The 288,358-nt window shown below is 38.1% G+C and overlaps 6 protein-coding genes, 1 long non-coding RNA gene, 1 other non-coding gene and 3 pseudogenes across 33 annotated transcripts; 5 read left to right on the top strand and 6 right to left on the bottom strand.

Moving 5' to 3' along the window:
• Positions 1-13,144: 13,144 nt before the first annotated feature.
• LOC148852564 (growth-regulating factor 5-like) lies at positions 13,145-14,292 on the bottom strand (annotated as a pseudogene).
• A 486-nt stretch (positions 14,293-14,778) lies between these two features.
• LOC148852563 (putative pentatricopeptide repeat-containing protein At5g59200, chloroplastic pseudogene) lies at positions 14,779-17,394 on the top strand (annotated as a pseudogene). Its single transcript, XR_016099614.1, has one exon. The product of XR_016099614.1 is annotated as a putative pentatricopeptide repeat-containing protein At5g59200, chloroplastic pseudogene (transcript).
• Positions 17,395-61,862: 44,468 nt separating this feature from the next.
• On the top strand, positions 61,863-83,191 carry FUT13 (fucosyltransferase 13). Its single transcript, XM_088943303.1, has 3 exons — positions 61,863-62,715; positions 81,944-82,117; positions 82,201-83,191. The coding sequence occupies exons 1-3, from the start codon at positions 62,251-62,253 to the stop codon at positions 82,765-82,767; spliced, it is 1,206 nt and encodes a 401-aa protein (XP_088799429.1). The 5' UTR covers positions 61,863-62,250; the 3' UTR covers positions 82,768-83,191.
• A 1,616-nt stretch (positions 83,192-84,807) lies between these two features.
• On the bottom strand, positions 84,808-104,080 carry LOC148852561 (uncharacterized). Of its 3 annotated transcripts, none has more exons than XM_088943278.1 (4): positions 103,803-104,080; positions 103,143-103,495; positions 100,168-102,646; positions 84,808-85,322 (listed from the first exon to the last, which is right to left on the bottom strand). In XM_088943278.1, the coding sequence occupies exons 2-3, from the start codon at positions 103,487-103,489 to the stop codon at positions 100,204-100,206; spliced, it is 2,790 nt and encodes a 929-aa protein (XP_088799404.1). In that variant the 5' UTR covers positions 103,490-103,495; positions 103,803-104,080; the 3' UTR covers positions 84,808-85,322; positions 100,168-100,203. The 3 variants fall into 3 exon arrangements, with proteins under 3 accessions (XP_088799404.1, XP_088799406.1, XP_088799405.1); XM_088943280.1 differs by lacking the exon at positions 84,808-85,322 and adding an exon at positions 86,796-89,126; XM_088943279.1 differs by lacking the exon at positions 84,808-85,322 and adding an exon at positions 87,127-87,239.
• A 5,470-nt stretch (positions 104,081-109,550) lies between these two features.
• On the bottom strand, positions 109,551-110,214 carry LOC148852560 (uncharacterized). Its single transcript, XR_016098910.1, has 2 exons — positions 110,090-110,214; positions 109,551-109,979 (listed from the first exon to the last, which is right to left on the bottom strand). It is a non-coding gene; the product is annotated as an uncharacterized LOC148852560 (long non-coding RNA).
• A 553-nt stretch (positions 110,215-110,767) lies between these two features.
• LOC148852559 (P-loop containing nucleoside triphosphate hydrolases superfamily protein) lies at positions 110,768-134,136 on the top strand. 21 transcript variants are annotated; one of them, XM_088943293.1, is made up of 7 exons: positions 110,941-111,471; positions 111,739-111,841; positions 111,936-112,074; positions 112,287-112,380; positions 112,476-113,795; positions 133,087-133,254; positions 133,364-134,136. In XM_088943293.1, exons 5-7 carry the CDS (start codon positions 112,581-112,583, stop codon positions 133,745-133,747), a joined length of 1,767 nt encoding a protein of 588 aa, XP_088799419.1. In that variant the 5' UTR covers positions 110,941-111,471; positions 111,739-111,841; positions 111,936-112,074; positions 112,287-112,380; positions 112,476-112,580; the 3' UTR covers positions 133,748-134,136. The 21 variants fall into 21 exon arrangements, with proteins under 21 accessions (XP_088799407.1, XP_088799413.1, XP_088799410.1 ...); XM_088943290.1 differs by having other exon boundaries at positions 111,739-111,884; positions 111,987-112,074; XM_088943291.1 differs by having other exon boundaries at positions 111,333-111,471; positions 111,739-111,846.
• A 1,959-nt stretch (positions 134,137-136,095) lies between these two features.
• Positions 136,096-141,134, top strand: LOC148852558 (uncharacterized). The gene is made up of 3 exons (XM_088947923.1): positions 136,096-136,381; positions 140,631-140,738; positions 140,859-141,134. Exons 1-3 carry the CDS (start codon positions 136,247-136,249, stop codon positions 140,970-140,972), a joined length of 357 nt encoding a protein of 118 aa, XP_088804049.1. The 5' UTR covers positions 136,096-136,246; the 3' UTR covers positions 140,973-141,134.
• Positions 141,135-169,616: 28,482 nt separating this feature from the next.
• LOC148852556 (Polynucleotide adenylyltransferase family protein) lies at positions 169,617-257,711 on the top strand. 3 transcript variants are annotated; one of them, XR_016099605.1, is made up of 17 exons: positions 169,617-169,934; positions 171,207-171,337; positions 188,638-188,755; positions 206,135-206,187; positions 208,356-208,405; positions 208,496-208,594; positions 218,973-219,082; positions 219,236-219,363; positions 229,020-229,086; positions 235,095-235,178; positions 253,753-253,815; positions 253,936-254,077; positions 254,983-255,150; positions 256,968-257,065; positions 257,134-257,288; positions 257,365-257,401; positions 257,472-257,711. XR_016099605.1 is itself a non-coding variant. In XM_088946609.1 (16 exons), exons 1-15 carry the CDS (start codon positions 169,626-169,628, stop codon positions 257,239-257,241), a joined length of 1,728 nt encoding a protein of 575 aa, XP_088802735.1. In that variant the 5' UTR covers positions 169,617-169,625; the 3' UTR covers positions 257,242-257,288; positions 257,365-257,711. The 3 variants fall into 3 exon arrangements, 2 of the variants coding, with proteins under 2 accessions (XP_088802735.1, XP_088802734.1); XM_088946609.1 differs by having other exon boundaries at positions 257,365-257,711; XM_088946608.1 differs by having other exon boundaries at positions 257,134-257,711.
• On the bottom strand, positions 171,523-171,629 carry LOC148852557 (U6 spliceosomal RNA). The gene has a single exon (XR_016100097.1). It is a non-coding gene; the product is annotated as a U6 spliceosomal RNA (small nuclear RNA).
• Positions 257,712-260,331: 2,620 nt separating the features above from the next.
• On the bottom strand, positions 260,332-279,177 carry LOC148852554 (receptor homology region, transmembrane domain- and RING domain-containing protein 2-like). Its single transcript, XM_088945114.1, has 6 exons — positions 278,887-279,177; positions 278,498-278,774; positions 278,013-278,243; positions 266,259-266,276; positions 265,729-266,133; positions 260,332-261,580 (listed from the first exon to the last, which is right to left on the bottom strand). The coding sequence occupies exons 2-6, from the start codon at positions 278,676-278,678 to the stop codon at positions 260,937-260,939; spliced, it is 1,479 nt and encodes a 492-aa protein (XP_088801240.1). The 5' UTR covers positions 278,679-278,774; positions 278,887-279,177; the 3' UTR covers positions 260,332-260,936.
• On the bottom strand, positions 269,360-271,396 carry LOC148852555 (uncharacterized; annotated as a pseudogene).
• Positions 279,178-288,358: the final 9,181 nt, after the last annotated feature.

Below are 288,358 nucleotides of genomic sequence, written 5' to 3'. Positions count from 1 at the left end.
GAGAGGAAAGAGGAAGAACTCCCGGGGGGTTTCCCGGCGGGAACGCTCCGATGATTAAGTCAGTACTATGTGGAAGAAGAGAAGGAAAATAGAAGGCTAAGAGTGAAGGCTGCGCAAAATGATTCGAAGATACCTTGTTCCTTGAGAATGATCCCCTTATAACCAAATTCCATTGCTTTAGGCCCTCTGACTTCTGACAGGGCAGGTATAACCGCCACTGTTAGCCTGCCACAGCCATTACAGGCAAGGCTGAGGTGGCACGCGTGGGGCCGTCGTTGTAGGGTACATGCCTGTCAGGTGCGAGACACCTTTCTGAAGGTGACAGGCGCGACGCTATCTGACGAGGGACATGTCTGCTATCCACATATTTGTCGGGTACGACGGTCGAGCAGGAAGCTTTCCTATGGTATACCGAACTGCCCTTCCGTGGATCACCCTGAGCTGGGTTGTCTCTTGAGTGACGAGCTACCTGTAGCAGGTTATGCTGAGCTGGCTGACCCGAGGTGTCCATTACTCGGGGTGTCTAGAGATGGATCGGTGTGTTCTTGCCTGGGAGTGACCCGAGGTCCATTGGGGGGAGCTCGGGCCTTAAGAGAAGTCAGGACGTCCCGAACTCGGGACATCCCGAAGTGCCTTACCTGCCGAGTTGCCGAGCTGTACTCGGTGGGACTTTCCCTCCGAGTTGTGTTCACGCTCGTTGCGCTGTCATGCTGAGTCACTGTTTGAGCAAGGTCACGCCCACGTGTACCCGTGCTGCGAGGTCGGGCCAAATCACCCTCCGTCACATCTCTAATATTATGCATTTATTATATTGAACAAAAATTAGCATTATACATAAGAAATAATTTTATCAACGATGAAGATGTAATACAAAATTTAATGTCAACCTAGAAATCAAACTATTTTTTTTTGGGTGGCGGGTTAGTACTTTGGGTCAAATAGATTAATCGATCATATAATCGTAAAATAATAAATCTTAAAAAAATAAAAAAAGTACAAGTAATCAAAATAATATATAAAAAAATTATATATTAATTATGTCAAATTAAAATCAAGTGTGATAAGTAATTATTTATATAATATAGATGAAATACATAATTTAAAACTAATCAGAAAGTAAAGATATTTTATTATCTAGATGGTGGGTCAATGATCCAACTTTTCAAAGAAACCCATGATGTTATAATTGACTAATAAATATTTTAAAAAAAGATAGAACACAAAAAATGAAAAACTACAGAATTTTGTCCAAAACATTTGAAAACATTTCTAATGCCGTATATTCTTCTTCTTCTTCGTTATAGCAAAACCGCCATTAGAATCTTGAACTAGCATCTTGACTCCAAGTACAGTGACAGGAACACATTAGAATCAGTTCTTGATTGTAAATGATCGAATTATTGTGGAGAGAAAAAAATTCTGTCAATATTGTTGCTAATCTGGGTTGCAGTTACAAGCAAAAATGAGGAAGCTGGAGAACAAGGAGGTGTTGATAATGAATGGGCGACTGCGCTATTACGGGATAGAGGAAAAGTTGGGAATAAAAAAATCAGTGGGGACCAGTGGAAAACAAGCCAGAGAGGAGAACTAATGGGGTCTGTTTCTAGCGTCGCTATTAATTCGAATTACAGTGACGACGAGATATAGAAGATAGAGTAGGGTGATGAGGGGACTGGTTCGGATGATGCAGGGAGAGACAAAGAGAGAGTGAGAGAGATTGGTGGTGTCCAAGTTCAGATTTTGCAACATTCCACGGCAGTAGTAACAGACTGAAGCCAGTTATAGCGGTGGGCGGAGATAGGGGAAGGCGGAGGAAGGAAGAGAGAGAGAGAGAGAGAGAGTAGGAGATGAGATTAGAAGAAGACTTACCTCTCCAAGTTCTCTATCTGAGTGGCTGGATGAAGAAAACAATGAACAATAACTTTTGCCCTCCCTTCTCAATTTAATTTGTAGATTCATAAAAGGGGCAATTTGGTACAAGAAAATGATTTTCTTGTCCCTCTCATTATTTTCCTTATATATTTCAAAACATCTCAGAATTTGCAAATTCATGAAACTCGCTCTATCTTTTTTTTTTTTTTTTGTGTAAATACCCTATTAATAATAATTGTTTTGTAATTTACAAAACAAAATGATGTTATGTGGATGCCTGAGAATTCGGTAAATGGTATCCCCACGAGCGAACATAAAAGCGTGTGAAATGTATTGAATGATATTATACGTGTGGCACCTTCCGAACGTGCCGCTCGAGTTTGTACCTCCCCTAAGTTTCTCCATTGCGTCCCTTTCCCTCTTCTCATCTCCTCGCCGGAAACCTCATCAGAAAAGCCCTTTCTCTCTATCTCTCTCCTCGTCTCTTCCTAATCTCTTTCCCTCTTTTCATCTCCTTGCCGGAAATTTCATCGGAAAATCCCTTTCCCTCTATCTCTCTCCTCATCTCTATTTTATAGAGTTTTTGGTAACTTAGAACATGATTTATTCATAATATCTCCAAGAGAAGTTACAACTGTAATAGGCATTTACTTATGTTTTAGTTTAAGGAATTTTCATAGTTTCCCCCTTTGGTATGTTTTTGGATTCTCAATACATGTTGCCTAAAACCTGTGAGATAAGGCAATATTTTTGTGCACTTTTATTTGGTTTAAAGGAGCTTTTATTTATTAAACTCACAATCAACATTTGGTTGGTGCTTGCATGGATAATATGATGAAATTGTTGGTTTGGCCTGGTTAAGGCAAGGATGATCGGCTAGCAAGGGTGGGTCAAAGGAGTTAGATAAATTCCAGTGTTCATCTCTCTCTCTTCTTAGACAAATTCTAGTGGATGTTATTTGAAAATTTAATCATCATATTATTTCAGTAATTATCTATTACCTTATGTTTAAAATGTTAGCTACTATTTTACTTGTCAAAAAGAAATGTCAACTACTATGCTATATCCATATCTTATAACATAGAATATATTGTATGGATTTATATATGTGCATGTGTTGAAGGTTTGGTTTTGAAATGTTTTCAGGTTATGAGGTGCTATTGTAGGCTTTTGGGTTGAGTGATGGGTTGGTCCTCTACCTGCCTTAACTGACAAGGAGAGAGATGCTCACTACTTATGAGGTCCTCTACCCCCAACAGTAGTTACTCAAGAGAAGAACTTACTACTAAAAGAGAAGTATGCTTTATCATATTCTGTTATTTAAGTAGAACTGATAAGTATTTGGGTTAATAGGGGAAAGATTGTTGAGGTATTAAAGAACTGGCCTGAGAAGAACATCCAAGTTATTGTCGTCACTAATGGTGAGTGGATTTTGGGGCTTGGTGACCTTGGTTGTCAGGTATATGTCTGGAGTGGTTATCTTCCAGTTCATGGCTATGCATAATTCAACTTCAACATTTATTTATATGCTTTTGTCAATATCTTAGTATTTGCATCTTGAATGGTAATTATTGTTTACTTGATTGAGGATAAATGTGTTGAATGATCTCAGGGAATGGAAATTCTTGTAGAAAAACTTGCTTTTTATACAGTGCTTGGGGGTGTTTGTCATTCTTCAGTAAGCATGCTCATGATTAATGCTTCTTGTTCTTTTCAATTGATTGACTTCTCAAGGGTAGAGTACTACTAAGGAAATAAATTTGTTGGCTCTCAAAAACAAAAACCTTTATTAGTGAATGAAACCTCAGACCTATTCATAATAGTGAGAAATATAACCGTCAATATAAGGTATCAACTAGTGACGGGTTTTTTAATTTGTCACTATTGGGGAAGATGGGGTCACTGTAACTTAGGAGGAGAAGCTCTGAGGTGCGTCTGAAGACACTGTCTTTAGAACATTATTTGCCCCCACTCAGTTTTACTGAGTTTGCTGTTGGGTTACAAGCAAATTTGTTCCCAGGATACAACAGAGCCTTGGGCGAGAATTTGCAACCAACAAAGTTGAAGAGTCTCCAAATAAACCTTCTGTGAAACTGTAGCAGACCGGACAGAGAGAGAGAGAGATAGTAAATTTCGAAATTGTGTTTTTGGAGTTTGATTCATGCTCCTTAAATAACTTGTGAAGAGGTATGAGGAAAAGGTAGGTGCTGGTTTAGAGAAGGCACCTTGAACAATCACAATTTCAACCATTGTGACTGTTTAAAAAGTTGTTAACAGTTGGTGACTGTTAACAGTTTTTATCTGTCACTAAAAATTGATTTTCATGTGCTTTTATTAATGTTATACCATCAAAAATTAAAGCTATTGTTATTATTATAAGTAATTATAAATGTCAAATATATTTGGATCAAACCAAATTAATAATTGGTTCCAATTCTAGTCTATCTTATATAACCAATCTATTGACAGCTCTATTGAGGTGGGATTTCAATATTGGGCTGGTACAATGAATAAACTAACATTAAAAGAGAAAGTCTATACAAACCAGTGGTACAAACACACAATATTGGCATTTAAAGTTTTTGCATTATTTTTATATCTTTTAAAGGGCTACACAACAAGGGTAGCCCATCCACTAAATAATCATCGATCAAATGTTGCCAGAAGTGGAATTTGAACCCAGGCCCTTTCTGAAGAACTAGAACTTGAGTTTGGCGCTTTAAAGCACTCGACCATCTTGACAAAGGCAAAAGTTGGGATGCAACACGAGGATCTCTTCAGAGGTCATCTATCTTAGTATTATTTTCGTTCAATCATGTTTAACTTTGGAGTTCTTATAAAATTTGGTGCATTAATGTTGGTATTATCGCACCCTAAAAGCTTCTGCATATTGTGACAACATATAGCAATGTGATTTAAAAATGTACAATTTGTTTGGTGATACGATTTGTCTGGAAATATTGAGGTTGAAAAAACTAAATTGTATCCCTTACAAAATGCATATTATACCCCACATGCATCGAGAATATTGTCGTAGAATCCAAAGTAAAGGCTGAATTTGGAAGGAGTACAAATGCAAATATGTAGAGTGCAAAATCTTATATTTTGTATGTATTTATGTTGTACATATTTGCATTTGTACTTCCAAACTGAGCCAAAGTGACAAATGGTATCCACATGAAAAAAAAAAAACTCAAAATAACCTAAAATAGCTGATGACCTAGCAGCTTGCAATCTATAGACCCCTCGATAAAATGCAAATACGCCAGTGTTGGTAATAAATTTAAGTTATAACACCTAATGTATTTGTATCACCTCCATTTGATTTTTCATTTCAAAAGATGGTGTGTTCATGTTTAGGTGGGGCAACTATCATATATGGCTTTAGTATTGGATATTTTTGGCTCACATATAAACTTTTCTTTTAATTTCCAAATTTTTATCAAATACAGCTTGATGACTTTCTATAGCTCATGTAATTACGAATGGACAAGAATTGAGCTTTTGATAACTCTTTTTAGAGGTTTGATGTCTGAAATATCTATTTTTCAGACACTAGTCTCATTTGGTGTTGCATATGAAATATGATCTAAAATGATTTTTCAGATCTAAAACCATAAGCATGCAACCTAGTTCTTAATGCGCTCAGGTGCATCTCAGAGCTAGCATAAAGTCAAAAATACCCCCAACCTATTTTGAAATGGCACGATTTGCCCTTATTTAACCCCAAACCTAAAGATCTATCTCATTTCTGCATTCTCTCTCGAACGAGGAAGACCATCACCACCTGCATTTTGAAGACAGCTCCAAGTATATTCGTGGCCACAAATCCTTTTCTTTCGATTTGGCTTCTTTGTTGTATTGCTTCTTATTGTATCCTCACGCAAGACGCTATTCTTCATTTTGTTGTCATGGCCACAACCCTTATTCTTCATTTTTTTAGGGGTTAAATAGCATCATCACGCAAGACGCTAACCTGAATCACCTCCGTTGTGAGTCGTGACTTGTGAGACCAGTTAGGTCATCATCTATGTTGCTCACCATTGTTGGAGCTCCATCGTGCCAGCGGGAAATCTTCCGAAATCTGCAAGGCTGCATTTGGAAATGATGCAAATAAGTGTAAATGAAAATATGTAGAGTGTAAAACGGTTCATATAAAATGTAAAATTGGGTTAGTTTTTCACTAACAAATTTATCTTCTTACGAAACAGACTTTTACCTACACTGGATGCAAATCATTGTTTTCAAAACCAGACTGGACCTGAAAAATCGGGAACCGTTTTCCTCCAAAACTGCTTTTTCCCCCAAAACCGTTGATTTTGGTCAGCAAACCACTGAACCAGCCGGTTAACCGTTCAAACGGTTTTGACCATTTTCTAAAATTTTAATTTTTTTTATTTTTTTGTCTAAACGGGCCGGCCATTCAGGTCGAATGGTATCCTGGGAATGGATTTGCCTGTAACCCAACAGCAAACTCAATGAAACTGAGTGGGGGCAAATAACGTTCTAAAGACAGTGTCTTCAAACACGGCTCAGAGCTTTTCCTCCAAAGTTTCAGTGACCCCATTTCCTAACAGCTACTTCACCACATAAGCTCATACGGTGGTGCTACGACAATGGGTAAAAAAGAACAGAGAAGGAAAGTGGTTGTCCTCAAGCATCAATAGTTTATAGAGGAGACTGAAGCAAAAAAGAACAGGGAAGGAAAAAAATCCCAATCTTCTTCAACCTTTATTTCTCTACAAAAACACCTCCCTCATCTTCCCTTCCAACTAGGTAGGTGTTTTCTTCTTCAGATTCCAGTGATCCTACGGGATTGGAGACGAATCTGAAGATGAACAATTTGGAGCATTGCAAAATTGACATTTTCTTCTTCAGTTAGGTGCTTTCTTGACAAAATCGGGAGAGGAACATTACAACAATTCTTCTGCTTGACCACAGTGAGAGATGGGGAGTGGAACAATTGCTTCGTCGGGGAGTGGTTCGTTGTAACTGCCACCAGGGAGAGGGACGGTCAAGAAGAAGAAAAAGAAGAAGAAGAAGAAAGGAGAGGGAGAGGGATGAAGGATAATATTGGTTTTTAAAAAAAATTATACGTTACGTGGTGTCACGTGTGTATAAATTTTGATGGAACATAACGGATGCTAACGATAGGGTAGAGCTAGCCAATTGTCAAAAACAGTAGGGGTGGTGCAAACAATTGTTAAACAGTAAGGGTACAGTTATTCAATTAGATAAACAGTAGGGATAGTTTAAGAAATTTGCCTAAAAAAATGAGAAAATTTCTAGATTGTTGTATTTAGTATGTATGTATGTATCTCTCTCTCTCTCTCTCATATATAAAAGGATAATTAAAATTTCAATTGAGCAACATTTCGATACCAAAGATAGAAATTGGGTCACTGTATTACAAAGAGGTCCCAACAATAATGTTTAAAGATAAATTTTGATGCCTCTGCTAGTAGTAATGGAAACTGAATTGTTGGCGGGTTGCCCAGTAATGCTTTTGGTAATATTTTAAACATTTTTTCTGTAGTACATCGGTCTAACTTCTATTAATGTAGCAAACGCTTAGACAATTCTTGAAGTCAGTGTTTTTGAACCATCGTCATTGACTCAGACAGTCGGACCATTTAGCCCAAGAACTATCTAAGCAACCTGTTCCATTTCACCCTTAATTCGTTCCTTAGACAAAAATCATGACTTGATCAATGACCCATTGACCTAGGTAGTCAAACCATTAACCCGTTCAACCCAAACAACAAATTTTGACCTTTTTTTTATTTTAATTTTTATTAATGAAGTGCCTTAGAGCTATGATTGCGCTGCACCAGCTTCGTAATGCCAGACACCCACTCCTACAAGAAGGTACTAGGAGCTCGACCTTCGGGGGCAGCACTACTAACTTTAGGTCGCCAGCTCACACGAGAGCCTTGGAAGGCTCAACTAGTAAGGGTGCCTATGTAGTCTGTTGACCGCCAACTCCCGCGGAAGCCACGAAGAGCTCATCTTTGTAGGGGGGACCTTGCGAAGAGGACTGATCAAGCTTTAACTAAATTGAAAGTAAACTTAGTATGTTAGCTCCATGCGTAGTCTTTGAGTTCATAAAAAATGTAAAATATAAAGCGAGAGCTTCAATTTCTAAAAAGTGAGGACTTAGCTTTTGTAAGATGAGAACTTAGCTTTTTGTAGTGTGTTCCACAGACGGTGCCAATTGATGTAACCGTTTCTGGTCACATATCAATTTTTTGTAATGTATCAATTTTTTTGGCTAAGTACCTCGTCATTTGGCCTAGTGGTGAAGTGCTTGTTGGTGAACTACCTGGTGGTGAGCTACTTAGTGACGAACTCCCTGGTGGTGAGCTACCTAGTGATGAGCTCCCTGGTGGTGAGCTGCCTGGTGACGAGCTACTTGGTGACAAGCTCCCTGGTAACGAGCTACTTGGTGACGAGCTCCCTGGTGGTGAGCTACCTGGTGATGAGTTACTTGGTGACGGGCTCCCTAGTGGTGAGCTGCCTGGTGGTGAGCTACTTGGTGATGAGCTCCCTGGTGGTGAGCTGCCTAGTAAGTTTGCAAACAGAACGATCATCATTGTGGGAGATTTGAAGTTGGTAGTAGCATGATTTTGAAAATCAGACCAAACTAGATAGTCAAACCAATTGATCCAAAACCGACCATGGGTCAAGGTCCGGTTTTGAACCCCAAAACTGCTTAACTAGGGTTCAGACTAGACAAGTCTAGCCATTTGACCCCGAGAACCGGTGGCCAAAATAGTTATATTTCAGGATTGGTGTTTAAAATTAGAGTTGTAAATTGGGCCATGTTGGGCACAAGACAATGGTATGGGCTATGTCAGGCTTGCATTTCCAGGCCCATGGGCTAGCATGGAACAACACGTTAGTGCAGGCTATACTACCTATGGCCCATGACCCGACATGGCCCAACACATGACATGGCCTAGCCTCGGGCCCATAGTGGGCCAAGCGTTGCCTGCCTGCAAAAAACTAGCCGTTGGAACCTCCAAACAACTAGTTTTTGCTTTTAGGGGGTATTTTTACATAAATACACCCCCAATAGCTATAAACAACTAGTTAGGGGGTATTTATGTATTTTGGCTTTAAGGAGAGAAAAATGACAATAATGCCCCCAACAACTATATAACAACTAGTTTGGGGGGGGACATGTAGGTAAAGTGATAATTAACTTTATAATGACCAAAATACCCCAATCAACAACTTAAAAACGACTAATTTTTTAGTGTATTTTGGGCAATTCAATTATTTCCAATTCCTATAAATACCCATATCCTCTACCATTCTCATCACACTAACACATACTTTCTCATACTCTCTTATACACACTCACATACTCTCTCTACTCTCCAATTCTCAACTTTATTCAAGTTTCAACAAGAAGAAGGCTTGCTCAAGTATCTCAAGTTAGCAATTTGGGAGGCTTGGAGGCTTCAATTGTTGAAATCAAGTTGAGATCTGAACTAGTAGTCCGTGTAAGTTATACTTAAATTAATTTTTATTTTTTTATAATTTAAAAAAATTGTAGATTCCCCCCGAAACCAATTTCCCAACATGTTCAATGTCGACGATGTTCAATCGCAGTATGATAGTGTCAACACCAATATGGATGCTACTAATATTGTCAAAGTTCCCACCCCTAGTATTGCTAATAGTGGAAAGAAAAAGAAGGGCACTAAGTGTGGTATGAGGGGTAAGGCTAGATGGGGCGGTCTCTTTGAAGGACAAAGAGAGGCCTTGGGTCTGAGAATGATGCAGGTTAAGGTCCTAGAGAATGGGAGAGTCAGGGATACTCGAGGGTACTAATAGCACAGAAATGCTCCGAATTGGGTGATTCCTTTGATATGAGGAGGATCCCTATTTATGGAGGGGATCCCAAGACCCTAAAAGGTAGGAGATGGGGATATTCGTATCGGGAAAGGGGATATTTGATTTGCTGTCAATTATTAGATGTGCTAGTGGGGTATCGCCACGTGTTTCATGAGGATCTTCTCAAGGATTGGCTTTCCTTATCCTTGAGATCCCTTATTACTCACGTGTGCTACTACCCTTTTGTGTGCCATGACTAATCCTATGTGGCGTCAGTGACATCACTTTTCGGCAGTTGGCATCTCACCGCTTCCACATAGCCAACGCCCGAACCTAAAGAAACCATATCTGGACCCATCCAAAGGTCACAAACCCACATGTGCGTGTCATAAAGCTATGCCCGATAAGGCATGCGGTGAATTGCAAGTTTATTACGGTTTTACAGTATCTGCCACCAATTCGTCGCGGAGGTGATGGTGAACCGTGGGTTCATCACAATGTGGGGGGTTGATCACAGATTGCTTGCATGTGTTTATAGGGTGTTAATCATGGTGTTTGGACATCCCTTGAGGATCTGAGTGAGTAGTATGCACCTACACTAAGTTGACTAGCTCAGTCTAGGAAGTATTTATCATAGAAGAGGTTGAGAGCAAGGGAAAAAGAGTCATTTGCCATAAATGTAATAATGAGTTTAGTTTTATAGTAGCAAGGGTGGTACTGGCCAATTGGGCAGACATATTCTTATTCATCAGAAAAGTGAAGAAGGGAAACAATCATTACAAACACAAATTAGGCATAGGTTTTTTGGTACTTTTAAATATTCTCAAGAAAAAAATGAGGCAAGAATTAGCAAAATATATTATACATGTCGAACAACCATTTTTATTAGTTGAAGACACTAAGCTTGAAAGGTTTTTACAACATTTTGCAAATCCCCAATTTCAAAAAGTTTCTAGAAATACTATTAGATCAGATGCTTTAAACTTTTTATTCATAAAAAGAAATTAATTTCTTTTTTGTCAACTCTTATTCTAAAGTTGCAGTTACTTCTGATATTTGGACTTTTAAATATAATATAATTTATATTTGTGTTACTAAACACTCTATTAGTTTTAATAACCATTCAGCAATAAATATTTTAAAATACCAATCAAAACAATGTTGAAATAGTAAATTATCTCATATTATATGTGCATATCACATCTTAAACTTAATGTGTTCACGATGCATTAAATATTATTTCTTATCATATTTCTAAAGATAAAAATTGTATTATATATATTAGAAGTTCTAGAACAATAAAATAGGATTTTAAATATTTATGTCAAAAATATGGTTTAAAATATAAATATTTTGTTTTATATGTTCAACATAAATGGAGCTATACCTATTCCATGTTAGAAAGTTGTATTTCATACAAAGATATTCTTGCTAATTTTTATAATAACAAATACCACATGATTTTATAACTAAAGAAGACTAGGAAATTGTAGCTTTTATAAAAGAATTTTTACAATTTTTTTATGATACAACTATTGAATTTTGGATGTTTATTACCCAATTAGTTGTGTTTTAGTTAATCATTTATTTATGATTAGTGAATACTTTACAAAATATAGAAACAATTTAAATTTTAAAAATACTATTGAAATAATGGAACTTAAATTTAAAAAATATTGGGAAAATATTTCTCCTCTATATTGCTTAGCTATAATATTAGATCTTATGATTAGGAAAGATGGTTTAGATGGTTTACTTGAATCATATTGTGGAAATATGAATACTAGAATTGGAAATAAAAAGTAGAAATTAATAATCTATTATTTCAAATTTATAGTTTATATGAATCTCAATTATTAGGGCATAAGAATACTTCAACTTATATTCCAACTTCCACTTCTAAAACATCTACTTCTAGTAGTGGAAAGAAAATTTTTGGTCTCTAATAAGTAAAAGGATTGAAATATACTACTACTTTATCAACAAGTTCATTTACTAAACTTAATTTTTATTTACAAACATTTTTTTTTCTAATTTAAATAATTCCTTCAACTCGAAGGAATTAAATAATTTTGATATTTTAGCATGATAGAATGAACATGGAAAAAATTATACAATTTTTGTTGCCATGGCACATGATCTACTAACCCCTTTAGTATCTACAGTTCCATCGAAGCATTGTTTTAGTGCATGTACTAGGGTGTTGGACGACAAGAGAAGTAGCATAAATGATGAATGTTTGGAGATGTGCATATGCTTGAAAGGTTGGTTGGATGTTGAGGATAGGCTACAAGATAAAGGAGGGCATGACACTTCACCTGATGCTTTACGAGAAGTAGATAATGATCAGAGTCAAGGAGTTGCAGGTGGAACTTAAAAAAAAATGATGAAGTCAACAATTTTTTTATATGCTCACTAATTGTATAACATCTTAAAAATTATTGTAAATTTTGTTTTTCAAGCTTATTTAAGTTATTTGTTATTTTTTCAACAATACCATTGGAGTTTTTATTTTTAATTTATAATTTTATTATATTGTTTTTATATTTTATTCCATTTCCAATATTTAATTCATCCATTTATTTGTTCAAATTCAAATGAAATAAAATATCTATTTTTTTTTTCTAATTTGTTGTCTATTTTGTATTTTTTTAACTATATTTTGTTAAATTTTTATTTTTCCCAATGTTTGTATCACTTTGACAATTTACTTAGCAAAAAATAAAAAATATTAGATAGTTCTTTTCGAGCTTTTGTTAAGTGATTGTTGGGGAAGGGCTACCCCAAGCTTGAGTGAGTCTCTATTTTTCATAAAAAAGGGTAAATTATAAAGACCCCCCTGTACTATAGGGTCTGTGACAAAGACCCCCCTATACTTTGGTTCGCCACAAAGACCCCCCTTGTACTATGATCATGAGACAAAGACCCCTTTCCGTTACCTTTTCATTAAAATCTGCCATTGTAATATTTTTTAATCTCCATATTACCCTTATGATAAACAATTGGGAGAAAAACATTGTTCATCGAACAGAATAGAACAGAATAGTAGTGGCGGTAATCCCATCTACCTCCGATTTCTCTTCTTCCCCTTCCGCTATCTCTCCTCCCTTTTCTTCTTCCCGCTTTCCTCTATTTTTCGTTCTTCTCCGCCATAGCCACAACTAGTTGCAGCGGCTAATGGTAACAAAGTTGACCTACAGACAAGAAAATGCACTTTATTCTGTAAGAGCCATCTTAACCTTATTATTTCGACCATAATAAATCCAAGACCTCACCACTATGCCATGGAATTCATGCATAGGTTTCTCAGATAACCGAAAGATTCTTCGAGGTAAAACTACACAAACTGATTCTAACATTCTACCTATACTCCTAAGCTTAGCCAATCTTTCTTTATCATGAAAAAGAGGAGCTAATTCAAATGAACCTTTCACCATATAGTATACATACGAAGGAACAATATATGCAATATCATCCCCATTTGTTCTCTCGACGGAATCAAATTACCATTCTGGGTTCGGGAATCGGAGATTGCGAAGTCGAGAGATGGCATAGGAGTGGAAATCGAGAGCTGGGTTGGGGAGAATGAGGCCCGGTTCGATCAGTCATCCTCCAAATCGAGCCACGAGTCTCTGCTCTTTGGTGGCCACTCGTCGAAGAAGTGGCGAAGAGGTTGTTGGGGTTCCTCTTCTCTCTCCATTTTCTGCGGCCTTTCGGATTTGAAGTCGGTACCCAAAACAAAGCAATGCTGCTCTTGCTGCTATTTTTGCTGTTTCGAAATGTCAGTAAGGCTTTGGCAACTGTGGCTAAGAGTAGTCACCTTGTAATTGTAAAACAGAGCAGCTCCTCTGTTTGGGTTGAGCTAGCGGTGTAAATCGCCACGAATTATCAAGCGATGAATCCGGTGCACTCCTAGCAGTCCCAGAAGTTTCTGAAAAGAAAGCACGCTCATCCACCTCTCCTTCAATCCATGAAAATACCTGTTCTTTTTGTTCAGATAACCAGAGAGAAAATTAGTATACCATTGTTGGGATTTCAAGAGGACTGAGCCATTAGTTTTCTAATTTTGTTCTATACAAACCTGCAATCTTTGTCGGCTTGAGATTAAGATCCAGAGTCCAAGAACAAATGGGTACTGGAGTTGTTTTGAAGCGAAAACCCGTTGCCATGAGGTCTGGAAGAGGATGAATGGGGATAAAGGAAGAGATGATGTGGGATGTTGTAATAAGAATGGTGTTGGTGATTGGTTTCAGCAGCAACTGATGAAGAGAGTGAAGGGAGTAAGAAGAGGAATTTGCAGAGGAGTTGTAGGCAATGGCGGAGGGGTTTTGGGGTATTAATGAGATTGTTGTAGAGGTAATTTGCCGTAATAACTTCCACAGGCTTTCTTGAACGGTTTCTACCCCTGTGCATGTCTCTCATGGTTCTTTGAATCTGGGCATGCTTCTTTCGAGCATCTCCATTTCTTTCTATCCGTTCTCCTACATCTCCCTGGTTCAAAAAAATATCTTAAATAAGAACATTTTAGAAATGGAAGTGAAGAAATCTGACCATCCTTAATTTCTCATTCCAACCCATATCAAAGTTTGGAGATTTAATAACTTGGGTTGGGTCAAGGTTAGGGATGAACAAGAAAAACTAAAAAACCAAACCGAATGAAAAATTCTGGTTAAACAAACCGATTGATTCGGTTTTGATTCGATATTTTCAGAAAATCATGTGTGTTTACATATATTACATATATTTATGTATATTATATACACTATATATTTTTTATTATTTATAATATATAATATATTATTTATTATTTATAATATAATATTTTATTTGTATATTTAGTTTTTATTATATATATATATTTATAATATATTTTATAAAAATAAAAAAACCTATAAACCAAACTGACAGTTAATCGAACTATCAATCAGTTAACTGATTGGCTTCAATTCGGTTTTGGTTAGCGGTTCGGTTTGGAATTTAGGCCCGAACCGTGAGCACCCCTGGTCAGGGTTTATTTCAATCCGGACTAAAACGAAAACGTTATGTGGAAACTGAAATGACGTAACTGCCTCTGTTCTCTCTTGCAAGATCAACGAGAATAACTATCTTCTTGAGCTACGAGACATACATGGAGCAGAAAATACTACAAGTCTTACAAAACTGTAGAAATTTTATAGAAATGAAGCAAACCCATCTCCAGATTTTCGTACATGGTCTTCAAGAGAACAGTTTTATTTTACCGAAGCTTATCAGTCTTTCTTCAGCTTTTCATTCTGTTGATTATGCAGTTCAGATCTTTGAGAACTCTGATTCATCGAACGTTTTCGTTTACAACACAATGATTGAGTGCTTCATCGATAGGGGTCGCCGGAGAGATGGGTTCTTGACTTACAACCGGATGAAGACCTTATCCATCTCCCCCAATAGTTTTACCTTCACTTTCCTTCTCAAATCTTGCAAATCACTTGAAGATCTTGAAGATGGTACAGAAATACATAGCGACGTATTGAAATTAGGATATGGTTCTAGTGTATTTGTTCAAAATACTATGTTGGATTTCTACTCTAATTGTAGTAGGAATTTAGTTTCAGCTTGTAGGGTATTTGAGGAAATGTGTGAAAGAGATGTTGTTTCGTGGAATTCTATGATTAGTGCATACATGACACATGGAGAGACAGAATCTGCAGTTAAGTTGTTTCATTCCATGCCAGAGAGGAATACCGTGTCCTGGAATTCCATTATAACAGGGCTTTCCAAGGTTGGAGATATGGAGTCAATACGCTCAATCTTTGAACAGATGCCAGTGAGGAATGAAGTTTCCTGGAATGCCATGATTTCCGGATATGTCAGGCAAGGTGATTTGAGGAGTGCAAGATCTCTGCTTGATCATATGCCAGATATAACAGTGGTTTCGTGGACAGCCATGATTTCAGGGTATGCCAAGAGTGGGGATCTTGCTTCTGCAAATGACCTTTTTGAAATGATGCCAGTCAAGAATGTAGTTTCATGGAATGCAATGATTGCTGGGTACATTGATAACCATTTATTTGATCAAGCTCTGCATATATTTCACCATATGTTGATCAATGGTAAGTGTATCCCCAATGAAGCTACTCTAATCAGTGTCCTCTCTGCCAGTGCTCACTTGGGGGCTCTTGAGCAGGGTAAGTGGATCGATTCCTATATTAAGAAAAACAAATTTAGTTTATCAGTGCCACTAGGAAATGCCCTCATAGACATGTTTGCAAAATGTGGGGACATAGAAAAGGCGAAAGAAGTTTTTGGTCAGATGAGAAGAAGATGTATAATCACATGGACAACAATGGTTTCAGGCCTAGCAGTTAATGGCCAGTGCAGAGAAGCATTGGATCTCTTTAATTCAATGTGTAGAGATGGAATAGATCCCGATGATGTTATCTTCATTTCTGTCCTCTCTGCTTGCACCCATGGAGGGCTGGTGGAAGAGGGTAAACAGGTTTTTAACCAGATGGTACAACAGTTCCAAATTAAACCCCGAATAGAGCATTATGGATGCATGGTTGATCTTCTTGGACGGGCAGGGAAGTTAGAGGAAGCAGTCAATTTTATAATGAGCATGACTTTGGAGCCCAATGCTGTTATCTGGGCCTCTTTGCTTAGTTCTTGTAAGATCCATGGAAATAAAGAATTAGCAGATTTTGTTTGCAGAAGGATCCTTGCTCTGGAACCTTCAAATCCTGGTTATCTAATGCTGATTTCAAATATCAATGCATCAATCAGACGATGGGAAGATGTTGCAAGCATTCGAGCATTAATGAGACAGGAGGGCATAGAGAAAGTGCCTGGTTGTAGTTTAATCCAAGTAGGGAACTGGGTCCATGAGTTTATGGCTAGGGATTCAAGGCATGAGAACAGGAAGGAGATCTATGAAACTTTATATTGCTTGAATGAACACTTGAAAGCAGTAAATGATGTTCCCTGAAAAATGGCACAACGATTTGTTGTAACTCTCACATATAAAGAGGATGATTTAATTTGGGGATGAAAGGAAGGAATGTTTCTATTGATAGAGAGTGTGCAGACTTGCATGGTTGTTACTTGGATATCCGATCATAAGAAGTCAATTTTATGATGAGCACATTATTAGGAAAACATCATGGTTAACTTGAAGCAGTGAAGCAGCAAATGGAGCATCTGCTCACTGTAAATCTGTATGATATACTAAGCATATAAAGGCCATATGCATGTCTGATCCCAAATATCAGATTGGTCATGTTAACATAAATCAGCATTTGGCTTCACACAATAGAGAATAGGAGGATGTGGAGGATGTGGAGGATGTGGAAGATGATATAGTGTTGGAATTCCCTAACAAGGTATGATTTCAGGCATCCATCAAGTAAGTGACTTTTGTTGCATTCTTCATCATCTAATACATTCTAGGAAGTTGGCTAAAGCAATCAGCACTCATCAACCTCTACTAAGATTGAAGAGACCACTTTAAGTTGATTAACCTATCTGCTCCTTGGAAGAAAATTTGAGATGCGGATCTTAGAGTACAGAGAGAAGTTAAGATGCTATTTCATCCTTTATTATAATTTTTGGATTAATGAACAAAGGTTCACACTGTTCAGCCTACAACCTTTTTATATTAATACAAATTCTTACCTAATTTATCCAAAAAGATGGAATATATGTAAAGTTTTCTGTTTTTAGAACCTTTAGGTCTATATTATCTTGTCTTAGGAAGCTAAACCGATTATTTTGAAATTTTATTTGTGTTTCTCTTTCTAGTCCTATAGTCTCAAAAACTTCATTGAAAGTTTAAGACAGACATAATACAGAGGAACCTTGTTGCAAATTCATGGCCTGTATTCTACCAGCTGTATGAGTTGCAAGGTCTTGCTATTTGTTGAATCATTAATAGGGACCATCCCATCAGTCCTCTGTGTTTATCAGGCCTGTGGTTTGCACATAGCCTGGTTCTTCCCTGACCTTAATTGATTGCCCCCACCCACTCTCTTTTTTCTAATGTTCCGTTCCTTAACATAGGCAAAGCTTAACTGTTTTAAATAGAGCAAAAGAAATCTAGGACACAATGAACATTTTATTAGTTTCACCATGATTGTATATTTATTTCTATTAACAAGACAAACTCTTAAGATCTGATGGTTTTAAAATATTTCATATTTTTTCTTTTTTTGTCAAGAAAAACACTATTCTTTGTCCACAGGAGAAAGCTAAGTAAATATTCCTATTGTATGAACATAATTTAGAGTTTCTTATTTTCTTGATCAGATATTTTACCTGAGCTGGGTAGGCCTCCCCCTAGTGACAAACTGAATGGCAGAGTATATGTAGAGAAAACCAGATGCTCTCTATCTACATTCAAATTCCGGTAATCTCCTTTTCCTTTAAGAAAACCCAGTTACCTATTGGGAGATCCAAACCATCAAAATCCAATCATGGATCATATAATCCAAAAAAGATGTGCTTTCCCTTGTAAAGTTCATACCTCTGACATATAAGCATCCCAATCTATCCTTATATCTAAAATTCACTAAAACAAAACAAATTAAGAAAGCCCAATAAACAGAAGGACAAAATAAGATATAGAAGAAGGACATCTACAAAAAGAAAAAAAGAATGCTTATGTGTTGTCCAGACATGTATTATCTATCTATTTTCTTGTTGTAAGAAAGGAACGGATATTGCATGGAGTGATCCCGGGTTGTCCACAATGGGGGTATGAGGATTTTAAAAGTGGTGGAAAAAAAAAACAAAAGCTAGAACTTACAAAGAAGGGGATAATTTTCAAAGAGAGCTCAGCATCCTTTAAATATGTTGTGGCAAAAAAAGCATGACGAGGTGGCCCTTTTTTGTGCATTTCATGGTTCAAAACTGCATACTAGAAATTTCTTTAAATAAAATGGCTATTTGGAACAATAAACTCATTTGAGACTAAGATGCATGTTAGCCTTATTTTTCTTCTCAGTGGTAATTAGATGCACAAGATTACTGTGCTGTCGTTATCATCAATTGTCAATTCATTGAACTTTTCCATGTACTCTTCTATGGGTACATTCCATTGTTGAAGTCTGATTAGTTTCTTAAAGAGAGCTTCTTCATGGTCTAAGAGCAAGTACTTCTCCTTCAACTTTAGCATCATCTCTTCCCAATGGGTGATAGGTGATTGCCCAAGCTTATGTAGAAGATCCTCTCCACCATACATGATAATCGTCACTTGTATCAAACCATTCAAAAGAAGTCATCAATAGCTATTATCCAATCAAGGAGTGCATGTGCTTCCATTTTCCATGAAATCTAGTACATCAATCCCTAATTTCTTGGTGAACCTATCAAGTAATCCACTTTTTAGCCTTCTTGAATGATGTTTCCTTCATGAAAGTAATTTACAACTAGTGAAAGCTACCCATTCCCTTTAAAAGAAGAGTGTAGTCTTGTCAACTAGAGAGTTTGAACAAAAGGAAGACAAACAATTTCGGGGTGTCAATAGAACAGTCGACCCCCACCCCAAAGAGCCTCTATTATATTAAGAAAATATGTACAATTACATAAATGCCCATAAAGGGATAAAAGAGGAAGAGAACAAATACAAAGGCTATAAAATACAAAAATAGTGTATGAAAGGGTCTATGATAAAATTATACATCATTCTTAGATTCTCCACACTCCCCCCTCAAACTAATACAAAAACATATGCATCAATTTGTCCACAAGATAGAGATGTTGAGCCTTAGTCATGGCCTTGGTGAAGATATTAGTAATTTGCATGTTTGAGGCAACAGGAGGAAGAGAAATGGAGCCAATAGTGAAAAGGTCTTGGATGAAATGACAATCCACCACAATATGTTTGGTCCTCTCATGAAAGATAAATTTAAGGCAATCTTGATGGCACTTGTATTGTCATCATAAAGAGGAATAGGAGTGGGAAATTGATTACCAAGGTCCATAAAGAGAGACTATAACCAAACAATCTCACTACAAACGGAAAACATTGGCCTATACTGAGCTTCAATTGAAGATTTAGATGTTGTCAATTACTTCTTGCACTTCTAGGAGATAAGAGATAGAAAAACATACCATCCAGAAGTAGATTTATGGGTGTCAGGGAAATCAACCTAATCAACATTAGCATATGCTCTCAATTGAACAAGAGAGGAGAAAAATAGTTCCTAAGAAAGTGTGCATCTAACATAATAAATAATGTGATGGACAACAATCATATAAGGCTTCTATGGAATAGAAATAAACTAACTCACAACTTGAATGGCATATGAGATATCAAATCGAGTCATAGTGAAATAGATAAAGGATCCCACAATCTAGTAATACAATATAGCATCTAGAAGTAATGGACCATCAAATTTAGATAGCTTAACATTCAACTCCAAGGGAGTATAACCATATTTCTCTTTAGCGATGCGAACAAGAGAAACAGGATCAAAAGCAAATTTTTGTTGACAAATAAAATATCCTCGATCATTGCGATGAACTTCTAACCCCAAGAAATAGGCAAGAGGATCTAGCTAGTAAATGGTTCAAAATTGGATAAAGGATAGTACTAAGAAAACATGAACTGCGATCTTAGTGATTGGAGCAAAAGTTTCTCCATAATCAATTTCATACTCCTAATCATAACCTTGGGCAACTAATTGAGCCTTATATCAATCAAGGGATCCATTAGATTTTAATTTGATGATACAAATCTAACAACTCCCAATAATAGAAGCATTTGAAGGAAAAAGCACAAGATCCCAACTATCATTTTCATGAAGAGCTTTAATCTCAACATTCATGGCTTCTGTCCAGTGAAGACTCCTAATGGCTTGCTAGTAAGATCAAGGGATATCTGTGGAGGATAAAACACTAGAAAATAAACTATGACTTGAACAGAACCCATAGCAATTAGGAGGTTGAGAAATACATTTAGAATGATGAAGAGGAATAGAAAAATTATTGGTTGGAATAGAGGTATTTGAGGAAGATATATCACTTATAGGGAGATCAGGGAACAAATGTATTAAACTGGCAAGAAGGAAGGCACAAGCGTAGGGTCTAGAATACATAACCATTTGTGAGTGAAGACAAGAAGATCTTTCATAACAGGTGAGGGAGGAAAATCCTTTGAATCAAAATTCTACAAAACAGAGATAGAATGAACAAACAATTAAGCAATTTGAACAATGATATAAATATGCTCAAGAAATACGACATTTTGTGAAATTCGAGTACGATGAATAGTATGATCATAACATAAGAAACCCTTGTGATTAGGATTGTACCCAACAAAGGCATCATAATAGATTGAATAATTAGTTTATACATTCATGAAAATGAAGATGTACAAAGCACATATAACCAAAAACATGCAAATTAGACAAGTTAGGAAGACAACCAAAGAGCTTCTGAAACAGAGATGCATTAGCAAAGACAGAGGAAGGTAGATGGTTGATTAAATACACAATTGTACAGGCTACCTCCACCTAAAAGGAAGGTGGAGCATGGGGTTCTTGTAGAAGTGTCTTAACAACAGTAAAGACATGGCCATTCTTGCATTCTTCTACACCATCTGTTAAGGAGTACCTGGACAACTATGTTAAGATTGAATGCCATAAGTCCTCAAATAAGCCTAAAAGTCTCCATTAGTATATTCTCCTATTGATACTCCTTTTGATCTGAACCACAAGATTAATAGTTTGGATGGTGAGTTGGTTAAGGATGTGGGGAGATAGAATACATAACCATTTGTGAGTGAAGACAAGAAGATCTTTCATAACAGGTGAGGGAGGAAAATCCTTTGAATCAAAATTCTACAAAACAGAGATAGAATGAACAAACAATTAAGCAATTTGAACAATGATATAAATATGCTCAAGAAATACGACATTTTGTGAAATTCGAGTACGATGAATAGTATGATCATAACATAAGAAACCCTTGTGATTAGGATTGTACCCAACAAAGGCATCATAATAGATTGAATAATTAGTTTATACATTCATGAAAATGAAGATGTACAAAGCACATATAACCAAAAACATGCAAATTAGACAAGTTAGGAAGACAACCAAAGAGCTTCTGAAACAGAGATGCATTAGCAAAGACAGAGGAAGGTAGATGGTTGATTAAATACACAATTGTACAGGCTACCTCCACCTAAAAGGAAGGTGGAGCATGGGGTTCTTGTAGAAGTGTCTTAACAACAGTAAAGACATGGCCATTCTTGCATTCTTCTACACCATCTGTTAAGGAGTACCTGGACAACTATGTTAAGATTGAATGCCATAAGTCCTCAAATAAGCCTAAAAGTCTCCATTAGTATATTCTCCTATTGATACTCCTTTTGATCTGAACCACAAGATTAATAGTTTGGATGGTGAGTTGGTTAAGGATGTGGGGAGATGTTAGAGGATGGTGGGTTGACTACTACACCTATGCATGACACACCCAAACATTTCTCGTGTTGTGAGTCAATATATGCATGTTCCTTGGGTTTAGCACTAGGAAGCCATTAATAGGATACTTGCATACCTAAAGAAATATCCAAGAAGAGATATTTTATTCTCAAATCATGGGAATTTGAAGCTAGAATCCTATGAAGATGCAAATTAGACAATATGTCTAGATGACAAGAGATATACATCAAAGGTATGCACCCATATAGGAGGAAATTTAGTCTCATGGAAAAGCAAAAAACAATTAGTGGTTGCAAGGTAAGTGCAAAAGCCAAGTATAGATCTATGGTCCATGGTATCTTAGAATTGCATTGGGTTAGATTCTTGTTAAGTGAGATTGGGATAGATGTAAAGGAGCCCATGATGTTGTATTGTAATAATCAAGTTACAAACAATAATGCCCATAATCCACTTTTGCATGATAGGACAAAGCACATTAAAGTTAACACACACTTCATAAGTGAAAGGTTGACAGTCAGTGAAGTTTGCCTACCATATATATCCTCTGAGTTATAGTTAGTTAATGTTTGTACCAAGGGGTTGCAAGGAATAAGCTTGAACATGACCTATGCAAGTTGGGAATGTGTGACATTTACTCCCAACTTCAGGGGGAGTGTCAAAGATTTTGTGTAGATTTATAAGTTAATTTTATTGATTATTTGTTTAGATAGATAGTGGGACCATAACACACTTGTGGGGATCCTTTAGCTGCCATATAAGGACATACTTATCATTTTACCTTTTTTTTTTACCTTATGTATAAATAATAATGAGAGGGGACTGCCAAAACTGATTGCTTTCGCATTATTTTTTTCTCTTCTTCTTCTTCTTCTCTCAAGAACACTTCCTTTCTTCATATTTTTTATAGCATTTTTATTTCTGTAGATTTCTACTGACCACTCCCGTCCCCGACTACTCTTAAAATCTAAGATCTACATCATGACACTTCTCTCAAGACACTCAAACCTTAGCAAAACCTTCATTAACCTTTTGATCAATAACCTATCCAATTTCAAACCTAGAAATTCTCATTTTACCATTCATATAAAAAGATTTCAAATCAACCACTCTTGTTTCTTGTGACTCTCAAAATCTTAGATCTACATGGTGGCACATCATCCAAGACCTCCAAATCCTACAAAACCTCCATCAACCTCCTAATTGACCATCCACCAAATTTCAAACATCAAAATACCCAATTTGCACCTCTCACATGAAGATTCCAAAGAAATCATCATTATTGGTCGCTACTCTCCTATTTCAAGATCTTCATCGTAACACACCATCCAAGACTTATAAACTCAACCAAAACCTTTTTCAACCTCCTGATTGATAATCCAATAAATTTTAGACCTTGAAATGACCATTTTACCCCTCATTTATATTCTAAATAGACCATTCTTATTAGCCACCACCCTCCAAATTAAATATTTTCATCATAACACATCTTCCAACACCTTCAAACTTTTAGACCTTAACATGACCATTTTACCCTTCATTTAAAAGATACCAAATTGATCATTCTTATTGGTTGTCACTCTTCAAATTCAAGATTTTTGTCACAACATTTCATCCAAGTCTCCCAAACCTTACCAAGACCTCCATAAACCCAAAGATTGATCATCCACTAAATTTTAAACCCAAAATACCCATTCTACCACTGCCAAAACTGATTGCTTTCGCATTATTTTTTTCTCTTCTTCTTCTTCTCTCAAGAACACTTCCTTTCTTCGTATTTTTTATAGCATTTTTATTTCTGTAGATTTCTACTGACCACTCCCGTCGCCTACTACTCTTAAAATCTAAGATCTACATCATGACACTTCTCTCAAGACACTCAAACCTTAGCAAAACCTTCATTAACCTTTTGATCAATAACCTATCCAATTTCAAACCTAGAAATTCTCATTTTACCATTCATATAAAAAGATTTCAAATCAACTACTCTTGTTTCTTGTGACTCTCAAAATCTTAGATCTACATGGTGGCACATCATCCAAGACCTCCAAATCCTACAAAACCTCCATCAACCTCCTAATTGACCATCCACCAAATTTCAAACATCAAAATACCCAATTTGCACCTCTCACATGAAGATTCCAAAGAAATCATCATTATTGGTCGCTACTCTCCTATTTCAAGATCTTCATCGTAACACACCATCCAAGACTTATAAACTCAACCAAAACCTTTTTCAACCTCCTGATTGATAATCCAATAAATTTTAGACCTTGAAATGACCATTTTACCCCTCATTTATATTCTAAATAGACCATTCTTATTAGCCACCACCCTCCAAATTAAATATTTTCATCATAACACATCTTCCAACACCTTCAAACTTTTAGACCTTAACATGACCATTTTACCCTTCATTTAAAAGATACCAAATTGATCATTCTTATTGGTTGTCACTCTTCAAATTCAAGATTTTTGTCACAACATTTCATCCAAGTCTCCCAAACCTTACCAAGACCTCCATAAACCCAAAGATTGATCATCCACTAAATTTTAAACCCAAAATACCCATTCTACCACTCCATAAAAAAATCTAATTTGATAGCTCACATTAGTCGATATCCTTTCAATTAAAAATTTTCACACCAATACACTCTTTGAAATTATCAAAGCTCATTTACACCTTATGCAGACCCCATACAACCCTCACATTAAATTTTACCACAAGAATTTCCTATCTTGCCCTTTCATCAAGAGAGATTCCAATTCTTGTGATCTTAGTGGCCAGATTACTTAATGTTTACATTCTCCATGGTCCTAACACCTTTGACACCTCCAACCCATTCCAAATTACCCACCCCCATCTAAACTTCCTTTTATAATCACACAAAAATACCCTTCCTAACCATGCCAAAGGTCAAGATTCAATTTTCTTAAATCTTATTTTTCTCCACCCTTAGGTTTCCTTGGAGAGGGCTCACTAAATATGGAATGTCCATCCTTTTTCGTCCCTTTTATATTCCCAGAAATTGATTTTTAGTTCCTCACTACTAAATCCCTTCCAACTTTAGTTTTCACAAAGAGGCCCTTAATAGTTAACACTTGGTATTTTCCCAACCATTGAATTTCCTTGAGAGGTATTATTTATAATCTGTCATAAGATCCTTAATCACTATATTTTAGCTTTTTTTTACTGTTTTCCATGTTCTTTTATGTTAAAATAACCTAGGTTGAATTGCTATAAGTTGTGTTTGCTCTATGTATTGGTATGTTTAGCATATTTTTTTTTCTTGAGATTCATGAGGATGGCATGTAAGAATTCAGTTTTAGTGGATACATTAGCCTTTTTTTTTCTTCTATCTAGTTTGCTCTAATCACTCAGAATAGTGTATATTTTTTTTTAACATGTATGATTCAGATTTAGCTTGGCATTCACCATAACCAAATTCTTTTGGTTTAGAACACTTTACAACCCACTTGTTTTCATTATGTTTTCACCTTTTGTCTTCATTGAATTTCCTTGTGCATGTAATTGGAAATGATCTTTTATTTTTTTTTTTTCTCTTCTTGTTCATTATATTCCAATTGTTGTATGTTGGGGAATTCTCTAAAAGAAGCATGAAGGTTGGAAATTAGTCCCCAAGAAACACCAATCAATAGGAGGCCTATAAGGGAATAAAAAAGGGTTGAGAGGAGATCTCCCAATTTCTTTACTTCCCTCTAGGAATTCCAAAAGTGAAGGGGGACCCCTACCTCACTTTGCTCCAATAGAGGATTCTGAAATGACCAAAAGGAGTAATTTCCAATTGATTGCCAATCATAATTAGAAAACCACCAATTGCACATGTTGAAATTATGAGAGTAAACTTGGGTTTCTCCATTCATATTTGAGGGATTGGTATCGAACATGAATCAAGGGAGAGGGGTGCCCCACATCTTCCCTCTCTCTCCCATTGAATACTTAGAAATATCTTTTGGACATAAGAGTCTTTGTTTCTTGATGTTTTTAAGCATGGGAGGCCCATCACTCCCATGTTTTTCAATAGATGGATGGAAGCTCTATACAATTTTCAGCCATGGAGTGAACCTCAGACCAATTGGGTGCTTACATTGAGAAAGGGTCACTTCATCCTTAGCTAACATATTCTATCTAACTATATCATATTCAAGATTGAGCCCAATTAGGAACTCAAAAACCCGATTCCTCTCCACTAGTTTTTTATGAGTTTTAACATCTTTGGTGCATCTCTATTGAACTTTCTCTATCAAATCAATTTCCTGCCATAGAGACTTCAATATTGAGAAATACACAGCTAAGGGCTTTTCCCCCTATCTCAAATTATTCATATCACTCTAACAATATCCCATACCTCCTTAGGAGTCTATACCCACAAGTAGTGTTAACTGATATGAGGTTTCATAGAATTAACCAACCAACCTACAATAGTGTAATTTTCTTGCATCCACTTGTCATAGGTAGGACCAACCTTCTTGGGTTTTGCCTTACTCCCAGTAATATACCCCCATTTTCCTCTACTAAAAACATGAATTTTTATTGATTGAGGCCTTGTTAAGTAGTTTTTCCCATCTAGTTTTACAGAAGTCACTGTCCCATAAAGTTTCTTTATGGACCCCTGGCCGCATTCAGAGTTTATAGGGTATTATGCTTCACCTCCAATATGTTCCATTGATTAAATGGAGGCAAATAAAAATAAAAATAAGATACTACTAATCATAAAACACCAACCTGAGCTTCTTTACAGCAAAAGGCTAGGGTTTCAACACCCGACAAAATGGAAAAAAATGGAAGAGAGAACTTATGGCCACTCCTATCAGGGACTCCAGAAACTTCTCTAACTAGAGTCAATCTCCAAATAGGTTAGTAAACATTCTTTTAAACCCCAAGTTCTAGCTTCAAACTATCTCCAAACCCCTAGTCTGATTTCTCCAATCAACTAGGGTTTTTAGGAAAAATCTTCAAGAACCTACCTTGGGCCTCAATTTAAGTGATAAATCTTCTCCAGAAATCTCCCTCGGCTAGCCATCATCAATTTCCAATTGATCAGAAGCTTACTTCTCCATACACACTGTGTATGGGCCTAATAAAAGAAAAGTAAGAAGTGGGAACCTACTCTAATAATAAGAAGAAAACCAATCCAATAACATCTTGATTGTATAACAAGAAAAACACATTGGAATAAGAAGGAAGAAATTGTTTAGGAGAAAGAAGAACAAAGTGGAAGAAAATAGGAATAAAAGAAAGTTGAATCATCCCTTAATCACTTAAAGGCTATTTCTCATTTTGCTACTACTAGTAAGTTTATTTCTTAATCTATAGATTTAGGAGCCTTAAACCACGACTTATATATCCTCTTTGTTTTATTCCTATGACTTATCCTTGAGTAGGGATAAAGTAACCATTGACAATGGGTCTGTTAGTACTATTGTTGGGAAGGGAAATACCTGACTTTCAAGTTATCTTAACCTTTTCTCTATTTTACATGTTCCTAAACTTAAAACTAAAATGTTATCAATTAGTAACATTATCAAAAGTCTTGCATTGCTTAACGAATTCTTCCCCTTAATTGTTGTGTTTTCTAGGACATTGCATCAAGGAAGAAGAGGAGTGGTTATGAAATAAATAGTGTTTTTATTCTAGATGTTGGATCCTCACATACTATTATCGGAGTTTTTCATTATCACATTGGTCATAATGCTTCTTCAGAGTTTATCAACAAAATAATACTTTGGTAGGTCTATTTAGGTCATTTTTCTTTTTTTTTTTTGTTGAAGTGTTTGTTTCCTACTTTATTTGAGTATATCCGTGTGTATAGTCTTTAGTGTGAGAATTGTCAACTTTTAAAGAATTTTAGACAATGTCATATTTCAAGAAATAAAAGATTGTTTTTATCCTTTTGATTTTATCTATAATAATTTGTGGGGACCATATAACGTGACATGTATGGGAGGCTAATGCTATTTCTTACTCTTTGTGGATGATTTTTCTCATCTTTCTTGGGTCTATTTAATGCACTTCAAGGATGAAGTTCCTAACCTTATTAGAACTTTTTTCATCAAATGATATCGACTCAATTTGGTGCCCAAATTAAAATTTTTAGATCCAACAATGATAGAGTACTTCGAGGAAAATCTTGAATCTTATTTAACCTCATATGGTGTTATTCATCAAAGCTCTTATGTCTACATTCCACAATAGAATGGAGCAACTGGATGCAAGAACAATCATATTGTTGAAGTTGCAAGAGGGAATATGTTCAATAGTTATGTTTCTATTCGCTTTTGGGGTATTGCCATTCATATAGTTGGTTTTAAAACACCCTACAATCTTCTTTGCTCTAATGATGACATGTTTTCTATTCCTCTTTGAGTATTTGGTTGCTTATTCTTTGTCCACATTCTAGGTTCTCATAGAACCAAGTTTAATTTGAAGTCAGTTAAATGTGCCCTTTTGAGGTATGCTTCTACTTAAAAGGGATACTATTAATCTGATCCTATAAGTGGTACATAGCTTATTTCTATGGACGTGACCTCTTTTGGATCCACTCCTTATTTTTTCGAGGGGAATCTATTCTTCATCCTTTTGCATCTCCTACATTCTCTTTTGTATCCCCTCCATTCCTTTCAATTCCCAATTATGGTGATAATATGTTGCAAGTCTATATATGAAATAAGAAGACACCTACTATAGATTTGCCAATCTTAGTCTTTTTTTTAATGATGAAGGCCTTGTCAACCCATCAATTCTTATTTGTGTTTTTCTTCCACATACTTTACGTGCACCTTTATTTGACTTTGTTTTGCCTATTACACATTATAAGGGTAAGAGATCTTCTACTACTCATAATATCTATCATTATATTTTATATGTTCATTTATCCCCTACATATAAGCCATTTCTTACCTTTATTTCATTTGTATCTTTTCCAAAAATTGTGAATTAATGTTAGAGCAATAGGACAATTAGAGTGGAAGACCACCATATAGGAAGAGATGGATGATTTGCTTAAGAATAGCATTTGAAATATTGTTCACTTACTAGAAAGCAAAATACAAATTGGTTGTAAGTGGATGTTCACTATTAAGCACAAACCAGATGAGGGTATTGAAAGGTATAAGGCTAGGTTAGTAACTAAAGCCTATATAGTAAACTTATGGGATTGATCATGAGGAGACCTCCTTCATAGAAAAAATAACATTTATTTGTGTATTGTTGTCTCTTATAGCTCATTATTCTTGGCTTTTATATCAACTAGATGTCAATAATGCTTTTTTAAATGAGGATCTTCATGAGGAGGTGTATATGAATGTCTCACTTAACTTTTGTAGTAATTTTCTTGAGGGAAAGGTGTGTAAGCTCAAAAAGTCATTGTATGAGTTGAAAAAATCTTTTCATGTGTGGTTTAATTGTTTTTAATGTACTTTAGTAGAGGTTGGATACTCCTAAACACAATTAAATCACATTCTATTTGTTAAGTAGTAGGGGTAGTTTATTACCATCTCAATAGAATATGTAGACGATATTAATTCTCACAGGAAACAAAGAGAAAGAGATGGCTTCTATCAATCAATTCTTGGGAAAGGAATTTGAGATCAAGAATTTCAAAGAGTAAAGATATTTCCTTGGGATTGAAGTAACAAGGTCTTAACATGGCATTTATATCTCTTAGAGTAAGTACATATTAGACCTCCTCACAGAGACTACCAAACTAGGGCTGAAATTTGTTATAACTCCTATTAATCTTAATCATAGAACCAATGCCACTAAAGGAGAGCTTATTGATCATGGGATGTATCAAAGGCATGTTAATAGACTCTTGTATCTATGTATAACTTAACTAAATGTAGCTTATGTAGTTAGTGTGGTAAGTCAACATATGCATGCTCCTTATACCACTTATCTTACAATAGCGTTTGTGATTTTTGGGCTATTTGAAGTGTTTTCTAGGGAAAGGTATTTTACTCTTTAAGCATGGTTAACTAAGGATAGAAGTGTATACTAGTGCAAATTGGGTAAATTCCCTTGATGACAGGTAGTATACCTTGTTGTGCCTTTATAGAAGTGAACTTAGTTTCTTGGAAGAGCAAAAAGTAATCAAAATTTACTTATTCCAGTGTTGAAGTTGAAAATAGATTCATGGTTCGTGAACTATCAGAAGCTCTTTGGCTACAACTTCTTTTAGAGGAATTGGAGGTTTAGTAGGGGAAGCCCTTAGTTCTTTATTGTGACAACAAGGTAATAATTAATACTGCCCATAATCTAGTTCAACATGACTACATTAAGCATATTGAAGTTAATTGGCATTTTAAGTGAAAAGGTGTTATTTTGAGTAGGGTGACAATTCTTGTTAGACAATGTATGCCCTTAGCTCCAATCAAATTAATGTACATAAAACATTATTACTAGATTAAAGTACATTATTGTTTCATAATCTAATCAATATGTTTTATGTGAATTACTCCTTAAAATAGATAATTATATAATTTGTGCTAGTTTAAAATGTTCTCAGCCATTGGATAAACATAGGAAGTTTATATCCTGATAGGGTTAACATTGGTGTGCTATCAAACTGGTGGAGCAGCTTGCCTCAACTGCTAAGGTTAGACCCCTAAGCACATCTAGTGGGTATTTAGAATAAACACTGAACCCAAACTAATTTTCAGTTATGCCCTGGACCTTAGAGATAGATGGGTAAAATTGTAAAGTTATACTTAACCCTAAACTCGATTGTGATACTACACTAGGTATTGGATTGAGTTGCCTTTGACGTGCTAACTGGTGAGATTCATCAAGGGTCAAATACCTAGTAGACCTGCTCATGGATCGGGCTCGGGCTTGGCTTTTGCCAAATTTTGAATGGACACAACCCAAAGCCCGACCCATGAATAGGTTTAATACCTAGGCATGTTGGGGTAGTTTGGGAAAATTACTTGAGTGGGTAATCATACTGATAGGATCAACTCCTTTGTTAAATAAAGCGAATATCAAGATTTACACTCTCTATGATGGAAACCTAAACCGCCGATAGTGGATTTCAATTGTATTTAAAATATGATTTGCAAAATGTATCTATATATTATATTACTATTTTATGAAAAAGGTTTTCAAAAGGTTTTAATCCTGGGATCCATCTGAGTACAAAGTGTGACACTATATTTTGTAGTCAAGAAAGAGGTCATTCCCTATGTGCAATATTCTGATAATTATGAGCAGATACGTTAGGTGTAAGAAACCATTATAGGGCTGATTTACCTGATAGGATTTATCTTACATAAGTCCATTATCCTTGGGTCTTCATAGGTTGAATGAATCCAATCATCATTTATGTGTAAATGTTGGACCCAAATTGAGCCCAAACTGATTGGGTCAGTGGTTCACTGCCATGAGTAGTAAATTCGGCCTAACCTCTTCTAAAGGTGGAGTTGAACCCTTTGGGCTTTTTTGAGACCTTTGTGGGTCCCATGCCATACAATATTCAGGCCCAAAGTGGCCACACAACACCTTAGGACATGAACCATTAGAAAAAATGGGCCTAAGGCCCATTACTAATATAAATAGTTAAGTGATCGCATGACAATGACTTGGGTTGAAAGTGGGCATGGAACTGGGTATAGAGCACTTATCCTTTTAATAGGGTAATGATTATCAATTAATGATAAAGTTCTGATCCAAATTTGATTTGGATCATCTCTTAATAGATTAGGAGAGTGCTCTATATAAAGGAGAAAGAGGGGAGAGTCCAATGTAGCAAATTCTCTCCACTCTCTTGTTCTCTCCTTTTATCCCTTGCCTCTCAAAAACCCTAATTCGACCTAACATTTGTTAGGGACTGATTCCTATTAGTCCTCCATTGTGTTTTTGCAAGAAAAAACATCATGGTACATCAGGTTCACACACATACTTTGATCCAAGCAAGTTGGAGATCAGCTTTTGCTGAAACAGTATTATTGAATCGACTTCACATACACACTATGCCATTTTTAGTTGGATGCCAAATTTGGGACTGATATTGAGTGTGAATTATCACTGTAGAGCTGCATTTTGTGGTCTCCATATCAAGTATGATCAGTTTTAATTTGGGTTTCAAATCTTGTCCGATTCAATACAAGATTGATATAGAAATTTTAGCTTTCAAAATTACTAAGAAGTTGGTTCCCAGGTTGGGTTAGAAAATTTTGTAAATTTGTCTAGCCACCAAACTTGATTTGGCCATGCCAAACCTAATTACTATCCCTTCCAAAAATTTCAACCTAACCTTCTCAACCCACCCATTTATTAGTGGGTTGGATCATTTTTTTAATCATGGGCCCTTAACGAGTGGGCCTACCCACTAAGAAGAATTTAATAGGTTGGGTGGGTTAGGTCATGGGAATCTAACGGGCATCCATAAATTAGGGTTTTTTTATTATCTTTTCATAATTTGTTTATTTTTTAGTTTGGAGAGAAGACTCTTGCTCAATTATTTCTTCCCCTTCTTCTCTGAAACTCTCCTTTTTTTCTCTTTGTACCAAACCCTAATAGATTTTGAGTTTAGGATGATGACAAGTAAAGTTTTCTAAACATACAAAACTCCTCTTTTTAACATCTACTCCCATCTTCATATCACCATCTCTTACTCTCCCTTTTTCTCTTTGTACCAAAACCCTAATATGTGATTTTTGTAGTTTAAGATGACGGAAAGTAAAGCTTTCTAGCTCTACAATACTCCTCTTTTTTACATCTACTCCCCTCTTCATATCATCGTCTCTTAATTTCTCTACAGTTAAACCCTAATTTCAAGTCTATATAATCCAAAAACTAGAGGTGTTATTCACAAATGAGAGGTTTTTCCTCGTTCTATTTCTTCCTTAGGCTATTTTGTTTCATCTAGTTCTATGTGATGTGTCATGTTATTTATATAATCTATTTATATGATTGCAGAATGTTAAAGGAAGATCAAATTTTGTTGGAGGAAGAGAAACCATTGTCTAAATTACTTGTGTGGGTTCACATCTTGATGGAGGAAGAGAAACCATTGTCTAAATTACTTGTATTTTCCCATTACACAACTATGGCACCCCTAGTTTGTTTTAGAATTTGTTAGGGAGTAGGTAGTATTGAGATGAATAACAATTTATCCTTCTACATTTCCTTTTCTTACCATGGTATACAATAGAAGGTTTTCCTATTTTTATTCTAGCAAGCTCAAGTATTCTAAGGGGAGAGGTTCACTAAAATCAATAGCTTATGTTATTTTCTCCCATTAATCAACTTTTTTTTTACCTCTATTATTCTAGAAGGAAAAGTGTGGTATTATTTCAAGTGATTTTCGAGAAAAATTGGTGCCTACAAGTTTTGTTATTTTTCTATTACTAGTAAAAGTGTACGCGAGTTGCACGTAGCAATATCAAATGATGATGATGAGGATGACGATAATAGTCAGCAACCAAATTACTTTACTAGTTGAACCATTAACCAATTTAACCAGGAAAATGGACTATGATTAAGACATTAATTCATTTTTTTCTTCGTATTTTAGCCATTTCTATCTTTACTAACAATAATTCCAATTTTTCAAACCTATTTTTATTTAATGTGAAGAATATATAATATTAATGTATGTTCAAAAATTTTCTATAAAATTTATAAAAATTCTATATTTTTATTTTTTATTATTTAATTTAAGAGATAATACCAATATATTGTTTGAACATTGGTTTTTAATATTATGGTCAAATAAATTATTTATATATATAGTATATATATTGTTTATATAATTATATATATATATATATGTTAGTTTATTATTTTTATATAAATATGTTATTTATATTGCATATTTTTGTTTCATATGAAGAATATATAATATTAATGTAGGCTCAAATTTTTTATAAAATTTATAAAAAATTCTAATTAATTAATTTACAAAATAATAAAAATTACTTATTTACCAAGAGGAAATGCAATTCCAATATATTGTTTGAACATTGATTTTTAGTATTGTGGTCAAATCAATTAGTTATATATACAGTATATATATTATTTATATATAATATATGTTATTTATTATTTATTTATAAATATGTTATTTATATTGCATTTTTTTGTATAGTGTGTGTTATTTATAATATATATTATTATAGATTGTACCAAAATTAATGAAAATAATTCTCATTAATCACACTTTTTTATATGATGAATATATAATATTATAGAATGTACCCAAAATTATCTACAAATTAATCCATTTGACATAGATAGATGAACCACTAACCCACCACTTGAATGGAAAACCTTTTTTTTTTGTTGATTTTAAATCATGTATTACATTTTCATCATCAATACAAGTAATTCTTATTTCTACATTTATTTTTGCACGTGGTAGTACCAAATGATGATGATGATAATAATCAATAATCAAACGACCTTACTGGTTGAACCATTAACCTATTTAACCAGAAAAATGGACTATGATTAAGACATTATTCATATTGCATATTTATAAAATATGTTATTTATTTTATAAACTTTTATTATTTATTTATAAATATGTTATTTATATTGCATTTTTGTAAAATTTTTATATGATGGAAATAGTTGAAAACATACTTATGTTTTTTTTGTTTTTATTTAAACTATTATATTTTTCTTTTTATTTTAATAATTTATTACTTTTTTAAAAAATTAAATCGGATCGTATCATATTCGAATATTTGACATCTTGATCGGATCCAGATTTGAATCAATGTTCATTGGATCATATCATATTTAAATATACCCTAATTCAAATATGATCTGATCTTTTTGCATCCCTACCAAACCACTTGCCTACGATGGCCTACATAATTAAATTATTGAACCACTTGACATGGTTAGTCGGGTCATGTGCTAGATCTTAATGCTCTTTATTTTTATCCTAATTTTTATCCTATTTCTATCATTAATGAAAATAATTCTCATTAATCATACTTTTTTATATGACGAACATATAATGTTATAGAATGTACCCAAAATTATCGATAAATTTCTACATTTTACAGAATTTTACGTATTTTATTATTTAACCACTAACCCATCACTTAGATGGAAAACCATTTTGCTTTTTCAATTAATTTTAAATCAGTATTCCATTTTCATCATCGATAAAAGTAATTCTTATTTTTACATTTATTTTTTCTTAATATGGTGAATATATAATAATAGAAATGTATCAAAATGCTTTATACAAAGCTTATATTTTTCTTTGAGTTTATGTAATATTCATTACTTAGTTATGACATCATAGATTGACCCATTTGACTCGGAATAGATCATTGACCAACCTACCATCTAGATATGGAAATGGTTTCATTTTCAAACTGGTTTTAAATCTTGCATTTCATTTATATCATTGATAAAATAATTATTATTCATCATACTTATTTTTGTTTATATTATTATATATAATATTATAGATGTGCCCAAAATTGTTTCATATTTTTTTGTACTATTCTATTTTAAAAATTTTATTTTTTAATTGTACATCATGGGTTAACCAATTTGACCTGAAAAGTTGAACCACTAACCCACCCCTAGATAGGAAGATGGTTTAATTTCCCATCGATTTTAAGTTGTATATTTGATGCCCATCATTAATAAAATTATGTCTATATTATCATAGTTATTTTTTAATATGACAAATATATAATAATAGAAATGTGTCTAGTTTTTTTTCAAATTTTTTCTATATTTTTTGTATTTCTTGTATTTCTAAATTTGTATTATTTATTTATGACATCATGAAATGGATTGAAGTACTTACCCATGACGTGCGTAGATGGAAAATATGATTTCATTTCTAGGTTTATTTTAAAAATATAAAATTTCATTCTATTAATAATTATTGTGTATGGATTTATTAGTGGAATTTAATGATGATAAACAAAAATATTTCTTATATTTCTAAATTTGTATTTGATGTTGCTCGGTCCGAGGTGGTGTACAAATCAATGAAGGCAATCAGATGATCCTTGCCAGCAGGGCAGAGCCGAGGTGGAAGGACGAGCCGCGCTTCAAGACCTATAATCAAGAAAGGATGTTAGAGGCCCGAGGAGTTATTCCTGGGTAGATACTCTGACGCTCAAGTAACAGTGTGGGTGCTAGAAGTTCGAATCCCTTACCTTGAGCGGGAGATACCTTTTTATAGCCAGAGATTCGTGTCTTGATCGGATTGGGCTTATGGGGTTGTCAGGATGAGGTTAATTGTTGAGGTCTTTGGGATAGAATCCTATTCCCCAACGGAGTTGTCCTCATCCCTCCTTCTATCCTTGGTCATGCTTATCTGCATGACATGTAGCTGACGTGGCTGAGTGGGTAAGATGGAAGGCTATGGTAATAGTGTAGTGCGGTCCCGATCGTGGAGCTGTGTGCCAAGGAGCTGGCCAAGCTATACTGACATGGCCGGGGTGACCAGGCGATGACTAGGTAGCCATGTGTCATCTAAGGCCAGCTCAACTATGACTCGAACACCACTCCCCCAGTTCTGAGGTTGAGGAATGAAGAGCTCGGTCGAGGTATAGCACGACAAGGTGCTTGGTATCTCAGGTGAGGAACACCAAGTGGAAGTTCTAGTTGAGTGTTTTTTCCATTTCGTATTCCTCGGCGCTTGGTGGAGCTTGTCACCCACACAATGTGGGTTGTGGCTGAGGAGTTCTTTGACCATCAGCTAGGGAACTTTGAGAATTCTAACTTTGGAATCCGAACACCACTCCCCTAGTTCTAGAGTTAAGGATAGGGAGTTCTTGGCCAAGGTATTGCGCGATCGTTTACTTCGGTCATGCGTCGAGGAATTAAGCTAGGCTTCGAAGTTTGGGCATCTCTGATGCTCAACTATGTTGTGTCATAGAAGGGCTCTTCATTCTTTGGCTGAGGAACTTGTACTAAAAATTTTGGAATTCGAACACAACTACCCCAGTTCCGAAGTCAAAGAGTGGAGTGCCCGATTGGAATGTAGTGCGGGCTCTTCTAGTTGGGGTCCGTTGTTGTGCGTCTTGAGGAGACTCAATGGGTTGGTTGGGCCGGTGGTCTTGGGCGGACCGCAGAGGGCCACAGATTTGGTTGGACCGATGCTCCAAGGTGACCGGTGTAGTTAATGCATTTACCGTTACTTGTTAAGAATGTCATTTCAGTTGAAGGGATGGGAGATCCATCATATGGATGGCCGAACCATGCAGGGTGGTTGGGAAAATTTTCAAAAAAAAAATCTTTCTCCCATCCGGAATGATATTCCCTAATTCAAAAAATTGCATTTTTCAAGGTTCGTTCTTAAAACAAACTGGACCAGATCTAAAACCAAAAGAGGGAGAGGGATATACCTGATATGGAATCAACATAAGTAACTCCCGACGTAGATGTTCACGCCCAAAGAGGTCACCAAAACCCGCCTCCACTGAACTTGACACAGCTTATGTTGAGGCAGGATCAGCAAGGAGGTTCTTTAGCAAGAACCCTAATTCTTCAGCAAGAATTATGTAGGGAGTGAGCACGACTTCATATTGTTTCTTCTAGCAAGAAACAATATCTAGATCTAATCTTGGTCAATTCCAAGAATTGAAATCAAACTGTGTAGGGGCAGCAAGAGCTGAGGGAGAAAACTGCAAAAGAAGAATTCACCTATTGAGGAATTCACTCCCTTATTTATAACCCTTTTAGGATCAACTTCCTAATCCAATTAGGAAGGAGTTTCTTGATCCAAATCTGATATTTGGATCTGGACTCTTAAGTAGATAAGACTTATCTTATCCTACTAATGATCCTAATAAGATTACAAACTAGATTTGCCCCATTTAATTAAATCACTTAAACCCAGTTCGAAATGGGCTTTAGGCCCATTAAGTCATATGGTTTACTTTCCCTTTTAAATGTTAGCTTGTTTTGGCTCTTTTTGTATGGTGTGGGACCCTAGCATTGATCTCCACAAAATCCATATGGGTTTAGCCCAGCCTCTGTTATAAGGCATGGTTGAATACACTTCTGAAGACAGTGAACCCCTGAGCCCATTAGTATGGGCTCTTAGTAGGCCCAACATTTACACTAAATGAACCCTAGGTCCAGCCACCTTATGAAGGCCCAAGGGCTATGGACTTATGTGAGATTAGCCCATCATGTAAAAACCCTAAATGCTCTTACACTTAACCACTCAGCCCATAATAATCAAACATTGCCCGACAAGAGAGGATCTCTCCCTCGACTGCAAGGTACAGTGTTGCACTCTCTACTCACATGGATCCCAGGAATTAAAACATTTTGTGAAACCATAATATATATGTATATCTATATATAAATATATTTTGCAAAAACAAATCTCAACAAGTTTGAAATCAACTGTCGGTAGTTCAGGTTTCCATCAGAGAGAGTGCATTCCCCGACCATTCACTTTGTCCGACAAAGGGGTCGATTCTGTCACTATGATCACCCACTCAGGTGAATTCTCAAACTGCCCCAACATACCCAGGTTTTGACCCCCGCTAAAGATCTCACTGATTGGCATATCAAAAGACAACCCAATCCAACACCTAGTGCAGTACCATAATCGAGTATAGGGGTTAGGAGTAACTTTCCAGTTTTGCCCATCTATCTCCAAGGTCCAGGGCATAATTGGAAAATGGTCCAGTTCAGAGTTTCAATCAAACCCACACTACATGTGCTTCAGGTCTTACCCTGGCAACTGAGACAAGCCACCCCAACCATCTTGGCAGCACATTAGCGTCAGCCTTGGCAGGATAAACCTCCCAAGTCTATCCAACGGCTGTGAAGTTCTAAACTAACACGAGTCTCATAAGTGTCCAATTTAAGGGTATTACATAGAAACACACCATAATAACATGAATCAATTATGTACTTCATTCATTTACAACAAATGTCAAAAAGTACATCAATCTGATTGGAGCTAAGGGCATAACTGTCTAACATTGATTCCCGAGGCCTTGCGCGTGCGATGACAGCTGTGTCAATCGGTCTTCCCGAGCTTCGTTAGAGTGGCGCTTGATCTCCACCGTTGATATGGTTTCGATTTGCGCTTTTGGGGGTTATAAGAAGGGGAGGAAGGGCTTTTCTCCTTCACCATTGCAAGAGGAATTGCTTAGATAGCTCGCCAAGGGGTTGTTGGCGTTTCTCATCTTTTGCTCTGATTCTGTGGCTTCAAGCTCGGTAAGATGTCTTCCCCATCTTCCCGTTCCTCTTCTTCTTTTGGTTCTTCTTCCAGTTCTAGTGGCTCCAACTATGAGCTTGAGGTCAGGGAATTTGAGGCTACCGAGGCTGAGGTTGGTCTTTCTAGAGTGGAGGTAAAGCTTCCCACACGGGCTAATTGTCGATTTGGGATCACCCCTGCATGTTGACTCTCAGGGACCCGGTCCAGGCCATGTATGACTTTCCCGAGGAGTTCGGGATGAGGTGTCTACAGGTTGGTGAGAGCCCAACAGATGCTTGGTCAGGCGAGGTGTGCATGTACAAAAGCAGCTTGGAGGTCGAGCTAAGGTTTCCTTTGATCGAAGGGGTAGCCGGGGTTTTTGAATGGTACCGAGTATTGCCGGTGCAGCTATTGCCAAACTCTTTTAGATTTTTGTTCGGCCCCATGTTGTATTAAGTCGTCCGTGACATCGAATTGGCCTTGGGTGTGGTGAGCTATCTCCTCCAGTTGAAGCTTAACCAACAGGGCTACTATTATTTCTCATCCAAGAAGAACATCAGAGTGTTGGTCGGGGCCCCATCCTCTGTGAAGCATTGGAAGGAGGAGTTCTTCTTTATGCACTACCCTGGGGGCATACCTTTCACAGCCGCACTATAGACAGCGAGGACGAAGGTGCTGCAGCCCAATTGGCACATGCTTATCTGGGAGGAGAGGTCGGCCCTGAACATGATCGATCGATGAGATAGATGTGGTGGTGTACACATGCTCCGATATGTTGATGCTCACCGAACTTATACGCAGGGTGGCTGGTTTGTTTTGTTGCTTCGATTTACTTGTCGAATCCTTCTTTTTTCGATCTTATGCTTACTCTATTGCAATTCCGCGATGCATGTGTGGAGATGGCGAGCGAGGAAGAGATTGTCCACCAAATGAAGGAAAATCAGCAAAGGTGAAGGGGGGGTGCACGGTCTCAGTCGCATCCGAAGGTGGTCCTATCGCCGAGGTCTACCGAGAGGGCATCCCATCAGTAGAAAAGGGCTTGGCAATGGGGTGATGGTGAAGGCGTGGTGGTTGTGGAATCAGAAACTTACCGGGCTACCGTTCCTCCCTCTCCGCAAATGGAATCGGGGGGCAGCAGCTCGGTCTACCATATGCCACAGTGGACGGTCCGTCCCGAAGATGGGCTTGAGATGACTAGGGTTCCTTAGCAGCTTCTCCGCAGAATCATGACGGCATCCATCACTCGGGAGGCCAGGGAAATTGGAAGCGGTGCCTTAGAATGCTCACTCATCCGGGTCGTGGCTGAGGTAATTTCATACTTATTTCTATTGTTTTATCTAGCCTTCTCCTGGTGCTAAAATCGTTTCTTGTCCATAGAACGCGTGTTCAACAATTGCTCTGTTGGACTACCTTCGGGATCTGTGGGGCATGTATGTGAGAGAGCACTCTGAATACTTAAACCTGAAGGCTCAATTGGCCGAGCTTCATGTGGCCGAGGAGCAGGCAACCATGTTGGAAGCGGAGGTGGCCAAGCTGAAGGGCCAAATAGCTGAGCAAAAGAACGTCGTTCATAGCCTAAAGCAACAGATCATCGAGTTGAAGGCGGAGAGGGAGCGACTGAAGCAGAAGGCCGCCGAAGCGGCAATGACTCAATTCAAGGGCTCGGTTGAATACCGGCAAGAGATGGACGAGTACGCCTCGAACTCCTATGAGGCAGGCTTTAACGCCTTCTGAAGGAGGGCGCTGCGTTACTATCCGGAACTGGCTGATATTGCGCAAACTTGGGGTGCGTATGACGATGAGACCCCACCCACCATGGACAACCTTGTTGCTAATGAGGGTGATGGGGACGAGGATGGTGAGGAAGGAGAAGAGGCTATTGATCCCCCGTCGATGAATAAGTTGTCATAGGATTTCCTCCATTTTTCTCTTTGTTGTCACGGGTTTTTAGGAAGTGGTTGAACTTGTTATGGAGGAAAACCTGGTGGCTGATTTCTAGAACTAACAACCGGTTGACTTTGTAATTACCCTACTCCTCTCCTCTTCTTGGCTTCAGCTAGTTGTCCTATTCAGATTTCTAATCTATCGATGGACTGCTGCTAATTTAGGAACATCTACTAAAGCTTCATGAATTCGTCATGACGGTGGGTTTGAGGAAGTTGTGGGTAAGCCTGATACGGTTGAACCGATTGGTTCCTAGGTACACCTACTGGAATGAACTTTCTACTTGTGTCCTCTGAAAATTTTGGGCCATTGAGTTAGATGGGTGGTATTGTTGTTGGGACTATGTATAGGTTTGACATGGTTGAGCCAGTTGAGTCCTAGGGTAATCATTGTACTCCCAATGAGTATGGGCTTTAGACCATTGAGAGTGCATATCTGGCAGGGGGTTTTCTTGGACTTGGGCCCTATAATTGAAGTTGGGCTAAATTTCCCACCCAGGGTTATATGCACTAGAGAATGGGTTAGCATTGGGTAGGAAAAACCTATTGGTCGCTTGTATTTGGTTTGGAATAACTGGTTGACATGGGCTCACCGCAAGGCACTGGCTGACATGATCAGTCGGGCTTGCACATATGGAACATGATGGATATGATGACAAGGTAGGGTATGGGCCACTTTGTTGATGACGTGAAAGGACTTCGTCAACTCTTTCGGCCATACCATTAATCTTGTCCAGCTATCAAGACACATGGTTCCAATCAATTTGTGGCTCGGGTTGGAAGTAGTTTTTCATTCCATAAACTATGGCCATTGAATTCATTTTATTTTAACCCCCTTTTTCTTCTCTTTTTTTCTTTTTGAAATTTGAAATTTAAATTTTGAATTTAATTTCAAATTTAGATCTTGAAATTTAAATTCTGAAATTTAAACTCAATTTTGATTTAAAAAAAATTAAATTCGAAATTTAAATTTTTGAAATTTAAATTCAAATTCAGATTTTGAAATTTAAAATCCTAAAATTCAAATTTGAATTTTTAAAATTATTTTCTCTATTTTTGAAATTTGAAATTTAAATTCCAATTCAGATTTTGAAATTTAAATTCCTGAAATTAAAATTTAAATTCAAATTTGATTTTTTAAGGGCAAGCACATGACCTAGGGGCTGACCTAGGGTTTCCTAAACTAGTGGTTCAACCGATATGAATCCTTTTATGAGCACTTGGAATTACACCACTTCCTTTGGTTAGGTAGGTAACCACAAAGCCTACTTAGGCTTAGCCGTTTAATCGCTTTCCTTAGACACCAACCGCCAATTATGGAAAATAATTTCAAGTTCTCCTAAAATTCAACACACCTTTGAACCACATGTGAGGCTTTCCTAAAGGATCTTTCTATCCAAATTTTAAATTAGGGTTAGGGTGAACCGCACGTGAATGGTGGTGATTTTTGGGCCAAGGAATGGTGGTGGAACCCCCACCTTATCTTATTTAGGTTGGATGCCCTTAAATGAATTAGCGGAAACACAAAATAAACACAACAAAATGCAACTAATTACAATGCGTGAACAATTATTTCTAAGATGCAATTCAGCAATTAAACATAAAAGAATAAAGCAAACAACTAAGCAAAAGGAATAATTAAGATTATAAAGGGAACACCTAACTCATTCACCACTAACAATAATAATTTCAGCAAATAAATAACCCTATATGATGCATGCTCTAGAATATCAAACCCTAAATAATGGAATGAAAATGCAAGAGAAATATTCAATTTTTTTCATGATATTTTATATTCTTTTTATTTCAAAATTTAAATTCTTGGGAGTTTAAATTCAAATTCAGATTTTGAAAGTTAAATTCCTAAAATTTAAATTTGAATAATTTTTTAACTTTTTTTATTTTTCTTATTTCTTTTATAAATTCGAAATTTTAAATTTTAAATTTCAAAATTTGAAATTCAAATTCAAATTCAGATTTGAATTAAAATTTAGATTTAAATTCATATTTGAAATTTAAGCTCAATTTCAAAAAATTCAACAATTTCCTATTTAGCAATTACTTATTCAATTAAACAACTAAAAGAAAGGAAATTAAGTAAAGCAACAAATAAAAATTGCAAATAGAAAATAAAACAACAATTAATTGTGAAAAACAGAATTAACAAGTACCAAAAATAAATTCTAACAAATTAATTGCTAATCTAAAAATTAAACTGAAAATAAAATGATTGAAAATAAAATTATGCAAGAAATAGATAAAAAAAATGAAAAAAAAATACAAATCCAAAAAAAAATTAAACAAAATTAAAAAAACAAAAGAAAAAATATATCCTGAATTTTTTATTTATATTTTTTTCATTTTTTTAATAAAAGAAAAACGCAAATCTAAAAATTAATATGAAAAGAAAAATATGCTGCAAAAATAAAATAAAATAAAATAAACAATTTTTTTATTTCTTTTTTTGTTTCTTTTTTGTTTTGTTTTTTATCTGAAACAAAAGAAAAAAAATGAATCTAAAAGTTAAACTGAAAATAAAATAAAATAAAATAAACAAAAGAAAATTATGCTGCAAGAAATAAAATAAAATAAACTAAACGAAAAAAATGTTTTTTAATATGAAATAAAAGAAAAACACAAACCTAATAAAGAAAAAAAAATCGAACAAGAAGTTAAAATAAAGAAAGAATAATAGATCTAGAAACGAAAATGGAAGCAAAATAATACTAAAAAAATAAATTGGATCGAGAAAAAAATAAAAAATTTGAAAATCACTATTCAACTAAAAAAAAGTTCGAAAATAAAAAATCAAAAAATCAAAAGTAAAATGGAACGAATACACCTAAAATGCAATCCAAATTCTCTTCTCTTCCCTTCCGTCCCTCAGTCCCACAATCCCACCTTTTGCTATTCCGTCTTGCAGAATCAAAGAGAAACAAGAACTAAACTGAGATAACGGATCAAGTAATAAAACGAAAAAGAAAAAATAATGAAATAGATCCGGAAAAAATAAATAAAAATTTTTCTTCGTGCTCCCCCGGCAACGGCGCCAAAAACATGGTGTGTCCGGAAGCGCGTCGTTAAGCACTTCGGAACACTAGTTTAAACACTTATAGAACCTTTCTGATTCTTAAACAAATACAAACATAGTAAATGGGTGAGAACGGGTTGTATCCACAGAGAAGCAAGGGAAAAACCATTATGTACTTAGATATGGGAAAGAGAATACAATCGAGAATTGCAAAAAATAAGAAAATAGAATCTATTAATGTTGAAATTAAAAATGATTGCAGATCGGCCAAACAACTTGCAGAAACCCCTCCTAACAAGAACCGGGCGTCTGTCCTTTCTACAACCCTCGAACCCCTCGAGACACTTTAGCCTTGAACCGAATGAATTCAAATCTGCAAAACAAAGAAACAAAAAAAACAATTAAATCTAAAAGATTGCAGAAATAAAAATAACAGAAAAGAAAACAAAGAAAAGAAAATAATGGTTGATCAGATCCAGTGGCGGTAGTTACAGAATGATTGAACAGCTTGCAGGAACCTCTCTTGACAAGAATTGGGCATCCTCCCCTTCTACAACCCTTGAACTCCTCAAGAAACCTTAGCCTTGTGAACTGGGTGAATTGACCAACCCCCTCTACAGGGCCCCTAGGACCCTTTTTATAGAGAAGGGTGGGCACAACTAAAAATAAGGAGAAAGATGGGGGGCGGCAGCTGGGATTTAACAAAGTTAGGGATGCCCTAGGGTTTCTAATGGATGGCTAAGATGGTTTTGGGCCAATCCTATGGCTGAAAATGGAAGGAGAGGGCACCCAATATTATGTAGGGTTGAGATTTGGGCGCCCAGAAATGGAGGGTGTAGATTAGAACATCTAGGGTTGAAGGGTTAAGATTAAAAGAATATGTGGTGCCCTAGATTGAATGGTTGGGATATACAATTGAAGGAGTGGCTGAGATTTAATGGTGAGGATTAGCAGAATAGGTGGCACCCTAGGGTTTAGAAGCTACAAAGGGGAACCCTAAAATGGATGGTGGAGATTAGAAAGATTGGATGATGGAGATTTCACATCTGGAGTGGCTAGGGTTAGCTAAGGAGGAAAATATTAGGTTAAAAAGGCTCCTTAGGGTTTGCAGATAGGAGGCGCCCTCCTGTTCTTAGTTCATTACAAAAACACCCCCTCTCTCAGCTAGACTTCACACCAATTTCCCAAAAACTGCATTTCAGCCATGAAAACTTCCCAGTTTTCTATATAATTTTCACAGAGACCCTCAAGGTCAAATAATTGATTTTAACTATGAAAAGGGTTCACTTTGACTACTCTAAGGCTGAAAATACCCCTGAATTCATGCCCTGAAGGCATCAAAATGCAGGGTTATCAAGCTCTCATCTTCAGGATGCTTAGTTATTAGTCTCGGGAGCCTTTCGACTCTTTGAGGGCTGGCCATTGCTTGGCTAGCTCTGGTCTGACTATTAGTCAGTGGGTGTATGGAGTTACATGATCGCCCTCAGGCCCTGATGGGTGGGGGCATTCTTCTTCGATTTAGGCTTAGGCCGTGGATAACCGAGCCAGTTCGCTTGGTTGGCGATACGCTGCCGAGCTACGCGTCGTGGGCTCAGGTCGTTCGAAGATCAGCTAAGTCAGTGTTGTGTGTCGAGCTATGTGTGTGTTGTGTGGCCTGTGTTGCGCGGTGGGTGTTGCACGGCGTGCGTGATGTATGTGTGTCGTGTGTTGTGTGTAGTGTGTGTGCGGTGTGCTGAAAAATCAACATGTAGCTTGAACAAATTCTTTATTGATAACAAACTTATTGGTAGTACATTCGGAGATTTCAAGTGTTCCAACTTCTTTATATTGGTCGATTGTCGAGGTCTTCAAGTCTGTAGGTGATGGGTCCAAGGATTCTAGTGACTCTATATGTCCCTTCCCAATTTGGTTTGAGATTGCCCTCTCCTTGCGCAGGCACAATGACTTTGCAGAGGATGAGGTCACCTATTTTGAACTCCCATCTTTGGACTTTAGAGTTGTAATATTTGGCCATCCTCTATTGTTGTCCCTTCCCAATTTGGTCCGAGCTTGCCCTCTCCTGGCACAGGCACAATGACTTTGCGAAGGATGATGTCACCTATTTTGAACTCCCGTCTTTGGACTATAGAGTTGTAATATTTGGCCATCCTATATTGTTGTGCTACCATCCTGACGTGTGCTCGGTCTCATGCTTCTTCTACCAGGTCTAACTCTGCGCGGAAGTCATCGTCGTAAAGCTCGGTCCAGAGAGTCGGTGAGCCTATTTCCATGGGTACCATGGCTTCGGCCCCATAGGTCAGGCTGAAGGGTGTCTCTCCGGTAGCCATCCATGGAGTAGTCATGTATGCCCAAAGTATGCTCAGCAGCTCCTCGACCCACCTTCCCTTGTCCTGGTCAAGTCGGGATTTTAGGCCATGCAATAAGGTCCAGTTGGTTACCTCGGTTTGCCCATTGCTCTGAGGTCGATGTACGGCAGTAGTTCAATGGTCAATCTTCATGTCAGTGCAAAGAGCTTCGAATTTTCAGTCGGTGAATTGTGTCCCATTGTCTGTGATGAGGACCCACATAATACTGAATCGGCAAACAATACCTTGCCACAAAAAGTTTTGAGAATTATGCATGGTAATGCGAGCCAGTGCTTCAGCTTCCACCCATTTGGTGAAGTAGTCCACTGCCACCAAGAGAAACTTTTTCTGTGCAACTGCAATGGGGGAGGGACCGAGGATGTCCATGCCCCACTACACGAATGGCCACGGGCTGGTGATCGGCTTCAAGGGAACCGCTAGCTGATGGTGAAAGTTGGAGTGTCACGGGCAACTGTTGCACTTCCATACGAACTGCACTGCATCTTGCTTCATGGTCAGCCAAAAGTATCCCTACTGGAGTGCCTTGTGAGCCATGGTCCAGGCATCGGGGTGATCTCCACATATGCCTTCGTGTATTTCCCGGAGGACGTATTCGGCCTCGGTAGGGGAAAGACATTTCAAGTATGGGAGAGTATGTGAGCGGCAGTAGAGTAGTTCTTGGATGAGGCAGTACCGGGCTGATCTGGGCTGGAGCTTCTTAGCTTCTATCTTATCTTCTAGGAGTGTTCCATCCCAGAGGTATTGAATGATGGGGTCCATCCAGGATGGGCCATGTTGTACCGGGAGGACGAATGGGGTCATTGGTGCGATGCTCGACTAGACCAAGGTGTCTATCTACACTGTCAAACTCGTGTCTACTTTTGGTAAACTAGACAACCTCGATAATGCGTTTGCTCAGATGTTCTCAGCTCAGGGAATCTGTAGGATATTGAACTGCTCGAGCCTTTGGACGAGCTACTGCACCTTCTGTAAGTAACTTGCCATCATAGGTGTCCGTGAACTGACCAGTTGAGAGTCATTGAATGCTTCTACCCTTCGCGCATCGAGGTCCAGGACAAGTCAGAGTCCGATGATCAGGGCCTCGTACTCATCTTCGTTGTTGGATGCTTTGAAATTGAACCTGAGGGCATGCTCCAATACTGTGTTGTATGAGCCGAGGAGGAGGATGCCAGCCCCGTTGCCCTGCTGGTTTGATGAGCCGTCCACTTGTAGAGTCTACACATGTGGTGCCGAGAGCCAGGTCTTCGGTTGTGAAGGTGCATTCGGCGATGAATTCGGCCAAGGACTGGGCCTTGATCGCGGGCCAGAGTGCATAATCAATGTCAAACTCACTTAGATCCACGCTCCATTTGATTAGGCAGCCAGATGCTTCCAACCTCTAGAGTACCTATTTCAGTGGCTGGTCGGTGAGTACCCAAATGTTGTGAGCCTGGAAGTATGGTCTGTGCTTTCTTACCGAGGTGACCAATGCCAGGGTCAACTTTTCCAGGTTTGAGTACCAAGTTTTTGCGCCGCCGAGGACTTTGCTGATGTAGTAGATTGGCCTCTGTATTTGGTCTTCCTCTTTGACCAACACTGAGCTGACAACCTCGCCCCCTGGTCGAGAGGTAGAGCAATAGCTCATCCCCTAGGCTCAGTTTGGTGAGGAGAGGCAGTGAGCTTAGATATTGCTTCAATTCTTGAAAGGACCATTCACATTCCTTGGTCCATTGGAAGTCCTTTGGACGCTTGAGGGCTTTAAAGAAGGGTAGGCACCAATTCGCGGATTTTGACATGAATCTACTAAGGGTGGCTATTCTACCTTTGAGACGTTGCACTTCCCTGTGAGTCCGAGGTGATTGCATATCGAGGATTGGGTTGGCTTCAATTCCCCTCTATGTCACCATAAACCCCAGGAATTTACCGGAGCTGACCCCGAAGGCACATTTGGTCGGGTTCAGCTTCATCTTGTACTTCCTGAGGGTGCCGAAGACTTCCTTTAGGTCGGCAAGATGATAATCGGCCTTCTTGCTTTTCATGAGCATGTTGTCGACGTAAGACTCTATATTTCGGCCAAGCTAATCCTTGAAGACCTCATTCACCAGCCGTTGATAGGTAGCGATGCCGTTCTTGAGGCTGAAAAGCATCAGCTTGTAGTAGTAAAGCCCGTGGTCTTTATTAGGCATCTTGATCACCTTCTTGGTTGCATGGTAAGGGAGAAAGATTTCAGGAAAAGATTTTTGTGTGTTTCTTACAGATGGCACCAATCTGATGCTGGTCGATCCGAGGTGGTGCGCAAACTGAGGAAGGCAATCAGATGATCCTTGCCAACAGGGCGGAGCCAAGGTGGAAGGACGGGTCATGCTTCAGGACCTGTGATCAAGAAAGGATGTCAAGAGGCCTGAGGAGTTACCCCTAGGTAGATATTCCAACGCTCAAGTCAATAGGAGGTAGTGGATGGTCAGGCCAAGCTGGTCCGAGCAAAGTAACAGTATGGATACTAAAAGTTTGAATGCCTTACCTTGAATTGGAAATACCTTTTTATAGCCAGAGATTCGTGTCCTAATCCAATTGGGCTTCCAGGGTTGTCGGGATGAGCTTAACCACCGAGGTTGATGTAGCACGATCTAGCTGCTCCCTGCTGGAGGTGATTTGGCTTCCAATCGGACGGCGGACTAGGTTGATCTACGATATAATGAATCAGATAACCTGGGGTGGCTAACCCGGCGAGGTCGCTCCGATGCTTAAGTTAGCAAACTTGTTGCGAGCTAAAAAATGCTAAGAATATTGAGAGCTAGAGAGCAGAGAAATCACGCATACCTTGGGCCCTCGAGGTTGGAGCCTTAATATAGTTGAGTCCTCATGGGTTTCGCGAAGCAGTTCCAGGATCCTCGTCACGACGAGATCCATTTCCACGTTAATTGAGGGATAACGTTGCCAACTGATCAGGCTTATCAGTTCTGCCCGAACCGGGTGGGGGGAAGATAAGGCTTACCGTTATGAGGCATGATCTCATAAGGCCCAGAATCTGATGGAGAGATCCCCGGGGTCGTCACGTAGGAGTCTAAGTCAATATCCCCAAACTGATGCTCTTTAGTTCTGAATGGGAGTGAACGTCGAAGTGCCTTGGAACAGAGGTGGTCCTGATGCGACCTTTTACCGAGGTGACCTCGTCCCGAGGTGACCTGTGCCGAGGTGGTTTGATTATCCAAACTCGATCTGTTGCAGACTTGGTATGTCGGGTTGAGCTGTCATCTATTAGTCGGGTCGTGTCCACATGTCCCCCTATCACTAGGTCGGGCCAAATCACCCTTCATCAATTGGTTGGACTTGTTCGAACTTTCAATTTAACCAGCAATAGCCCAGTTCGCGTCAGGTGTACGCATGGACGTCATGCTATTTATGGACTCCATGGACATCAAAAATGCGCTCAACCGATTTCGTCCTTGGGTGTCATGCAATCAGTTTTCATGAGAGACGTTGTATCAAGCAGATCTCAGACATTGATCGCCTCGCGGTTGAACTATAAATAGGGGGCCGAGGGTCCCCTCTTCTTTGCCAAAAATTCTGTGACTAAGTTCTCCCAAGGTCACGTCGGAGTCTTTCAGCTCGCTACTTCCTTCTTTGTATTCCGAGGTCGTTCTTCTTTTGGTGAGTTCATCTTTTCTAAGTTTGTTCTCCTTTGTTGTTCTTGTTTTAATCATGTCTAGTGCTAGCACAGATAGGCTATTAGGTGATTCTAGTGAGCTTGAGGGTGCCGAGGTGCAGTCCTTGGCTCCCGTTGGCGAGGTCAGCTCCTCGCTAGGTAACTCCCCTCTTCGCCCTTTAGAGGAGACTTTCTTACCTGAAGTTGGGCCATCTCGACCTGGGTAGCCCGAATCTCAGGAGAAGGGACTGGCCTCCAGAGGGGAGGTCCCATCTTCTTCTCAGGGTCGGGATCCAGATGACTTCGGTCCTTCTACCCTGACCTCGGATAGGTTATTGTCTTTGGTAGCTCACTACCGTCTCCCTGATAGCTTAGTTTTTAGTGTTACTTTAGGTCAATATCCTTAGGCTCACGATCACCATGAGCTCGTGGTTTTCGAAGAGCAGTCGGACTGTGCTTCCCGCTCCATCCATTTATTATAGAAATAGTTAAGTTTTTTAACATCACCATCGACCAACTACACCCAAACTCTATCCGGAACATAGTAGGTACTATCTCCCTATTCCACAAATACAACTGACCTCTGTCCTTAGACGTCTTTAGTTCGATCTGCTCAATCAAAAAGAATTCCACTTGTCTGCGCAGGGACATCCAACAAAGTTACTACATCTCTCCTCAGCCTGGGTTTAAAATCCTATTCGGTAACCCGAACAAAGTACCGGCCTAGAAGAGAAGATACTTTTTTGTTCGGAATCCTAAGGGGTGGCCTTTCCTGACTCACTGGAGGGTGGCTATCAAAGACTCTGGGGTGAACTTAGATGCGGAGACTACGGCAGTTGTTAACACTTTGAGGTACCTCGGCCTAGAGATGAAAGATTTCTTGGCTGAGGATAAGCTTGTGCGAGCTGGACTGAGCCCTCCTGGTAGGTCTTTACCTCGATACTTACTTACTTTAAGTTTTCCTTAGTTCGTGACTAACCTTTTCTTTTCCTCTTGCAATAGCCATGCCGGAGGTCGATGTTGAGAACCTTCTCAAGAGCTTTTAGAAAGGGAAGAAGAGGAAGGCTTCAAAGAAGTCTTGCCAGGAGGTCGGTCCTTCTGCCCCCGTTCCATCTAAGGTCATTGCGTTGGAGTCGATCTCTGCCGAGCTCCTAGAGGGGGAAGTCCGCCCTCGGCCTCCCATTGTGGACCTGGATGAAGACCAGGAGGAAGGCATTCTGCCTCACGAACTAGAGAGCACTTTCGCGCCCGAGCCCCAGTTCCCAAAGGAAAGTATAATGATCCCTCAGCTCGGGCTGCTCAAGAGAAAGGATGTCTTTTTTCCTATCGAGGTCACGGAGTGGGCTGACATGCCTACGAGTCAGCTCGGAGGCTAGGCTGCCAGCTACTGCATGGTGGAAAGTACCTTAATTTACTAGGTGAACTTCGCCATTCATTCCCTGGTCTACCAGTCCGAGGTCCGCCTAAAGCAAGCTCGGGATGCCGAGGAGAAGGCGTGGAAACTTTACCGTGAGTTGGACATAGCTCGGGGCAAGGTTCTTCGGGCTAATAAGGGAGCTCAGAGCCAACAGGAGCTGATCTCGGTGCTGACCGAGGAGAAGGGGAAGCTTCAATGTAAGAACGAGAATCTTGAAGCAATGATCCGAGAGCGTATTGAAATCTTCGAGACCGCCATTCAAGAGACATGAGCTGAAGAAAAAAACACGCTATCGATCGCTTCAAGGAATCTCTAGACTTCCACAATCTCCAGGTCGAGTATGGATCAAGCTCTTATCATTCCGGCTTCAAGTTGTGCAAATACCTGATGCAACAGAAGTTTCCCGAGCTAGACCTCGGGGTAGTTTCTATGTCTGACCTTACTCCAGAGGTAGCGAAGGTGGAGAACGAAGAGCCTGGCTCATCTGAAGAGGAAAGCGACGACGAAGTCCCAGAGGTGGGCCCATTAGGTTGGGAGTATGCAGAGGAGGAGCATATGGAGACCGATCGGCCTGGCAGTCCGAGTGCATGATCCTTGCTTTTTTTTCTTTAGATCGCTTTGATGTACACCCCAAGCCTCTGAGCTCGGGTTATAATGAAAGTTTCTTGCTTTTTCTCCCTCTTGTACTCAACAATTTTACATTAATGATATGAGAACATTTTGACTTCTTTGTGCAAAATTTTCTAAGTGTAAGCAATTTCTGAATTGGCGAACTAAACCAGACAGAAGTAGGAATATCTAAGAAAATTTTTCTAAGTGTTGGTTACCCCCAAACTGTCGAGCTACCGAGCTGGACTACTAGTAGGAGTAACTTTGCATAACGTACACCGAGGTGAGCGGATGTTGTAGGGTATACACCCAATCTGTCTGCACACGGGCTACTTGCTTAGATGTCAGTTGTCCCTGAAAGCTAGTGGTCCAACCTATTATTATATGCCAAATTGGGCTAGACATCGTAGGGTTTATATCCAAACTGCTTATGCCTTAGGCATAGGGGATGATTTGCCTATGCCAAAGAGGCGACTAGGACTTGTCTGCCCATGCTGAGGAGGCAATTGGGGCTTGTCTGCCCATGCCGAAGAGGCGATTGGGATTTGCCTACCCATGTCGAAGAAGCGAGTAGGCCTTGCCTACCCATGCCGAAGAGGCGACTGGGACTTATCGTAGTGTCGAGGTCTTGTCTCAGCTCGGCATCATGGCCCTTAGGCATCTGGGAGTGACTCACAGTCCTCTCTCCAGTTCGGCAGTCACAGGTAGTATTGTCTCAAGTAGCTGATGTTCCATGCTCGAGGTACTTGTTTCCCTTCCAAGGTCTCGAGCTCATACGTACCTTCCCCGAGTACCTGTCTTAATCGGTATGAACCTTCCTAGTTCGGTCTGAGCTTACTGACACCGGGCTCAGGTACCATAACCTTCCGAAGAACCAAGTCGCTGACACGAAAGTGTCGTTTCTTAACCCGGGTGTTATAGTACCGAGCCACTCTCTGCTAGTAGGCTACAGTCCGAATGTATGTTAGGTCTCATACTTCTTCCACCAAGTCGAGGTTGGTCCAGAGCTTGTCATCATTTGTCTCCTAGTTGTAGGCCTCCAAGCGCAGTGTTGGCACCTCAATCTCTGCTGGGATCATCGATTCCATGCCGTAAGTGAGGTTGAAGGGGGTCTCACCAGTGGCAGTCTTGATGGTAGTCCGGTAGGCCCATAACACACTGGGCAGCTCGTCTGCCCATAGTCGTTTGGCTCGGGCTAAGCGAGCCTTCAATCCATGGAGTATGGCTCTATTGGTGACTTTTGTTTGCCCGTTTGCCTGGGGGTGTGCCACCGAGGTGAAGTATTGTTGTATTTCCATCTCAGTACACCAATTCTGGAACTTAACGTTCTCGAACTGCTTTCCGTTGTCAGAGATGAGTACCCGAGGTAGCTCAAAGCGACATACTATATTCCTCCATAAGAAATTTTGTATGTTGCGGGCTGTGATCGTCGTTAGGGGTTCCGCTTCCACCCACTTCGTGAAATAATCCACTGCCACCACCACGAATCTCCTCTATCCTATCGCTGGTGGGAATGGGCCAAGAATGTTGATTCCCCACTATGCGAAGGGCCACCGGATGGTTAGGTATTTGAGGTCGGCGGCAGGTCGGTGGTGGATGTTGGTGTGCCTCTAACACTTGTCGCACTTCTTGACGAGCTCAAGTGCGTATGCCTTCATTGTGGGCCAGTAGTACCCTTGTCGTAGTGCCTTCTGAGTGAGAGCCCTGCCCCCCCCCCCCCCAAGTGTCCACCACACAAGCCCTCATGGGTATCACGGAGAATGAGCTCAGCCTCTGAGGGTCGCAAGCAGCGCAAGTAGGGAAGCGTGAAAGATCTCCGGTACAACTATCCGTCTATAATGACGTACTTAGCCGATTAGTGCTCTACCCTTCAGGCCGCATTGCGATCTAGAGGGAGGGTCCCTTGAAGCAGATAGCTCGCGAGTGGGTCAATCCAGCTCGACTTTGCTTGTACTACAGAAATGACCTCTCCTACCCCCCCCCCCCCGAGAATGTTAGGCTGAGGTTGGTCCTCTATGTACACGGTCTACATGGCGTTACTGCTTGTGTTGGCTAACCGGGACAAGGCATCGGCCTCAGCATTCTCGGACCTCGGGATCTTCCTGATGAAATAAGATTGGAAGCTGCATAGAACCTCTCTGACCTTGGACAAATAAGCAGTCGTGGTGGGGTCGCGGGTTTCATACTCGTCACTGACCTGGATGACCACAAGCTGGGAATCGCTATAGATGATGAGGTGTTTAGCCTTTACTTCCTTCGCTAAGGTGAGCCTGGCTACTAATTCCTCGTATTCTTCTTCATTGTTGGATGTTGTGAATCCGAACCGGAGCACGTATTACAATTTCACCCCGCTTGGACCGGACTGAATTATGCCCGCTCCACTTCTTTGCTGATTGGATGAGCCGTCGACGTGGAGGATCCCGGGCTCCTCGTCCCAGGTCGGACCTGCTCAAACCGGGATTGGTGCCGCATTGGTTGACGCTTCCTCCATGTGCTCGAGCTCGGCCAGCTCAGGGGTTGCGGTGCTGAACGTACATTTTTCCACAAAGTCAGCTAAGACTTGGGCCTTAATTGTCGTCCAAGGTTCGTACCGGATGTCGTACTCACTAAGTTTGATAGCCCATTTTGTTAGTCTACCAAACACCTCAGGCTTGAGCAGGATCTGCCTCAGAGGCTTATAGGTGAGGACGACGACGGTGTGGGCTAAGGCAGGCAGCAATCTACCGACTTAGACAAGAAGCAACTCAGAGCGGCTATCATGTCGTTCAGTCTCTAAACCTACTTTAGTTTGCGAGGTGGTATCATATCTAAGATGGCCTATATTTTCTCAGGGTTGGCTTCGATGCCACGTCGGTTGACTATGTAGCCCAGGAATTTACCCAAGGTGACACCAAAGACGCACTTGTTGGGATTTAATTTCACGTTATATTTACACAAAATTTCAAAGACACTTTGCAAATCATTCAATAAAAAATTTGAAAATTGGGTCTTAACGATCATATCATCTACATAGCATTCAACTTAGTTACCGATTAACGGCTCAAAAATCCTATTTACAAGTCTTTGAAAGGTCACCTCGGCATTTTTTAGTCTGAAGGGCATAACCTTATAACAATACAGTCTGAAATCGATTATGAAGGTTGTTTTTTCTTCATCGGCAGGGTCCATCCTAATCTGATTGTATCCCGAGTACGCATCCAGAAAGCTCAGCAACTCATGCCCTGAGGTCGCATCCACTAGGCAGTCGATCTTGGGCAGTAGAAAATAATCCTTTGGGTAGGCTCGATTCAGGTCGGTATAGCCGACACGCATGCGGCATTAAACGTTGGCCTTTTTTTCTAGAACTAGGTTAGCTACCCAGCTCGGGTAATGGACCTCCCTGATGAAATCGGCCGCTAAGAGTTTCCTGACCTCCTCATCGACTATCCTCCAGCGCTCCGGGGCAAGGTTGCATTTTTTCTATCTAACGGGCCTGACTAAGGGATCAGTATTTAGCTTGTGAGTTAGGACTTTAGAATCTATGCCGGGCATTTCTACTGCGGATCATGCAAATACATCTAAATTTTTAAGTAAAATACTTACCAACTGAGAGCGGAGCGGTTCCTCGACCGAAGCGCCGATCTGGAGAGTCTTAACTGGATCTTTTATTGAGACCAGGATGTGAACTGTCTCTTCTATTGGTGTAGCTCGCTCCTCAGCATACTTCGTAGGTCGCTCGAGCTCGATGTCAGCCGCTAGCTTGCCTTTCCCCTTGAGGGCAGCAACGTAGCATTTGCGAGACTTAAGCCGGTCGCCTCGCACAACCCCTACTCCATAGTCCATAGGGAACTTCATTGCCAAGTAGTAGGTGGATACTACCGCACGTAGGGCGTGCGTAATGGGCCGACCTACTATGGTATTGTATGGGGATGGAGTCGCGACCACTAAGAAAGTGTGCTCGAACCTTACAATATTGGGCCACATGCCAACCTCTACAGGTACTGAGACTCGCCCTAAGGGTTTGACCTCTTCGTCGCTGAAGCCTACCAAGGGGGTATCTGTCAGCTTATGATCGCTTTCTTGGAGCTGGAGCTTGTCGAAGATGTCCTTGAATAGAATGTCGGTCGAGCTACTCGAATCCATCAAGACGTGCTTAACTTTGAAATCATTTATCCTCAGCTTTATCACCAAAGCTTCATTGTAAGGATATTGGATCCCGTACACATCATCTTCCGTGAAGTAGATGGGGTCTTTGAGTCTGGATCGCTTCGGCGGGTTCTACTCCTCGTTCTCTAGTTTGCGAACTGAAGCTTGACCTGCTACCGAGGTGCAGCCCGCGATGATGGACCCGCTAGTAATCATGTTGATTACTCTGCGAATCGGCCTTTCTTCTGGCAACTGCCTTGACGGCTGCTCACTATGTCTACTGCTGGACTCGGGAGCATTTCTTCTTTGCTCCCCTTGTCAGTCTATTTGGCGATCTGCTTGGTTCATGTCTTCTTTTTGTATAAAGTTTTTTAGATATCCACGACAGTAATCTCTTCGATCTCGTTGCGGAGATTTCTACAACTTTCAGTACTATGACTGTGATCTTTGTGAAAATGACAATACACATTCCGGTTTCTGGTGGCCGGGTCCCCCATCAACCGAGGTGGCCACTTTGCATAAGAGGAGTCCTTGATCGCCATAAGGATTTCTCCTCGCTTCGCGTTGAGGGGTGTGTAGCTCGTCCTTTCAACCAGTAGAGTTTTGGAACGCAGATCTGACTTATGAGATCGCGAAGGAGATCGGCTCCTGGACTTGTTTCCTCCCTTGGTAGGGAACTTGCTTTTTCTTCATTTATTACCACTGTTACTTGTGTTGTCACCTTCTCTTTTTCTCTTTTCTATCGGATTTTCAGTCTTCTGATTCATCTCCTCCTTGGTCCCGATGAACTGATCAGCGAGCTTTGAGGAATTCGGTGATGTCTTTAGGCTTGTTAGCCACTACATGCCACTTGAACTCCCTGTGGGTTATACCTTTCTTCGCTGTCATGAGCCTCACTGTTGGATCTAGGTCGGGGACCTGTAGGCAGGTGTCATTGAAGCGTTTGATATAGCTTCTGATAGACTCCCCTTCACTTTGAACTACGTTGAGGAGGCTTTCTTGGGACTTCGAGCACTTCTTGCTGGTGATGAAGTGCGAGGTGAACAACTCTATGAATTGCGCCCAACTTCTGATTGTTCCTAGATGAGGTTCTGATACCATGTACGAGCTACTCCTTTGAATGTGGTGGAGAAAGCCATGCACATGCAGGACTCGTCAGCCCCAGCTAGGTGCATCTGGAACTTAAAGGAGTCTACATGGTCATTCGGATCAAAGGATCTGTCATACTTATCGAGAGGAGGCCTTTTGAAGTCCTTCGGCATCGCAGAAGCTCGGAGGACAAAGGGGATGACTCAGAGAGGAGAGGAGCGGTCTTTGTGGCTGCTGAGCTCGCCTCCTCTTTACCCTTTACTTGCTCTGGCTGGCTGGGCCTGGCAAGCTGGCTATTCTGAGTTGTGGTTCGCCGTGCCTTGCGACACCTTTGCTGCTGCTTCTTCGTCGGCTCCGCATTAGTGCTATTGACCTAGAGGTTGTCGGGTACTGTTCTGGCATGGGGTGGCTCTGGATGCTGAGGCTGACTGCCATGGACGGAAGGGCCTAACCTTGAATTCACGGCCAGAACCCCAAACTGGTTACCTGCAAGCGAACCTTCTTGATGCCAAGGCCGAGGTAAAATAGCCCCGGCAGGCTAAGTATCTCCTGATCTGCTTCCAACGTTGCCCTGTGAAGCAGGCAGAGTGACATGCCCATCCCTCCTACCGCGAGGTGAGATATGGCTCCCAAGAGGAAGTGGAGCTTGGGAAGTCTTGTCTCGGTGGGGAGAGCGAGTGTTCTACAGATGAGGTTGATTCTATTGTACTGCTGGGTGCTGGGGTGGAACTGGCTGCTGATTTTGCGGCAGTGGAGGGAATTGTTGTTGATACTGTTGTTGGTAGAACTGGTGGAGGACTTGCTATTGATAGTGTTGGAACTGTTGGACCTATTGCATTTGGACCTGAATGGCCCGCATGTAGTGTATCAGGTCGTCGAAATGGGATTGCCCAACTCCAAGGGAACCACAGACGGTTCAGCAAAGGTCACACCAACTACAGGAGGGAGTGGCGCGTTTACCTGTGTAGTCGCTTAGGGCATGTTCAGCGTTGGGACCCCAACCACAGTAAGTAGTATGGTGAACTGGCTGATGCAGACAGACGAGAACTGAGGCTGCCCTCCGGAGACGTTCATTTCAGTGTTTTGTCCGACATTACTGGAAGATGTTATGGATTTTTGAGTTGTTGTTGATAGTGGAAAAGGCTTTTTGTAGCGATTCCCATAGACGGTGCCAAATGATGTAGTGCGATCTAGTTGCTCCTTGCTAGAGGTGATCTGGCTTCCAGTCGGACGGCAGACTAGGTTGATCTGCAAGATAGTGAATCAGAGAACCCGAGGTGGCTAACCCGGCAAGGTTGCTCCGATGCTTAAGTTAGCAAACTTGTTGCGAGCTGAAAAATGCTGAGCATATTGAGAGCTAGAGAGCAAAGAAATCATGCGTACCTTGTGCCCTCGAGGTTGGAGCCTTTATATAGTTGAGTCCTCGCAGGTTTCGCGGAGTGGTTTCGGGATCCTTGTCATGATGAGATCCGTTTTCGCGCTAATTGAGGGATAACGTTGCTAACTGATAAGGCTTATCAATTCCGCCCGAACCGGGCATGGGGAAGATAAGGCTTACAGTTACGAGGCATGATTCAGTGAGGCCCGGAATTTGATGGAGAGATCCCTGGGGTCGTCACATAAGAGACTGAGTCAATATCCCTAAACTGATGCTCTTTAGTTCCGAACTGGAGTGAATGTCGAAGTGCCTTGGGACCGAGGTGGTCCTAATGCGACCTTGTACCGAGGTGGTTTGATTATCTAAGCTCGATTTGTTGCGGACTTGGTATGTCGGGCTAAGCTGTCATCTATTAGTCATGTCGTGTCCACGTGTCCCCCTATCACTAGGTTGGGCCAAATCACCCTTCATCAGAGGTATTTGGGATAGAATCATATTCCCCAGCAAAATTGTCCTCATCCCTCCTATCCTTGGTCGTGCTTATCCACGTGACATGTAGCTGACATAGTTGAGTGGGTAAGATGGAGGGCTACGGTAATAGCGTACAGTCCCGGTCGCGGAGTCAGTGTGTGTTGCGGAGCTGGCCTGGCCCTGCTGACGTGGCTGGGGTGACCGGGCGATGACTAGGCAACCACATGTCATCTAAGGCCAGCTCAACCATGACCCGAATAGTATTATTTATGACATCATGAAATTATCCATTTTACCCAAATGGTTGAAATACTTACCCACCACCTAGATGAAAAATATGATTTCATTTCTATGTTTATTTTAAAAATATAAAATTTCTTTCATTTTATTAATAATTATTGTGTATGGATTTATTAGTAATTCAATGATGATAAACAAAAGTATTTTTTATATTTCTACATTTGTATTATTTATTTATGACATCATGAAATTATCCATTTGACCCAAATGATTGAAATACTTACCCACCCCCTAGATGAAAAATATGATTCAATTTCTATGTTTATTTTAAAAATATAAAATTGCATTTTATTAATAATTATTGTGTATGGATTTATTAGTGGAATTTAATGATGATAAACAAAAGTATAAATGTTGGGTTCAATGAGAGAGAATGAGATTTATTTAGTGACATAAATGTGAGACTTAATGAGAGGTAATTGAATGTACTTAATGGTATTCTTTTAATTACATTTTCTGCCCTTTAAATGGAGATGAACTAAATTCAAGAGGAGGGGTATTTAAGTAAAGAAAATTTTCAGAAGCCAATATCTCCTCATTCACACTTTTATAAGTAGTATAGATATAGATTTTCTAAGGTTTCTTATATTTTGTATAACCAAGGTTATATTTCTTCATCTTCTATATTTTTATATTTATAATTCTTTGTTTTTATAATTAATGGGTTGGGTTATGGTGGGTTTGGGTTGAACTCAATCCATTTAATTTTCATAAATGGATCATCAAAGAATTAGGCACATCTCTAATATGATCTATTTATTATATCAAACAATAATAAACATGTTAAATAAAAGTATTTTATTCAATGGAAATGAAATACAAGATTTAAAATAGACCCAAAAGCGAAACCATTTTCCTATTCAATCAGTGGGTCAATGGTTCAGCTTTTTAGGCCAAATGGATCAACCCATGATATCATAAAAAAAAATTATGTAAAAAAAAAAACATTTGGGTGCATCTCTTATATTATTTATTCATTATATTAAACAAAAAATAAGTGTGGTAGATAAGAGTTATTTTTATTAATGATAGAAATAAAATTAAAAAGTAAATTAGCATAAAAAGAAATTTGTTTTTGCATCTAATTAATGATCAAAGGCCCATAGAGAGGCAAATTAAGTGGGCTTAACTCGAGCTCAAATTGACCCTAATTTTAGACATGTTAGTTTCAATTTTCAGTCTTCGACTTGGGCCTATGACTAGGTTCAAAAATTTGGGATTTTTTATTTTTTCGGGTTGGGCCTAAGCTTAGCCCTTAGGCCTATGTATATGCAATTATATACATGTATTTTATGTCAAATTTTGTCATGGAGCTAGTTTGTAGAACCAAGTCGAAGGCTAACCCAAGTGCATGAAATTTCAATGTAGGTTGGGCCCAAGTTGGATAGACTAAGCTTGACCTTGGTTTCAAGCCTTAGGTCTGATGCATAGAATTGAGCAAGGTTAAGCTTAAATTTAGTCCAACTTACATGATTTGTACCATAAAAGTCCAATTGTTTGGGTAAATGGGTTAACCAATAATGTCATAATTAAATAATAAAAAATATAAAAAAATTGATTGAAACACAAAAAATTAAAAAAATAGATAAAATTTATAGAAAACTTTGTCATATCTTAGATATTATAAACTTATATATCAAACAAAAATAAGTGTGATAAACAAAAATTATTTTTAGAATTAATTATGTAAATAGAATCTTAAAGTTACCCAAAAGTGAAATTGCTTTCTTTCAAGTTGAATAGGCCAGCACAATGTCATAATGTCATAATTATATAATAAAAACTCAGAAAATAGATATAAATAAAAAAATATACTCAGAAAATAGATATAAATAAAAAATATAGAAAACATAAATATTTGTCTATAAAATTTATGCACATCTCTAATATTATATATTTATCATAATAAAAAAATAAATATAATAAATAAAATTAGAAGTAGTTTTATTAACAATAAAAATGAAATATAAAATTTAAATCCACTAGCACACTATGCTTTAATTATTTATCCTTTTGAATAATTCTAATAAGTATATTAAAATTATTAATATTATCTGAAATTGGCATTATGGTCGATTTTTTTTTTTGGTTAATCAGCAATACTTTTTCCCCTTTTCCCCTATTATTTTTCGGTTGCGGGATTTGATTCAGCCCTCAATTGGTTAATTCGTGTTTGGTTTGAGTTAGTTAATATGGCGCAAGAGCGGAATCCTATTCTAATTCCACTTCCCATCATAGTTAGAACCAACGATTCAATTCAAGCTTCAAAGACAAACCAGACTACCAGAGTGTCGGAAAGTTTACCCAGTCATTTCATGACTCGCCCACATAACCGAGTTAACTCGTCCGATTGGGGAACAAAGTCTCCGACGAAGACAACGGCACGCTCCACCAGACAAATTAGTCTTCCATTTGACCTGATCAAACCGTAAACACATTCGCTTAAGTCTGATTTGTTGACTACCCAGACAAAACCAAAGACAAATTAAATCTCGGTAATGTTAAGTTAACGCTTCTCATGGATATCTACTGATCTCTCTCTCTCTCTCTCTCTGTGGAGGAAGAGAGGTCCAATTTAGCAGTGGGTTTTTCCTTCCCATCATGCTAGTTAAATCCATCAACTGTGTCGTCGTGGCAATTATGTTGGGTTTTGCTATTTTGATCCTCTTCGGATCTGGATTCCTCGAATTTCCATCTGTCTCCTCTCCCATTTCATCCTTTTCTGAATCCCAAATTTCGGATAAAGGGGTTCCAGATCCGTTCACAAGCTTGGTGGGCGCATTTAGAAAGTGGGATTATGAGGTGGGCTGTGCTCGATTTAAGGAAAAGTACAAAGGGTCGTCCACAAATGGCTCTTCTTTGCAGGATGTTGATGGTGCTATCGATTGTGGAGAGTTGAAGATGAATCATGTTATTGTTCTGGTTAAAGGGTGGACCTGGATTCCAGATAATTTGGATAATCTTTATTCATGCCGATGTGGGTTGAGCTGCCTCTGGACCAAGTCCCCTGTGCTGGCCGATAAGCCCGATGCGTTGTTGTTTGAGACCACTACGCCTCCATCTCTGGTAATTTCTTCCCTTATTTGTGCACAGTTAGTTATCTGTTTATTCGTCAAAGGAAAGAAATATGTGTACTTTTGCTGGTATTTCTACTTATATAGTTTAAATGAATTTCTAAGCATTAATAGTAAGGACGAATCCATTGATGGAGGTGAATTATTGGCTTAATGAGCACAAATCTACTATTTTATACATGGAAATTAGGTAGTGATAATCTTCTCACTATTTATTCTATGAGCTTTTAATTTCTTTTTATTATTTTCAAATTCTTTTTTTATATTGGTAGAATCTGCTGTGGTTTTTAAAACTTGACGACTAGGAGATACCCAAAATACCATTTTCATCATATAGGCTTAACCATAAGAAAGGAGTTGTGTTGACCATATCACTAGAATTGAATGATAAATTGGAGATTTTCTTCTCTGATGCTGTGTAATTGATGTAATAATCAAACCAAAAGAAAAAAAGAAAATTATAAAATGAAAGTTAGACCAGATGTGTTCAACGTTATAAATGCTGAATTATTGAGAAACAACATGATCATAAAACGATGGGAGCTAAAAGAAAGGGAAAAAAAAAGATGGAGTGAAAATCTGTGGATGCGGAAAAAAAAGTTTGACAAGGCTAACTTGGCACAGTAGCCCCAAGGAAATTAGAAATAATGGTTTGTTTTATTTGGATATGTTAAATGAAGAGCAATGATGCAGTAGTGAAAAAGAGCAATTGTCTGGTACAATGTGATTGGGTTTTTGAGAAAGGATTTGACACTGAAAACAGGATTTAATGGAAGGATTTGAGTAATATGTTGGAATGATGGGGCACAGCATGTTGCAATGATTGAGTGCTTGGAAGGATATACAAGAGCTTTCTAGAAACAGACTAAAAGAGCATGGCACATCATCTTTATTGATTAAATAGAACGGATTGGCGATACAGGATTCATGTGGCCAACCCCATATAGTTGGGACATGAACATGATGATTTAGAACATATTTTGGTTGGGGACATGAACATATAGGTGTTTCATCTTGTGACTGAGTCATACAAGGACATGAACTTGCCCCAGGCCCCAGCAAGGTACTAGGAGGAAATTCAACTTTCTCTGGGACCTTGAACTTGACATGTCCATCTCATTTCATCTTATCATTAACCAGTCATTAGCTTCCGTGCATATCCTGTTTCTAGGGAACATTCTGAATTACCAAGAAAGAGTGGAAAATTTGGTAATAGCCTCCTGTTTTAAGATTTTGCCTTGCCATCCTTACGAACATAACTTGGTAACTAGGTTGAACAAGTATTAGATGTTTGGCTGAGATTACTATTGATAATGCATGTCTGAACAAATGAATATGCTAGAAGAATAATACTTGTATGAAAATCCCTTGAGGTTGATTCTGAATTTCCAAGGAAGGGGATGATCAGTTGGATGAGATGATTTTAGATGAAATACACACAGCTAATAAGTTGATTTATATCAAGGGAGTTATTAATACTGAGGTGGAGGCAAGCAAAACATTGGGTCTTTTTTCCTGGGGTGAAGAATTTGCTAGGAAGGTATTTAAAGAGTTGGAGGATAAGGCTAAGCATAATTTTCAAGGCGCCAAGGCGAGGCTAGGCGACAGGGGGGCACCTTGTCGCCTAGTCGCCTAGGTGCCCGCCTCGGTGATGGACTTTTTAAGTAAAAATCACATATCCAGTTCCCTAGGTTCCATAACCTTCTTTAATAACTATCCATAATTTTCATAAGCCTAACAGTTTTTCAGATCCCTGCAAGAATCAGATCACATATCGAGAAAATCCAAAGAGATTTCCTTTGGGAAGGTGGAGGTGTCAAGAAAGGGCATCTAGTTAATTGGAATCAGGTCTGAAAACCAAAAGAGGCTGGAGGATTAGGAATCGGGCATTTAAAAGAGAAAAACAATGCCCTTCTTGGAAAATGGCTGTGGAGATTCCCCATGGAACCAAATTCTCTCTGGGCAACTATCATCACCAGCAAGTATGGGTTAAATGCAAATGGTTGGTTGGGACTGCAACCTCCAATCAAACTGATCAGCTCTCTCTAATCCCTGGAAAGGTATTTCTGCTATTCACAACCTCTTTTTTTCTTTCATTAGATACAAGGTAGGTAATGGTAATAGAATAAAATTCTGGACGGATTTGTGGTGGAGCAACTCAACATTAGCAGATCTGTGTCCCAGGCTCTACAACCTTACCATAAATAAGGGTGCAACCATCTCCCAGTGCCTTCCCATATCCAGCAATGAAAGAAACCTAAACCTGAACTTCAGAAGACCCTTAAGGGATCCAGAGATCAGCGAGCTAACTGAACTCCTTCTTTCTCTTAGTGAAGCCTACATCTCCCCAAATTCCCAAGATTCCCGAGTCTGGAAACCCCACCGTGGAGGTGAGTTCTCATCCAAGTCTTTCTTCGAAGCTCTGGTTGCAGATACTTGAGACAGTGATTTCCCTCACAAGAAGATCTGGTGCAAGGTTATACCCTCAAGAGTGAGTTTCTTTGTTTGGGAGGCTTGTCTGCAGCGAGTGAACACTTGTGAATTACTGCAGAAGAAAAATCTTGGAAGACTTGATATCTTCCCTCACGCCTGTACACTATGCTTATGTGAAGGAGAGACAACAGACCACCTCTTCATACACTGCCAGGTAGCTAGCAGTATCTGGAACTTCTTTCTCCAGTTAGTCGGCTTCAGTTGGGTGGCTCCTAAGCATCTGCAGGATCTAATTTCTCAATGGCAAGGAATAGGTCTGAGCAAGAGAGGTAAGACCTATTGGTTGATAATACTGCATGCTGTTCTTTGGGGAATTTGGGAGGAAAGAAACAACTGGCTGTTTGAAAATAGATCCAAATCTAAAGGTGAACTGATCAGCCACATCAACCACTACTGCAACTTGTGGGCCTCTAGTTCAGAGGAGTTTACAGGAGCTAGTCTCAATGATCTCAGCAGAAACACATATAACTTCCTGGTTTCTTCCCCTCCTACCCCACTGTCTACCAGAACTCCTTTAGTTAGAAGGGAAGGAATCTGGACTCTCAACTTTGATGGAAGTGCTTATGGTAACCCCGGAGCTGCCGGCATTGGAGGAATTCTAAGAGATGAGAATGGCCACACATGCTGGGTTTATAGTGGTCCGATTGGGATAGCTGACTCAACAAAGGCAGAAGTGTTAGCAGCTCTAACAGGGATTCGCCTAGTCAGCAAACTGGGTATCCAAAGCTTCTCAATTGAAGGTGACTCAGCCAATACTATAAGATGGTTGGAACAACAGGAAACTGGACCTTGGAGACTTGGTCACTTCCTATCAGAGGCAAGGGACCTCCTGGCTCCTTTGAATGTTTCTCTAACCTGGATCCCAAGGGAACTAAATGTAATGGCAGATGGTCTAGCAAAATTAGGAGTTATTCTAGAGTCTCTGTACTATGATTCCTGCCCTCCTGTGTAATTCTCAGGGGACTCGCCCCTCTCTTGTATTTGTACACACTCTTGTGTGCCTCTCCTTTCTTCAATAAAATTTTTAACTTTTCTCAAAAAATAATTTTCATAAGAAAATTATAAACTTCATGTTTAAGTCTAGAAAATCAACAAATTTATGAGAAGAAAAAGAAGAAAGGAAAGAAAATTCAAAAAGTATAGGGCCTGCCCCTATTTTTGTTATAGAAAAAGAAGAAAAGGTGGAAGAGGAAGAAGAAGAAATGTGTTGATTAGACAAAATTTTAAGTTCTTCCCTTACTTATTGGTTTAGATTTTGAAGTCATTGAGGGTTCAATACAGCAGTTAGCAATATTTGTGTTGATTAAACCCTAACAAATAAGAAAATAATAAAAAGAAATTAGTTTATTAACACAAAAAAATGAATATTTTCCTTTAATAATGTCTATTTTATTACACAGTATGCAAAACTGCTTGGCGACTGGGCGAGGCGAGTCTCCAAGGGCTCCTTGTCGCCTAGGCACCCGCCTAGGCGTCACCTTGACAACTATGAGGCTAAGGAAAAAGAAAAAAGAATCATGAGGCAGAGGATTTTAAGTTAGAGAGTAAATGAGGCTCATGGTTTCTTGAGATCAGTCGAATCAAAAGGGGAGGATAACGGAGAGGGTGATGAGGTGGATTTTGAGAAGAATGTGGTATTGGAGTTGGGAGAGGATCAATTATAGATTTAATGATCTGAAGGACTGTAAGAAGCTTCCTAACACTGTAAGACAATTTAGAAGCCGTAAAGAACATAGAGTGACTCAGTTTTCTACAATTTTTGCAATGTTGAAAGGAGGGCTGTTTGAGGTTGGACCTAATAAAAAGGTGAAGAAACCAAAGAATTTTAAGAGACATTGGGGTTTTCTGTTCTTGCCTCTGAAGAAGATGAATAAATTGGTTAAATTTTTGAGTGGTGCTAAGTTGGTGTCCTGTGTTCATCAGTGTGAGTTTTGCTTGTTAGCTTGAAGGTCCAGTGAGGATGAATTCATGTGTTTGGGTGGAGTGGTGTTTGAGTCTAGTTTGAAGTTGTGATTGTGGATGTTTAATCTGTGGTTGGTTGGTTCTGTTTTCATTCTGGTCTTGGTGTTTTTGTCTTTTGGGGGATCTGGTTTGGATTATTCGAATTGAGGAGGTTTGGAGATTGGTTTATAGGGGGTGAAGGTTGTTTCTTTTCTTCTCTTGGGTGACTGCTGGTCATCTTCCTTTCTTCTTGTTAGAATGCTCGAGTCAGGGGTATTTTGGTCATTCTGGATTATCTGCTTGAGAGTGAAAGGTCTATTGTATCTGAGTTTAAGTTATGTGTCCCATCTTCTATGAGGGACAAAATGGTCTTTCCTGTAACTCTATGTTTTTGAATAAATACAAGTGGGTCAGCTAGGGGAAGGTGATTTTGACTCTCTTCTAGTCTGGCCAAACCTTTCTTTCTTCTTCTTCTTCTTCTTCTTCTTCTTTCTCTTTTCTTTCTTCTTCTCTACTTTCAACCTAGAATCTGCTAGGGTTTACTAACATGGTATCAGAGCTGTAAGGTCGTATCCTCAATTCTTTCTTGCTGCTGTTCTCTTTCTGGGTTCGCCGCCAACTTTCACAGTCATCTTCTTCCTTTTCGACTGACCTGATTGGAGGTTCGATAAGGGGCTGAAAAGGAGCTGTCTTTTTGTGGGCCTAGAGGTGAGGATGCCTCCGGTCGTTGCTGTGGTGGTCGTTGGAGTGGTATACTAAACCCTCTATTCAGTATCGAAGAGGGCTGAATGTGGACAGGTATGAACACTACTGTTGTTTGTCCAAGTAAGGGACTGTGAATGTTTCCTTTTGTTTCAAAAGTTGGTTGTGGTGGTGCTCAGTGTGATTGATATGCATCTCAGTCGTGTTCCTCTGCATTTCTCTTCGTATGTATGTTGAAAGAAGAGTTGTCGACTGCTGAAGTTCACAACAGCAGTAGATTGGTGGTGGTTGTGTTGTGGTGATTGGTGTATCTATGTTTCAAAATATTTAAAAGTGATCTCCTATACCTTGTGTAATCAGTTCTGCAGTGTGCAGCCCAAGTGTTTGATGTGAGGACTGAGTGATTTCAGTCTTAGTGTGTTGATGGTGAATGGTTCTGCAGTGTGCAGCCCAGGTGTTTGATGTGAAGACTGAGCGATTGCAGCCTTAGTGTGTGGTGTGTAATGTGTATTTAAAGAAGCTAGAATTGGTGGTGTTATAAGTGAGATAAGTCTTGTGAAAGAGTGTGAGGTTGTGTTGTATATTTGAAGGTGAAATAATTAAGATGGCTTCATTTGAAAATGGGAATGATAACAAAACAGGTGTCATGCTTTCTCCAGACTATCTAAGTGTTCAAATGACATCCATCAAGTTGAATGGTGAGAATTATGTACCATGGGCAAAATCTGTGGAGGTGTTCTTGAAGGCCAAGAGGAAGGTAAAACATGTAAGAGAGGAGAAACCTCCCTCTGATTCCCCTGGGTTCAGTGACTGGGAACAAGTAGATGCACAGATAATGACATGGCTCTGGAACAGCATGGAACCAAAGATTAGTGTGAACTTCATGTTCCTAGATACAGCTAAGGAAATCTGGGATCATGCTAAGAAGTTGTACTCTGGACAAGATAATACAACTAGGGTGTATCAGTTGTACCAAGAGTATTTCAATTTGAAGCAAGGGAGTCAAAGCTTAGAAGAGTACTATGCAAGTTTGAGGAACATTTGTAATGAGCTTAATGTGTATCATCCTCTAACATCAGATGTTCAGATCCAACAATAGCAACGTGAGCAGCTTGATGTGACAAGGTTTCTTGTGGGGTTGAAGGCTGAGTATGAGCCTGTCAGAGCACAAATATTGGGAGGATCTGCTCTTCCCTCACTTGAAGAAGTTTTTGCTCGTCTTAAGAGGACATCTATTTAGTCGGTAGAACATTCTTTTCTCTCTGACAGATCTGGTTTGGTAGTGACTAAAGGGGGTGGTCGTGGAAATAGAAGTGGTGGTGTTAGGAGTGGACTCCCAAGCAACCGTGGTGGTCACATGTTTAGCAAGGCTAGTGGCCGGACTGGAGGCCGAGACTCAGGGGGAGGTTGGGGAAGAGGAAGAGTAATACTCAGAGAAAGTGTACACATTGTGGTTTAGAGGGGCACACAGTTAATTTCTGCTATGATTTGCGTGGTGCACCCAACACTTGGGCTAACCATGCTAGGACTAAGGGTAGTGGCACAATTACTGAAAGTCAGCAAACTAACCTAATCCTCTCCACATCTACTTGTGCTTCTGAGAAGGAAATGGTGAGTGTACCACGTGCAGTATATGAGCAGTTCATTCAAACATCTCAGCAGAACACCGCTACACTTGTCCATTCAGGTATGACTTGCTTAGCTTTCAAAGACTCACACTGGATCATTGACTCCGGGGCCTCGGACCATATGTCTGGGACTCATGATGTATTTTCTTCCCTTTCCCACTCCTCCACACCTCAAACAGTTACACTTGCTAATGGTTCTACATCTCCTATCTGTGGTGTTGGTGATGTTAATCTCTCCTCCTTGCCTTTATCATCTGTTTTATATGTTCCTAAGTTTCCTTTTAACCTTATGTCTGTCAACAGATTAACCAAGTCTTTTAATTGTTTTGTAACCTTCTACCCTTCTTCTTGTGTGTTTTAGGATCTCAAGACGGGGAGGAAGATTGGTGGAGGGCATGAAGCAGGTGGATTATATTACCTTGATGGTGGTGGTCCTCCAGTAGCTTTTCAGTCATCTCTTACTCCTCTTCAATGGCACTGCAGACTTGGTCATCCTTCTCTCAAGGCCTTGAAGTTACTGGTTCCTTCCTTGAGTCATCTTTCATCATTAGATTGTGAGTCATGTCAATTGGGTAAACATCATAGAGTCTCATTTAGTTCAAGAGTTGATAGTCGTGTCTCAAGTCCTTTCTCTTTAGTTCATTCCGATGTATGGGGTCCAATTAAAGTGGTGTCATACAATGGGTATAAGTATTTTGTAATCTTTGTTGATGACTTTTCAAGGATGACATGGATTTATCTTATGAAAGATCGTAGTGAGTTGTTCCCTATTTTTCAAAAATTTTATGCTGAAATACGCACTCAATTTGGTGTTCATATTAAAATTCTTCACTCCAATAATGCCAAAGAATACAACTCCTCACCATTTCAGCAATACCTAGAACATCATGAGATCATTCATCAAACTTCTTGTGCCTACACCCCACAACAGAACAGTGTAGCTGAACGAAAAAATCGACATCTTCTTGAAACTGCTCGATCCTTGATGATTAATATGAATGTCCCAAAACATTTTTGGAGTGATGTTGTTCTCACATCCTGTTTTCTGATCAATCGGATGCCCATGTCAATCCTTGGAAGTCAATCCCCTTTCTCCATGTTGTTTCCCACTTTATCTCCACTTCCTCTTACCCCAAGAATCTTTGGCTGTGTTTGTTTTGTTCAACACTTGGGGCCTGGGTTAGACAAGTTAGATGCTCGAGCTACTAAGTGTATTTTTCTAAAGGACTCAGAAAGGGTATAAGTGTTATAACCCAAAATCCTATAAATCGTTTGTGTGCTCTGATGTCACCTTCTTTGAGTTAGTTCCGTTCTTCTCAAATGTTGGGGTCTCTTCCTCTCCCTCTATGGTTCCCCTTCTTGTACCTGTTGTGGACATCCTTCCAGTAGCTCCTGTTTCTATTGCAGATGCACATTCTATGCCTGTTACTACTGAGAAGCCGCCAATCACTCAAGTGTATACCCGCTGAAGTGCATCGGGCCTTCCTCCACTTCAGCCCCTGTCGACAGATCCTGCTACTACTCCTCCTTCAGATCCTGATCTTCCTATTGCTCTGCGAAAAGGTAAATGTACTTGTACTTCTCACCCCATTTCACACTATGTTTCTACTGTTCACCCTTCTGCTTCTTATTGCAAATTTATATCATTACTCTCATCTGTTCCCATTCCCAAGCCTGTCCAGGAAGCTCTTGCTTCCCCAGGGTGGCGGCAAGCCATGGAAGAAGAACTCTCTGCTCTACAACATAATCACACATGGGAACTCACCGCTCTTCCTTCCGGTAAGCACACAGTTGGGTGTAAATGGGTCTACACAGTGAAGTATCTTCCTGATGGCAGTGTGGAGCGATTGAAAGCGAGGTTGGTGGCCAAGGGTTATTCTCAGATGTATGGTGTGGACTATATGGAGACATTTTCTCCCGTGGCTAAGATTGGTTCAGTTCGGGTGCTGATTTCATTAGCTGCTATGTATGATTGGCCTCTTGTACAACTTGACATAAAAAATGCCTTCCTGCATGGTGATCTAGTTGAGGAGATGTATATGGAGCAACCACCAGGGTTTGTTGCTCAGGAGGAGTCTGGCAACGTGTGTAGGCTCAAAAAGGCAATTTATGGACTGAAACAATCTCCACGTGCTTGGTTTGGCAGGTTCAGTGAAGTGATGAAAGCCTTTGGGATGAAACAATGTCAGGTTGATCATTCAGTGTTCAGCTATAACTCAAAGGATGGGAAAATCTTGCTAGTCGTGTACGTGGATGATATTGTCATAACTGGGAGTGATAGCAATGGAATCAACAGGTTGAAGAAATTCTTACAGGATCACTTCAATACGAAAGATCTGGGAAAGCTGAAATATTTCCTGGGAATAGAGGTTGCGAGGTCAAAACATGGGATCAACCTATGTTAGAGAAAATATGTTCTTGATCTACTTGAAGAAACAGGGTTGTTAGGTGCTAAACCAGCAGAGACTCCTATGGAACTCAATGCCAAGCTGAGTGTTGATGCGGGTGAAGAGTTTGATGATCCTGGAAGATTCAGAAGTTTGGTGGGCAAATTGATCTACCTGACCATTACTCGACCAGATATATCATTTGCTGTGAGTGTGGTGAGCCAGTTTATGCAACATCCTCGGGTTCCTCACTGTGAAGCTGTTCTGAGAACTGTTAGGTACCTAAAAGGTGCTCAAGTCGTGGTTTGTTATACCAAAGTGGAGGAACTCTTGAGATAGTAGAGTACACAGATGTTGACTGGGCTGGTTCTATATCAGATAGGAGATCAACTACAGGGTATTGTACCTTCCTCGGTGGCAATCTTATAACTTGGAAAAGCAAGAAACAAACAGTGGTGGCAAGAAGTAGTGCAGAAGCAGAGTACAGGGCTATGGCCCATACCACATGTGAGCTAGTATGGCTAAAGAACTTGCTTCAAGAGATGGGATTCTCAATTGACAAACCCATGAAACTATACTGTGATAACCAAGCTGCTGTTCACATCTCTTCCAATCCCGTCTTTCATGAGAGAACTAAGCATATTGAGGTTGATTGTCACTTTGTAAGAGATAAAGTGATAAATGGGGTGACAACCACATCTCATGTGAGCTCAGGGAATCAGTGGGCAGATCTTCTCACAAAGGGATTGTCTCGGGGAAGAATAGATTACATTTGTAACAAGCTAGGACTATATGATATATACTCTCCAGCTTGAGGGGGAGTGTTAGAATGCTCGAGTCAGGGGTATTTTGGTCATTCTAGATTATCTGCTTGAGAGTGAAAGGTCTATTGTATCTGAGTTTAAGTTATGTGTCCCATCTTCTATGAGGGACAAAATGGTCTTTCCTGTAACTCTATGTTTTTGAATAAATACAAGTGGGTCAGCTAGGGGAAGGTGATTTTGACTCTCTTCTAGTCTGGCCGAACCTTTCTTTCTTCTTCTTCTTCTTCTTCTTCTTCTTCTTTCTCTTTTCTTTCTTCTTCTCTACTTTCAACCTAGAATCTGCTAGGGTTTACTAACACTTGTAATCTTCTTTTTATAATAATAATTTTTATTTTGCATTCAAATAACTCTCTAAAGGAAGTATGCAGCACAACCACCATTGTTTTGAAAGGCTTATAGCTTGGAGCAAGTCAGAAATCTGCCTTGAGCCAATAGGTGATGAAATGAGAGAAAGTAGACTATGGTTCAGTTGCATGCATAGAAGGCCACCTGTGGCACCCGTAAGAAAAAAAAATGATCAGTTACAAGTTGAAGGGACTAGAAGCCTAGAAGGGCTAGGGGCAGACTAAAAAGGACATGGATTGAAGTAGTAAGAAATGATTAAAGTGCTCATAATTTAACAATGGATATTAGCATTAAACAGAACAGAACAGTGAAACAGGATTCATGTAGCCGACCCCATATGGTTGAGGTAAGGCTATAATGATGATGATTATATATCTTTTTTATAACCACATGGAAACTTATATAATTGTCATTTTTAGTTAGTAAATATTATTGAAAAAGCATGGAAGAAAGGGTAAATAAAGTTGATCTTAGGCATTTCTACATAAAGGAGAGAATCTGAAGCCCCAACCTTGTTTGTGCTAGTACTCTATCGTCTACCTTTCAACAAAATCAAGGTTTTTTTTTCTTGCGATTAAGTTGCTGACAGGCGGCAGTTGGTTTTAAGGCTTTTCCCCTTTCTGGACAATGTTGTGAAGTATATGTAGTAATGGTATAACTTCCTGACAACCTATCCACTTGGAATTCCTTTCTCTGTATTTCCGAAACTGGATTTCCCACATCCACCCTCATGGATGATTCTTGTCCCACTCCACCAACATCCTGTGATTCATTAGACTCAGGGTCAGCTCCCTCGGCGGAGTCGACAGGAGCTTTCACAGCTTTAGGGCCATTTTCTTCCCGCAACCTACAGCTTCGGACTCTTCCTCTAAAAACAACAGCTCTGTATGCAGACTTTCTATTTCAAGTAACTCGTTGCTTTTCGGAGTCAGATTTCCCAGACTTACGGTTTCATCTCTATCAGAATTGTCACTGCTAATTTGTTCACTCGACCAATCTTCGAACTCTGTACTGGTCAAGTCATTATGTTTCAGACATCTTGGGTTGCACCTCTCAGGTGACAGACAGTTCGCCAAGTTGGAAGGGACCCACTGTAAAGAGTCGCAACCGAGAAGCTTGAGATTTTGCGCCTGAGACGTTCGATTGAAGGGAGGGATTCAAGGTAGAAGAAGATAGACGCTTAACCTCGTCTATCAGCTCATCCCTCCTCCCAATCACGTGATGACATAAGATGTCCCTTGGCCCATCCTTCCTGTATTGGGCCTTGGGCTCGAATCTTTTCGCAACAGCACCCGACTTTAAGGACTTAACTTGGGCTGCCTTCTCCAGCCCACCAGGAATGGGATCCACTTGACTGGGCCTACTTCCTAATTGCTTTCCTCCCACGTGACCTCTTAAAATGTCACGCCCCCCTGGTTTAACAGTCGAACCAGCAGCCCTCCCTTTTGACTCAGTCTGAGGTTGCTGGTTCAACCCTCTCCCTTTAACCACTGGTAAATTTTTGTCTTTTTCCCCTGAAACCTTCTGCGCATAAGATCGGCCAGTTGTCATAGTGTTTTCTTGCTTTCTACGGGTTTGACCTTCTATCTGTCCCAAAACCTTTTGGTTTCCCATACTTTGTTGGCCCTTTTTAGTGAAACATTCCTTCCCATTTGAATTAGACAATCTCATAGGTCCATGTAGACCTTCTTCTTCCTCCTTTTCATCTCCTTCCATACGTGCCTCCTTCCACAGCCCTGCCATGTCTGTAATGATATGTTTATTATTAAGGGACTGGAGTTTAAGATAGTAACCAGAAAGTGCCTCTGCCATGTGCTTAGAGGCACCAAAATCAATTGTCCAAACATGATTGGGTGAAGAACAATAAAGAGAAGACTCACCGAACAGTCCAATGGCTGAGAACACAGAATAAATAGGGGTAGAAACTAATTGTCATACCTTCTTCTCATTAAGGATACCAGAAGTCTCACTTTTGGTTGTAAGCCCAACTGGAGAAGAGGAAATTGTACCACCACCAACTGAATTCTCAATACTAGTTTGAAAAGCCTTATGTTGTCCCTTTGAGTAACCAGACGTACTTCCCTTAGGGGTGGACGTGTAGTACACTTATTATGTGTCCCTTTTGCTTGTAGTAGGTAAATGAATTTTTCTTTCTACAATGACAAACCACATGACCATGCTCCTTACATTCATAGCACTGCACCTTGGATAGATCCCTTTTAGGCTTGGACCTATTTGCCAGAAAACCTGGTTCTGCTCCCCAAATTTTGCTTCCTGCTAATAGCTAACTGAGTTACAAGTCTTGTCTCCCCCCTTAGAAGTTCTTCCAAAATAACATCTAGGCATGGAGTAGTATCTCTACTCAAAATATTTGATTTGATCACCTCATATTCCGGTCGCAAGTGCATCAAGAAATGCATATCTTTCTTTAGTCAAAATGTTCTTCCATAGCCTTGACACAAATGCTGTCAAAGATTCACCCATATGTATCAGTTCACACTCTGTCCACAAATTCACAAAACCTGCATAATACACCTGAATTTTCTTCTCCCCTCGGCTATAGGAGAATATTTCGGTCTCTATCTCATACTGTCTGGAAAGATTAGATTATTGATAAACCTTCTCCATGTACTCAAACATCTCCTTTGTTATCTTCAGGACCCTCATTGGAATAGCAATATCAGTCTTAATTGATCCAAGAATCAGGAAACAATTTTGGCATCACTAGTCTTCCATTGTTTAACCCCCTTGCTATCAAATTCATTGGATTTGGGTGACGAATCATCAATATGACCCCAAACACGCTGCCCTTCAGCATAAAAAGTGAAAGTGGACTTCCATAGTGAATAATTACTTCCATTAAATCTTATAATAAGAATATCTCTTCTGTCCGAGGCCATTCCAGCAATGAAAACACCAAGAAGACACACTCCGAGGCAAGAAAACCGGTATTAAAGCAAGTAATAAAAGGAAAGCTTGCCGAAATCCAACCAAATTCAGATTTTATGATGTAAATAACAGACGGATGAAGAGGTACAGCACCAAATAAATCAGCCTTCACCAGGAAACAACTCCCAAAATACTAAGAATTGAGTAGCAGTACAAAGATGGAAAGTACAGGTTCAAAAAGGACAGAAAGATGGATCAAAACCCTTGAAAACAACCGGTCCAGCTACCAATCCAATAATATGGGGGATAAAAAGACGGGGGCAAAAGAGAAGGATCAAAACCTTAAAGAAAAAAAACTTCAGAATAATAGTTGCAAGATGTAACAGTCTAGAATAGGTAAGTTTCAATCCTATCAACGACAGGAAAGGGATCAAAACCCTTAAAAACAAGTCCAAACTTCAACCCAAGTGAATGGGTAAGTGCAAGAGCCTATGGTGGCTCAAAATCTAGAAAAACAGTGCTGAGTTCGTACTGATTAGAACAGCCTTTAAACAGTCCTCAAATTATTCTTCAATAACAGGGATAGAAAGCTTCAATGTTAATCTTTTGAACTTGAATCAAAAGCTGATGTAAGATACCTTCTCTGATACCATGATAACTAGGGTTCATACCAGAGAAAAGAAGACAGATTTGAAGAGTGTGTCTTATGTCTCACACACCCAAGCAAGATGTATTATATGCTAATGAGATACAAAAGATGAGAAAGGACAAATATGCCCTTCTCAAATTACAAGAAATAACAAAATAACAAATAGAACAATGTACAATGATATAGTACATAGGATACATGATAAAAAGATACTCCCAAACAAGAGATCAGCTCATGTATTCTCTAGATGAACATCTTGTGAGGAGTGAGAGTCAGGAAGTTTGATGAGAAACTCTGGCTACTCATCCTCCCATCTCTCTTGGAGGCCAAGAGGATGCTAAACATGGGTGTTAGAAGCTTCTAGGGAGCTCTACTTCATCTATAACCCTAGTCTGAGGAGCTGGTAACCTGATCCAAGGTGGAGGACAACCCAGGTTTTATTGGGATCTGCATATAAGGCCTTCCATTACATTAGTGGAGCAAGGAGGTTATTTTGTGAATTAGAGATATGTGCATGGGCTATTCTGGAGATTGATAAATCCTTGGCTTATGTTTGGTCCGTAGAATGTATTTGGATTAAAGTGTGATGGGCTGGTTTGTCACCTTATCTAGTTAACATCATCACATTTGATGCGATGTTTGTGGTGACAGTCTGACAGAGTGGCCGGAGCTTAAAGTGGAGAAAACGAAGATTCCTGAGGACTTCAGTGTAGCAGTGAAAGCTGATAGTGAAGTGGCACTGAGGTGCCTAATGCCTTATTTTGGTCCCGTTTGGTGTGTCTTTCCGCACGGTCTTTCGGCTGTTTAGATGCCAGGAAGACTGATTTCCAGTCTATTTCCGTTTGGCGCGCAGAAGATGTAGCCACCAAAAGACGGAACACCGAAAAGACGCAAGAAGCCCATTTTGAGCTGATTTCGTGAAGCTCTAAATGAAGCTTCTCATGTCTTTCGCGTTTTAATCTCACGCGGAAAGACACGGAAAGATGCGTGTCTGCCAAACATGCTTCGGGCTGCTCAGATCTTCATGCAAAAGCTCAATGCGTCTTTTGCATGTCTAGGCATGTGCCTTGCACTTTGGAACTAGAAGACCCTTGTACTTTTCTTGCACCTCTCGCTTTTAAAACACTGTTCACCTTAATGTGCTTGGTCTGATCATATTGTACTAGGTTATGTGTATTATGTATTGTGAGGGTAATGTAGTAATTTTGTAGTCAGGGTTATATTTGTAATTTAGTCATTATTATAAAACCTAATAAAATAACTGCATGGTTTAAATGTCTATATATTTCTTAATATTTCCATTTCCATGGGTATTGACAAGAAATATTACCAGAATCGATATATTCCCCAATGAAAACTATTGGTGCTATGTGGTGTGCAGGAGATAGTATTATAATATAAAGTTGCATCCGATTAATAATTGGATCAGATGCAGATTTAACCTCCATCCGATTTGATTAAAATGTGTGGTGAAAATTATTATTTTATATATATTTAGTATAATTATGTCTACATACAAAGATATCATATACAATTTTGTAGAGTTTATGAGTGATAAATTTAATATTTTGATATTTATATGCATTGTTATACATGTACAAGTTCAAAATAATTAGTTTTTAAGTTGCCACTTTGTATAAATTCGGTCAATCTATTAGATCCATTTGCACATTCCGTGAGTTTAACTTTGCTTGAACTCACTCTTTCTAGTAGTTTTTGACTCTTAATATTTACAGTACAACATGGTAGCATATTATTTTACTTATTAACCTTAGTTTCTTAGCTTTGTTTGATGATTTGGGACAAAATAATAATTTAAAAGGGTCTATCTATGCTTCTTTTATCATTACATAAAATAGCATTCTATGTGTTTGCATGTTCGTGTCTATAACTTTTACAATATTCCCATTACAACATTTCCATCATGTTTCCATATTTGGATGACTGATATTTCCATTGACACGACATTTTAAAGCATGAAAAATTAAAAGAGCAGCCCAGTACAAGAGGCTCCTGCCAGTCTGGGGAGGAACAGATGTAAGCCAGCCTTACCCCTGCAGATACACAGAGAGGCTGTTTCCAAGATTTGAACCCTGGTCACCCAGGTTGCAATAGACCATTGTGCCAAGGCCCACCCTCCCATGTAAAATTGTGAGCTTTTTTGGCCTCTAATTCTTCTTTTCACCTTTTTTCTCCTCTTTTCTCTTCTCTATTTTTCTTGCTCCAAATTACTTGATTCTTTGAACCTAATTGACAAAGGAGTGACTAGGGCACTTTGTTGATCATTATGCATACAATCGATTGCTAACATCATCATTGCTGTCGGATGGTGTCAGAAGGTCGGGCCTTGATATTAATTAGGGTGGTTTATAATAATTTTGATGTGGATATGAAATATTATGGGGATTGTTGGAACATCTTTTGAGTATTTTTTCTAAGAAAATCATTAAAATTATTGCTAAGTCATGCCACCAGGGTTGGGGGATTATGGGTATGGAGGACAGGCTCCCTCCCATGAAGCAAATATTATATATATATATATATATATATATATATATATATATATATATATATAGAGAGAGAGAGAGAGAGAGAGAGAGATTTCTATGGAGATTTTGAGGAGGTTGGCTGCTATGGTTCAAATATGAAGAATTTTGGAGTGGATAGATGATGCAGGATCTTTGTGGTTCAGCACTATTCTTCTTGCAATTTAACTTGCTAGATGTGTAGCACAGAAAAAAAGAGCTAACAAAAGAAAGAGAAGAGGAGATGGGAATAAGATGAAAACCTAGGCAGTCACACCTAAGGGTGAGGGCAATCATACCCCCAACTTGGCAATCACACCAAATTCTGTAGAGAAACTTTCTTTGTTCATTAGCAAAAACTGTCCTCCGAATGAGCCTTACAAGCTTAATAAGAAAGAAGCTTCCGAAGAAAGAAATTTACTTTCCCAAGTTAGCTTGCCCAACAAGCCACTTACAAAAAGGTTGATTAGACTAAACCTGCCCCCACACAATTAAAAATATAAAGCCAAGCAAAGGGAAATTACTAGACTAAAACCTGTCCCCAAACATAACCCTTGAATATGCAAAATTACAAAAATACCCTTACTGTCCAGAAATTTAAGAAAGTCAAATAAGTCTTGTCCACAGCAACCTCAACCACACAAAGAGCATCTTAAGGTAGATTGAAGACTCTAGGATCTTCCCAAGTTGATTCACTGCTAACCCAGCTCCCATGTGGGTGCCACATCATCGCTATGATGCCAAATAAGCATAGGAACAGCTTTGGTTCTCTTTTGATAAGCATTAAGTTGATTCCCATCAATAGCTTCCATAGTTCTAGTCACCTGATATTTCTGAAACAACTATGAGTGGTCTCATGTGATTCCATAATGTTCTTACTGCCCAATGAAGATTTCTCTCCTATTAATTAAGTGCCCAGCCCTTATTGAGGGCTCCAATATTCTAGATGTTAGGAAAGCCAATATCTGTTTGGGATATTTTCATGTTTTTCAAATGTTTGGAGTGTTTTGAAGGATCACATATTCCTTTTTGTAGTATGGTGGCTGTGTTTGTGTTATGGACACACCACCGGGCAGCGCACTGCGGTGCAGTCATAGGCAGCAGCACGCACCGCTCGACAGCGCACCGCATGCACCGCACGGCAGCAGCACGGACCGCACGACAGCAGCACTGCGAAACGTGCGCACCGGCCACCAGCAGCAGTAGGGCGGGGCCCACATGACAGCTCATCAAGGTGGGCCCACACTTATCTTACCACATCAGCTCTGCCGCCAACTCGCCGCCAGCTACACCATTCCTTATCCCTTATCCCTTATCCCTTATCTTATCTTATCCTTATCCTTATCTTATCTTAAGTAAGAGTTGTGTACCATTAGGAGTAGGTAATTAGGAGTTTGAGTTCAAGTTGGAATTTGAGTTTAATTAGGAATTTCCTTCTGTAATCTCCTATTTATGGAGCCACGAATTGAAATAAAGCATTCAGTTTTCGCAGTCAAGAAAGAGAGTGAGGAGAGTTCGGGTGATCTCTTGGACAAATCACCCACGCGATTGCCACCATAAGGTTTGTACGCAAGGGCAAGGGCAAGGGAAGACAGGAGTCTCTCTGATACCAAAATGTTATGAGCCCGCGCATAGGATCTCGTCACGGGTCGGTCCACCGGGAGAGACTCATGTCTTCCCTTGCCCTTGCCCTTGCGTACAGACCCTATGGTGGCAATCGCGTGGGTGATTTGTCCAAGAGATCACCCGAACTCTCCTCACTCTCTTTTTTGATTGCGAAAACTGAATGCTTTATTTCAATTCGTGGCTCCTTAAATAGGAGATTACAAAAGGAAATTCCTAATTAAACTCAAACTCCAACTTGAACTCAAACTCCTAATGGTACACAACTCTTACTTAAGATAAGATAAGGGATAAGGGATAAGGAATGGTGTAGCTGGCGGCGAGTTGGCAGAAGAGCTGATGTGGTAAGATAAGTGTGGGCCCACCCTGATGAGCTGTCGTGTGGGCCCCGCCCTACTGCTGCTGCCGGCCGGTGTGCGCATCTCGCAGTGCTGCTGCCGTGAGATGCGTGCTGCTGCCGGCGGTGCCGGGTTGCTGTGCGGCGGTGCGTGCTGCTGCCTATGACTGCACCGCAGTGCGCTGCCCGGTGGTGTGTCCGTAACAGTTTGTACTAGTTTCTCTCTCATGTGGATTTTCAAAATGGTTAGGTTTCCTAAAGTCACTTATATGTATGAGATGGTTTCTAGTCTGGAGGTGAAAATAGCATCTGGTATTACTTGGGATCTGGGGATAGTATGAATTTCCATATTACAACTGTTAAATGCTAGCAACTTCCTTAATTGGTCTTGGCCGTTAAAGCTGCATGTAGGAGGACATGGCAAAATTAGGTTATCTCACATGGAGAAGAGACCTAAATCAGATGGTCCTACATGGACTGGGAGATTGAATTCATGACCATGGAGAGGGTTCAAATCAACTAAGTTCTCCCTCCATGTGGCACAGATAAGGTTTATTGACATAAAATGTTGGAATGGAACTGAGATCTACTTTTAATCTTTTATTTCTTCTCTTTGATCTCATAGCCTACAAAACTTGAGCAGTTAAATGTAGTTATTTGGTGGTTATTGCTCTTGTCGTCTTTCACATTTATTCCAGTACTTGTATTCTCTTTTTTCACATCAACTCGGTACTTTGTCATCTCAAGTGGAGAGTTTTGTAGTCTTATAATGGTGATTTAAATATGCTTATCTCTTCCTGACAACAACATAATACATCTAATTTCTATAATTTTCTTGCTTGCTCATGTCATTGGAATTTGTGCATATATTTTCCAGAGGCGCAAAGGTGACCCGCTTCGTGTTTACATGGATCTTGAGGCAGGCAGGAGACGATCAGGCCTGGAGGATATTTTCATTGGTTATCATGCTAAAGATGATGTTCAATCAACTTATGCTGGCGCCCTCTTCCATAACAGTCGAAATTATCACCTATCCTCATCTAAGCGGAATGTAAGTACTTAATACATTTACATCCTTATTAATTAGAGGACTAGGGATAAAATATTTGTAATTTAATCACGCTATGTCTTCAGGACACGCTTGTTTACTGGTCTTCCTCAAGGTGCCTTTCTCATAGAAACCAACTGGCCATGAGTCTCCTTAAATTCCTACCTTACCACTCCTTTGGCAAGTGCTTGAACAATGTTGGGGGCCTAGATAAGGCGCTTGATTTCTATCCAGAATGTGCCAATGCTAACTCACCTCCCAAGTGGTGGGATCATCTTCACTGTGCAATGTCACACTACAAGTTCGTGCTTGCAATTGAGAACACTGTTACAGAAAGCTATGTGACCGAGAAACTATTTTATGCCCTAGATGCAGGTGCTGTTCCAATCTATTTTGGTGCATCAAATGTGTTGGACTTTGTCCCCCCTCATTCAATAATAGATGGGACTAAATTTAGCTCCATGGAGAAACTAGCTTCCTACGTGAAAGCCCTTGCAAATGACCCGGTTGCTTATGCAGAGTACCATGCATGGAGAAGGTGTGGTGTATTGGGAAGCTATGGGAAGACCCGTGCAGCAAGCCTCGACACATTGCCATGCCGGCTATGTGAGGCTGTAAGTAGAAGAGGGGGGAGGAATGAAAGAACGCTGTGAAAACTTGATACGAGTTTTCTTACTTGAAGGGGATACAATTTCTTTATAATGATTGTTGTAACGCCCATGAGGGCAAGACATCTTTGCTGATTACAATCATGAATATTTTTATCAGGAAGTTGTGCAGGAGGCCTCAAGGAAGAGGATGCTAAGCTCTTTCAATTCTATCTAGCAACGGCTTGCTTACTCATCAATCTGGACCATTCTCATTCAATCAGTTAGTCACCATCTCTTGGACATGTCTGGCCCAGAAACAAACGGCAACTTCTGGTTGTGATGAAAAGATTTTTGTTCCTTTGAGCGATGCTTGTATATTCCACACCGTTATGTATTAATTTTAGTCAGAGCTTTAGTATTGTTGATAGGTTGGTCCGGCATAATGTGTTATATGCGCTATTTATGGACTCATTTGATTTTTCCTCAATCCCCATGTTAGCTTTCCTCATGCATTGGCCATTCTTCTCCAAAATTCACTGTTTTTAGACCTTGTATGGAAGGCAAGTAACTACCATTTTACAGTGGAGCCTATGAATTATTATGGCACGGAACATTATCATTGATTCCACAGCCCATTGAACAACCATTGCGTTCAGCTAATCTAAATTACCCCTTGTTTGGCATTGTCTGCTAAAACACAAAATGGTTTCTAAGAGATTTCCATAATACCCCTTTGTTCTTCTCTACCCTTGAAACCAAAATACCCATAATCATTTGCTCGATCTAGAGGCAAGTCTGTAGCTTTGCAAAGGTCTACCTCTTGTGAAGTTTGATAATCAGCTAGCTGATTCCTTGACAAAGAATCTACCTCCGGTGTAGTTGGGACTAATGTTTTAAAGCGTGGAGGCGTGATGCGAGGTGTTCCATTACCTAGAAGTGTGGCATAGTTCAGAATGCAAGAGCCTCCTTGAGAGAAGGGGGTTAGGAGGAGGATGAAAAGGAAGGGGGAATCCCATTTTTTTTTAATAAAAATCCTTTACATTAAAAAGGATAAAGATGTATAACATTAATTAAAAAGGGGGTCTTGTCGAAGGGGCAGGAGGTGAGGGGGTTTGGGGGCCTTTGCCCCCCAAGCCAAAGGGGCGGGGGCAAACCACTTTCTTTCCCCCTTATCTTTTCTTCCCTTCCCTTTCCTTTCTTTTTCTCTTTTTTTCTTCTCTTTCTTTTTCTTTCCCTTCCCTTTCTTTTTCCTTTCCTTTCCTTTTCTTTTCTTTTTTCTTTTTTCTTTTTTTCTGTAACGTACAGTCATACATCTCCAGCACACTTCATGAAAAAAGCACAAGAGGCATACTCCTCATGAAAAAAGTGCAAGAGGCGTACGCTTCAAAGGTATCAATGCCTCTAGCATACAACTCAGGGCGTTTTTAGAGCACCTCATCTAGAGGCACGCCTTCAAGCATACACCTCCAATGCCTTTTAAAACACTGGTTTTGACTTGGGAGGATAACTCTCAAAACTAGGCATACGTAACGCTTATGGATAGTAGAAAACTAGAACTACAAACATGTAAAATACAAACAGGTTTAAAAATATAAAATAGAAGGTTTTGCAATTTACATGTTTGTACCACTCCTCCCAAAATTATCCAAGGGTCTAACCTTTCTATGAGATGATAAATCGTGGAAGCCATTAGATTGGTATCTCATATTTCAAATTTCAATAGTTGATAAGAGTGAACCAATGCTTCACAGCGAGCAACAAGAGCAAGTACAGATGTACAATCGAACCTCCAGAACAGTGATACCGAGCCATTTATCTGGCTGTGCCACGCTGTGCTAGAGGCCAAGGTTCAAAGTATCGGTACTTTTTTTTAGGTTTTACTTATTCTTTTTCAAAACCGGTTCAGATGGATATATTTAAGGCCCGACCACCCTCTGAACCAGTAAATAACCCAATAGAACCCCTGAAGGAGCATATCGAGAAGCCATCAGCATGATATGTATCGATACTTTGAACCGTGCTAGAGGCGTGTAAAGCTTACATGATGGGCGTAGTTGCATTGCCTTCCAAAGGAAAAATCGGGAGACAAGCTCCATATTTGAATAACCAGGAAAATTAAAAGCACGTTGTATATATTATATATTATATAAACAATGCAGAATCTGGCTGGTAAACGATGACACTTCAAATACAAGTCTTGCTTTTTTCACACAAATACTTGCTTTCTCATACTGAACTGTTGAATGGCATCAACTGCTCGAAGCATCATTAGCCCTTTATGGAATAAATACCCACAGCTTTGGTGTCTTAAATCTTGAAATTTATGAAATTTCGAAACTAGACATGAAAGTAGAGTTACACAAGCTAAGTTGCACCTGAGAGCCAAACAAGGTTGTAAATATACGAGCATGTACAAGTGTGCCCCCTGTGAGCGTAGAAATGAAATGGGCATACCGTCTCAAATGGGTCAAAACTCAAAATAACAGAAAGTATCTGCCTGATGATGTGTGTAGTTTGCAGTCGAGATTTAGAAGGTCGAAATCTTTTGCACGAGCCATCTGGCTAGTTACACTCCCACCATGAAGCTTTTCCTAGCCATTCCAGCTATCATTTCTTCCCTGTTGAGCATATGGAAAATTGAAAAAAAAACATCACTTTTAGAATCTAATGAATGAATATAAGGTTAGCAGCAGCATGGGAATTCCTATAAATGGAAAATAAAAAAAATAAAAAAAGTCCAGTACTACTGTCTACTAGTGCTTTTTCCTCCTATCCAATGAGAAACTGGCATGGATATGGCACATGACAATCTCTTCTTGTAACCCACCTAAAACTCGGTAATCCAGCATCTGACTTGCAAAGATGCATTGGAAAACAAGAATAATCCAATAGAAGGATGAATGACATAAAACCAAGCATACTGAGCACAGAGATGTAATTGGCATCATGACGACCCTAAAAATTGAATTAACAGTTACTGTGCCTGCACTTCAGAATCATGGGATTTTATGTTCACTTTGGAGATGACAAAGTAGATACTTGCTCAAGCATGTAGAATAGAAGAAAGAAATACATAGAAATGTAAAACAAAATAAATAACAGTTGACAAACGGACAAAGAATATATAGAAAACAACTATTCACACAAATGTATGTAGAAAATGGCGCCTCATGATTCATGATGCACCCAATCAAGTTTTATGGGCTACGTGAGACTCTTTCACTAATGAAAATGACTGTTTATAACATATTTTGGTCAATTATTTACACTTTATAGAGAAACCCACACAATCAAAATCACTCAAGACTAAGGTTCAATCAACTGACAAGTCACACCTTTAATGAAATGGCATTCTCAAGCTTAGTCATCCGCATCCACAAAAAAAGATACTGTGTTTGTTTCAACACAACATGAAATAATTTTGTGTTTGTTTTCCTTTTCTTATCAGCAACAGAAATCTGGAATTTTATTAATAAAGTATGACGAGAACCCCCAAAATTTTCAAATGGAATGAACCAGTATAAACCAAGGCTGTAATTCAAACTATAAAAGGTGACAACACAACAACCAATTCAGAAAAAATATATATATATAAAAGGAAACCAACAGGGGAGAGCGATAACGGCTCATTTCTATAACTGTTGGTTGTACTAATTATATGGATATTCTTTTTTGGAGCACTAATACTATCACTTTCCGAGTGCACCAAAAAATTTTGACCCATTTCTTACAATATCCATTTCTGTGAACCTCTATGTGGCATCTAGAAAAAAAGAAGCCATACCCAGTTAAAAATGGAGTCTGGAGATCAGGAATGTCAAGAACAGGGCAGAATTGCTAATATGATGGCCCAGCAGACTAAGCCCCTTCTGAATAAGTTCCTGGAACTGACCTCTCTAAGGTCACAAACTGCACTAAGAGATGGAAAGTGCAGGGTTAAACCAGGGTTTAAAGTACCGATGTGTATCACATTGTATCATGTGTATTGTATCAGTTTCCAAGGTCACCAAAACCCAAAATATTAACAGTTAGGGGATATTAACAGTTTCAACTGAATAAACCCTTTTTTTATCGATAACAGTGATTTTTTTTATCAATAACTGTGAAATGTATTAATTAATATTAAGAAGAATTACAAAGAGAGGGGGCTAAACAATCTTAGCTCCCTATAACAGTCTATGAGCAGCAAATACAATTACAATAAAGCCCAAAACCCGAACCTGGTGGAGTCCAAACAGGTCTAAGAGAAGTGGACATGGAAGATGACCGAGCCACTTCTTCCCACTTTCTAATGTCTCCTATTAAATAATCTTCAAAGAGCTTCGAAGGCTTGACCCAATGAGCCACCCTAACATATATAAGTTCTATGATGGTTTCCTTTTTTTCTTTTTCATGAAATACTCTGACTTCTTTCTTCACAGACCGTCCAACAAACAACAGCTCTAGCACAACTCCACAATATTTTCCCTCTCTTTTTTAAACCCCTTACTGGTGTGGAGCTAAACAAGCTTTGCACACTAAAACGGGAGGTCCACCTGCAACCAAATAGAGAAAAAAACCAACACCAAATATCTGAAACAAAAGGGCAAGAAACAAACAAGTAATAACAACTTTCACCATTCTTCTTACATAAGATGCACCAGTGCGGGGATAAACACCAATTAGGCCTTTTCTTTTGAAGTAGGTCACAAGTGTTACACTTTTCCAGGAATGCTTCGCAGCAAAAAGCACCTACCCTAGGAGGGATTGGATTACCCCAAATTTCGCAGACTGGAAAAGAAGACCTCGGAACCGGACTAAGTTGTGTCAGTGCTTTGAAAAATGAGGTGCAAGAAAAGATACCCAAAGGGACAAGAGACCATACCCTAGTCTCCCCAATGGAAGGCTCAAGGGCTACCTCATCCAAGATCTTAAGCAAATTCGAAATGGGTTCCAATTCAGGATCTCTAAGCGCCCTTCTAAAACCCAAGTTCCAACCAATAGCAAAATTAGACAAGGTAGCAAAGGTGGCTACAAGTTCATTTTTAAACCTAGATAGAGCAAACAAAGAGGGAAACTACTTTTTCAAGGGAGAATCCCCCATCCAAATGTGTTCCCAAAAATTTACTGACTGGGTGCTTTTTGCTAAACAATTGAAGGAGACTCGGAGGTGGTGGTTGGGTGGTTGAACAAAGAAGAGAGTGGTTTATGAAGCTATAGTAATCTGAAGAGGAAATTCAGATGGCTGGTTCGAGAAATGGAAGTTAAAATCAGTTAGGTGAAAAGATCAGCTAATTCTTTTGCTGATGGGTTAGCTAAACAAGGGGTGAACAAGGATGTCATGTTTTGGGCACAGATGTGATTTAATTTTATTCTTCTTCTATTCTCTATTTCTCTCTTGTTTCTTCTCTTGGGGCTCATAATGTAGTTGGAAGATAAGAAAGTTTGTCTTCCTCTCTATAATTATTGTGATAATTAATGAATTGTGTTATTGATAAAAAAAAAATGAACAATAGTAGAGCTTCATGCAGTACGAGAGCATTATTGGGGAGACAAAGGAGCTCAAAAATCATGAATGTCCAATGGGTGCATCAGTCAGAACAAATTGGATGATGCCTTATCTAAACAAGGTGTAAACAGAAACCGGCCTTATTGGGGACAATTGAGGGATTCCGTGATGTAAGCAGAAGTTGTAATTTTTGGGGTGGGGTAGGTGGCTTTTTTTGGTTATTCATTAACAAAATGATAAATATTTTTTTGGTAAAATTGAAGTTATTCATTGAAAAGAAGAAGAACCTAGGAATATTTCATGAGGCTTTTTTTGGTAAATGAATGTTTCATGTGGCATGTACATGTATTTGGGAGAAGCTAGAAGATTAATCAGGTCATCAAGAAGGCAAAAGAAGTCTAAATGACCTAGAATCTTCCATCTGGCATGATGGTTTAGGGCCCAAAAAGTTCCACATTTTCTTCTCACTGACCTCAGTGCTCCTAGACAAATTTCAGCTTCAAGTCCCTTGGCACATGACCCAAACAAGTCCTTCATTGCAGGAGTTTTATATATTAAACTACTGAAACTTTTGACATCTTATACAACCTGAGGAAAACCAAATACAAGGTAGTATATATCATCATGAAGGTTCCAACCAAATCATAGTGGATTTCTTTGTCCTCTGATGCTTGTGGATGTAGGCTACAAGCGAAACCATGTAAATCTGTGTACTTTGAGCTCTCTGTTTCTTCTTGTTTTCTTCCAGTTTTTCTCCATTTGCCAATCATTTCTTGTAATTCTAGGCTAAACTTTGTGAATCTGTAAGCCTGGGATTCACTGCTTGAATACTTGCATCCCTATGAATCTGTCTTTGCGACAGGACTGTGATCCGGAGTTACAAGATACCTGTGATTCCACTATTACACCTCAGAATTGCAGTTGGAACTTGCACCTGAAGTAAGAACCACAGCAGGGAATCATGCCCATAGTGGGATCCGCACCACAGTTCCCATTTTTTTATATGCAACACAAAAAGATTCACTAAATTAACAGAATGTGTACAACAAGAAGTTGTGGGTAGACAAAAAGTCTACATAAACAATTATCAGAAAAAAAAAAAAGTCTACATAAACCACAGTAATTACAATACAGGTCCAAGCTTAACCCAACAAAGAAATTCATTAGTTACAGACAAGCCCCAAAGGATATCCCACTAGCTATAATATAGCCCAGAACATAGATTGCCTTTGAACTCCTTGCTTAACTAGACCATCAGTTATGCTATTAGCTGATCCCTAATCCATCTTATGTGAATTTTCATATCTTTTTTTTTTTTATCAATAACACTTTCATTAATTCATCAGTAGAAAATTTACAAGTGGAAGACAAACACACTTATCTTCCAAGAGTCACAAAGAGCTTCAAGAAAGAAAAAAAAAGAAAATACAAAGACACTAACGTTACAGCTTAGCCCAAAACAATGAATCCCTTTCTGCCCCTTGTTTAGCTAAACCGCCAGCTAGGGAATTAGCAGATCTTTTAATCCAACATGTCTTAACTTCCATCTCCCGCACCAGCCATTTGAATTTCCTCTTCTCATTATTATACTTCCATAAATCATTTTTATCTTTAGTCAGCCACCCTATCACCACTTCTGAATCCCCTTCAATTATAAGTTTCTTGATGTTCAAATCCTTAGCTTTCCGGACTCCTTCCATAACTGCACAGATCTCAGCTCTAAGGAAGTCACTCACTCCAATTGGGCCTGAGAACATAGCAGAGATGACCCCATTTTCATCCCTACAAACACCCCCGATCCCCGATTGTCCCGGGTTTCCCCTACTACATCCATCAAAGTTTAATTTCAAGAATCCACTAGGTGGGGGGTCCAAGCCACACTCATTACTGACTTGGTCTGCATGCAATTTGCAATTTCACCACACTTCCTCAGCATGTCATCCACAGTGCAATCTGTGAATATTTCCAAAGATTTCAGCCACTGTACCACCCTAAAATGTATGATAGCCCTCAGATCTGTTGTTCCTCTTTGAGTTTCTGAGAATATCCTGGAGTTTCTTTCTTCCCATAGTGTCCAAACATACTGCAGCCCTTACTCCTCTCCACATTGTCCTTCCCCTTTTTAACCACCACCTGAAAAAGGAAGGGGAGAAAAGGCCCTGCATGTCTGAAGGGGGATTCCAGCTGCATCCAAATAAGGAGAAAGCCCAATCCCACAATGACCTCGCGAAGTGGCAAGACACCATTAGGTGAAAACCAGTCTCCCCATCTGCTTTACACAGAACACACCACTGAGGTGACAAGCAAGTATTGGGTCTCTTCTTTTGGAGTAGATCACTAGTGTTGATTCTTTCCAGATAGGCTTCCCAACAAAAACTACCAACCCTATGAGGTATATCTCTGCACCAAACCTCACCAACAGAGAAAGGGGAAAAGGTAGGACTGGTGGACTGACTTAAGACTTTGAAGAACGAAGCACAAGAGAAAATGACATTGGGGGTTGGTGTCCAAATTCTAGAATCTGCCCTAGTGGAGTCTAAGACAACGTGATCAAGAAGTGCAAGAAGGCTCGAAATACAGTCGAAGTCTGAGTCCCTCAAATCCCTTCTTAGACCCAAGTTCCACCCAATCCCAAAAGTGGAAGAGGACGGGGTGGTGAAAGACGAGATCGGCTCATTTTTCAAATCAGAAAGAGCATACAAAGGCGGAAACTGATCCTTTAGAGGGGCACTCCCCACCCAGGATTGTTCCCAAAATTTTATGGAGTTACCGGAATTCAAGTCATACCTAATATTAGGGAAGAAAACTGGTAACAGGTCATGAATGGCTTTCCAAGGAGAATTGCTTGTGATCCTAAATCTGATTCCGACGTCCCATCCATTGTGCTCCAACCCATGTATACTATTCACTTTTCTAGCCCATAGCTTCTCCTTCTCCATAGGAAACCTCCACAACCACTTCTCCAACAGAGTCATATTCCTTCTCCTAATACTCCCAAGCCCCAAACCACCACACGACTTACTCCTACACACTATTTCTCAGCTAACTCTAAGATCCCTCTTCTCCTCTCCCGACTCCCACAGGAAATCTCTTATTATCTTCTCTAATCGGTTAGCAATCTTCACTGGGATTTTAAACACCGACATGAAAACGATGGGTAAGTTAGCAAACGTGGCCTTGATTAGTGTAATTTTCCCACCAAGAGAGAGGTAGTTCTTTTTCCAAGATACCAATCTTTTTTCAAACCTTTCCATCACCGGATTCCAAAAACTCTCTCTCTTGGAATTATCACCTAATGGTAATCCTAAGTAGTTCAAAGGCCACCCCGAAACTTCACACCCCAGCACTTCAGCACTCTCCCTGATCTCTCCCTCCTCCAAATTCACCCCCACTACACAGCTTTTCCCAAGGTTAACCTTCAAATTGGACATTTGCTCAAACAGTTGTATCACCGACTTTAAGTTCCTAATAAACCTCACATCACCACCTTCAGTAAATTGTAAGTGAGTGAGGGGGGTTTCCACCCTCCATCCTCTAATGAGCCCCCTAGAATTTGCTCTGTGAATCAGTTTCCCCAAAACCTCCGCAATTAAAATGAACAAGAAAGGAGAAAGGGAGTCTCCTTGTCTTATACCCCTACTGGCTGGAAAGAAATCTACCATTGTCCCATTCACTAACACTGAATAATGACAATTCCGGACACAGCCCATGATCCACTTACACTATCTAGCCCCAAACCCGAATTTAGTTAAGACTTTCCTCAAAAACTCCCAGTCCACCAAGTCATAAGCATTTTCCAAATCCAGCTTACAAACCACTCCCTTCTTCTTATCCCTCTTAAAGTTCTCCACACTCTCATTAGCAATTAAAATCTGATATGTAATTTGTCTTCCACTCACAAAAGCTCTTTGATAGTGTGCAATGATATCTAGTAGTACCTTCTTCAACCTCAAAGACAACACTTTTGCAATGATCTTATACAAGCTATTAACCAAGCTTATTGGCCTATAATCCTTCGGGTGGGATGCATCTTTCTTTTTTGGAATTAAGGCTATAAATGTAGAGTTCACACCCGGATTGACAATTCCTCTCCTGAAAAACTCCTCAAACACCCGCAAGAGATCATCTTTCAAGATATCTCAACAATCCTGATAAAAAGCCATTGTAAACCCATCCGGCCCTGGAGCTTTTGTTCTATCCATAGAAAACACAGACTCCTTGATCTCTTCTAGATTAAAGCTTCTTTCCATCCTTCTCCTGTTCTCCACCTCTACATCTGGCCAATCCAAACCTTCTACCCACACCCTTCTACTCACAAGCCTTCTTAGAATAGATTTGAAGTGCTCCACACAGGCCCTGGCAATCTCCTCTTGCTGTACTAACTCAACTCCATCCACTTCCAATTTGGAGATAAAGTTCTTCCTTCTCCTGCCATCTACTAGAGAGTGGAAATACCTAGTGTTTCTATCTCCCTCTTGCAAACATTTACACCAAGATTTTTGCCTCCAGCTAATTTCCTCCTTGTGCAGACAGTCCTCTAAATGTCTTCTCAATTCTCTCCTGAGGTCATTGTCTTCCTCTCCAAATTCTCCCCTTTCCTCTTTAAAGCCAAGGCTTTCAATCTTCTTCATCAAGTCTCCCTTTCTTTCTTCTAACCTCCCGAACTCCAAATTCCACTCCTTGATTCTTGCTTTCAAGAATTGTAGTTTCTTATGGAATCTCATCCCCTCCCACTCCACCAGCGGGTTACACTCATGCCACCACTCCCACACTTTGTTAGGAAACCCTGGATGAAGTAACCACATATTTTCAAATCTAAAGGGGGTAGGACCTCCACACCTTCTTTCCTCCTTACATAACACTATGGGCCAATGATCCGAAGTCACCCTTGGAAGAGCTCTAGAACCCAATCCAACTTAGAGCAAATGGGTCTAGATTGGAGATTTGACCATGTAAATGCCTTATGTGCTAGGGGGATCTCTTTAAGCTCAAAGGCATCCACAAAACTGTTAAACTTCCTCATGCTTTTTGTCACCCTCTGGTTAACCTTATTGGATTCCTCTGAGAATCTAATCACATTGAAATCCCCACCCATGCACCAAGGTCCATCCCACAACCCTCTAACATCAGCCAATTCCTCCCACAGCTCCTTCCTCTCTCTGTAGACATTCGGTCCGTAAACATTTGTGAGCACCCACATATAATCATCCTCTTGCTACTTAAACTTCATGGAAACCGAGTACTTTCCGATCAACTCCTCCAGACCTTCAACCACATTCCTCTTCCACATTGTTACAACCCCCCCGGAAGCACCCCACGATGGAGCCACTACCCAGCTAATCCCCCTGACTTTCCATACACTCCTTGCCCATTTGTCATTAAACTCCATTCTCTTAGACTCTTGCAACAGCACAATGTCTGGGTCATACCGTCTTATTACCTCTTTTATTGTTGCTCTCTTCTTCGCACTCCCAATTCCCCTCACATTCCAACTAAGAATCTTAATTCCACTTCTTTTTAAAAACCCCTTGCCACCTACCCACTACTTTCCCCCTTTCCTTCTATCTCCTTTTACCTCGAGCTTCTTGTCTCCTTCTACATCTCTCTTTAATCCCTCTACTTCACTCTTCTTTGTTATGATCTGCATCTTCCTCTTCTGTAAACTTTCTTTCAACTCGTTCAAATCTTCCAACCCACAGCCCAACTTCCCTACAAATTCTGCTATCGTGTCTTCTCTCACTGATTCCACCACCCCTACCCTTCCTACAGAATCCCCTTCATCTTTGTCCACTTGCCTTTCCTTTCTTTCCTCTAGTCCCACCTCAGTTCTTTCCTCTCCAACCTACCTTCCTCCCTTTAATGTTACCTCCCTCCTTCCCTGCTTTCTCCCCGTAATCCTCTCCATCTCTACCCTCATTCCTTTCCCTCCTCTCCACTAACCCCTCCTCTCTTCCTTCCTCCCCTTCCCTCCTCCAGATCAGCTTCCCTTCCACTTCCTTAAACACTCTTTCAATGATTTCCCACACTTTTCCACTCCTATACCTTTCTTCACACACCTTCCCACATTCCTTCCTTCCCCTCTCCCCCTCCTCAGAGAGTCCGCCTACTGGCTCGGCTACATATTCATGGGCTACAAAACATGGTACAGGAACGGAATCTGGAACCAAAGACACAGGAGACACATTAGTAGCACAAACCGAAATCACAATGTTACCTGGGACTGATGGTCAACCTGGTGATCTTTCCACTCTACCCCTGGGTCACCCCTAGATGGCGTATTCCTGCTCTACTTCCGGTTCTCCCAGTTTTCCCCTTCTGATAAACCTTGCACACTCTGTGGTCTTGGGAATGAGATAAGCCGATTGCAGTCTTCACCCTGAAATAATCTTACAGTATTCCACCCTTCCATGTCATCTCCAGCACAACTGCCTTCATTGTTTACACTGCCCATGCTAGAGCCATCAACAGAAAGGTCCTCCAATTCATCATCGCCTTCACTGCACTGCACCCATCCTTCAATCTTCTTTTTCTTCTCTTCAGTTCTTCCCCTAGTGAAACTTGGCTTCAGCCTCTCTAAGAAGCCTCGCAAGGGGCTAAGCTCCTTCAGACTTCGTCGAGAGACCCACTGTAAAGCCCACTTCTTTTCTGGTTTCCGGCGCTGCGCGCATCCCCCCTTTTGCCTCGCGACTGGGGACGACGATAGACCGTAACGATTGTCTATCTTAGTCAAAACCCCGGTCACGTGTTTCACTAAAGGCTCACACGCCTTTTTAACAAGCTGGCTCGAGCCCGCTGACCTGTTTGGGCCTTTAAAAATACCACTAGCAGTTCACATGGGCTTTTGCTTTGGCCCATTCTTAACCACCCGCGAGCTCACGTGACTTTTAAGAAGGTCACGCACGTCCAACCCTGGGCTCGGTTTGGTTTTAATAGGTCTCGGTTCGGTTCTTCCTTGGACCAACCCCTTTTCCTTGTTCAAACAAGTCAGATTGGCGCCGGTTACAGCCTGTGCAAAGGACCTGCCACCCTCCAGACTCTTCATTGCTTCCACACGCGAAAATCCCACCCCCTGAATGCTACCCTTTTGTTTCTCCAACATTTGTTTTTCCATTTTAGTGAAAGTGTTTTTCTTGTTTGAATCCTCTAACCCTTTCTTGCCACGCAGCTCTTCTTCTTCAACCTTCTCATCTCCCTCCCTACGAGCCTCTTTCCAGAGCACCGATTTAGTGGATGAAGCCAGCCACACTAAGTAGCAATGCCCTTCAACTAGCACCTCTATCTTCCGCGGAATCTCCTCAGGTTTTACTCCATTCAATAAAATGGAAGCTGAACACAGGTCTCCCAAAGAGGCACCTCCTAGTGATCCTCCACACATCAAAGCAATGGCTTCAGCAGTTTCTTGCTTCCACAAGTGAAAGGGAAGACCTAAGAGATGCACCATCACTCCATCTTCAACAAAGAAATCTTTGGAGTTTGATCCCGGGCACCATCTTGATACTGTGAAGTTTCCAAGTTTAGCTTGGATATTTAAAGCCTCAACTTCTACTCTGTTCTCAAGCAAATCCAGCAAAGCCTTGTCCTTCTCAAAAGGTGTTAAAATAAATGTGCTCTTCAACTTTAACCTTGCTGTTAACAGATCTGCAACTTTCCTCCAGTCAAGAATGGGAGCTGAAGCTTTAACTATCAGTTTACTTTCCCAATCACCTCTCTGTATGTTTATTCCCATTCCGTATTTACCTGCCCCAGCTATCACTAAAAAAGTCTCTTGCTTGATATTATTCACCATACTATTAGAACTGCTTATCTTCCTTTTTACTATTGCTTCTGTTTTAGCACTCAACATTGCAATAGTTCACATAAGACACCATGAACTGCCTTCTAGCCCTGACTCTTCCTTCCTTCTAGGAAGTAGATCATCTGCTTTCTACCTTGCCAAAAAATTATGTCAAGGAAATAAAGTAACCTTTAAGGTTTCTCTTACATTCTACAACAAACCTTCTTCCAGTTTCTGAGAGAAGCTCTTTCCAACTATTTTGCTTGCCTTTGTTACTTGCACCTTCCACAAACTCCTTGAGCCCTTCAATTACCCCCAAACCTTCTAACAGCACCATCCCTCTCTTTGCTTCCCTGATTTTCAAGCTCAGCTGACCATTTAATCTCAGTTCCTCAAATAGAAGCTCCTTAGATTCAACCTTCAAAGCTTTTTTCCAACGGCCTACCTCCACAAATTCTCCCCTCTCACCCTCTCACCCTCTCAGAAGCAATAACATATTACTTCCCAGTTTATCCACAAGTCAACGAATTGATCAAGAAAAGACTGTGACATATAAGAACAAGGCCACCACGAGCTCCTTTGTTCTGGGAAGAAGTTCTAGTCCTTCAATAAAATTATAGTCACCAAATTGTAAAGCAGAACCATAGTTTGAAAAGCCAGAACACTGTATCAGATACTAATTCACCAGATATTTACCACCGACTCTGGATGGAATCTATTGGAACTCCTTTGAGCTCATCCTTACTCCTTAGTAAATGCCCAATGAGACACTTAACTTTATGATGTCTGTTAGAGAATATCAACCTACTCAATGACCTTACCTAACAGCTTAAGCTTTTAGGTTGAATGGTTCTTTGAGATGGTACCAAATCCATTTTGACCAAGTGTCTGGTGAATTTTCATATCTTTAGAAGCCTGCTTAAAACGCCTGAATTCATTTCTTAATCTCCAGATTGCTCCTTCCTCTTTCTTCGGTCAGTTTACAACAACTTTTGAGTCCCCTTCAATAATCAACCCGTTAATCCCCAACTCTTTAGGTTTCTCAAAACCAAATACTACTGCCTTCAGTTCTGAATTCACCACATCACCATGCTGAATAGGTCATGAGAACATGGCAATGATATTTCCATTCTCCTCCCTTATTACCCCACCAATGCCCAATGGACCAGGGTTTCCCAAACAGCTACCATCAAAATTTAGTTTCTTCCACCCAACATCTGGAAGGGACCAAAATTCAGTTACAATAGGTCTTCTAGAAGCAATATTTGCAATTGTTCCCCATGATCTGAAGAAATCTTCTGTCTTAAAATCTAAAAACATTTTCAAAGTTTTCACCCAATGTGCCACCCTTATAGCTATCACTTCAATCACATCATCTCTACCTCTTTCCTTCTCATCAAATATCCTCAGATTTCTTTCCTCCCAGATCGTCCAAGCCACTGCTGCTCTAGTGCATTTTCCCATCACTTTGCCTCTCCTTTAGAGGACCTGAATATGTTGGAGCTAAGAAGATCTTCCAGATTAGCAAGAGGATTCCAGTTGCAACCAAACAGAGAGGAAAACCACTCCCAAATAAAGTTAGCAAAAGAACAGGAGATAAATAGGTGAAAAGCAGTCTCACCATTCAGCTTACATAAGGAGCACCACTTTGGTCTTTTTCTCTAAAGCAAGTCACAAGTGTTGATGGAACCATGGAAAACTTCCCAACAGAAAGCACTGACTTTAGGAGGGATGGGCCGAGACCAAATCTCCTTAATAGGGAAAGGAGAGGAGGAGGTGCACAAGAGAGTTCAAGAAAGATTTGCAAGAAAAAGAACCTGACTGGTTGAGGGCCCAGATTCTAGAATCTGAAACACTATCCCCCAAAACTACTGAGTTCAACAAGTTAACCATGGTAGAGGCACTAGAGATTTCCAATTCTCTTACATTTCTAGTAAAACCCAAATTCCAACTCAAGTTTGAAGAGGAAGAAGAGCTGATAAAATCACTAATAGGGGAATCCCCAATCCAAATGTCCTCCCAGAATCTGATTTTCTGACCCAAATCGCACCACAGTTCCCATCTCCAAAAGGTCCATATAAAGACAAATTGATTTGTCTATTTATGGTCTCTAATCAAACTCCAATCATGTTTTCCACCAAGCAATTATAACTGCCTTGAATACATTTAGTAAAGATAGGGATCTCTCCCCAAATTAATAGCACAGCCTCCAACAACCTACAAAAGGGTCAAACATCCAACTCATCACAGCCGGGAATCTCCCCTATTGTTATGTTTGATTTCTTGGAGAATAAGTGTGAAAGTGAAAGTTGCATGAAAATCCTAATATACCTAAAGGATTTCACACAATTTCCCTTCCTAATTCTCTGAGGAGCCAAAGTCAGTCAACAAAGACCCAAACAATTAAAGTAGACTAAGGCCCTAAAAGAGGAATAAAAATATAAAATCTAAGCTCTAACCAAGTTTCCCCTTCCTCAATGATCTCCCGGACAGACAGTTATGACTTAACCAAAGCATTAGGGTGGGAAGTTGAGATTCTGGTCTCACATTTGCACTTAGCATACGACGTTATCATTCTTTGTAAGGATGTTGAAGTTGAACTGTTGAATAGAGGGAAGTTAAGAATCTTAAACTTTAATACATATGAGAAATCCTCAAATTTGAGAATAAACTTTTTTTTAATCGGCAACACAAAAAAGGCTTCATTAATTAGGAAAAAACAGGATTACAAAAAGAAGTTGTGAAGGAAACCAGCTATAGAAGCTGTCCCAAAGCAATAATACATTTGAGCCCAAAACATGTGTTCTATGTACCCCTTGCTTGGCTAAGCTATCTGCCAAGCTGTTGGCAGTTCTCCTCACCCATCTCACTTGGTTTGACATGTCCTGTGACAGGCTGACAGCCATTTGAACCTTCTGAAATCATTCCTCAAATTCCATACCACCCCCTCCCCCTTGAAGAGCCATTTAACCACAGTTTTTGAGTCTCCCTCAATAACCAGCCTACTAATACCCAGTTCTTTTGCCTTCTCGACCCCATAAACTGCAGCCAAAAACTCTGATCTTGCCACATCACCATGCTCCACAGGGCCAGAGAGAGAAATGCCTAGGTATTTGAACTCCTATATCATCTTGGCCTATGAACTATCTAGGATTACCTTTAGCCTTTAGGAGGCAACCCTAGATCCATTACACTTTGAACTCTAGTTCTGGACATCAGATTCTCCAAAAAACTTGCCTCGTGAATCCATAACAGTCCATAAGTATTTTGTTTAACATAACATTAAGTTGTGGTTATCTTAGGACTGAGATGAATGCATTGAGTCAACAATTCCTGTTTTTATGATAGAATAGCTACTAATCAATGGGTGTGCTCCCATCTTCATTTAAAGGACATTTAAGTTTAGGTAATCCAATTTATGAACAGGCATAGCTCTCTCTATATATGGTTGATGTAAGAGGCTGGTCCTTGTAAGAAGTTTAAAAGGGTATAAGTAAAAAAAAAAAAACAAAAAAAAAAAAACAACAACAACAGTGAAGGTATCTATCAAAAAATAAATAAAAAACAGTGAAGGAAACAGAGTCAATAAAATATGCTAGGGCCAGAATTGTTCCTCTTTGTCTCCCTTCAAATGGCAGTGCAAAAGGGGATATAATGAGTATATAAAATATGCTAGGGCCAGAGATGATTTGTTGTAATGGAAAAGATTTTTCTGTTGGGATATTGTGTGTTTGGCACACAGATCTTCTTTGTTGCCCCTTGGAAAGCCATATCTTCTTTATCTGGGCTTGCATTCAGATGTAAACCCTATTCCTTTTTTAAGACTTTCATTAAATGAGGACCTCACATGAGAAACACTTTTTTGAGGTCTGATAAGAAGCTACCTGATAGGCTGATACCAATGTTGCCACCTATTATTGGCAATTTGGCATTCAAGGTGTCCTTTTATCATGAGACTTTGGAGTGAAAGATGAAATTTGTGGCTTGAATTCTAATAATATGGTTCACATGAGTATAATAGAGTATACTACAAAAACGCTCCTGAATTGAGCAGAAACTTAAAGGCCGTTTATTAAGTGTTCTCCTAATGAATCATAGTGCCAAGGCAAGAAAACAAAGTCAATAAAGAAGCAAGTTTTAGGAAAAAAAAAAACTTAGAAAGTTAAAGTTCTATATTATTATGAAAATATTAAACACTCACCATATTTGCAGTCCATTCCATGAACGGAAATTCATTTCATCCTTGACGTCTATACCGATCATCATCAAGACTGCTACTCTCATACTTACTTTTCCCCCTTGACCAATACTCATCCTCATACCTGGTCCTCTTGGCATCTATCTGTTTATAGATCTCATGCCTTCCACTTCCATGTTCATAATCTCTTCCATGTCTTTTGCCACTACATTCTTGTTCATCATCTCTTTTATGCTTTCTGCTTTCACGCTTGTTGTCTTCATCCTCTCCATGCTTTCTGCTCCCATGCTCTTCCCCATATCTATCATGCTTTCTGCTCCCATGCTCCTCATCATCTCTCCCATGCCTTCTTCCCCCATGCTCTTCTTTCTCCCCCCTCTCATGCCTTCTGCCCCCATGCTTTTCTTCTTCATCTCTCCCACACTTTATGTGATTGCGCTCTTTCTCTTCACCCTTTCCAAGTCTTCGACTTCCACGTTCTTCTTCATCCCTTCTGTAATTCCTATCTCCATGTTCATCATTGTACCATCTTCTATTTGACCATTTCTCCCCTGATCTATTGCGACTGGAGTAATCTTCTCTCTTCTGATCATCCTTGCTCTTGTATTCTCTGTCCATATCAAATTCAACTTTGTCATCTCTAAGCTGCTCCTGAGATTCTACCTTTTTTCCCAAATTCCGGTTTCTTGACTTGAATTCTGGTTGGTCATCATGGTTCTCATCTTCCAATTTCCTTTTACCTCTCATGTCATGACTCCCAAAAATGCCATCTCTGGTTGACTCATACTGCTTCTTTCTTTCCAATTTCCCCATTATGTCCCTTCCACTCTCCTGATGATCATCATCATCACTATAACGACCACCCTTTTCTTTCCTTTCATCATTGCTCTGAATGACTCTAGACCCGAATCCCCTTTCTTCTGCAGCACCTCTTGGAGCACTTCTGTAACCTTTCCCAATCAGGTCATCCTCATAAACCCTCCTGGTCTTGTCTTCAATGGACTTCTTTCCAGCTCCCTCAGGGATGTGATCACTACCACTACCTGAATCACTGTTGCTGCTGCTGTAGTCAGAACTATCACTGCTGCTGCTCCCACTGTCATCAGTTGGGGAATCTGCCCCTCTTTTGGTTACCTTGTGTCTTCCCAGATGCTTCTTAGCATTCCTCCCACCGGTATCAGAATCTTCTTCATCAGTGTCATGCCTTTTACTTCCATGACGTTTCTCAATCTTTGCCTTCGAAAATTTTCTCGACTTGTCAGGATCAGAATCATCATCCACTCTGTGCCCATGTCTGCTGTTTCCATATTTCTTATCACCAATTTTGGTATTCCTCCTCTTATCTTTTGTGTTTAAGTCATCTCTGTCACTGTCTTCATCCGCTCTGTGTCCATGCCTGCTGTTTCCATATTTCTTATCATCAATTTTGGTGTTCCTCCTCTTATTTTTTGTGTTTAAGTCATCTCTGTCACTGTCTTCATCCGCTCTGTGCCCATGTCTGTTGTTTCCATATTTCTTATCATCAATTTTGGTGTTCCTCCTCTTATCTTTTGTGTTTAAGTCATCTCTGTCACTGTCTTCATTTCTATGACTGTGATTCCTCTGTTTCTCTCTTTGATTTTTTCTTCTTCCTCCTCTATCAGTATCAGATTCATCCTCAGAATCACGCCTTCCTCTTGTTTTCAATTGTCGGTTCCTTGTTTGACTTTTGTGGTTCTGTAAATTGCTATCTGAAGATTCTGAACTGGATTCATCATCAGAATCATGCCTCCTACGAGTATTAACAAGCTTTTCCATTTCCTTTTTGGCATTTCTTTGTCCAACATCACCACTGTCAGAATCAGAACCACTATCATGTCTTCTTCCCTTGCATTTCGTTGGACTCCTCTCACCACTAATGCTATCAGAATGACTATCATGTCTTTTCCCTTTGTGAAACTTTGGACTCTTCTCCCCACTACTGCTATCAGAATCACTATCCTGTCTTCTTCCTTTGTAGCGCTTCTTTGGACTCTTCTCCCTACTACTGCCATCAGACTCACCTCCACTGCTATCTGTATCAGAATAATCATTATTGCAATTTTTCTTTCTGTCGTATTTCTTTTGGCGTCTTGAGTCATAATATTTATCCCTCCCACTTTCACTCTTCTTATTTTCCAGCTTCTTCATGCCCTCATTTGCAACATCCTTTACAGATTTTGTATCTTCTGCTGTCTGTGTCTCCCTTCTATCTCTATCCTGTTCTGAACTCTTATATTTATCCCTCTGTTGTCCCTGGTCCTCCTTTACATAAACATTTTTTCTTTCCTTCACTTTTTCATCGTCACTCTTTTCAGACTCTGTTTCTACTATTTCACCCGGCTCTTTTTGTTCTTGAACTTTAGATGTGTCATTACCTCTAGTTATTCCAAGTGCAGTTCTTAATGTCTCCATCTGTCTCTCTTTCCACGCAGCAATTTGGTGAGTTTGTGTGTCTGAGACCCTAGAAAAACAACCCAACAAACATAAATATGGGAATTTAAAGTGCCCGTTCCAAAATCTAACAAAAAAAGCAAGACACAATGACCCACTGGTCTCAAGTGCAAGGAGAGTTTTCCAAGATTCAAAGGGTTACCTTTTTAACAAAAGTAAAAGAAAATAAAAATTTGCCAGAGATACAGAAATTGGAGAAAAAGGAAAGTTGGTCAAGTTCAATAATTCTCTCAACTCCGAGTTAAATATAAGCCTCCAGGACACAGCCATAAAGAAATAGATCCGTAAGATACACCACCATAAAGCCAAAAGAAGAAACAAATTAGCATACCCAATTCTGGCCTCTACCGTCAATATTTCCAATAATATCATTTCAGAAAATAAAACCCTAAAATCTAATTGCATAAGAACATTAAAGTTCCGTAACCAAGCCATAGAAAAGAGTGCCACGCTTTCAATTTTATCCATCTGTATTAGATAAACAAGGGAAGGGTAAGGATAATTACTTCTTCTCCATCTTCATGCCGCCTCCGGCGTTATCGTTGTCCTCCGAAGCTGTAGACGCCTCCAAGTTTTTCCTTGCCTCCTCGAGCTTCTCAGCGATCTCGTCATCGGTGTATCCCTGGTCGATCAGTTTCTCTTCTAGAATCACGAGCTTCAGCTGTATCTGCCTTTTCCTGTCATGCTCGAGGATCTCCTTGTTCGGCTTCTTAACACCAGCAGTACCCTGACCAGCCTCGAAACCCTTAGTTTCGACCTTCCCGGTCTTGGGCTTTACGAAGAACTTGTTGCTTTGGATATACCCATTCGTTCCCGACCCTCTTGGGGTCTGCAAGCCGATGCCGTTGTACATTGCTCACTGAAACAAGATAAACAATCTCTGATTCAACAGATTTCTTCGCAAATTTTGAAATCATGTGCAGATCGTTAAAAGTGAGGAAAAAGAAAGAAAGAACAGATTCAGTGAAAGAGAATAACAATAGATTCCAAAGGATAACAAATTAGGATGGGGAAAAACGAGTACGATGAAGAAACAACGAAGCCCTAAAAGAAAAGACCGCAAAGAAACCCTAGAATTAGAGTCAAATCCAATTAAATTAAATTTGAGGAACAAGAAACATGGAGGTAGAAAGATGAGATAATCGATCAGGATTTCTTAAATTTACCAACTGCAAAACTTGTCGGATGACGCAGGGGTCGCGCACTGTCGAGCGAAAACTGTCGCAGAACGAGAAGATATGCTTGTTTATGCTAATGCGGGAGGTGGTGTCGTCGGTATAATAATGTTGGCAATGCTATGAAAAATAGACCGTACGGAGATGTAGCTCATACGGTGCGTTCGCATATGTTAGCATATATTTTTTTTATCAAAAATCCTAATTGAATGCAAATTTATTTCATATCAATATATTTTTATATCTTATTGTCAGTGTAAATATTTATTAGAAAATGTGTTTTCTGTCATTTGTGAATTTATAAATGTAATGTTGTAAAACATACAAAAAAGTGAATCAAGTATAAATTTACCCTGAATCCGGATTTACACTCTATTTGCATCGTTACCAAACGCAGCCTAAAGGTGTAAATCGAGTCATGTTGGACCAGCACGGCCAATGTGTGGCCTGTGCGGGCCATGCCATGTCAGCCCATGGGCCAAGCCGAACCATGCTTCCCTTTCTTGAGATACTTGGGAGGGTTGGGCTGTAGGTCGGGCCAAGCCATGTTTTTAAAAAAATGAAAAGTACCATTCTAGGTAAAGACCCCTTGTATGGCATACTTTTGTCCATTATCTACTTTTCTCCTATAGTTTGTTGGCGATTTCTCCTTGAAGAGATTTGCAATGGGTTGGCTAAGCCCTTGTGTGTTCTTCAAGTAAAGTTATCAAAAGTTTTGTAATTAGTTGGATGCTTAAGCTTGATGGTTTCTATGATAAATTGGGCCATGAGCCATTCAAGTTCATCAATAAAAAGATACAATGGCAAGGTTATTTTCACTAGAGAAAGAAACAAGAAACAATTTCTTTGAACAGCTTTAATAGGATTTGGACTACATAGTTTCCACCACCATTGGGTTTATTTTTGCAAAACATATTTTGGAACTAGGCTTTTACCCATGCCAATGCTTTCTTCAGTAAGTTATTTACAGAACCTGAATGTCTATATGGCAAGTAGGGATTTTTTACTTCAAGTGAAAAACATCTAAAGGTTGATTTACCAAACAATAAACATGCCCAATATGACTAACTTTAAGATCAAATCCATCACTTGATATGGAAGAGTGGCACAACCCAGAAATTTAAGAATCTCATGGGAATGACACTAAAGCATTAGGTACTAGCTCAAGTTGTCAAATACATTGTTCAAACAATTAGAAAAAAGGAACAACTTCTGAATTTTTTTTATGGATACAATTCTTGAATCCCATTTCCCTAATTGTCTAGATAGTTCAGATAGGTTTTATATGGATGGGTAAAATTTTGATTGCAGAGTTGGGTGGAATTCATTTGAATTATGATAGGTAGTCTTTTCGTTTTGCTCTTATAAGTGCCTCAAGAATAAACAATTTCATGATAGTTTCAACTTTTTTGTTCATTGTTTAGTTTATGAAAAATACTTTTCTCATATTTTTCTACTGCTTTTAGGTGCAAAGCCATGGGTTGGCAAATATTCCAATTTAGGGTGGGAATAATTTACATCCCATTCTTGAAGTAACACCACCAAACCCAGCAAGTTATTATAAGTTGGGTTTTATTTCTCATTTACTTATATCTTTTACAATGAAAATAATAATGCATTTTCATAACTTTGTTTTTTATGTGTGGAGATGTGAGTCAACAACCCCTCCAATTCATAGTGGAGATAATGCTAATCCCACTCTAAAAGTACCATCACCAAATCTGGTAATCTATCATAAGTTTAATTTATTTTTCACTTGCTCACATCTTTTACTGTGAAAATAATATTGTATTTCTTTGTGTTTTATAATAGATGCAAGAGCTTAGAACAATGTTATCTTAAGTGCCTACAAGAGTAGGGGAAAAGGGGAAGGAGAAAGGAAAGGGAAAGGGAAGGACACTCTTTTGATGAATGTTTTATTTTTTTTTTCTGTAATATTTTAATTTCATTTGAATTAAAATGTCAGCAATTGTAAATATATATTGCCTTTTATTTAATATCAGATTTCATTTTTTAATGATATTATTTTTTATCTTGAATGGTTTCATGTGACTTAATAAATGGGTATAAGATTTTTATTATATATAATTGATTTTAAAACTAGGTTAATATAAGCTTTATATTGAGCTATGACAAAACCACTATGGTTTATTATGATGTTTAATAAACATCACAAAAAAGAAAATAAATTTCATTTTTTACACTATTTGTGATGTTTAAACAAGTGTCACTAAAAAGTGGCTTTTTCATGACATTATAGAAAACGTCACCAAAATAAAATAAATGTCACTAAATCTGTGTTTGAGCAACTCTTGAAAACTTTTAGTGACATTTGTGAAATGTCACCATTGTTTGCACTATTTGTGACGTTTAAATAAATGTCACCAAAAGTATTTTTTGTGACATTTTTTGAAACGTCACAAAATAAGCAAATAAATGTCATCAAAATTGGGCATAGATGACTCTTTAAAACTTTTAGTGATGTTTACTAAACGTTACCATAATTAAACCAAACGTCATGAAAACTTTTGCCAATATTACATTTGGTGACAGGGGAGCAAACGTCATGAAAGCTTTTCCGTGACGTTTGTGACATATTTGGTGATGTTTTTCCAATGTCACCAATATGCAGTTTTTTTGTAATGAGTGTAGGTTTTTGTATACTTAACCTCCTTACAATAGCTAATATTTCTTAGTTGTTAGGTGAGTGGATTCATTTTTTATTATGTAGGGGAGCTTGTGGAATTTGTTTATGTACGAGTGTTGTCTTTGATGGTTTTTTTTTTTTTTGTTCACTTAAGATGATTTCTTATCACTTATAGTTGTATTTCTTTCTTTTTCCCTAATAAATTTTCTTTTTTATTTTATCTTAAAACAAACTCAAAAAGAATCATAACCAATAAGCATCACATTTATCTCTCTAAATTAGAACCTATTACACAATTGTGCAGTTTGAACTCATCAAGTGAAGTAATCTATAATTCTAATAGAGGCTTGTTATCTCACAAGTCACAACTTAAAATTGAATGCTCGTAGTTCATCCTTCTAAAAGTACTAGTGATGATATTTTATTGTTGGTAGTTCACTCTTAAAATTAACTCCTTATTACTATCTTAATAAATTATTATCAAGATGATAGTCAAGGCTTATACAACCAATATGAAAATGGTGAATGCACAATTATCAACACCATTACGTTATTCATGGGACCATTATCATGCAATATAAATGCCAACTTATGGTATAATTTCTTTATAATTAATTTAACAACTTGTATTTTGGTAAAATTTTACTAGATTAACAGTTATGATAAGTAATGCTAATATGGGAGGGCTAAGCATATAATAACCAATACTATCATCTCATTGTTGATGAAGCCATCATTATGCAAAATCAATGCAATTGAGGATGTCGTGTCCTTGCCAATCAATTTACCTAACAATTTTAGATTCATCTTGGTAAATGTTTATTAAAATGGTAGTTAAAGCATCTAAGTCTAATACAAAAAGGGTGAGCACACAATAACTGCAACTATTATGCCATGTCCATCATGATGGGTGAACACACAATAACTGCAACTGTTCATGGGACCATCATCATGCAATAGAAAGGCAAGCTTAGGGTGTCATTTCTTTTTCTAGTCAATTTAACAAAAAACCCAAACCTATCTTGGTAAGTTTTACTATATTGACAATATGATAAGTAATGACAATATGGTAAAGTTTTACTATATTATCTCATTGTTAATGAGATCATCACTATGCAACATCACAACAATTGGTAGTGTCATGTCCTTGCCAATCAATTTACTTAAAAATTCAAACCCAACTTGGTAAATGTTTATTAATATGGCAGTTAAAGCATATAATGCTAATATGGTAGTTAGGGCAAATATGGCCAAAACGAGACGGGTAGAAGTGGTTAAAGTGAAAACAACGTTGTTATGTGATATCCATATATGATAAAACATCCATGATGGTTGCCATAAATTCTTACTATTGAAGTTAGCACCTTAATCTATCTTGGTAAATTTTTGTTGAGGTGGTAATTAGGGCATGTATGGTAAAGAAAAAAAGGGTAAACATGCTATAACTAATGATATAATGTCCTTACCAATCAATTTAACCAACTACCCCTTTTGAGAAGATTTGTACCAAATTGGGATTTTCTACAATCAATTCTATTGTAGGAGAATGATTACAACCTATCTTAAACACAAATACCTCATATCTATCTTTGTGGTGTTTTACTAACTTAGTAGTTTTGGCATATATGATCAATATGGTACACTAAATCTATTATAAAGGGTTATCTAATGCACATTCAATAAGCATGAATTAACATAAAACCTAACTTAACCAATATTTTTTGTATGTAAAAACACTTGCCATTTACTATGATAGGCATACAAAGAAAACCAAACCATGAAATTATTTGAAGGGAGTTCTTCATTAACTAAAACAAATTGAACTTTCATGCAAAATAAAAGGCAAATACCTATTAATCCCACAAGCATTCAACTACAAAGTTCTAACACCTTAGTTAGGGTTGGCTTCAATGTATTGGAGAAACCCAACTTCGATGAATGAGTTGAACAAAATGGTAGTACAAGTTGAAGAATGAGAATGCTATAGTGAGGGAACATAGAGTGACCTCACGATAGAAGAATGTAGAGAGAGAGAGATAGAGTAAGGAGGAGATAGTGAGAGGGGATAGAGAGTTTGAGCTGGGAAAGACAACGAAATAATAGAGGAAGTGGAAAGAGAGCGGGAGAGATTCAAAATAAGCTTATGGTTATTCATTTAGAGGTTATTTAGGTCTCTTTCAATTGTAAGGTATTTTGGAAATATTGCAAAAAAATAAGAAAAAAAATGACATGGAAAACCATGTTTCCTTCCAAGTCATCAACATAGATAAGTTGCTTTACATGGTAGGGGAATCTATCTATTAAATATTTATATTAAAGTTATTTGGGCTTTTGAAATCTACTAAGAGAGTTGGATTGGGATTCAAAAATTTGAATATGCCTCATGAATACATGGTAATTGTTATGATTTATGTGGTGTTTAGTAGCATTGAATCAACCTTCGAATACCAAAATTTTTGCTTTTTAGTGCTTCGGGGTCGTTTGGCAATACCTCTGAACTCAACATTTGGAATCTGAAAACTCATTTGAATCATTCGGTGGGTTTGCTACCTCCAAATGTGCTTAGAGGTAGTGCATGATATTTTGTTCCCCAAAATACCCATTTATATTTTCTTTCTCCTCTTCTTCTTCTACCCCTCTTCCCTCTTTGTTCCTCCCTCCACTGTCTTCTTTTGTAGCAGGGATCATTGATTGCCCTCTATAACAACCTAATAGGGATCATTGGCTGCTTTTCCATCTCTTATTTTTCTTCTTCTTCACTTGTTGTGAACAAAGGAGCGGTGTAATAGGATTGCCATTTGTCCTCTGTAACAACCTAATAGGGACCCCACCGTTCACCCATATCTTCTTCTTCTTCTTCTTCACTGTGGTGAACAATTGATTGACGAAAATAAGGGAGGGAGAACGAGAAAGAGGGAAAGCAAATGGAGAGAAGGGAAGATGGGGAGGAGCAGCGGCACTGTTCTTACCGTTGTTGCTCGTGAAGCATGGTAGGTGTGCCCCCTATGAAAACAAAAACAAAACAGTTTTTTAGAGAATTTCTCTCATATCTTTAACAGTCTCTTTGGTTGCTGCGACGTGGAAGAGAAATATGGAATATTCGGGTTAGATTCTTTGAAACCCGTGTTTGTTTGATGGAATGGTGCGAGAAATGATGGGATATCACTTCTCAAAAACTGGGATGCAGGAGAAAAGAAAAACTTGAGACTCAACACCCTGTGACAACCACCGCAACACCAAACTAAACATGCCTCTAAACATCAAATGGTTACCTAACCATCGGGAACAACACCAAACTGAACTCCCAGCGGCCACTGTGACTCACCCACCATTTCAATTGATGGCTAGGTTTTCGACCCCCAAATGCTTCTTGTCGAATACCATTCTGATGCCAAAACCAACGGTCATGAATGCCATTAACCAATTTCCGACCCCCAAACTGATCATCCTCGCATTAGCTCCATATCAAAAGCAAAGAAAACTAACGAAGTAATAGGCAGAAACCCATAGGAGATCAGAACCTGTAGCACATAGAGAGAATGGGTGGGGAGATCAATAACTTCATCAAGGTATGGATCTCAGTTTTTCTAGGCATTCTTCATTTACTAATGAGGGGGAGATTGGAACTCACCTCGTCCACGCCACTGGTTTGAGTTCGAAGGAAGACGATGAACAATAATTTTCCCTTATCAACGATCAAACACCAGAATGCCAAAATGAGAAAATAAAATTTCCTTTCTCATCCTATCCTTTTCCCATCCCATCCCTTCTCATTCCATCCCTTCTCAACAACCAAACGAACTTTAAGTGTACCCTTTCAAAAATTAATAAAAAAAAATGATAGATCTCCTAACCCCTGTTTTCCTTCATCGTTGATTGTCTAAATCCCATTTAATATTTTATTATGATGTTTAATTATTTTAATAAAATAGTTGTAATATTTAAATTATCCTTAATAGTATTAGTATATTTAATATTTTTTTATTTATTGGTTAAGAATTTGTTTGATATTTTATGATTTTAAAATAATAAAGGCAAATTTTCTATCTTACATTATTTTTATTAGTATTATTGTATTATTAAAATTATTATATTTTATATTATTTGTAATAATATTATTTATTAAATTTTATTATTTTTATAATATTAATTTTTATTACTCTTTTATTGTGCATTTTAATCATTTTTATTTAAATAACAACTTGAAGGGTAAATTTGTAAAGTATATAGTTTTCAGACACTGACATTACCATTTGTTTGGTTGGTGCAACTAAGAAGAGAAAATGGTAATATTCTCTTTAGATTCCCATTTTCATTCGTTTGTTTTGTGAGACGGACTGAGAAATAGTGAGACGTTTTTCCAAAACTTGGAACGTGAGGTCACACTAAAACGGTGCGATCTTAGTGAGAAAGGAAACACATGCGAAATTTGTCAGTTCATTGTAAAAGAACTAAAATAGTAGTGGCGTTTGCTGGTTCGTTGTCAACACGGTTTCTCATTGTTCCTTCCCTAACTTGGAACCATATTACATGTTCCTTCCCTAACTTAGAACGCGTCATCGGATCGTTGTTAGTTCATCGTTAGCACTGAAATAGTAGCGGTGTCGTCAGATCGTCATCGACGTCAAAGGTCCAGTGGAGGTGCACTGAAGCGATCGCATTGAAATAGTAGCGTCGTCGTCAGATTGTCGTTAGCTTGTCGACGATGTTAGAGGTCCGATGGAGGTGCACTCAAAATGGTCGCTTGCCTCTAGTTCAAGTAGCAGACTAGAGGCAAGCAAAGAAAAAGATGAAGAAGAGGGAAAAAAAAAAAGAAAGAGGGAGAGGAGGGAAAAGAGGAGAGATATCTTGATCGATTGAAAAATCTCCTTGAGAAATCAACTTCTTTCATGACCTTCATTGCTATTCTTGTCGAAAACACCACCACTGCTGTTTTGGAACTGAGTTGCAGAGATATAAGCAGACCATATCTCAAAACGCTGGCGCAGCCTACGATAAAGAAATGAAATAGTTGTAAATTTCCCTTCTCATCAATCAATCACCAGAATGCCAAAATGAGAAAATAAAATTTTTCTTTTCATCCCATCCTTTCCCATCCCATCCCATCGCTTCTCACCAACCAAACGGAATGTTAGATTACAAATTACCGACTACTCTCAAAGTAGAAAAGTAAATTTTATTTTTGCTTTTCACACTGGATTTATCGAACGCCATCTTACTTATTTTGTAAGGATTTTGATTAAAGTCGGGGCTTATTACTATTTGCAAATTACAATGCAGGCCTCCCTTTTTGCCGCGAGGAGGGCTTGTTTCCAAACCATCGCCACTCGCCAGTGACACTGCCACCCCCTGCCGCCACAGCTGGTTGAGAATAACGTGAGAAGTAAGGCAAGAAGGCTATCGAAGAGGTATCCTTTGGCTTTTTGGTTCGTAATAAAACCCTAACTCCCTAATCTTTGCGTCTTTGTTGGCGTTAGATTGATCTTTAAGGTCGCAGGAGAGAAACATTCACGTCTCTGGTTCTTCAGGCCGCCATTGTGAGAACTTGGAATAGTCACCACCCATCAAACGGCACGTCGTCCAATATTAGCCGCCTGTAATATGTACTGTAGTGAGGTATGAAATATCAAAAATTTCTTCTTCTTCTTCGTTATGATTTCCTTTATGTTCTGTTTGAGGGGAAGAAAATATACAGTCCACTGTTTGAAAATTTTCATGACTCATTGAGTTCATTGATTTATTCTGCAAAACACAAACAATTTGTGTTCTTGGTCTCCTACGTTGAATCATCTTTAGCCTATCTACTAAGCGTAATGTTTGGAAAACAGGCCAAAGCATTGAACCCTAAAGTGCATCAGTCACCCTTCAGCTTTAAGGCTATGTTTGGTTTGATAGAAACTAAGAGATAAACAGAAAGTTTAGGTAAAGTTCTTTGTTTCTCTTATTTTCTATCAAACCAAAGACAGCCTAAAGGTTTCGGTGTTCATTTATTTATTTATTAATTTTTTTTGATACAGAATTTGACAACGTGTTAAAAAAAATCAGCGCAAATTGCAGCTCTGCTACAACCATCGTATAGTCTGAAGGAGAACAACAACGAATCATTATATAAGAATCAAAGAATGCTAGTAGCTCGAAAGCTGTTTCCTTCGAAACTTGTAACCCGTTTTCTTCCACTCGCTTTTGCTGCTTCATGCTACCCACCCTCGTGCCACCACTCCCTTTTTGGTTTTGAAACAACAACAACAACAAGCTCCTCTTATTCTCCAGGTAACCTTCTCTTTACGATACATAGATCTTTCTCTTCAGAAAGCAAACCGTTTCCGAAGTCCTTAAGAGATGGAAATTACGATGAAATCACCTCTCCCCATCTCCTTGTTTGCCCTGGTTGTGGTGTTTACATGCAAGGCGATGATCCCAAGCTCCCAGGCTACTTCATTAAACCCTCCAGGAAAGACACTGATTATCATTCCCCCATTGATCGTCAACCTGTTGCTGAAGAATCAGAAATCTCGGATTCCCTCAAGAGGGGATTTCTCAGTGAACTCATCAACCCTGAATACCCTGCCACTGATCTTAATTTAGTTGGGAAACCAGTGGTTTGTGCTCGATGCCATTCCTTACGCCATTATGGGAGAGTAAAAGATGCTAGTGTTGAGAATTTGCTCCCAGATTTTGATTTTGACTACACTATTGGTAGAAAACTGGTTACGACCATGGGGACTCGTTCAGTTGTTATGATGGTGGTTGATGCTGCAGATTTTGATGGTTCATTCCCTCGGAAAGTTGCAAAGCTGGTTTCAGCAACCATTGAGGAAAACTCTGCTGCTTGGAAGCAGGGGAAGTCGGGAAATGTTCCTCGAGTTGTACTTGTGATTACAAAGATTGATCTCCTTCCACCGTCTTTATCTCCAACCAGATTAGAGCACTGGATTCGACAGCGAGCTCGGGAGGGGGGAGCAAATAAGCTGACCAGTGTTCACCTTGTTAGCTCATTGAAGAACTGGGGGCTGAAGAATCTGGCTGATGATGTGTGCAGATTGGCTGGGCCAAGAGGGAATATTTGGGCAATTGGGGCTCAGAATGCAGGGAAATCAACCTTGATCAATTCTTTAGGGAAACACATTGGGGGTAACATTACTCACTTAACTGAAGCTCCAGTGCCTGGAACTACTTTGGGGATCATTAGGGTTGAGGGTGTCCTTCCTGGGATGGCGAAATTGTTTGATACACCTGGGCTTCTGCATCCACACCAGATCTTGACAAGGTTGACCAGAGAAGAGCAAAAACTGGTGCATATAAGCAAGGAATTGAAGCCAAGGACATACAGGATCAAGGTTAGTATACTCAACTATTTACTGAGGATAAGAAATTATGCATATAATTTGCCCTTTTGTTAGTGGGGTATTGCCCATTGCATAGCACATTGATAAAATCTTATTCAGAGACACATGATGCTTCTGTAATTTCTAAATTTAGTATAGTTTAAGGATGATAGATGTCTTACTCTGCTTTGTCATTTGGCTTAATCACTTTATCTACTCAAGTCTAAGGTGGTAGTGGAGTGGAGCTATTAGTGCTTTGTTGATTTTCTTTTCCCATTTTCTGTCTTGTCTTTTGTTTTTTCTTTCTTTTCCTATTATTGCTTCAAACCTTATTATATTCTTGGCTTCTTAATTTTGGTGCTTTCTTCTTTGGGTTAGCTTAAGAAATACCTTTCATTATCTTCCTCTAGGAAATGGCTCATTATAGGGTGATTTTTAGATTGCCAGTTGGAGGAATAAAGCAAAGAACATCATTTAATTGGGGGAAAACAATAACTTTATTTGCAATTTTATGGCTTAGAGGGAAGCTTTCTCGGAGTAATAAATCTGGTGCAATAATGTTTATAGGAGAGTGGGAGAGGATTTCTGCATAAGATTTTGTCATTATTTATCAAATGCACGGTTTTAAAAGGCTTTGAGGTGTGTGCCTTTGATCTTGAGGCTTAATTTCTAGACTCATGCCTCAATTAGTTGGCCTTAGAAAAATAGATAAACCATTAGATTAGAATCATTAATAATTCACAACACTTTTGGAGGTTTAGTGGCTTGATGCTTGCTTGAGATAAACAGAAAAGTAAGATCAAGAGTGGAGGAGAAGAGAGTTGATAGCTTTCAAAAGTTCATAGCAGAAAGTCAACCGGACAACTAAAAATATAAGCAGACTTCACTTGGTCAAAATACTCTCGGTTTGACCAACTACATACCCATGCTTTTTGTGAAACTCTTGCGCATATTGAACAAGGAGCCCGCAAACCATTACATCAACATCATCATTGTTATCTAAACCTTATTCCCAAACAATAGCGGAACTAGGCATTCCCGAGGAAGGGGCTGCGATGGTGAGAGTGCAGGGAGGTCTGCTTAAGGTTTTCGTGGAGGAAAATGGGGTTTGAGAATGTGAGAGTTTTCTTCGAAGATGTTTGGTTCTTCGTTTTTCTGGTGGCATCCCTTCAAGCGAAGAGGTTGAAACCTGGTCTGCCTTGTGATGGTGGAATCTGCAAAAGCCGATGGTGAGAAGGATGGAAGGGAATAAGTGGCTCATCATGTTTGCGCCGGAGGAAGAAGCTAACGGGTCCCTCATGTCTGGCTTGTCCTCGTTAAATGGCCTGCAACTTTTGGAGGTTTAGTGGCTTGATGCTTGCTTGAGATAAATAGAAAAGTAAGATCAAGAGTGGAGGAGAAGAGAGTTGATAACGTTCAAAAGTTCATAGCAGAAAGTTAACCGGGCAACTAAAAATATAAGCAAACTTCACTTGGTCAAAATACTCTTGGTTTGACCAACTATATACCCCTAGATTTTGAGTACTTTTTGTGAAACTCTTGCGCATATTGAACAAGGAGCTTGCAAACCATTACATCAGCATCATCATTGTTATCTAAACCTTATTCCCAAATAATGGCGGAACTAGGCATTCCCGAGGAAGGGGCTGCGATGGTGAGAGTGTAGGGAGGTCTACTTAAGGTCTTCGTGGAGGAAAACAGGGTCTGAGAATGTGAGAGTTTTCTTTGAAGATGTCTGGTTCCTTGTTTTTTTGGTGGCATCCCTTCAAGCGAAGAGGTCGAAACCTGGTTTGCCTTGTGATGGAGGAATCTACAAAAGCCGATGGTGAGAAGGATGGAAGGGAATAAGTGGCTCATCATCTTTGCGCCGGAGGAAGAAGCTAACGGGTCCCTCATGTTTGGCTTGTCCTCGTTAAATGGCCTGCAAGTCTCACTATCACATTGGTCCCCTCTAGGTTGCTCAGAGGGGCTTGCAAAAGGCTTCGGGAAATGGTGGATTAGAATCTTTGGCGTGCCCCTATCATCCTAGAGCCCTGCGGTGTTCAAGGAGATTGGAAATGCGATCGGAGGCTTTGTCGTAGTAGATCCAAGAAACATGGCGTGGAGAAACCTTGAAGCCCTACATCTTCTGGCCTATAGTGGGTTAGTGAAAGATATCCCTAAATCCTTAGAGCTGGTGGTGGGAGGCGTGAGATACCTCCTACTGATCGCGGTAGAGGACTTTGAATCTCAGCTCGATCGAAGAAATGTAGGTGTTGCTGCTCAATACCCATATTACAAGGCTGGATCTTATTCGTCTAAGCCTTGTGGTGCTCTGCTTTCTGGTGGTGGGCTTAGTGGCTTTCCCGTTTCTTTTACTTCGGTAAAACGTCGTAGAAGAAAAAGAAAGAAGACGAGGAAGGTGTCGCAGGTGAAGGAAAGGGGAGAGGATTTGTAGAGGGTCTTGGTGAAAGAGGTGGGGCGGAAAGATTGGCGTTCTCAGTCCCAGGAACCGGTGGGATGGGAGCACTTGGGTCTCTCTATGTTTTCGTCAGATTTTGGTCGGGAAGTCGTATAGGTGGGTGCTAATCTGCCGGAGCCGGTGTTTGCAGTGGCCTCCCCTATTCTCAATAAGCTATCAAGGGTGGGAGATTTTTTTTCTTTCAAAAATTAAATTATTTCACTACTTGGGGCTTTTTCAATTTTGATTTCAGTTCCTCCCCTTGTGGAGGTCCGACCCGACCTATTTGGGTGCACCCGATTTCGTGGTGTGCCCCACTTAGTAACCTTGAGCTAGGGTTGGATTTGAGCTGAATACTTGGCTATTCGAGCTCGGCTCTTAGGAATAGTTATCACGCTCGAGCTCGATTCGAGCTAGAGACTTGAGCTTGAGCTTGATTTGAGCTAGAGACTTGAGCTCGAGCTCAACTCGGTTCATAGCTCGCAAGTTCGAGCTCGACTGGGCTCAAGCTCGACTATAAGCCAAGATTTTTTTTGAAAACTAAAAATTATATGTATAAAATTATTATTTTTTATTTTTCAAGCAAAAAATTAAGAATTATAAAAATTATTTAATATTATATATACAAAAAATAATTATAAAAAATATTTACTATTATACATAAAAATAAAATTATTATATTAATAAAAATATTATTATATATAATAATAAAAATGATTTATTATATATAATAGTAAAAATTATTTATTTAATACTAGGCTCACGAGCCTTACAAGCCAAGCTTCACTGGGCTCGAGCTCGGCTCGATTAGCAAATGACCCTATATATTGGGCTCGAATTTGGCTCAAAGCTCGGTTTAAATTGAGCCAAGTTGAGCTTTTCATGAGTTGAGCTCAAATAGCTCGTGAAAGGCTCGGCTCGTGGCCACCCCTATCTTGAACTGGGCTTGGGCCCGCAAAACCCTATTAAGAACCAAGTCTTGGTGAATATACCAACAATATGGTTCCTTTGAACTTCCATTTGACAACGTTTTGCTCCCCTGAAAGGTACTTCTTCTGGTGTCTCTCCAAATTTCGTTGGAACCTCTAGTGAGCTTAGGGGTGAATCTCTTGGTTTTCAGCCTGGGGGTGAATATATTGGTGTGGGTGAGCTAAGCCCGGTTGGTGAGGAGGTGAGGGGTTCACCCTACGAGTTGTATGAGGAGGGTGTTCACTGTTCAGGGTAGCTATGCAAATCAAGTAGAAAAGGCTCTTAGCATCGGAAAGCTCCTTGGAGTCTCTTGGCTGGCGGAGCAAGAATTGTTTGTGCAATATTGGTTGCATGCTAAGTTTTCCAATGAAGCCAAATTAGTTAGTTCGCTGGATGTTCCTGGTACTGTGTTGGACTTTGATTTCAAGACTGGCCCCTCTTAGTCTGACTGCTCTTCTATTATGATGGGTTTCCCCTATGGAAGCAGGAAATCCAAACGCCTAGCTGATTGTTATGATGTAAAAGTGGTGGACCCCCCATCCTGTGGAGTTCGGGACTCTAGAGGGAGGGGTAGAAGAGGCAAAGGCAGGAATGTTGTGGCTAAGTAGCGCAATCTTCTATTCTTAGCTGCTGTGAGTTGTTGTCAGGGAGGCTGTGTCTCAGTTTTTGGAAGGAGGTTTGGTGGTCAATGTTTTCGATTTCTCTTGGCTTTAGTTGTCCGGTGACCAGATGACTTTTGCTTTTATTTTGCCTTCTGTGTACTTCTTGTACACCTTTTATTATTAATAAATTTCCTACCTTAGATTTGTTCTAAATTGAACATGTTTTTGTTTTGGTGGATTAGGAGCAAATGTGGGAGAACCTAACCTCTTGAGCCTTACTTAGAGTTACTTTTGATCATTGTCCTATTTGCCTAGTACAGGGAACTACCTACGGAGGTCCCTTGCCTTTTAGCTTTGAAAACATGTGGTTGGAGGACTCTACCTTTGTGGAGAAGGTTAAATCTTGGTGGCAAGAAGTACTGAAGTAGGTTGTAGGGGTTTGAAGGCAGGTGTCAACTTCTCGAGGAATTTAAAGAGATTAAAGGAGAAAATAAAAGCCTGGTGTAATGATCTTTTTGGAAAGGTGGAGTCAAAGGAGAGAATTTCTTCAAGGGTTGTAGAATTGGATAAAAAAGAGGCACTTAGAGAACTTGGTGGGGAGGAAAAAAAGGAAAGGTGGACGCTCAAGTGTGAGTTGGAAGAAGTGCTAAGAAAGGAGGAGGTTTCGTGGAAAAAAAATCTAGGTGCACTTGGCTTCTAGAGGGAGATGGTTACATGATTTTTTTTCATTCTTTAGCAAGTGGTAGAAGAAGGAAGAACCCAACTACTGGGTTAGAAGTGGATGGCTAAGAGGTAACCAGGGAGGAGGATATCATTAAGGCTTTGGTGACCATTTTAAAGGGACTTTTATGAATTCAGGAGAGAGGAGCTTGATCTTTCTAGATCTTGAGTGGGATGGAGTGCCCGAAGCCTCATCAACAGCTTCGGAGAATGTCTTTATCCTTGAGGAAATTAGAGAGGTAACGTTTTCAATGAGTTCTATCAAAATGGGGAATTTTCTCAAAGAGTAAAATCAACTTTCATTGCTTTAATCCCTAAGAAAAAGGGGGCAAAATTACCAAAGGAGTTTAGACCAATAAGCCTAGTGGGAAACTTCTACAAAATCATGGCAAAAGTTTTATGTTGGAAATTGAAGATGGTTTTACCAATGGTAATTTCACAATGTCAAGGACCCTTTGTTGAAGGGAAGCAGATTGATCAAATTTTGGTGGTAAATGAGTGTGTAGCAGAAAAGAGGAAAAGGGCTGGTGTTTAAATTGGACTTAGAAAAGGCTTATGATTTTGTTGATTGGTCATTTCTTTTGGAGATATTAGAGAGAATTAGTTTGGGTGAGCGAGCGTTGGAGGTTGTGAATTAAGGGATGTTTAAGCTCAGTGCACTACTCAATCTTGACAAATGGTGTGGCTAGAGATTTCTTTCCAGCAAAAAGAGGTTTGAGACAAGGAGATCCCTTATCTCCCTGTTCACCTTAATTGCAAAGGTTCTGAGTAGAACAATTATTTTTTTTTGGAAAAAGGTAAAGTATTTTTTTCAGTCAAACAAGAATACAACAAAGCCCAGACCACTAGATCTGCCTGGGCCCAAAACAGATTACAAGCTCATCCGTGATTTTGTGCAAAACGACTGAGATACATTCTGATTTTTAAATTCCTCATTCACCGACACCCAGGAACAAATCTTGCCCACCGCTTTCTGCACTACTTCTGAGCTTCTGAGGTGACCACAGAAAATTCTGTTGTTTCTTTCAGTCCAAACGGACCAAAGAACAGCTTGCAGAATGGTATCCCAAACAATCTTTCCTTTCTTACTGAGACCCTCCATTCTCCAACACATTAATAGCTCCTTCACAGGTCTTGGCATAGACCAGCTAATCTCCAACTTCTTTAAAAATGTCCCCAGATTGAGGAGGAGACTGGACAATGGATGCACAAGTGCTCTATAGATTCTACAGAGTTACCACATAGAACATAAGAGGGGTCCAAAATCTGAATACCCTTTCGCACCAAGTTGGCCCTAGTCAAACATTTGTCAAGAGCCATTGTCCATACGAGGAAGTTAATCTTGGGGGGGCTGAATGGGTTCCAAATCTGCCCAGCAGGGAAGTTCTCCTGACCTGAAATGCACACCTTAAGAAAAAGGGATTTTACAGAGAAGCTACCATCTGCATTCCACTTCCAAGACCATTCATCTTCCAAACTCAAGTCAATCCTCTGATTTTGAAGCAGCCCCAACAGATCCACATATTCTTTCACTTCCTAATCCAACAAATTCTTCCTACATAGAGGAGTCCAGATGATTGAATCACCAGAAATGCAAATGTTATCATCAACAGAAGAGTCTTGATTCACAGCAATTTGGAACAGACGAGGAAAAGCTTCAGCCATGGGACCCTCCACACACCAGGGGTCCTTCCAAAACTTGATTCTGTCCCCCTTACTTGATCCCATTCAGAAAAAGATTGATGTACTTTGAGATGTCTGCCCAAAGAGATTTACCCCCAATTTGATGGGGATCCAGAGTTCTCCAATCACCCCATACCACTTCATACTTTGCCGCAATAAGACTTCTCCACCATGCATTCCTCTCTGAAGCAGATCTCCATAACCATTTACTAAGAAGAGCAGAATTAAATTCTTTCAACTTCCTAATTCCCAAACCACCCACTTCCTTAGGACGATACACTTGCTCCCAATTTACAATGTGAATCTTCTTCTCATCTTTCCGTCCTCCATAAGAAGTTCCTTTGGAGCTGTTCCAACCTGTTTGCTATTTTGTTTGGGATGGGAAAGAGAGAAAGGAAATAAGTGGGGAGGTTGGAGAGGGTGCTCTTAATCAAAGTAACCCTACCACCAAAAGATAGATATTTTTCCTTTCAAGAGGCCAACTTCTTCTCCATCATCTCAATGATTGGGTACCAGATTGAGGAGGAAGAATATTTGGCCCCAAGAGGCAGACCCAAATACTTTACCGGGAGGACATCTGTTTGGGAAGCCATCACTTTCGCACAATCTTCTAAATTTGAAACATGGCCCACTGGGATGATCTTACTTTTACTCAAGTTGACTTTGAGACCCGACACCACTTCAAACCAGCTCAAGATTCCAAGCACTGAGTCCAACCGAGACAGAGAAGCATCCACAAAGCATAGGGTGTCATCTGCAAATTGAAGGATATTGACTTTCTCCTTTCCAGGGGAGATAGCAAACCCATTCCATAAGCCTGAATCAGCAGCCTTCATACTAAAGAGAGTGAGAATTTCCATAACACAAATGAATAACAGAGGGGACAGAGGATCACCCTGCCTCAGACCCCTAGAGCTACCAAAGAACCCCGTGGATTGGCCATTAATTATGATTGAAAATTTAGGGGTCTTAGTACAAACACTGATCCAGTTTCTCCATTTTTGTCCAAAATTCATGCATTCCAGCACATGATCCAGACAATTACAGTTGATGTAGTCATATGCTTTCTCAATATCAAGTTTACAAATCACACTAGGATTCCCTCTCTTCTTCTAGAATCAATTAACTCATTGGCAATTAAAATTGAGTCAACCATCTGTCTTCCAGGCACAAAAGTACTCTGATTAACAATTATCAAGGCTGATCAGAATAATTTGTTTAGAGAGTGGAGGATAGGAATGCTTGAGGTGATAGTTATGCACTTGCTGTTTGCAGGACATCATTCTTTTCTATTAGGAAGGTAAGAAAACCCAAGAAATCTAAGAGAGCTCAGTAATTCCTTTGAATCTATTTCCAAGTTGAGGGTGAATTGGAAAAAAAGGTTGTTTAGTGGGGGTTAATGTGGAAGAAGAATATTCGAGTGTGCTGGTAGGGATTCTAGGGTGTGAGGTTAGATGATGACCAATTGAGTATTTAGGGATACCTCTAGGTAGGAACCCAAGATCAGAAGTTTTTTGGAAACTGGTGGTAGAGAGATTCACTAAAAAGATGCCTCTTTGGAAGAGAAACCACATTTCTTTGGGTGGGAAAATAACTATGATTAGAGCAACTTTAGCCAATTTATGACCACCTTTATGATTCCAACTAGAATAGCAAGACAACTAGAGATGCTTATGAGGGTTTTTCTTTGGAGCCTAGGGATGAAAAAAGGGATCATGTAATGAAGTGGGAACAAGTCAGTAAAGCAAAGGAGAAGGGATGGCTAGGAATAGGAAACCTAATTCATGGGAATACTTATTTGCTAGGAAACTGGCTTTGGTGGTTTCCTCTAGAAAGAGATAGGTTGTGGCATATGGTCATTGAAAGCATTCATGGGATGATGAACAATGGCTGGGATGCAAATGTTGCTCCCTTTTAACCTCAAGCTCTACTTGGAAAGCAATTCAAGAGGTGTACCCAACTTTTATTAATTTCATCAGGTTTGATGTGGGATGTGGGTCTAGGGTTCTTTTTTAGGAAGATCTTTGGATTGATGAAGAGAGCAGCTCTGGAAATCTGTGATAAAAAATAAATATGGGGAAGCTTCTTTCAGGTGGGAATCGGGTAATGCTACTGATCCCTATTGGACAAGCGTGTGGAAAGGTATTTTGCAGAATAGGGAAGCTTTCTTCAGTCACATCTCCTTCCATCCTGGTTCAGGTGAAAGAATTCAGTTCTGGAAAGATAGGTGGTGTGGTATTAAATCTCTTAGTTTGGACTTCCCCTCTATCTTTGAGCTGGCCGTAAACAAGGAAGCATGGGTATGTGACTATCTTGATTCCTCTACTGTCCAGAGAGTCTGATTGCTGAGGCTTAGAAGGGAGGTGAATGATTGGGAGATGGACTCTCTAGTTGGCCTGCTGCAAGTTTTGGACAAAGTAAAGGCGAATCCCATGGATGTGGACAAAATCAGATGGACCAAAGAAAATTCTGGTATTTTTACAGTGAAGTCGATGCTGAATTCCTTAATTTCCATTGATGATCCTAAACCTCCTTGGATCTGGTTTTGGAGGACTTGAACTCCGCTAAAAGGTTCAGTTCTCCATTTGGGTTGCTATTAAAAGAAAAAATCCCCACCATAGATGTCTTGAGGAGAAAGGGCATAATCCTCGTGAATCGCTGCTGTTTGTGTGAGGAGGACGAGGAAACTGTCAATCACCTTCTGATCTTATGCAGTTTCTTTCACAAAATCTAGGCTCATGTGTTAAAGTTGTTTGATATGAGCTGGGTCACCCCTCCGGATTTGGCCTCCCTTATGGCTCATTGGAGGAGTCAGGTTTTTTTCAAAAATGAGGATGAGGCCCTTATTCAACTATTGGACAAACTTACGTCAGTTTTCTTGGTTCAATCTATGGAGGACACTAGAGTTTGGTCTACCTCCTTTGATGGAATCTTTACTTGTGCATCTCTCTTCAACACTCTTTTGCAACCTATTTTAGTGGAGGAGAACTTCCTAGTTAAAGAGATTTCGAGTAAACCCATACCACCCAAAGTTCAAGCATTATGTTGGAAGTTTTCCTTGGAAAGGTGAACACCTATGACATGCTTCAAAAGAGGAGGCCAAATAAGTGCCTTTCCCTTCATGTGCGCATACTTTGTTTTGCAAATAGAGAATCTTTACCCCATTTGTTAATCTATTTTCTTGTTGTGCTTTATATTTGGGAATCTTTTTGCTCTCTTTTTGGTTGCAGGTGGATTGCTCCTCAGGATGTAGCGAGTCTCTTCAACCCAAACTTCCTAAGGCAGCCAACAAAGAGGGAGAATAATGTGGAAAACTGTCGGGGCAATAGTGATGTGGACTATTTGGGAGGAGAGAAATGCAATAATCTTCAATGAGAAGAGCATGTCAAAGGAGGAAATTGTGGAAACTATAAAAGTCAAAGTTGCAAACTGGATAAAAACTCTTGATCTCTTTCAAAGATTTATAGTGACTAATATAATAAGGGCATGGAATGAAGTGACACACTCCTCTAAAGAAAAGGAAAGAAAGATGATTGAATGGAAGCACCTAGCAAGGGATAAAATAAAGGGTAAATTATAAAGACCACTTTGTACTATGTGTGGTCAGTGACAAAGACCCCCTTGTATTTTAATTTGCGACAAAGACCCTCTTGAACTTTAGCCGTTAGACAAAGACCCCCTCCCTTAGTGTTCCGTCAGTTAACTTTGAAAAAGATTCTCATCCAACTGTTTAAAAGTTTTCTAAATACCCAAACTGCCCTTTACTAATTTATTTTACCCTTTTCTTTTATTGATAAAATCATCTTACTTTTTTTTACACTTTGTATTGCTCATTGTCTTCTCCATTGAAGTTAACTGAAATGGCTATGGTAAAAACTAAAAACAATGATTTTGGGACATTAAGTAGAAACACACTTGAGGTACAAAACATGGAAGAGGAGGGTGGTTTGCTTTGCATTTTGCTTGCCTTTGTTTGGAGAAACGACACAATTATGTTAGAAAAACTGTTGACCTTGCCACATTCATCAATCTAACCACTAACCTGGATTCAGTTAGGTAATTTTGTCTATTGAATCTCCCATATAGATCTACCATTTCAAGAATTCTATTTCAAAAAATTTCATTTTGTTCTCTTAAAACCCTCAGCCCCTTCGTAAAATCTGAAGAAGGGAGCACATGGATGTTGAGAGTGTAACAAATGGTCTTGAGATTTTCGGTCTTGAGATTTTCGTAATAACTTTGACAAAGATCGCATTTGGTTTTGACTATGCAAATGACATATTTGAAATTAGTATAACCTAATTTTGGTTTTGTTTGGGGTTCTCAGTTTTCAAGTTGAACCAAGAAGGTATATTTGGCTGATTTTACTATATATGGCATTATCTTAAGAATGATTCCCATGTTGCTGGGTCAAATGGATTGTCTTGAAACGAAGTAAGATTCTCTGTTTCTGTCCTTTGGGTTTGTTGCAGATTTAAAAATATAACTTGCAACCTTGAAGAATAAGTTTGGGGCAACAGGTGAGTGTATCAGATCTGAGGGGTTTATGTAATCAAGGTATCAAGCCTCTCTAGAGTTCTCAAAATCCATGCCCAATAGGTGAATTTCCCATTTTAATTAACTCACCAGAGATTTTTTCCTTTTCGAACGGTGAGTGCCCCTTTTTAATCAACTTAACGGAGATTTTTTCCTTTTTCGATGGCAATCATTGCTGGGATGACAAAAGTATTTCTCGACAAGAAGTAATGAAGGTATTTTTGGGTCAGTTATACGAGAAAATGGGCAAGAAGAAGAAAATAGAGAAAGTTTAGTGGGGTATTTTGGTAACTTAACACCTTCTGTCATTTGACTTAACGACTAAGAGGGTTTTTGTCACAAATTAAAGTATAGGGGGGTCTTTGTCACTTAACCCATAGGATAGAGAGGGTCTTTATAATTTACTCTAAAATGAAACTAAACTTTGAATGGAGCTCTATTGGAAACCCATGCATGACAGGTATTGGTGGTGTGTTTAGAGATTTTTCAGGTGTTGGCTATGTACTTGGACCTATAGGGGTAGGGGATTCAGTAAAAGCTGAACTGATGGCTTTGCTACAAGGTTTAAGATTTGCTAAGCAGTCAAACTTAAAAAAATTTGGGGTTCGAAATTTGCTACACCAAGTATCTGACTACTTACCCCAACTTGCGGTTGAACCCAATTTGCTCTAAGCTCAATAGAGTTTTATTTACAATGGATTGGGAAGCTCACTAGGGAGGGTTGGTTTCAAGGGCCCTACCTAGGATAACCTCTAATCATTGGCCTATCTCCCTCCCTAAGGATGAGATAAGAGGAAACGGCCTAGCCCCTTTTTGTTTTGAGAACATGTGGCTTTGTCACCCAAGGTTTAGAGAGCTGGTAAAAGAATGGTGGACAGAGGGTAATCCTAGTGATCTTTTGGATGGTATGAAATTCCACCATAAGTTGAACGAGTTGAAAGCAAAAATCAAGTTATGGAATGTACAAAATTTTGGGAGACTAGAACAAAAGAAGCAAGAGGTAATTGATAATATTGAGCTGCTGGACAGTAAGAGAATGGTGTAATCTTTGGAGAAATAGAGAAGTAGGACAGAGGGAGACTAAGAAAGGAATTGGAGGATATTTTAATCAGAGAAGAGATAACTTGGATAAAGGAGGGGGATAGAAATATATTTTTTTTTTCCATGCTTTAGCTAATGATAGGAGGAGGAAAAATCTCATCTCTAAATTAGAGGTTGAAGGTGAAACTATTGATCAACAGAGTGAAATTGCTAAAGCCCTTGTGAATCATTTCAAGTCTATCTTTAGAAAACCTCTAGTTGGAAGCCTTTGTTGGAAGGGTTGGAGTGGCCAAGAGTGTTGGGAGAGCAAAAGAATTATCTAGAAAGAAGGTTTGATTTGGAGGAAATAAAGGAAGTGGTTTTTTTGATGGATAAATCCAAAGCATCAGATCTAGTTGGATTTACTATGGCCTTTTACTAGGACTTCTGGGACATTTTGAAGGAGGACATCCAAAAGGTGTTTGACGATTTTTTTAGTAGAGGGGTAATAAATTTAGGTTTAAATTCTACCTTCATTGCTTTGATTCCGGAAAACGTTGGGGCAATCCAACCAAAGGAGTTTAGGCCCATTTGTCTGTTCCATAGTTTATTCAAAATTATTACTAAGGTGCTGCCAAGAAGAATTAAATCAGTGCTTCCTTCTATTATATCCTTAAATCAAGGTGCGTTTGTTATGGATAGGTAGATCACCAACCAAATCATTTTTGCTAGCGAGAGTGTGGAGGAGTTAAAAAGATTTGGAAAGGGTTGATTTTTAAGCTTGATCTAGAGAAAGCATATGGCTTGGTGGACTGGGAATTTTTGTTGGAAGTGATGATGAACTTTGGATTTGGAGATAGATGGTATAAGTGGGTTAAAGGCTGCATAAGTACTTTTGACTACTCAATTCTGGTGAATGGTACAATAGTGGATCATTTTTTAGCCATTAGAGGTATTAGACAGGGGACACCCCCCCCCTTTCCTATTCACCCTAGTAGTGGAAGTGCTAGGAATCCTTATCCAGCGAGCAGATTTGAGAGGTTTGGTGAGAGGTTGGAGGGTGGGCAGAGAAAGAGTGCCTACCACTCACCTGTAGTTTGCTGATGATACCATTTTATTTTGTGAGGGAGGTGATCTAAATTGGGTGAGGAATTTGAAGGAGGTAGTTCAAGTTTTTGAAGGAGTTGTGTGGCAGTCATAACATGGATGAAAGAGAGGTAGTTAATTGTGCAACAATTTTGGGTTGCAAGGTTTGTGAATGGCCACTGAATTACTTGGGGCTACCTTTGGGGGGGGGGATTCTAGAAGTTTGAACTTTTGGAACCCGGTAGTGGATAGGTTCTCGAAAAGGCTAGCCTCCCGGAAAAGGAACTATCTCTCTTGGTGGAAGAATCACTCTGATCAAATCTACCTTGGCCAATCAACTAGTTTATTTCTTGTTGGTTTTTAGCTTGCTTGTGAGGATTTGTAGATGGATAGAGAAGTCAATGAGGGATTTTTTGTGGGAGCCTGGAGAGGAAAAGAGGGATCATAGGATTGGATGGGAAATGGTGAGTAGAAGTAAGGATTCAGGGGGCCTAGGAATCAAGAACATTTAGAAGAGGGGTACGACTTTGTTAGGAAAATGGTTGTGGAGATTTCTAGTGGATCAAGATAAATTGTGGACAAAGGTGGTTAAGAGCATACATAGGCTGGCAGCTGATGGTTGGGTCACAAGAGTTTCAACTTGAGTAACCATCGCAGCACCTTGGAAAGCTATTTATGCCATCCTCCCTCTTTTTCTATCCTTTGTTAGCTTTAACTTGTGCTCTGGAAATTTGGTGAGGTTCTAGGAACATGTGTGGGTGGGGGAGGTACCACTTAAAGATCAATTCCCTTCCTTATTCTCCCTTTCTAGGTACAAAAATAAGATTGCATCCACCTTTGTTGCCTCCGTTGGTCCAGGGCTTGAACTCAATTGGGATTTGGGGTTTAGAAGAGGTCTCGGAGAATCAAAGTTGGCTTTGGTGTTGTCCTTAGTTCAAGTACTACAAAAGGTCTTCTTGGACCCTTATAGGGCAGATTCTCATATTTGGACCCTTTCCTCCTCTGGTGCTTCACTTGTGCCTCTTTTTTCAATGCCCTAACTCAACCTACTCCTTCAGCCCTTCCCTGCCCTTCTAAAGAAGTGTGGGGGAGACCGGTCCCACATAGGGTTGGAGCCCTTTGTTGGGAAATAGCCTTGGAAAGAATTAATACTTGCAAAGTTGCAATCTGTTAGAGTTGCTAGAGTTAGCTAACGTGGGCAATCTTTCTCTCTTATGTCTACTATAACTTACCTAAGGGTATTGTAGTCTTTTCCAAGTGGGCTTGAACTCCTTACTATCAACCTAGGTTGTGTTAGGTTTTAATGCCTCAAGTTGCAGTGTCGTGTGAGTTGGTGGTGTCTAAAAGTCCTCTATTCAGCAATTCGAAGAGGGCAGCCCTGTGATGTCTCAAGTTGTGAGGTAGATGCTCCTCAATGTGTGGTGATTTTGTAATGGTTTGTGGTGTGGTGACACCTTGTGGTAAGTGTGTAATCTTTCCCAAGTGTTTCTAAAGTAGAGGGCTGATGATTCTTGGTGTTTTTCCTAAAGGAAAAGGTGTGTTACAGTAGTTGCATACCAGCTGTTTGACAGTTTGCCTAGGCGACAAATCAGTTAGTAGCACTAAACCTACAGTTGTTGTGCAATCGGATTTCATGACTTCTCGATTAACTATGGTGAAACTCAATGGTACTAATTATATCCCATGGGCCAAGTCGGTTAAGGTATCTCTCATTGCAAGAGGCAAGTTGAATTACATCAAGGAGGATCCATTGAAAAGTGAATTAGAAGGGTACAATGAATGGGTACAAGAGAAGAGAATGCCCAAATTATGACATCCCTTTGGAATAGTATGGAGAATCACATTAATGTGAACCTTATGTTTCTAGACATGATCAAGGAGATTTGGGATCATGATCAATGTCACAAGAATTTACCAGTTATACCAAGACTATTTTTCTCTTCAACAAGGGGATAAAAGTGTTGAAGAATATTATGCTTCTCTAAAAAGTTTAAGGAATGAGCTCAATGTTTATCAACCCCTATCCATTGATTTGAAGACTCAACAAGAACAAAGAGAACGTCTAGATGTTGTAAGATTTTTATCTAGGTTGAGGTCTGAATTTGAATCACTGCGGGCCCAAATCTTAGGGATTAGTGATCTTCCATCATTGTCTGAGGTTTTATCTCGCATAAGGAGAGCCTCAAATCCACATAGTGATCATCCCCCACCTTTAGAGAGATCAGCCATGGTGGTTCCCAGAGGAGGTTTTCTTGGTAGAAATATGTGTGGTAGAGGTGGAGGTAGGGTGAGGGGTTTTGGCTATGGGCCCAGAGGTGTACGAGGAGGTGGTAGAGAGTTTGGTGGTGGTCGTGGTTCAGCTCGTGAGTGCTTACATTGTGAACGAGAAGGTCACACAGTCAACTTTTGTTATGATCTTTATGGCCCTCCGTCTTCAGTCTTAGTGTGACTGAAGATGCTCCTGCTTCTAATGTTTGTAAGGATAAAGACACAATATCTATCTCACGTGAGGAGTATGAAAAGCTTAACTAGTTTGCCTCTTCTAGTTCTACCACTACTACACTTGTAAAGTCAGGTACTACTTGCCTTGTTTCTAGTTCTTCACCTTTACTCTAGGTAATTGATTCTGGAGCCTCAGACCACATGATTGGCTCCTTAAATATGTTTGTATCCTTGTCACCACCTTCTAACTCTCAAACCATTACTTTAGTTGATGGTTATTCTTTTACTATTACTGGTACCGGTAATGTGTCTCTTGGTTCTGACTATAGTTTATACTTTGTTTTTTATGTTCCCAAGTTTCCTTTTAGTCTCTTGTCCGTAAGTAAGTTTACTCAAACCCTCCATTGTTCAGTAACATTTTATCCTTCATATTGTCTTTTAGGATCTCAAGACGATGAAGACGATTGGTGGCGGTCGTGAAGTTGGAGGACTGTACTACTTGGATGACCATTGTCCTCAGAAGGCTCTTCATTCCTCTCTTACACTACATCAGTGGAATTATCATCTTGGTCATCATTCTCTGTGTGTTTTGAAAAAGTAAGTCTCAACCTTGGAGTCTGTAACTCAGCTAGATTGTGAGTCATGTCAGTTAAGTAAACATCATAGAGTGTCTTTTGTTCCTAGGGATGATAAGAGAGTCTTGAGTCCTTTTGGTTTAGTCCACTCAGATATTTGGGGTCCTAGTCATGTGTTATCTTATAATGGATTTAGATATTTTGTACATTTATTGATGACTATTCAAGAATGACATGGATTTACTTAATGAAGGATCGTTTAGAATTGTTCTCTATTTTTCTATCTTTTCATGTTGAGATAAGGAATCAATTTGGTGAATGCATTAAAGTGTTTCATTTTGATAATGCAAAGGAATACTTTCATAATAATTTTCAGTATTACTTTGACTGTCATGTATTATACATCAGTCCTCATGTCCACACACTCCTTAGCAAAATAGTGTGGCTGAGAAGAAAAACTGTCATGTGATTGAAACTGCTCGAGCCTTGTTGATTCAAATGTTAATCCCTAAAATCTATTGGAGTGATGCAATTCTCACCTCTTGTTTTCTCATAAACTATACGCCCTCTTCAATCCTAAATGGTGAGTCACCTTTCTCTATCTTGTTTCCTTCCACCTCGCCTTTTTCTCTTCCTTGTGTGTTTGGTTGTATGTGTTTAGTTCACAAATTGGGTCTAGGTCATGATAAACTTAATTCCAAAACTATTAGATGTGTTTTTTCTAGTTACTCTTGTACTAAAAAAGGTGCAAATGCTATGGTCCTGTTTTACAAAAAAGATTTTGTTGCTCTGAATGTTACCTCTTTGAGAGTTACCCTATTCTCTAGACTTGAACCTTCTCCTTCTATTCCTCTTCCCTTTGAATATGGTGATGTCTTTATTCTCATGCCTACTTTGGAGGAGCCTATTCGACCATCTATTCATAGAGTGTACTCTAGACGTGATAGACAACTAGAATTGTCACAAGTAGTTGATCCAGCTCCAGCTTTTGACATGCCACCAGAGTCTTTGCCATTGATAGATCCACCATCCTCAGATCTTGATCTTCCTATTGCTCTTGGTAAGGGTTAGCGTACTTGCACAGATCACCCCCTTTCTCGTTATGTTTCCTTTGCTCACTTGTCTCCTTCACATCAATGTTTCATTTCCCTTCTATCATCTGTTTCTCTACCGTGTTCTCTACAGGAAGCCCTCCCATCTCCTAATTAGAAGAAGGCGATGGATGAAGAATTTCATGCTCTTCAATCTAGTAATACTTGGGATCTCACTTCCTTACCACTTGGGAAGTAGGCCATTGGTTGTTGATGGGTATATACAGTTAAATACCATCAAGATGGTAGTATTGAGCGGTTCAAAGCTCGACTTGTTGCTAAGGGGTATATTTAGACCTATGGTGTGGACTATTCAGAAATCTTCTCTCTTGTGGCTAAAATAGGTTTTGTACGAGTTCTCATTTCTTTAGCTGCCTACTTTGATTGGCCCCTATTTCAGCTTGATGTTAAAAATGCTTTTCTGCATGGTGATTATTAAGATGAGGTATATATGGAGCAACCCCCTAGGTATGTTGCTCAGGGGGAGTCGGGAATGGTGTGTTGATTGAACACCATTAATTTGTAATACCTCCCCCCAGAACAACCATAAGTAAACCTTGTATTGATTATATTTATGAACTTGCCTTCTTAAACTTCAAAAGTAGATCAATCAGCCCAGAACTACCCATACTAAATCAACTCTCATTCCCTCAAAGAACAAACTCACCTCCCACCATGATTTGAAAACTGTGTTCCCCTTCATACTTATGATATCTAGATTACAAACATCATAAAATTAAATTATTCAGAAGATGTGGTTTCAGCCTTACTAACCCTCTCCTTTTCATCAATTCCAAAAACCGTATCTTATTTACTTCCTAAACAAAACTAACATACTTTTCTGAGGGAGTATCATTATTGCTTTTTTGATAGGGTTCTTTGGGTCTCCATGGCATTTTGTTTGTTTCTATTAATTACTCCACATTTTGAATAACAACTTTACTTTGGCAAGGGGCATGAGAGGTTGATGAGTCTTCATCTCTGGTGACCATGTTATTCCATGTAAAAGTGTTGAATTGTTAGTCATCATAGTTTCCTTATCACTGTAATGCAAAATATATGGCCTCATTGTATTACCTTTGTATGTTGAAAACTTAAACTCCAACATATAATCCAAATTGACAAAGCTATTTGTCTGGGTAGGAATGGTCAGTGATTTAAAAGGCGTGCCTCTAGGCGCACAGGCGAGGTGCATTTTAGGGTGGGCGCCTCACCTAGGTCCTAGGCACAGGCTTGATGTGCCTAGGCATGCACCTGATGCACCTTGCACCTTGGCCCAGGCGTGACCACCCCCTATTTGCTAATGTTGTCCATTCATTCATCTTAATAAAACATCTTAAAAGGCAATTAAAATTTTAAAATCATTATTTTTTGTGTGAGAATTAAGAATTTAAGACCCGAACATGGACTTGTTTGGGCTTGCCTTGAGGGGCATGGCACAAAGGTGACTTGTAAAATCAGCTACTTGAAGTAATGCAACTTTAAAATCATTATTTGATGTAATATGTTTTACATCAAATTAGCTACTTGAAGTAATGCAACTAAGGGAAAAAAGAGATTGTGGGCTTTACATGCTTGAAAATGTTTTAAATGTTTGATTTTATTTTTAAATTTTCATTTGAATATGCTTTACATGTTATGTTTATGTATTTTAATTTTAGATTTTAGGTTTTTTAAACCATTAATTTTAAAATTTAAGTTTATATTTCTTATTAATATTATGTTTAATATTTTTTTTTTTGCATTTTGTTTTTAAATTTTTTGATTTTTTTTTATTTTTTTTGGCATTTTTTGAATTTTCTAACAATTTTTTTTTCTCTTTACTTATTTATTTATTTATTTTTGCACCATGCTTCAAAAAGGCGTGTGCCTTGCCTTGCGCCTCTCACCTCAGGCACAAATTGGCCCTTGTGCCTTTTTTGCGCCTCGCACTTTTAAAACACTAGGAATGGTAGATTGAGTTGACTGGGTAATGGGGATTTCATACTGGTTTTGGAAAATGCTCATGTTCTATGAATGCACTTACAATTGCTGGATAATACTCAACTCTAACATTCCAACCCAAGATAAATTTCTATGTTTTCATCCTGTTCCTCTGTCATTTCCATTCTGATTTTGTTATAATGTTGTCATTGACAGACTGGTTATTCGGTACATATTGCTGGACTTATGAGAGTAGATGTAGAAGAAGCATCAGTAGATTCTATTTATCTCACAGTATGGGCATCTCCTTATCTTCCACTACATATGGGAAGAACAGAAAATGCAAGTACAATGCTAGAATATCATTTTGGTCATCAGTTACAGGTATTTCTCTTCATAGTTTGCTGATGCTTCCAGAATACCTCGTCTCTATTTCATCTTTTAGTTTCATGAAAGTACACATCAAAGTGTGATTATCCAATTATCCTTGCAGCCACCTATTGGTGAGAAAAGAGTTGAGGAGCTTGGGAAATGGATGAAAAGGGAATTTCATGTCTGTGGAAGCAGTTGGGATGTGAGCTCTGTAGATATTGCTGCTGCTGGGCTTGGTTGGGTTGCCCTGGGACTTAAGGGGGAGGCAACGTTAGGTGTTTGGACATATGATGGGGTAGATGTTACACTGCGTAATTCAATGATCCCACAGAGAGCACAGATATTTGAAGTTGCAGGATTTACAGTCTCAAAGATTGTTTCCAAAGCCGACCAAGCTTCAAATAAACTTAAGCAGAGCAGAAAGGACAAGAAACAGGGTGACCATAAGGAAGCTGTCTCTATCACAATGCCATTACCAGTTGATGCAGATACGAACACTTGCTAATAGTGGCAACTGGTACAAGAGGAAAGGTATCTGTACTTGTAGATTGCGAATCTGAAATCAAAGTGAAAACATATTTAAAATGATGGACATTGGTTGTTCGAGAATGAACGGCAAGACCACTATGGTGTAACTTGCAGCCATCTAAGTGATGGTTGTCATTTATAGTCTTCTCTAGTGCACAGGACCAAGAGATTCTAGTGCGAAGCTTGATTTTCTGTAGCCGCCCGAAGTGCTGGGTTTCCAGTCTTCGAATTAATAATGCAATGAACCTTGTGGAATCTTGAACTATCATTGAGAATCTCAGCTTGCAAACGAAATATGTAGAAATCATGTTGTGGAGCTGCTTCCATACAATTAGAGAAGATGCTGCAGTTGCAGTTGTTTACCAATCTCGTTGCTGTTATTGACTTATTGGAGATCATACAAAAGCTGCATGCCTGTAATTTCTATTCTGATAGGGAATTTCGTGAAAGCTGTTCCTCTTGCCATGCTTTGTTTCTTCCTTGGCCAAAGTTTTTGGTATGACGTATAAGCTAGAGACTTCATGATTTATCGATACAAAAGTCGGTTACCAGTAGAAACAAAACAAAAAGTTTACTCCATCCAAGACCAGCCAAAGTCAATCTACAGATTTTTTTTTTCATTATTATTAGGTTTACTTATTTATTTTTTATTTTTTATCTACAGGTTTGTTTTGATTCTATTCTTAGCTGAAGGCTCAACCCTGATTTAAAAGAATATGCACTTTTGGCTGTTTTCAAATCATTAGCAAATGAATATGAGCTTTGCACGCGGTAATTTTAATGATAACGATACCAATAATGTGTCCAATTTTTTACATTATTCATATCTGTGTTGACAAATAATTTTTATTTTCACATTTATTCTCATTTAATATAATAAAAATATAGCATTAGAGATTTTTTGTGTTCTACCTTTTTTTAATGTTTATTATTTAATTATGACATCAAAAATTGACACATGACGGACCACCAAATAATAAAACAAATTTATTTTTGTGTTGGTTATAAACTTTGTATTCCATTTTTGTCATCAATAAAAATGATTCTTGTTTATGATACTTTTTATATGATTATATATAATATAAAATATTAGGGATGTGTTTTTTTTTTTACTTTTTTGTATTCATTTATATTTTATTTTTTTGTAAAATTTATTATTCAACTATGACATCATGTGCGGAGCATTTGACCTTAATGGTTAAATTGTTTAGTCTCCACTTCAATGGAAGATAATTTCTTATTTTTAATTGATTTTAAACAATATGGCTTTCATATTGTTAAATGTGTTGGACATTTATCTACCTAATAAAATTTATTAGTGGAAAAGAACCTTAAATACAGGATTTAATGTGAGAGAACAAGAGTTAATACCTTAAATATAAGATTCAAAGAGGATAAAAATTATATTTTTTTGCCCTTACAATTAGAGAGGGTTTAAATTAAAAAATGAAGGCATTTTAATAAAAAAAGATACCACATGCTCATTCTCACCCTATACTTTGTGTAGTTAAACTTAGTCCATTGAATTTCATTTGCAACCAAGGTTCAAAGTATCGATATGTATCATTTCGGGAGCTCCCCAATACACCCCTACAGGGGGTGTTATCGGGGTTCTGACTGGTTCAGGAGGTGGAGCCTTAAACCGATTCCCTTAAACCGGTTTTGAAAAAAATAATAAAAAAAGGAAACAAAAGACTATTGATATTGCCCGATATGCCCTTACCGGCCCTATCAGCGTATCGGATGTATCGATATTTTGAACCAAGTTTGCAACAAATACTTTCTCTCCGGACTTTCAAATTCCACAACATTGCTTCCATCGGTAGCATTCCGTCAGTGAACAACTTTAGAAAAGAGTCTCATGATATTATGTTTTTAAACCTCAAACTGCCCTTATGTAAGGCCATTAAAGAATTGATAAATTGCAGCTTTCTAATTTTGAAGGCGAATCATAGTTACTTGTACCCAAAGGTAATGATAATGGATCACATTTCTGACAAAAAATCTTAGTCGGTTTTGAACATAGAGCCGACCTTTTAACTTTTATGGTATGGTTCATGCATCTTAGGACGACTTTAGAATTTATTTAGAAAGATGTAGCATTAAATTACTTTCTTATTTGGTCAAAGTAACTTTATTGCTTTCTTTGTAATTGTTAATTTTCATTGTCTTGCTCGTCACATGTTCTAGACGTTGGATACCCCTCCCCCGTAAATAAGTAACGGCAACTTCTGTTGTTTCATGCTTGTTTCTTTTTTTAGTGTCTTTTGAGGAACTGTTACATTAATTTTTCTCTTTAAATACCCCAAGTTTTAAACATTCTTTGTTTCCTTCATTACTTTACTACTTTCTTCCTGTACTCTCTCCTAATAAACTTGACTATATATAATAAGCTCATCAACATTGGCTATTGCTGTTATCACTACCACCACCACCACCACCCATCACTGACCTAGGTTTCTATGTCATTTTTATAATGTTTGGTGAGACAAGTGCAAAGAAAAAAAAGGTAGGAGCTTATGCTGCAGTGCTAACATGGCAACAAAAGAAAGCCCTTGTAGACAAGGAAGAGGAAGTTCTTAAGAAAGATGTGGAAGAATTGGCAAAATGGGTATTACTTTTCATCTCTGTCTTCAGTTTTATTCTGTTTTCAATTTGTTTATATGAATTCTTAGTTTAGTTTCATTTTCTTAGTGGGACCATTTAATTCATACTTCTATTGCTCTAGATAATATTCAAAGTACCAAGACTCTCCATAGTCCATACCAAAAATGAAAATTGTGAGTGTTTCTATCAATGGAGGGAAATTCTTTTTAAATTATCATTTTGGTTTGATAATTTGTCAGTCTATGTCATATGATGTCTTTTACAAATGAAAAACACATAACTAATTATAAGTAAACAATGTGAGGTTAAAAATCGATATGCACTGATACGTTTCAATATTTTAAACCTTGTTTCTAAAATAAAATATAATGGCATAGATATTATTGTAATTTATTACATGTAAAGCTTGTAATTTAATATTATTTCCCTATATGTATAGATATATGGAGTTTGTTTAGATTTAGTTGTTTAATTATGGTTTGTTTTTTTTTCATTGTCTCTGCCATTTCTTTACTTGCACTTAATCCAAGCCTTCCATAAGTTTGGTATAGCAATTGTATAGTTGTTATCACTTGGCTTTAGTACTCCTTTAATGAGCATCGCTGATCTTTGATAGAAACTAATCTCAAGGATAATAGAAAAAGCGTGTTTGGACTTGCATTGAGAAACCACAACCTTTCAACCTTGACGTTCATGAATGCAATGCTTTCAAAACCGGACGGGATCGGATGGTTGGATTGGAAAAACCAGGAAACGGTCACTTGATTGGTTCCGTTTCACCTCAAAGTTGTTTTTTGGCCAGAAACCGTTGATTTGGTCAGTGAACTGCTGACTCAAGTGGTCGAAATGTCAATCCAGACAACGGTTTGGGCTGTTTATTTTATTTTATTTTTGTTAGAGAGGGTCATCCATTCAGACTGGACCGTTGGACCATTTGATCTGGGAACCGGACCCAGAAGCATCCTACAAAAACAATGAGAAATGTTGAAGTGCATTTGATGTTAAAAGCATCCTACAAAAACAATCAAGGACCCAAAACCCTTCAATTGAAATATATTGAAGTGCTTTGGCTTCCCCTCCCGCCTCCTCTGAAATCTCTCATTTTCTTTTTTTGTATAGCCATGGTTACGTTGTGGGGTTTGTCATGGTGAGTCTTCTCTTCAAGCTCTTAAGTTCAGTTCCGAGGAGAGTCACGCTTGCTGAAGTTGATCTCCATTGGAGGCAAATGGTCCTTTTTGGCGCTTAATGAATTTTGTGCCGTTTGCAAAGGTTTCCTGAGTTGTTCTCATGATTACATTTGTGTGTTCAACAAGTTCAGTTTGATCTCTAACACTGTATTTTTGTTTCTCTTTGTTGTTATTTGTGTTTCCTGGTTAATTTGTAATCTGAGCGTTTATGAACAACTACGCCTTTTAAGCTTAAAAAACCAACAAATGATCTCATAGTAAGATACAGATGATCATCTAACACCTACCTTGTCCTTCTGTTATTAACACTAAATTCTTCTTAGCCATGATAGCAGAAATTTTCATGCCTTAATTTCCTTGTATAATTTAATTAGTGTAATTGGAAAAGTTCTAGTGGTTCCTCATTAAGGAAAAACCATCCTTATTAACACTATGAGACAATGAATTCTGAGAAATCTAAAAAACCAAGATTCAATTTTATTAATAACTAAATGGATAGTAACCCCAAAATCTTATTCATAATTGGGAAGATTTTCCTAGATCGGATTTTAAAATGGAAATTTAGAAGTAACCATTCTTCTGCACCTTATAGCATGCAACCTATAATGTAAAAGGAAATTCTCTCTCTTTCTTTATCTCTTTATTCAAAACTTAAGAAATTTACAAATTTTAATATAAGAACACAACTTTGATACTAGTAGTGCAAAAATGCACCACCCCGGTTGTATTGTTGTATTGCTTAAGGTGAACATTTGTAGATTAAGGTACACTTCATGGTATTGATATCAAAAGTATAGCTTATACCATAAATCTGTTTCTATTTAACTATTTAATTTTCTTTCTTTACTTTTGAAATTGTAAAATCCTTGTCGAATAATGTTTTTTTTTTGTTCAACCATTTTCCCCTGGCACATATCTATTCAATGCAATGCACTTTTGACATACAATATCCAAATCAAACTATTTCTTTAATAATTTGCTATTTTGAACATTAAATGTTTTATCAATTTAACAATTACATTAGGGAAATGAAGTGAGAAAAAAAGGAAGTTTTCAAGTCTAAAGAATTACTTAATTTATAAATATTTAAAATAATTATAAATAATAAAATCTTATATTCATATGCTCTTTCTCTTTCTTTATTATATACTTTTAAACATAAAAGCCAATTAATAAAGGAAATATAAAATTTCTAATTAATGTACTATACAGTATATAAAATAAATTTATTAAAAATTAAATATTTGTAAGTTACCTTATAATAAAGTATAAATTATCTAAATGGGAGTAGTTTTGCACTGTACATATTTGTATTTACACTTTTCCTAAACTAAGACTAAACAATTAACAATCCTTCAAATGGCAACTTTGTTCAGGGCAAAATAATCCACTAAATTAATTTGTTTTCTGCATTGCGATGCATCAATAGTGATCCGTTACTGTGGTAAGTTCTATACTAAATTCTATTTTTGAACGGTTAACATCTATTGGTGAAACAATCAGCACAAAGGCAAGGTTCCAACCAGCTGGTTGGTAAGGTCTCCTACTGGTCATAGCGGAGACTTGGAATCGAATCCCACCTGCACCTGGGTTGGGGGATGGGTACCCCCACCCCTGTTGTGTAGCCCACGTGCAGCACAAAGTGGTTTAGGGCTGATGCGTAGTTGCGGACTAAACACTAGGTAAATTTAGGTTACCCTCTATGGTGGATAGTTCTAATCTAGTGTATCATTCCTATACGTGACAGAAATGGAGTATGCCATTTTGGGAAGCTCCCTATTTAACCTAATTAGGATTTTTTCCCATTTAAATTTGATTGGCATTGTATTAGAAATGTAGGGTTGTATAGACAACTTAATCATATAAAGTAAAATATCATATTTTTTTTATACAAACAAAACCATTAAACTTGTAAATAATTAAAACTTATGTGATTAATATTATCGTTGAGTTTTTTTTTTCTACATTTTCCATCTGAATAAAGTTTTTGTGGCATTAACCAATTGATTTCAATTAGTATTTGCTAATATGTTTTAATTGCAAAGTATTTTGATCTCATTTATGACACACAAAATGTAAATTTTCTAAAACATAAATGAATAAAATAATTTATATTCTTGTGTTTGTGGATTTTTTTCTCGATAGTACTCAATTTTTGTCATAGCATTTTTTAAATCAATTGAACTTTTCAAGCATGGCTTTTCTTTTTCGATTTTCTGGCTTTGACAATAGAAAGACTCTAATCCATGGGCTTTCTTATGTTAAAAGACATGCATCCATCGGGTTACCACTTGGTGATGATATTCAACAAACGATGGTTTGTTCGGCCCGGGAATCATCTAGGCAATCAGTTCCGTTTTACCCTAAACTTGATCTTTAGGCAAAAATTGTTGAATCGGTCAACGATCCGTTGATCCATGTGGTCAAAACGTCAACCTGTTGACATGTTCAATGGTTTTTGATCGTTTTTTATTTTTTATTTTTGTTGTCAGAATGGACTACCTGTTCGAACCAGATGGTCGAACTGTCAACCTGAAAACTGGTGGTCAGAACGGTTCTGTTTCCGGGTCATTTTTTAAAACCATGCAATAAACATGGTTCTACAACTTGAGGAATGAGATAATTAATTTATTAATTTATGCCTAGTAACAAATAAAGTCATGGTTCAAAGTACTTTAACTGATGCATCTTTTATTTTTTTAGTTTTTCTTTAATTTTCAAATTTCAGTTTTAAATATATTTTATATATTATTTAATAAAAAAGGAGTTTCTGAAAACACCTGTAAGAAAATGTATAGACACCCAAAGATACAATACCTCCCATGTCAGACATATTTTGTTGATACTTTGAACCTTGAAGAAAATAATGGTTGAATGTTAAACTTTAATCGGAGATTCATGGATGATAAAGACATTTATCGCTATATTGTTATAAACCCATTTTTCTTTGTGAAAATATTTGAAAGGAAGCATTTGTCACCTAATTTTAATTTATTTCCATATATCTTATCAAACAATCCAAGTTTCACATACATCACATTAACATTGATTCTTTTTGAATGATAGGCTAATATGATAGAAACCATGGATGATCAACAATTGAAGGAATACGTGATGAACAGACCAGAAAGCTTGAAGAGTGTTAAAACTATAAAGGGAGTTTCACGTAAAAGAGTAAGTATGAAGATAGAGCTAGCTTATTTGTTTAACATTTTGGTCAACTACTAAAATATTACTTTCTTTCATTTTCCATTTGTTATTGTCTTCTTAATAAGAAGCACGTTGATACCACAGGTGCAAAGGAGTACTGGAAAGTCCAAATCATCTGCTTCCAATGGAATAATGGCCTCGGTTTGGAAGTTCCATAAAGAAGATGATGAAGAAGCTCCAACAAGATCTCAAGTTTAAATATTATTCTAATTAAGCACGATAAAATAGTCAAATTATTTTATGAACTTTTTTTAACATTTTTTTTTATGAATTTGAATCATGTATCACGAACATGCAATAGAACATTGTAATAGATTAGAGTAAATAAGGCTGGTTGAGAAGGTTGTCATTATTTTTCTACCAATGTTCCTCCTTATTTTTGTCCTTTCCCTTTCTTTCCCTGTATCTTCCTTCAAGCCAAACAAAGCCTAAGCGGTATTTGGTTTGTGGGGTGAGAAGAGAAAAAATGGAATATTCTCAAATATTCTTCCCTTTCTCCCATTTGGTGTGTGATATGTTATGAGATGGGATTAAAAAAAAATGAGGGATTGTTGTTCTCAACTTTTGGGAAAAGAGTCATACTATTTTGACATGGAAAAGCGGGAAAATAAGGGGATATTTGCTTGGTTCTTCTCTAACATCTATGTTTATATCTACATCTATACTAGTATTAAAAGTGTGAATAAGAGTGTGGAACTTTTGTTTGATTAAAATACCCTAATTTTTGAATTTGGTCCCTCTCTAATTGTAAGGATAGAAATATAGTTTGAACAACCATTTTTTTCTTCATTCAAGTCCCTCTCATTAAGTCTTATATTTAAGATATTAACTCCTATTTTGTTTGACTAAAATACTTCTATTTTTGAGTTTGGTCTCTCTTTAATTGTGAGGGCACATAATGTAATTTGAACTACTACACTTCTCCTCATTCAATTTTCTTTCATTAGGTCTTATATTTAGGGTAATAACCTCCATTATTCTTTCATTGAATTCTATATTAATCAACCATATTAAAGAAAAATAAGTATGGCAAAGAATAATTATTTTTTATTGATGATAAAAATAAGATACAAATTTAAAACCAATTGCAACCTAAAAATGGAGATGTTTTTCTGTTTGGCAACAAGACAACAATTCAAACTTTTGAGTCAAAATGTGTCAACCCTTGTTGCAATAATTAAATAATAATAAAAATTAAAAAAGGAAGAAAACATACAAAAATATAAAATATATAAAAAATTTTGTAAAAAACATTTGGGTGCATCTCTAATATTATATATTCATCATATTAAACAAAAATAATTTTTATAGATATAGAAATATAAAACAATGTAGAAAAATTTAGAAACATATTATACCATCGTGATCATAAAAAAATTGTCATGTGCAAAAATATGTGCACACTTACAAGTAAAAATAAAAGCACATTCATTGCAACATTTTCAAAATTGATTAAAAATGTAACCACCTGTTTGTCTAGATCATAGGTAAGAAATTTGGCTATTCGGGTTAAATGGGTGAATCAATGATGTCATAATTAAGTAATAAAAACATAATAAATAGATAAAAATACAAAAAAATACATGGAAAATTGAAAATTTGTAGCAAAATTGGGAATATCTAATATTTTATACTCATAATATGAACCAAAAGTAAATATGATAACTAAGAATTGAACTTTATTAATGAAAAAAATATTAAAATAGAAAGTTGAATGGGTTAGCCTGTGATGTCTAGGGCTGTAAATAGATTGGGTTTAGAAAAATATGAATTTGATCCAATTATTGGAAACTTGTATCCAAATCTGATTAGATTTGAAGACTTCATATTCGAATTCAAATCCTAACGGACTTGGATTGGATTCAAATTTAAATCGGCTTGGCTTTAATTTTTTAAAATACACAAAAGAAAGAATTAAATGTTGATTACTTTTCTTTTTTTTTATATATAATAACTTAATATAAATATAACATATTGAATTTATTATATATAAATTCATATAATAAAATATATAGAAATATGTTGTATTATTTTAAATATAATTATATAAATTTTATATATTAAAATTGCTGCAGACTTTTAGGTTTCATTGATAGACCTAGTAATGTCATAATCAAGTAATAAAAGTAAAGTCAATAGATAAAAATATAATAATTATAGAAAATATAGAATAGTTGAGTATATCCTATATTTTATATCATAATAAACAAAAAATGAGTATGATAAATAAGTATTATTTTTTACAAAAGATTGAAAATGGCTAGAAACACAAAAAGAGAGAATTAACGTCCAGCTTAACATTTCTTTTAGTGATATAACTGGAAGATGAAAATCAAAGAGTACTTATTGACTAACATGCATAACAATGCATAATAATGCATAATAATGTGACCTCTAGGTCATAGATTACATAGACAATGCATGACAAAAATGAAATTAATCAAGGCTCCTTGAGTTGTAATCCTTCTCAATCTGGATCTTATTTTTTATTCTCTAGTAAAAAAATATCTATATCTAATTTCTTGAGGTTATATATAATAGATATACAATAATGTCTTTCATATACTTTTTTAACATAATTCCTCGACCCTTATACATCCCTTTAAGGCCCCATCATGTTTTCTTGGTACTCATCTCATAAGTGGGTAAATAACTTTTTCACCTAAGGAAAAGTTGTCAAACGAAATAAAATTGTCCCTTCTAATAATTGCATTTTATAAATAAAAATGATCAAAGGAACACTTATAACACTTTTGGTCAAAAAAACATGGGCCAGATAAATAACTTAGTAGAAAATAAATGGGGCCTAAATACATAGATTTGAAAGGTTAAATGTGTTTCAATAGAGATAAACTGGAATCAAATTCCCTTGATACCAACATAATGTTGATTGCCAATGACCCGGTATTTGAGATGGTTGCATGCACCCAGCACCCCCTCCATTTGGAAGGTGTAAAATAAAAAATGCCACGGATACCCCAACGTAATGTTGATAAGTATAATGATGATTAGATTTTATCTAGGCTACGTTTGGTTTAAAAGAAAAGGCAGGAAAAGAAAGGGAAAGATTTGTATAGGTTTTCCTACCTTTTCCTTCCTTTCCCTACCTTTTCTTTCAAACCAAATACAGTCTTAAAGGTTCAACCAAGTTTCAAAGTATCGCTACGTATCGGCCTGTATTGGCCAATATGTATCGTTCTGGGACCTTTCCAATATGCCCCTACAGTGGGTATATCAAGGGCCTGACCGGTTCAGGGGATGGAAGGGTCTTAGACAGGCTCCCATGAACTAGTTTTGAAAAAAAAAATAAAAAAAAGTAAAAAAACAAGTATCGAAACGCCTCATACGCCCCAACCGGTGTATCAGGTGTATCGATATTTTGAATCTTGGGTTCAACTATACATAATAATAGAAAAACTTATCAACCAACCAGATCATAAAAATGGTAACTAATCATGTGGTCTTTATCAAAATTCACAGGAATTGATTGGTCAAAGTTCTTCCCATATATATCATGTTTTCCTGGAATCATAAATTTTCCCTGTGGGTTAAATAAAGTAAACAATAATTGGACAATATTGTATATCTAAGCAGGAAAAATCCAAAATATTAAGTGGTTAAAAGAAACCACATTGATGGAAACTGACACAAGGAGACAGAACTTTATTAAGCAGAAACGTTGATAGCTAGGCCAAAGAAAGTAAGCAATAATGGGACGATATTATACATACAAGCAGGAAAAATCAAAATATTAAGTGGTTAAAGGAAGCCACATTGATGGAAACTGGCAGAAGGAGACATAGGACTTTATTAATCAAGAAGCAGAAACGTTGATAGGAAGAAATCAGGTCTTAAGGCCAGAAAAATGAGATCGGCTTCAGTCAGGGCAAGTCCGTGTTCAACCCCTTCCGTTTTTGGCAGGCCTAGCTCTTTATAGACACATGTTACTTATTATTGCTGTCGTGTGAGTTGGGATCACCTACCAAGTAACAATTAAAGACTCTCGAACACTCTCCCAACATGATCTAACACCACACATCTCACTATGAGTCTGAGACCCATCATAAAAGTGGAACCCGTCATATAAGAGATGTATTGTAGATGGTCTTTTTTTGACCAATCATCCAGTGTCATAAACATGGTAGTCAATCGTGGGTTATTTATCAAAATTTATAGATGGGTTTTGATTAGTCAAAACTCTTCCCATACCATGTATTTATCTATTGGGGTTACTTTTAGGTTACTAAGATTAATTTCTACCCCAATCCTTTGTAGTTTTATCACCATCTATTTCATTATTTATATTCCTAATGTATTTAGTTTTTGAATATAGAGTAAAATATAAAAACCGTTCTTTAGGATTCTAATAATCATAAAAACATCTCCTGAAGTTTCATTTTAACAAAAATCTCCCATGTAGTTATGAAAAATCCTACACTTTGTCCCAGGAATTTTCAAAACTACAAAGGAGGCTTTTGTTAAAATGAAACTTCAGGGGAGGTTTTTATGATTGTTAGAAACATCAGGGGAGATTTTTATATTTTACCTTGAATATATATGTTATTTATTGAATATCGAATATTCTTTTTTATACAAAGATTTTTTAGCTTTATAATTTTTTTAGAGAATTTCCCTTTTATCTAAAATGCTCTTTTCTTATCTCTTATCATACAAGACTCTAGAATTCTAGATGCCCCACTTTATTTCACACATCCTGCTTTAATTCTACAAGCAACAACCTCGGACCTCCTCAATCTCTCCGTAGTTATGTGAAACCAAGGTAAAGAAATAGGTCATTAATAAATAATAGTAACAAAATTACAGTAAAACTTTCTATTATATGCCACCATCTATAAAATTGAGAATGATTAATTTTTTTTTGTGAAACACCTTGGTTTTATTACCAATTTTACCATAATTACTGCATCTTTGAATAGGTTACCGGCCAAACTCTCAGCCTTCTATTTTTCCCTATATACAATAGAGACATATGTCCCAAAAATACAAATATGTGGATAGCAAAAGTCTACACGTGATGATTTTTGCCGATTTGCTTCAACAGTGAGCAGAAGCCAGATGTAAAGAGGTGAAAACCCACTTCTACTTCTCTCTAATGTTAAGAGTGAGAAATAAGAACTTCTAGCACTAATGGTTGTTTGTGCTTCCTTAAAAAACAAGGTTCTATGCTTGATCTATTGCTTTGTATTGGAGATAGTGCATGGAAAAAAATATATAAAGGTGTATAAGCAAATGTTTAGAACCTTTACACTAATAGTCCTTGTTAGCACCCAATTTTTGCTCGGTCCCTTCACTCTACTTCTTTGCACCTTCCTTTTAGACCCCAAAATTTAAAAAACACAACCAGATTAACTTGATACTTTCCAAAACCTTAAATTTCTTCTTTTGACACATTCCATGGGACAAATAAGAACCAAGAAATGAACATTAACATCTGATTATACATGGCCCCTAAACTTGGAAAACAATAACTTAGTTAATTTTTAGGACTAAACTCCAAAGATCCACCATTTATCATACAAACTTTCTTTTTAACGGTCCCGATTTATGTGATACTCGAACTCCGACCCCCTAAAATCAAACCCAAAACATCCATTGCCTCAAGATCATTAGGACACAATCAACAAGCAAATTCCACCTTAAGTTTATGACAATCAACCTTGAAAATACCAAGATTCCATTTTGACGACCTTAAATGACTAGAGCTTGAAGACCAAAATTAACCATTTCTTTCTTAGATCAGAATCATCCACTAGACTTCTCACCTTAATTTTTGCTCGCATGTCAAATCTCAACTCAAAGTTCCCTTGCTTAACCGTCCAATCAATAAAGATTCTAATTTGACATTTACGGTTAAACCACACAAAAATTCATATCCCAAGACCAAAATCTTCAAAATAGATCACCCATCAGACTTGGAGTTAAATTACTCATTTTTCCCCAAAATAAGCAAGATTTAGAACTTCTCATTGGTTGGTAAGCCAATAGTTAAGACCTAATCTGAACCAAACCTGTCAATCCACACCTCTGACCAAAGATCCATTACTTCCGTCAAATTCAAGACATTAAAAAGTTCTTGATCACCAAATTTCATCCCAAAATTCAATGTTTGACCCTCCATCAAGCTAAGATTTTATTTCGACAAATCTCATTAATTTGAACTTGACAGCCATAAATCTTCACCATCCAACCTTCATTTAACCGATTAGACCATGCCTCCTTCTTCAAAGACCCAAAAACACTTTTACGTCAAATTCTTCTACCTTATTCACTTGTTTGACTATTAAACTAGAAAGACTCCATTTTGATGCGCTAGATTAAATCGCCACATCAATTGTCCCAACCTAAGACTTTAAGAGGGTGGCGGTTGATGCCAACCCCTTACTTTACCTATTAAAACACCTAAACCAAAGAAATTAAGCCAAACAAAAAAGCCCAAAAACCCAAAGGTACCCCACTTAACAAAGACAAAATAACATTTAGAAGTGAGCCAAATTTATATTTTATGCCATTGATAGCCCCAAATACGAGATTGCAATGAGAGGTACGCCCTAAGCTCCCATTGGATGTACATGTTTGGTAGTGTATGCCCTTAGCTTCAATCAAATTGATGTACATAAACATTTATCTATAAATGAATAAAGTGCAACATTGTTTCATGTAAATGATGGTATGTTTTTTATGAATTACCCCTTGAACTGGACACTTATGAGACTTGTATTATTATAGAACGTTTTCAACCATTGGATATACTTGCAGAGCTTATCCTGACAAGGCCAATACTGTTGTGCTACTAAATAGTTGGGGCAGCTTATCTCAGCTGCTAGGGTTAAACCCCAAGCACAAGTTATGGGTGATTAGAAGAAACACTGAACCCAGACCAATTTTCAATTATGCCTTGGACCTTGGAGATAGACGGGCAAAATTGAAAAGTTACACATAACCTCAGACTTGATTATGATACTAAACTAAGTAGTGGGCCAGACTCCCTTTAATGTGCCAACCAGTGAGATCCATTGTAGGTCAAAATATCTGAGCATGTTGGGGTAATTTGTAAAATTACTTGAGTGGGTGATCATAGTGATAGGATTAATCCATTTGTCAAACAAAGTGAATATCAAGCTTTGCACTCTCTCTAATGGAAACCGAAACTGTCGGCAGTGGATTTCATCTATGTTTGAAATCTAGTTTTGCAAAATATATTTATATATTATTATATTACTATTTTATGAAAAAGGTTTGCTAAAGGTTTTAATCCCGGGATCCATCCAAGTAGAGAGTGTAATACTGTATCTTGCTATCAGGGGAGAGATATTTCCCTATGGGTAGTGTTCTGATGATTATGTACTGAGAGGTTAAGTGTAAGAAACCATTACAAGGCTGATTACCTAATGGGCTTTATCTCACATAGGTCCATTATCCTTGGGTTTTCATAGGGTGGTTGAATCCAATGATCCTTTTGGTGTAAATGTTGATTGGCTCAGGGGTTCACTACCCTGAGTAGTGAATTCGGCCTAACCTCTTTCAAGGGTGGACCTGAACCCTCATGGACTTGTGTGAGACCTTTGTAAGGTCCCACGCCATACAAAATTAAACCCAAAGTGGCCATGCAACACCTAGGGACATGAGCTTTTAAATAAAATGGGCTAAAGGCCCATTACTAATGAGACTAGTTAAGCTGTCACATGACAACTTAATTTGGGTCAAAATTGGGCATGGTTCTAGTTATGGAGCACCTATCCTCTTAAGAGGATAATGCTTATCTCCTAAAAAGAGTCCAAATCCAAATCAGATTCAGATAATCTCCTAATTAGATTCGAAGAATGCTTTATAAAAGGAAGTTAGTAGGAAGAGGGCAAACAAAACTTGTTCTCTTCATTCTCTTGCTCTCGCCCCTTCTCCCTTCTCTCCCAAAAACCCTATCACGACCTAGCCATTGAAAGAACTGATTTTTATCAATTTTTCCATTGTGATTTTGCAAGAAAAATGTTGGGGAAATCAGGCTCACAAATCCCAATCGATCCAAGGCAATTGGATAGTAGTTTTGAAGAAAACAATGTTGGTAAATCGGCTTCTCATTCACTGTGCCATTTTCAGTTGGAGGGAATTTTTTGGGAATGATTTTGGGCATGAAGTACCACTTTAGAATCTGTGATTTATGGACTCCGCATCAGGTATAATTAGTTTTAATTTTGGTTTCAAATCTGGTCCAATTTAATACAAGATCGATTCAGAAATTTCATATTTCAAAACCTCTGGGAAACCGGTTCCCGAGTGGGGTTAGAAAAGTTTTGAAATTTGGCCAGCCATTGAACTTGGTTCATCCATCCATAATTTGGACTCTAACCCTTCCAACAATGGTATCAAGGCACGAGATTCAATTATTGAATTGGACCGAATCAGATTTGAAAGAAATATAAAATCAACATGAACAAGTCTAGCCGATTTGACCTAGTCAGCATAATCTCTGAGAGTTTGATACTTAGAATGAGGCCAATGATATGAAAATTAATATTTATATTATCTGATATTATTTAGAATTGTTCTATGCTAAATTCTTGAATTCTTAGGCTGAAAGTGTGATGGAGATCGAATTCTTTAATTGTAGCAAGATTTATGTGCACCATTTTGATGTAAGCCTTAGAAATTAGGTTTTTTCTAGTTTATTTACATTGGAGAACTCGTTAGAGATCGCAAACAAAGATGAAGAGAGAAGATTGATCTGGAAAGGTTCACTGACTTCTGCTTTTGTCTGGAATGAATTCAGAACCATCACTTGACAATCCTAATAGTTTAATCTATTAAATTGTTGTTTATTTGCTGATATGATTATAAATCATGAATTCAAATTTCATATCAGTGTCTTTAGGAATTGATGCATGACCTAGTTTTGGTCTAACTTACATGGGCCGAACCTATGGTTATTTGAAGATTGCTAACAATCCCTTGGGTCATTGTTTAGGAGATCAAATTTGGATATAGGCTAGGGGCTTGATGGGCCATTAATTGGGTCCATTAATGGGATGATCATGTGCTAATCTAATTGGATCTAATTTTTACAAGATTTAATTTGATTTTGATCAAATTATGTGTGATGTGCTATGTGAATGTGATTCGTACATGGGCGATAACTGCTTGGCCCATGCAAAGACTTATGTGACTTTCCATTAGGGGTGAACAAAAAAAAAAAAAACCCAGAAAACCGAACTGACCAAAACCGAACCAAAAAATTGGTTAACCTATCCGATCGATTTAGTTTTGGTTTGGTGTTTTTAAAAAACCAAAGGTACCAGTTCGGTTTCAATTAACCAATATAGAAAACCGGCGGTTAACCGAACCAACTGGTATACATATATTTCTATATTTATATATATATATATTTATGTCTATTATATATTTATAATAGATGATATAATATTTATTATTTCAAATATAATATTATATATATTTTTATAATATATATTATAAAAATAAAAAAATCAAAAAACCGGTGAATCGAACCGATGGTTAACCGACTAGCTTTGGTCCAGTTTCAGTTACTGGTTTTCAAAAGACTGGTAATACCAGTTCAGTTAAAAAAAATCAAACTATGAGCACCCCTACTCTCCATGTCCATCATGGCTTAATGCACATCATTTCCAATAATCTCTCTTTATTGGACCCTTCTCTTCTTTCCTCTCCAAATAGGAACCCTACGGGAACCTTAGCCCATTTATGGCCCACTTGAATCAGACTTTATGAAAGTTAGTGGAGCCACTATGGTAAGACCTAAAGTCGACCTAGGAACTGATATAATTGTTCCCTCATGAATAATATAAGTTCTAGGAGATAAAGAATATTATAAGATGACATCTCTAAAGGCCTTCCATCATTCGCATGAAAACGAGCTGAATTGGTGGGCAGAGATGCACCATAAAATTGGGTTATCCGTTTCATTGAGATAGTCAGTTGAATTGGTTTATCAAATGATAGGGGCATCATAAACTAGTGAGAGGGGCCTATCCTAAAATTGAAGATTCTCTCACACTACCTTGGGGATCCCGATATGAGGGTTAGTATTTATTGATTAGAAAGGTTTAATCTAAAATGGCAATGAACTTTGTTTAATGGAGCCCAAGGGGAAAGCTCATGAGATATGGGTGGATTCATGATCCTTCACAGGAAGTGATAGAGTTATGCAACTTGAACAATTGTTCCCATGCGCCTATGTGATTCCCTATATTTATAGAGACATGAATAAAGTCTCCATCCTTGAGATAGAGGGAAATATCAAAGATATACAAATGGAAATGGAACGTAGCTAAAAGTCCTTTCATGGCACATAACATGAAACAATAATGAGGTATCCAATTATGACACAGACCATGCAATTTGTCAGAAATGGCACACATATCATTCGCTAAACTATTAGACAACAATAAACTGAAGGGACCCAATTATGCGGACTGGATACACAACCTTAACATAGTGCTCACGTCCTAGAAATTGAAAAAAATTGCCAATAACCCTACACTGGAGCACTCCCTAATAAAGCCTTTGAGGCAAGAAGAAGAGAGTATCAAGAATGAGAAGAAAATAACTCTCTTGCCCAATGTTACATCGTAGCCTCAATGGACAACTCTATCAAAAAATAATTCGATAAAATAAATGTCTACAAAAAAATTCTAAATAGTTTAAAGACCATGTATGAGGAGTAGAATCGTCCTACACGGTAAAAGGTCTTCAAATTGTTGATGACCACCAGGATGACCGAGAACCAACCAATTTGTGACCATATCATGAAGATGATAGATTTTATAAACAAATCGAAGGCTCTTGGCTCCCAACTCAATGATGACACTAAGACTGAGTATCAAAAAACAAGGATCAAGATTCACAACCATTGACTATCACTAATGGACCCTTAGTAGGGTATTAGGAATCACACATTCAAATGACTGATTGGGTGTCAGAATGGATAAAATGATCCTTGCAAAATATAGGTCTGCGGGTCCTACGGAAGGTGAAGTGAGCTTCGCAAAAGATGGGCTTATAGATGGGAGGATAGAGAATAAGAAACAATAGCTCACAGGAAAAAAGAACATTGAGACTAGACGGAGGCTAGGAAGTTTAAGATAGAACGGTGAAGTTGATGTGAACCTGATGGTTATGCGAACCTAATGCCAGCTACCAAATCCAAAACTCTATGTTTGATCCATTGTCAAAGACAAGAATTAAGATTCACAACCATTGATCCCTAAAGATTGATTGATGAGTTCAAATGGTGAAGGGATGTGATGTTTGTTTGCTAGTTCATGAGGCAACACATGAGGTTCAAGGAAGCCTGCAGGTGGCATTGAGATCTAAGTCTACCAAGCATGCAAGAATAAAATACCTCCATCGATCAAAGAAAAGTAGAAGAAACAAATCTTCGACCGTATTCACATTTCAAAAACAAAGACATGCTTAACCAAACTTTTTCTTATTGACCATGTGGTATCAATGAAGAAATGGACTAAAATCAAATAGAAAGGAAGAGGTGGTGATTGATAGGTTTGGTTTTGCATTTAGGAACTTTTACTATTGTGTTGTTGTATTCATAACTCCCCTCTCTAATAGCTTTTAGGCACGAACAATAAGTTCGTAGTAAATGGTTAATTTCATTCATATACAACCCACCAACAACTACAATCCGTAGGCATAAATAGCTTTTTGCCATGGACAAAATAATATATAACCACAGACAAAATGGTCGTAGTTAAAGATCAACTTTTAGCTACAAACATTTTATGTTCGTGGCAATATCCTTTGTTTTAGCTATGACTCTTTATGTCAGTAGATACATTACAGTAGCTATAGACCCATTTTCTTGAAGCAGGTTTAAGAAGAGCATTCGGTATAAACCAAAAACATCAACAACATACTCTATCAATCAATTCACTGTTTTTGACAATGCTTAGTGCCCAAATCAGGGGCTACAAACCATGTATATTGGTTCCTATCTCCACTTTTGACATGGAAAATCTACAAGTTCATGATGACTACACTTAGGGATGGAAATTTCACCCGTAAAATTGGGGCCCCGCCCCAAACGTGGTGGGTTTTCCCCAACCCTAAACAAGGATGGGGCGGGGACTGGGAAAATAATTTTTCCCCAAACCAGGTACAGGGCGGGGATAGGTTTTGTATATAATTCCCCGAACCCGAAGGTAAATTCGTAAAATATCTCTAGGTTTATTATTGATATTTAAAATATCTCCAAGTTTTCCTTAAATTGTTAAAATCCTAGGATCCCATAATTTTATTTTTGAATTACCCCTAAAGTATTATAATTCAATTCAAAAAATACCCCCAAATTCCTATATCATATGTATAAATTGTCCATAAAATAGATAATTTTTATGTAATTGCCTTGGAGTGGGGAAAATTCCCCGAACCTACACCAAACCCGAAGGTAAATTAGTAAAATATCTATAAGTTTTCCCTAAAATTTTAAAATCCTAGGATCCCATAATTTTGTTTTTGAATTACCCCTAAAGTATTATAATTCAATTCTAAAATACCCCAAAATTCCTACATCCTATGTATAAATTGTCCATAAAATAAATAACTTTTATGTAATTGCCTTGGAGCGGGGAAATTCATGGATTCCCCATCCTCGATGGGGAATGGATGCCCCACCCCGAACCCTCCCCACCACCGGGGATAGGGTGTGTACAGGGCAAGTTATCGTGACTTTGGGGCGGGGACGGGGAGGGGGTGCCCCGCCCCATTGCCATTCCCAACTACACTAGTTCTGACTATAATGTTATCTTTGAATTCCATCCTACTTATTTTACAATTAAGGATTAGAATTTCAAGGTGGTATTACTTTAGGGAATGAATGACAAAGGTCTCTATTGGCTTCCCATCGCCGCTTCTTCTCATATGGTGTTTGTAGGAGAGAATGCTACCATTGACACATGGCATCAGATGTTAGGTCACCCTGCATCTTCCATAGTTTCTTGTATCGTTCATGATTTTTAGATTCTATTTTCAAAGAATAAAACCATGTCCTTTTGTTAAGATTATCATATTGGAAAAGGGCATCGCCTCCCATTCTCACACTATTCCTATTTTGTTGATGGTCCTCTTGATTTAGTTGTTTCAGACATTTAGGGTCCCTCCCCTATACCATATCCACATGGCTACAAATATTTTATTCATTAGTCTCTCCCCTATACCATCTCCACATGGCTACAAATATTTTATTCATTTTACTGATTTGTACTCTCATCTCATTTGGATATTTCTATTTATAAATAAACCTGATGCTATGGATGTTTTTTCTGAAGTTTAATAAGCATGTTTAAAATTTAGTGAGCATATGTGTAAAGTTTTTTCCAATCTGATGGTGGTAGGGAGTTTCAAAAATTCACATCCTACCTTAATTAAAATGGCATCTTACAATGTTGACTTGCCACCCTCCTCACTTGAATCATTACTTACTCCTTCTACTGCTCCTACTTCCTCTTCTTCACCTTCACCCTCTCCTTCCATTGTTGAACCAGCCAACCTACCAATGACTCCTCCTCCATACCACCCCTTACTTTTACCCATCCTATGGTCACTCACTCTAATAATGACATTCAAAAACCCAAGCTATATGCCATTTCCAAGTATCCAATACCCTCTGATGTTGAACCAACTTGCTTCACTAATGCTAATAAAGATGCACCTTGGAATTCCACAATGGTTGATGAATTCAATGCTCTCATGGCTAATTGAACATGGGAATTAGTTACCCTTCATTCTGATGTTAATCTCATTGGTTGTCATTAGGCTTATAAATCAAAAGGAATTTGGATGGGAGTATTGAATACTTCAAAGCACAATTCATTATGAAGGGCTACACCCAACATGAAGGGCTTGACTACAATATTGAAATAATTAGCCCTATGTGTATAATTGGTCGGTGCCCTTCAATACGCTACTATCACAAGGCCTGAACTTACATTTGTAGTGAACAAAGTGTGTCAATTTATGCACACACCCACTACAACTCATCTTCTTGTAGTGAAGCACATCTTGCTTTCAAAAAGGTTCTATTCATCATCGCCTCAACTTTTATTCTTCCTCTAGCTCATCTCTTAAGGCATTCTTTGGTGCTAATTGGGTCAGATGCCTAGATGATTATTGCTCTCAAGGGGGTATTGTGTCTTCCTTATACTTGACTTAATCTTTTAGTCCTCCTGTAAGCAAGCCACAATCTCTTGCTCAAGTACCGAAGTCAAATATCGCAACTTGGCTACTATTTGTTTTGAAGTTATGTGGATTCAATCATTGTTAAAAGAACTTTAGTTCTAATTATCTTCTCCAACTACTGCCGGGTGTGATAATGCAGGTGCTACACACCTTAATGCCAACCTATTTTGCTTTAACGCAAGAAGCATGTTGCTATTGACCTCTACTTTGTACGGGTGCTTTTTCAAAGTGGTGTGGTTGTTTATGTTATTTGTTGGACAGTTTGGGAACAAAGAAATCAAGGATTATTTCATAACAAACAAAAAATCAAGGAAGCCCTCATAGAAATTGTTTACGTTAGGGTGGCACACTAGGTCAAGTCTTTGAAGATTTTTGAAGCCTATTCAGTAGGAGACATCATTAGAAACTTGGAAGAAGTGGCTCAGTCAACTTTTATATCTAGTGCTATTAGACTTGTTTGGACTCCACCAGATTTGGGTTTCATCAAATTGAACTTCGACGGTAGCAATGAAGGTAATCCATGCCATTCAGGCATAGGTGGCATTTTCAGGGATGAAGAAGGTCAAATTATTGCTATGTTCTTAGGATCTATAGGTTGGGGGGATTCTCTGAGAGCTGAAATCCTGGTAATTCTAGATGGAATAAAAAGAACTAAGCAGTTGAATATTAGTAAGCTGCTGATGGAAGGAGACTCTCAACTGACTGTTAATTGGTTGCAGAAGGAAGAGTCTAGGTTGTGGAAGTTCTCAAATGAAAGAAAGAAAATCAAGCAACAAACTCAGAATATGATTGTAAGGGTTCAATGGGCTAAGAGGAGTACTAATTCCATGGTTGACACATTGATTAAACAGGGGCGGGAAGATCTAATTTCTTTTGGGCTATATTGTAATAGGTGTTTTCAGTTCTGTAAGTGAGGGTTAAGATATCTTACCCCTCCAATCTGGTTGTAATTTCCATATGTTTTTTAATAAAGTTATTGTTATTGATAAAAAAAAAAGTGGTGTGGTGGTTGTAAAATATATTTCTAGGTTTGACCAATTAGCTCGCATTCTCACCAAGAGCTTAGTACACTTTCGGTTTACATCTCTTTGTAGAAAACTGAATGTTGGACTCCCAAGTTTAGTTTGAGGGGGGATGTTAGACATCTCATACACGTGGAAGTATTGGACTTATCTTCTCTAAAATCCACTCTATCTTGGAATCTTAATCCTCTCTTATCTTAAATTATTGTTGTAACCACAAATAGTTGTACACATCTCAATGTAAATAGTATAAAAGCTATTCTTTCATTCACTATTATTGTCGTAGTGAGCTTTAAATCTTGTGCTCTTCATTTTCATAGTTGATCACTTGGTTATTGGATTAAATAAATGAAAATTATAAAACAAAGCGTGTAATATATTTGTGTGTGAGAGAGAGATTATTTAATACTTCTAGGAGAACAATGTTTTAATTGATGTATAGGGGTGTAGTTTTTCCATTTGAAGTTTGATTTGAAGGGATTTAGTTGGCTCCTACCACGGTTGGCTGAAAGCACCCGACCACCTTTTGATTGTTATATTTAAATCCCAAATCTTAAACCTTAAACTCTTAAGGCTAAGTTTAGGAAGAGCACAAATACAAGAATGTATTAGTGTAAATACAAGGTTTAGAAATATAGTATATAAGGTTTTGCACTTAGTATATTTGCATTTGCACTTTTCCTAAATGGTTCCTAAGGCTGTATTTGTAAGGAGTGCAAATGCAAATATGTATGTTACACTTATGATTTATTCTTGGTTCATTAATGCAAGGAGGGTTCACATTTTGACACCCACTTTGCACTGTTTATGTTTGGTTCTGAATGATACAAACAAGAGTACATTATTATTGGCGTTTGGAAGTTTTCACTCTTCACACATTTGTTCCCAATAATTGACATCACCATTATATTTGCGAAGAGGAGCCATTGGGTCAACCCAAGTGTTAGTAATATATACCTCTCTCTTTATATCACTCCCTCTCTCTCCCTCTCTCTCTTATTTGTTTTTCTCTATTTTTTTTTTCAGGAAACTATTCATACATGAATGCATATACGATCTAGCCTCATTGTTAATGCATTGTACAATGAGATACAATGATGGGTTAACTTAGCTCTTGGTGGGAAGATTTAAATGGTTAGGTTTCATCCTTTTTAATATTGGCATATCTCTTGTGATAAGAGGCTTGTGCCTTATAAATTAATTGATTGAGATCAGACCCCTTTAAGATAGGAGGGGACTCAAAAATTGAATATGTTATAAATGTGGTGATTGAAGTAGTACAAATACAAACATATATATTCAAGATGGTTAAGTTTAAAAACATACATTCAAATATTGAAACAATTCAACTCCACTCGCAGGTATAGAAAAGCAAAAATGCAAATTCAGATCCTTGTGCTTTTTAGATATCAACACCTCTAGGTCTAAGTCAATGGAAATTTTAAGATATAGGAATAGAAGCTTAAGTTAAAGGTGATAATCTATGAATAGGAGGAAAATTCTAGATTTACATAATTGAGCTCACCGGCCTTAGTTAAGATTAAAGCATATCAATGTTCTCCAAAGAACTAGCCCCTGTTAAGTGTAATGCAATTAAACCATTGCAACAAAAGTGTATAAGTCTATCTAACTATCCATACCGTTGCAACAAAATGAGCATTTTCTTGTCTCCATATCTATTAGAAAGGAAATTCTCTTGGATATTTACATTATTTTTTCCATATTATTTATACTCAAATCAATGACATTATAAATACCGTTTTGATCAAATTAACCATTCATCCAACTAAGAGATGCATTTTCTTTCAGCCAACAAGTTGTTAATCAATTTCCTTATCCTTACTTCCCAAATAAACCATCTTATACTTGTCCCGATTAATAACCTAGTGTATGAGGAAATTAGATTCAACTTTCAATGGGTTTGTAGATGTGCTAATAGCATTGCTGATGAGTTAGACATGGGGTAAATGAAGCAAAATTGTTTGGGCATGAGGTATTTAGGAGAGTCTGATGTAAATACTTAGTCTACAAGCCTCAACTTGTATCTTGCTAGTCTACAAGTTTTAATAAAATTTTGAATTTACCAACCTAAGTAAAAAATTATGAGAAAGGTCGGCAACCCATAGCTCTTAGGTTCCTTTCACAACCTGCTTATCGCATAAAACCAACCTAACATGTTCATCCCATAAAACTTTTAATACATTGTCCTAAGTTTCTTTTTTCATGCAAACCTAACTCAACCAAAGCTAACCCTAGGCTTCAATATGAGATAAGGGCCAAGTCTTCATAGTTAAAGCACAATTTGCAGAACTTTTTAAGCAAGAATCACAACTAAAGTGCCAACTATTTGTAGATTCTCAAGTGCGAGGCATAAGGCAAGATGCATGTTTGAGTGAAGTGGACTGCCACTTTTGAGAAAAAGGAAAAACTTCACATAAAATCCCCATCCTTAAAATAACTTTAAAGAAAGAAATTTACAAGATACCACCACATAAAATGAAGTACCAAAAAACACATCTAAAATTTGGATAATCAAAATAGCACCCTAAGATAACCCAACAATAGTTAACAAGCTATCCTTGCCTTCCATAGCTTAGAATCATGCTAATAAAAACAACTCAAAATCCATCTTATTTAAACAACACAGCTTATTAAGTGAACTGTACCAAAAAAACTCAAATTGAAAGTAACTAAATAATCAAATCCCAAATGCCCTAATAGAGTTTCCCATGTTTAAATTCATGAAATCTTCACCCAACATTCATGTAATCAAAACAACACTCACCTAACAAATCAACATTCATGTCATGAAAACGAGAAAGCACATATCTATGATATGCGTGCCATGTAATATTCAATTTCAATCTCTCTTTCATGTTGTACCAACTCATAATAAAAAAACTAATAGAAATTACTATACGTGGGATCATTTAAACTAAACTAGCCAAAGAACATATTAGCTATGACTATTAATTAATTGAAAAAAAAAAAGGATATTAAAGCAAACTTTATATAAGTGTATTAAAGTCGCTCTATTTTAGTGCAACCCAAATTTTCTCTTTACCACTATCCCAAGCAAGAACCCTATTATGCCTCCAATTAGATAATGTTGAATTTTGTATATGATGGTACTGCCATCCCCACTCTTCATGAGGTGTCGTCAACCATGTCTATGCAAAAGTTATGATACACATGTTTTGCCTCCTCTTAGGTAGAATATGAGCAATAAGAATTGCTCGTGAACCTTGATACTTGTTTTTGGTATTCAGGCTATGAATCATACACACTTGACTTCCTCCCCTTAAACACAACATAGAATTTATTTTCATCCTATAACTCATGACAGATGATACACAAGTTAAGATGTATGTAATGTGATCAAACTTGTATAGTACTTCAAAGCAATGTTTTAATAACCAACCTGGAGGCCAAACTGTTTTTTGTGTTTAGGCCATGGGTCAACAATTCGATTGGCTAGGTTGAATGGTTCGGACTGTGCCACACCGACGCATATATTATCAATAAACAATGTATAAATATGTTTTAGATATGTTATATGTTTTATTTTATATTTAATTTATGTTGTTAAATTTAATTTTTAGTTGTTTTTTATTTATAAAAAATATTAAAACTTGTAATTTGAGGCCAAAAAGTGGTTTTTACGAAAATAGCAGGGCCAAGGCGAGCGCATAGATCTCAAAAAGTTGCCTAAAATAAAAAAAAATCACCCCAATCGGACATTGGAGTGCAAAGTTATGGCCTTCGAAAGTTTTGCATGCATTGAGTGTGTAACCCGCGACCTGGTCACTGGGTCAAATGGGTCAATGATCGAACCAGCCACGTCGAACAGTTCTTGACCAAGTTAACATTTTTTTACCTTCTGACGGGTCTTGATTGAACTAGACCCAAAATCCTAGCGAGTGATGGTTCAAACGGTTCGACCAACCGGGTCAATGGCAGGTTGAAAACATTACTTCAAAGAGCACACAACAAAATAAGAAAAAAATAAAAGAAAAATACTACAATCCTATCTAAAATGACACTATCTTTAATATTCAAGTCATAAAGTTTAGTAGTTCTCATAAATGTTAACAAAGAAGCACGGTCTAAAAGGATTATATGTTGTTAGAGTTTCCACCAACTAATAAGTAATAGTTTCACTCTCAATTAGTTTCAACAAAAAAGGATGAGGATAAGCAACTCCAAATAAACGGGGGCCAATTAATAATTGTTTCACCCTCAATTGGTTTTAACAGAAAAGGAAGATGATGAGCAAAAGCAAACAAGAGTATTAAATTCCATTGTTTAAGCTTTCACCAAGGTCAGATTTCCTACTACATTCCACCAAAGCCATTCATCTTAGAGATGATGATTATAACGATTTAAGCCCTAAATGGCTTCTCTTCAACAAGGAAAATTTTTGCTTCCTTCTCATGTTCACTTAGGTACCCAAATAAGGTATTTAGTACTTAGATGTCAAAGCCTTCTAGGTCCATAACTTCATGCCATAAACATTTAAGGAAGTCCATCTCAGTCTCAACTATGAGGGTAGATGCACTCCTTGACGTTGTATCATTCATTCTACCAATTGAATCAATAAAACCATAGTTTAGATTTACTTTTTCTCCATGCACCCTTTTCTTAGAGATTAAGGAAGTTGCCCTATGATTATGTTAGACAATGTATGCCTTTAGCTCCAATCAGAATGATGTATATAAATATTTATTTGTAAATGAATAAAGTACATTGTTGTCTCATGTTGATATTGGTATATTTCTGTGTAAAACTCCTTAAATTGGACACTCAAAGAGACTCGTATTAGTTTAGAATGTTCTTAGCGATTGGACAGATTTGGAGAGTTTATCCTCATAAGCTAGCACTGGTGTATTGCCAAGGAGTTGGAGTAGCTTGCCCTAACTGCTTAGGTTAGACCTCAAGTACAACCAATGGGTGTTTATTAGAAGCACTAATCCCAGACCAAATTCTAATTATGCCTTGGACCTTGGAGATAGATGGGAAAAATTGGAAAGTTACACATGACCCCAACTTGATTATGGTACTACACTAGGTGTTAAATTGAGTTGTCTTTGATATGCCAACTAGTGAGATCCATCAAGAGTCAAATACTTAGGTATGTTAGGGCAGTCCAAGTGTTCACCTGAGTGGGTGGTCATAGTGATAGGATCAGCCCCTTTACCGGATAAAGTGAATATTAGGGTTATACTATCTAATGAAAACCTAAATTTCTAGCAGTGGATTTCACTTGCAGTTAGGGGAGAGTTCCTTCCTAGTCGGGTAGTGTTTTGATCATTATGGGCAAAGAGGTTAAGTGTAAGAAATCATTACATGGTTGATTACCTTATTGAATTTGTTTTACATAAGTCCATTACCCTTGGGTCTTCAAAGGGTGGTTGAATTCAATGATCATTTAAGTATAAATGTTGGGTCCAAACTGAACCAATGCTGATTGGGTCAAGGGTTCACTGCCATGAATAGTGAATTTGGCCTACCCTCTTTCAAGGGTAGGGCCAAACTCATTTGTGCTTGTATGTGATCATTGTGGGGTCCCACACCATACAATATCATGCCCGAAGTGACCATGCAACACCTAGGGACATGAACTTTTGAAGAAAATGGGCCAAAGGCCCATAATTAATAAGATTAATTAAGCAGTCACCTTTGGATCGGATTTGGGTTTGGTTTTGGGTATAGAGCACCTATCCTCCTAAGAGGATAAATCTTATCTATTAAAAGAGTCTAGATCCAATAGATTTGGATAATCTCCTAATTAGTTTAGGAGTGTGCTACTTTAAGAGACAGAAGTTGAAGAGGGCGAACAAGACTATAGCACCTCTCCCTCTCTCTCTCTCTCTTGTTTTCTCTTGTTCTTTTTTGTCTCCTAATAAACCTTAATTTGACCTAGGCTTTCAAAAACTTATTTTTTATCATTTTTTTCTAGTTTTCGCAAGAAAATTGTTGAAAAACATCTTACTCACTCACCCCATTTGATCCAAGCAAGTTGGATAGCGATTTTGCTAAAAAATGTGTTATTGAATCAACTTCACCCATACACTATACCATCTTCAATGGAGGGTGGTTTTTGGACTGATTTAGGCATGAACTTCTACCTTTGGATATGCACTTGTGGTATCGATATCAGGTACAATCTCCCTTTTTGATTTGGTTTTCAATCTAGTTTGGTTCAATGCAAGATCGATAAAAAAAAAAAAGCAAATTTTCAAAGCACCAGAAAATCGATTCCCATAAGGGTTTAGAAATTTTAAAAATTTTCCCAACCATCTAGCATGGTTCAACCATCCATAAGATGGACTCTTACTATTCCAACAGATTATTATTATTGCATCATAATTGAATGCCATCCTTAATGATGAATTTATTAACTGGCATGGGTTTTGCTATGTCATCATTAATCTCCATGTCAAACTCATCAATACCACCAACATCATTCTCACAATCATTTATGAACTCTAGCCTTGTCACCTATAGTCTGATCATTTTCCAAAACTATTTGTGTCTCCTCAAACATCTCCATGACTTTGCCTTTTACACATAAGTGGATAGGTTTGCATTATAGACATTATCATAACCACCTACTTTTATAATTATTATTTAAATATAATTTTTAACCAATTTTATTATATTTTACCTTGATGTATTCATACCAAATAGTTGGGCCTAGGTTTGTATTCTACTTTTAATGATAGGGTGTTCTCATCTTCATATTGAGTTTGGCAGTCATTTATTTGCATACTAATGTGTATATAGATATATTTGAATCCTCTTATCAATTTTATTGCCCAATGCAACTTTATCAGCAAGCAAATCAATCAACACTTTGTCCATAATGTTGTTTCACCTTACTTGTTAACATTAGTCACTCTTGTTTGACATAAAATGAAAGATATATAACAAATCTTTACCCTTATGGGCATCTTTCTATTGCTAGCGGATGATCTTTTTATATCTCTACTAGAAACGATCCCTATCAATCATTTTAGTTCATACCATAAATAAACATGTAGGCATCTAACATTTGTGAGGAAGATTTTTTTTTAGAAGAAGAGGTTTTTGAGCTAAATCAATTCTATAGTGAGAAAACTAAGTAGCCTCTTAGCTTATTTTTTTATCATTTATATTGTTGAATCTCTTCAAGTGTTTCAGTAGCTATTGTGCATACTTTTGCATTGATATAGTTTGCTCTATATTTGTTATTTATCAACTTAGTAAGAGGCATTTATTATGTTTGTGCTTACATTATTGCTATATCTTGTTATAATTTTTGTGTTCAAGGGAGAACACCATTGTAGGTTTGGTTGGTACCCACAAACCAACTATTCATCATCTTAGAAGGCTTTAGTTGGGGAAAAACCATTTCAATACCCAATTCACCCCCTCTTAATTGGATTAAGCTATTTGGGCAACGTTAGATTCATACTTTTAAACCCTAACCTAAACTTCAATTCAAGCCAATTGAACTAAATTTGTTTTGGGTTTAGTTTGGGATGGGTTTGGTCTAACTCATCCCAAGTTATAGGCATACATTACATAGTACTTCATTAATATCAAATTTAAGATGCACACAACCACCTTTTATAATAAATTACATTTTTACTTATATAATCATGCAAAATAAAATATGAAAGATGAATTTGCTTGCCCTTATTGTTAATAGAATCCAAACTCCTTGTGGTTGAATAGTAGCAAGAACTAATAAGTATTGCTATATGGGACATTATTAACTCTTGAGTAATGATCACATATTAGGCATGGTAGAAGAGGATTTAGTAGTGATAAAAAATAAATACACCAAAGCAACTATATGGAGAACTGGGGATCAATTGCTAGTTGGGGTTAACATGAAGAAGGGGAATTAGGGCACAAAGGGAAAGCACATGAAAAGAGAGCATGCAATAATTGAAAAAATAAGATTATGTTCTTTAATTTACCACATTATGCAAATAATATTAGTGCATTACAACATTAATGTTATGCGCGTTGAAAATAATGTGTTAAATAAAATCCTTGGGACATTATTTAACATAGATGCTGAAAAACAAAATACAACTTGAAATCGCACCTAAATCTTTGTAAAATGAAGGTTAAAGATTCACTTCATCCACGTACTGTGCCATTTAGGAAAAACAAACATGCCCCTTACAAACTTCACAATAACACTAAAAAGGAATGATGCATTTTATAAAGTCATAAATGGCATAAAAGTTATTTATAAATATGTAAGTTATATTTGAATTTAGAGTTTAAATATTGCAAAGAACTAGAATTCATATATGAAACTTTTTAAATTTTTTTTCTTGAGATTAATTACAAAACTATCAAAGAAACTATTTCCCCTACAAAGCCAAATTAGAAAATAAACCAATTTGTTTTTAACTCATTATAAAATTGAAATAAAAGTTACATAATGCATAAATCCAACCACAAGTATAGAAAACCACTACGGTGTTCACATTTCAAACTTACACCTTTTTCTTGATCTCCACAAGCGACTATAAGTGGCACAACTAGTGTTCTTATCCCAATGGTTTTTTTTTTTTTTTTTTTTTGCGCTTTGCAACTAATTGCCCAAAATATTGAGCGAAAAATCAATAACTGTAGAGATCAAACTTTGAACTTTCACCTTTTGCAACTAACATAGATTACACCATTAGTAATCTCTCTCAAAGAAATCAAGCATCAAGGCTATTCATAAGGCTTTGGAACTGCTAAAGATTGATATGCTACAACAACTCATCAAGGAGTCCACATATATACATCAAGTAGTAATTTAAATTGTTTTTATCTTTTCTAGAATCTTTATGTAAATCAGTTATATGATACACTTCATAGATGCTCAACAAGACTAAACTTAGCCATCCTTAAAAAACTGCAATCCTTTGGGTTTGATTCCTTGGATTTCTTAAGCTTGATCATGCTATAAAATTTAAGAAAATGTCTTTAAAAGCCAAAGAAAAAGTTTCTCAATCTTTGGGCAAAATTTGCCAAGGTTTCTAAGTGATTAGGGTTGTATATTATGCAAATTGGCCTTGATTATGAAAATGTATCGATTACCTATGAAGATGTGCCAAGCAACTATGACATCTGAGGCTTGCCAAGACTATAAGAATGTGTCCACTAACTATGAAATCTATGACCTGCATTGCCAGAACTATGAGGATGTATCAACTACCTAGAATGATGTGTCAACTAATTGTGCAACCAAAGTGTGCAAGTGCCTATCCTAAGAAGATGTGTCAATTACTCAAACTAACTGAATTCACAAGCTTACTAATTAATTAATAAGGAGGAACCAAGCAATTAAAAGGATAAAAAGAATTCTCAATTTGTGTTGTAGTTGACTACCAAAACATTGTAGTGGTCTACCACAAAGAAATTTAACCATTTGAAGGCTCCAATGGCTACTATTAAATTCGGAAAGCCTTCCAATAAGTTGGTGGAAATTTGAATAATTTCTTAATAAAACCCCTCTAATGGTTAGAAAATGGATACTTGTTCTCAATCCTCTATAAATAGAGGTTTCAACATTGATTTAAAAATAAGCAAGAGCCATGTTTTAAATTAAGCTTGTAAAAAGCAACTTATGTTTTAACTTGTATATATTGTATATAGTTGTCTCCTACAAAGAGAAAGCTAAGTGCTAGAAATTTTTAGAGGAGATCCTTGGGCTTTATCTAGCTTAAAGGTGAGATTTTTTGAAGCTTTTGAGCTCGTTCTCGCTCATCTTCCAATCCTCTTCCATGAGCTAAGCATTTGTGAATACTCTAGCAACTGATTAATTTGAGATATAATTGTGTATATCTGTCTATTAAGAGGTTGTTCTTGCTTTGTAAACTTGCTCCTCTGCTATTAGTGCAAGATCCTTAAGCAAGTAGGTGTTCACTTTGTTGAGCACCACTAAGGTCTTGTTGGCATTCAATGTAAATCCAATTGGAAAGGTATTACAAGCACCAGTGAAGTCTTACTAATTGTAAAGGCTTGGTTGGCACCTAGGAAGTCTTGTCACCTAGTGAAAATCCTTAGTGGCAGTCTAAGGTAGAAATTTTAGTTTCAAAATTAAATTTATAATTTGATATCCATTTAAATTTCATTAAAAAATAAAATGATACTACAAATTTGTTGATAAAATTTTAAAATTAACAAAACTATTAGTTTTAAACTTAATTATTATTACTTTAAAATCCCCTAATCCATTTAAAAATCACAAAATATAATAGTAAATAAAAAATTTAGTAAAAGTTAAAACAATTCTCCTTCTTGGGGTGCAACTTGGGTGGATTGGGTTGGGTTTAGGGTCCAACCCTAGGTTTTAAGCCCCAAGCTCAAGCTTGGCCCAACTCAAGGTTAAGCCCAAGTTTACCAACCCATGCTTAATCCAACATCTTGTGTTGGGTTTGGGTTTGGACATGTTAATCTTTGTAGCCCAATTTTTAGAATAAATTGATAATGTGTAGATATGTATATCATATAATGTTGGGCGATTTCAAATTGGGTCAAGTCAGGCTTGAACTAACTGAGGCCTTAACCCAAGCCCAACTTAAGTTTGGGTTAGGCTTGAGTTTTCTGGCCCAAGCCCTACTTAAAGTTTGAAAACTTAATCTTCACCTGTGCAAAAGCTTGGGTTGAGCCAAGTTTGGCTTGAGTTGGGCCCAACCAAGTTGGACCCTAGCTTCTTTTGTCTCAAACTCTTTTAACAAAGTTCTTGCATCACATGGGTCCCCACTATATATATCTATATAGAATGGATACTTACTTTCATCTTGGTGCAAGTCATAAAATTTAAATTTGATTCTACGTGTGAACATATCATTAACCTTTAGGGTTGTAATCGGATTAGACTTAGATTAGATTCAACAAAAGCCACATCCAATCCAACTATTGAAAGCCTACATATGAATTTGATCCAAAATCTGATCAGATTTGAAGACCTTGGATTTGAATTCAAATCCTAATGGACTTTTGGATTGGATTCGGATTTAATCTGACTCCGCTTTAATTTTTTTTAAATAATAGAGAAAAAATTAATTACTTTTTTAACTTTTATATATAATTGATATGGCCGAAATTGATCACTAGTCAGAAACTGCCAAGTGGAAACATACTAGGGGCAAAGTTGTCAACTTATGAGCTGACTTGTCTTGACGAACTGGTCCTGATGAGCTGAATTGGTTCAGACGAGCTGGCCTGGTCTTGATAAGAAGACGCGGTCCTAACGAGCTGATCTGGTCTATACGAGCTTATTTGACACCAGTTCATAAAATGCATTAGCAACACGTGGTCAAGCTTATTAGAGCATCAATGCCAACGCATACCACATGCATACAATGTTCACATAACGTGTCAGCCGAGGGTGCGACAAGTGGACTGAGCTTTGATCATGTGTGAGAAATGTATCAGTTCTTGGATAAAGCCCCTCTCCTATAAATAGGTGAGCCCCTCATTCATTTGGACACAACTCTTGGCACATGAAGCTCTCTAGCTCTCCTTACGAGCTCTCCAACTCAACACACAGAGCTCTCTAGCTCATCAAATGGAGCTCTCTAGTTCTCCCACCGAACTTACTAGCTCTCCTCATGAGCTCTCTAGCTCTCCACATGAGCTCTCACCTCATCTCACTAAGCTCCGTAGCTTACTATCTTTTCTTTTGGCCTTACTGACTTAAACCATAGGAATCCATACCTCTAGGATATCTATCACCCGGGCCTCTAACGTCTCTTCTAATTGTAGATCTCCCTTAGTAGCCGAGGTGATGAGGTGCCAAGTTGAGGTGACACTCCGAGACAAGGTAACACTCTACTCCAACAACTTCCCATCTTCACCCTTGTGACCAATTTTAACCATCAACAATAATAACTTAATGTAAATACAATATATTGAATTTATTATACCTATAAATTTATATATATTATAATATATAGAATATATTTTCTATAATTTTAAATATAATTATATAAATTTATATTAAAATCAATAAATATTAAAATATAACATGATTTGGATTTTAATTAATCGGATATAATTTATAACATCCAAATCCAATCCAAATACATAAATACATCATCCAAATTTGAGATAATCGCACTGAGCCTTGGATTTTCATATATCATTAATAGGCCCATTGCCCTTTACCCCAACTTCTATTTGAGTTGGTATCTCCTACCAATAAAACAGTTCCAAATTCCAACACCCTTCCAACTTGAATGCATAACTCGAAGTTTCATGTTCGGTCATGCCAATGGGTTGGGTTAGGATTGGATCAATCTTGATTGGGTTTTTGATTGGGTTCATGTTAAGGTGAACCCCTACTAAGCTTGACCTGACGACATTGTAGCATTGAGCCGAGCTGAATTTTGGGTATTCGAGCTCAGCTCAGTATAACATTACAAGGCTCGAGCTCGATTCGAACTAAAAGTACAAGCTCGAGTTCGGCTAAAATGAAAAAGCCATATATTCAAGTTCGATAATGAACTGAGCCTATTTGAACTCGAGCTTTTTTGTGTGTAAGCACTGAAGCCGATATTTCATTTGAAGGGCTCTCACAAGTGGACCGTCGGGAAGAAGAATCTGAGAGACTGAGACTGTGAGAGGTGAGAGGTAATAATACCATCGGGCGTTACCGCATCAGTCGTCGGGCATCAGCTATAAGAAGACTAAGTGGCTAAGAGCTGAGACTTGACTGAGAGTTTTGAGTATGGCCGGTCCGCCGGCATCAGACATCGATTCGATTGAGTTTGAGAGTGAGAGAGCTTGAGGGTGACTGGGTGAGGCAGGGTTGCAGCTTCGCAGTTGCCAATCACAGTCACGGAGTTGCAGTCGTAGGGAGAGGGAGGGTTGAAGCTTGAAATTGAAAGGGTTTTTGGCTGGTTTCATTGATTTTTCCTCTTTTTTCTGTTTGGTATTTGCTTTCTAGAAGCACGTAAGAAAAATAATAAGCATATATATATTTCAGAAACACGCAATTACCAAAGAGAGGAATATAGAACTCGACTAGGCTCGTGAGTAATTACCAAACAAAGATATATATTCCAGAAGCACACAATATGTATAATAAGTATTATATGCACACACACACACATATATAAGCTTGACTAGGCTCGTGAGCTTAACGAGTTGAATCGTATCTTATTCGAGTTCGGCTCGAATAAGATACAAGCCATATATAGAGCTTGAATTTGGCTCGAAACTTGACTTGGTCTGAGCCAATTGAGCTTGAATAGCTCGTGAAAAACTTGGTTCATTTCGACCCCTATCCGAGTTGAATCGAGTACATGACCAACCCGACTAAGCTCGCGAGCCTATATACATATATATAGGCTCAACTAGGCTCACGAGCTTAACGAGCTGAGCTGTATCTTTTTCTAGTTTGAGCCATATATAGAGCTCGAATTCAGCTCGAAACTTGACTTGGTCCGAGCCAAGCCGAGCTCGAATAGCTCGGTTCGTTTCCACCCTATCCGGGTTGAATCGAGTACATGCCTGACCCGACCCGTTGATATTCCTATTGCCTGTTAAAAGAGGCGAGGCAACAAGCACAATTCCCTGCGTTTTAAATATGAGAGAACTTGCTTCGGACGCTCATCGTTTCTTCGCATGCAAAGACTACTTTCGACTTCCACTCCTCTCACTTCCCTCTCTCTGCGAACTCAGACGCTTCAGCCTCCGTCCCCCTAGTAGGCGCCTTCCCGTTCTCAGACTCTTCTGCTACAGAGCCATGGCATCTTCTTCGCCTCCCATTCATGTGAAGGACAAGATTGAACTCGCCGAGAAGGAGAAGCAGATTTTCCACAGATTACTCGAAGTTCTTCAACATTTTAATCTCCAGACTCAGCTCCGAGTCGCTGGCGGTTGGGTTCGGGATAAGGTGGACGATTTTAGTTTATATGTTTCCTTTCTCTGAGAATACAGAATTGAATTTCTTGGGCTTTGGCTTGAATGGGCAATGAACTCACCTCAATTATTTACTTACCCGACTAATTGTTCATTCTTAAGGAACGTGTATTGACATAATACGATGCAAGTTATTGGAGATTTGCAGGAAAGCCTACTTTTTTTGTATTTCTAGTATAAAGTTTTGATGGAGATGCATTATTAATGGTAGAATGGATGAGATCTTACAGTAGAAAATTTTGAAGATATTATAATTTTCACTGAATTTGTTAAGGTTTGAATTGTATAGTAGAATATAATAGCATAATTGTAGCCATTATAGGTATTCTGAAATTTGGGAATGAAGATTTCTGTTCTCCTTTTACTGTATTAGTTTTTATTTTGATATGCATGTCTTGGTATCTTAACTTTAGATGGACTGGTTATATTTAACTCAACCTTAACCCCACTATTTGGGGTTGACTACATGAATCCTATACTGCCATTATGCTCTATCAAGTGCCATGTTTGATGTCAAATGATGAAAAGGCCATTACCCCAAAAACAAAAATGTTGGTCTCAGCTATTTGGGGTCTTGGGAGGGGTGGATTGGATGAGGTCCTGAACTTTGGCGTTTTTTGGCACAAAGTGGTTGCTCTCAGACTGGAACCCTCTCACGCTTGACAGCCCAAGATTTTACCATTATTTTATTCTTTGTTCTTTCAACCGGGGAATTCTTTGAGTTTCATGATTTGTTGATGATTGGTCATTTACTTTGTACATAATCATGAGAAAAGCAATGCTTATGAGAATCTCTATATTTCAAACATAAACTTTTTAGTTACCTAGAATTATTTTTAAAACAAAAATAACTATTTTTGAAAAATTCTAGGGGCTCTACATTTATCAAAAATACTTCTATGAGGTCTAGGATGATCTTTTCTTGGGTTGGTCTGGCATCATTTTCTGTAAAATTTTATCTTTACTTACAACTAGTGCCATCTAAACAAAATATTTGTATAAATATCTCAATTGACCATTCAGATTTTTGTTTTTCAAGCCTTTCAATACGCTGTTTGTTAACAATAATGTGTTAAAGAAGCTTGAATGTTCTTGTGGATGCATGATGGGAAGCAAAAGCTGATTATTGCATCAAGCGAGTGCAATAATAGCATAAACCTCTGTCTTTCTTGCTTATGTATCTGCTAATTCCATTTAGTGGTGTGAAATTATTTCTTTGTTTTACCATTTAGTTTTTCTCATCCAGCTTTTGGGCAAGGGTTGCTACGACATTGACATTGCACTGGATAACATGTTAGGTCGGGAGTTCTGTGAAAAAGTCAATGAATACTTATCATACTGTGGGGAAGAAACACAAGGAATAGGTGTTATCCAATGGTAAGTAATATTGTTGCTACTCAGTCACACAAGTTTTTTGATGGGTAATGATAATTTTTTATCGCAGTTTCTTGAAAGAATAATGTATGTAAGTGAATCAATGGCCCCATTATATAGGCTAGAACAACTGCCTATTCTGTGTATATTATTTATAGTACATCTAAACCCAATCTTTTGACAGATAAAAAAGATTGGACCATTTCTTGATTTGTGCGTGTCATCCTTGCACAGGGGCCATGCTAATCTTCTCTGAACCCAAAAATGCTGTTAATTGTCTACCCCTCGTGTAGCCAAAGCATCAACAATTCCATCTGCGAATCTTTGCACCCACGGAGGAAATGGGATTCAGATATACTAGTCCCATTGACCTTAGCTCATATGTGTGTGGTGGCAGTTACATGATGGTTTACAATTTTAAAGAATGAAAAGACTGCCATACCCTTAAGAAACGACCTTTTCTAGACTGATAGAATACCCTCATAATCTCATTTACATGCCTTAAATGTGAAACATAAATAGAATATTAACTCCTTAGCCATCACGTAGTGGTGAACTAGAATCTTCTTTGACCCATCCATTAATCCAAGTCCATCTCCTCATTACCTTCCTCCTTTGAGTCTTCTTTTGACGAAGGATGCATCTGACAGGACTGTTTGGAGTGAAATCAGGTGACAACAAACCTACTGAGCTCACCCACCCCTTGGTGATCCCTTGCTTTCTCCAAATGAGGATTTGTCCCTTCTCTCTTCATCCTCTTAACTATTGACCTCAACCTTGTTGATCGGCCCCCACCACCTTGAGATGACTCTGCCAACATCCCTAGAATTCCCTTGGAATGCTTTGCAACCAAATTTGATCCTGCCACTGTTCTCATACCATACTACCACAGGACTTGGTGATTGAAGCTACCTACTTCCTTGTTGAAGGGTTCTAGTAGGGAGGAGAGTTTTTCTTCCTCTTGTATCTTCTCTTTTATACATCAGTAGGGTTTCCTAATTGGTTACTGATAACTAAAGATTATGACTATATCTATGCCTCCCTTATGCATCTTCATGTTATCTCTTGTATTCTCAATCGAAAATAAATATTTGATTGGCAGGTGCAATAGTTATGGTCACCCATACGTGGTAAAGGATGATGCATTATATGGCTTCCTGATCTGGTCAATGGGATTACTACTTCTAAAGTGTTGACCTAGCCTATGATCTTCTCTAATTTGACTGTTCACCAACCTCCTGAAATTGCACTACAAACTCAAGTAACTAGCTAGAGGTTAACTAGACATTTTGCAAACATTTTTTTTGAGAAAAAGGTTAACCAGATTTCATTGAAAAAAACAGAGAGTACATGAGCAGATGTAGCACAGTGAAAAGAAAACCCAAACAGCTAAAAAAAAAGATTACAATGGGGGAAGCCTATTGCTGTACAGATTCTCTAGTCTTGCTCCATTTTTAGCTAATCCATCTGCAATCATAGTTTTTGAGGCACCAAGGCGAGTCTAGGTGATGGATTTTTTTTAAGCAAAACCATATATCCTAGGGCAGTTCCCTAGGTTCCATAATCATCTTTCCTTAATAATTATCCATACTTTTCATAAGAGAAGTATAGATTTCATGTTTTAAGTTTGGAAAATCAACTTTTTATGAGAAGAAAAGGAACAAAGGAAAGAAGAAAAGAAAAGGTGGAAGAAGAAGATCTGTAAGAAGAAAATGTGTTTATTAGACAAAATTTTAAGTTCTTCCCTTTCTTATTGATTCAGGTTCTGAAATCATTGAGGATTCAATCTACGATCAAAACTTCAATACGAATACACATGTTTACAGGTGTTTTTGGGTGTATTGTATCGTATCTTTGGCACCTCAATACACATGTTTACAAGCATTTTCAAGAACCCATTTTTTAAAATTATAAATATATATTTAAAAATGAAATTGAAAACTGAAGAAATAAAAAAATAGGGGGAGTATCGTTATAAGTACTGATACACCCCTTTCGATACATAGAGGTGTATCGATACTTTGAACCATGGGTTCAATACAGCAGTTATCAATGTTTGTGTTGATTAAACCCTAACAAATAAGAAAATAATAAAAAGAAATTAGTACATAAACACATAAAATGAGTATTCTAGTTTAATAATGCCTATTTTATAATTATAATGTCAAAAAATTAAAAATATAAAAGTATTTTATAACATAGTGCACAAAATTACTTGGCGACTGGGCGAGGCGAGCCTCCAAGGGAGCGTTGTTGCCTAGGCGTCTCCTTGACAACTATGAATATGATTCAGCTCCCTCGGTATCCACAACAAGTTTGCGTTTAGGCCTTCCAAGGAGTCTCTAGCCTCAGCCAGATAATGACTCAACCTCCAAGGACCCCCTCCTTATCCTGAGCCGCTTAATGGTATTAGCTGAATCTCCTACAATAGATGAACCCTGAATGCCCAAGCTTTTTGTTATTCTAATTCCAGTGAGAGCAGCCATCACTGCAGCCTTAGTTGAGCCAGCATAACTGATTGGGCCACTGAAAACCCTACAGATGTTACCCAGTTCATCCCTCAAAATACCCCTAATCCCAGCTACACCAGGATTGCGTGTGGCACTTCCGTTGAGTTTTAAAGTCATCCCTCCTTCGTTAAAAGGTACATGCAGTCTCTGGATTGATCGAAGGTAGGTTGGAGGAAACAAAATTGTTTGGATATTTTTGTTGAGATCATTGAGAGAGAGTCCTTGGAACAGCTCAGAATTAGCAGTCCAGAGATTACAATGAAAGGAGATATCTGAGATTAACTCTTCAAGATATCTGATTTTGTTGTTTAATAAACACCTGTTTTTTTTTTCCTCCCAAACTCCCCACAGAACTGTATGTAGCACCGTTTGCCAGTAAACTTTACCTCTTTTGCTCAGGCCTAAACCTTTCCATTGATGAAGAAATTCCTGAATATGCTTTGGAAAAACCCAATTGTAACCAGCCAGGTTTAAGAAATGACACCAAATCTTTTGAGTGAAATTGCAATGGATGAGTAGATGATCAGCTGATTCACCTTCTTTAAGGCATAAAAGACAAGCATGAGGAGAAATATAGGATCTTACCAAACTTTTTTTCTGAAGAAGGTCATAGGTATTTATTCTATGTAGGCACGCTTCCCAAACAAAGAAAGAGACTCTTGATGGATGTGACTGCACCAAATCTTGTTGAAAGGGATAAAGGAACTTTGTTCACCTATAGTTAGAGCCTTGAACATAGATTTGGAAGTAAAATCACCATTTGGGTGGAGGGTCCACACTCGGGTGTCAATGGAGAGAGGAGAGGTGTAGACTTCTTTAATGGTGTGAAAGAGGTCCATGAGGTCTGATATCTCTATGTCCCTTGGGGGTCTTCTAAGGTTTAGGTTCAAATTATATCAGCAGGAAGGTTAGGAAGACAAGAGGAGACAGGTGAGTTTGGATCTAAAGAAAGATTGAAGAGTCTAGGGAAAGATTCTCCTAAGGTGGAGTTCCCCCATCAGAGGTCTTTCCAGAATTTTATTTTATTACCATTTCCCACTTTATATCTAATGAAAGGAAGGAAAAAAGAGTGTGAAGAGGCTATACCTTTCCAAGGATTTGAAGTCTTTACCCGGTTCAAATGAAGATTGCTAACCCACCCGTTTGCACTTGTTCCATATTTGCTTGAGATGGAAGCTGCCCAAAGAGCATCGGACTTTAAAGAGAATCTCCAAAGCCATTTGCTCAAAAGAGAGGTATTTTTCTCTTTTAGATGTCCAACTACCAATCCTCCCTCTTCATAGTATTGGGGTTGTTTAGAATGTCCTAAGTACATTCCAGAAATTCCACAAAAAGGATGTGGAAATATCTATAAGGAGGTTTTTGGGGTAATTGGTGAAAAGAAGAATAGAACATTAGAACCCTAGTGCAAATTGAAGATCTTAACCAAAAATAGGGTGAATGAGATTTGATTAATGGGGAGAGATAGTGGATGATCCTCAAGTGGAAGTTGAATGACCTTTTGAGGAGAGAGGAGATCTCGTGAAGGCAACAAGATGTAGATGGATAAAAGAAGGGGATGACAATACCAGGTACTTCCATAGGCTAATTGAAGCTAAAAACAAGAATGACCTCATTATTAAAATAGTGGTTGAGGATGAGGTGGTTATAAAGTAGGATGAAATTGCAAACATACTTGTTGATCACTTCAAAGGAACCTATGGAGTTTCCCCTCCTCCAAGAGCTATGTTTCTTGGTTTTGAGTAGCTAAACCTTGATGGGGCATTGGTAAGTGCCTTGGAGATGGATTTTGAGTAGGAAGTCAAAAGAGCCATATTCGAGATGGACAATTCAAAACTTTGGGCAAAAGGGGAGTTGGAGGTATGGGAGAGGAGAGGAAGTTCAAGTTGGGAAATGGAGACTGGAGTTGTTCATTGAAGCCAAATCCTTCCTGTTTGAGCAGGGAAGGACAAAGGGGAAGGCTCTCTTGAAAATCAGAGAAGGGAGCAGGGCGTCTATTCTCCTACCAGAGGAGGCCTGTGTGTGGTTGAAAGGTTTTGTAGATGGAACTATAAATTCCTTTCGGGAAGAAGGTTGGAGAAACTCGTTGACCTGTGAGAACAAGAGGTTTGAATCTGTGCTAAAAAGGAATGGAAAAGGGTGGTTCATAATGGTCACTGAACTCTTTGGTAATAACAAAAAGCAAGTGATGTGTATTCCAAAAGGCCTGAAGCGGAGAGGGTGGGCTTCTTTCGCTTCAAATCTTTAGGCTTTTCTCTTGGAGGTTGAAGGTAGAGTAGAAGAAGCCCCTGGCTTGAAGGTTTGTTCTGTGCCCAACTCAAAGCTTTACCCCGAAGTCTTGGTGTCCAGCTCGACTGTCCTCCGACGAGTAGCATTGGAAGAAGGGAGTGGGAGCTGGGAGAAGAGGGTGGTCTTAGTGGTAGAAAGGGTGATAGAAGATTGGACGAAAGTCTTAGAAGTTTTAGCAGAGAAGTTGGGTTTAGATGAAGATGTTTTGTTGCTGCCTTTTGCTAAAAAGAAAGCCTTACTAGATATTGGAGATAAGAATCTGTTCTTCAGCTCTTTCCTTGTAGAAGGAAGTTTGATTCAGGTTCAGAATTGTGCTCCAGATTGCAATGAAGTTGAACCCAGAGCCTGCAGTTTTTTGATTAAACTTCTCGGTCTTCCCTTCAACCTTTGGAATGATCTCATTATGGGGAAAATTACTAGAGCGTTGGGTGGAGTTTTGTTGGAGGCTAACTTAAGAAACTTGAGAGCGGTGGAACTTAAGATTGCTGGGATAAAACCGGAGAACGTGTTGCGGATCTTCGAAGTTCTTTCAGAAGGTGCTTGGTACAAGGTCCGGTTAGTTTCAGAAGTTGAAGCCATGCTTTGGGGAAGATGACCAGAGGTTGAAGGTTCTGACGAGCTCGTAGGGGGGTGTACACGTGGCCTACAGGGGTTGGCGGGAAAGCCTGTTGTGTGTGGGCGATTTATAGAGGAAGGGGAACAGTCGCAGGGGCGCCCCAAGTCTCGAAACCTTCCTATTAAGGCCTCTTTTTCAAATTTTTTTTTGAAGAGGGGTTGTTTAAAGAGGGTGGCCCGTCCTATGCTGACGTGGCTAAGTTGGGAAAGAGCCGTTTGTGCTCTAAGTCTCTTTCCGAACTGGCTTTAAGGAAGGTCGAGCCTGTCGGGTCAATGGTTGAGCCTACTTTCGGTTTTAAAAGCCCACATGACAACTTAAGTCATCACGTGGGGCGGGGCAGGCATGGGGTGATGATAGATGACAACTTTCATCTATCATCGTCTAAGTCTCGCCCTCTCGATTGTGGAGGGGCGAAGTTAGCGAACAGGGTTGAAGGACACCGGCCTTTGTGCTGGGTCCGACGGGCAGCCGGCGACGTGCAAAATCTTAGCACTTCTGATCGCCCGAACCCGCGCTATTCGAGAGGCAGACCAGAAGAGAAAGAAGAGGCTGATCAAGGTTGGTTGAGCTGCTGTTTAGATTCTGATCATGATGAAACTTCAGAAGCCTATGGGAGTTTAGGCAGTGCAGCAGTTGAAGCTCTATCTAAAGGTTAGAACATGGATTCTTTTAGCCTGGACTGTTTGTTCTTAGGGGATTCGGTGGGGGAAGGAAAGGAGGAGTGGGAGGAGAGGGTGTTTGATTTTAACCCAATACTGGCTTAGCCCCCCTCCCCTAGTTCTAGTGCTTTGCAAGAGGCCGAAAAGGAGGTAGCTCGGGTCTTCTCAGAGTGGAACAAGGGTACTTCACAGAGAGGTACATATTTGGGTACAAAAAGGGGTCTTTGTGTTGATACAACGACATGGATTTTCCTCCCCCATCTCTGGGAGACAGAGTGCTCTAATTTCTCAAAAAAGAAAGTGACTACCTCTCCTTTGCCTTTGCTCTCTCCTCACTTCTCTACCTCAGGTAAATCCCTCAACACTATCAATTTAGTTTTGGATACTGATGAGCGCTCTGTATTTGTTGTTCCAGATTCTCTTCCCAACCAAGAGTCGGAAGCCACTGGTCTGAAAGTCACAGGGAGTCTGCAAGGGGGGGAAGTGGGTGAGGAAACTTGCAGAGAGACAATAATTTGGGAAATCTTAGAAAGCCTCTTGGGTGAAGTGGAAAGAAAGGATTTGCAGAGAGGGAGCCTGGAGGGGATAGACAGGGCTGTGGTTGGAGGTAATGTGAGAAGGAACAAGAAGCTTCTTAGGAGTGAGGAGAGTTCTTCTTTAGAAAAAGAGGAAACTAATGGGGAAGAGTCAGTTGTAGAGTTTGTGAAAAAGTTGGGGTGCAAGCTGAAGAACCTGAATGATCTAAAAGCCTACATGCAAAATAAAGAGGACAACAAGATGAAGTTTAGAAGGCTGAGTGAAGTGGAGAGATTAAAAAAAGATATTGAGGGGGACAAGAAGTTTGAAGTGAAAGGGATTAGAAGAAAAGGGTCTAAATAGTTCTTGGAGGACTTAGGGTTAAGGCTTATAGTTTACGATGAGAATCCTAAGTTGGAACGTGAGGGGGTTGGGCAGCATTAGGAAGAGAGCAACAATCAAAGAGGTAATTAAGAAGTTTAATGCGGATATGGTTATGCTTCAGGAGTCCAAAAGAATGGATTTTGATTGCAGATGGGCAAGGAGTGTGTGGAGTTCTAGAGGTATTAAGTGGGTGGCTGCTCCTTCGTGGGGTTCCTCGGGAGGGATTGTGACCCTGTGGAAAGAAGAGATACTCTTAGGTATGGAGGAGCTAATTGGTGATCACTCTGTCTCCCTGAAGTTTAAACAGGTGGCCGATGGATATGAATGGGTACTAACAAATGTGTATGGCCCCAATGACTATAGGCAAAGGGAGGAATTATGGGAAGAATTGAGTGACATTAGAGGCCTCTAGGATGAACCCTGGTGTGTGGGAGGGGACTTTAATGTAGTGAGATTTATGGAGGAAACCAACAACCCTAGATAGAGAGTGACAATAAGTATGAGGAAGTTCAACCAATTTGTGGACTCTTTTAATCTCAAAAAACTTCATCTCCTAAATAATTTCACTTGGTCCAACCTTCAATCGCGACCAATTTGCTCTATGTTGGATATATTTTTGTTCTCAACAGATTGGGAGGAACATTGGGGCAATATTACTTCTAGGGCTCTCCCTAGACTTACTTCAGACCACTGGCCAATAGTTTTGGTCAAGGAGGAATTAAGAGGAGTAGGGCCTACCCCTTTCAAGTTTGAAAATATGTGGTTGACTCATCCGGGTTTCACTGAGAAAATCAGAGAGTGGTGGGAGCAAGCTAATCCGATAGTTGATTGGGAGGGAATGAGGTTCCTCAAGAAACTCCAATACCTAAAATCTCAATTAAAGGAGTGGAATAGGCTGGAGTTTGGAAGATTAGAAGAAAGAAAGCAAGTTCTGGTGGAGCAAATCGAGGATTTGGACCTGAAAGAAGAGAGAGGCCCCTTTGGAGAAGAAGAAAGGAAGTTGAGATGGGTTTTAAGGAGGCAGATGGAGGACATCTTGATTAAGGAGGAAATCAATTTCAATTGAAGGCAAAAATCTAGGTGTAAGTGGCTAAAGGAGGGAGACAGAAACACAAGGTTTTTTCATTCAGTGGCAAATGGAAGGAGAAAGAAGAATTACATCTCTAACTTGGAAGTTGATGGAGCAGTTTTGTCTCACCCGGCTGAAATTGCAGAGCCCCTAGTAAACCACTTCAAATCTATTTTTAGAAAGCCTTTAAATGAGAGAGTGTGGTTGGAGGGTTTGGATTGGCCGACTCTAAGTGCAGAGAAGAGAGAGTGGCTAGAAAAAAGGTTCGATATGGAGGAGGTAAAGGAAGCAGTATTCTCTATGGATAGGACGAAAGCTCCGGGTCCAAATGGGTTCACAATGGCCTTTTACCAGGATTGCTGGGATATTTTGGAGAATGATCTTACATCGGTTTTTGAGGAGTTCCACAGGAGGGGTGTAATAAACCCGGGCTTGAACTCAACTTTCATTGCCTTAGTCCCAAAGAAGAAAGATGCTTCTCAACCAAAAGATTTTAGACCTATTAGTCTGGTGACTAGCTTGTACAAAATCATTGCAAATGTGCTGTCTCTCAGGATAAAGAAGGTGCTCCCTTTTATTATTGCACCCAACCAAAGTGCTTTTGTGGAAGGAAGACAGATCACCGATCAGATCCTCATTGCAAATGAGAGCTTGGAGAGCTTTAGAAAGTCAAAGAAGGGAGTGGTTTGCAAATTGGATTTGGAGAAGGCTTTCGACTTGGTTGATTGGTATTTCGTGATGGAGGTGTTGAGGAGTTTTGGTTTTGGTGATAGGTGGTGCAAGTGGTTCTGGGGCTATGTTAGGACTTGCCATTATTCTATCCTGGTGAACGGGACTGTGGTTGACTTCTTTCCAGCGTTGAGAGGTCTAAGACAAGGAGATCCTCTTTCCCCTTTTCTTTTTACCCTTATTGTTGATGTGTTTGGGCGATTGATCCATAGAGCAAACTCGAGGAATCTAATAAGAGGGTGGAGAGTAGGAAGGGAGGAGGTTCCCTTAACTCTTCTACAGTTTGCAGATGATACCATCATTTTTTGTGAAGGAGGGAACCTCAGTTGGATCCGGAATCTAAAGTTGACAATACAACTTTTTGAGCAGATATCTAACCTCAAGGTAAACTTTGACAAGAGTTGTGTGGCGGGAGTGAATGTGAACGAAAGAGACCTAAGGGAATCTGCAGATGAGCTAGGTTGTGCTATTATGGATTGGCCCTTGACTTATTTGGGCCTCCCTTTAGGAGGTAATCCTAAGAGTGTTAGCTTTTGGGTTCCGGTAGTGGAGAGGTTTGAGAAGAGGCTAGCGGCCTGGAAGAGGAGTTATCTTTCTTTAGGTGGAAGAGTTTCTCTCATTAGACCTACCCTAGCTAACCTCCCTGTTTACTTTCTGTCAGTGTTTAAGATCCCCTCAAAGGTTTCAAATCGATTGGAAAAATTATTAAGGAACTTTCTCTAGGAGCCTGGAGAGGAGAAGAGAGATCATAGGGTGAGTTGGGAGGTGGTCTCTAGGTGTAAAACACTAGGAGGTCTTGGGATTGGTAATTTCAAGAAAAAGGAACATGGCTCTTTTGGGGAAGTGGTTGTGGAGGTTCTCTTTGGAAAGGGATAAATTGTGGACTAAGATTGTGGCTAGCATTCATGGGCTGGAAGACAATGGCTGGGATCCTGGAATCTTGGCAAGGGCTTCAACTGCTTCTCCTTGGAAATCCATCCACAATCTGCTTCTAGTTTTCTCTCCTTGGATCAGGTATGGTCTAAACTCTGGTAACCGAATAAATTTTTGGGAACATCTTTGGGTCGGGGATTCTCCTCTGAAAGACAAGTTTCCTTCCTTGTATGCTCTTTCAAACTTGAAAAATGAACCCATTTCTTCTTTCTTAGTCCCTTCTGCTTCCACTTCGGGCTTTGGTTGGAACCTTGGCCTGCGTAGGGCAATTAGGGATACAGACCTGGATAGCCTGGTAGCTCTGCTAGCCTCCCTTGAGGGTGTCTTCCTAAACCCTGCTAAGGAAGACACCAGATTTTGGACCCTTTCTAGCTCGGGTACCTTTTCTTGTGCTTCTTTCTTTGAAACCTTAACTCAGCCTCCTACCCCCCTGGGGTTGTCATTTCCAGTTAAGGAAATTTGGAGCAGACCTATTCCTCCTCGGGTGGGGTTTTTTTGTTGGGAAATTTTCCTGGAAAGAATCAACACTTTAGACTTACTCCAAAGAAAGTGACCCAACTATTGTCTACTTCCTAATAGATGTGCTCTTTGTAAAGCTGATGGGGAATCTGGCTACCACCTCATGGTCTCTTGTAAGGTTGCTAAATCTGTTTGGGAGTGGGTTTTCTCCCGTTTTGGGCATTCTTGGTTTCCTCCGGAGACTGTCCAAGGTTTGTTTTCTCCTTCTTTTTTTAGTTGGCCTAAGAAGCGAGGGAAGACTATGTGGATGTGTATTAGGGCAGCGGTTTGCTGGTCTTTGTGGGAAGAAAGAAACTCACGCATATTTTTTGACAAAGAAAAAACTCTGGAAGATTTGTTAGATCGAATCCTCATAAGAGCGGTCCACTGGCTAAAATCTTTGGAGTTGTTTTCAGATTGTCCTATGGATGACTTGCTAAGAAACTAGAAAGAGATTGCTTTCACTGCTAGATGCAAGAGGACTCTTTGTCCGTTCTGGTCCCCCCCCTCGGGCTTTATAAAGCTGAATTTTGATGGCAGCAGTGTAAGGAATCTAGGGCCCTCTGGGATTGGAGGAGTCTTCAGGAATGAGGAAGGGATTGTTACTGCTTTATTCTCTGACCCCATTGGAGAAGGTGACTCTCTTAGGGCTGAGATCCTTGCAGCGCTTGAAGGAATTCGAAGAGCAAAAGTTCTAAATATTAGCCGTTTGATTCTGGAAGGTGACTCGAAGGTGGTGGTTAATTGGTTGAAGACAGAGGACAGTGGTTTGTGGAACTTTAACAATGAGAAAAAACAGTTCTTATGGCTGGGTAGGGACATTGAGATTCAGTACAGCTGGGTGAAGAGGAGTGCCAGCTCATTTGCGGATGGGTTGGCCAAGCAAGGAGTGAATAGGGAAGCTGTTTTTTGGGCTAGTTTTTAATTTTCTTTGCATTCTTTGTGTTTTCTGTTTTTGGGGAGCTAAGTTATTTTATCTCCCCTTGTATTCTTTTCCCTCTCTTCTCTTAATTTAATGAAGTTGATGTTATTGATCAAAAAAAAAAAAAAACTCAGAACTTTGGGCCCAGATTGGCTTCTCCGTAGGTTTCTTCCAGAAGTATTGGGATATTATTAAAAGAGGATTTGATGGGAGTGTATAGGGAATTCCATGGAAGGAGCATCATTTACGAGGAAATGCGACTCTTGTCTCGCTAATTCCTAAATCAGTAGCAGTAAGTCCTAAAGATTTCAATCCCATTAGCTTGGTTGATAGGCTCTACAAAATAATAGTTGAAGTCCTATCTTTAAGGCTAAAAGGAGGTCATGCTCTTCCTTCCACATTGTTTCACAAAATCAGGGTTAAAGAAATGTAGATCATAGATCAAATCTTGACCGCAATTGAGTGTGTGGAGGATTTGAGAAGGAAAGGGGGGAAGAGGGTGGATTTGTAAAATCAACTTAGGAAAAGCATATGACTTTGTGGATTGGTCCTTCCTGGATGAAGTCCTAGGGAAATGATGGTTTGGGAATATATGGAGAAAGTAGATAAGAGGTTGCTTGAGCTCATGCCATTGCTCAATCTTGGTCAGTGGTTCCATAAAGAATTTCTTTCCTGATAAAAGAGGTCTTAGGCAAGGGCGCCCTTTATCACCTTTTCTTTTTACTGTGGTAGTGGAAGTGTTAAGCAGATTGGTCATTAGGGATGATAGGATGGGCCTAATAAAGAGTTGGGAGTGGGGAGATAATTTATTGGTTTCCTATATACAATTTGTAGATTATCTAATAATTTTTTTTTTGGTCAAAAGGATGGGGGTAGGAGCTTAAGGAATTTGAAATTGTTGTTGAATTGCTTGAAAAGAACATAGAATCTAAAGATGAACCTAAGGAAGAGCTGCCTGTCCAGAAATAACATGGAAGGGGATGTGGTGAGAAGGCAAGTGGAAAGCTTTGGATGCTTCATAATTGAGTGGCCAATCAAGTGCCTAGGATTACCACTAGGAGGGAATCCCTAATCCACCATCTTTTGGAATCTTGTTAAAAAAGAGCATTTGTTTAACTATGACTTGGTTTGTACAAGGGTAAAGGAGTGGGGTTTAGGGTCAGGAAAATTAAGGGCTAGATGGAAACTCTTCCCTCTTGGGCAAATGGCTTTTGAGATTACCCTTTGATTTGAACAAACTCTGGTACATGGCTATTAAAAGCATTCATGGAGTTAACTCAAATGGCTGGGACACCAATCTAAACTCAAGAGCAGCCTTGACCTCTCCTTGGAAAGCTATTGTATCATTATTGCCTACATAGTTTTCAAGGTGCTAAGGCGAGGCTAGGCGATAAGGGGGTGCCTTGTCGCCTAGTTGCCTAGGCGTCGCTTAGGCGATGGATTTTTTAAGTAAAAACCACATATCCTAGGGTAGTTCCCTAGGTTCCATAACCATCTTTCCTTAATAACTATCCATAATTTGCATAAGAAAATTATAAACTTCATTTTTAAGTCTAGAAAATCAACATATTTATGAGAAGAAAAAGAAGAAAGAAAAGAAATCTTAAAAAATATAGGGGCTGAACCCCCTATTTTTGTTATAGGAAAAGAAAAGGTGGAAGAAGAAATGTGTTGATTAGACAAAATTTTAAGTTCTTCCCTTACTTATTGGTTCAGATTTTTAAGTCTTTGAGGGTTCAATACAGCAGTTAGCAATGTTTGTGTATTAAACCCTAACAAATAAGAAAATAATAAAAAGAAATCAGTTTATTAACACAAAAGATGAATATTTTTGTTTAATAATGCCTATTTTATAATTATAACATCAAAAAATAACAATATAAAGGTATTTTATAGGACAGTATACAAAAACTGCCTGGCAACTGGGCGAGGCAAGCCTTCGAGGGCACCTTGTTGCCTAGGCATCGCCTTGACTACTATGATTGTCTATGTTCCTCAGATTCTTATGGGTTGATGTCCTCTCAAGAAATAAAACTAAATTTTGGAAAGATCTGTAGTGCGGGGGATTCTATCCTCAGATAATTTCCTTCTACTTATTCACTTTCAAGATAAAAAGATTGCTTTATTTCTGAATGTGTCACCCTCTGAACATGGAATTTCTTGGAACTTGGGTTTGAGGAGGGGACTAAGGGGCTGAATCAGCTTAGGTTATGGATCTAATTGAGTCTTTTGAAGGGATTTTCTTAGATGTGGACCCTCAACCCTTCTGGTTTATTCTCTTATGCTTCCTTCTTTGAGGGCCTTACTTTGGACTCTAATCCTCCCCTTCTTTTTCTATTAATGCCATATGGTGAAGGCCGCTACCACCAAAGATTAGGGCCTTCATTTGGGAGGTGTATCATAATAAAATCAACACATGTTTGTCCAAAGAAGACCTTAAACTCAACTTTGACAGATGCATGCAGCATAGGCAATCCAGGAGATTCAGGTGTGGGAGGAGTCATCAGGAACAGCGAGGACAATATTTTGGCTTTATTTTTAGGTTCCATAGGAGTTGGGGATTTAACAAGGGCAGAGTTGGGTGCAGTGTGGCAAGGAAGTATAGACATATACTACAGGAGATTTGAGCTCTCATGGAGGAAATGGGCTCAAGAGTGGGATGGTTTTACAGATCTGCAAACAGCCTAGCAGATGGTTTGAACTTATGTATCAGTAGACCTGTTACCTTCTTCCAATCTGTAACTGGTTTCTCTGCAACCAACACCCATTTGCTGGCCCAATTTTTGTTTTTGGCATTTACCATCAGTGTTGGATTGCTGATATTCTGTGCCATAGACACCATCTCCTGCTCCACAGTGGCATTACTAAGCTCTATCTCGAAAGACTCCTCACCCTTCTCGGTCCTTCCAAGACTTTCTGTTTTTTTTTTTATTTTTTTTATTTTTTATCAATAACTGAATGGATTTCATTAAAAAATAAATAAGTGAATACAAGGAGTCGGGGGAAGATAAACTCTCTTAGATCCCACTCCCAAAAAAGAAAACATTACAGCTGAATGGATTTCATTAAAAAATAAATAAGCGGATACAAGGAGAGGGGAGATAAACTCTCTTAGTTCCCACTCCCAATAAAGAAAACATTACAGCATAGCTTAGCCAAAGTATCAGCCAAGCTCTTGGTATCTCTCTTAATCCAGTTAAATTGAATTTCCATTCCTTGAGCGAAATCTTCCGAACTTCCTTTTTTCATTTATATACTCCCACCAGTCCATCTTCTACTCCTTTTGGAGCCAATCAATAACGAGCTTCGAGCCCCCTTCAATTATCAGTTTGGAAACATTCAACTCCTTGGCTTTCTGAATTCCTTCCATCACAGCAAGGATTTCAGCTCTCAATGAGTCACCTAGACCAATAGGACAAGAAAGTATAGTCCTAATAGTGCCTTCCTCATCTCTGAAATCCCCTACTATGCCAGAAGGTCCAGGGTTACCCTCACTACCATCAAAATTCAATTTGATAAATCCATTTGATGGAGGAGTTCAGGATGATTTAATTACAGTTTTCAATGGAGCAGAGTCAGCCACTTCCCCCTACTTTCTCATCAGATCAGCAGCAGAAACTCCTTAAATAATTTCAGAGTCTTCACCCAATAAATCACTCTAGTTTTGTAATTTCTTCAATGAGGGATTCCCTATTTCTGCAAATAATCTTTTTTGATTTCTTTCTTCCCAAACCATCCAGCACACAGCTCTCATACATCTCCATAATATCTTGCCTCTTCTTCCAGCTAACAAAGGTGGGGTGGGGTAGAATAAGCTGTACATTTGACAGGGGATTCCACTTGCACCCGAATAAGGAGAGAAACCAATACCAAATTGGAAGAACAAAAGGACAAGATGTTAATAAATGATGGTAATACTCACCATTAGCCTTATAGAGAAGACACCAATGTGGAGACAAGCACCACTTAGGTCTTTTCCTTTGGAGCAAGTCATAAGTATTGAGCCTACCAAGAATCACTTACCAACAAAAGTCACCAATCCTAGGTGGAGTAGTCTTACTCCAAACCTCATTAACTGACAAAAGTTGGCTCTGACTATCATCAGTCTGGGTTAGGGATAGACAAAGAGAAGCGCAAGAAAAAGTACTCGATGGCCTCACAATCCCTAAGACCCCTCCTAAGGCCCAAGTCCCAAACAAATCCAGACGTTGAGTTGGAATGGCTAATAAATGAGGCGATAGGTTCATTCTTCCAGTTAGAAATTTCATCAATTGAGGGAAATTGCTCTTAGGCAGTTGCATTACCCAACGACAAGTGCTCCCAAAATTTAACAGTATTACCAAAGCAAGGGTTATACCTGGCAAACGATAAGAATGAAGAAAGGGTGCCATGAATAGACTTCCAAGGGGAAGCTCTTGTAGCCCTGGACAACACACTAGCATCCCAACCATCAGCTGCAATACCATGAATACTGATAATCACTTCTACCCACGGGTTATCCCTCAATTGGCAACCTCCAAAGCCATTTTGCAAGCAGAGCCACATTCCTCTCCTGAATATTCCCTTACTCTAGCCCTCCAAATTTCTTACTTCTTTTAACCACCTCCCAACTGATTCTATGGTCTTTTCCTCCTCCCTTGTCTGCCGTAATAAATCTCTTCTCATTTTTTCTAGTTGCTTGCTTATCCCTCTTGGAACCCTGAAAACAGACAAAAAATAAATCGGCAAATTTGCAAGGGTGGACCTAATTAGTGTTATGTCCATCCAAGACTTTCCTTAGCATTCGCTTCTTTGCAATCCAAAAAAACCTGAAAGGCTGCAGTCACATCTTTCCACCCTTCGCTGTCTCTACCTTCTGGAAAGCACACTAGTTGTTTTCTGTTCTTTGCAAAAAATTCTGAGAGGGCTATGAAGGAACCTTTGGCATTCTTCCTACATTCTATCGAGTACTTTCTACCAGTCTCTGTAAGTTTCTCTGTCCAGTTAAGCTGCTTCATATATAAAATTTTTGACCATTTTACTGTGTCCAACCTTCCAGAGAAACTGTCACCAGTTTCATCTCCCTTACCTTCAGAACTGGTTTACCTTTGATCTTCAGCTCTTCGAACAAGAAATCCTTTGCCTCCACCTTCAAGCTTTTTCTCCAACGAGAAGAACCCACAAACTGTCCTTCCATCTTAACTTCTCTTAACAGAGGTTCCATCTCAACTTCTTCTGAACAGTTTCCAATAAAAAAGAAATAACATTCTAGAACGTTCATAGCTGTTGATTGATGACAAGGTTTCTAATTATTGCCATCCATTGAGGAGGTGGAGTCTTTATACATATAGGGGTTGCCTCCTCCCCATTTTTTATGGTTGGAAACTTGGGGATTGCCTCCCTCCCTGTTGGTAATCATGCAACAAACAAAGGATCGATACAAGTCTCCTTTCAGAGTTGTCTTGTGTTCTCTTCTAGCACTTAGGTTCTCTTAGCTACCACATTTGGGGGTTTACAACTTATTTTATGTGAGATGGGTGCACTGCCACATTAAGGCTAACGGAAAGTTAGGTTGTGACAAATGGTATCTAAAATATGGAAAAGGTTGTCTGGATGCTCATTGTAAGATGACTTGGAAAGAAAAAAGAAGGCCGCTGATGCTATAACTATAAAGAGGTATTCTTCAACATGAATGTTTTTATTTTTCTTGTTTCTAAGAAATGCCATGTCAGCAGAAAAACAGGAAAGAATTTTTGGATGTATGTTTTTTCAAAACAAACTGAAAACATTTTTATTTTTGAGGAAAATTGATATGATGACAGTAAGAAACAACAACCTCAGTGGGGTACTTTTTGTTTATATTTTGTATCCAAGTGATGTATCTTCTTATTGCTTGCACGATGAGTAGATGAACTGTTGTTTTCTATACATGTAGTCAATATTGGACTATGGATACCATTCACATGAATTATTTTAGCTAAACATAGCACTGGGCCTTTTTAAACAACATAGTTTCTTTCTATTGTATTTTGGTGTCATAAGTTGTTTATTCTGTCACTGATAGAAAATTTTGAACTCAGATCACCTTAAGCACTGCAACGTCGATTCTTTATAGTGATTAGATGATGATTTCAAATGGAAGTGGGGCTTATCACCGGTATATTTGGTGTCATTATGTTCATTATTTCTAACTTTGCAGCAATCCTGATCAATCAAAACACTTGGAAACAGCAAGGATGCGCTTATTTGATATATGGATTGATTTTGTAAACCTGAGGTCTGAACATTATAGTGAGAACAGCCGCATTCCTAAAATGGTATACACTGGTTCAGTCATATAACATTGTCATACTTGATTAATCTTTGGTAATTGTTGGAATATTCTATGCTAGGGAGCTTTATGACATCAATGAAGTTATTTTCTACCTTCCTTGAGTTGTTTCAACCATTGATTGATATTTAAGAACTAAAGAAAATGTCACACATTTTAAATTTTCTGTTATTTTATTTGTGAAGGAAATTTGCTTGCATATATTTCAAGTTTTGTTGTTTTATATCCCCAAGTTCTTTCTGGAACACGAAAAGGAAAATCATGTTGCTCTTTTGTTTAAAATTATTGGCCAACCTGCTGATAAAAAAAAAAGCCAACCTGGAGATCTTCCAACTTAACTAATAGAGATATTGGTTGTCTCTAACAGGTTACTGAGTGTCATGTGGGGTGATGCTGTAGAGGATTCTAATGAGAAAAGAGAAGAAAGAAGAACAATAGAATAGACAAAGAAGAATTAGGGTTACTAACCATAGCAAACTTTACAAAAGAAAATAGTTAAATTGGTTGGACCGATTGAGACCAGTCAATCCAGTTTAGATGGTGCAATCAAGTCAAACCAGTTGGTTTGAACAAATTTTCTAAGTCTGCTGCTCTTCTCAATTTAAGTTTCAAACCCATTGTGGCAATTTTTGTTTTTGCCCATAGGAGCCCATTTTCGGTTTAACCTATTAAGGCACTTTTGTTGATCCATCGTGGTCTTTATTAGTCATTGTTGCCCCATTTTCGTATTGGCCCAATGTGGCCCATTACCAAATGATCTCAAGCCTGCCCATGGAGGCAATTTGGTTGACCCAACACGGTCTGTTTGTGGCCTGTTTTGGCGCATTTTCAGTTTGTCTCATGCTGGCCTATTTTCTATTTTGATTATCAGCCCATAGAGGCTCTCTCTTGAAGACACAATAGGACTACCACATTAACATGTCATCTATTTGCCACATTCTCATTACAACAGGCAGGGAGATTTGGATGCATCATCATCATCATCATCACAGCAGGTTGGAAGATTAAAGTCATCATCATTTGGTCAAACACATGTAGATCTTTGATCCTCATGTGTTTGAGGGGGGCGTGTTAGGAAATTGAGATAAGTTTGGGTTATTGTTAATTAAGATATGAATAAGAGAGAGTAGACATTAGGTAGAGGTAGAGTTTCAATTGAAATAGAACTCTCGGTCTATAAATTTCATGTAATCTTCATAGTTAATCAAAGGCATTTCTCAATCTTCTTTGAAACCTAATAAGAGATATACTTTATATTAACACCATAAATATCCAAATTACTGAATTACAAAATAAACTCTAATGAGGCAGATATTACATTAAGGCTCCTGATTATAACTTTTCTGTCAAAAATACCCCCTTTCCTCATGCCTAGGGATGGTAATTTTCTCCATTTCCCCGATCCCCGTGGGGATCTGCTCCGAATGAGGCGGGGATGGGGATGATTTTCCCCCGTGGGGACGGGGATGGGGAAATTTTCATCCCCATTAGCAAGGACAGGACGGGGATGGGGAAAGCACTCCCCGCCCCGCGGGGAACCCGATCCCCGCCCCATGGGATCCCCACTAATATATATGTATATATGTATGCATACGTCATATATGTATATATGTACACATACGTCTATATATTAATATTTTTAAAAATATGGTTGAATATTTTCTAATAGGATTGTAAATTTTAATTATTTCATTTTTATTTTTTTAAATAAAATAAAAAACAAAAACAAAATGATTAACATTATAAAAAATTATGGGGAATGGGGATCCCCGTGGGGACAGGGATGGGGATAACCTTGTCCCCGTTAACGGAGATGGGGACGGGCCTCGCCCCGCCCCGTTGCCATTCCTACTCATGCCCGATACAGTTTGAATACTCCAACACTCCTCCTCAAGCTAGCCCCAACTAGTTTGTCTCAAGGTTCAAACTTCAAAATATTGATACACACTGGTTCAGGTGAGCCAAAATTCTATATATTTTTTATTTTTTTGTTTGACAAACTGATAGGGGGACCTGCCACACCATCTATTATAACTTGAAAACTAACTCTATAAAAGTCTTGTGTTTAACATTGTAGAGAACACTGATGTGGGACCCACTCAGTGGTCCCCACTGTGTTCGTAGGACAACAGTATTTGTTTCAGTTATAGTAGTGTCAGTTTGAGTCAGTTTGCTACTTCAGCTCTTGTTTATTTCAGTTTTATTTACTTTCTTTATTATGTAAGTACCAAGGGCAGATGTGTCCTTTCATCATGTACTAAACATAAACCTATAAATATTAAGAGAGTGGCGGGATCTGCTAGAATCTGTCCCTCCTTTCAGCAGCTTGTGTTCTCTTGCTTCTCTTCTATTCTCTCCTTTTCTCTCATCTTCTCTTCTGTTTTACAAACCTAAAACCTTTTAGGATTCAAGACTGATTACAGTCTTGATCTTCTACATGGTATCAAAGCCTATCTAGGGCTTCTCATGTGTATCTAGTCAGCCGACCACATGAGAACTAGCTAGGGCTGGAAGTCTTGAAGAAGTTTTTCGGCGGCTGAATCTTGGAGATTACCAGGAGAGGTTCGTAGCAGTTGAAGACTTGCCGCAGCCTGCAGAGAGTTGGTAATCAGGAAGAGGCAGCGAAGGTCATGTAACCCTAGAAGACAGTACACTGAAGGCAGGTAATCAGTAAGTAAGTTTGTTTCTTTACTGATTTTTAGAGATTGCAATCAGCCGAGATAGGTTGGACCTATCTAGAAAGAGGGGCCAAACTGTGTTCAAGTTTGCTCTAGGGTTTGGCTTGCCGAACTGTGATTAAGTTTGTGTCTAGGGTTTGATTGTTGGGCCGAACCCTCCTCTTCAAAGGGGATTAGTTTTTAGGGTTTCATAGTACCCTACGACAGGTCCCACTGGTGTGGACTGCTTGGAGAGTGCAGCTGAGCACTTTAGTGATTTCAGAGAACAACATCTCAGATTGATAGGCGATTGATTTCAGATCAGTTTTGTGTTGGTATTCCTGATCGGATCAGACCAGTTTCAGATCACATCGGTTTTGTGTTGGTATTTCTGATCGGATCAGATCAGTTTCGGATCAGCTTTCAGACTTACTTCCTTGACTCTGTTTGAAAAGTAACTGTCTTTTCAGATCAGATCAGTTTCGGATCAGCTTTCAGCTTTCAGATCAATTCTTTTCCTACAAGTCATTTACTTTTCTAAGAAAAGATAGGTTAAAGTGATCTTGCGGCAAGCCCTAGTGCTGGACTGAACCTTGTGATCTACCTAGAGCTGTCCTCAGGTTTATTGTTGGCATTGATCAGATTCTAGGGTTTCATATTAACCCTACTGCAAGTCTATCTATACAGTACTGATTAGATTATGCAACTGAATTGATCACTTTAAGGACTGATTAAAACCCTAATTCTGCAAAGGCAAATCAGACCTCCTTCTAAGCTGTTTTTCAGAGTTTTTTTTTGGGGTTTTCAAACTCTCTTAAAGGGGTTAGAGCTCTACGGACAGCCACTGTTGTGTTTGTTTGTTGGTTTCATATTAGAGTTATCCCAGTTGTGCACATACACTATGAATACAAATCAGGCCTATACTGTTTTTGGTTGTGATTGGTAGTCCAAGTGCTGTTTTAAGACTTGACCGAGATGGAATTTAAAAATCAGGCAGAAGGCAGCTTTGGGAGCATCAGTTATGGTAGTGTTTCTGAGATGGGTTGTCAGCTTACAACCGTAAATTTAGGTACTCTAGCTTCAGCCTACCATGCCTCCGCTCCAGGTACTACTGAACCTTGTTGGGTAATAGATTCAGGTGCATCCGACCACATGACTAGCTTGCCTTCATTGTTTCCCTCTTACCATTTGTCATCTGGTAGGGATAGAGTATCTATTGCTGATGGCTCCCTGGTTCCTATTTATGGGAAGGGGGACATTAAGTTATCAGATACGATCTCCTTGTCTTCTGTCTTACATGTTCCTAAGCTTGATACTAACCTCCTTTCAATCAGTAGTATTACCAAACACATGAACTGCTCAATAACCTTCTTCCCTGACTGGTGTGTTTTTCAGGACCTGGAGACGAAATAGGTGATTGGGACTGGCCGTGAGACGAATGGGATCTATCTGCTCGGGGAGAGTTCTCGTCGGGAAGAGTCAGTGGGTAAGAGGTCACTTGTTTCCCAGAGTGTGAGTTCGGTTATGCTTTGGCATAACCGATTGGGTCATTTGTCTTTTCGATCCTTAAAGAGTTTGTTTCCTACTTTGTTTGAGTCTGTTGAGTTGTCCCAGTTGCAATGTGAAAGCTGTGAGTTTACTAAACATTGTAGAAACTCTTATTCATTGAGTAATAAAAGGAGTAATCGTCCTTTTGATCTCGTGCATACGGATGTTTGGGGGCCATACCACATTCCTTCTATGGGTGGGTACAAATATTTTTTGTTATTTGTTGATGACCATACCCGGTTTTCTTGAGTTTATCTTATGCGTTCACGAGATGAGGTTCCCGCCCTGACCCAAAACTTTCACCAAATGATCCTAACCCAGTTTGATGCCAAGATTAAAGTTCTTAGATCTGATAATGCAAAGGAGTACTTTGCTAAGTCATTGGCATCTTACCTTCTTACTCATGGGGTTATCCATCAGAGCTCTTGTCCTCATACACCTCAGCAGAATGGGGTTGTAGAAAGGAAGAATAGGCACATTTTGGAGGTGGCTAGAAGTCTTATGTTTACCTCCAATGTCCCTATTCGCTTCTGGGGTGATGCTATCCTCACGGTGGTCTATCTTATTAATCGGATTCCTTTCCGGGTTCTTGATTTGTGATCTCCTTTTTCCCTTCTATACCCACATGAGGAGTTGTTTTCTATTCCCCTTAAGACATTCGGTTGTACCTGCTTTGTTCAGCTTCTCGGACCCCATCACTCCAAGTTTGAACCCAACGCCTCCAAATGCATTTTCCTTGGTTATGCACGAACTCAAAAGGGGTATTGCTGCTATGATCCTGTCTCAGGGAGGAAGTTCGTCTCCATGGATGTCACTTTCTTTGAGGAGACACCCTATTATCCTCGGGTTTCTCCTCAAGGGGAGAGCAGTGAGAGTAGGGGTTTAAGTCATTGTCTTCAGGGGGAGAGCAGTGAGAGTAGGGGTTTAGGTCCATGTCTTCAGGGGGAGAGCAGTGAGAGTGGGGTAGTTCCTTTACCTATTCCATTGGGTGATGGGAGCTGCAATGGTGAGGGTGGCTAGAGGGATCAGGAGTTGAGGGGAAGCTGCAATGGTGAGGGTGGTCACAGGGATCAGAAGTTGAGGGTCTATCACAGGCGGTGCAGGCAGGTTGATCTCGATCATCAGCAGTCCAAGCCAGCTCCAATCTCATCTGTGGCTCCAGGTCCAAGCATTACAGTCCTAGGACCCATAGAGACTTCTTCTATTGTTGCCATTTCACCTCCTACAGATGACATTGATCTTCCGATTGCAGTCCGTAAAGGGAAACGACATTGTACCACATCTACAACCCACTGTATTTCCCATTTTTTATCCTATGAGCGCCTATCGCCTACCTACAGGTCCTACCTTAGTTCCATTTCCAATGTCCCTATTCCAAGAACAGTGCAAGAGGCTCTATCAGTCCCGGAGTGGAGAGGTGCAATGCAAGTTGAAATGGATGCCCTGTTGAAAAATAATACTTGGGAGCTAGTTGACTTACCCAAAGGAAAGAAACCAGTTGGATGCAGATGGGTATTTACTGTAAAGCACAATGCAGATGGTTCCATTGAGAGGTACAAAGCTCGGCTAGTTGCAAAAGGGTTCACTCAGACTTATGGTATAGATTACTTGGAGACGTTTGCCCTGGTAGCCAAGATGACCACCATTCGGGTTTTATTATCTCTTGCAGCAAGCCACACTTGGCCTTTGTACCAAATGGATGTTAAAAATGCCTTCCTGAATGGGGACTTGCAGGAAGAGGTATACATGCAGTTGCCTCCTGGATACTATGATACAGAGACAGGTAAGAAGGTCTGCCGACTCAATAAGGCATTGTATGGTTTGAAGCAGTCACCTAGAGCTTGGTTCGACAGATTCAGACTAGCTCTTGAGAAGTTCGGTTATGTACAGGCCCAGTCAGATCATACACTGTTCATCAAGAGGGTGGAGTCTTCACTGACACTACTTGCAGTATATGTTGATGACATTGTGGTGATAGGAAATGACAACCATGAGATTGAGTCCCTCAAACGGCTCCATCAAGAGTTTGAGGTGAAAGATCTGGGTCCACTACGGTATTTTTTGGGCATTGAGGTTGCTAGATCTAAATAGGGGATTTTTGTCTCACAGAGGAAATATGTTTTAGATCTGTTGGCTGAAACTGGAAAGCTGGGTGTCAAACCTGCAGATACACCCATTGAACAGAACCACAGGATTAGTGCAGAGAGTGGAGAGCTGCTTGAAGACAAAGTTATGTTCCAGCGGTTAGTGGGAAAGCTCCTATATCTGTGCCTCACTCGGCCAGATATCAGTTATGCAGTTAGTGTTGTCAGTCAGTACATGCATTATCCTAGAACCATGCACCTTCTAGCAGCAGAAAGAATACTAGCATACTTGAAGAGATGCCCGGGTAGAGGTATACTGTTCAAGAACAATAACCACATGAAGGTGGAGGTCTATACGGATGCCGATTGGGTTGGGAGTTTTGATGACAGACGGTCTACCTCAGGATATTGTGCCCTTGTGGGAGGAAGCCTTGTCTCCTGGAGAAGTAAGAAGCAGAGTGTTGTCTCCCGGTCGAGTGCTGAAGCAGAATACGGGTCCATGGCCAACAGAGTGGCTGAAATCCTATGGCTAAGATCTCTACTTGAGGAGTTGGGTATTGAGTATGAGAAGCCTCTTATGCTATATTGTGATAATCAAGCAACCATTAATATAGCACATAATCCAGTGCAGCATGACAGAACCAAACATATCGAAGTTGATCGACATTTTGTGCGAGAAAGAGTTATATCACAAGAAGTGTGTCTTCGTACATCACATCCAATATGCAGCTCGCGGATATCCTCACCAAGGCTGTACCAAGGAAGAAGTTAGAGACATACCTATCCAAGTTGGGCATGATAGATATCTACTCCCAACTTGAGGGGGAGTGTAGAGAACACTGATGTGGGCTCCACTGCAGTGGTCCCCATTGTGTTCGTAGGACAGTAGTATTTGTTTCAGTTATAGTAGTGTCAGTTTGAGTCAGTTTGCTAATTCAGCTCTTGTTTATTTCAGTTTTATTTACTTTCTTTATTATGTAAGTACCAAGGGCAGATGTGTCCTTTCATCATGTACTAAACATAAACCTATAAATATTAAGAGAGTGGCGGCGGCAGATCTGTTAGAATCTGTCCCTCCTTTCAGCAACTTGTGTTCTCTTGCTTCTCTTTTATTCTCTCATTTTCTCTCATCTTCTCTTCTGTTTTACAAACCTAAAACCTTTTAGGATTCAAGACTGATTACAGTCTTGATCTTCTACAAACATATTGATGACAAAAAATATATGACCGATATGGGGTGTATCATGTCAAAACTTTGAACCTTGGTTTGCCTAGAACGAAAAGACATAAACTAGTCTTTTGAGGCAACTCTCGAACAAGGCAACTTGAAGACTCCAGGTATGGTGACAACCAGCTTTTATGCTGCACCAAGGATCCAATCAGCTTGAAAGCACTCATGGGCACACACAGCTCTGGTCCATGGAAGGATATGTCATCAATTGATTAGATGGTGCTCATGGTGGCTCACAGTTCTTGCACCAAGATAGGTCCAACATGATACTCATAGTTGGCCACAGCTCTTATCCAATACACAACCGACCTCTGAGTTCAACTTTAGGCACATCTCCTAGCAATAACAGTACACTATCAATACCACAAAGTTCAAACCCCAACCACTACTATTCAAGGAAGAGGGCACCACGTAATCAGAGATTTAACATTCCAAATGCCCTGATGACAGCACAAAGATAACTCGAAAACCAACAACTAAACTCCCCCATAACCAAAATCTGTAGTCCCTTCAGGCAATTTATCAGACATGTACATGGTGCAAGGGACTTTGCTGTTGAAGACACTTGAGTATTTCACCAAATACCTCCACTACAATATGGGCTGCTAACAATACAGTGACAAAGAAGAAAACCAAAGGATTATGCGGATGGCAGTAAAAGCAGATTTAGTTTGCACTATTTGGGAAGAAAGAAGTAAGAACCTAAAGGATCTTCCACAAAAAAAAGTAGAACCAAAGAAGAGCTGATTGAGGCTATAACAGTTATAACTGTGCATTGGGTAAGAACTCTAGAATTCTTCTGGGAGTGTTCAACTAATGATATTCTAAGAGCTTGGGCTGAAGTGGCACAAATGGGTACATTCAAGGAGAGATTGAGAATAGACTGGAAACCTCCGTCTGTAAATAGGCTTAAAGCTTAACTTTGGTGGCAGTTCAATGGGAAATCTGGGAAGGGCAGTTATAAGAGTCTTTAGAAACCACCAAGGTGTGGTGGTGGCTTTTTATTCAGGTCCAATTAGTATTGGGAATTCAGTGAAGGCTGAGATTTGGGTCCTACTACAAGGCTTGAGGAGCAGATGGGTGTCAGAGACTTGGAAGTTGAGGGGGACTTATAATTAGTCATCTCATGGACCAGGCAGGTCAACTCCGCACCTTGGCTCTACAGACATGTTTTCAGGGAAATAGACTTTTTTGCAAGGAGTCTTACTTCTATTATATGGGTGAGTAGAATGGAAAATGGTATGGCGGATGTATTAGCAAAGCAGGGAGTTGAAAGACCCACTCTATCAGTTGTACACTTTTACCATTCTCTGACAACCTTTCAAGCTTACAAGCTTTTTCTCAAACAATTGCCGTATACCTAATAAATACATGTTGGAATCAACAATTCTTGGACAAACACTTAATGCTCATAGCAAAAAAAATTGCCTCCTCTGTCCATGGTCCTTCAAATCTGAAATTTCACCCTCTTGGTTTAGCTAAAATTCTCAAAGTAAAAAAAAAAAAAAAGAACAAATAAACACCCCAAAGGAAACACATCCTCCAAACAACCATTTAAAACACCAACTGGAAGAACTAGAACCACTCTCAGCCACTCAACTTTTTAAAGACAAGAGAGGATGATCAAAGAAAAGGGAAGGGGAACCCTAGTCCTTGTGGTTTTTTCTCTTGTGCATTTTTCTTTAGAGCTTTGTCTTGCTAGTCTGTCCCTTCTCAGCCTTTTCCAGTTAAAGAGGTTTGGTGGAAGCCCATCTCACCAAGAATTCAAGCTTTTTGCTAGGAAGTGGTTCATGAGAATGTTAGTATAATGGATGTTATACAAAGAAGAAAGCTCTACTGGTGCTTATCTTCTAATAGGTGTGTTCTTTGTAATGCTTGTGATGAGTCTAGTTATCATTTACTAATCTCCTGTACATTTGTTTCTGGTATTTGGGAATTGGGAGTTGTTTCATTCTTCTCTTGGTTTTGGGTGCAAGTTGATTCATCAGGCTTGTGAGACATACTTATTCTCTTTGGTCACTTTGAGACATAGAAGAAGGGGAATATTAATGTGGAGGTGCATAAGGGCTATTGTTGTGGGAAGAAAGAAGTGCAAGAATTTTTAAAGAGCAAAAAAGATCCAAGGAAGCAGTGATTGAATGTATCAAGATCTGAACAGTTTCTTGGATACTTTGGAGATCTTCAATCCCTTCACATTTGATTACATCCTAATGAAGTGGAGGGAGGTGACTGATTCTTATTCAAAAAGGGACAGCCGGACAGGGTGATTAGGAGGTGGGAACCTCCAGAGAAGGGATATCTCAAGCTTAACTTTGATGGAAGTAGCATGGGAAACCTGGGTCCATCTGGGGTGGGAAAGGTAATAAGATATGAAGGGGTTGTAAAAGTAATTTAGTTGGGGCCAATTGGAGAAGGAGATTCTGTAAGGGTTGAACTATTGGCAGTGTTGGAAGGGGTGCAACTAGCAAGTGAGATAAACATCCAGAAACTTGTCATAGAAGGTAATTCTAAGGTGATAATTAGCTGGATTAAGAAAGAGGAAAAGCATAATGAACATTTGAGAATGAGGAATTAGATGAAGTTTAAATGGCTAACAAGGAATATACATGTGGAAACTGAATGGGTTCCAAGGTTGGCTAACAACCGGACTGATAGTTTAGCTGAGCAAGGGGTGAATAGAAATCATTTATTTGGGCTGAAGTTGTAGACCTTTTGTGGGGTGGGATAGCCTTTCTATACCCTCAACCTTGTAGAAAAAATTGTATAATATTGTTTACTATATGAGACAAATCAGTTTATCTCAACACAAACCAATGACAAGTAGGAGGAACCAAGATAATGAAAACAAGCAGATCTGAACTATAGCAGAACAATCTAGAAAACAATATTAAAACAAATAGAACATGAACAATAACAGAAAATAAAAAAAAAGATGGTTAAAACACAGAAAATGACTTAACAAACATATCTGAACATAACTGACAAATCTGGAGTCATCTTCGTTGTCATCTTTATCATCCTCATCAGAATCTACCTTCTCTTATGCCATCTCGTCATGAGTGGTTTGATTTTTTTGGTAATAGATATAAATGAAAATTTCGTTCAAATAAAGTAAAAAAACTAGAGTCAGGAAGGGCGACGAGTAATTACCCATAAAAGACAGTATAAAAGGCTGAAAACTACAAATGTTTCCAGCCCTGCCATTATCTAGCTCTAAAACAGACCAAAAACCTGCCCCAAGAGAACCTTTAGGCACTTCTTTAAAATCTGGTAAAATCAAGAGCATTCCAGCAGTTTGAAACATGTCCTCAAATAGATCTTCTCTTTACATGCTTCTTTACCTTAAAAGATCCTTCTATTTCTTTCCTTCTGCAGCTGCCAACAAACTGCAAAAGGTATACAACTCCAATATTGTTTTTTGCTTTCTTTCTCCCATGGAAGATAGGCCAGCTAGCAAAAATATCACTAGGGGAATGTGGGTCTCAACTCAAGACACCAAGTCAAAGAGCCAGAAGAAATAGCCCTGTGTACTTATATAGAAACAAAATTCGTAGCATAAATGAAGCACATCTTCCTCTGTTTATTCACAAAACACGCACTTACTAGCCATTTCAAAACCTATTCTTCTTAAATAGTCTTATGTAAGAATAGTACTCATAGCTGTTAACCAATTACTAGCCATTTCAAAACCTATTCTTCTTAAATAGTCTTATGTAAGAATACTACTCATAGCTGTTAACCAAGCAAAAACTTCCACCCTTGGAGGAATAGGATTTCTGCAAACACCCTTCACAATAGTTCATTCAAAATGATTCCTAGCCAAAGTTTTATTGAGTGACCTCACTGAAAATCTCTCATTCATACACTCCGTCCACCATCTTAAATTTGGCCTTTCCATACTAATCTCCACCTCTTGAAGCTGACAGCAAAATCCAGCATTCCTTGATCTCCCAATTCAATAAGGGTCTTTTAAATTTGGGACAGTATATGACCACTCCCTGTCTAACATCAAAAGCATGGAGAAATTGCTATTTTCTTCTCACTCATATTATACAACCATGGGCACACCTCACAAAGCCTCTCCATCCATGTCCAATTTTCCTTCCAAAATTTTATACTAGTTCCCTCCCCAACCCTCCAGGAAGTGCAACTCTCCCATCAAGGAATGGAATTTTATTATCTCCTTTCACATCTCCACCCCCAGATGTTGAAACCTCCTTGAATCACACCCAAAGTTGACCAACCCATATTTGCAAGCAACCACCCTTTTCCATAAAGTCTCTCTCCACCCCAAACCACCAACCCCATTTTCCCATGGTATGATAAAAGAGAAGAAAGAAGGAGATCAATAGAAGAGAGAAAGAAGAATTAGGGATGCTAACCACGACAAAACTACCTCTCTCAAATAAGAGAGGTGCGTTATGTTAGCACTATAATTATCTACATTACAAAATAGACTCTAATGGTACACATTTTCATTAAGATTTCTGATTATCACTTTTCTACCTAAAATTCCCTCTTTCATGAGTTTCGTCCATGTTGAACACACTAACAAAATTGAAATTAGATGCATGGATTGTTTAAATTGAAATTATATTCTTATGGTTTTGGTGTTGCCAGCATCCAGGATAATCTATATTTTTTACCCTTGTTCTTGAGCCAAACTACTTTAGATTTTTATTGTCAATTAGTTTCCTAACTTATGTAGTTTATGGACTTGAATTCAGCAATATATATTATTGTTTTTGTTTTCCAGATTCTGATGAAGATCACCCTCACAAATCATAATAGCAGGCTGTCCTTTATGAACTCAAGATATCTACTTTTTTAACTTCCAGCTTTGGGAGTTTTCAACTTTGTACATGTTATTGTTTGATTGGTCAACTTCTTTGAGGTTCTGTAAGTTGCTTTACCCCCAAAATTTAAAGGACACCTAGATTTTACCTACATGACAAAAACAGGAGAACCCAGTGCTACATGGGGGTGGTGGGGCATAATACTTAGCCTTATGTGCCTCTATCATGATTATGAAAAACATTTACAGCAGGAAACATGTTTTCCCAGAAAGTGGGTTGGGATTAGAGTTTTCTTCATAACATGCTTTTGAACTTAAGGTTGTTTTCCAATTGAAAAACACTGCTCTTATTAATGTTATTTGTCTTAATCTTTTTGGTCTTAAATGAAAATCATATCAGAAAAGAAAGAATCTACAAGATGTAAACAGGTCATAAAGCCAAGAAAAAAAATCAAAGATTAAGTGGCAGCATAAAGAAACCCCTCTACTAACCCTGGGCCTCATACATGAGGCCTTATAAAAGTCAACCATATACATTTGGATTCAAATTTGAAGGTGTCATCCACAGTAAAACAACAAACAGCATTGCTAACTGCTCCCAAACTTGAAAAGAGACCAAATAACAATCTCACGAATTGAGCAATCACTAAAGGGATGGGCCCATCCAGTCCAAGGATGAAAATTTCGCAATGTATCAGCCCGTATTGGCTGATATGTGTCGTATCTATGGGTCACCAATACGCGAAATCCTTGCTGTTTCAGGGTTTACCCTATTTTGGGGGTGGGGGGGGGGGGTAGATGGTCCTTATACCAACCCCCTGAATAGGTTTAAAAAAACTATAAAAAATGTGGTGTTACAAAGTCTGATATGCCGCATTTGGCATATTGGACTGTATCGATACTTTGAACCTTGATCCAGCCTATACCTTGGGATGCATAGCGTACTATAATAGCATTGTTTTATAATCCTTAATAATGTTTCACAATTACCAATAAGAAAAGAATTAAGCAACAACCCACCAAATCAGAATCATCAACGGGAAAATAGACTATCCACTAACTGACATCCAGGGGCCTCACTAAATCAACATATACCATAGTATTATCATGAATTAAGCAACCTTTGGTTGTACATGAAATACTTAAGTTTGTCTTGCTACTTCCACACAAGGATCAAGGTTTTGGTATCGGGTATCGTATTGGACAACTCATATATGGATATGGATACAGATACACTTTGGAAACACATGGGTATGAACGAAAAAGATGGAAACACTTTTCTTTTTTTTTGATAAATGAATGAAGTTTATTAATCAGCAGAGGAGAATAGTACAATGTCCCAAGGAGAGGCACGAGGTGCAACCTCTCCAGGTTAGTTAAGTACAGCTTCCATAATATTATAACAACTTAGAAAACAGCACAAAAAAGGACCTCCCTGGATACCCCCTGTTTAGCCAGAGAATCAGCCATAGTATTAGCTGACCTACTTACCCAATTTTCCTCAAATCTCATATTCCTAGTTAACCACTTTACTTTTTTGATGAGGTCTTTGTAGCCCCAAATGGTAGCATATGGGTTTAGAAGCCACCTTGTTACCACTTGAGAGTCCCCTTCAACTAGGAGATGATCCACCCCAAGCTGGTTAGCGATCTGAATTCCTTGTACTGCAGCTAGTATTTCTGCCCTGGTAGAGTCCCACACTCCCACCGGTCCTAAGAATAAGGAGATGATATTGTTGTCCTTATTCCTCAGGACACCCCCTATACCTGACGGCCCAGGGTTACCTTGGTTGTTTCCATCAAAATTTAACTTGATGACACCTTCTGACGGTGGATCCCATTCTGATAAGCGTTTATTCTTCTTTGTAGAAGTATCAGCTATTACTAACCAATTCCTCCACAAGTCATCAAAAGAAAAATCATCCAATATCTCCACGGTTTTCAGCCAATGTATTGCTCTTGTTAGGATGCAGTCCTTCACTTCATCTAATCTTCTTTCCTTCTCTAAGCAAACTCTTGCATTCCTTTCCTCCCATAGGGTCCATAAGGTTGCTGCCTTGACACATTTCCACATGAACTTGCCTCTTCTAGTGTGCCAAACAGAAAAAGATGATAACATACTCAAATCAGTTGGTGGAGACTACTTACCTCCAAATAAACTAAGGCTCCAACTCCATAAGTCTATAGCAAAAGAGCAGGAAATCAGCAAATGGAAACAATCCTCATTATGGGCCTTGCACAAGAAACACCAATTCGGGGAGAGACAAAGAGAGGGCCGCTTTTTCTGCAAGTTTTCCAAAGTATTGATTTTCCCATAGTAGACTTCCCAACAGAATACAACAATTTTTGGAGGAATAGGTTGGGCCCAAGCTTCTTTGAAAGGGAACCCTTGGGAATTGGGGTTGGAACTGAGGGATTTTTGAAAAGAAGAGCAAGTGAAAGTACTTTTAGGAAGAGGAGTCCAAACTCTATGATTAGACGAAGTGGGGTCCAAACAAATAAACTTTAGTAAATGTAGAAGCTCAGTGATACAAATCGACTCACCATCCCTCAATCCCCTACAAAAACCGAAATCCTAGTTTAAAGACGAGGGACTTAACGGGTTCAGAAGAAAATTTGCAATCGGGTTCGGAAGAAAATTTGCAATCGGCTCATTTTTGTGAAGGGATAGGGAATAAAGCGAGGGGAATAGATCTTTGAGGGGTTGAGTACCCACCCAAACATCCTCCCAGAACCTGATAACATCATGAAATAGGCATCATACCTGATAAAACTGAGGAAGCGAGGGAGAATACCATGTATAGCTTTCCAAGGTTTTGTAAGGGTAGCTTGATGAGATATCCTGGCATCCCATCCATTTCCTAAGCAGCTATGAATGCTAAACACCACCTCATGCCATAATCTCTCTCTCTCTCGGGGCCATCTCCATAACTACTTCCCAAGGAGGGCTACATTCTTCAGCACTATATTCCCTATCCCTAGACCCCTTCTTCCTTAGGTTTTTTAACTATCTCCCGTCTAACCAGGTGATCCTTTTTCACCTCCCCTCCATAGAAAGTTCCTCGTTACCTTCTCCAGTTTCTTGGCCTCCCTTGGGGGAATCCTGAACACTGATAGGTAGTAGGTTGGAAGGTTGGCAAGTGTAGCCCTAATAAGGTCACCCTACCCCCTATTGAGATGTAATTCTTTTCCCAAGATGCCTATCTTTTATCAAAATTTTCCACAATAGGGGCCCATAAACTACTTTCTTTAGGGTTAGCTCCTAAGGGTAGCCCTAAATAGGTCAAAGACCATGGAGAGGTAATGCAACCTAAAGATATGGAAACACTTGGATATGCTAGGAAAATGTATACAAATCACATAAATACATTAATAACACTTCTTTTAATGCCAAAATAGCCACAAATAATGTATTTATCAAAAAAAAAAGCCACAAATAATGTTAAAATACATAAGTAATACATATTTTAATGGTATATATGATTAAATACGTTACAATTAATATAGCGGGATTCATATATATCATAAAATTTATGGATGCATCATTTTTTCTAGAAGAGTCCAATAACAAAAAAGTTAACTAAAAAAAATTCTCAAATGTTTTGGTAAACAATATTTTTATTTTTGTAAACAATAAATATGTTATTATAAAATGTAAATAAAAATATCAATTAATAATTTATAAAAATACAATCTTAACTTAAAATATATCATATCTATTAAAATTTCTAAGATATATATCATATGAAAATTCATAATTTTGAATTACTTAACTAATTATTCCATTATTAATATTTTTATTTGTGTAAAGTTTCTAAAATACAAAACCAGTTTTTTTTTGTTATAAATGTAGATTAGTAGATGTAATAGATTCAATTTACATTATATCCTTGAATATTTTATAAAGAATATTATTATTTTTGTAAATAATAAATATATTGTTATTTAATGCCAAAAGTATTAATTAATAATTTATAAAAATTTCAAGATACATATCATGTGCAAATTTATAAATTTTAAGTATTAAAATAATAATTCTATTATTAATATTTTTATTGTATAAATTTCGTGGTATTAAAAATCAGTTTTGGATATAAATATGGATTTGATAGATTATTTATTCAATTATTTTATACATTTTAAGTACTAAATAATTATTCTATTATTAATATTTTTATTTGTATAAATTTCGTGAGATTAAAAATCATTTTTGGATATAAATATGGATTTGATAGATTATTTATTCAATTAATTTATAAGTTTTGAGTACTAATCAATTTTTCTATTATTAATATTATTCTTTTTAATCTATAGTTGGAGTTGTTGAAACATATTTTATTTGTTTGGACCACCTTTGAACATTAAAGATAGTGAAAGTTTTCTTTTATTTATAGTTATAAGATGAAAGGTGGCTTACTGGTTTAAGGATGCATTTAAGTCTGGGGAGTTGTGTGACCTGGGTTATGATCATGCCAATTGTGTTTTTTTTTTTAGTAGAGATACAATTCATTATTTCTGTGTATCGGTGTGTATTGGCCAATACAATGCGATACAAGCCGATACACACTTGTATCGGTCTGATATGAACAACTTAATGAAACACTAAGTTGTAGCGTATTCTTATCCTTGCAACTTGATACCAATATGATATGGGGTGTATTGTGTCAATATTTAAAACTTGCTTCTACACCCCTGATTTTGAGGCTCCTGATTGTACCTTCTTACTTCTATTCTGCTTCTGGTTCAAAGTTCTTGCAATGAATTTAGGATCTCTTCCTTGCTTTCATGAAAATCACTTGGTAGGGAATGACTCTCAGCTATTCTAACCAGTGGATGCTCAAAACTTGAACATTTTTTCATTTTACCTATTTGAACACCATTTTTGTTTTTTTTTAATTTATTATAATTCTGACAGGCACTTTTGTTTTTTTATCTTTTCTTATTTCCATATAACTTTTAGTTAATTTATACTAATTCTGTTGGGTGTAATAGTTATTTATCTTTTATTAACAGTGTCAAGTTGTGCTTATGTTTTAATGCAATTTCTGTAGAAATTTGGCAGTGCGGAAGAGGATGCATTTAGAAGGGATTTAACCATCAATAGGTAGTTGAATCTGCATTAAATGTGCTGCTTTTATCTTCTTCTTCTGTTACCTATACTATTAATTGTCAAATATGAATACTAGAGAAGCTACTGAAAGCTGCTTGTCTACTTTCTAGAGAAGCTCCTGAAAGCTGCTTCACATAAAAGCCACCCTCCGAAGCTTGTTTGGAAAGCAGCTTCCATTCACAAAATGGGGGCCATTGCTTGGCGTAATGATAAAATCTCAGACTGACAAGCATGAGAATGTGGGTTCAAGTCTGAGTGCAGCCACTTTGTGCTAAAAGAAAAAAATGGCCAAAAGTTAGGGGCACTACTTGTCTCCCACCACAGTCAGATTCAAGTGTCTGACCATCTCTTGATTTTCAGGCCTAAAGCCTAAAACCTAAATCCTAAATTCCTGAACCATAACCCTAAAGCCTAAGCGTTAAGCCCTAAACCCCTAAACCTTTACTATAAACCCTAAGTTCTAACCCTAAAGCTTAAATCTTAAACCCTAAAATCTAAACTCTAAACTCTAAACTCTAAACCCTTAAGCCCTAACCCCTAAACCCTAAAGTTAGTGTATAAAATGGCTTTGGTTGGACACATGTTCTCTAACCGGGTTGGAGTTTAATATTTTCCAAAGGTTAGGTCCATATCCAGCTTACCCATCTCTAGACCCCAGATAGCTGGGTTCAATGTTTGGTAATGGCCTTTTAGTGTCCATTCACAAAATGAATCCCAAATCCCATAAGAGCCCTCCTTTTGTTACCTTCCATCTTCATTGTTCCTCCTCACCCTCATATTCTAATCCTTGTCCCAACTATATGGGTTGGTTACATGAATCCTATTTCACCAGTTCCTTTTATTTAATGCCATATCCATTGTTAAATTATTGGTTCTTAAATCATTTCTTACTACTTAACCATGTCCTTTATGGTCTACCCTTTGCCCTTCTAGCCCCTTTAACTTGTAACAAATTACTTTGTCTTATGGGTGCTGTTGATGAACTTCTATGCAAACCATCTTAGTCTACTTTCTCTCATTTTACCACCTACAGGAGATACTCCTAAGTCCCTACATATGAGTTCCTTTCTGATTTTATTCTTTTTAGTTTTCCACTCATCCATCTTAGCATACACAATTATGCCACTCATTTTCTGGACATATTGTTTCTTGACTTCCCAACACCCTTCTCCATACAACATAGCTCGTATTACAACTATTTTATAGGATTTTCCTTTTAATCTAAGTGGTAGTCGCCTATCGCATAAAACTCCCATCCTGCCCTAATTCTATGGACAATATCCTCCTCAATCTGTCTTTTGTTATGAATTATCAAACCAAGGTACCAGAAAAGGCCACATTGAGTTATCTCTTTGTCTCCAATCCATCTTCATTGTTCCTAAAGTGGTTTAATGATAGAACTCCAATCTTCTACCCACAAGTCACTACAACTGCACATTGGGAACATATTCCCATCAATGATAACTCAGATGTTCCTGATGTGCAGCTGTAGTGTCTTGTGGCCTTGTGGATAACAATACAGACTCTTAATGATGAGGCTCCTGAGTTGATCAAAAGCAACCCCAAAGGCCCAAACGCAATCTCAGCTTCAGAATGAAATTAGTTCTCCCACCCCCATTCACATTGTGTGTAGTTAGTTTGTCCATTATCTGTAAATTTGTTTATTTCTTAGCTCCAATAATTTGATTCCTCTCCAGGAAAGCTAGCTGGTGCTGGCTTGAGGAGTGTTCCGGGTGTATTGTGAATGAGGAATGGGGCGGGCTACTTTAGGGAGAAGATCTAACTTAGACCAATTGGTGTCTGCTTTTTAATATGTGCAATTTAAGTGTTAAACTGTTAACATTAAGCATCCTTCTCACTAGAGAGAGAGGTAGAGATGTGTTGTAGACTTGTAGCATTTGTCCTAACTTTTTCTTTTTCTTCTTCTTCTTCTTCTTCTCTTGGTCATGCCTTGCCTTGGAGGTCAAGAATTTTATTCGTAACAAGAATTTTATTTATTGCCTATTTCTTCACCTTATTCGTAACAAGAATTTTATTTATTGCCTAAGCATCACTAGGTCATGCCTTGCCTTGGAGGTCAAAATTCCAAAGTATTAGGCAGTGAGCGACATTGACTACATCTATAGATTAATTTGTTATTGATCTTTTGCTTTGTTTGACAGCTTATTCTATAATATCAATACTAGTTCGGTGGAGGATTTCACTAAGAGAGGTTAGATTTGTTGAACATTCATGACATTTGTGTATATTGTGGGATAAATAGTCACTTAACATTTTTTTTTATTATTGTTCTTTCATTCAGGTGTTGCAGATCTTAAATCTGGAAAGATAGTTACTCCTTTACCTCCAAAGGAGACATTTTTGGATGATCCTCTACGAGTTCTTCGAGCTATTCGTTTTGGTATGTCAGATTATCTTTTCCTTTATTCATCTAGTCACATTTTGAATTGTAAAATTTCTTTGTTGAGAATTACATAAAAACTTGGTAGTACCAGAATTGTCATCATGAATTAGAAATTGTAGTAATATCAACATATAACTTGGGGTGGAATCTATAATTTCCCTCTAATTTTATTAAATTGTCTTTTCTTCTCCTCTCTTCTTGTAGGGCTGTCAATGGGTTGGGCAAACCTAATAAACTTGAACCAAACCAACCAAATTATATAGGGTCTGGGTCTACATTATTTGTCTTAATTATAATTGTTTTGAAATTGGTTTGGTTGTTCTCAAACCGATTAAGACCCTAACCCATCATCATCATAATCCATGCCTTATCCCAACTATATGGGGTTGGCTACACAAACCCTGTTTCACCAATCTGTTCTATTTAAACCCATATCACTGTTAAATTATTAGTTCTTAAATCATTTCTTACTACTCCATGTCTCTACACATGTCCTTTTTGGTCTACCCTTAGCTCTTCTAGCCCCTTCCACTTGTAACAATCACTTCTTCTAACTGGAGTTGTTGGTGGTCTTCTATGCACGTGACCAAACCATCTTAGTCTACTCTCTTATTTAATCACTTGTTGGAGCTACTCCTAGGTTTCTACAGATGGCTTCATTTCTAATTCTATCCTTTCTAGTTTTTCCACTCATCCATCTTAGCATTTGCATTTCTACCACACTCATTTTCTGTACATGTTTCTTGACTGCCCAACACTTTGCTCCATTCAGCATAACTGTCCTTACAACTATTTTATAGAATTTTCCTTTCAATCTAAATGGTATTCTCCTATCACCCAACACTTTGGGTGTCATTCTCCTCAATCTATCCCTGTTATGAATTATTGAACCAAGGTACTGGAAATGGTCACATTGAGTTATCTTGTCTTCAATCCTAAGAGTATCCTGATTTACTCTCCTATTATTACTAAATTTACATATCATATACCTTGTTTTAGCCCTTATTTTAAAACCTCTAGTTTCTAGGGCATTTGTCCATAAGCTTAATTTTGCATTTAACATGCACTATGGAACTTTTTCTTGAACATGTTCTTAATTAGGTCATTGTAACTAAAAAAATTCAGGCCTCTTCCACTGATGTTTTAACATTGGTTGCCGCCTCCTCGTACATATCCTTAATTAGGTCTATCCCCCTATTTTGAACCCCTTTATTTTCCAAGACCCACCATTTTCTCTCTCTAGGACTATATCATAGCATTTTTTAGATCAATGAACACCATATGAAACCTTTCTTCTTCTCTTTCAACTTTTCTCTTAATCATCTTGAAAGAAATATAGCTTCTATTGTTGATTTCCTTAGCATAAAACCAAATGGGTTCTCTGGTACACTTGTTACAATTTGTAATCTTTGTTTAATTTCTCTCTCTCAAAGTTTCATAGTGTGTTCATGATTTTAATCCCTCGATAGTTATTTCAACTTTGTATATCCCCTTTGTTCTTATTAATCCCTCTCAAAGTTTCTCCTATCATCAGGCATGCTCTTTTCTTTTACTATCTTATTAAATAGCATAGTTAGTTATAACAAACTTGCCTCTCCCGTACCTTTTCAAGCTTCTATTTGCAGTCTCATCAAGTCCTAACACCTTTCCCTTCATCTTATTTAGTGCCTCTTTTATTTCAGTAGGTCTAACTCTAACAAGGTATTATTTTTAACACTTTGCTAGCTTATCCTCCGTTAGCACTCTCTCACTGTTATTTATTTAATAATTTTTCATTATAGTTTTTTTTCCCATTTTTGTTTGATTTCCTTATCTTTTACCAAGATTCTTTGATCTTTATCTTTAATGCACTGAACATGGTTTAAATCTTTGCCTTTCCTTTCTCTTAGCTTTGCTAGTTTTTGCATTCATTTTTCTCCCTCTTTACTGTCTTTTTGGTTTCCGCAACTTGGATGAGAAAATAGGAATCTTTATCTTTTCCCAAGATTCTTATTTTCTCTCATTTGTTTTGGCCAAAAGAATGAGGTGCGATGAGAATTCGCTTGTCAAAATTAGGAACATGGGGCCTCACCAAATAGGTGTGACCCCACCGAGAAACGAAAAATCTGAGATGCGAGTGAGAAAAAAGTATTGAGGGCATGGAGCTGGTATCTCCACCAAGCATCACACCCCTGAAACAATCAGAACTCTGACCATTGTCATCTTCATCTCCAGCGAAGGTAGGACCTTCGATCATCATTTTCGTCTCCGTTTCACAACATTTAAACCTTTTCTGTATTTTCTTTGCTTGAAACCTCATTCTCTTTCTCTCTCTAGTTGAGCTTCAAATCCTAAACGATAAGGAGTTGGATCATTGTCTTCATCTCCGGCGAAGGTATCTGTAAATGTTCTTCATTTTCCTCTTTGAACTTTTTTTTTTGTATTTTTTTCTCAAAACCTCATTTTTCTTCCCATGAGTTTCAGAGCCCCAATGGCCAAGGAATCTGATAATCATCTTCTTCATCTCTAACAAAGGTTAGATCCGTTTCCTTTGTTCAAATGTTTTTTTTTTTTGTATTTTTTTCCTCTAAACCTTTGGTGCTTTCCCCTAGTTAGAGTAGACTAAAGAGGGGCATTTTGGTCCTTTCCGCTAAGTAAGGTGTTAGCTGTATGTCTCCTCATATGCAGGGGCATTTCAGTCTTTGTAATATTATTTTCTGTAATGTTTAAGCATATGGTTGACTGGGTTAGATGAATAGTCTTCTCAGTTCGAAACCATTTTTCCTCTTCTCCCTCCTCTCTTCTTCTTCTCTTCTTTCTTTCTCTTCTCTCAGTTCGGCTGAACAGCACAAACATGGTATCAGAGCACCATTGACAGCAGTCGATTAGAGGCTTGACCTTTGGTGACAAGGAAAGAGTACAACAGTCGAGTGAACAGAAAAAAAAAAGTTTTTTTTTTTTTTTTGTGTGGACTGCTGTCACCATGTGTGTGACAGCTGTGGTGGTCCAGTAGGTGCAGTCGTGGTGGTCTGAACCCTCAAATGAGCAGTTTCAAGAGGGATTCTTTGTGGTTTTAAATCTGCATGTTAGCAGTACAGTGGTGTTTGAAGTGGCCGAATGTATGCTAGGGCAAGTACGTGGTGATTGCAAGTGTACTTGTGTGGTAGCTGACGAAGTGTAGTGCAGTGGTTGCAACTGTTTTTTTTTTGTGTGTGTGACAGGCAGAACCGACTTTGTAGACTGAAATGGCTTCGATGGGTGATGTGAGTGGTGACTAGAAATCAAGAGTCATTATCTCCTTTGATTTTTTAAACGTCCAGATGACCTCCATCAAACTTAATGGTGAAAACTATGTTCCGTGGGCCAAGTCGGTGGAGGTGTTTTTGAAGGCTAAGAAGAAAGTGAATCATGTACGGGAGGAGAAACCTAGTGCTGAATCCCCAGGTTTTAGTGATTGGGAGCAAGAGGATGCTCAAATTAAGACGTGGTTGTGGAACAATATGGAGCCTAGAATCAATGTTAATTTCATGTTTTTAGATACAGCAAGGAATATATGGGAACATGCCAAGGAACTCTATTCCGGACAAGACAACACCACAAGGGTTTATCAGCTTTATCAGGAATACTTCAGTTTGCAGTAGGGAAATCAGATTCTTGAAGAATATTACGCAAGTATGAAGAATCTTCGAAATGAACTTAATGTCTATCATCCCTTGACTCCGGACGTCAAAGTTCAGGAGCAACAAGGGGAATAACTAGATGTTACTCGGTTCTTGGTAGGACTGAAGGCAGAATATGAACCTGTCAGAGCATAGATATTGGGAGGGTCTGCTCTCCCTGCCCTAGAAGAAGTGTTTGCCCATCTCCGTAGGATATCTCTCACCCCCACAGAGTGTAAAATACCTTCTAACAGATCAGCACTTGTTGGCACTCGAGGTGGTTCTTATGGACACAGAGGAGGTGGTCGTATAGTTAAGGGAGGCCGTTGTAACCCTATGGGTGGTTGTGGCAGTGAATGAGGGGGAGGTTGTGGCAGAGGAAGGGGGAGCACTACTAGAAAATGCACACATTGTGGGAGAGGACACACAGTTAACTTCTGCTATGATTTGCATGGCCCACCATCAACATGGGCTAATTATGCAGTTGTCGGTGGTAGTGAAGTTAGTGGTATTCAACTAGTTGATCCATGATCCTCTATTGTCACAACTACTTCTGGAAAGGAGATGATGAGTATTCAAAGAGAGGAGTATGAGCGATTTCTCTCGGCCACCTCACATTAGAATACTGCCACCCTTGCTCATTCAGGTATAGCTTGCCTAGCATCCAAACCTTCACCCTGGATAATTGACTTTGGAGCCTCTGATCACATGACCGGCACTCCAGGTGTGTTTTCCTCCCTTTCTCCAACCTCTACGTCAAATAATGTTACCCTTGCCAATGGATCTACTTCCCCCATCTATGGTGTTGGTAATGTTAACACAACATCTCTTTCTTTGACTTCTATTTTATACATTCCCAAGTTTCCTTTCAATTTTATGCCTATTAGTAAACTAACCAAATTCCTTAATTGTTCTGTTACATTTTTATTTTGATCAATAACAAGTTCATTAAATTCATTGAAACAACATAAGAATAATTACAACAAGACAGACAAACACTCTTATCTTCCAAATACAACTTAAATCCTCAAAAAAAGAAAAGGAAAAGAAGAAACAGTTAAGTTACAACTTGGCCCAAAACATTGCTTCCCTTTCTATCCCTTTTTTAGCTAATCCATTAGCTATAGAATTAGCTGATCTTTTAACCCAACTCATCCTGAGTTCCATCTCCTGCACCAGCCACTTGAATTTCCTTCTTTCATTGCTATAGTTCCATAAGCCACAATTGTCTTTAATCAACCACCCTATCACCACCTCCGAGTCCCCTTCAATTATGAGTTTTCTGACATTCTTCTCCTTAGCTTTCTGGACTCCTTCCATAACTGCCAAGATCTCAGCTCGAAGGGAGTCCCCCACTCCAATTGGGCCTGAGAACAGGGCAGAAATGATCCCGTTCTCATCCCTAAAAATACTCCTAATCCCTAATTGTCCAGGATTTCCCCTACAACTCCCATCAAAGTTTAATTTTAAGAAACCAGTAGGTGGGGGCATCCAAGACACCCTTATTACTGGTTTGGTCTGTGTGCAGTTTGCAATCTCACCCCACTTCCTCAACATGCCATCCACTGTGTAGTCTGTGAATAGCTCTAAAGATTTCAGCCACTGTACAACCTTTATATGGATCACAATCTTCAACTCTTCAGTCTCTCTCTCATCTTCTAAGAAGATCCTAAAATTTCTTTCTTCCCATAATGACCAGCATATTGCAGCCCTCAGTCCTCTCCACATAGTCATTCCCCTTTTTATGCGCCACTTGAAAAAAAAGGGGGGTAAAGCGACTTTGCAAGTCTGATGGAGGGTGCCACCTACACGCAAATAGAGAAAAAGTCTACTCCTAAATTGACCTTGCAAATTGGCGAGACACCAATAAGTGAAAACCAGTCTCCCCATCTGCTTTGCAAAGAACACATCAATGAGGTGACAAGCAAGTATTGGGTCTCTTCTTTTTGAGCAAATCACCAGTGTTGAATCCTTCCAGATAGGCTTTCCAACAAAAACTACCAACCCTAGGAGGAATTGGTCTGGACAAAACCTCACAAACCAGGAAAGGGGAGGTTTTAGGACTGTGGACTGGCATAGGACTTTGAAGAAGGAAGCATAAGAAAAAGAGCCCATGGGGGTAGGGGTCCAAATTCTAGAGTCCACCTTATAGGGGTCTAAGAAAACATTATCAAAAAGATCAAGGAGGCTCAAAATATTGTCGAGGTCTGAGTTCCTCACAGCCCTCCTCAGACCTAGGTTCCACCCAAACTTAGAACTGGAAGAGGAAGGGGTGATGAAAGAAGAAATTAGCTCATTTTTAAAATCAGAGAGAGCATACAAAGAAGGAAACTGGTCCTTAAGAGGAACATTCCCCACCCAAATTTGTTCCCAGAGTTTTATGGAATTACCTGAATTCAAATCATACCTGACAAGAGGAGAGAAAACTGGAAGTAGATCATGAATGGATTTCCAAGGTGAAGTGCTTGTGGTCCTTGTTCTTATTCCAGCATCTCATCCATTTTGCTCCATCCCATGTATGCTTGCCACTATTCTAGCCCATTGCTTCTCTTGCTCCAGAGAAAACCTCCACAACCACTTCCCCAAAAGGGTGGAATTCCTTTTCTTGATGTTCCCAAGCCCCAAATCACCATAAGTTTTACTCCTGTTCACCACCTTCCAGCTAACTCTATGGTCCCTCTTCTCCTCTCTCGGCTCCCAAAGGAAATCTCTCATCAACCTCTCTAACCTACTAGAAATCTTCACTAGAATTTTGAACACAAAAAGGAAATAAATGGGTAATTTTGAACACGAAAAGGAAATAATGTGGCCATCACCTCCACCACCTTCTACTTCGGCAGCTGATCCAACTCTTTCCACAACTGAATTACCTTCTGATCATAACCTTCCTATTGCTGTGCGGAAAGGTAAACATAGTTGCACGCTACATCCTATATCCAATTGTGTTTTTGTATTATACCTTTCCGCTTCCCTTCATGAGTTTATTACCCTGTTGTCCTTTGTATCCACACCTAAGGATGTTCAAGAGGCTTACCTCACTAGGGTGGCGAAAAGCTATGGAAAAAGAACTCTTTGCTCTTCATCAAAATAATACATGGGAACTCACCAATCTTCCCCCAGGTAAACATGTTGTTGGTTGTAAGTGGGTGTATACTGTTAAGTATCTACCAAATGGGAGAGTGGAACGACTGAAAGCCCGTTTAGTTGCAAAAGGGTACTCTCAAATTTATGGTGCAGACTATGTTGAAACATTTTCTCTAGTTGCAAAGATTGGCTCAATACGTGTGCTGATTTCCCTAACTGCATTGCATGGTTGGCCTCTCTTTCAGGTTGATATTAAAAATGCTTTTCTCCATGGTGATCTTCCAGAGGAAGTGTACTTGGAGCAACCACCAGGGTTTGTTGCTCAGGGGGATGATGGTAAGGTGTGTAAGCTCAAGAAGGCGATCTATGAGCTCAAATAGTCTCCCCGTGCTTGGTTTGGAAAATTCAATGAAGTGGTGAAGGAGTTTGGAATGAGACAATGTCAAGTTGACCATTCAGTATTTAGCTATGACTCTATGGCCGAGAAGATCTTCCTAGTAGTCTATGTGGATGACATAGTCATAACTGGCAGTGATAGAGTTGGGATTGATAGATTGAAGACGTTCCTACAAAATCACTTTCAGACAAAAGATCTTGGGAAGTTGAAGTATTTTCTGGGTGTAGAAGTTACTAAAGGAGGGCATCAACCTCTATCGGTAGAAATATGTTCGACTTGTTGGAAGAAATAGGGTTTCTAGGTGCTAAACCAGATGAAACTCCCATGGAACTGAATGTGAAATTAGGAAGTGACACGTGAATTGTTTGATAATCCTGGAAGGTATAAAAGGCTAGTGGGAAAACTGAATTATCTAACTATCACTAGGCCTGACATCTCTTTTGCTGTTAGTGTGGTAAGCCAGTTTATGAAGAATCCTAGGGTGCCTCACTGGGATGCAGTCCTTGAATTGTGCGGTATTTGAAGGGGGCCCCAGGTCGTGGGTTACTATACAAGCCAAGAGGTGATTTTGAAGTAGTTGGATACACCGACGCAGATTGGGCTAGCTCTGTATCAGATAGGAGATCCACTATAGGTTATTGCACCTTTCTGGGCTATGGCACATACTACATGTGAACTAGTATGGTTGAAGAATGAATTGCAGGAAATCGGGTTTTCAATAAGCAAACCCATGAAGTTATGCTATGACAACTAGGCTGCATTCACATTTCATCCAACCTAATTTTTCATGAGAGAACTAAACACGTAGAGGTAGATTGCCACTTTGTAAGGGAAAAGGTCATCAATGGTGAGATAAGCATTGAGCATGTGAGAATAGGTGATCAATGGGCAGATCTATTCAAAAAAGGGTTGAGTTTGGGTAGAGTGAGCTATATGTGTAACAAGATGGGATTATATGATATATACTCTCCAGCTTAAGGGGAGTGTTAGAGTCGACTAAAGAGGGGTATTTTGGTCCTTTCCCCTAAGTAAGGTGTTAGCTGTATGTCTCCTCGTATGCAGGGGCATTTCAGTCTTTGTAATATTATTTTTTGTAATGTTTAAGCATATGGTCGACTGAGTTAGACAAATAGTCTTCTTAGTTGAAACCATTCTTCCTCTTCTCCCTACTCTCTTCTTCTTGTCCTCTTCTTTCTTTCTCTTTTCTCAGTTCAGCTGAACAACACAAACACCCCTGTTATTATCGTTGTAGATCTAAACCCCTGTTATTTTTTGGTCTCAACAACCAAACACAAGGCACTAGGAATTAGAAAATAAATTTTCCTTTCTCACCCCAACCTTTCTCATCCCATCCATTCTCAACAATCATATAGACCATTAATGCCTAATTTATGGTAAAGCTCATTATAAGCCCTACATTTATCTCCATTCACTTTCTTTTTAACTTCCTTTATTATGGTTTTATAAATTTTCCTTTTTTTTTTGCATTTTTAGCTTTTTGCCATTTTTTTGCAACATGCTCATTTTAATATGATCATATTTTGAACCTCTCCATTCCACCACCAAGTTTCTTTAGTACTTATCCCTTTCCCTTTAAATTCTCCTTAGACCTTTACTACTTTCTTTATGTTGTTTGCCATTTTATGCCAAATATCATTAATCTTTCCATCTAAATTCCAATTAACTTAGGGCCCGTTTGGCATGTCTTTCCGTGCAGTCTTTTGGTTGTTTACAAGCTGGGAAGACCGATTTTTGGTCTATTTCCGTTTGACTCGCGGAAGATCGAGTCGCCAAAAGACGGTGCACCGAAAAGACGCGAGAAGCCCATTTCGGGCTGATAAGCTTCAAATGAAGCTTCTTGCGTCTTTTGCGCTTTAATCTCGTGCGGAAAAACACTGGTAGACACACATTTGCCAAACTGTCTTCGGGTTGCCCGGATCTTATGTCAAAAGCTCAGTGCATCTTTTGACCGCCAGAGCTACAAGAAGATCTTCTCAAAAAGATGCGCCAAACGGGCCCTTATATTGTAAACTTGTTTCTAAATTAAACTAGCTTTTCTCCTTCTAGGTTTTCCCACCTAATACTTGAACACCTATTTTCTTCCCTTTTTATTTTCTATTTCCTAATGCATATATCTACCACCACTAATTTATGTTGTGTTGTTGAGCTTTCTCCCAAAATAACTTTGCAATCTTTAGACATCATTTGTTTTGTTTTCCTAGTAAGGGAAACACCTATTTGACTTATGTTTGATCCACTTTTAAATGTTATTAAGTGTTCATCTTTTTTTTCACAAATCCTTGATGATTGTTAAAAGAATAAATGAAACATCCAGACGAAGATGGGAAGAGACGAAGGTTTCAAGTCAGTCAGGGTTTGGAGACAGTAACTGAAGAAGTTCTTATTCAAGGAATGTAGAAACAAAGGTTGATGGCCTCTGAAGGTAAGGGAAGATAAAAAGGCTACAGTATTCCTAATTGGAGATGCAACACTATGGATGCAGGGGTTTATTGATGGAGCAATCCACTCAGTGAAATGGAATGGGTGGAAAACTTATCTGGTGGTAGAGAGGAAGAGATATGAAGTTGAGTTGAAGTGGAATGGAAAAGGGTGGTATATTACAGTTACAAAGTTCTTTGGGGAAGGCAAGAAACAAATGATCTGTATCCCAGAAGGAAAGAAGAGCATAGGTTGGCAGGGGGCTGTGGAAAAAATACATGCCTATTTACTTCGGATTGAAAATGAGCACTCATGCTTGTTTGGTGAAAAAACACTCATATCAAATAGGGGTAGTATACGTATTTTCAAAATGATGTGGCAGGGCAAGACGGGCCAGAAAGTAAATGATTGCTTATTTTCAGGAATAAGCACTTATTTGGCTTTTTCACCAAACACATAAGTGCGTATTAGTCTTTCAATGTGTTATGATGCCAAAGTTTTCGTGTTGTTGCTTATATTACATGAAAAACTTGTATGCATTTCTTCTCATTAACCTTATTTTTTTTTGGTTTCTTTATTAATAAAGAAAGATTTATTAAAGGAGAAATGGAAAGAGTACTAAGACCCATGACCTGATATAAGGGAAATGGGGTCTTTCAGCTCCCAATAGTCCATCAACATAAAAAGGGAAAAATAAAATAATACAAAGAAGGGTTCTCCAGAATATTTGCTCTTTTTTTTTTTTTTTGTTAGTTCAACCTTTTTTTTTTTGCTATCCTGTATGGCTTTACTCAATGAGACCTGAATAAAATCTTAGGTGCAAGGTTTGGATTTGTACTTGATGAAGAGTTAAAGGAAGCTGCTTCTTGTGATAAAGTAAAAGCTGCTATTGCAGATAAAGTTAGCAGAGAGCGCATTGGTCATGAAGTATGTTTCCTATCTAGTATATTTTTGCTATTGAATGGTGACACAATTGAACTTGTTTGAGATAATGTATATCTATCACCTTTAGGGGATCTAAGTTTCCCTGTTCAGTATGCATGCTGAAACCAACCAATTTTTTGTTTTTCCTCTGTGCAGATTGATCTCATGATCTCTGGCAACCAACCAGTTAAAGCAATGACACACATATATGACTTGCAGTTATTTTGGGTTATCTTCAGTCTTCCTGATAAATATGAGCCTATAATTGCAGAAGCATGTGAAAGGTTTGTGTCTCTTTTCACGCCATAGTGATAACATATTTTAGGTAATTAACAAGTCACGACAATTGCTGTTTACTTAGTGATGACATATTTTAGGTAATTAACAGAAGGATGTTCCACATTTGCCTCTACTATGTCAGTTTTTTTAAGATATCTTATATGTTCATGGTTTGTTGATGTTGGTTCTATTGATCAGCTAATTGGTTGATTGCTTAGAATTGTTTTGGTAGGATTTATGATTGTCTGTTTTTTAATCAGTTTCTGTGGCTGTACTCAGTTGATTTATGTTTTTTTACCATGGTTCAAAGTAAGAGTTCCGAAGATGTTTTTACAAGTATTAACATTTTATCATCAAAATTGGTGAATATTGGGATTCAGTTTATTAGTGTGAAGCTTGATGGAACAAATCATGTGTAGTGGTAACGGTTGGTTAAAATGTTTATTGGTTGAAAAGCTAAACTTGGGTATCTCACAAGGAAGATTGCAAGCCTGATGAAGATGATCCAATATATGATAATTGGGAGGCTGGAAATTTGATGGTTATGTCTTTACATCTAATCCAATGCAGGTAGACATTAATAGTGGCTGCTTCTTCTTGAAAACAAGCAAGGAAATTTGGGATGCTATAACAGAAGCATACAAGTTAAGATTTTGCTTGAACTTATTGGTTGAGTCAAGAGATCTTCCATCATCAGCAAGGGGAGAAACCTCTTCCAAATTATTATGCATTGTTGAAGTGCATGTGGGAAGAGCTGGACTATCATGGTTCTTACACTTTGATGTGCAGGGTAGATGTAATGGCATATAAGAGTTGGATGAAGAGGACTCTTATGTTTGAGATCTTGGCAAGATTAAATGCTGAATTTGATCTTAGAGTAAAAATCTTAGAAGAGATGAACTCCCTACATTGAACCAAGTATAAGTCTAAAGTGAATAAAGCAAAGGGTCGTAATGAAACAGTATGGAGAACCTCTTTATAGAGATCTCCCCTTGCTGCTATACTGAAGGGAAGTCTGAGAAGGTGGATAAAGAGAAGCTAGAGTTTTCCTACTGTGGTAAGTAATGACATGATAAATAGCGGTGGTCGATGTTTTATGGTCAACCTACTAGGTTTGTAAGAAAGAGAAGAATTCAACTACTAATGGGTTTATTCAGTTATCTACTTCAACAGTTGTTGTTACATTACAAAGTGTACCTCCTTGTACACTTCTGTTTGGTAGTTCTAAGAGGTTAGTTATTATTCCTGAGGATGAGTTGGAGATGTTATGACAAAAGGTATTTCTCTCTAGCTCCGTGGAATTTGCTCATACAGATATATATGCACTTGCATTTCATTCTTCTACTTGTCCACTCAAGCTTCAAAATATCGATACACTCTGATATGGTGGAAGGGGTGTATCCATACACTCTTAGGCCTGTCTACCCCTGAAATATGTCAAAACCTCAAACCTCTATTATTTGTCATATTGGTGACCCACCAATATGGGCTGATATGTGATGAAACTTTGAACCTTGGTTCCATTTATACGTTGTTATGGGTTCTTTATTATGGTGCTCCAAATCACATGATGGGAATATCATCAATTTCTTTTCAATTTTTCTATTTGTCCTAGTAAAGATAAAAGAGTTGCTGATGGATCTCTTTCTTCCATTGCTGGAAAAAAAATAATTTTGTCCATCAGTATTTCTCTCCTTCATCTATCTTACATGTTCCTAACCTGACCATAAATTTGCTATCCATTAGTAAAATTACACAGACCTTCATTTTTGTATTTTATGTCTTATTGCAGGAGAGTGATTGGGAGTGGTCATAAATATGGTGTTCCAATCTCCTTGAATTTGCATCAACACCATTGATATCTCACTAGTCCAAGGATTCATTAGTAGTATTAGTAGGACATAGGAATAAGGATCAAATGATCAATTAATTTGTTGGCATTGGTTTCTTGGTCATGTCTCATTTCTTTTTTTTGGTAAATAAATGAAAAGAATAATTTTATTAAGAAAAAGAGGACACAAAAAGGTGATAAGATATCACCGACAAAAAGAAAACAACCACTGTCAAACCAAAACAGAAAGTTAAAAATAGACCCAAACCAAAACAGAAAGTCAAAAAAGAACCACACCTAAGAGCTCAACAAACCAAAACTAGCCTACACTGACGAACCTATAACATAAGATTTCACTCCCCCAACAACTAGAAAAAACCAACAAAATAGCAAAACACCAGACTCCAATGGAATTCCATTCAACTTTTGCATATCTGCTGCTTCACCTTCTTGTTAGGCCCAACATCGACTAAACCCCCTTTTAATCTAGTGAAGACTTTCTAAACATGAACAGGTCTATGAGCCTTTTATTTCTAAAATGTCTAACTGCATTAGGAATCCTCTCAAGCATCTGCTGATCCTTAAAACTTGTCATTGATCTTTTCTAACTCTAAGACCATTCTTCTTGAAAACATGATTGGAAACCATATCCCAACCTCGGAAGATAGGAAGGAATGGAATCAAGGTGACCCACTTACAGTTTGATGATGACCTAATAATCTTTTGTGAAGGGGGTGATAGGAGAACAGTAAGGAACCTTAAGTCTCTGATAAAACACTTTGAGAGAGTATCAAATCTGAAAATAAACATGGATAAGGGTTGCATGGTGGGTGTGAATTTGGATAGAGGGCTATCGAGTCTGTGGCTGAGTGTCTAGGTTGTCCCATTTCCTCCTGGCCCTTACATCAAACTCTAGGAGCCAACCCTAGGGAGAGCACCTTTTGGGCCCCAATTTTGAAAAAGTTTGAGAAAAGGTTAGCATTGTGGAAAAGGAACTATATTTCGTTAGGAGGTAGAGTAACTTTACTGAAAGCTTCCTTAGCAAATCTGTCGATATATTACTTCTCTGCGTTCAGGATTCCCGTTAGGGAGGCCAAGAAGTTGGAGAGATTAATAAGAAATTTTCTTTGGGAGCTAGGGTAGGGAAAAATGATTATTTAATAAACTAAGGAATAGTATGTAGGAGGAAAGAGGAGGGTGGTCTAGGATTAGGAAACTTAGTTTTGAAGAATAAAGCTCTCTTAGGTAAATGGTTGTGGAGGTGGCCCTTAGAACAGGAGAGGCTGTGGCATGAGGTGATAGAGAGTATACATGGTAGTTCGGGAAATGGATGGGATGCTGGTGTATCGTGTCGAGCCATGTTGGCAACTCCTTGGAAAGCAATTCAGAGTAACCTCCCTTTTTTCCTCAACTTTATCAGGTATGATGTCAATTCTGGTACTTCTGTTTTATTTTGGGAAGACATTCGGGGGGCAATTTTGCCCTTAAGGACAGTTTCCCTTCTCTTTATTCCCTTTCTTGTTACAAGAATAAAGCAATCTCACACTTTCTTCCAACATCTGTTTCTCCTTCCTCTCTGAATTGGGACTTTGGGTTTCGTCGGGGCTTGAGGGATCATGAGCTCTTGTGTTTCAGACCTTTTGTCACTACTTGGAAGTGTCTTTCTGGACCCTCTCAGATCTGATGTAAGACTTTGGTCCCCTAATCCAAAAGGTTATTTCACGTGTGCCTCTTTCTTTAAGTCCCTTTGCTCTTCCTTGGGACAGTTGGGTTTTCTAGCCAAGGAGATCTGGTCTAGACCTGTACCTCCTAAAATTATTATTTTCTGCTGGGAGGTGTTCTATAGGAAAATCAACACTTCAGACCTGCAGAAGAGAAGGCCTTCCATGTGTTTGTCTCCTAACTGGTGTGTACTTTGCAGGGTTAATGGTGAGGATTGCTCTCACTTACTTTTAACCTGTTCCTTTTCTGATGCTATTTGGAGATGGATCTTTGCCTTGTTTGGGTGCAGGTGGAATTTGACTACAACTGTAGGTCAGCTCTTTGACCCTTCCTTCTTTGTGTGGCCCACAAAAATTAGTAAAACAACGTGGAGATGCATTAGAGCTGCTGCTCTGTGGACAATTTGGGAAGAAAGAAATGTGAGGATTTTCCAAGAGAATGAGAGAAATATTCAGAACGTAAAGGATTGCATTTTGATTAGGGCAATCCATTGGCTCAAATCATTGGAATCCTTTAAAATATACTCCTTTGATGACATATGGAGGAATTGGATAGTTATGGCTAGTAGCAGTACTAGGAAGAGCAGGGTACCAGCTGTGTGGGTGCCTCCTTCTGAAGGTTGGACATTTTGATAGTAGCAGCCAAGGAAATCCAGGCCCTTAAGGGATAGGAGGGGTGCTGAGAGATAAAGACAGCAATATCTTAGCTTTATTCTCAGGCTCCGTGGGTATAGGAAACTCCATTAGAGCTGAACTTTTAGTGGCAGGACAAGGTATTCAGATTGCAGATTAGTTAGGAGTTCAGAATTTTCTTATTGAAGGAGATTCCAAATTTGTTGTGAGTTGGTGAAAAAATCCAGATTCAGTTATTTGGTGCTACAGGGACATTATGAGGAAAGTTAATTGGTTTTCAAGGAACATGACTGTTAATTCTCAGTGGGTGGGTAGAACAGCTAATGCCATAGCAGATGGGTTAGCTAAGCAAGGGGTATCAAGGGAACATTTATTCTGGGCAGCTCTGTAAACTTTCATTTCCGAGCCTGATGTAGTACTTTGTTGTTGTTGAGGAGAGGTACGAACTCGTGCCTCTCCTCGAGCAGTCTGTATTGTAACATCACTTTGTTTCCTTGAATAAAATAGCATTCATTTATAAAAAAAATAAAAACCCATATCCCAACTTCTTTATCAGCAGCCCTTGTTCCTCTATGGTCTCAAACTACCTTGATCACTTTCCTATTTATTTTTCACTTTTATCATCATAAACTAAACCACATTTATTTGTTGGCATCCTATATTTCTCTTCCAATTCTTGGTTCTCCTAGAAAACTCATCCCCTCCTAAGAGAAACAACCCCAATGACTTGCTCACTTCCATTTCTGTATTCACCACTTTTTCAAATCGGTTGATATTTCAATGAGTCTCATCTGATTGAACCTCTTCATCACTTAAATCTGATTTCAACATCTTCTTTGTTATCCACTTCAGGAATGTACTTTCTTGTAGAGGTCTAGTTCTACAATTCTTCTTTCTCCTGTAAACTAGGGGTACAAGTTGGGTGGGTTGGGCCTGGTTTATGGTCAACCAAGACCCAATCCTAACATTTGGGCCTAAGGCCAGGGCCTGAGGTCAAGTCTGATCTTCCCAACTTGATCCCAGCTCACATTATAATTTGATGCATTCGACTTGGGCTCGGGCCCAAGCTGGGCTTAGGTTGGTCAGTGAACCTACTCTAAAATCATACATGTATGTATGCATTTACGCAAATATGTATACGTATATGTATGTATATAATGTAAATATGTATGCAAATATGTATGTATATATGTGAATACATATCTATATGAATGTGTATATCGGGTTGGGCTCAAGTTGGGACATGGTTAGGCTAGGCATGGGTTGGGTTCGGGCTACCTAAGGGCTGGCCAAGGCCCAGCTCAAAAAATAAAAAGACCGAATTCTTGGGCCCGAGCCCAGCCTGAAGACTGTAAATCCAAGCACGACTGGTGTAAATTTTCGGGCTCGGTCAGTCTTGACTCGGGTTAGGTCCACCCAAATTGCATTCCTACTATAAACTCTTTCATTTCTCTCAACTAAACCCCCTTCATCCTCTTTATCTACATGTCGCCAATGCTCAGATACCTCTTCTTCTTGTTCTTCAATTTTATCAAAATCATTCTTTACTCGTTGTTCAACATTCAATCACCATGAATACCAAACAATTCCTTCTCCTTCCCAATCCCAAACCCCTTTTCCTTCTCTTTCGGATCACTACCCCTTGGTGATTCCAAGCTTGAGCTATACGCTCTCTCCTTTCCCCCCTTCGACATCCCCATCTCCCATTGTCTCACCTCTAGAGACATCATTAACTTCCCCTAACCCATTTAAGTTATGGGGACATAACTCACTGGTAGCTTTGGTTAAGTTACCATCACTGATATTGCAATACCTCCTCTATCCTCTCTAATGGTTGAACCCTCCACATGTGCTGAACTTTCATTGCTCCTTTTATCAGCACAAAAGGTCTAATTCAAACTCCTTGGCTTTGTCGTAGAATCTAGATGGCCTACCTTATCTCTTTAACCTCATATCATGTGTCATTTTCTTACTTAAAAGAAGTTGTATCCTTATTGTCATGTCCTGTTCAGTATGAGTATACCTGAGTTTGTCATAAGAATTGTCATAAGATGTTTTGTACTCAATTGGGAAGGCAACTATTCGTGCAGGTACACCTCAACAAAATAGTGACTAAAAGGAAAAATGACAATCTTCTGGACGTAGCTCATTGTCATAGACCTCGAATCTCCCTAGCATGTCTGTGTGGCATTTGTGCTAGTAGTTTGTCACCCCATAAGTCAACCTTCCAACTTAGATCACACTCCTAGCTCTTAGGAACAAGTTAACACCAAGTTGATTTACATCACACACTTGGAAACACACAGGCAAGTAGGAATTGTATAAGCACAGAAGTGATTTAAAAGAAAAAAAAAATCACTTTGATCACTCAAGAAATGAATAATAACTCTGGATGCCCCAGCAAATGAAGGCTTATTCCTTATATCACATGGGGTGTACAATTAACAGTCGAGATCAATTCATTTGTCATACATCCAAAGGTTAAGAACATTCTGGAATTCTTCCATGTTATTCTACAATTATTTACAAGAATATTCTAAAATACTGTACAAATATCCACACTATTCAAATGTATCTTGGAATTGTCTTGGGGCCTCTAGATTTATCTAGAGTGTTTGATTAAAATCGTCCCATAAGCCCTTGTCTGTTTCGGGATATGCTTTCTCTTAACATTTTCACTTCATGACATTGTGCTTTCATGTTTGGTCTGAATGTCCATACGATTTTTGGTTTGAAGCTATTCTTACTGTTTTTTTTCCTCATCAATTGTTTGCCCTTATGTGTTCTTAATTTTAAATGTCAGGTTGAGCTTCTCCTTCCAAATTGCTCATTTTTTAATATTTTCTTTGATAATATGCTCTTTATTTAATATTCCTCAAGAAGTATTTTCATGTGTTTGTTATGTTCTTTTTCCATTCTACTTCTGGTCCAAACTTGACCCTTGTACTCTCAAGTGTATTTTCTGGGGGTTCTATACCATACAGGAGATGTAAATGTTACCATATGTCTTATTGGAAGATCATTTTCATGGATGTCTCCTTCTTTGAATCCATCCCCTTTGTTTACTTCTCGGGTGCAATCTTTTCAAGGGTAGAAGACTACTATTACATGGAATAGGGGCTGATATCCTCCCTTTACTTGTTTTTGTTTATCCACCAATCATTGACTCTAGCATGTACTTGCTTTAAGGGAGATGTCAAGGCAATCAACAAAGAATTACAGTTGTACCTAGAAGGAGAAAGGGCCAACTAGATGAGTAACTTCCCCAAGATCCTTATTTAGATTCAGTTTCTATTTCTGCTAGTTCTCCTAGTTTAACTTCTAGTCTTGTTGTTTCAGTATCTATTTTATTGTTGCTTATCCTTCAGATATTGGCTTACTTATTGGTCTTCAGAAAGGAAAGCAAACTTGTACTCAACATTTTTCATCTTTGATTATGCTCTTATCATATTTTTTTCCTTGTCGTAGTTTTCTTGTCTCTACTTCTTCCATTACTTTGCCTTTTAATGTTTAAGATGCACTATCGGAATCTAAATCGGGAAATGACATATATGAATAGATGGGAGTTCTAAAACTATAGTATCTGGAGTTGGTTGACTTGGCCCTTCAAAATTGCTTGATAGGGTGTAAATGGGTTTATACAATAAAGTATAAAATTATAAATTAGATGGCTCAATAAAGAGGTATAAAATGAGACTGGTTTCCAATGGGTTCATTCATGTACACTTACATCAATGATTATCAAGAAATGTTTGCTCTAGTTTCTAATATTAATTCTATTGGTGTCGTCTCTTTATTGCAGTAAATAAATCTTGGACGTCCTACTAATTTGATGTGATAAATTCATTAGGGAGAGCAAATAAAAATGAAGATTCCACCAGGATTTGATTACCCTAATGCTAAAGGGATGGATATAGATTGAAGAAAGCACTGCATGGATTGAAACTGTCTTCTTGAGCATGTTTTGAGAGGTTCACTGCTGCTATGAAGAAGATAGGCTATAATCAGAGTCACTCTTTATCAAGTAGAGGTTCTAGAGGTACAATGGCAGTTATTGTCTATGTTGATGACATTTTGACATCGGTAGTAAATTCAGCAGGTGAAGTCCTTTATAAGGAGTTTAAAATCAAAGACTCGGGGAACCTAAGATACTTCATTAGGATTGAAGTGACGAGAGCCATAGAGGGATCTTCATTTCCCTAAGAATTATATCTTAGGTCTACTTACGGAGACTAGAATGTTTGGGTTGAAGCCATCTGTGACACCGATTGAGTAGAATCATCTTTTCTGAGTCCAAGATGGACATGCCTAAGGAAACTAGAATAAACAATTTTAACATTATCTCGATATGAGATTTTAATCTGAAGTTTGTCTGGTTGATTTTAGAACTATGGTCCAAAGATGTCTTTACATGATTTACCATACTCCAGTTCTGGTAGACCATGATTAGGATTGGTTAGCAGTATTCAATATCTTCTAATGGATTTTAATTTCCACACTGTAGTTTGACCTAGTGTAGTTAAGTTAGCCTGTTGTAGCTTAGTCCTTTTGATGTGGTAAGATAAAGCAATATCTAGAAAAAGAACAATGAGGGATCAAATTTAGATTTTAATGACTGTCTCCCAGGTTTGGGGGAAATTTAGATTTTAGGGCTACGTGAATCATATAGCTAATGGTATAGAAAAATCAAACCAGGATTTTTTTTTCATATAATTTTCTTACGAAAAATGTAGATATTGCTGTAATTTTTTACCAAGGATGGCCAGGGTGTATTTTAGATTTATTTGAAGAGGGTGCATGAGAAATACCTCTGATGTTTGACTCAGAAACCTCAGTAAACTTAGTGTGAACTTGCTCTTCTTGTCGAATCCATGCTTGTGAACTTCTATTATATATGATACAAAATATTTTTATTTTTCCAAAACAAAAAAAAAAGGAAAGAGAAGGAAAGAGTAGGGGAAGAATGTTTGGGTTGGATCAAAAAGGACATTGTTCTAGTGTAAATGACTTTAGGGTTCACAGTTTAACAATGGATGTGGCCCTTAAAATGATCCATGCAACTGACTCTTTATGGTTGGGATAAAGCTCATTTGAGTTGAGTAATCTGCCTCCTGGGCAGTAGCTTCTTCAAATGTCTAGGTGGTTTACCTATATGATACTTTGACTACATTGGCATTGCTGGGGTAAGAGACATTTGTTCTACCCTAAAAGTATATTTGATCAACTTATATTCTAATGCTTGTACCATACACTACTCAACTCAATTATTTGGGGTTGACTACATGAATCCTATCCTGCCATTGTGCTCTATCAAGTGCAATGTTACTTCCAAATTATGAATCTTTAAATCATTCATTCCACTTCAGATCACATTTAAATGCTTATAACATAAGAAAATATTTTGATGATGATTTTATGGTTACTTCTTATTGTGCTTTAGAACTTAATCCTTACCTATACATCCTCTGCCAACCAGGACTTGTATTGCTCACATGGATGATGCTTTCAACCTTTTGCAACAAATTGAATGCCCGACAATTACTGTAAGCTTTTCAAACCTTAGACCATAAATGGTGGTGATGTTCTATCATTTGAAGTGTTTCACTCTTTCATTCTTCATGTATCATTCTTATTGACCTGTTAGTTGCAAAAGGTTGAACTTATGCACACTTTGCTCTTTGTTCTTATTATTTGTCCTACATTTACTTTGTTTCTTCAATTCACCACTTTTTAGGGGATAGCAATCAACGAAGTCATTTGACAAGGCTGTACGCAGTTTGTTCCTTTAACATAAACTCCATTTACTTCATTTCATTTCACCTGATTCATTTGACAAGGCTGTAGGCAGTTTAATCCTCCTACATAAATTTCATTTACTTTTTCTAGGTGAGCACAATAAGTCATTTGACAAGTTTCTAGGTGGGTTGTTTTTTGATGAATGATAATAAATTTGTTATTTCAGAAGCAGATTTAGAGTGAGTTCATACAACATCCCAGGGAGAGGCGTGAGCTGCAGCCCCTCCCTGAATCTTACAAGTAAACTAGGAAAGAAAAGCAAGAATCACAACTGAGCCCAAAACAAATCTTCCCTATTTACCCCTTGCTTAGCTAACACATCTGACAAAGTATTTCCTGATCTCCCCACCCACCTTCATCCTAGGTGAGTTGTTCCGCCTACATATTTTTCCGTTTATAACTTAGCAGGGGACTACAATCAGCCAAGTCATTTTATAAGGCTGCAGGCAGTTTAATTTTCCTATATCATATATTTATTTCTTTTTTTCTCTCTTTTATATCTAGAAAGATACAATCAGCGAAGTCATTTTACAAGGCTGTTTGCAGTTTTTCCTTCCAGATTTTCCTTCATTTTTTGTGTTCCATATTTAGTAGAGAAATATATATGAAGACAGAAATTTTGTCCTTTTGTAGAGAAGAAGACTGCATGCAGAAGAAAGTTTCTGCCCTGTAGGATGAAGTAGAGGAGCAGAAAACTTTCTGTTGTTTTATAGAGAAGTTGACAACATGTTGAAAGAATTTTTGCCTTGTAAGAATGAAGTGGAGGAGAAAAAAGAAAAAAAATTCTGTCTTGCTAGAATAAAGTAGAGAATAACGGAGTAGCAATCATAATAGGAGTGGTAAGGTAGGTAGATGCAAAGAGAGAAGAATTTTTCATCCTTGTATACCTTAGTCCCAAGTATGGGGCTATTTTCCTCTCTTTATTTGTTCTCCTTCCTTTCTTCCGCTCTTTCTACTTTCAGTTGTTTATTCTCCATAATTGCCTAATAGGAATTTTCTTTTCATAGATGAAGGGAAGGGTGTCTATATACATTTCCCACTCCCTTACATGACAACATACTTCTTTCATAGAGTGGTGGCATGTTAGTTACTTAAGTGGGAGTGGTCTTTTCCCTATTTAAATAAAGGATCTAAATGGGCTTATAAATAGGCCCGTATGTGCTTTTAAACTGGTCAATATGTGCTTTTATTATGTGAGTTCCTCTGCAGATCCTCCCCAATCCCCACCCTCTTTTGCATTGATAGTCAAATCTAAATTGGTTTTTCCACCTCTTTCACCCACAATGATTGAGATCAGATGCAAACTCTCTTGTTGTAGTGGGGAGATCTGGCCATATTGTTTTTCAAAAGAAGAGATTGTGTGTTCTTTACAACCTTTATCATTTTCCCTAGCTATTCAAGATATCAAAAATTTCCTCATAGGTATGTTTCCATTGAAAGGAATATTGCGATTACCACTATTACTCCCAAGTGTATCATGATTTGATTTGAGAAAGAGCAGTATTTAAAACATGGTTTCAAATGTCCCTAAATTCGCTAATGTTTGCACAACATATTTCCATTTCCATGTGTAGCGACATGAAATTTTACTAGAATCAAACATATTCCCCAATGAATGCTACCAGCACTATGTGGAGTACGAGAGATAGTTTCCAATTGCCACAACATATTTCCATTTCCACTTTCATGGGTATGAAATTTTACTCGAACAAATATATATATCTTAGTGAACACTACCAGCACTATAAGGAGTACAAGAGATGGCATTATAACATTAGTTGGTGACAATATCGTACGGATTGCCTGCCTAATTTACATGATACCACTTTGAGCTAGCTCAATATTCATTTCAAACATGAAGTTAAATTATTATTATTTTTTGTGTAATAGACTATTTGGTTGATCTATTGGAACAATTTAACTCATTCTTTAGAATGTGTTAAACATGCTTTAAACTCATTCTATCATGAAGCTCTAAATCTTGAGGTTTATAGGACAACTTTAGAATGTATTCTTTTGTCTATGACCTTGATTTCTTAGCTTTGTTTAATGATTTTGAACAATACAATAATTTTAAAAGGTGTGCCTATGCTTCTTTTATCATTTTATAAAATATCATTCTATATTTTTGCATATTTTTTCAATATTTCCACCATGTCTATAATTTTTACAATATTTCCATATGATATTTCTAACATTTCAAACATGTTTCCTATACTTGGACGACTAAAAGTTCATAACAAGTGGTTGTGGATTGACATGTCTACTAATACATAGGGACATGTTGAAGTGAATGCTAGAAGAAGATAAAAAGGGATAATATGAAGAACGGTACTGTTTGATTGGAAAAGGATACAGTGCATCCCCCAAAGAGTATTGCTTTGAAGACTATGATGAATGATAGCAGGAAAGAGTTTAGAATATCGACTAAACTGAGCTTATTAGTAGTGTGAAGTCTTCCCTTGATTGAAAAGTATCCAAATTTTTATAGTTGTAAGAGAAGTTTAGTCCTTGTGTTTCGAAATTTCGTTGGACCTTTTGTTAGATGATGACAATGGTGGTGTAAACATGCATGCTAATGTGGATAATGGGTTCGATGGAGGGCTTACTACAGTGAAGTGCTCTAGAGATCGATCAGAAAAAGCAGACATGGTGCAAGAAGAGAATAGTGATGTGCTCATGAATAATAGTGAGAACACTCAATGTATAACTGAGGTTGCTTTTGGATAAGCTTTAGGATTTTTGCTTTCAAATCCCAAAAGAACCAATTTTAGGCATTTTGTTTTGGGGTGTAAAAGCATTTTAGACTCATATTATAACACTTTGAAAGCAATTATAACCAAACGTTCAAATCACTTTTGGCCTAATTTTGTTTTCCACAACTCAAAGTGCAAAAGCTTATCCAAATGAAGCCTAGATCACAGATCCATGGTAATGCTTCTTCCCTATTTCTTTGATGGTTGGTCTTTTTTGGAACATTAAATTTCAAGGTGTTTGTACTTATGCTATTGTTGAACATGTCTTATTGTTTCAAGAATAGGAATGAATGGGTTTCACAACCAGGTGTTTTCTAATAAAATTTGGCTTTTTTGGAGAACAGCATTTGCTTTGAGGTGATAGGGGATGGCGAACAACATTTGCTTCTTAATGTTGATGCTGGTATCAGGCATTTTTTTTTATGGGAGAATTTGGTGGAATCTTGGATGATTGTTATGGATGTCAATGCAACTTTATAAAGATTAGAGGTAGGAAGCTGGATTTAGGTTCCGTGGGTCTTCACCAAAGTTCATGATGCATGTTGTTTATCGATGATGTTGTTTTAATTGATGAAACTAATGAAGGATTAATACAAAACTAAGCTTATGGACAATTGCCTTGGAAACAAGAGGTTTTAAAATAAGTAGGACTAAAACAGAATAATATGGTATGCAATTTAATAATAATTGTAGTAGTAGTGCAAGTTAGTGTACACTTAGGATTGGAGATTGAGAAATAATTCAATGTGACCTTTTCTAGTATCATGGTTTGATAATATAATAAGAGAGAGACTGAGGAGGATGTCACCTATGGAATTGGAGCAGGATGGACAAAATGGAGGCGTGCGTCCAGGGTTTTATGTGATAGGTGAATACTGTTTAGACTAAAAAGAGCTAAACTGTATGGAGCAGGGTGTTGGGCAGTCAAGAAACAACATGCCCAAAAAATCAGCGTGGTAGAAATGCATATGTTGAGATGGATGAGTGGAAAAACTACGAAGGATGGGATCATAAATGAAATCATTTGAAGGAATCTAGGAATAGCTCAAATGGATGATAAAATGAGAGAAAGTAGACCATCAACTATACTTGAAAGAAGAAGTGATCTATTGCAAGTTGAAGGGGCTAGAAGGGATCATAGTTGTCAAGGCGACACCTAGGCGGGCACCTAGGCGACAAGGTGCCCTTGGAGGCTCGTAGTTTTGTGCACTATGTTATAAAGTACTTTTATATTTTTAATTTTTTGACATTATAATTATAAAATAGGCATTATTAATCTAGAATACTCATTTTATGTGTTTATGTACTAATTTATTTTTATTATTTTTTTATTTGTTAGGGTTTAATCAACACAAAATTGATAACTGTTGTATTGAACCCATGGTTCGAAGTATCGATACACCTCTATGTATCGGCAGCGGTGTATCAATACTTATAACGATTCTCCCCTATTTTTTATTTCTTTGGTTTTCAATTTCATTTATATATATATATATATATTGTTTTAAAAAATGGGTTCTCAAAAACACCTATAAACATGTGTATTGGGGCGCCAAAGATACAATACAATACACCCGATACGGGGCGTATCGTATCGAAGTTTTGATCCTGATTGAATCCTCAAAGATTTCAGAACCTGAACCAATAAGCAAGGGAAGAAATTAAAATTTTGTCTAATCAACACATTTTCTTTTTACCGATCTTCTTCTTCCACCTTTTCCTTTCTTCTTTTCCTATAACAAAAGTAGTGCTTCAGCCCCTTCATTTTTTGAAAATTATGGATAATTATTAAGGAAAGATGGTTATAGAACCTAGGGAACTACCCTAGGATATATGGTTTTACTTAAAAAAAGAATCCATCGCCTAGGTGCCTGCCTAGGCAACAAGGCGCCCCCCTGTCGCCTAGCCTCGCCTTGGCGCCTTGAAAAGTATGGAAGGGATAGGGATAGACCAAAAGGAACGTTGGTAGAAGTAGTAAGAAATGATTTAAATGCCAATAACTTAACAATGGATATGACGTTAAATAGAGTGGAATGGTAAAACCAGATTCATGTAGTCCCATATGGTTGGGATAAGGCTTGGATGATGGTGACGATGATTGATTTTCACGAGTGGGTGCATACTCTAAATTTAGTTGATGATGGTTTTGAAGTCAATAAATGTACTTGGTGCAAGAAGAGAAGTGTACTATGCTTGGAATGTCTATTTGTTTATTAAGGCTTTGAAACACATATATAGGAAGCATTTATTAATTGTGTTTTGAAGTCTACAAAGGTGGACTTTGTATGAGTATTTCAAAAATGTCGTTAAAAGGAATTGGGTTTTACCTATGGATGGTGATGCATTCAAAGAGTACTCTTAAAACTTCAAAGGTTGATGGCTGTATTGAAAAAAGTGGAACTATGATGTTTTTTGGGGACCATCAAAAGGTGAGAAGTGCTGAAGGTTTTCAAGTGGGAAGCTGAGTCTTTAATCAACAACTCTACAAAAATCTAGGTCAAGTGGCTGAAAGAGAGTGATAGAAATATTTTTTTTTTCATGCTACTACTTTGGCGTTTTTGTAGTCTTTACTTCAGTATATAATGCAATTAGATCACTGGATGAGACACACTGAATGTGATTCTTTCAAAAGCATATGATCTCTTCTCTTCTTTTTTCTTATATCCTTCTCACATTCTCAATCTTCATTCTTCTTTGGTTTCTAAAAATCATAACTGCCATAAACTCAGTGATTGGATTAATCTGTCTGTGTCAAGTAGATATTCAGGAAAATAAGGGAATGCAAGGTGTCATGGATTCCTGGTTGATCTCCTTTATGAACATAGTTAAGCAAATATTAATTTCACAAATTTATCATTTCTTCTTACTAAACTTATCCTATCTTTCTTTGTGTAGGTTCAAATTATTTTTTATATTTGGTCAGTTGCATTTGGTTCTATGTTTGACTTGTTCTTGTATTAATATTTGAACTTTATTTATTTGTTATATGCGAATTTTAGGATGAACAAATCAGGCTTTACCTATTTGGAGCATTATTTCTTCCACTTAGAAAATCTGTGTATAGAGACAACAAAGGCAAAAAGGTAACTACTCTCTTGTACAACAGAAATCCTGCATATTTTAGATTTTTTTGAAAGTTTGTATGTGCAGTTAGTTTATTCCACAATATTAAATGTGAGTAATCCATCAGCTTAAGTTTATTTTGTTAATTAGAAGATTATGGTTACCATCTTTTGAGAGAGCTGGCAGAAGCTGGTCCAGTATTCTAGTCCAGACTACAATAATCTTTCCTTTTAGGAATCCATTGAAAGGATAGTTTTGTCTTTCTATGGTTTTAAGTAGTGTTTTTGTCATTCCATTTATAGAACAGTGGGAATTAGAGTTCAGTAGCGTTTTCTCTGACAAATTCTTCTTTCCACCTTATTTCTTCTACTGTTTCTCAATTCTCATTGTTCAAGTTGGTGTCCAAGGACAAAGTCCTGTTATAGTTTGTGAAGTTACTGGAGGAAAAAAGCGTAAAATTTGATAGAGGTGGATTTAAGGCAATTTTAATGATGTTTCTGATGTCACATGAATGCATTTAAGACTTTTATGTACATTGAGAAAATCGTAAAATTTCAGATCTGAGTTTCAATATTTCTGTTAATTCATGAGAAAGTTATCTTCAATAGGGTTAATGTGATAGAGGAGATTTTGTAATTTTGGTGGATTTTCTGAATTTTGTAAATTTTTTTTCACTTCCATATCTACTGCTTGTAACTGAAAGTGACTGAAACTTGCTTTTTTCTGCTTAAATAAAAGCAGAAGTACCTCTCTAAGTGTGTATGTATTGGACTGTTGATGATGTCTGTGACTTATTTGAATGATTGAAGGTGATTGTGTACTCTTCTATCCTAGCTGAGTACAAGAAAGAAGTTTTGTATGGGTCTGTGAGCCTTCTGGGCCTGTGGGAGTGGTCTTTTAAATTCATCCATCCTGTGAAGATCAGTTCATGAACCATGTTGACTGAGAAGATATTTGGTGATTACAAAGACATTGCGGGGATCTCTGGAACTGGGTCTACATTGGCATCATCAACTGATAACAAAATGTTATCAGGTTATCATATTTGATGCTGATAAAAAATTGTTATCAGGTTTGATAGCACAAACTTACTAGGAAGGTCTCTATCTATTAAGATGTATATAGAAGGGAATGGGAAGGTAGGATATCTGACAGGAAAGATGAAATCCTCAATGATGTGTTGAAATATGGATCATCTAGTTGTTTATGCATCTCATTTTCTTTTCATTTATTTGGGTTGCTTTGTCTATATTGAGCTTTTAGTATTAATGGGCCTTCATGGCTTTTTTTTTTTCTATTGCTGCCGCCTAACTGGGGGTAGTTATGTAATAATACCTGGTTTCTGTAGAAGTTCTTGTATTGATTTATTGAGGTAATGCTCCATTTTTTGGGGGTTTATTTCTACCAAATACATGGGGCAGTTGTGCTTATGGATTATTGGAGATACAGTGAGTGGCTAGGTGTTCTTCCATCTCTCCTAGTGTGCCACGAGTGTTTTCTGTCAATCTTCCAGTTTGGGAGAACACCAAAGCTTTCAGGGGTGTCTAACAGAATGAATGGATCCCCACCCCAAATGAGTCAAAATATATATTAATTATGTATAATTACAAAGGAACCCTTGAAGGGCTAAAGAAGAAAAAATAAAGAATTACAAAGGAGCCCTTAAGAGAGCTAAAAGATAAAAAGGAAGAAAATAAGAGACTAAGACTATAGTACAACAGGGACCATAGTAGTACATCAAGTGTCTTCATACTCCCCTTCAAACTAATGTTGAGACATAATTATCAGTTTGCACACAAGATATAGATGTATAGATTTCGTCATAGGCTTCATAAGTATATCAACAATTTACAAATTAGAAGCTATATATGGAAGAGAGATGGATCTAGCAAGAAAAAGATCCTTGATAAAGGCAGTCCACCTCAATGTGCTTGGTTCTCTCATGGAACACTGGATTAGATGCAATCTTGTTTGTGCTAGTGTTATCAACATAGAGAGGAATAGGTGGAAGGAGGTAAACACTAATATCGACAAGGAGAGATTGAAGCCAAACAATCTCACTACACACAGATGACATAGCCCTATATTTGGCTTATGTATATGACTTAGAAACTGTTGTTTCCTACATTTCCAGGAGACGAGGGAGTCACCCAAAAAGACACACTACCCTGTAGTAGACCATCTAGTGTCAAGGCAGCCTGTCTAATCTACATCAGCATAAGACCTCAACTGAATAGGAAAGGAGGAAAAGAATAGTCCCTGAGATAAAATGCCACGAACATAATGAATAATCTTGTGGATAGTGGTCATGTGGGGTTGAACAAACTGACTAACTACCTAAACCACATGAGAAATGTCCGGACGAGTCATGGTGAGATAGATGAGGGACCCTACCAGTTGTCGATATAGTGTATTGTAGCATCAAGAAGCAAGGTCCCATAGATTTAGACAATTTAACATTGAGTCCTAGAGGTGTACCAACCTGTTTGGTGCCCGTAAGACCAACAAGCTTTACAAGATCAAATGCATATTTGTGTCGACAAACAAAGTAACCTCGGTCACTACGGTGTACTTCCAGCCCCAAGATATAAATAAGAGAACCCAAGTCTTTCATATGAATGGAACTGTGGAGAAGAGACTTGAGTTTCTGTATTCCATCCTGATCATCCCTAGTCAACACCACATTTTCTACATACAACAACATCTCTGATGATATCCAATAGCAACAACAACATCTCGAAACTTCTCAAACCGGGCCTGAGAAGCTTGTTTGAGGCCGTATAAGGATTTCTTTAGCCGCTAAACAAGGGCAAGATCACCACTATATCTAGGAGGCTTCGTGTGTACTATTTCTTTTAGTTCACCGTGAAGAAAGGCATTATTCACATCTAATTGATAAATGGCCCAAGAATGCACAACATAGAGAGCTAGGAGGATACGATTTGTAGTAATCTTGGCAACGGGAGCAAATGTCTCCTTATAGTCGATGCCATACTCTTAGGTGTATCCCTGAGCAACAAGACAAACTTTGTATAGTTCCAATGAACCATCAGACTTCAATTTCACAGTGTAAACCCAACAACTTCCAATGACTAAAGCATCTAAAGGGAGGAACCACCAAATTCAAGTGCCATTCTCTTGTAAAGCATAAGTTTCTGCACCAATGGCTTTTCTGCAATGAGGATCAGTAATGGCTTGTTGATATGAGCAGGGGATATATATGACAGATAACACAACAGACAAAGAACTATGGTTTGAAGGGAAACCATAGCGGTCAGGAGGTCTAGAAATATGAGAGGAATGACGAAGAGATGTGGTAGGAATAGAAATAGAATATGAAGTAACATCACTTACAGGAGCATTAGTGGAGAGATGATCCGAGCTAGGAGGAAGTGAGGTTGTAGGCATAGGATCTGGAGCACATTACCTTTTGCGAGAGAAGGCGAGAAGGTCTTTCACACTAGTACGAGGAGAAACATCCTATGAGCAAAATTCTGCAAAACAGAAACAGATGGAGTAGATAGCCTAGCAACAATAATAAAAAAGGAGATAGGCTTAAGGAAAACAACTTTTGAGAAACACAAATGTGACAAGCAGAGGGATCATAACAAAGAAATCCTTTGTTATCTAGACTATATCCCACAAGGACACACATAACAGACTAAGCAGATAACTTGGAACATTCACAAGACAGAAAATGAATAAAGCAAAGGCGCCCGAAAACATGGAGACTAGATAAATCTGGAGGATGACTGAACAGTTTCTGGAAAGGAGACATATTAGCAAGAACAAAAGAGGAAACACAATTAATCAAGAAAGGAGACATATTATCACAACAATACTAGCAGCCTCTACCCAAAACAAAGGAGCATGAGATTCTTGCATCAGGGTTCTCACAACACTGAGCACATGACCATTCTTACGCTTAGCCACTCCATTCTGTTGAGGTTTGTCTGGACAGCTTCGTTAAATTTGTATCCTATGACTTGTTAGATAGGATAAGAAGTCTCCATCGGTATATTCTCCCCCGAATCTTTTCAGAAAATACGTATGAGAATGAAACCGAATTTGTATTTGTTAGTCGATTAAACAGGGGTATTTTAGTCTTTATCATCTAAGTAATGTGTTAGTTATATACCTCCTACATAGACAGGGGCATTACTATCTTTGTATACTTGTTTGTCAATTTTAAATATATGGTCAACTAGGTTAGACTTTTCGTCTTCTCAGTTCGACACTATTCTTCTTCTTCTTTCTCTCTTCTCAGTTCGGCTGAATTACTAACATGGTACGAGAGTGCCACTAGTAAAAGTCGATTGCAGCCTTCTTTCTCTGTTCTTTTTCTGTGGCAACCTCCAGGGTTTCGGTGGATTGACTTCTGGTGACAGTGGACGAGTGCAACGGTTTGAGTGAACAGAGAAAGAATTTTTTTTTTCATGTGGACTGTTGTCACCATGTGTGACAGCTGTGGTGGTCGAGTAGGTGTAGTAGCAGTGGTCTGAACCCTCTAATGAGCAGTTTCAAGAGGGATTCCCTGTGTGTTTAAATCTGCTTGTTCACAGTACAATGGTGTTCAAAGTGGTCGAATGCATGCTAGGGCAAACTCATGGTGATTATTAGTGTGCTGGTGTGGTAGTTGAAGAACAGTAGTGTAGTGGTTGGAACCTCTCCTTTTTGTGTGTGACGGGCAGAACTAGCTTCATAGATTGAAATGGTGTTGATGGGTGATGTGAGTAGTGACTAGAAATCGAGTGTGATGATTTCCTCTGAGTTTTTAAGTGTCCAGATGACGTCCATCAAACTCAATGGTGAAAACTATGTTCCGTGGGCCAAGTTGTTGGAAGTGTTTCTGAAGGCTAAGAAGAAAATGAAACATGTATAGGAGGAGAAACCGAGTGCTGAATCCCTGGGTTTTAGTGATTGAGAGCAAGAGGATGCTTAGATCATGACGTGGTTGTGGAACAGTATGGAGCCTAAAATCAGTGTTAATTTCATGTTTTTAGATACAGCAAGGGATATATGGAAACATGCCAACACTACAAGGGCTATCAACTTTATCAGGAATACTTCAATTTCTAGCAGGGAAATCAGACTCTTGAAGAAGTGTTTGCTTGTCTCTGCAGGATATCTCTTAGCCCCACAGAAAGTAACATAACTTCCGACAGATCAGCACTTGTTGACACTCGAGGTGTTTCTTATGAGCACAGAGGAGGTGGTCATACAGTTAAGGGAGGCCGTGGTAACCCTGTTGGTAGTCGTAGAAGTGGAGGAGGTTGTGACATGGGGAGGCCGTGGCAGAGGAAGCGCACACATTGTGGGTGAGGACACAGTTAACTTCTGCTATGATTTGCATGGCCCACCATCCACATGGGCTAATCATACAGCTGTTGGTGGTAGTGAAGTTAGTGATACTCAACCAGTTGATCCAGCATCTTCTACAGTCACTACTACTGGGAAGGAGATGATGAGTATTCCAAGAGAGGAGTATGAGAGATTCAGGCCACTTCACATCAGAACACCACCACCCTTGCTCATTTAGGTATAGCTTGCCTAGGATCCAAACCTTCACCCTGGATAATTGATTCTAGAGCCTTTGATCACTCCAGGTGTGTTTTCCTCCCTTTCTCCAGCCTCTACATCAAATAATGTTACCCTTGCCAATGGATCTACTTCCCCCATTTACGGTGTTGGTAATGTTACCACAACATCTCTTTCTTTGTCTTCTGTTTTATATGTTCCTAAGTTTTCTTTTAGTCTTATGTCTGTTAGTAAACTAACCAAATCCCTCAATTGCTCTATCACATTTTACCCTTCCTCTTGTGTTTTTCAGGATCTAACGATGGGGAAGAAGATTGGTGGAGAGCATGAAACTAGTGGATTGTATTATCTTGACAATGGTGGCTCTACACTTGCACTTCAAACCTCCTTGACTCCTCTTCAGTGACATTGTAGACTCGGCTATCCATCTCTTAAAGCTTTCAAACTTCTTGTTCCATCATTGAGTCGTTTATCCTCTTTGAAGTGAGTCGTATCAGTATGGGAAACACCATTGGATTTCCTTCTGTCCTAGAGTTGATAGTCATATGTTAAGTCCTTGTGACTAAGGGTGTCAATGGACCGGTTTTGGATTGGACCCCGTTCAGTCCAAAATCAATTTGGACAGATTGGACGGACTAATATGACATTCGATTGGACCAATCTAGTCCAAAATATTTATTAGATTGGATTGGACTTGGTCCGTTCGTAACAAAGTTATATTGGATTAGGTTGGATTAAGCCAATATTTGGTCCATTGATATAAGATAAGAATATGTGTCAACGAACCGGGTTTGGGTTGAAACCAATCTAAATCAAAATGAATTTGAACAGATTGGATGATCCATACATTGAATTGGACCGGTTCAAATTGGTCCAAAGCATTCATTGGATTGGATTGGACCTCGTACATTTATAATGGACTCACATTGGATTGGATCGGATTGGACCAAATCCGGTCCAATTGACACCCCTACTTATGACTTAGTTCAATCATATGTTTGGGGTCCAATTAGAATTAAGTTGTACAATGGTTACAAATATTTTGTTATCTTTCTTGATGACTATTCAAGAATGACATGACTTTATTTAATGAAAGAAAGAAGTGAATTATTTTTCATTTTCCAAAAATTTCATGTTGAAGTACGTACACAATTTGGTGTTTCACTTAAAATTCTTCGTTCTGACAATGCAGAGAGTATTTTCTTTCTCCGTTTCAACAATACTTGGAACAACATGGTATATTTCATCAGACATCTTGTGCCCACACCCCTCAGCAAAATGGGGTGGCTGAGAGGAAGAACCGACATCTACTTGAAACAACTTGGTCTCTTCTTTGTCATATGAATGCTCCTAAACGTTTTCGGAGTGATGCAATACTTACTACTTATTTTCTCATTAATCGCATGCCCACGTTCGTTCTTGATGGTCGTTCTCCATTCTCTATCTTATTTCCCACTTTGTCTCCATATCCCCTAACTCTCAGGATCTTCGGATGTGTGTGCTTTGTTCAGAATCTTGGCTTGGTTTAGACAAGTTGGATGCTCGCTCCATTAAGTATTATCTTCCTTGGCTACTCTAGGACCCAGAAAGGGTATAAATGCTACAATTCTATTACTCGGAAATCATTTGTTTGTCCTGATGTTACATTGCTTTAATCGGTGCCATACTTCTCTGGTTTTGATATCTCTCCTTCACCTATAGAGGTTCCACTTCCTCTTCCGGTTGATGATTCCATTCCAGAGGTTCCCATTATGCCTGAGTCTCCACCTTTCCCAATGCAGGAGTGTACTGAAAGACTACCAATCCGTCAAGTGTATACTCATCGATAGAGACTAGCACCCCCACCACCTTCTACTCTGGCAGTAGATCCAACTCCTTCCATAACCGAATTTCCTTATGATCTTGACCTTCCTATTGCATTGTGAAAGGTAAACATAGTTGCACTCTACACCCCATATCCAATTATGTTTCTATATCTCACCTTTCTGCTTCCCATCGTAAGTTTATTACCTTGTTGTCCTCTGTATCCATACCTAAGGATGTTCAGGAGGCTCTTACCTCGCCAGGGTGGCGAAAAGCTATGGAAGAGGAACTCTCTGCTCTTCATCAAAATCATACATGGGAACTCATCAAAAGGGTACTCTCAACTTTATGGTGTAGACTATGTCAAAACCTTTTCTCCAGTTGCAAAGATTGGCTCAGTCCGTGTGTTGATTTCCTTAGCTGTCGTGCATGATTGGCCTCTATTTCAGCTTGATATTAAAAATGCCTTTCTCCATGGTGATCTTCTAGAGGAAGTGTACATGGAGCAACCACCAGGGTTTGTTGCTCATGGGGAGGATGGTAAGGTGTGTAAGCTCAAGAAGGCGATCTATGGGCTCAAACAGTCCCCCTGTGCTTGGCTTGACAAATTTAGTGAAGCGCTAAAGGAGTTAGGAATGAGACAATGTCAGGTTGACCACTCAGTGTTTAGCTATGACTCTGTGGCTAGGAAGATCTTGCTAGTAGTTTATGTGGCTAGGAAGATTTTCCTACAATATCACTTTTAGACATAAGATCTTGGGAAGTTGAAGTATTTCCTGGGTATAGAAGTTGCTAGATCAAAGCAAGGCATAAACCCTGTCAACGGAAATATGTCCTTGACCTGTTGGAAGAAACAAGGTTACTAGGTGCTAAACCAGTTGAAATTCCCATGGAACTGATTGTGAAGTTGGGAAGTGACACAGGTGAATTGTTTGATAATCCTGGAAGGAATAAGAAGGCTAGTGGAAAAACTGAATTATCTATCACTAGGCTTGATATCTCATTTGTTGTCAGTGTGGTAAGTCAGTTTATGTAGAGTCCTCAGCTACCTCGTTGGGATGCAGTTCTTAGGATTTTGCGGTATTTGAAGGGGGCTCTAGGTCGTGGGTACTGTACAAGCCAGGAGGTGATCTTGAAATAGTTTAATACACCGACGCAGATTGGGCTGGCTCTGTATCAAACAGAAGATCCACTACAGGTTATTGCACATTTCTTGGAGGAAACCTTGTGACATGGAAGAGCAAGAAATAGATTGTGGTAGCAAGGAGCAGTGCAAAAACAGAATACAGGGCCATGGCACACACTACATGTGAACTAGTGTGGTTGAAGAAACTATTGCAGGAAATTGGGTTCTCAATAAGCAAACCCATGAAACTATACTGTGACAACCAAGCTGCAATTCACATCTCATCCAACCCAGTTTTTCACGAGAGAACTAAACATATAGAGGTAGATTGCCACTTTGTAAGGGAAAAGGTCATCAATGGTGTGATAAGGACAAAGCATGTGAGAAGAGGTGATCAATGGGCAGATCTGTTCACAAAAGGGTTGAGTTCAGGAAGAGTCATCTATATATGTAACAAGTTGGGATTATATGATATATACTCTCCACCTTGTTGGGGAGTGTTAGAGTTGATTAAATAGAAGTAATTTAGCCTTTTTCATCTAAGGAATGTGTTAGTTATATGCCTCCTACATAGACAAGGGCATTTCTGTCTTTGTATACTTGTTTGTCAATTTTAAATATATGGTCGATTGGGTTAGACTTTTTGTCTTCTCAGTTCAACACTATTCTTCTTCTTCCTTCTTCTTCTCTCTTCTTTCTCTCTTCTTAGTTCGGCTGAATATTAACAATATCATAGCATGAAAATGCTGAAATGTAAGATATACTTCTGGTTTGTCTCAAAAAGTAAATCCATGTGTACTTGGTGCCATCATCAATGAACAAGACAAAGTATATCCAAATCGAGAAATAACAGATTAGGTCCAAACATCTTATGATTCCAAATGGTGAGTTGGCATGCTCAAATGTGTGAGGAAAGGGTAGAGTGCGGGATTTTACTCAAACAACAAGAAACACATGAGGCATCAAAAGTATGTAAAGATGGAATTTTATTTTTAATAGAACCATAGTCAAACAAAAATTTCAATTTTTCAAAATGTGGATGTCCTAAACATTTATGCCATAAATCCCAAACCTTATTTCTTTGCCCAACAAAAGATCTAGAAGTGGATGAACTAAAGTATGTTGATGATGTTGGTGCTTGAGAATTCTCGAACTCCTATGCAAATAAACGGCTCAGCCTACACCCCTTCCCTTTCACCTTCCCATCGGTCCTGAACCAAACAAGCATCATGAGAAAATGTAAGTAATATCCTTCATCAACAAGTTAGCCAACAGAAATCAGACTAGTAGTAAGGTTAGGAATGAAAAAGGTTTTGGTAAGAGGAAAGGAGGCAATAGATGACAGCTTAAGGGACAGGTTATTACTAGCAATGATATTCAGCTTTTCACCATTGGTAGTAATGATATGTCTATGATAGGTTTTAGAAAAACTATTTGGGGGTTCAGGGTAAAGCCCCTGTCATATGATTAGTTGCTCCAGAATCAATGATACAAATATGAGATTGAGAAGAACAATATTCAGCTTTTTTCACCATTGGTAGTAATGATATGTCTATGATGGGTTTTAGAAATACTATCTGGGGGTTCAGGGTAAGCCCTTGTTCATATGATTAGTTGCTTCGGAATCAATGACCCAAATATGAGATTGAGAAGAACAATAACTAGAAAACTCACCAGACAGGCCAATAACAAAATGCAAAGGAAATAGAAAATTTTAACAGTTTCCAAATTTTCTCTTTATCCATAGATGAAGAAAATGAGATATTTGTGGTTTGTTCCTCATTCACTTGATGTGCATGTGGCTGGTTCTTCTAGACACCATTAGATGGCCTAATCGAAGTTCGGAATGATGTGACAATGATGCTTACAATAAGTGCAGGCATTCTTCTTACAATGGGAAGTAATGTGACCAAACCCTTTGCATTCATGACATTGAATTTTGGAGAAGTCCTTAGCACTAGATTTCTTGTTTCTTTGAACAACAAAATCTATTTAGCCTCGAGTCAATTAATTTCCCATCAATACTTGCAACAGTTAAAAGTCTAGTCTCCTCCCTCAATAGTTTGCCCATAATTGAATCTCTTAACAGTATGGCCGGCCAGAAATAAGAGGAAGAGAAGAGAAGAGAAGAAGAAGAGAGAAGAGAGAGCAGAAGAGAAGGGATTTTCAATGTAACAGTGCTGGCAGCACCAGCCTTTATTATAATATATATAGGGCGGCAAAAATAACAAGGGAAAAGACCCTTGTGCCCCTGAGTACAATAACAGATATAACAGAAGTGAAAAAACGAAATAAAAAAAAACACTTTAACTAGTCAAACAGACCCTAGCACCAACAACTAAATTATTTTAACACTCCCCCTTAAGTTGGAGCTTAGATGTCAATCATGCCCAACTTGTCACACAAATCTTTGTGCCGCACATGATGAAGACCTTTGGTGATGATATCTGCAAGTTGTTCTTCTAAGCTAACATATGGTGTACACACTTCTCCATTTTCAAGTTTCTCTCTGATAAAATGCTTGTCCACCTCAATGTGTTTCATCCTATCATGAAGGACTGGATTAGCAGAAATATTGATGCCAACTTTATTGTCACAGTAAAGCGATATAGGATTGCTCACTGCGAAACCTAGTTCACCTAACAGATTTCTTATTCACATGATTTCAGCAACCCCATGAGCCATCACTCTATACTCTGCTTCAGCACTAGATCTAGCCACCACATTTCGTTTTTTTACTTCTCCATGTGACCAAGTTTCCTCCTACAAAGGCACAATACCCACTGGTAGACTTTCGGTCAGTGACTGCTCCTGCCCAATCTGCATAAGTATATACTTCCACCTTTAAGTGACCATGTTTCTGGAACAACAAACCAGCTCCGGGAAACTTCTTGAAGTATCTCAGGATCCTCTCTGCAGCTTCAAAGTGAGTTGTCCTAGGATTGTGCATGAATTGACTAAGGACACCCACTGCATAGGCAATATCAGGCCTGGTCATAGACAAATACAAAAGTCTCCCCACGAGTCTCTAGAACTTCTTCACATCTTTCAAAAACTCTCCCTGACTGTCTCCTAGATGATGATTAGATTCAATTGGTGAATCAATTGGTTTTGCCCCCAACTTGCCTATATCTTCTAGTAGATATAGTACATATTTCCATTGGGAAATAAAGATGCCCTTGTGAGAGCGGGCAACTTCAATTCCAAGGAAGTAATGTAAGGGGCCTAGATCTTTCATCTCAAATTGAGTGGCTAAGAATTTTTTTAGTCTTCATATTTCAGCCTCCCAATCTCCTGGGATCACTATGTCATTCACATACACAATAAGAGCTGCAATTTTACCTTCACCTCTTTTCACAAACAGAGTATGATTTGACTGGCATTGTTTGAACCCCATCTGTTGAACTGCTAAATGGAACTTCCTAAACCAAGCCCGAGGTGATTGTTTCAACCCATATAAAGATTTTTTTAACTTGCACACCTTTTGTTTATTGCTTTTGGCACAGAACCCTGGTGGTTGGGTCATGTACACTTCCTCTTCCAAGTCACCATTCAAGAAAGCATTTTTGATGTCCAATTGGTGTGAAGTTCCCAGTCAAGATTTGCTGCCAGTGAAAGAAGAATCCTGATAGAGTTCATCTTGGCTATTGGTGCAAAAGTCTCTGCATAGTCCACTCCATATACCTGTGTAAAGCCTCTTGCTACCAGTCTAGTCTTGTACCTTTCAACAGTTCCATCAGCCTTGTGTTTCATTGTGAACACCCACTGGTTCCTACCCTTCAGGAAAGTCTACCAACTCCCAAGTGCCATTTTTGTGTAAAGCATCAATTTCTTCCTGCATTGCATCTGTTCGTTCCAGTTTAGACAAAGCTTCTGCCACATTCTTAGGAACGGGGACACTGTCCACAGAAGAGAGAAAGGCACAGTATGAAGGTGAAACATGATCATAGGACACAAAATTAGAGATAGAATGATTAGTGGTACAAGACCTAACACCCTTTCTCTTAGCAATAGGAATATTAAGATCATCGGTGACAAGTGAATCAACATTTAGAGGAACAAACATATCAACAGGAGCAAGTGTACCTGACTGATGAGACGGATCTACCTCGGGTGAATCTGTTGATGTTGGTTGCATAGTGTCAGGTTCCACGGCTCTTGAACTATGCTGGCTTTTATGGCGATGATGAAAAACCCGGAATGGAGGAGGATCGGGTAAAGGAGGTAGTTGAGTTTGAGCCGCCTGTTTCTCCTCAACCCTACTCTCCCCCTGAGGAGAAACCGAGAAAAAAGGTTGATTCTCAAAGAAGGATACATCAATGGAGACATAGTACTTGCAAGAGGTGGGATCATAGCAGCGAGACCCCTTTTGATATAGAGGATAACAAAGAAAAACACAAGGAATAGCCCGAGGATCAAGCTTACCGCGAGTAGGGGACAGGTTATGGACAAAGCAACGACACCCAAAAACACGCATCGGAATGGTGGACAACGGGGCTGTAGGGAACAAAAGCTGATGTGGGGCCTTATACTCTAGTAGTCGAGAGGGCATGCGATTGATGATATATGTAGCACACATGATTGCATCCATCCAAAACCGTTTTGGCACATTCATATGAATTAATATGCCACGAGCTACTTTGAGAAGGTGGCGGTTCTTCCATTCAGCCACACCATTTTGTTGGGGTGTCCTAGCACAAAGCTTCGCTGAAGTGACCCACTCGAAGCAAAAAAAAAAAAAAAAAACTCTGTGAGATCACTATGGAAATATTTCTTTGCATTGTCCGACTAGAAGATATGGATTTCCGTTTGGAACTGAGTGAGCACCATGCGCTGAAAATCTTTCACAATTTTTGGCACTTCATAATGCATAGGGTAAACCCAAGTGTATCTAGAATAATCATCAATCAAGGTAATGAAGTACTTCTAGCCAACCTCAGTAAGTAGAGTAACAGGGCCCCAAACATCAGAATAAACAATATAAAATGGAAATTCAGATCTTTTATTTCGCAAAGGTAAAGAACTTCTACAATGCTTACTCATTTGACAAGTCTGACACTGTAACTGACTCACTGACAAGGACTCAAACAACTTTGGAAACATAACTTTTAATGACTCAAAAGAAAGATGACCTAGACGACTATGCCATAAATAGGCTTGACTCACTTGACGAACTCATGGACTCTATAGCCACAAGACCAGCATTATTCTCCAACACGTAGAGACCATCTACCATGCTTCCTCTACCAATCGTCTTCTCCGAGGCCAAATCCTGAAACACACATGAAGACGGAAAAAAAGTGACTGAGCGGTTCAAGGAGTGAGTTAGACTACTAATGGACAACAAATTAATAGTTAATTTCGGAACATGCAGTACATTAGGAAGGGTAAGACCAAGTGGGAGAGGTATGGTACCTCGGCCAGCTATGGTAGAAAAAGAACCATCAGTTAGTCTTACCTTATCTCTCCCAGAGAGAAGGTTATATGTCTAAAACAAATTTGACTTACCGGTCATGTGGTTTGAGGCTTTGGAGTCAATAATCCAAGGAGAATCATTGGTATGAGATGACACATGGAAGGTTGTGGCAGCATTACCTGATGTAGACGCAAACGAGGTAAAGGGAGTAGGACTAGAATCCATCTGGCGAAGAGTCCTACCATACAATTCCAAATGTTCACAAAAGGAGTTGATAATGTCTTCCTTAGGATCAGAATTGGGATGCCTCTCCTGAGTTACCAAAGGACTAGTCTTTGTCGATGCCATATTAGTTGAGTAATACCTTTTTTGATTTTGTTGGCCTGGTTTCTTTCCTTGATCAGGTGTTGACTTCTTACCCAAATCATGTGCACATTTAGGTTTTCCATGGAGATCCCAACATGTATCTCTCGTGTGTCGTATCTTCTGGCACCTTCGACATTTGTGTCTAAGTTTCCCCAGACAGCTAGGGCAACTGACTCCCCTTCTACACCATTCATCACACTTCTTCTACTCTCTTCTGACTGCACCAAGGCATACACCTCCTGAACTGATGGCAAGTCTTTACTACCCATGATCTGCACCTTGATGGACTCATACGAAGGATTCAGCCCTAGGAGGAAGGCCAAAACTCGTTGCTGAGGTACAAGTGACTTATATGCCTTTTCATCTTCATCACACTTCCAATTCACATTCTGATAGTGATCAAGTTCTTTCCATATCGATGTCAAACCAGAATAGTACATCGAGAGACTCCTCTCCCCCTGCTTGCAGGTAGAGGATTCAGCTTGCAGTTGATATATCTTGGCATTGTGTCTCTGCTCTGAATAGGTGGACTTCTCTTGTTCCCATATCTCACAAGCAGTTTCAGCCCATATAAAAGTCTTCCTTACTTGTGGCAGCATGAAAACCAAGAGCCAAGACATCACCATTACTATTCTCTTGGTTCCACCTATCATATTCAGCACTTCCATACTTTGGTTCCTTCACTCTCCCATTGATGTATCTTATTTTCCTCCTAGCAGTGATGTAGAGTTTTATTCCCCTAGACCACTCAAGGTAGTTCAGACCATCAAAGGGAATAACAGCCATGGGAAAACTCATATCCATTCCCCCACTCACTCCATTGTGGCTCCCTGAAATCTCTGAAGTAGCAGAATTCTCAAACGACATGGTCAAAACAGATAATCAGTCCCAAACACCGGACTTAGGACCCCTCCTTACTACACAAAACAATGCTCCACTCAGCCACACCCACACACTTGGGTTTAAAAACAGGCTGAGCACAAACAGTACCAAATTCAGGACAAAACAGAGGCAATATTTGGCAGATTTCAGACCTGTACGGTTTTAACAGTCCCAACCTACCAGCCTTTCAGAATGTCTAAAGCTATTAATCAGCAGGAGAGATCCTTATCACTTATAATCAAGTCAAATTATTGAGATGACAGGTCATCCTTGACCTACAGTCGTCTTAACACATGAACAGGATCAACGATCCAAAAAAAACAGAGGTATACATATCCGACAGCATTCAGCAGCCCAGATTCATTTGGTTTTCACTTGGTACACGACCAAGAAGGGTAAAGAAGAGAAAATGGAAGAACTGTACCAGTTGTAGAGCTGTTTTCCTCAGTCCAGATTCAGATCTCTGTTCCGCCCAGGTTCAGCAGGTCTATTCGATCTGTTCTCTCAGTAAAGGTTGTTCGATCTGCTCTCTTAAGTCAGTATTCCTGCTCTGATACCATCTTGACAGTATGGCCGGCCAGAAATAAGAGGAAGAGAAGAGAAGAGAAGAAGAAGAGAGAAGAGAGAGCAGAAGAGAAGGGATTTGCAATGTAACAGTGCTGGCGGCGCCAGCCTTTATTATAATATATATAGGGTGGCAGAAATAACAAGGGAAAAGACCCTTGTGCCCCTGAGTACAATAACAAACATAACAGAAGTGAAAAAACGAAATAAAAAAAACACTTTAACTAGTCAAACAGACCCTAACACCAACAACTAAATTATTTTAACAGAATCCAAATATGGAAGAGTTCCTCTACTCCAATGTTAGACCTAATTATCTCATATTCAGGTCTAAGTCTCATAAGGAATTGATTCACCTTTCTCTTCTCAAAGTGTTGCTGGAGATACTTGACACATTCTACAGGGTTGCTGGAGACCCACAAGTCAATGAAACCAGCATAATATTCGTGAATCTTCTTATCTCCCTAGAAATTAGCAAAAATCTCAGATTAAATCTTATACTGTCTAGACATGTTGGGTTGATGGTACACCTTCAAGTATGCATACATTGACACATTCTTTTCATGGGTACTGTAATATGAGAAACAATTGAGTTGACTATCCAAGAAATTATTTTCCCATTATCCAACTTTCATCTAGCTTAGTAACCTTCCCATTCAAATATCCCTCCAGGCCTTTCCCTTCAACAAAGAAATCAAAATGGAACTTCCACATGTTGTAGTTAGTTCCATCAAATTTTACGGGAATGATATCATCCTTCTCAGATATTCTGAATCACAACCAGTCCAAAACAGGTTAACAGAGCTCAAAAGAAAGCTAACAGAAGGAAGAACGGAGATTAACTACTCAACATAAATTGGTAACAGTTCAAGAGCAATACTGAAGTAATATTTCACCAAGTAAACTGAGATTATGCTGTGGAAATCTCAGAACAATAGGGTTATATTGATGTCAATCCCAAAATGGAAGGTTTGAGGACTGTTGACTACAAGATGGGATCAAAACCCTATCAAAACCGAACCAATCTTCAAAGCGGATTAATAACCAGTTAAAGGAGACCTGGGTGACACCAACTATAGGCTGATTGAATCAGCCAATTCAGAGAAAACAAGAAAAAACTGACCTGCTGGGCGTCTTTTCAAGAAAAAAAAAAAGAAAAAAAACTATCAACTTTGGCTGATTAAAACAGTGCTCCAATAACCTTCAACCAGAGTTCGATAGTATTAAAAATACTCCTCAAACAATCCTCTAACCATCCAAGTTAATCGAATCAGCAGCTGGTGGACACGACCCACTTTGATACCATGTCAATCTTCCAGTTTGTGGGAGCACTAAAGGTTTCAGGGGTGTCTAACAGAACGAATCAACCCCCAGCCCAAACGAGTCAAAATGCATATTAATTATGTATAATTACAAAGGAGTCCTTGAAGGGCTAAGGAAGAAAAAATAAAGAATTACAAAAGAGCCCTTAAAGGGTTCTTTTGTAGAGAATAGACCCAATTGGAGAGATTAAGGTTGGGATGGGACTAATTAATTATGATGGCCTCAATATGTGTGGGTGCCTTTTAAAGTTGTGGTAAACTGGGGGTGTAGAGAACCTTGGTTAATATCTACAGTAAAGCTAGATGGGACCGTTTATTTATTATGGTCTCAATATGTGCCGATGCAATTTAGAGGTTGTGGTAAATTGGGTTATTTGGCTGGTGCATTGAAGGAACCAAACACCACTGATTCAAACCATGCTAGATGGGTATAAGAATGTCATGGTTGTATGGCCTTAGAAGAGACATAGGACCAAGCTAATTGGAATTTTATTGACTATGTTTTTTGGAGATTGAACTTTGGTTTTGAATGGAGGAATTGAATCTAAGTTGTTATAAAATGAAGCTCCCCAAGGACGATTTTTCTTCACTGTCCCCTGGCAGGACTACGCTGGGATGAATTCTTCTTGAAGTCAGAAAACCATATTTTTCTTCAGTGTCCTCTGGCAGGACTATGCTGGGATGAATTTCTCCATTTGTTCAGAATACAATAGTGCATGCCCAACACCCTTAAAGAGCTTATTCAAGGTTGGCAAACAAATGGATTTAAAAGAGGAAGACTCTATGGTCTATGATTCCTTGTTGCATATGCTGGTAGCACTGAGGAGATTGTTAGGAAGGTTTGGGACACACTAAAATCATGGCTACTTATCAATTAGAATTTCATGGAATCTTCTTTGCTCCTTTTGATTATACTACACTAGTCTTGTAATTGAAAGACCTCGTGTGTAGTTGAACAATGTTTGTCCCAGCGTACAGATCCTTAGTGTACATGTGCAATTGAAGAATTATTTCTATCAGATATTAATACAATACATATACTTTAGCTGTTCAAAAATAAATTAATAAATAAAAAACACAATGCAAAATATCTCCTTGCTACACCTAATCTATGAAGATAACTGGCTAACGAGTTAGCCAACCTGATTGGGTTAATTAACAATTGATTACAAATTTGCAGTATATTGATGTGCATATTATTCCATGCACACACAAAATTATTGTTCATCTTGCTATTGTTTTGGTTGTTCATTGAGTTTTATAAATGCATTTTTAATTTCTACATTTTGTTTTGGAGTACATTTTTTTCACTTTCCCAGAACTTAATGGACTGATTTTAGTTACATTTTTCTTTGTCAATTCAGTTTTGTTTCTGTCCAATTAACTCATATACGGCCTGAGCTTCCTTTCTTACCTCCTTATATGCCCTTCTGGCTTTTACTGGGTAATTTGTTGATTTTAACTGTCATGTTTGATGGTTATGCATAATCTTCAGCCATCATGCTATATGCTGCTGTCGCTTTTCATTACTTTGTTTACATGTGTTGAAATTCAAGTCTAAGTTGCTTTCTTCACAGATTCCTCTGGTCAACCATGTCTTTCGGAATTCTCTCAAGCTTAAAGCCAGTGATGCAGAGATGGTCAGTTCAGACATTCATTTTCTTGCATTGTCCCCATGTTTTCATGTTTGTTAGAACTCTGTTTTTACTTAATCATTTATAAATTTATCCATGATTTTGAATATAATTTCTCATTGCTAGGTTATAAGCTTACATAATGCATCAGAAAGATTTATATCCTTGATTCCTTTAATAGCATTAAATGAGGAAGGAAAAATTGAAGTTGATCTGGGAAGAGAAGAGCTTGATGTACCAGTTGATTCAAGAAGACGGATATTGGCAGGTTTGGAGATATCAATACCTTTTGATCTTTATAAAAAAAGTTGTAACATGCAACAGGTTGTATTCTAATAAAATAGAACCAACCAATAAAATGATACGTTATATATAGAGGCATTCAAAAAATGATATAATGTGTACATGTGTGGCCTAATACAAAAAACCTTTGGCGTTGGGTGAGGCGACTTCTAAAAATTGCCTAGTCACCTTGACAACTATGCTAGCTTCATAGAAAGTTGATTTCTTGGCTTAATGAAAGCATATTGGGGCTCTCTGAATTTTTCACCAAATATAGCTTCTAGACTTTCCATGTGGAACAAACATTACAAAGACAGAAGCCACTATGTGAAATGAAAGCCCTCCCAAACTGGCACTAAATTGCAATTCTACTACCCATTAAGGGTGTACAAGTACCATCATTTATTGCCCATCAAGGCTACCCAATCCAGCTCTATTGCCCATTTGTTTTTTATGAGAATTCAATACTGCACATGTACCATCATTTATTGACATCTGTATGTTGATTTTGAGTTCCTTTTTCTAATAAAAGACTAGTAAAAAATGAGTTGCTTCCTTGTTGAATTCTTTATCACAAGGAACTTGAGGTAAATCAATCGTTTACTGCCTAAGTCTCCAGGCATAGAAATACTAGATACACATTAAACTGTCAAAACCTAGGTCTTTGACAGTTAATAGATTGCTTCCCTGTTTAGTGATCTTGTGTATGGATGCCTATGTTGTTTACAGAAGTTGGGGTTCTTCAATCATTTACTGTCAAAATTTTCACGCACGGGGACTATTGCCTTCTATCAACTAGTCCAAAAGCTGTATTTATTTATAAAAGGATTATGATATTTTACAAGGTATAAACCTTTCATACCAGATAACTTCTTTCATTTTCTTGCCCAGGATTGCTTCTAAGAGAGATTAAAGGTTTTTGGCGAGTGGCCTTACTGATGTCAACATTGTTATATCCCATAAATCTTAAACAAAATGAAGAACTCCTGGACAGACATTTTGAATTGGAAAAGAGTCGAGAATTGTTTAAGAGAGTTGAGAATAAGATTGTTGATCTAGGTATGATCACTGACACCTTTTCTTCTAGTTGACTTAAATTGATGGCTTTAGTTAAAAAATTTCCTATATTTAATTTTTGTCTGTTATCTGCACATTTATCAATAAATATGGCATGACATCAGTCTTTCCCTTCTGTTTGATATATTTTATTATTATTGCTCTCGTTCTTTACGGGCTCTTGCTACATATCAGTTGCACTATTAGTTTTGGGACTTGTGATGATTACTATTTGATCAATCTGGGCCCATTAGGAGTCGGAGGAGATTTCAGATGTTGGATGAGGGATAGATGCTTATTTAGGGCCCATTGGAAGGCAATTAGATGAGTGCAACAGATATAATGGCATTGTCACAGATGCTGAGAGTATGATATACCTTGGGACTGAATAAGCTTAAGATTGTGGTGATGCTTAAGTGGTCATAGGTGGGATGATCGCACCAATGCATGACCCTTGGTCTCTATTTCATCTATGGAGGTAAGATGTTTATAATCTAAATAAAAAAAATCAATAAAAATGTTAAGAATCTAATTTCTAGTGAATTTGCAATCAACCTCACAAAGCTTTGTGTGTTCATGGAACACAAGAATAGAGGCTATCTTGATTGTCTCTACATTATCAGCATGGATGGGAATAATGGGAATAGGATTGGGAGACCGGAATATGTAGATCATGTTATCAATATCTGCATTCTTCTTTATCCTCTTCTGCTATCAGTCATCAGTCTTTATCCTCGATCTTCTTGCAATGTTGCAGGCTGAATCGAATCAAATACGAATTCGGATATCTGATAATACAAGTGAGTCGAATTTGAATAGGGGTCACTGAATATCTGTCGGATTCGAATAGAATTCAAATCATATATGTTTCTTATCAGATTGAATTTGGATATACCCCTATCCAAATTCGATTTAGTACGTTTGCAGCCCTAATACACCTCAAATACTAGCATACTAAAGTGAGGCATAAGGTAACCCCAAAAAATGTCCTCATCTAAGTGTCGCCTTGATAACACATACACAGATGCATGTGCATATATAACTGAAAGAACTTGAAGTATGTATTAACATAGGAAGTGTATCTTTGAAGGAGTAGCTTGGAACCATGTCGTGGACTCTAGTTTAAGCTTGACATAGTTGAATGATTCTGTCATATTTGACTTTGATGTTCTGGATCCATGACTGAGCTGTGTTGGATTACATTTTGCATCTTAATTGATCCAAACTCCATTAAGTGTCAATGAGAACTCTCCTGAGATGCTTGAAAGAGCTTGCAATGAAGCTTCCTTCATGATACTAGATGAGTCCACTGCCAGCCAATCCTGTAAAGCAGCAACTTCATCAGTGTTTACCCCTTTTGATGGGTCCTATCATTGCTATTTCTGTTTCTGACCATCTCACTATGATACTCGTTCAGTATTCATAAACTCATTCTTAGTTCAGCTGCAGTATATAGAATTGTAGTTACGAAATTGTTAATTTTGTTGGCACCCATTGAGAGAAGAGGCTAGGGGGTCTTGCTTGATGTAATGGTAAATTCTCAAGCTGATGAGTTCAAGGACATGGGTGACTAGCAGTGGGCAGTTTGTTCAAGAAAATTATGAAAGACCCGTATTCGGTCCTCCCCTCTGAAGAACCTGGATATTTGTACCATCATTAAAGTTTTAGCCATTGAGTGATGGGAAGTTTTCTAAGGCTAGATAGTAGACTGAAGTTGATCAATTGGTTCTCCAACAGTCAATAACTGTTAATGTATACCAATTCTTTCGGTATCCTAAAAAGATGTAATCTTTAGATTTTTTTTTTTTAATCTAATGCAGGTCTTGAAAATGTATGGGAACTGAAACCATTGGTCAATGGAAAGGATATCATGAACGTTTTGCAGCTCAAGACTGGAGGGCCTCAAGTCAAGGAATGGGTAGGTAACCCTTTATGCCTGCTATTTGGAGCTAACTACATAAGAAATGACCGATTTTTCTTTTGCAGCAACAAAGATTGCTTGAATGGCAGCTTGCCCATCCATATGGCACTGCAGAAGAATGTCTTGATTGGATGAGGCAAACACATTCAAAACGTGCCAAGCTGGAGCAATAAATGCGATTGTTCATTAGCATACTGTTTGAACCAGCTGGTTCAGTAAGGTAGATATGGTGCATATTTCAAGCTTTTACGTCCCAGCAGGAGCAAGTGTTTGATTCTTTTTTCCTTTTTCTTTAGAAAATGGGGGGACGAGGCAACGTCGGGAAGTGTATAGGTCAGTTAATTTATTTACAATGTATTGAATGTGTTAGTAAAATCTTAACGTATAACTTAGTCTATTGTAGAAGAGGCTGAACCCAGATTAGAGAAATGATTCCATTCTCCACTTCGAATGACTGGCTTCTGTTGGCACCTGCAATGGAGTCCTCTATGGGTGGACAAAGAGAGGAGAGAAATCCCCCTTGAACTAAAACCGTTGGACTGGGGCTTTTCGATTTTAATCTCTGGTTTGATAGGATGATGTATGGACACTTTGTAGTCAAAACTTTAACCCCATAAACAGGGATAGAAGATTCCAATGTAAAGGTGTCTGTAGAAAGCCTAGAGTCCAAGATGTTTTTCCTCGTGTATTCTCCCTCATCAGCAAGTTCCAAGTCCAACCAGAAAAACTACAATGTTAACTTGCGAAGGACAGCTTCAGGTGATTTGAGAAAAGGTGAGAAACTCTTCCAGGCAGCAACTTGCACTATCCCTGTCCACCTTAATCCAGGATTACATCTTGTGGGACAATGGAATTATGACCAACGCATGGTAAAATAGTGTTATAGTAAATTTTATGTGGACATGGTAATCAACCCAGTATGCCATTTGGTCATTAAGGCTGTAATTTGGTTTGAAAGAAAAGGAAGAGAAATTAAGTCAATTAAGGAAGAGGTTTCCTTTCCTTTTCTTTCAAACCAAACACAGCCTAAGGTTGCTCATAGGTTACACAAATCCCATCTATATCTCTATTATAACTTTTAATACTAATCAATTAACATGGCTTTCCCTGCATTACATGTTCACCTAGCAATGCAAAGAAATGGTGCTGCTTCCTTGTCATTCTACATCGACTATCCTATTTAAAGTAAAATCTGAATACCTAAAGTCTTTTCAAGATAATATTAACTCGTATAATTTCTATATCTAAGTTTATATGTAAACATTGTATGTATCAAGAAATCATACATGGTTAACCCACAAAGCGGGTAAGAGTGTAAAGGACTCCATATGATATAAATGTAGGGGTGCAAATGGATCGAGATTCGATCCTATTTGGTCAAATTCCTATCATCCCTATCCGATCCAATATATTATTTATATTGTAAATTTTTAAATTTGTTATATTATTTTTTTTATAAAAATATGTATATATATGTGATGAAAATAATTAAAAAATATTTATATATATATTTTTTATTTAAATTGGTATATTTTATTTTTTTTAATAATTTATTAATTTTTAAAGAAATAAATTGGATATGATCAGATCAGATCCAAAGATTTGAATTCAGATCATTGCCTATCAGATTCAATCAGATCTTTACCATGAATAATGTCAGATCGGATTCAGATATACCCTGATTTGAATCCGATCTGATCTATTTGCATCCCTATGTAAATGTCCATTAACAGATGCGACTAGAGCAAGGCCAGAGTCTGGATCTGCTGATCATAAAACGTTGTCAACTAGCCCTATAGCCCCACATGGGAAATCTCCCTCATACTTTATGCTGCTATTCATACGGAGATACTCCTGATGTGTGGCTGTAGGGTCTTGTATCAGCATGTGGCCAGTGTTTTGTGGTCAGCGGATCCAAACTCGTAGGGCCCCTATATCATTATAGTTACCGTAAATGTTTTGAAACAGTAGTTCAAGAGACAAGGCAAACCATGAAGAAAAGAAATGAGTTTTATAAATATTGGACTCTTGGACTCTGCAAATGAGAATTGTTGTGTTGTATAGGGCTAGGATATGCTACAAACAAAGGTGTGTACAATGGGCTAGATAACCAATCAAAAGTAAACATGCCAATAATTGTTATGTATGAATTACTGGATAAATCCCATGTGTATGGATCTGATCACTCTTGATTGTTTATGTAGCGTGTTGCACATGACTGGAAAAGTAGATTATTTGTGGCATATCTGCAAATGCTGGTACTCCCGTTAATGCCCCAAGCTCCTGTAAGCTAAATTTAATCGGCTGACCAAAAAGTGTTGCCCGGTTGTCCCCAAATGGTTGTCCTACTCCTTCACAAGAAAACTAGTATATTTAAACCAATGTTTTTGAATCACCATTGACCTTGATGGTTAAACCATTTGACCCGGAAACTGTCTATGTAACTGGTTCCATTTTACCCCAAACCTGGATGGTTGAACTGCTGACTGAGATGGTAGTCTATTCGGCTTGGGAATCGTCCAAGCAACCGGTTCTGTTTTGCCACAACCCCGGTCCCTGGGCAAAAACTGTTGAATTAGTCAACCCATTGACCTGGGTGGTTGAATTGTGTAAACCTGTTAGGCCCATTCAATGTTTTTTGGCCTTTTATCTTTTTTTTTTTTAATTTTCCTCAGAACGGGGCCATTTGTTTAAACCAGATGGTTGAACCATCAACACCCAGAAATTGGTGGCCAGAATGGTTCAGTTCCAGGTCAATTTTTAAAACATTGATTTAAACTAAATTGTCATGACAAAATAATCATTTATTCAATTTAAATGTGCAATTAACTATGTGAACCAGTATATTTAAGGCTTGAGGACTTGATCAGTGTAGACTTAAGAGCTGATGATATTATGGTAAGCTTTTTGGGTCCCAGTTATTTAATACTTTTCACGGGCTGAACGATCCAACTGCCAGTGTAATTCATGACCCGATCAAGGTTTAAAGATAAGAATTTGCTGATAGTGGATAATGTATATAAGAGAAATTGCTGATATTTAAATGCAAAGTTAGTAACCTCATTCAAAAGAAATTTTCTCTTTCAGAAATCTGTAAAATTCATGGATCGGAGTATTTAAAGATGCTAATAGGAACACCATTTTGCGTTTGTTTGGGGACTGCAACTAGAGAAGAAAGTCTAACCTTGTATCACAGTTGAAAATGTTGAAGCCAAGTATGCTACACCACCCCTAGCCCAAGTTAAATTGCACAACCAACCGGATTTTTGCTTAGCATCTGGGCCAATGCCAGGTTACGCTGTTCACTAACTTCAATGATTCATATTCACACAATTAAACCAAAAAAGACTACAGAACACTTTTATCCTGTAGATGTCGAAATCTGTATCATGAGTCTGATATTGTACCAACAGATACAAAAGACTAACATAGCACAACTGAAGGTTGGTATGAAATCGCACCATCATTTCACAGGAAGTCGGGAAAAAAGAAGGCTCAATGTAAGAACAATAGGCATGAACAGAATAGCTTAAGATCAGTAAGAATTCGAGAGCAGTCACTTGGGACTAGAATACCCGCAGAATACCAGAAAACCTGATCTTATGTTACAGTGTACATATGGTGTAGCCCTATTGCTGCATCAGAAAGCCACCAATCAGCAATCACCCAATGAACAAGAAAGTTTACCGCGAAGTCATCAACCAGTCAAATCAGAGCACACACATGACGTTTCGCCCCAAAGGTATCTGGTAGAAGTTGAAGGGATCTGGGTAGCATCCGCAACTCATCAATCTGCTTAAAACATTAGCAATGACTCTTCATAAAGTATTTGCCATATCCACCCATTACTCTTCATGATGCCATGGATTCAACAACCCGGAAGAGATTGAGCAGATGCAAAAGGAGAAAAGCTTGCTGCTGACTCGCTACAACGCCGCAGATACTGTTGGTGGCTGGATGACCCAATATAACTTGGTGAGGCATTGCTTGAACTTGGAATATAGGGTGATATGTATCTCGAGTTAAGAGGTGATAAAGAAGGGTAGCCCAAGGAGTGTGGTGAAACTAGGTGGGAGGCATGAGATCTTTGAGAAGACGCATTCCTGAGGTCTCTTGAGCTGCTTAAATAGAGGGCAGGAGAGGGAGAGTTGCTATAAGATCTAAAAGAATGTTGTACATAGGGAGTGGTGGAGAGGGTATGAGTACGAGAGACAGATGGTGACCGTGATGACGGTGGAGCTATTCGTATGGCTGAAGATGTTGTGAACGACGATCTGGAAGATGGCGGTCGTGATGATGATGGAGCTATTCTTATGGCTGATGATGCTGCGAATGACAATCTGGCAGATGACAATCCAGAAAAGGATGCAACAGAAGCTGACCTTGATGGAAGCAATGGAGTGCACTCAGAAGCTGGAGGATCACCAGAGCTTGTCCTAGCATCTCTCTTGCAAACTGGGCAAAACGTTCTCCATGTGGTAAGCCAAGCATCAACACAGAAGGCATGGAACTCTGTTGAAATACCAAGAATGTATAGTTTATTAGACATATGAGTAATATTAAATATAAAGCTAAAAAACTTGGTTTTTTCCAGAAACTGTAGTGGATATAAGTGAACCCTGAACTGAAATCCCAAATGTTGTCAGTTTGGCATGAAGCATGGGGTAGCGTAGCAATTCACAAATAGAAATGTCACTTGGATAGTCACTGTGTTATCTTATTATAACTCCAAACCTAGACAAATAACAGCAACTTCTAGAATATCTCCTACCCTATCCAAAATAATTCCTTGTATTTTAACCTCCTGAAGTCTTGTATCTTCAAATACGAGGCAAAAACAAAACCATGATAAATCAGTTTGGGTACCTAGACTGCCAGAGGTAATACAGACAAGGATGCCAAGCAGGATCATATTAACCGAGATACTAAACACCACACAACATTCAACTAGTGGTGAATAGTCGACACTCAACACTTGTTCCTTTATCTTCTACTGTGAAATTCCAAGTTTAAAACATCAAGGATTTGGTGAATAAAGGGGAATAGTCATACATATTGATACATAAGTAACATTAAATCAATGTAACATTTCACCCAAGGCCCATGCCCATTATCAACAGGTGCCCCGATAGAAACAATCCAAACATAATGGATCAGTGGAAACGTGCACAGAATAGAACAGTTTATTTAAAAATGCTAACAGGAGATAACATTCTTCTTTATCTAACATAAAAATATAGTCTGGACTACAGAAAAGAAAAACAAAAAAAGTCTAGAAACAAACAAAATGATTATTAATTGACTATAGATGCTCCTTAGCTATATTGCAGGAGCTTGGGAGAACTGGAATGCCAAGATACTTTTATACAAATTTCATCCATCATAATCCCCAAACATGATGTATTGATGGCCCATTGATATTCATATGTAATATTTGCCCATTAATCTCTATATGTGATTGGGGAACTGTGGTCTCTCTGGTATTGATGACGTTCTTGGCGCATAGTCCCAAGTTTGAAAACTCCTCAACATCAGTAGGATGGTAATTGGAAGCGAACAAGATTCCTTAAAAGGAATTGTACCCTTTGTATTGAATCACTACACATTATCTCATACCCCAGGTCAGCAAACATGTTCAACCAAAAAATGGTCAACAAACGTGTTGGTGCATTCACTGCACAAAGACTTAAGACGGTGCAATGATCTGTGTTGGAGGTACAGATGCTCATCTACTCCAGATTTGGTAACTCTTTTTTCCAATAGGATAACATTTGGAGCAGTAGGCTTCCCTTGTATTTAGGACTGTGGATGGTCAGATAGACCATTACAATCAAACCAAAGAGACTGAATTGTTAGAGTAGTCATCAACAAATAATAAGAAATATTTGTACCCCCCCATGGTGGGAGTATGGTAGGGCCCCCAAATATCGGTATGCACAATCTCAAAAGGAATGTTGTTTCTTTTATTACTTAAAGGATAAGATAATCTACTATGTTTTGCAAATTCACAACTTTCACATTTTAACCCAGACACTTCTACTAACTCGAACAAGTTTGGAAAAAGACTATTTAAAGACCTAAAAGATAAATGACCTAAGTGATTGTGCCAAAGCATAAACTTACTACAAGACTGAGAAACAAACAATTTCCCTGCTTCACTCTGCTCTCCCTGTAAATGTTCCAACAGGTAGACTCCATTCATCTCATGGCCAATCCCAATCACCTTCTTCGTTTCTAGATCCTGAAAAATACACTGTATGAGCAAGGGCTGAAGTAAGTTGTTGAGCTGATGTAGGCTGAGCTGAATTACTAAATTCATTTTCTAGCTGAGTCAGAGCAACTCGGACTACAACTAGGGTATCTAGAGGAGTGTCTCTTGTGCCTGATGAAGTTGTACTATCAGTGTTGGCAGCCATATTAACATTCCCTTTCTTATTTCTGAGCTTTGTTGGAACTAGATGAGGGTGCAACTTCCAACAAGTGTCCTTAGTATGCTTAGGTTTCTTGCAGTGTTCATATACTAAGTCCTTCTTAGCTTCCTTCTTCTCCTTATCCCCCCCCCCACAAAATTTAGGCCTAACTGCTATCAAGGCTGATTCGGAGGGCTGTTGCTACAACATAACCTTTCTCCTAGTTTCTTCACTATGCACTAGGGAATAGACTTGTGATAAAGTCACACTATCTCTTGTCAACAACTGTTGTCTCACAATGTCATATTCAGAGTTCAAACCAGTTAGGAACTCAAAAACTCTATTAGTTTCAACCTGCTTCCTATATGTTTGTGCATCTTTTTGACTCTCCCACTCAATTGTTTCAAGATGGTCAATTTCATGTCACAAGGGTTTTAAGGTTAAAAAGTAAACAGAGACCTGCTTCTCTCCTTGCCTCAGATTTTTAACCTCACATTTTAGCTCATAAGCCCTAACAACATTAAGAGGCTGAGAGTAAGTTTCCTTCATAACATCCCATATTTCCTTAGTTGTTTTGGCCCACAAGTAGTTTCGGCTAATGTGTGGCTACATAGAGTTGCGTAGCCATGTCATCATAAAAAACTTTTCTTGGACCCAACTAGCATAAGTAGGGTCCTCCTTGGAGGGTTCTTTCACATCCCCTAGCAAGAAGTTCAATTTTCCTCTACCCCCAATAGCCATCATGGCTGATTGGGCCCATTCCAAGTAGTTTGATCCATCAAACTTAACAGTTGTAATCTAAAAGGTATTTTCAGTCATGTTACCTGAACAACCAGTCCCAAAAGCACCTTCCCCTTGGTTCTTGTACTCCATTCTAAGTTAAGAAGAGGCTTTAAACTATTGTGACAAGAAAAAACTATATTTCAAGGTTGATAACAGCTAACCTAGGACAATGATTTTGCAGTTAGATAACAGTCAACTATTGTCCTAGGATTGATATCAGTCCTGAGATTTTCTATCCGTACCTCTCTTAATGAATAACAAAGTCCTTTTGAATATCAATCTCAAGAAAATGTACTTATTTTATGAAGACAAAAGCCCAGAAAACCGATCGCTACCTTTAGTCTTCAAACTTGATCAATTGATTACTGTCAGCACCTTGAATCTTGATCAAAGAACCGAGAAAAAAAATACTGATTGGCACCTCCAATCTTGATCAAGAATCGATCTTGATCACTCAATTCCTGCCTAATTCTTCCTGATTACAAGAAACTCTCTCCAATCTTAGGACAGCTGCTAAAGCCTTCTTGCAACCTCCAAGAATCAGCCGAAATAAGGATCTTTTTGAACTTTCATCCCTAAACAATTCTCATGTGGTTGGCTAAATTAAATCCACATAAGAAACCCTAGATCTAAGGCTCTGATACCAACTTGAAAGAAGAAGAAGAATTAATTACTGTATTACAGGTTTGAAAGAAGAAAAGAGAGAGAGAGAGAGTTAAGAGAGGAGAAAAGAAAGAAGGGGTTCAGTGGTGAATAATCTGCTGCCCCATACACCTTTATTTATAGCTTTTAGGATCCTTACAAGAATAGGAAATAAACAAAAAATAGAAACAATAAGACCATCCAGCCCAACTTAACAGAAATTTGAAACCTCTAATTACAGAAATTAGAAACTAAAGAAATTAGAAACCACTAATAAAAGAAATTAGAAACAACTAGGTGTGGGTATGAAACCACACACACTAGAGCCTGAGTGTGGGTATAGAACCCCACACTCGTGGCTAACCAACTATTTCTTCAATTATAATCGGATCAGTTATGGGTTTTAATATTATGTCCTGTTCAGGACATACTATGCAAATATTATGTCCTGAACTGATTAATACCCAAACCAACTTTATAGTACAAAGATACCCCTCATGGTACACTTATAATAGTTTCATATTATCATACCCAAATGTGTCAACTTAATAAATGAGCAAGTTTATTGTCAAATTACAGGTTAAAAAAAGAACTGTCAATTATAATCGGGTCTTACTAAGACAGCTCTTTTGATCTTGATTAATAATTGGGTCAGTTCTAGGTTTCTTAACATATACATTAATCAATTCAAGACCAGGTCTACCTTAATCTGGACCAAACCCAACCTATTGACAGCATTTCTTGTATTCTCCCCTACCATATTTTTCCTGATGAAACTTAATATTTATAAAAAGTACCATGTTTGGTACAGTCAGAGGTACGTACTATGACGGCATGGTAGCACTCTGAGTTTCTCGCCCACTGTGTAGTCTTCAAGGCATATGGCACAAGTACTTGAAGTACAGTTATCTTCTAAAACTGTTGTGAATATGAGGCTTGGCATTGCTTTCACTAAACGACTGCTCATGCCATAAAACTCCCTAACATGAGGAGTTTGAGGCTGTTCTCGTCTCAGATGGTGTCTGCGAATGTAGAAACAAGTACCCAGCACAATAGACAGGGCCAGTAGAGAAACAAATGAGATGACCATGATAGACCAGGCAGAATTTTCAAATGTTGGAAGAATCCACAGCTCCATGTTAGGACAGCCAACATACTGCTTTAGTATATCACCCGCAGCTTTGGAGATAAATATAGAATGTATTTTAATACCTACTGCACTTCCTGCCACTGCAATTCATCAGAATTATGGATTAGAAATAAGTACAGATTCCACAACATATTAGGACAGCCAACATACTGCTTTAGTATATCACCCGCAGCTTTGGAGATAAATATAGAATGTATTTTAATACCTACTGCACTTCCTGCCACTGCAATTTCAACAGAATCATGGATTAGAAATAGTAAAGATTCCACAACATAAGAATGTATGATATAGTTATCCTTTAATAGAACTTAAATTGCTCTAAGAAAGGTACCAAAATTTGGTATAGTGAAAAAGATTAATGTCAAGGTGCTTCTAAATTTGCAAGGAATGCCATCTTTTTTGTGGGGAAAGAGGGTTCCAATGGCTTAAGTTATTATTTTAAATATATACCAAGTATAAATAACAGAATTTGCAGCTTACATCATCTAACCTAGTGGATGTGTAAATTTCCAGACCTAACAGCATACATAATATGCTCTAATAATTGCCTTCAAAAACATGACCATCACTGTACAAGTTTCTAACAAATGTAAAAGTAGAATTGGACCTAAAATAGTAGGAAGTCAGATTAGAACAGTAATACCAGATTGTAGATTTGCCAAGATACTTCCTAAAAGATCAAACAAATTTTGTAATAGGAATATGCTAAGTTTCAAACAATCCTCTTAAAGAACAGTCTTTTGCATGGACAGACACAGTAGTCAGAATCTGATGTGTGCCCAAGAGTCTTGACTTGGGAAGATGAGAACACATGGATTCCCAGACACACCCATATATATATATATATATATATATATATATATATATATATATATATATATATATATATATTTGATAAACGAATTCTAACACTATACACCTACAAAAAATGGATTCATCTCGTATATATTAGTTATTCATTGTCAAATAAGCAAGGAGATAAAAAAGGAAATGTGCAAGTACCCTCAAGAATCCATTGAGCATCGGACTTGGATGCATGTCTGGCATGACACATTGCTCATTAAAAAGAAATTAGACAAGCCAAGGTTCAAATTTTCAATATGATATGACCAGTGTTTAGAAAACCGGACCAGACCGGCCGGTTGGATTGGTTGACCGTGACCCGGGGGCTGGCCGGTTCGATCACACCCCAAGAACCATAATGTCTAAAAACCTGGTGAAAATTGGCTAACCATCTGATTTAACCAGAAAACTGTTGAATGGGTCCTGGTTTCATGAAACTGCCTAGGTCACTGAGTAATTAAAATTCTAAATTGAGTGTGACAAGATTTGAACCCATGATCTCTTATTTTTATATATTGCTTAATTACCACTAAACCACATCTTTATTTGTGCTATTTAATGACTTTATTGTATATATTACTTTCTTACACACATATTTTAAAGAAAATGTAAATTAAGAGACTTGAAACTTGGTCATTTGCTTTAAAAATTAAGGAATTTTCCATCCATTTATCATATTTAAGTATATTAAAAGTTGTAAAATATATTATATATAGCATTTATATGACCCATAATTTTTTTGATGAATATATGGCCCATAATATATATACATAAATGCAACATCATCACGGTTCGCCCCCGGTTGAACCTCTGACCCGTGAACCTCTCCCTTCTCCAGTTCTATGACCAGTCCAATTCTATGAACAATGGATATGACCCATATCAGGTGTTTCGTATCTAGGAGTGCAACTTGGATGGGCTCAAGTTGGGATTTTTTCAAATTTGAATGGGCCCAGCCCATAGACCCGAGCACAAAATAGTGTACAATGCTAACTCAAGCCAACCCAAGTTGCAGCCCTAATCATATTATATCTTTTACTAGATGGTACGCCTATTTTAAGGTATTTTCAGAAACTTTTTTTTAATAATTAAAAGACAGAAAAATAGGGCCCCTCTGAAATTTTCAAAAAAAAAAGTAAAAATTTAAAAATATACAAGGTTCAAAGTATTGATACACCCCTCGATATCTTGAACCTTACATGCAACACTAGGACTCAACAACCCAACCATATTTATAACAAGAACAAGACATTTAGTTCCTTCAACAAACAGTATATTTACCATAATTAGTTTAATCCTCTAACTTCTGTTTGTAGTTATCCTAATTTTCTTTTCCCTCTTTCATTGTACATCAATTTATGTTTGCATTATGTATATCCATATTACTAACTGGGTTTCTAATCCGATATGTTTTTTTTCCAGTATGCATGAAAGTCAAACTGATTTCAATTTTGTTTCTTCCAATTAGATATTTATTCAAATGTTATAACAAGGAGGATGACAATAGTTACATGAAAGACGTACAGTTTAAGAATTAGTTCTCCACTGTTTACAAAATCTTACGATTTATGATACAATTCATGATTTCAATCATGAAACCCAAGGGCTTTTATTCGAATCTTTTTTTAATCAATTCAATTAAGAATTAGTTCACTTTGTTTTTTTGGTTTATATTTAGTTTTGTCAGGGGTGACTTGGTTTTGAAGACTTTACGAGAAATTGACTTATTTACACAAATTAAGACAATATATTGAGTTTATTTTTCATTATATATAGGATAAATAGCCATTATATGTGGATTATTTGATTTTCAAATCAAACTTGAATTTTTTTTATAAGTAAACTTGATTATTATCATCATGGACTTCTAGTGTACAAGTGGTAAATTCTATTGTTTTAGGTACACATATGGTAGATATTGATTAAAAATAGGGTAAAATTACCTTTCTGTAAATATTTGGCCCCTGTTTGGGAACACTTTGTTATGGGCCCAAGAATAGGATCTCGTCACGGGTCGGTCCACGGGGAAAACCTCCTGTTTTCCCTTGTTCCTCCCTGATCTTGATGAACCTATCTTGGCGCCTTAATGGTGATTTGTCCAAGAGATCACCTAACTCTCCTTGCTCTCTTTCTTGACTGAAATTTTTTATGCCTTTATTCAATATTCTTAGCTCCTTAAATAGGAGATTACAAGAGATAAGAGTCCTACTTTTAGGATGACTCCTTGCTAATTAGGAAGACTCCCTACTAATCTATCCTACTGAATTGATAAGATTAGATAAGATAAGATAAGACCCCCTTAATCTATCCTACTGAACTGATAAGATAAGACTCCCTAATAATCCATACTACTGAACTGATAAGATAAGAACACTGAATAGATAAGACTCCTACTAATCCCTGCTACTGAAAGCAGATAAGTTAAGAATACTAAATAGATAAGATAGAATGAGAACACTAAATTGCTGCTGCTGAGAACACTAAATTACTGCTACTGCTGCTGGCGCCCACATCATTACTCCCCTCCTGGACTACGAGCTTGTCCTCAAGCTCAAATTCAGGATGGGTGTCTTGAAACACAATCAAAGGAATCCCGGATAGGTGGCATGATTTTGCCCTCCTAGTTCGGGTTCCAATGAAGAGGGTTCATCCTCAGACAACTGCAGTGAGATACCAAGATTTGACCATGCGTAGCTGCATTCTTTGTTGCGGCCAACTGCAGCATTAAGGTACTTCTGAGATGTCTTGAACTGTAGAGTACAAAGATTGTGAAGGCCAAGTTGGTGCCACTGAACCGCATCATCTGGATCCTCTTCTATTGCCTGCTTTAGTGTGTACAGAGCTCGCTCTTCCACTTCCGTCAAATCATTATGTCCAGTTCCAAACGTTGCTGCAATTTCATGCTGAGCCTTGTGAACCATGGCAAGTCCTACCCATGCTATCCGAAGCTCAATTGTTGCAGAGTCCCCTTCTCTGAGTATTGAAGCCATTTCATTCGCAGCCCATGAAAGTTGTTCAGTGGGATCTTGAGACCTTTCTGCATCCTTGATACGATGAAGCGCAATAGCATATCAAGTTGACATGCAATTAGGCTCCAATTTTGCTGCCTTCTCCAGGCACCTAAAAGCACTTCTATGATCACCAGCCAAATAGCATGCATTAGCAAGATTCACCCAGATATGTGCAGCCCTAGGATCTGATCTGACTACAGCTAACAAACACTCTTTTGCAACATTTGCAGCCGCAACATGAGGCATACAAGCTCCTTCAGCAGCACTTGCCCCAGCACCTGCAACAACTGAACCATATTTACGCAAAAGAAGAGATGCGTAATTGATTAGGGCCGCAGGATGGTTTTGATCTTTTAGAATCAAATCTTGAAAACATTTCATTGACAGCTCCAAACTACCACTTTGAAGATAAGCAAACCCAAGATTTGCAAGGGAGTCCAAGTGGTCAGGAGCAATAGACAACAAAGAGGATAAAACCGATATAGCACTCTGTAGACAGTCGGTTCTAATAAGTAATAAACCAAGTGTATTCCAGACAGATGCTTGTCTAATATCTGACTGCACTAACTCCTTCAACTCAGAAATAATTTCTCCAAGTTCTTCATGCGTGAGTTCTTTATCGGCACAATGATTAATTGTACTTCCTAGCAGGAGGCATTGTGCATGATGAATTTGAACCAGAGAAAGTAACTCAGGCCTGTCAATCTCTTCCTCACTCCAAAGTAATATTTCTGCTGCCTTTTCATATGCTGGCACTGCCTTCTGTGGCTGACCCAACCTCTAATACATTAGGCCAAGTATAAAATGTGCATGGGCATTTTTAGGCATCTTCCTTGCAACATGAACCAAACCAGTTTTTAAGGCTATTGACTTTTTCCTCACGGGATGCTAGAGCCCCTTGACAGTGTTGATCGGCATCCGTATCAGGCCCACATTCAAGAGAACATTTGCCCTTGTTAATTCTTGAACGACACTTCCCCGGTTTATTTAACCGTTTAGCTTCTCCTTCTGTGGCATCAACCACATCGTCTTTACATACTGAGGTACTTTTCTCCCCACAATTTTCGTCCTTAATGCTCCTGGTGAAATCAGGAGCGATGGAGGCACAGTCATCGTCGTCGATTTCGGGAGGGTCGACGTTGAGGTTAGCAATGACGACCTTGGAGTAGTTGCTCTTATTCTTCTTTGAACTCTCGTCGATTGAATCCTCGACGATACCGGATTCCTGCTTAATCGGAACATTCTAGGTGTTATTAACCTGCGCTAGGGCAACGACCTGCTGCTCGCCGGACGATTCTGCCATGTCTAGTCAGCGGCCGGTTGTGGTTGCAGACCCTTCCGGGTTCCTTTCCTTGCTGGAAAAGTACAACTCCATCAAGCGCCTTAATTCTCGGACGTTGTCCTTGATCTCGCGCACCTCCAAGTTGTTTTCCACGATCTTGAGCTCTAGTTCATGAACCCTAGTCGTCAACTGCTCAAGGTCACCCATGACGCCTTGCTCTAATACCAAATTGTTATGGGCCCAAGAATAGGATCTCGTCACAGGTCCACGGGGAAAACCTCCTGTTTTCCCTTGTTCCTCCCTGCTCTTGATGAACCTATCTTGGCGCCCTAATGGTGATTTATCCAAGAGATCACCTAACTCTCCTTGCTCTCTTTCTTGACTGAAATTTTCGATGCCTTTATTCAATATTCTCAGCTCCTTAAATAGGAGATTACAAGAGATAAGAGTCCTACTTTTAGGAAGACTCCTTATTAATTAGGAAGACTCCCTACTAAACTATCCTACTGAACTGATAAGATAAGATGAGATAAGACTCCCTTAATCTATCCTACTGAACTGATAAGATAAGATAAGACTCCCTACTAATCCATACTACTGAACTAATAAGATAAGAACACTGAATAGATAAAACCCCTACTAATCCCTGCTACTGAAAGCAGATAAGGTAAGAATATTGAATAGATAAGATAGGATGAGAACACTAAATTGTTGCTGCTGCTGGCGCCCACATCACACTTAAAATAAGTACTTACTCGAATAAGCACTTATTTTAAGTGGTGGGACCACACAATAAATGGAAAATAAGCGCCTATTCATGTTTGGCAAAAAAAATAGAATAAGTGCCTATTTTGAAAATAAGCACTTAAAAATTAAGTCAGAATTGGGTTGCTTTTTTAAGTGCTTATTCAATAAGTACTTATTTATTTTTTTGACAAGATTGTCCCCAGTGTTTTGTTCATTTTCCAGGGACTACCCATCTTCAAAAGAATACCACTGTTTACTACTCCAGCGGAGACCCAAACCAATGGTGGCAATCGAGCACCCTTCCACAGAACCACCACCACTACCTTCACCATCATAAATGAGCCCTTCCTGAACCACCACACCTCTCCTTATTTATTTATTTATTTTTCTCTTTAGTCTCCCTCCTCTCTCTCTCTCTCTTCTTTTTTTCCTCCTCCCTTTCTCTCTTCCCCTCCTCTCTTCTTCACACCACTATTATAGTGAACATGTAAACAGGTTCAGTTATGGGATAAGTATTTAATTATTTATTTTTAATTTGTCTTTGTGTTTATCCAATATATGGCTATGTTAAGTGCTTTAAATAAGTATAAGTGGCTATCATTTTGCAAAGATAGGTACTTATGGGATAAGTGGCTCATCAAACACTGCAACACAAATAAGCATTAAAATAAGCATAAGTGGTTTGAGAAAACAACTCCCAAACACTAATAAGTACTTATTTGAACAAGAACTTAAAAATAAGTATTTATTTTCCAAATATATCCTTAGCCTTTTTTAGTATATCTATATTTAATTTTTTGACAAGTTTGCAAAAAATAGAAATAATCTTATGATTTAAATGATAGGATTCATGATTTGATTCAATTCAACTTTCTCTACAATATCCAAAAAAAAACAAATAGAAATAACCTTAACTGAAACTATCATGATTAGAATGGCTCATTGTTTTAAATCCTTGGAAGCCTTGTCACATGTATCTGTTGATGACATTATTAGAAAATGGAAAGAGGGGGTGAATTCAAAAGTCAATAAACAAATAGTCAATCCTGCTTAGTCTCCACTGGAAAGAGGGTTTATCAAACTAAATTTCGATAGATGTAGATTGGGAAGTCCAGGTTTGTCAGAAATTAGAGGAGTTTTCAGGGATGAGGGTAGGTAATTGCTCTATTTTCAGGTCCAACTGGGAGGGAGATTGTTAAGGGCTGAAGTTATGACAGTGATGGAAGGGGTGCAAAGGGATGGAATTATGAACATGAAGAAGCTAATTGTTGAAAGGGACTCCAAATTGGTAGTGACTTGGCTTCAAAGTGAGGAAGCTAGGATGTGGAGGTACAAAAATTTTTTTTATACGGATAAAGAAATTTTCATTAAAAACAAAAAGTACATCCTTGACAGGTGTTAAGACAATACGTAACAACAGAAACATAACAAAAAGAGATACAATTCCATCTTTGTCTTCCGAGGTTCCTCAACTCCATACTATCATCACTCTTCAAGATGTGGAGGTACAACAATGAGAAGAATAAATTTAGATGGATCACTAAGGATATGGAAGGATACAATGGGTGAAAACAACTGAAAATTCAATGGCTGATGCTCAAGCCAAACAAAGTGGGGAGAAAATAAATCTTTTGGGCACAGTTGTAAGCTTTTGACTTTACATCAAGGGGAGAGATAAGAGAGGTTATCTCTCATTGTCTTTCCTGTATTGTACTCTCTTAGATACAATTTTCAGAAAACTGGTCCCAACCATATGGGGTAGGCTACATGAATATTGTTTGTCATTCTGTTCTGTTCAATGCCATATCCATCCATTGTTAAATTATATCAAAAGACAAGCCTTTATATATCTAATGCAAAATTGTATCTAAGATAAAGGGAAAACTATAAAAAACTCCCCTTGGTTTTTGACAATCTTATAAACTCCCCCCATGCTTTGACCCTAACAAAAAGTTCCCTTATAGTTTTTGAAAAAAAGATGCAAATACCTCCTTCTATTACTTTTTCAGATGGAAAACATATTTTCATTTCTTTTCTTCACTTCAGCCTATTTACCTTATTCCACCTGAAAAGAGTAGAGAACTACTCTTCTAAAAGTTGTTAGGAAGTAGTGAAGGGTAAAGTCAGAACTTAAAATGTGTATAATAATGCATTTACAGTAATAAGGGCATTTTGCTTCCACTTGGATCTGTCTCTTCCCAGTTCTTACGCACAATACATTTCCACAGATCTTCAGACTAAAGCACATGCCCAGCTCTTCGGCTCTGCTTAAATTTTCTCTTTTTCAAACCCCCAGCCTGAAACGAGGAGTCTTCAAAGTTTCCCCAGCTTTCTTGACTGCGCTGTCTTTCAAAACTTGAACCTCGTTCAAGCCCTCACCTTCTTTTACCTCCCCAAGACGCCTCTTTGTCTTCTGACAGTCCTGATTCCGCTCTCTCTTTCAACTCCCCTACCCTCCCTTTAATTTCTCCTTTGACGTGGACCCCCGAACTCTCCTCTCCCCTAACACCACTGTCTTTTAATAAAAATAAGGGACTCATTGTCTCTGCCCCATTTAAGTTTAAAGTCTTCTCATCATTCAATATTGCATGGGCCCCACCACTTCTGATATTTTTTGGGACTTCCCTCATTATTCTTAATGTTGCCCAAGCACAAGTCCCTAGATGCACTAATATTAAATTGATTTCCAAAAATACCCTCATCTTCAACCTCACCTCCTTTCCCTTTGAACTGTCTGTTCGTCTTCCCCCCCACAAACTCTGGAACACTACCAGACCTTCTTGGCCTCCTCACTCCATGTCTCCATATTTTCAATCCACCTTCTTCCAAGAAAGTGTTCTAGAATCAACAGACCTGAATCTTCCACATGCGTCTCCCACGGCCTTAAAGGTTTGGAAGCTCCACGCATGCAGGGGAATCCCAAAAACAACGGTCCAACCCATGTTTAAAGGACCCAAATTTCTAATAGCTCCAACTAAAGGATTCCATCTCCCAATTCAGAGGTCAGGCACACGAGTTGTATTTTGTTCTCTCAACAGGATATTGCTTGCCTCCTCGCTTTTGAAAGTGAACAGAAAAAAACCAGTGTTCAGTCTTCTTACCCAAAAAGGTTTCTCAGGTCGCCATTCAGCAATGGCCCACTCCTCAATCTTCTCCACTTCTGGGTCGGAATTAATGAAGTGCCCAACCAAGCTGCACTCCAGAACTCTGAGTCGGTCTCTAACTTCCCCATCTGGATTCACTGTCACTTCCTTTATAGTTCAGAATTCTTCTTCTTTAGCAAGACAATAATCTAGAATCGCAGTCTGTTCCCAAAAAACCTTGGCCAGCATTTCTGGATAACTTAGCCTCCACTCGGTTGCCCTGAAGTTGAGTGGGGTGAAACCTCTAACGAGAACAAACTATTCTCTTGAAGACTCTTCAAGGATGTTTGAGTGGAATTCACTCTAAACAATCCAACAAATTGTGAAGGGCAGAAACCTCCATAAAATCTTCCTCAATAAGGTAACGTTTCATGCAAAGAGATTCACCTCACTCTACAAGTGATGTTTGTTATTCTTATATCCAACTTTCCAATCATCTTTTTGAAGAAAACAATATTTGCAGAAGATGTTTGTTATTCTTATATCCGACTTGCCAAGCATTTCTTAGAAAAACAAAATTTAGACAAGAAATCGTGTCCATTGTCTCAATGAAGTTGAAGTAAAAGAAGGGGATTCAATATTAGGAGCACATGAGAAGTTGAAAGTTATCAAAAGGGAAGCAAACCTAGAATTCAGAGACCTTAAGATTAAGAACTGATTTGAGCAAGGACCCAAACCCTATTGCAGAGGGTATTACAACAGGATCAACCCTTCAGGTTGAGCAGTATTCTTAAAGTACCTTCAGTCCTTGGAGGAGGAACTATCAAAAAGAGAATAGTAAGGATAGAAGCAATGAGAGAACAAAAGTGTTATGCATCTTCAATCTTCTTAATGGAAAAGATAATTCCTAACAATGAAACCAAAAAACAAAATGAGATCCCTTTCCTCTTGTTTTTCTTCTTCCTCCTCCTCTTTAAGAGGTTTGTGCCTCCTTGTTCTCAGGAGGTTTATACCTCTTACATTTAACTGTCCTCCCTCTTTCCATCTAATCACCATCTGAAACTGTCCTCCCTTTTTCCATTCTCTCCCATTTGAAATGTAGTTGGATGGGCAGTAGAGTCTGCTGATGAGAATAATTGTTTCTCATCACACACACACACATGATATTCTCTTTTTATCTCCCACTTGAACTACATGAAACAAATAATGATTGAGCCTAATACAAATGATATCTAGTTATTCCTTACTTAGCCAAAGAATTTGCCAGTCCCATTTACCAATCTCCTTTCCCATTGAATACTTACAACTATATTTGAGGTCAGCAGTCAGCCACTTAAATTTCTTGGTTGCCCCTAGTCCCGCAGGACCCCTGAGTATAAAGCAATAATATGTCCATTTGAATTCCTAAAAAACACCCAATATTCTGGAGGGGAAGAGAGCTACTCTTCCTTGGAGACTCTAAGAGGTCGAGTACGAGCTCAACTTAATAGCTGGATGGTGACCAGTTAAATCTTTGCCTGTTTCAACCTGGATGACTTGCAGAGAAATTGGTCAGAATTAATGCTGACTTCCCCAATTCACCTCCAGAATATGCCATCTTCAATGGAAATCTCGGAAAGGCTCATGATGTTCTCTCCAAAGCTGCAATTGGGGTCTTTTTGCACAGATCTAACGGTGTCTTGGTTTGGGTGTATAGTGGCCCTTCCAAGGCAGAAGATGCAGCTGAATCAGAGATTTGAGCTCTCCTTGAAGGTCCCAGAATCACCAAAAAGCAGCAGTTTGGGCCCCTAGCAATGGAAGGCAACTCAAGAAATTCAACAAAATGGACATCTGGACATGCCTCTAGACCCTGGAAGCTCTCCCACTTGTTGTTAGAAATTTGTGAGGTATCCTCCTGTTTGCAATGTAGCTTCAGATGGCTACCCAGAGAGTTAAATCAAGCGACAGATTATTTAGCAAAATCTGGGTTGGAAAGGGAATGTTTGTATAGTTCCAAAAATAATGCCAAGTATTTATGGACTTTGGTTCTGTATTTTTTTTTTGTCATCAAGGCCTTTGTACCCCCCCCCCCTTACTCTTTAATGAAAAATCAGCTAGCTTCTCTCAAAAAAAGTATGAAAACGAAATTACATACTCCATCATCTACCAACACCAACCATAAAACTGACAAACTCCATCATCTACCAACTTTTTCTTGGTAACAGATCAAGCTTTGTTAATGAAATCCAAAGAAGGAATAGCCGTCATACATAGCCTCTTTGAAGGAGGGAACCAAAGTATAAAACACATAAGCTCTATAGTCTACCCTTGTGGACTCCCAATAGAAAGAATTCATGTGTATCTCACACCTAGCTGGTCAATTAGCTACATAATTAACTGATCCTTCTGAACAATATGTCCATTGTGATGGTTAGAGCACCCACCTCTCTAATGGCATGTACATACAGGAGATTATGGGGTGTTGCCTTGTCATTTTGTGCTTTAAAAGGCCTGTGACTGTGAGGACCATGAATGAGCTATGTTACAGTGGGGAGACTCCAAGCCTAACTTAGCAATATGTGCACTAAACTTTCACTCTGTACAAGAGGCAGTACCTTTCATTTGGTAATAAAGATCAGAGTTATAAACAAAGGATTCTCATATTTCAGATGCACCAATGAAGAAATGGAGTTCTAGAACTTCTAGCAAAACAAGTGATGCTAAAAGAAACCAATAAAAATAAATACTATATTACCAAATAATTGCATCTATATATCAATTAAAAAAAATAACTTGAATTGCATTTTGTCCACTACGCTAACCAGTTAGCATAGAGATAACAGCAATAAAAATAAATCAGACAGCATTAGTGCAATCTAATATTCCCAACCAAATTCTACGATATCTATTGCACTATTGCTTTTTAACAGAGAAAAAAAGCCTACATCAAGGAATATTTACATGAATATCTGAAAAAAAAAAAAGAAAAATGATCTCAAGGATGAAAATATTACTTGCAATCAAGGCACCATTATCTTCATTGTCATATACAATAGCTGCTTTGAACCCTGCATTTTGTGCCCTTCTAACTTTGTCCTCGAAGGTACATCCACCCCTGATGATCAACACGAATGGCGGCCTTGCACCTTCTTCTGTATCGATTTCATTTGTCAAGGGCAAGCATGCATCAATAGGATCTGCCACATACAATTTTCCACACTCGCCTGATCCTTTAATCGCCGGAGCTGAAATTGTTTAAAAAAGATAAACACACACTACAAAAAACTTTTAAATCCCAACTACATTGAAAACAATTAATCTACTATATTCTACAAGCATCAAAGTTCTCCTCCTGGAACAACCAAAGGATTTCATAACTTCTACCTATCTTGCTTCAACAAATTAACATACTCCACATCCAATTGAAGCAAATGAAGAAATCTCAATCAAGAGACAACATCAAATCGCAAAAAAACAAAAGCAAGGCGATTCAACTTACCGAAGTTAGCTTCAATGTCTTCAAACGACATAGTTAAATTGTTTGCAACCAACACCACATTCGCCGTCGCCGTGGAAGCCAGTAACCAAGGAATAATGTACAATACCAAAAGAAAAGACAGCAGTTCCCCTACATACTCTTCCTTCCTAAAACCTCCAAAACCCATCTCGATCGATACCATGACGCAAATAAAGAACCAAAAATTCAAAACCAATAAAAAAACCCCAAAATCCAAACCATAAAATCAGCTCACTCGATTCTCAAAACCCTCCAATCCCTGCAGGAAATTGCAGAAAGTTGAATCAAAACACACACCAAACACCACCAAATAAAAATATACGAAAAACCCAGAAACAAATACAAAAAGAAGAACAAAGTGGGAAACATACCTGATGAAATCAACTAATCGAAACCACGAAAGATAAAGGATATCAAGATTATTAACAATAAAAAGGAGTTTCTCTGCCAGATTCCTCTATCAATCAAAACATCAGCTTCCATGCTTCTTCTTCGAATTTTATTCTAAACAGAAGTCGAACAGGACGAGGAGTATTGGGCTCTAATAGTGGAGGTGGAGAGCTGCGCGTGTGGGCTCGAGTGGAGTGGAAAAAACCAAGAGGAACAGATACTGTGAATATCAACTTATCTCATTTGCCAACTACGCGTTTACGCTCGGTCGTGCCTATCCTCTTCCTCTCGCAAGTATATGCCATCACCACGCGCCGTGAAAGCCACGGACATATTTTGGACCCTTCACCGAATTTTCATTTGCGACAAAAAAATCAGTGAACGTTCAGATTCCCATAAAGGCCCTCTATTCGTTTTAACTTACCAAAATATCCATTTAGTAACTTCTATAAAATGAAAATTAGAATTAAAATTAAAAAATATATATCTACTAAAACCTAAAATTGCAACAAATATAATATCATTTTTTTACAAGTGAAAAAAGCATGCAATTAGTTTCTTTTTATCTCTTTGCAAGGCTGTAAGTATATAACTTTTTGTTTTCTAATGATATTCTCAAAAAATAAATAAAAACTCTCACATATGGAGTCAAAATGAATATTTGATAATTTTAGAATTCGGAACAACATTCTTTACATTCAGATTTCAAATGAAAGTAAGGTCATCAATATCAATATATTTCTTAATATAATTATTACACTTTCATATATCAAATTTCAGAGTAAATGAATAAGTTCCGAAAAGTAAAAAATATGATATTTACGTCTAAAATTTGAAAATTAATAAATAAGATTAATGAAAATCCAAACAATATTAAAAAAGGTAATTTAGAAATTTAGAAAATTTTAAACAATCCCATGATCTTTCAAAATTAATTGATGGAATAGTAACGGCGGAATTTGAAAATAGGGGTTTTGTCACAAAGTAAATTTAAAAAGGGACAAAAACTAATCATCCTTGCCATTTGTCCGTTTCCTGTTGTCTCCAAACGAAATAGACGGATGAAACGGGCTGCTTTGTTTGGTTGTTTTGTGAACTAAGACGGCCCGTGTGGGCAGCACTAGCCAGCCTCAGCCGCTCACACCGCTAAACGTAAACGAGGTCCTATTTTAGTCCAAAAGAGAAAGAAAACCTGGTTGGATGAATTAATGCGGATACACACCGAGAGGTCCGAGACAGACCATCGAATTCATCGGCGGTTTTGAGAAAAAATATTCTTTAAATATTCGGAGGCAGCCAGCCTAATAAGGTGCCCCAGCTACCAAGTACCAACTAAACTGGGGCCCACGAATTAAGAAAGAAATATTATCCCAATTATGTCTGGGCCCACCCAAGTGAATGATAGAAACTGGATAATCTCTTGATGGGTCTCGTTACGTTAGTGTATCAATCATCAGATAAATATATCAATTAATCCTGACCGTTCAATCCATGATCAGGATAGCCTGTTTCTTTTCTTCGAACAAGTGAATGGCCAATACCAATCTCACGGTTCAAACGTTTCTGGAATGTGGAACCGATGGTGTGCGAACAATTGACATGGAAAACCACCAAAAACGATAGATTGTCGGTACACTGTGTGAATTGTCATGAAAAGAACCTCAACCGATAGCGTTGTCTTTTGATAAACCGGTGATTGGGTCATTACTAGGGCCAATGAGCCTGTCCTTCCAACGTTAAAATTGGTAAACTATTATTTTTTATTTTTTAATAGGATACTAGTCATGATCCATGAGATGTACGTGTTTTATTTTGGCTCAGTTTCGAAGGAGTATAAATATAAATATGTAAATTACAAAATAATACAATCTAGGTTGCATTATAGTTAGAGTGTCCAATTTTTTATGTTTTAGTTTATATTTTAATATTATTTTTATTAAATTTTATTAGTTATTATTTTTAGGTAAAATTATGAAAAGCATCCTCTTATAAAAATTTATAAATTACCTTTGTGTTTTGAACCTAATAAAGTCCTTTCTTATAGTTTTGGAAAAAAAAAAAGAGTGATCCCTTGGCTTTTTAGTAATAAGACATTATAATTACCAAAATACCCTTATTATTGTTAAGGTATTGTTGTATGTAATTTAAAGTTTCAACTTTATTCATAACTAATTTATTTTATCAGACACTTTTAAAAGAGTAATTCTCCCTATCTTTTTGAATCAAAGTAAAAAGGTTGAAGTAAAAGGAAACAAATTGTTTTAATAAATTTATATGTGAATGAAATTGGTTAAGGGTAAATTTAGTATTTAAAAAAGAATAATGCATAGCATCAGCGTTTTTTTTATTTGGAATTATAATGAAAGTAAGGTATTTGCACATTTTCTTAAACAAATAGGGGAGGTTTTTGTTAAGGTCAAAACACAAGGGAGTTTTGTAGCATTGTTAGAAAACCCAAGGTTTTTGTATTTTTTCCTTTTTTTAATGGAATTTAAATTGATTTTAAATTAATTGAACTATATTTAAAATTAATAGTTTGTTTTTATTAATCCTTATTAAATTTAATTAATTATATTAAGTTTTTTATTTTCAATGGAGCTTAAGTTGGTTTTGAATTAGTAAAAATTAATTACAAAACTAATAATTGATAGTTTTGTATTAATTTTAAATTAATATTAGTTTTTAATTTATCTTATTCCTTTTTATTAATTAATTCATATCAATACAAATGATTAACAATCATTTTTATTTTATTTAAGTAACTTATTATTTTTACTATGGTTAATTAATTTTTATTATTTTCAAATGGAGTATAAATGGGTTATATTTTTTATGATGTTTAATTCAATGTTTTCAACTTGTCATTGATTCAGATAGTTGAACCATTCAAGCCACCATTCAACTCTATTTCTAATTTCAGGTTTCCTGAAACTCACCTTGTTCAACCCAAGTGGTTGAGCCATTGACCCTTTTGACCTGGTCATTGGGTTACAAGTTACAATTTACAATGTATTGAAAACTCTTGGAAAATTTAATTTTTTACAAAAAAAAAAATGTTTGGCCTTAAATTTTAGTTTTTGGCTCTTATATTTATGAAAAATTAGAAACAAATAGACGCCATATTGTACATATATAGATAGATGATGTGTCAAAATTTGACTCATCCAACCAAGGCATTTGAATCATTAACATATGGCCTAGAGGCAAAAACTATTTAGCCTCCAAGTTAATTTTAAAACACATATTTTATTTATTGGGTGAAGTAAGTAATATTTATTTTAAAAAGCAAATTACTAAAATCAACTATCTTTTAAATGGAAGTAGATTATTTAGCCTAATAATATATCATTTAATATCTTCATTTCAATATAATTAAAGTAATACTTATTAATAATTATAATTTAATGTAAATATATCTAAGGTATATAAAATTGTAGTTAAATTGAAATGGATAAAGATACAAATAAAGTTAATAAATTTTAGGCAATTTATTGGAGTAAATAGTCAGGGTCCGCGTGATGCACGAGCTTTATTGATAAGAAAAACTGAAGATGGAGCTCTATGACATTTCCAATTAAGTGGTATCCATCTAAGTTCAATTCAACTATTATTTTTTGGGGTATTATCTAGTTTATCCAATCACAATCTAAGTTGTGCTTTAGTGAGAACATCCAATTTTCTATTCTTTGGATAATTTTGTATTATTTTTTTTGTATCTTAATGCTAGTTTTCTTTTTTTTTGAAAATTATTTTTTTATAAATTTTATTGGTTTATTATTATTTTTAGGTAAAATTATAAAAAACATCCTCTTAAAACAATTCTATAAACCACCTTTGTGTTTTGACCATAACAAAGGCATCTCCTGTAGTTTTGAGAAAAAAGTGCAAATACCTCATTTCCCTTTGCTTTTTGGTAATAAAGACATTAAAGTTACCAAAATACCCTTATCATTGTTAATGCATTATCATACATAATTTAAAGTTTCAACCTTACCCTTCACAAATTCTTTTTTCGAACAACTTTTAAAGAATAATTCTCCTTACCCTTCTTGGACAAAGTAAGATAAAAAGGCTGAAGTAAAGTAAAATTAATACATTACATTAACATTTTTTATTTAGAATGCTGACGAAATGAAGGTATTTGCACCTTTTCTCAAAACAATAGGGCATGTTTTGTTAAGGTCAAAATATTAGGAAGTTTCATAGGATTGTTAGAAAACCCAAGGTGGTTTTTATAATTTTACTTATCTTTATATGGAATTTAAATTGATTTTAAAATAATTAAATTTAATATTTTTTATTAATTTTTGAAATTATTAAAAAATGAATTTATTTAAGTATATTATGTTTTTATTAAATTTAAATTCCTTATGAAATCTATATAAATTTTTATTTTTTAGTGGATCTTAAGTTGGTTTTAAATTAATAAAACCAATGATTGTTTTATAATTTTCTATTAGTTCTATATTAATTTTAAATTGATATTTCTTGATGGGTCTTCCCTAGTTGAAGGAAAATATTCATTAACCACTCTTTGAAATCTAAAAAATTCTGGCCATAATTTGGATTGATGCCACAGCCCAAGCCCAACCAAATGCATCTTGACTTATCACATAGTAGCAAAGCATGTAGAATGGATTCAAGGTCCTTCCCACATCTTTCACAAGTACTAGAGATTTTTAATCATCTTTTTTCCAAATTTTCTTTGATTGCTAATCCATTAACATAGCATCTCCAAAGGAAATGTTTGATTTTTGGTTCAATTGGGAGACCCCAAACAAGTTTCCAAAATTTTTTAGTCTCATCTTGAGTTGATTCCCCATTATTTTCTTGGATTTCATCTTGTATTTGTTTTGTTAGAAAATAAGCAGACCTCACTGAGAATTTTCCATTCTCACTCCCTAGCCAAATTAATTTATCACCCCATGGGTTCGAGGGAATCTCCATTTCTATGATTTTTTGGGCAAAAGCAGGGAGAATACAAGAATTTATTTTTTAGCGTTCTAGCTTCTATTGTCTTGATTGATTAATTCTGCCACTCTAAGGTTCTCATTATTTTCTTGCCTTGGCCCCATTATTTTGAAACCATATATATTTGGAATCCATGGATCATCCCAAACGTTAATGCTATTTCCACTACCCACTTTCTAGTAGATACTTTTTTTTAAGATTTTCTTTCCTTCTAAAATACTCCACCCCCATGAAGGTTGGCTTCTGAGCTTTGCATGGGTAAAATGGTGCTCAAGATAATATTTTGCTTTTACAAATTTTGCCCATAAGCTTGTGGTATCATAACAGAGTCTCCATGCTAATTTTGCAAGTAGAACAAGGTTAAAAACCCTAGGATCTTTGAATCCTAATCCTCCATTTGATTTGTTTTTACAGATTTGACTCCAGTTTACCTATCTTATTTTTCTTTTATCTTCTTTATCTCCTCACTAGAAGGGGTAAAATGGTGCTCAGGATAATATTTTGCTTTTAGAAATCTTGCCCATAAGCTTGTGGTATCAGAACAGAGTCTCCATGCTAATTTGGAGTGTTGGTATAGTAGTCAATACTGATTTTAGAAGAACCTCTTTTCCTATTTGAGATAGCAGAGATCCCCTCCAGCCTTTGGCTTTATTTGAGACCCTCTCAGCAATATACTCAAAAGTTTGATTCTTTTTCCTACTTACAAGAGGATAAGATCCCAAATATATAGATGGTTTCTTTACTTTTTTAATTTTTAAGACATTTGAGACAATCCTTTTTCAATTTGGGGTGCATATTATGACTATAGAACACCTCAGATTTTTGGCAATTCACCTGTTGCCCAAGGTTTCTCTCAAGGAGGGAGATGACTTTGAGCAGAATGCTAGCCTCGTTAAAATCTAAGAAGAGGATTAAACGTGAAAAGTCTTTGCAACTTTTAAATGTGAGAAGAGGATTAAATATTTATGGAAAACATAGGGGAGGTATAAATGAGTGTTCGGGAGGTCAAGTATCACTACCCCAATCACAAGGTGGTAATCTGTAATTTATCTTTTTTTGAGAGACTCCCAATGAAGCATAACCCTACCCTTATAGTGTAGATTGAAAGGAAGTCTCCGGTCAATCGGTAGCTTGGTTTCCTTCTTTCTCAGATTTGAGAATATTTTAGTTTATTTCTTTCATGACCCACTTGGAGTTTCCTGTAGTCTTTGATTATCCAATCACATCTCCAGGGCGTCTTCGCAGTCCAATCAGTCGAAATCTTCAAATCTCCCTCAATCCAATATCTCTAAGGCCCGTTTGGTTTCCAGTAATAAAGGTTTTGGAATCTTAATCGAAATGAGTTATATGGATCTCAACTGTTTGATTAAATGAAATTAGAATTTTATTTTCATTCTTGTTGAAATGGCATTTCTCTATTTAAGGGAATGATCATTCCTTACCTCTCCCTTATAAATGAAATCCCATTTTTACTGATTCTAATTCTTATTCTCATTTTTAATTGAATCAAATAAAATATAAGAATAAATCATTCTGATTTCGATAACAAAGGATTTTAAGTTGCATAGAAGGTGCCACGTGGCTAAGTTGGAAGGGATATTTATCAATTCTATTACATCAACCATTTGAAAGGATGAAACTGTCGTATAATTTGTTTAACATAACAATTGATGATAAGTATAAAAGATGGACCACGTAAAGTTGATAGCAGCCTGACATTCGAAAATGAATCTTATAAATCCCAATTTCATGTTAAGTAATTAACACCATGCCAGGGTTAGTTACATAACATGGTCTATCTTTTAATTATCAATCGGTATGTTAAATAATTTGCACATGAAAGTTGCGACCTTTCAGTTGGTTGATTGGTAGAATTGAGAAACCATCTATGAAACATACAAATGGAGGTTGAACCAATTCTTTCTTCAGATGTATGAGTCTGGTTCAACATCTTCGTTAATAAGTTGACCTGTTTCTGTGATGTCGAAATAACCAAAAATTAATATGAACAAGCAAGACATGATAAACAGGTCGAACAGGTCAGCGATTCAACTTTCTCGATGGGTTATTGATCAAATTAATGCTTTTTTTTTGTTAAAATTAGAATACATTTGGCATGTCTTTTCACATGGTCTTTCGGCTGTTTACAAGCTGGGCAACAGACCAACTTTTGGTCTATTCCTGTTTGATTCGTATAAGATCTAGTCGCCAAAAGCTAGAGCATCGAAATAAAGCGAGAAGCCCATTTTGGGTTGATTTCAGAAAGCTCTAAATGAAGCTTTTCATGTATTTCGCATTTTATTCTCACGTAGAAAGACACGGAAAGATGCATGGAAAGGCGTGTACCTATTAAACTAGCCTCGGGCTGCTTAGATCTTCATGCAAAAGTTCAATGCATCTTTTGACCATCAAAGCTACCAGAAGATCTTAAAAAGACTTGCCAAACAGGCCCTTAATTAACTGAATACAGAGTCTTGATCGGATTATCGGGTCAATGGTCTGACCAGCGAGGACAATGAAAGATTGAAAATATTGGTAATTTGATCATGTGAACGAGGGAAAAATCCCACTTATAGAGCCCATTAGGGCTTTTGCATTTGGATTGAGCTGCTACAAAGAAGCGGTTCATGTTGAGAATTCATGTTCCAGATATGAATTTACTTAGACCCCATTAGGCATCATCCTTGCCTATTTCTGTCCTTCACTAGAAACAATCTACCTAAAAGTGATCTTGTAGATGGTCTCCCAAAGCTGAAAATCACCAAAAACAACCTTTATGAAGTATGCCAAATAGGTAAGCAAGTGAAGACATCTTTCAAACCCAAAAGAAGGTATTATCTACCATTGGCTCTCTTCACCTCTTGTATCTTGGCTTATTTGGACCAATGAGAACCACTAGTACTCTTAGGACATAAACATAAAATCTTGAAATCATTTACAATTTTTTGTAAAAAAGTGCAAAATGGAAAAGGGTGCCAAATTGTGAAAGCTAGAAGTCATCATAGAGGTGAATTAGAAAATCTATAATTTGTTTAACTTTGTAAAACATTAAGCATTAGTCATAACTTTTCAGCACCTAGAACTCAGCGAAATGGAATTGTCCAATGGAAGAATATGATCTTACAAGAAAGGGCAAGAACAATGTTAAACTATCATAAATTACACAAGTTTTATAGTATGAAGTTGTAAATACCAAGGTTTTTAAAATTGACCCGGAGATCGAACCGGTCAGGGGTCCAATTCTGGGTTGAACGGTTGGCCCATTTTGACAAAAAAAAAAGGTAAAACTGTTGAACAGTTTGAATGGTTCAACTGGACAAGTCAATGATTTGCTAACCAAATCAACATTTTTTTACAAAAATCCGATTTTGAAGAAAAACGAACTGTTCACCTGACCGGTTTTTGATTTTTTCGATCCGGTTTTGAAAACCATGATAAATACAGTTTGTTATGAGTCGAATAGAGGTATAATAAGACCAATCTTAAATAAAACATCTTATGAACTTTGGAATGAAAAAAGAAACAAAAAATTGGGTATTTTAAGGTGTTTAGATGTAAATGTTTCATTCTTAATATAAAAGAAAAGCTGGGTAAATTTGACGCAAAATCTAATATTTGCATTTTCCTGGGATAATTAACTAGTGACAAATAAAGCAAGAGTATATAACAACAGAACTCTAATTAAAGAAGAATTAATCCATGTAACTATTAATGAGTTAGACCCTCTTGATCTAAACATCTTGACAGGCATGAAGAAATTGAAAAAATAATAAAAAAATTGGAAATAGATAAATGTCAACAAGAAGAGAGTGAATATGATAAAGATAATGTTGAATATACAATACCTAGTCCTAGAGAATGGAAGCTCACTAGCAAACTTCCTTCACTCTAATGATGTATCTATATATTGGTTAGCAAACTTTGCCCTCCATATATTTGTATTTATACTCCTTCCAAACTGAGCCTAAAGACCTATATTGTTAGTTGGAGTAGCCCATAAAATTCTATACCAACATAATTTTCAGGTTGGATCAAATCAGATAATTGAATCCAGTTGAGAATCAGATTGAATTTGGATCGACCTATATATATATGTATATATTTATAAATATATATATATTTATAAATATATATATTTATAAAAATATATGTATATATTAATATGTTTATTAACATATTTATTTATTAATATGTTTATTAACATATTTATTTATAAATATGTTTATATTGCAATTTTTGTAAATTTTTTATAAAAAGGCATGTATATATTAATATATATGACAAAAATAGTTAAAAAAATACTTACACTTTTTGTTTTTCTTTATATAAACTGTTATGTTTTTTTTTTCTTTTAATAATTCATTAAAATTTTCAGAATTCAAATCGGATTGGATTAGATTCGGATATCCAACATCCTTAATGTATTCGAATTCGAATAACCATTTGTAAGATTTGATCAAATCTTTGGATCGGAACGAATCT

This window comes from Nelumbo lutea, chromosome 5, assembly GCF_056320005.1.
Source record: "Nelumbo lutea isolate HS-2025 chromosome 5, American lotus-T2T, whole genome shotgun sequence".
NCBI classification, from domain to species: Eukaryota; Viridiplantae; Streptophyta; class Magnoliopsida; order Proteales; family Nelumbonaceae; genus Nelumbo; species Nelumbo lutea.
Note: the sequence above shows the minus strand (reverse complement) of the source record. Positions and strands in the feature narration are given on the sequence as shown.

What these genes read in the sequence shown, in the direction of transcription:
- FUT13 (XM_088943303.1), top strand. Translation starts at nt 62,251, where the DNA reads ATGCTAGTTAAATCCATCAACTGTGTCGTCGTGGCAATTATGTTGGGT. An exon ending in CCACTACGCCTCCATCTCTG is followed by an intron (nt 62,716 to 81,943) that starts GTAATTTCTTCC and finishes TATATTTTCCAG; the next exon opens with AGGCGCAAAGGTGACCCGCT. An exon ending in TATCCTCATCTAAGCGGAAT is followed by an intron (nt 82,118 to 82,200) that starts GTAAGTACTTAA and finishes CTATGTCTTCAG; the next exon opens with GACACGCTTGTTTACTGGTC.
- LOC148852561 (XM_088943278.1), bottom strand. Translation starts at nt 103,489, where the DNA reads ATGTACAACGGCATCGGCTTGCAGACCCCAAGAGGGTCGGGAACGAAT. An exon ending in GGCATGAAGATGGAGAAGAA is followed by an intron (nt 102,647 to 103,142) that starts GTAATTATCCTT and finishes TTGTTTTTCTAG; the next exon opens with GGTCTCAGACACACAAACTC.
- LOC148852559 (XM_088943281.1), top strand. Translation starts at nt 112,581, where the DNA reads ATGCTAGTAGCTCGAAAGCTGTTTCCTTCGAAACTTGTAACCCGTTTT. An exon ending in CAAGGACATACAGGATCAAG is followed by an intron (nt 113,796 to 133,086) that starts GTTAGTATACTC and finishes TGTCATTGACAG; the next exon opens with ACTGGTTATTCGGTACATAT. An exon ending in ATTTTGGTCATCAGTTACAG is followed by an intron (nt 133,255 to 133,363) that starts GTATTTCTCTTC and finishes TTATCCTTGCAG; the next exon opens with CCACCTATTGGTGAGAAAAG.
- LOC148852558 (XM_088947923.1), top strand. Translation starts at nt 136,247, where the DNA reads ATGTTTGGTGAGACAAGTGCAAAGAAAAAAAAGGTAGGAGCTTATGCT. An exon ending in TGGAAGAATTGGCAAAATGG is followed by an intron (nt 136,382 to 140,630) that starts GTATTACTTTTC and finishes TTTGAATGATAG; the next exon opens with GCTAATATGATAGAAACCAT. An exon ending in AGGGAGTTTCACGTAAAAGA is followed by an intron (nt 140,739 to 140,858) that starts GTAAGTATGAAG and finishes TTGATACCACAG; the next exon opens with GTGCAAAGGAGTACTGGAAA.
- LOC148852556 (XM_088946609.1), top strand. Translation starts at nt 169,626, where the DNA reads ATGAGAGAACTTGCTTCGGACGCTCATCGTTTCTTCGCATGCAAAGAC. An exon ending in AAGCCAGTGATGCAGAGATG is followed by an intron (nt 253,816 to 253,935) that starts GTCAGTTCAGAC and finishes TCTCATTGCTAG; the next exon opens with GTTATAAGCTTACATAATGC. An exon ending in GGCCTCAAGTCAAGGAATGG is followed by an intron (nt 257,066 to 257,133) that starts GTAGGTAACCCT and finishes TTTCTTTTGCAG; the next exon opens with CAACAAAGATTGCTTGAATG.
- LOC148852554 (XM_088945114.1), bottom strand. Translation starts at nt 278,678, where the DNA reads ATGGTATCGATCGAGATGGGTTTTGGAGGTTTTAGGAAGGAAGAGTAT. An exon ending in AGACATTGAAGCTAACTTCG is followed by an intron (nt 278,244 to 278,497) that starts GTAAGTTGAATC and finishes AAACAATTTCAG; the next exon opens with CTCCGGCGATTAAAGGATCA. An exon ending in AGTGCTACCATGCCGTCATA is followed by an intron (nt 261,581 to 265,728) that starts GTACGTACCTCT and finishes GTATTTCAACAG; the next exon opens with AGTTCCATGCCTTCTGTGTT.